The 278,249-nt window shown below is 43.5% G+C and overlaps 3 protein-coding genes and 1 long non-coding RNA gene across 8 annotated transcripts; 2 read left to right on the top strand and 2 right to left on the bottom strand.

Moving 5' to 3' along the window:
• The first annotated feature begins 51,332 nt into the window (after positions 1 to 51,332).
• On the top strand, positions 51,333 to 72,528 carry CHORDC1 (cysteine and histidine rich domain containing 1). Its single transcript, XM_050942201.1, has 11 exons — positions 51,333 to 51,597; positions 56,743 to 56,792; positions 59,724 to 59,780; positions 61,021 to 61,181; positions 63,442 to 63,545; positions 64,916 to 64,974; positions 66,522 to 66,592; positions 67,063 to 67,168; positions 70,272 to 70,391; positions 71,077 to 71,139; positions 71,968 to 72,528. Exons 1-11 carry the CDS (start codon positions 51,534 to 51,536, stop codon positions 72,118 to 72,120), a joined length of 1,008 nt encoding a protein of 335 aa, XP_050798158.1. The 5' UTR covers positions 51,333 to 51,533; the 3' UTR covers positions 72,121 to 72,528.
• A 49,544-nt stretch (positions 72,529 to 122,072) lies between these two features.
• Positions 122,073 to 171,346, bottom strand: LOC127045177 (N-acetylated-alpha-linked acidic dipeptidase 2-like). Of its 3 annotated transcripts, none has more exons than XM_050940980.1 (19): positions 171,243 to 171,346; positions 169,530 to 169,641; positions 165,842 to 166,028; positions 162,915 to 163,016; positions 161,904 to 162,029; positions 160,931 to 161,117; positions 160,170 to 160,263; positions 159,482 to 159,580; positions 155,410 to 155,495; positions 153,468 to 153,587; positions 152,891 to 152,973; positions 149,939 to 150,002; positions 144,410 to 144,477; positions 138,565 to 138,656; positions 136,883 to 136,973; positions 134,842 to 135,106; positions 129,044 to 129,125; positions 123,838 to 123,930; positions 122,073 to 122,453 (listed from the first exon to the last, which is right to left on the bottom strand). In XM_050940980.1, the coding sequence occupies exons 1-19, from the start codon at positions 171,322 to 171,324 to the stop codon at positions 122,264 to 122,266; spliced, it is 2,223 nt and encodes a 740-aa protein (XP_050796937.1). In that variant the 5' UTR covers positions 171,325 to 171,346; the 3' UTR covers positions 122,073 to 122,263. The 3 variants fall into 3 exon arrangements, with proteins under 3 accessions (XP_050796937.1, XP_050796948.1, XP_050796957.1); XM_050940991.1 differs by lacking the exon at positions 171,243 to 171,346 and adding an exon at positions 170,986 to 171,065; XM_050941000.1 differs by lacking the exon at positions 161,904 to 162,029.
• On the top strand, positions 170,813 to 179,358 carry LOC127046060 (uncharacterized). Its single transcript, XR_007772928.1, has 3 exons — positions 170,813 to 170,883; positions 171,862 to 172,528; positions 178,503 to 179,358. It is a non-coding gene; the product is annotated as an uncharacterized LOC127046060 (long non-coding RNA).
• On the bottom strand, positions 177,749 to 243,364 carry LOC127045165 (glutamate carboxypeptidase 2-like). 3 transcript variants are annotated; one of them, XM_050940950.1, is made up of 19 exons: positions 243,247 to 243,364; positions 240,825 to 240,933; positions 235,081 to 235,267; positions 233,657 to 233,758; positions 216,475 to 216,600; positions 214,261 to 214,447; positions 213,079 to 213,172; positions 208,857 to 208,955; positions 207,479 to 207,564; positions 206,003 to 206,122; positions 204,604 to 204,686; positions 202,241 to 202,304; positions 201,590 to 201,657; positions 185,283 to 185,374; positions 183,763 to 183,853; positions 182,942 to 183,206; positions 181,278 to 181,359; positions 179,383 to 179,475; positions 177,749 to 178,298 (listed from the first exon to the last, which is right to left on the bottom strand). In XM_050940950.1, the coding sequence occupies exons 1-19, from the start codon at positions 243,362 to 243,364 to the stop codon at positions 178,109 to 178,111; spliced, it is 2,256 nt and encodes a 751-aa protein (XP_050796907.1). In that variant the 3' UTR covers positions 177,749 to 178,108. The 3 variants fall into 3 exon arrangements, with proteins under 3 accessions (XP_050796907.1, XP_050796914.1, XP_050796922.1); XM_050940957.1 differs by lacking the exon at positions 243,247 to 243,364 and adding an exon at positions 243,147 to 243,167; XM_050940965.1 differs by lacking the exons at positions 235,081 to 235,267; positions 240,825 to 240,933; positions 243,247 to 243,364 and having other exon boundaries at positions 233,649 to 233,710.
• Between the last annotated feature and the right edge of the window lie 34,885 nt (positions 243,365 to 278,249).

A 278,249-nucleotide genomic window follows, 5' to 3' on the forward strand; every position in this document is an offset into this window, starting at 1 on the left:
TCAGATGTCACATGCCAGATTTCACATGCTGAAGAGTATCTGCATCAGTAAGTGCCTTGTGACATGAGTAACTGTCCCAAATTCAGGCCCTATAGATATTAAGTTGCTACAGGACCCTATAAATTCTAAGTTTAAATGTTGCAGAACCCTATCTGTGTCATCTGTACTAAGTTCTAAAGGACTTTTCCATAAGGGACACATTACTGCTATCCTTCAGATGAGCCAAAACACTGACTCCAACTGATTTTCAATGGGAGTTAGGCACCTAATCTGCTTAAGTAAATATGTAAATCCAACAAGATGCCTATATGCATCTTTAGGCACCTAAATCCCTTTGTAAATCTGGCACTTAGGCCCTGAACTTGTGATCAATAAGATATCCCATAATACTTCTCATAACAGTGATGTTATTGCATTGCATTTCTGTAGGAAAAAAGTCATCTATTATTGCTTTTTGTTCTAAAAGGGTCTACACATTTAAGAATGTGTTAGAAGCTATGGAGAAGATCCTCAGCTGGTGCAAAGGGGCAAAACTCTATTGACATTAGTGGAGCTATGCCAATTTACACAAGCTAAGGATCTCCCTCCCACACATGATCATGGCTCCATAGTTAAAGCTGTGACAGGCAGGGGCAGATTAGGGCTTTGTGGGGCCGTGGGCCAGAGCAAGTGGGGGGCCCCTCCCCAACCGCTTCTGCCTGCAGTCTCCCACTTCCTCTGTGCTCCAGCCAGGAAGTGGAGTCGTGGTGCAAGGGCTTGTCCCGTTCTGCCTGCCCGGTGCTCCTACTGAGCCGGGTGGAGCAAGCACCCCGGCCCCAGCCCTGCTCCTTGGCAGGAGCACCGGGAAGAGGCAGAGCGGGGCATGGGAGCACCCATCTTTTCAGTGCCCCCAATTAGCCAGGGCCACCAGGCATTGGCCCCATTGGCCTACTGGGCTAATCTGCCATTGGCAATAGGAGTATTTTATAAGGCCTCCCTTTGGCCTTATGGCCAATGGCCCTATGCCATTGGCTTGGTCTGTGAATTGCCAGACTGACTTATTTGAATTATGCCTCTTTATTCCATGCAGAACATAGAGTCTTCACTACTGCCTCTATCTGTGCTGTAAAGAATCATAAACATGGTTCTGGATTTGTTATAAGTAATAACAATTCAATCTAAGAAGTAAAAACAATTCGATCTAATAGTTTTCATGGTTAGCCATTTCCCCCCGATAGTCAACCTTGATTAAGTCTGTACATCTCATTATTTTGTTTTACCAGATAAAGCAATCCCTCTTCCTTTTTGGAGTTTACACCTTTCAAATATTGCCAGACAGCACATAAGTACTGTAGAAATAATTGCAAAAATATAACCTAAGATAGAAATTTATTATTATTTTACTGTATACATTTGTTTCATTAGTATCCAATTGAGTCTGGAATCTCAGTGTGCTGGATGCTCTACAAACACAGAATGAGACAGTCCAGAGAGATATAGAGAGATAGATTCTACCTTTTGTTGTCTTTTAACCAACCTATAGGTATTTAATTCTTTACTTTAACTGAATCACTTATTGGGCTTTAAATCAACCACTCTAATCCCTTCATTATTTTTTCCTGCTTCTCTCCATACTGCCACAAAACATGTCATACTTGTTCTGCGGAGAAGGGGGGAGAAAAACCTACAACAAAATAATACTTTGTTGCTGTAATCTTGGCTGAATGTCAGAACATCAGCAGGAGGAAAATATGAAAGCAGCAGACACTGAACTGTCAATTTCAAAATTGTAACATTGGCAGGCCTTTCTCTTAAGCTGTTCCCTTTCTGTTTTGCCTCCCTCTGCAGCTCTGGCAGCCTTGGTCTGCTTGCCCTATTGGGTAGAGAGACTGACCCGCTTGTCCTGCCATTTCAATTTAGGGAGAAATAGACAACATGGAATAGTTTTTTTTCCCCTTTCTCTGCTCATTTTATCATTTTGCTCCTTCTTCATAACACATTAAAACTTTCCCCATCCCCAAACTGTCCACTAAGTAAAGAAACATTGCATAGTTACCATAGAAATGATCATCACTGAGGCCTGGTCTACACTACGCGTTTAAACCGATTTTAGAAGCGTTAAACCGATTTAACGGCGCACCCGTCCACACTACGAGGCCCTTTATATCGATATAAAGGACTCTTTAAATCGGTTTCTGTACTCCTCCCCAACGAGAGGAGTAGCGCTAAAATCGGTATTACCATATTGGATTAGGGTTAGTGTGGCCGCAAATCGACGGGATTGGCCTCCGGGCAGTTTCCCATAGTGCACCACTGTGACCGCTCTGGACAGCAATCTGAACTCGGATGCAGTGGCCAGGTAAACAGGAAAAGCCCCATGAAATTTTGAATTACATTTCCTGTTTGCCCAGCATGGAGCTCTGATCAGCATGGGTGGCAATGCAGTCCCAAATCCAAAAAGAGTTCCAGCATGGACCGTACGGGAGATACTGGATCTGTTCGCTGTATGGGGAGACAAATCTGTTCTACCAGAGCTCCATTACAGACGATGAAATGCCAAAGTGTTTGAAAAGAATCTCCAGGCTACACAGTGCTGCGTGACAAGCATAACGGAAAGCCAAAGAATCAAATGGACGCTCATGGAAGGAGGGAGGGGGTACTGAGGACTCCAGCTATCCCACAGTCCACAGCAGTCTCCGAAAACTATTTGCATTCTTGGCCGAGCTCCCAGTTCCTGTAGGTTCAAACACATTGTCCGGCATGGTTCAGCGTATAGCTCGTCAATTTTCTCCCTCCCCCCACCACGTGAAAGAAAAGGGAAAGAAATCGTTTCTTGACTTTTTTCAATGTCACCCTATGTCTACTGAATGCTGGTGGTAGACGTGAAGAGCAGTATCCGCTCTTCTCCCCTCCCCAGTGGCAGACAGTACGATATGACTGCTATCCGTCGTCATCATCAGCCCGTGAGTGCTCCTGGCTGGCCTCAGGTGAGGCTGGCTGGGAGTACCTGGGTAAAAATAGGAATGATTCCTGGTCATTCCCAGTAGATGGTACAGAACGGCTGGTAACCATCCTCGTCGTAGCAACTGGGGGCTGAGCTCCATCAGACCCCTCCCTTTCATGTGTAAAGAAAAGATTCTGTACTGCCTGGACTATCATAGCAATGGGATGCTGGGCTCCTCTCCCCCTCACCACTTAATGTTCTGGACTGTCATAGCAGCGGGAGGCTGCCTCCCCCTCATTTTATCTCACTAACAAGTCACTGTTTCTTATTCCTGCATTCTTTATAATTTCATGACACAAATGAGGGGGACACTGCCATGGTAATCCAGGAAGGTTGGGGAGGAGGGAAGCAACGGGTGGGGTTGTTGCAGGGGCAACCCCCGTGAATGGCATGCAGCTCGTCATTTCTGCGGGATCTGACATGGAGCAGCTGTGCTCTCTGATACACTGGTTCTCTAGTACACTTGCCCCATATTCTAGGCAGGACTGACTCTATTTTTAGATACCACAAAGGAGGGATTGACTCGGGAAGTCATTCCCATTTTTGCCTTTGTGCCCCCGGCCGACCTCAGCCAGGGGCACCCATGATAGCAGCAGACAGTACAGAACGACAGATAACCGTCATCTTATTGCCAAATTACAATGGCAGCAGACAGTACAGAACAACTGATAACCATCTCTCCTATCATGCAAAAGCAAACGAATGCTGCTGTGTAGCACTGCAGTAACGCTTCTGTCAGCAGCATCCAGAACACATACATTGACAGTAAAAAAAAAAAGCTGAACGGGCTCCATGGTTGCCTTGCTATGGCGTCTGCAAGGGCAATCCAGGGAAAAAGGGCCCGAAATGATTGTCTGCCGTTGTTTTCCCGGAGGAAGGAATGAGTGATGACATTTACCCAGAACCACCCGCAACAATGATTTTTGCCCCGTCAGGCACTGGGATCTCAACCCACAATTCCAAGGGGCGGGGGAGACTGCGGGAGCTATGGGATAGCTACGGAATAGCTACCCACAGTGCAAGGCTCCGGAAATCGACGCTAGCCTCGGACCATGGATGCACACCACCGAATTAATGTGCTTAGTGTGACCGCGTGCACTCAACTTTATACAATCTGTTTTACAAAACCGGTTTATGTAAAATCGGACTAATCCCGTAATGTGGATGTACCCTGAGAGACAGCACAATTTCTTAAAGAAGATACAGCAAGACAGTGCACCATCAGAAGTTTGATGCAATGCTTTCAGGAGGAAATGAGAGCCAGCTGTGCTCAAGAGTCTGAATCTCCCACAATTTTCACTCTGCACAGTGGTATTTTACTGCTAACAGAAGAAGAGATCTTTGCAGTGACTTATTGTGTCTCTCACCATTATCAGGAGGGGCAATAAATTAGAATTAATACTTAGCCCTTGACATCTTCAGAGTATTTGTTAATCATGATAGGCTTGTGCAGTTGGGCCCTGCAACAGCCCAAATCCATACATGTTTCTGGCTATCTGTGTTTATTGTGTGCACACATACGGATGCACGTGTAAGAGAGCCACAGAAGATGAAATAATGCAATATCTGATCTACTGGCATCTCCATTCTCCAAAGCCTGATATGCCAGGAGCAAAACAAATCTTTCATTACTTCAGTCTCATCAATGACTCCCCTTTGGCATAAAAAAAAAAATCGGTGAGAAAAATAATCACAACCACAAGCAAATAACAGAACCACCACACATTCCCAGTACACATCTCAGGGGCAACTGCAGGCACTTTTCTATTCAATAAGGCTTCCAAAAGGGGGAGAAAAAAATCAATGGTCTTTGTCCGGGCTACTATGAAGCACTGTTCTCTACAGAAGTCATTCCATCACTCTGAATACGTCTGCTACAACTGCTGTTTAACGAGAACTCTGCTGCCACCTTCTGGTTGACAGAGGCATTTATAATTTATTTCAGTGGTTCTCAACCTTTCCAGACTTACCATATCCCTTTCAGGAGTCTGATTTGCCTTGTGTACCCCAAGTTTCACCTCACTATAACTACTTGCTTGCAAAATTAGACATAAAAATACAAAAGTGTCACAGCACCCTGTTAATGGAAAATTGCTTACTTTCTCATTTTGTCTGTATGAAATTTTAGTTTGTACTGACTTTGCTACTGCTTTTTATGTTACCTGTTGTAAAACTAGGCAAATAGCAAAGTGAGTTGATGTACCCCCCTGGAAGACCTCTGTGTACCCCCAAGGGTACATGTACCCCTGGTTGAGAACCACTGATTTATTTTATCCATTGTCCTCACTAATCTTTAAAGTTTATTTGCTTCTATTTTTTGAAAAATAGAAGCAATCTATACAGTTCATTTTTCAATAAATTATGCAATACTTACTTTCCTGGATGTATATGTAATTTTTTCCTGCATTGAAAACAGGAGTTCTAGATCTTCCTATTGTTAGTCATGAGAATAGTCCCACTGAAGGTAATTACCCACTTAAGCTCCAATTCTATAAAGACTGTACATGTTTAAATTTGCACTGTGTGGGTTATTCCCACTGACTTCATGGTAGCAAGAACACCACAGTTGTTGAGGGGGGGGCTGGGGAGGGGGTGTAATTCAATGGGACTGTTCACAGTGCATAAAGTTAAACAAGTCCACTGCTGGCTCAGGGACTAAGAGTTGCCCGCTCTCTTTTTTTTATATGGAATATTTTGGGGGATTCTTAAAGCCCCAGTTCCTGGAGTCATGTGATTACATGAAAGTTTCAGATTTGTGGGGGGGAGGGTTAAAATAATTTTCTAGCCTTAATGGTTGATGAGAAAAGCCTGAAGATCTGAGCTTTCCTAAAAGGTTCTGAAATCAGAAAGCAAAACAGAAGTAACCCCATATTTATTATTTTTAAACATATGATTTGTAAGTCATTCTTATGATTTTGGGGGGCCTGACCCATGATTTTTTAATACTTGGTGTTGAGGAATATTCACGTGAGTGAAGGGTTGCAGAATCAGGCCGCAGAGAGGTATTTTCCATTTCTAATGTCTATGAGATGATCCTGATTCCTATTATCACATGTATTCATACCACTCAGTGGCTTCATTTGAAAATAGCTTTGGGTCACCATGCAGATATTTTGGGTCTGTTTAAATATTTTTTAGTCGTGTGTTATTTTCTCTTGTGTAGGAGGAGTTATACTTCTTTAAATTCTATCCTGGCATATGTGTCTGTATTTATTCCCAGATACCATTACACTTCATCACTGTTTTGGCTGGGGAACAGAAAGAAGAGACTGTTATATCTTATGCATGTCTGCAAGCATATTATAAGGTATTCATTTGCATAATTTTTTAAAAATTACAGTTACAGCTTTGAAGCTAAAGGTTTCTAGTCTTTCTTGTTCTGTTTCTGTCCAGTTCTGTGAAAGCAAGAGAGACTTATAAAGGGTTTGCAGGGCAGCCACCTTCTGAACTTCCCCCTTACTAAACGAGGAGTACGTTCAACTATTTGTACTTCTTAATGAAAAGTGTCAGATCCTATGGTCAAAAACTATAGTCATTTGACCTTAGGGGCAGATTGCCGGCCAGTGTAAAGTGTCACTGGAGATATGATGATTTACATCAAATGGGGATCTGCCCATAGGCAACTAATCTGGTCATCTAGCCCTGCCCATTCTTGTAGTATTTTGTGTGCCTATCACAGAGTCTGACTATACTGTTATCATGGGATGAGAGTTCAGCTCCTGTTAGCTATAATCTAGTACAAACAGGTACTGGTAGCAGCCTGCACTTCAGCACAGGTTTTACAAGCCTGCCTGGAACCCTGGATAATATTTGCGTGACTAGCTGACAGCGAAGCATGTGCTGCCACAGTTTCACGTTCTGGGACCAAGACTAACTAGGTTAAGGATAGTTTGGGTCTGTCTACACAAGCTGCAGTCACGGCCCATGACTGCAGTATAGACATAACCACACTAAAGGTTTTATCCTCAAAATACCCCTAAGAAGTTAGGAATTATTATTACCGTTCACGGTGGTGCTCAGAGGCATGGCAGATTAGTCACAGGCCAATGGGGCCCATGCCCGGGGGGCGGGGCCAGAAAAATGGGCACCCATGTGCCTCAGCCTGCTCCACCTGCCTGGTGCTCTTGCCAGGGAGTGGGGTTGGGGGCATGGTGGCTTGCTCCCATCCCCAGCAGCAGCACCGGGTGGTCGGAGTGGGACAAGCCCCCATGCCCTGACCCTGCTTCACAGCAGGAGCATGGGAGGGTTTGGGGGACTACAGGCAGAAGGAGTGGGAAGGGGCCCCCATTTGCTCTGGCCCAGGGCTCTACAAACTCCTAATCTGCCTTTGCACAGATGCACAAAGGGATTAGAGGTGACATTTTCAAAAGTACCCAAGTGACCAAGGAGGTTAAATCTCATTTTCAAAAGTGATTTAGGGACACAGATCTTGATTTTTAAAGGTATTGAGGTGATTAACTCTCACTGATATGCCTAAGCCACTTTTGAAAATAGGACCTAAGCTCCTGGGCTGTTTTGAAAGTTTTACCCTAAGGACTTGTCTACACTGGCACTATACAGCACTGCAACTTTCTTGCTCAGGGGTGTGAAAAAAAACACAAACCCCCGAGCGCAGCAATTTTCAGCGCTGTAATGTGCCAGTATAGACAGTGCAGTAACGCTGGGAGCTGCACTTCCAGCGCTGGTAGCTATGCCCCTTGTGGAGATTGGTTTTTAGAACGCTGAGAGAGACAGCGCTGGTGCCACAACTACACAAGCCACGCTGCTGGTGTAGACAAGTCCAAAGTTACTTTCTGAAGATCACACAAGACGCGTGGAGCAACACCAAAAACTGAACCACTGCTTTTCCTGAGTCACAGAGCAGTTCCTTAACCCCAACCCCAACCTTTCTGCCCAACGCCAACATGTGTTTTACCATCAGGTGTTCAGATGGGTCATTTGAAGCAAGGCCTCTTTACCCTTCTCCTCAGAAAAGCTGGCATTTTAGAAAACGGCAACAAAAAATGCCAGCTGTTTGGCAAAGATCTGCTTCTCCCTGAGCTGTGACAGCTTCAAACGTTCTGCCTATCAAGTCTCAGCACATCATTTGAGCTGGACAGTTTCTCACAAGCTCTACAGCCTTTAGACTCTCTTACCTTTTCAAGAATTTGTATTTACATTTAAAACCTCTGGTAAATATAAGCTGACACAGAAGCTGTCATAAACAGATAGCTAAGGGTTAATGTCTCTTTCACCTATAAAAGGGTTAACAAACAGTAACCTGAAACACCTGACCAGAGGACCAATCAGGAAACAAGACTTTTTCAAATCTGGGTGGAGGGAAGTTTTGGGTGTGAGTCCTTTGTTCTTGGTCTGTTCTTTTCTCGGCTCTGAGAGTGACCACAGGAATCTCCAGGCTTTCTAATCTTCTGTTTCCAAGTTGTAAGTACAAGGATAGTAAGACAATAGGTTTATATTGTTTTTTTGTATTTACATGTGTGTAGTTGCTGGAGTGTATTCTTTTTGGATAAGGCTGTTTATTCATTTTTCTTTTAAGCAATTGACCCTGTATATTGTCACGTTAATACAGAGACCATTTTATGTCCTTTTTCTTTCTTTTTATATAAAGCTTTCTTTTTAAGACCTGTTGGAGTTTTTTCTTTAGTGGGGACTCCGGGGAATTGAGTCTGCAGCTCACCAGGGAATTGGTGGGAGGAAGAAGTCAGGGGGAAACTCTCTTTGTGTTAGATTTACTAAGCCTGACTTTGCATACCCTGTGGGTGAGGGGAGAGGGAGATTTGATCTCTCAGTATTTGTGTTTCAAGGACTTGAAGCAGGGAGTATCCTAGGGTCCCCAGGGCGGGGAAATCTGGGAGGAGGTAAAGAGGGTGGAATCGCTTTGTTTAGATTCACGGAGCTTGAATCTGTATATCTCTCCAGGAACCCAGGGAGGGAACACCTGGAGGGGAGGAGGGGGAAGGGAAATGGTTTATTCCCCTTTGTTGTGAGACTCAAGGAATCTGAGTTTGGGGGTTCCCCAGGGAAGGTTTCGGGGAGACCACAGTGAGCTAGGCACTGTATAATTCCTGGCTGGTGGCAGCGATATCAGATCTAAGCTGGTAATTAAGCTTGGAGGTTTTCATGCTAACACCCATATTTTGGACGCTAAGGTCCAGATCTGGGAAGAAATGTTATGACAGATGCAGAAGGAGAAATTGTTTTCTTAACACTATAGAAAAATGCTAAATAAAATATTTATTGAGCTTAGGTACTTATATTACCATACTATCTGAGCAGCTCCCCAATTACCATACTATCTGAGCAGCTCCTCATAATCTTTAGTGCGTTTATCCTCACAACATGACAGTGATGAAGAAAACACTCTTATCCCCAGAGTGGGAACTGAAGCACAGAGAGACAATGGCTCAGATCCACAAAAGGACTTAGGCACCCAAGTTAACCAATTAGGTGCCACTGAGATCCTCAAAAGCCCTGCTAAGTTGTCAGTGCTGCCAATTCCTAGGTGTCTACGTTTACACCATTAAAGTCCCTTGGGCATCTATGTTTTCTGTCTGTGACATGTGCATGGCCAGCCAAAGTGTGAGCTTGCTTAGCAGCTCTGCATCTATCTCGTGCACAAGGCAGAAACCACAAGGCCTAGGACTGGGAGCAGAAGCCCATGCGCCAGGCCGAATGCACTCAGATTTGCTCTGGCCATCCCTTCATCATGCCAGCAGGGAGGGTTTCTGCCTTTACACCATCCAGTTCTAGTGACTGCCTCTCCACTGGTGAAGGTGTACCCTGCCCTTGCCCAGTACTGGGTGGGGGACCTGGCCAGAGCCTGACAGAACTTCAGCTCCCAAACCATCAGTGGGGAGGCAGTAACTGGAGCTGGGTGGCATGGGGCAGAGTTGGAGCCTGCGCTGCAGGGACAGTGGAGCCAGGCAGAGCAGTATGAGACAGCAGCAGCTTTACTAAAACACTGCCCCTTAGTGACCCAGCTCGGTTACCCGCATTTCAGTGACATTGTATTAGTATTCAGAAAAACTCACACATTACATTTGCCAAGTTGAGATCTCTGGCCTTGGTGTGACCCTCAAACTAGACATTCCCCAGTCTATCTTGCACAAGGGGCTCGATACAGTAGATATTCTCAGACCACACTGAACACCTGCTACCTGCCAGCCCTCACAGCAGCGAGGCCAGATGCTGGACACAAATAGGTGTCCCATGCATAAAAGACACATGGGGCCACAGGCACAGTACAAGCATGAGAGAGGTAGTGAGAGTGAGCAAGAGACAGAGAGAGCAGGTAGATCTAGACACAGGTCAGGAATGGAGAACCAATTAGAGTTAGTTAGTGTGGCACTTAGAGGGGCACAGAGTGGAGGTCAGGGACATCTGGGGTAGCCAGATAGGGTGGGGAAGTGGAACCACAGGAGGGTCTAGAGAGGTCTAAGGAGCAAAGATGGATACTTGGGGGGGAAAGAGGAGCTTCCCCCCTGCACTTCCTTTCTGTCCTTTAACTGTTCCCAGCTGATTGGTTGATGGCTTTCATTAGCTCATCAGCCTCCTACCTCATTAAGCCATTGATCACCCACCATCACACACACAATCTGGGGGGAGAATAGCTAGTATCCTAGTGGCCAGAGTGCAGGGTCAGCTCTAGCCTCCTAGCACTCTGTCACAAGAAGACATAGGCAAATTTCCCCCCTCTCAATAATCTTACTTTTTTTCCTTAGGGCCAAATAACAGCACCACATGTGCAGCTCTACAGGCGAGCAAGGGGACATAAGGGCTAGCAGTGTGGCGGGAAATGTAGTCTCTGCAGAACCAATTTACCCAGTCTCACCCCTCCACATAGGTGGCAAGAAGTGGTGGGGATTGGCAATGTGCTGAGCAGACCTTTGTGGGGTGCAATGTGCCGGCACCTACCGCTCCGGTGCCAAGGTTAATGGCTCTAAGTTGCTTGCTTCCATTGGTACCTCCGAAGGAGACAGCACCAGAAATTGCTCCTATTTCAATGCCTCAGACCAATGCCTCTAGCACCACAGCACTGACACAAGTGACCTCAGCACCAACTCAGTATACCGCACTGCCAGTGCAATCTTTCGGCACCACACCATTTTCTGAACAAGGATTTGTTGGTCTCCTCGACTCTGGAGTCGCCTCTCTTAGGCACCAATATCTCATTGAGGCCAAAAAGAACAGGAGTTCTTGTGGCACCTTAGAGACTAACAAATTTACTTCAGCATAAGCTTTCATGGGCCACAGCTCACTTCTTCAGATGCATAGAATGGAACACACAGACAGGAGATACTTATACGTACAGAGAACATGAAAAGGTGAAAGTATGCATACCAACTGGAAGAGTGATACCACACCCGACAGCTGTCTCCCATACCATCACTGTTCTCCTGTGATGAAGATGAGGCAGTTGAAGGGGTATTCTCCCCTCACCATTGTTCCCTGATCAGAACACCTATTGCTGCTGGACCATTATGATCATGGTTCACATATGCTCACGACATGCCACCTTGGTATGGCCACCCATGGATGGGATGACCCATGCCCTTCCCTGGTCACTGGCCCTATGGGAATCCCGGGGGGGTCTTACAGAAAACACCATAATAGGCGCCCCAACCCACGAAGGGAAGACACCAGATCCCTGCCTCCACTTTTGGAAACTGTAGTGGTGGACACACGGGAGGAATCCATGGCAGAGCAGGAAGAGTACACCGCTCCCAACACCTTGCCACCCAACAATAATTCTTCCTCCTCACCAGACGAGGCTGTTATGCCTCCACCACCGACCACAGCATATGACTTTACCCACTTTTGAGACTTGTTCAAAAGAGTGGCTAATGAGCTTAAAATTCCTCTAGAGGAAGTGCTGGAAACTCAACACGAGTTAACTGATTTCTACAAACATCTTCCTCCTCCAAGAAAGCATTGCCAGTCAGTGGAGCAATCATGGAAACTGCCAAGACAGTGTGGTAAACTCCAGCCACAATTCCACCAACTTGCAAAAGGGCGGACAGAAAATATTACGTTCCCTTGAAAGGATCAAAATTTCTCTTCACACATTCAACACTCAAGAAGATATTTACAGCAGGAAACAAACTAATGCAACATCTGCACCTCTCCCATTGATATTAGACTACTTCCTAGAACTAAAACAATCTAGCCTTTTCATTAGCTCAATGGAGATACACTTGGTGACTATCACTGCCTTTCACCAAAAGATCACACTACAGTCTTTGCTCACTCAATCACCAAACAATTCCCTGGGGGTATTCAAACTCTCTATCTGGATGTTAGACTACCCACACTACCCTGGGATTTAAACTTAGTCTTAACAGCCCTGACTCGGAAACCATTTGAACCTTTAGCAACCAGCTCTTTCTTACACCTGTCCATTAAAATGTCATCCCTCATAGCGATCACATCAACGAGACGTGGAAGAAATCGGGGCGCTCATGGCAGATGCACCATATTCGATCTTTTTTAAGGATAAAGTCACATTACATACGCATCCTAAATTCCTACCCAAAGTACACTCATCTTTCCATGTTAACCAACTTAAACAGCTTCCAACTTTCTTTCCTAAACCACATGAGAACTTGTTTGAAGTTACGATGCACATCTGGGACATTAAAAGAGCATTGACTTTCTACTTGGACAGAACCATGCCATTTAGAGTTTCACCAAAACTCTTTGCATCTATCACTGAACACTCCAAGGTTCCTCCATATCCACACAGAGGCTCTCTAAATGGATATCTAGATGCATTCACCTATGCCATCAATTAAAAAGCACACAACCACCATCAACTATCAGGACACATGCTACTAGATTTATATCAGCGTCCACAGCATTCCTAAACAACATTCCTGTTATAAACATATGTAAGGCCGCCACCAGGGCCTCCAAACTAAAGATTATGCAATCATGCAAGGCCCTAAAGCAGATACCCAGCTTGGCCAAATGGTACTAGCCACAGTTATCTTACCAATTCTGAAACCTCTACCATCCTAAGAGGGCACTGCTTTACAGTCACCTGGAGTGAAGCATTCACAGAGACATCTCTCTCTCAAAGAGAAAGTTACTCACTTTGTGCAGTAACTGAGGGTCTTCAAGATATGTATCCCCATGGGTGCTCCACTACTCACCCTCCTCCACTCTACTTCTGAGTTTGAAGCAAGCTTTGTGGTAGAGAAGGAACTGAGGAGTCTGGGTACCATGCGTGAGGCAGGCACTGCGTATGCACATACCATATGGGCATTGCTGCAAAACTCTCTGAGTGAAGGCACAGGAACATACCATCACTTGGAGTGGAGCACCCACAGGGGGACACATCTCAAAGAACCTCAGTTACTGTATAAGGAGAGTAACTTTCTTTAGTAGTTCCTCTCCTGAATGTATCATGTGTTTTAAGTCTCTATGAATAATGTATCATAAAGTTTAATGCTTGACGAATTCTCAGCATACCATATATAATTACATTTAAAAAACATGTTCAAAGAATTTTAAGTTTCCAAAGTCTAGCACTCAAAAGTTAGGAAATGCCAAAATTAACTCTGTCTGTGCAACCTTAATTTGGCCCCATTGTGTATGTGCATTGAGCTGTAATCTTTAGTTCATTAATCACCTCCTACTTTATCCACATGACTTCTGCCTCTTTCAGTGCAGAAGCTGGACCTGGATCTGGGAATTAATCCTATGATTCTCACACTCTTAGACTAGGTCCTAGGCTACAGCATCCTGTGGATCAACCAACCCTGCTTACAACAGCTCAAAGTGGGTTTGCGTACTTGTGGCTCTTTCCTTTGAGACGTGTGATATACAGTGGTATATACAGTGACTCAAGACTGCACTTAGATACAAAGTATTGTTTTGTCTGAACAGTAGGAACAAAGCATAATATAAGAGAAATGGTATTTAAAACAACAAAAAGTCTGTTTCCATGTCTGTCTAACTTAGGGTTTCCCATCCACCTGAGCTAGAAACCTAAGAAGGCTGAACTGTTTCAGAGCCTATGGGGTGTGTGTGTGACCCTGAACGGCTCCCAAACAACCACCTTATAACCTTTTATTGTCTTTTAGATATTTTGACTCCCAGCACTGTCAAAATAAGTCTTGTTTCGGAGACTTTGGTCGAGACTGGCATCAGGAATCAGGGCCTGCAGCACATCCAGTCTGGAAGCATGGCGTGCAGCAGAGCTAATCTCTAGGCCACCTAACAAGCACCTGAAAGGCTATGCTGCCTGATTGGTTGAAAGAGTCAGCAGACTGGCTCTTAAACCTAGCAGCAGCAGCAGTAGTTCAGTGGCTGTTCAAAGTATTTGCCTGTGACAGTGATGGGTCCTGTGCCTGCTTGTTCCTAGCCCTACCTCCCTCCGTATAACCCACCTCTGACCCTCAACATCAATTCTTGACTTCAGCTCTGATCCTTGGTTCTGGAATCTGGCCCCGGTTCTGACCGGTGTTGCCAACTTAGAGATTTTGTCACTGGATTTATTAACTATTTGATTTCCCTGGTGAGGAAATAAGTGTCAAAGAGTCCAGCGACAAAGCTAGTGACTTTCGCAGCTGATTACAGTAATGATCAAAGAAGTTGCTGGTTTGTATGGTCACAAAATCATTCACAAGCAGCTCTATAGTGTTAAAAAAATCCATTCTACATTCTTCTTACTACACCAAGTCAATATCATTATATCTACGCAGCCTTAACCAGATGCAACATGAGTGGTGCCCACCTGATGATGATGATGGTGTCCTGTTGTAGTTGCTTGTAGCCAGCAGTGGCAGAAAGTAATGTGCAAAAAGCGGTAGTATTTAAGCAATACTAATTTTTGCAGTCTATCCGAAACAGAGGTGTCAAAAGACAAAGCAGCGTACACTCAGCAATTCTGAGAGGAGTGGCAGTCTCAGGAGTAATTTAGGGGCTGGCTAAAACCCATGCAAGGAAACTTGAGCAAGGCCTACTGTAGTTATTGTAAACCGGAACTGTTTGCAAAGGATAGTGACATTAAAAAGCACAGCCTTATCTCAAAGCATGTGCGGAAGGCTCAGCTCTTTACCAGTCCAAAGCAAAAGTACATTGACTTCAAGCCTAACAACAAACAAAAGGTAAAATCAGCATGTAAAGCGTAAGACAAACTTTCAATATTGTGGAGCATTGTTCTGTTTTGACGTGATCATTTCAGCAATGTCTGCAAAAAGCATTTGGTGACTAAAATGCAGCCTCTGAGTTGACACTGCACAAAATGTATAGAAATTATAGAGGAAGTACTGGCACCACACTTCAAACATGCTGTGTCAAGTGACTTAGGCAACCAAAAATACAGCCTTATCCTGGATGAATCTACAGATGCATGGACGCAATTAGGAGTAATTATATGATATTTCAGAGAGAAGCAGGGCAGAATAGTGCCTATATTTCTGGAGCTTGTCTCATTAAATCTGGCAATGCAAGGGGCTTAGCAATGGCTCTCGTCGATGTAATTGAAAAATCAGGACTGATACTGCAAAACCTTGCAGGAATCGGAACTGATAAGGTATCAGTGATGACAGGAGTAAACAATGCACTTTATAAAATACTGAAAGAGGAATACAGATTACCTCATCTAGTTCTCATTCACTGCATATGTCATTTTTTACAGCTTGTGGCATCCCATGCACCTGAAGAAACTCTTCCAAGAAATACAGTGATGAACAGAACCACATATATTTAATTTACCTGAAGTCTCTTCTAGTGGAGGTGCAACCTGCAGTCAAGACATTTGAGGGTGAGAATACGGACCCTGCTAAACTTCTTGACATATTGATTAATCTCCTGAAGTCTGTTTGTGGAAGGGTTCTGACCTTTACAGCACAAACTGACCTTCTAACTACCCTCACTGAAGATCACTTAGCTCTGTCACCTTATTTGGGCTTCAGTTTTGAAAACTCAGTCAGCGAGTCCAGGCTGTCACTAGAGGACACAGATGCGCTCAGGAAAAGACGCATTGCCTTTACTTTGCAGCTCAGCAAAGAACTTCAGCACCGGCTTCCACTGAACATGAAAACACTGCAAATGATGTCAATACTGAGCTCTGAAGAAGCGCTTTAGACAAATAAAGGCTTACGGGAAATGAGCTAGCCCAGCTCTTTGGATTAAATTTCGAGGCCATTGACAGAATTGTGACCCAGTGGAGAAATATACACTTTACCAGGTGGGAAAACACATCTCAAACCATCGCTTTCTGGGCCAAAGTCAATAAATTTTGTGGCACAGGAAACAAAAATCCCTTTGCAGACCTTACTCACTAGCAATAGCAGTACTTTCACTGCCTCATTCTATCGCTGAAGCTGAATGTCTGTTTAGTCTCATGAATGTTGCCACGTGAAAACTGCATAACCATCTGGGCATAAACACAGTGAACACTATGCTGACCATAAGAACTGGACTGAAATTGTTCAGAGAATCATGCTACACTTACAACCTTCTTGACTCAGACTAATAGGAACAACTGCAGCCTACTCTTTTAAAGCAAAGCAGTCAACCAGCAGCAGTCAGGAACCTGAGCCACGTACCAGTAATCAAGAGCCATCTATATCCAAAGAAGGGGAATGGGACTGGGACAAGGAAACTTTGGAGATTTAGTTATGCCCATTGTTTAATTTGTGATGAAAGAGGTGCCGGGGTGCTCAGCCTGGCAAGCCCCCACATAAATTAAGCACTACCTGGAGGTGCCAGGGCTATGACCTGTCATATGTTTCTGATTGGTATGAAGGACCTTCTGCCTTGAGACTAGTGAATATTCCCCCTTTAATTTGAGTTTTGTTCATAAGCGATGCCACATTATTGCAACAGTGGGTTTTATTTTGCTTTTAATTACTATTATTTGATCCAGAGGGGAGGTGGAGGAGGATTTACAAACCTCAGCTGTGAGGACTTTGCTGTTTGCCTAATTGAGAATCCAATTTCCACCTGTTTAAAGGGGCTTAGCTGTGATGGCCGAACCTCCCCTGGCCCTGATTAAATGCTCTTGCCCGCTCTGAGGCTGTTCAGCTGAACCAGTTTTCCTCCAATGATTCAGAAAGCTGTTCTCTTTCACTTGAACTCACACTCTAGAATAGTGTGGAACCTGGTTTTGTATGTTTCTAAACTAAAGAGAAGGATTATCAAAAGGAGTTTGGAAAGAGGGGAGAGAGACTTAGGCCTTGTCTACACTACACAGTTTTGTCAATAAAAGAGTGGAGGTGTATGTTCAGCTATGCTCCTCCCGCTGATTTAAGTCTCCGGATATGCCAACACAGTAAAACCACCTCGACAAGTGGCATAGAGCTTTTTGCAATGAATTTAGAGTGAAGCATTGTCAGTGTAGATAGTGCGCTTGCTTATGTCACCCTAAGTGGCCTCTACGATGTGTCCCACAATGCCCATCATGACGGCTCTGGAAAGCAGTTTCTACCCCACTGCCCTGCAGCCAGGTACACAGGCACCTCTCCCTTTAAAGCCCCGGGAATTTTTGAAATTCCATTTCCTGTTTGCTTGGCATGGACAGCTCACATTGCATCTTCCCAGCTGACCATGCTGGCTTTCCGCAGCAAACATTGTCCTGCTTGGAGTACACCAGAGTTGCTTGAGCTGTTGGATCTGTGAGGAGAGGCAGCTGTGTGGGGAGAGATTGCTTGTAGCATGAATGAGAAGGGGAATGAAAGGGACATGCAGCAGTGCCATGCTAAGATCAAGGAGCTGAGGCAGGTATACCACAAGGCAAAGGAGGCCAACCATCATTCTGGTGCGGTGCCGAAAATATGCCACTTCTACAAGGAGCTGCATATCATTATCAGTAGTGACCCCATCTCCACCACCAAGAACCCCATGGATACTTTAGGGGGACTGGAGGCAGCAGCCAGTGGATCCCGAGGATGAAGTGGTGGATAAGGAGGTCGAGTTGGAGGAGTATGTTGGACAGGCTACAGCGTCATCAGGTGGCGTGGCAAGCCAGGATCTCTTTTTTTACTTTGGGGGGGGGCAGTTTGAGCCAGTCCCAGGAGTCAGGCTTTGGTACTCCTGAAGCAGGAGAGGGAAGCTCCAGTAAATACTCATTTTGCTTTGATGTTGTATGGTGACATGAGGTAGCAGTTTCCTTTATTTTGTTACATGGTGCACATGGGAAAAGGGATAGAAATAACAAGACTAGGTATGTTTGCATCTGCTTCTTATTTCCCTATGCTACTACACAGGAGGGTCCTGAAGAAAAATTTGTTAATGCACACCGAGATCTCCTGGGAATCCTCCATAGTGGTCTCTAGGCAACTTTCCTGCAGACACTCTACAATTGTCTGCCAAAGGTTCTTGGCAGAACTGCTTGGTTCTTCCCCCGTTGCAAGAAAATTTGCTGTGCTAATCAGCAATTACTTCTGGAGGAACTAAAGCAGCACATGAACCTGGTCTGATACCGTACGGATTCAGAAGGTACACCCTTGCCTCTTTGATTTCCTTGGTAGTGTGATTTCAGTTTCAATCACACCCGCCTGTGGACAACGGTGCCAGTATTCATCAAAGTGTCCCTAGGTGCTTGTAGTCAGGGCCGGCTTTAGGCCGATTCGCCTGATTCCTGGGAATTGGGCTCCACGCCTAAGAGGGCCCCGTGCTTTAGGCGCCTTTTAAATTTTTTTACTTACCCTGTCTGCGGTCTGCTTCGGGGTCTTCCATGGCCCCACTCCCCTGACCAAAGCGCAGGCGGGAACGCGGCTGCCCCACAGCCCCGCTCTCCTGGCTGGAGCTCTGACCAGAGCGCCGCAAGCCCCGTGGCCCCGCTCTCCTGGTTGGAGCTCTGGCTGGAGCGCGACAAGCCCCGCGGCCCCGCTCTCCTGGCTGGAGCTCTGACCAGAGCACCGCAAGCCCCGCGGCCCCGCTCTCCTGGATGGAGCTCTGGCCGGAGCGCGACAAGCCCCGCAGCCCCGCTCTCCTGGCTGGAGCTCTGGCCGGAGCGCGACAAGCCCCGTGGCCCCGCACTCCTGGCTGGAGCTCTGGCTGTAGCGCCACAAGCCCCGCGGCCCCGCTCTCCTGGCTGGAGCTCTGGCCGGAGCGCAACAAGCCCCGCGGCCTCGGCTGGAGCTTCGGCCGGAGCGTGACAAGCCCCGCGGCCCCGGCTGGAGCTCTGGCTGGAGCGCCGCAAGCCCCGTGCCCCCGGCTGGAGATCCGGGCCCTTTAAATAGCCCCCAGAGCCCTGGGGTAGCAGGAGGCTCTGGGGGCTATTTAAAGGGTGAGGGCTCCAGCTGCCTCTGCCACCCCGGTCCTTTAAATAGCCGCTGGAGCCCCGCCACCCCCATGCATTCCCCAGGGCTCCCATGGCTATTTAAAAGGTCCGGGGCGTGGTAGAAGCAGGGGAGTCCCGGGCCCTTTAAATAGCCCCCAGAGCCCTGGGATAGCGGGGGGCTTGGGGGCTTTTTAAAGGGCCGGGGCTCTAGCTGCCTCTGCTGCACCCCCTGCCCTGCCCGCACCAGCCCAACCCCCCACTGCCTGCAGCCAGCTCTGCACCCCCTGCCCACAGCCAGCCCCTACCAAACCCCCTGCCCTGTCTCCAGCCAACCCTGCCACACACCCCTGCCCGCACCAGCCCTGCACTGCCTGCCCTGCCCTGTCTCCAGCCAACCCCTGCTGCACCCCCCTGTGTGAAGCCAGCCAGTCCCATACTCCTGTCTCCAGCCCTGCCAACACCTGCTGCACTCCCCTGTGGCCCTGCCTGAAGCCAGCCCGCCCCACACTCCCCTGTCTCCAGCCAGCCCTGCACCCCTTGCCCTGCCTGCAGCCAGACCCAGCTCCAGTCAGCCCCTGCCCTGCCTCGAACCAGCCCTATGTCCACTGCTGCCCTGCAGTTCCCAGGCCTGCAGGAGTGGTGGGAACCCACACATGTGCACACCCCCAGAGAGTGGCGGGGACCTACACACATGAAAGGGCAGTCATTAATAACCAATCAACAGCATATATGATGCAATGTACATAATATACAATTTTATTATTTATATAGTTATGGAAAGTAAATAATACATGGAAGAAATGGAAGGCTTTTTTTTACACTTTTTTCTTGTTAAGTCATCCCTGCCAGGGCCCCGCCGAAAGTGTTTGAATTGGGCCCCGCACTTCCTAAAGCCGGCCCTGCTTGTAGTGATCCCCTTTTGAAACCACACAAACCCTTTGTCCCATCTTGCACCTTTCCACCCCGGGCCAACCTCACCATATTTACTGCTCTCGCCATGATGCGAACAAGAGGAAACAAGGAGCATGGATTGGTAACGTGTCCATGGTAAAAATTTTGAGGTCGATGATAATTTTTAAAGAAATGTTCATATTACAAGCTCTGTTGAAAAAAAAGTACATGATTTATCTATTTACATCTTACAATTACGATGCAAATGGGCCAGATCTGGCATCTACTGCTCTCCATAAAGTGACAGTGAAGCCAAGATTCTACAGTCACTATGGTTACTGTAGCATCTTGATGACCCTTAACAAAAGAGGCTTTGTTATCCAGTCAGACAAAGCGTTAGTTACATTCAATGTTGTGTGCATTTTCCCCCTCATTCTAGTGGGGGGAAAAATTTGCACAACATGGCTCTGAATTTAATAAAAAAGATCGTTCAACCCAACTTGTTAAAGAGAATATTTTATGTTCAAAAGACCCACAGATGTTTTATGGAGTACACAAGATGTGGTCAAGTAATGATACAGCTCAAGACAACTGTAACTTGCAACCATTCTGAGAAATGGTGCAAAAAATGTCCAAGACTTCAAACATGTTGAGTATAGAAAAGGACAAATTCATCAAGGAGGCCAAAGCAAAAAGAGGAAGCCAGATAAAGTTAATGACCAATTTTCTTAACTGGGATGTCAAAGATGCACAGAATGATCTTTGCCTTGCCTACAGTTTAGCAAAAGCCAAATTGCCATTTACAGCAGGCATCATCTTCAAAGAAATCACCAAAAAAATTGACCCAAAATCTGCTCCTTTTCAAAGACCGCACTGCAGTGCCTGAACTGTGGCAAGAAATACCAAGGATTTAGGTGGTTACCTTTACAGTGAAACTGTTAAAGCAACAGTAAATGCTCCGTTTGTTAACTTAATGTGTGACAAGTGAAATTCGCTCTGAGTTTTTGACCTTAATTGAAATAGTTAAATGCCGTAATGCTGAAAATCTGAATGCAGCCATCGCTGGTTGTTTGGAAAATGACCAGAACAAATACCCTGTGGAGAAAATTGTGGGATTTATAAAAGATATTTTGTTTTGAAAAGATTACTTAGCCTGTGTCATTTACTTTATCGGAAGGTTATATCTGTGTCCTTTGAGTGTTTCTTTAACAACCCCAGGAACTTTTACCTCAGAAAGAACAGGTTAAGGGGGCAATAGGCAGACTAGTGTAGCAGTGCCTAAAACTCATTTTTCAAGATAACATAGCAACCCTCACCCCACCCCAAAAAGGGACAAGGCATCCTTGCCCCTTGACTGTGACCTACATGAGGTGGTTGCAGTAGAAATTCATACCCAGTGGCAATCAGCACATTTGCAGACTACAATTAATGCTCAGGCAGGAATCATTACAAGGGTCATTCAAAGTGGCAAGTAAACAATGCCTGGCTGAATGCATTACAGAAAGACACATTACTGGGGCTCATTGTCAAAATGCTGCTTCAAAGAGTCCCTAATTTGAATAGCCACTTGTTGAGCCACTTCAATAGCCCTGGTGTCTGTCTGTTCAAAATCAGCTGCCAGGTGGTCCACCTCAATGCTCCACCTCTGAGGAAACGTTACCCTTGGCTTCACAAATGTTATGCATAGCACAGAAGACCATGGGAATATTTTCCTCACTGAGATCTAATCTACCAAAAAGGCAGTACCAGTGCCCCTTTAATCTGCCAAACAAACATTCTATGATCATTTGGCACCTGCTGAGCCTGTTGTTGAAACACTCCTTGCTCCTGGCAAGGTTTCCAGCGTAAGGCTTCATGAGTCATGGGAATAAGAAGTAGGCTGAGTCTCCCAGGATCACTATGGGCTTTTCCACATCCCCTACTGGAATCTTCTGGTCTGGAAAGAAAGTCCCTGCATGAAGCTTTCTATGCAGGCCAGTGTTCCAAAAGATGTGTGTGGTTATGCACCATCCCTGACCACTCCGCTTTTATGTTAGTAAAATGATGGTGGTGATCCACCAGCACCTACAATATCACAGAGAGGGAGCCCTTTCTGTTGATGTACTTCAACGCAAGATGGTCTGGGCCAAAATTGCAGTATACAGGCCATCTATCATCCCGCTGCAGTTAGGGAATCCCATTGCCGCAAAGCCATACACTATTTCCCACACATTGCCCAGAGTCACAGTCTTGGTAGGAGTCAATTAATGGCACTGCACACTTGCATCATCGCAACCCCATAGTGGACTTCCCAACTCCAAACTGTTTCACAACTGACCAGTAGCAGTCCAGAGTTGCCAGCTTCCACATAGTGATCTCCACACTCCATCACTATGGCAGCTCTCATTTTGGTGTCCTTGCACTGCAAGGTGGGGGCAAGCACTGCACAGAGTTCAAGGAAGGTGGCTTTGCACATAAAAAGTTCTGTAGCCACTGCTCATCATCCCATACCTGCATCACAATCCAATCTCCCAACTCAGTGTTTGTTTCCCAAGGCCAATAGTGACAGTTCACCATGTGCAGCTGCTCCATGAATGACAACACCAGTCTTGAACTGTTTCTTTCCATGGCACACAGCAGGGCAGGCACCATGGATTCCTGTTCAGATTTGAAGCTCATGAAATACTGCAGGATCAGCTGTGTTGTGTTCATAATGCTTATCGCAAGACTGGTGAATAGTGCAGGATCCATGCTTTCAGGCAGAGATGGTGAACACAAAGTTTACAGGGGAAGTTGAAAAATGGCATGAAACACTGTCAGAAGCCCTTGCAATTATGAGATGGAGAAAACTGCATCATGCAGCTGTGATCCCATCCCCATGATGCAGTGTGATCCATAACAATTTTTATAGTGGGGGTGCTGAGAGCAATTGAACCAAATTGCAAACCCTGAATATAATGGGAGTGCAGCAGCACCCCTATTTCCAGCACCTATGTCCCACCTATATAACAAGAATTATAACCACAAAGGTTGTAAAATACAGACAACTTGATGCCAGAAAGTTTTAGGGAGGGTATAGAGACTCAACAAAAGATATAAGTTCTGACCAGCAAATTTATGCTGGCCATCTGCACAAACAGGAAAGGTAATATAAACAGGCTACAATTTGGGCATGAAGGATAGAATGGAAAAGACTTGGGCAGGGAGAAGGAAATGTAGGTGCCAATGCATGAATGCTTAAATTTTGTTACCTGTGAGGTTGTTTAGCCCACAAAAGCTTATGCCCAACTAAATTTGTTATTCTCTAAGGTGCCACAAGTACTCCTGTTCTTTTTGCTGATACAGACTAACATGGCTACCTCTCTGAAATCTTTCACCATGCAAGGCACTAGAGTTAAAGAAGGCAGCTAGTTTTACCTATATAATATAAATGAGAAACAGTGCTCTTTGGGAATCAACTTTGGACTGTAGAACAAGAAGAAGCTGCGAAAATCATACCCCACTCCATCACTATGGTGTGTAAGAGTGCTGGAACCCCCAGACAAGTGGATCCTGACTGGCCATCGGGTGCAATTTGTCTGTATATTGGGAGTGGTAAGCATAATAGATTTGCTTGGCATATGTATTCTCTGTGTGTTGCTAATAAATAGATGTTCAGAGCACAGCTGTGTAAGACTCTTTCACTGGGAAAAGGACCCGCAGATCCGTAGAGCTCTGAGCCCTGTGGGTAAGGATGGGTACTTAAATTTACCAGATTTCTCCCTGAGCCCCATGGGTAAGGGTAGATGCCTTACACTCTGAGCCCTCAGAAGAGAAAGGATGGGGGTTCCTAAATTAACCAGGTCATGCCTTGAGCCTTTGGTAGGGTACAGGCAGGGTGCCCCATATTGTGCAGGTAACAAACCCAGCAACAAACGGTTGAACCATTAGGACACATACATAGCTTCAGATAAATCAAAAACAGAAGATTCATAGATTCATAGACTCTAGGACTAGAAGGGACCTCAAGAGGTCATCAAGTCCAGTCCCCTGCCCTCATGGCAGGACCAAATACTGTCTAGACCATCCCTGATAGACATTTATCTAACCTACTCTTAAATATCTCCAGAGATGGAGATTCTACAACCTCCCTAGGCAATTTATTCCTGTGTTTAACTACCCGGACAGTCAGGAACTTTTTCCTAATGTCCAACATAAATCTCCCTTGCTGCAGTTTAAGCCCATTGCTTCTTGTTCTATCATTAGAGGCTAAGGTGAGCAAGTTTTCTCCCTCCTCCTGATGACACCCTTTTAGATACCTGAAAACTGCTATCATGTCCCCTCTCAGTCTTCTCTTTTCCAAACTAAATTAACCCAATTCTTTCAGCCTTCCTTCATAGGTCATGTTCTCAAGATCTTTAATCATTCTTGCTGCTCTTCTCTGGACCCTCTCCAATTTCTCCACATCTTTCTTGAAATGCGGTGCCCAGAACTGGACACAATACTCCAGTTGAGGCCTAACCAGCGCAGAGTAGAGCGGAAGAATGACTCTCGTGTCTTGTTTACAACACACCTGTTAATGCATCCCAGAATCACGTTTTCTTTTTTTGCAACAGTATCACACTGTTGACTCATATTTAGCTTGTGGTCCACTATGACCCCTAGATCTCTTTCTGCCATACTCCTTCCTAGACAGTCTCTTCCCATTCTGTATGTGTGAAGATCTTGCCCAAAAAAGTGTTGCTAGTGATGAGACAACCTCAAAAGCGTTGGTTTGTTTAAGCAGTCAAACAGATGATTATCTAAACAGTATCTGAATTATCCATATTTCTTAACTTTTCAAAACCAGGGTGAAAATCTCATAATAGGCTTTTGGCTTCCTATCAGGCTTGGAAATGGCATATTTGATTCTATAAAGTTTTAAATTAGAGAATTATTGGTTACCTACTGGTTTCCAGCGTCTCTTATTAGTATTTTATGTGTATAGAATATATGTAGTTTCAAAAAGCCATAAATCATAACTTATTTTTTGGTTTGTTTGTAATGTATTCCAAACAAACAAAAAACTCCACTCCACAGGAAGAAAGGCATAGCTCTGAAAAGTAAACTTCAGAGAAGGGATTAGCTGTGGGATAAGATTCATGACTAACTGAGCTTTTAAATTGCTTTTTCATTTACTTTAATGTGATACGCTATAGCAGGTTCAGCTACAAAACAAAGGCATATTTACAGATCTGTATCTGGGAGATCTAAGGGCACATTTGCACATCAGGCATTGAAAAATAAGGTGTGGAATGGCACATGATGCATTTATAAAATTCCAAGGGTTCTGAGGATTCGTCCTCACCTGCAAGCTCTGTTTGCAACTGGTTAAGTCAAATATAGTCACTATGGTTAGAGACATGCTATTAAATCTCTATCAAACAAATATCATGCTGGCAAAATAAAGCAAAGCATTTTCAATGGGGTTGTCGATTAATTGCAGTTAACTCACATGATTAACTCAAAAAAATTTAGTTGTGATTAAAAAAAGTAATCCCAATTAAGCACAGTTTTAATTGCAGTTAAACAATAATAGAATACCAATTGAAATTTATGAAATATGTTTAGATATTTTTCTACATTTTAAAATATATTTATTTCAATTACAACACAGAATACAAAGTGTAGAGTGCTCACTTTATATTTTTATTACAAATATTTGCACTGTAAAAATGATAAACAAAATAAATAGTATTTTTCAATTCATCTCATACAAGTACTGTAGTGCAATCTCTTTATCGTGAAAGTGCAATTTATAAACGTAGAATTTTTTTTTGTCAGATAACTTCATTCAAAAACAAAACACTGTAAAACTTTAGAGCAAGATGGGCAAACTATGGCCCGTGGTCCAAATCTGGCCCACCAGCCATTTTAATCCGGCCCTCGAGCTCCCACTAAGGAGAGGGGTCTGGGGCTTGCCCCACTCTAGTGCTCCAGCAGGGAGAAGGGCCAGGGGTCACTCCATAAGGCTCCCAGAAGTAGCGGCATGGCCTCCCTCCGGCTCCTACACGTAGAGGCAGGCAGGGGGCTCCGCTCTGCACACTGCCTCCACCCCAAGCGCCGCCCCTGGAGCTCCCATTATCCAGGAACCGCTGTCAATGGGAGCTGCAGGGGCGGGGCCTACGGATGGGGCAGCGCACAGAGCTGCCTGGCCGCACCTCTGCGTAGGAGCCGGAGAAGGGACCTGCCACTGCTTCCGGGAGCCTCTTGAGGTAAGCACCACCCATAGCCTGCACCCCTGAGCCTTCTCCTGTGCCCCAACACCCTACCACCAGCCCTGATCCCCCTGCCACCCTCCAAACCCCTCGATCCCAGTCTGGAGCACTCTCCTGCACTCCAAACCACTCATTCCTAGCCCACTCCAACAGCCAGAGCCTGCACCCCTTCCCATACCCCAACTCCCTGCCCCAGCCCTGATCCCCCTCCTGCCCTCCGAACCCCTCATTCCAATCCTGGAACACCTCTTCATCCCCAGCCCCACCCCAGAGCCCGCACCCCCAGCCGGATAAATAACTGCCCCTTGAACCCATAAAGGGAGAGGCAATTCTTGATTTAGTCCTAAGAAAAGAGGAAAAGAAACAAGTTGCCTTGCAAGGACTCTTGCTTACAGCTACAACTTTAGATATAGAAATAAATAAAGCATTGAAGGAACTAAGAGAACTAAGAAAAGAAAAAGCTAGTCTAACAGCAGAAGCTGACACTTTGAGAGCCACTATTCTGACTCAATCACTTCAGATGGTTGTCACAAAAGGAATTAAGTAAAATAAGAGGAGTGGGAGAAGCTAACAGTAGAATTTGAAGAACTGAAATAGAAGGCAATCAACAGACAAGCTGCAATGAAATTGGTTGTCTCAGATGTGAAAAGGGAGAGAAAATTAAATCATGAAGCAGGTAGAAGGAAAATTCACACATTAGAGGAAGAATTGAAAACCAACAAGGGAGCCATAGCAACAATAAGATCCCTACATGATGAAGAGGAGGAATCAGATGCAGAAGACATGGGTCCTGCTTGTTATAATGAGTATCCCAAAGAACCTATGCCAGAATTTTACAGCTCATCAAGAGAACAGCCAGAAGAATATCAAAGGCCACACCTCTATAGCTCCAATTATTATCTACACAGTAACCAAAACTGCCACACAAGGAAACAGAGGAGGCATAGAAGAGAGGGTAAAAGAAAGACCCTGTACCCCTGAGAAAATTAGAGCTCTAGGAAAGTCCATGGGTCTTCTGAACAGAAACAGAGTGATTGGATGGTTAGCTAAGACAACAGGGATACCTGGATTAACAGGAAGTGATCTCTCTGCATTAATAAAAGAATGCATGAATTCAGATGAATTTGCTGGACTTCTTTATGACATCCAAGGAGGAGAAGGTGATGCTGATTTAGTAGGAAGAGACATTTTGAAGTTTTTCTCTCCTGGAGAAAATGCAGTGCTTTGTTTTCATCAATAGAAGCAAAAACCAAAAGAAAGACTTGAACCATATCTAGCCAGAAAGAAATTGTTGTATAAACATGCGGGAATCATTCCATTGGGATATCAACTAATATATAATTCCCCACAGTTTAAAAGAGCATTAATGCTAGGCTTTGATCCAACCATCAGAATGGCAATGATCCTTGATGATCCTGCACAACCCTCTCTGCATATTATAGAAGATAAACTAAGAAGACTGTATGAAACACAGAGGGAGACCATGCCACCTTCAAAACCACCTCAGAAAGGAAAACTTGAAAAAGTATCTGTAATAACTTTCTCTAATAATGGTCCCAAAGGACAAGGAAATCAGCAGAATCAACGAAACAAAGAAGAAAGGGTTAAAGCCAGAAGAAGATAGGAACATATGAAAGGAAAGGGGATTCAGAAAGAAATTGGCTATGGAGAAAACTGCTACAGTATGAACCCTACAAACAAGCTGATGGGTTACCTAAAGAAGAACTACTTCGAAGACTAGTGGACCATGAGAATAGTGAGTCAATGGCTCCATCACACCCTAGGAATCAGGTACAGGGAGGCCAAGCGCCTCCTATTGCCCCAATATTGGTAAAACAAGATCAAGTTAATTTAGTGGCACATTTACAAACAGATGACTGGAGGAGATCCACTGTATATGTGGAATTTAATAGGGGAGTGTTTGGACAAATTATATTGATAGACACAGGTGCAACATTTTCTTTAGTTATTACAAAGCATAGGGATTTATTTGGATCTTCTGTAATAGTCAGAAAGTTGCAGGGATTTAATAAAGGAAGGAGGACCATTTAGTGCTCCAATTCATTTTCAATTAGGGAAAAAAACAAAATAAAGAATAGTTTGGTTTGATGAATTTAGATGGTTATGAAATAATTGGTACTGCTGTATTAGGTAAACTTGAGGAGACTGGATTCAGTAAATAAGGTATTATAGGAAATACCTTCTAATAAGATCAGAACAGATGATCAACCAATTGTTATTGAGGAAGGATATAGGTTAGCTGCTATCAAGGCTGCTGAAGAAATAAAATGGCCTGATTGGTTAACAGAGGTTCTTAAATAGCACAAAAGTATGAAGAAATCTGGACAATCAATAAGGCTAAATGTGGAAAAATAGAAGGTGAAGTCTTGATCACTGAACCTGATCCCCCACCTCAAGGACAGTACAAGTACTCCAAGGAAGCAGAATCTAGTTTAATGAAAACTATCCAAGGACTTTTGGATCAAGGAGTAATTGTAGAGCAACAAAGCACAAATAATGCTGCTATTTGGCCAGTTTTAAAAGCAGATGGTAAAACTTAGAGATTAACTATTGACCTTAGGCCATTGAATAAGGTAACTCCAATGACTGCTCCTATGGTAGCAAAGTATCCTGAAGTAATTGCTCCTACCTTGGGAGGAGCACGATGGCTCACTGTCCTGGATTTAGTGAACTCATTCTTTGCAATCCTTTTGCACCCAGACTCTTGGTACAAATTTGCCTTTACTTTCCAGGGAGAGAGTTTTGTTTCACCAGAACCCCACAGGATTTCCATAACAGTCCTGCTATCTGTTACATGCACGTGAACAAAATGTGGGATAACATGCCTAATAAGGAGAGCATCATGCCATCCTTATAAGCACAAAAATTAAGAAAGAAAATTTAGAAATATTTTATCAAGTGTTATAGAAAATAAAAGAAACCGGGTTTGAGGTAAGCCCAGAAAAGGCTCAAATATGCCAACAGTAAGTAAACTACCAAGAAGTAATGTTGGGACAAGAAGGACTATTACCAGATAAACAACGGATAGAATTGTTGCAAAAATTACCAGCCCCCACAGATGTATCTACTTTAAAGTCATTTTTGGGTATGACAAATTTTTCCAGAGAATTTATAGAGAATTATGTAGAGAAAGCTAGTTCCCTGTATAAGTTATTTTAAGAGCGTAATAACTAGGAATGGGGAATAGAACAGAAAGAAGCTTTTAGGCAGCTCAAGAAAGCATTAGCACAAGCCACACCTTTAGCATTTCCAAAAGCAAGATAACCTTTTGTGCTTCAGTTGGCTACTACTAGTACTAGAATGATTGCTGAATGGAGTCAAGACCATGGTACAGGTCTTCGACCAGTGGCATATGCCTTCAAGGTTCTGAATGAAGTAGAACAAGGATGCACTCCTTCTGAAAAAGAGGTATTAGCCTTGTTTTGGACTCTGCAACATTGGGAATATTTAATAGGACTATCCCAAGTGCTTCTTAAAACATCTCATTCTCCCATGTCTGTGTATGTATGTCTTAGCAGGAAAAAATAATGATGGACATATATCTAGTCCTAGATTAGCGAAATGGACATTAGCTTTGGTGAATAAAAATGTAACAATGGAAGAAGTTCCAAGTCTATCACCAGTTCCTTATGGCCTCATAATTGAAGGGGAAAACCATGAATGTCCCTTACCAAAGATTCCTCCTGAAGGACCTATATTATTCCAGTTAGGAGCAATTCTAAGTGAGATCATGGATAGAGTAGATGTAATTTGGTTTGTGGATGGGTTGAGCTTTTACGAGGAAGGCAAGGTATACACGGGGTATGCAAAGATGAAAAGATCTTCAAGGGACAGTGTTTACCTCATTCAGCACAGGCTGCTGAAATTGTAGTTCTAACAGTAGCATTGGAAAACATGCCAACAGATGAAACTGTAGCTATTTTCACAGATTCTGAATGGGTCTTAATGACTATTGTAGATTGGAATCCTCAGTGGCAAAAGAGGAGCATGAAATCAGCAGATGGTAAATACATTGTTCATGCTGAAAAGTTGATCAGGGACCTCACTTCATAGGAGAAATTACAAAAGGATGGTGCAAGGCTTTTGGCTTTAAACAAAAGTTGCATATAGCTGCACATCCTTAGAGTTCAGGACAGATAAAAATGACCAACAGAAGAATCAAAACCGCCCTAAGGAAAGTGGTAAATCAACAGGGTAAAGACTGGGATCAGAAACTACCGCTAATATCGATGGCCATTAGGGGAACCATAGTGTTACATGGCATAACTCCATTTAAAGCTATGACAGGAAGAGATATGAGGTTGCCTGAACAAGGGTGGGTAATGGGTACACCCCCAGATGGATTACAGCCTAGGGTGTTAGCAGACCAATGGATGCAAAAATTACTAGACTCTATTGCTGAAATACATAAACAACTAGCAATAGCACTTAAAGCAACAGTCCAGCAAATGGATAGGAAAATGGGACCAATACCGCAACTTCAGGAATGGCAGATTGGTGATAAGGTCATGTATAAACACATAAAAGAAAAAGGCCATGTCCTAAGCTATGTTTAGGAAGGACCAGTTAGAATAGTCAATAAAGCAAGACCTACAGTATATCAATTGGATATTCGACCAGGAAAAAGAAAAGTGTCAAAATGGTTTCACTCATCACAATTGAAAAAGTGGAAGGGAGAACAAAATTAGATATAATATCTCTCATTATAGGATCAGAAAAAGATAAGATAAGAAAAATGCAGAAAGAAGGAGTATTGAACGAGATGTGGGATGAGGAAGATTGGTACCCATCTGCAGCTTCCGCTATCTGAACTGAGCAAGAGTTAGATGAGTTCCTGGAAAAATCTGCCCATTCTTGAACCGACTAGTCAGAGTTCAATGGTGGACCAATCATCCCAAAAAGCTACAGGTTTTCAAACAGAAGGATAACCCTTGAAAGTTGTAACTTCATTAGGAAAGGATCAATGTAGGAGACCAATTGCCCTGATGAAGTTAGAGGGAGGAAAAATATGGCAGATAGGCTATCTAGACATGGGATCTTCATATTCTGTGTTGAACAACACAATAACCCCTCAGATTTCTTACCCTGTATTTCCTCTGATGTAGCTGAAGTGCGAGGAATATCGGGAATAAAAAATGAAATTCCTGTAACTATTCCACTGAAAGTGAATATAGGGAATAAGGAAATATAGAATATACATTTTGGAGTTATGGAGTTGGGACAGAATGGGACTTGGAATAATAGGCATGGACATCCTCAATGCATTACGATGTACAATAGATTTATGTAAGAATATTCTGTGGGCTAAGTGAAAAGAATATTGTCAAGAAAATATATGTAAATACAAATAAAGTAGAGATTTGTTTTTATTATTTTTATTTGATAGAGAAAGAAAAAGGGAAGAATATAACAGATAATTAAAATGGCAGCTTGGTTTGAGGAAATCCCGAATATAGAGGAAGATGAAATGAGAGATTTAATGGATGATGAAGAAATAAGAGATTTATTGAATGTAGCTTTGCCAATAGATGAATGTATAAGACTAGATGCAGCAGTGGATGAAAGAGATACAGATGAAGAAAGTGGGATTAAGGAAGAAGAAGAAAGAGCTCCCCCTCTAATTGTGTCCCAGATATATTTAGATCAGTACCTGAGACTGATGACTTCAATCCAAATTACTGAAGTAGAAACTGAAATGCTCTGCTATATGGATACTGGGTCATTGGTTTCAATAATAAATACAGCAGTAGATGTGGATATTTACGATATACGTCAGGGGATATGTACACACTTACATGACTATTGGAAAAACAAATATTTATTCTCTTAAGCATTCCTCTATCTATTGACATAGATATTCAGCAAAATAATTCTGAAAGAACTCAAATGTGAAATTGCAGAACTATTAACTATGATTTGTAACCTATCCTTTAAATCAGCTTCTGTACCCAATGAATGAAAGATAGCTAATGTAACGCCAATATTTAAAAAGAGCTCTAGAGGTGATCCCGGCAATTACAGACCAGTAAGTCTAACATTAGTATCGGGCAAATTAATTGAAACAATAGTAAAGAATAAAATTGTCAAACAAATAGAAGAACATAAATTGTTGGGCAAAAGTCAACATGGTTTCTGTAAAGGGAAATCATGTCTTACTAATCTATTAGAGTTCTTTGAAGGGGTCAACAAACATGTGGACAAGGGGGATCTAGTGGACATAGTGTACTTAGATTTCCAGAAAGACTGTGACAAGGTCCATCACCAAAGGCTCTTATGTAAATTAAGTTGTCATGGGATAAGAGGGAAGATCCTTTCATGGATTGACAACTGGTTAAAAGATAGGGAACAAAGGGTGGGAACAAAGGGTAGGAATAAAAGGTAAATTTTCAGAAGGGAGATGGGTAACTGGTGGTGTTCCCCAAGGGTCAGTCCTAGGACCAATCCTATTCAATTTATTCATAAATGATCTGGAGAAAGGGGTAAACAGTGAGGTGGCAAAGTTTGCAGAGGATACTAAACTGCTCAAGATAGTTAAAACCTACGCAGACTGTGAAGAACTTCAAAAAGATCTCACAAAACTAAGTGATTTGGCAACAAAATGGCAAATGAAATTTAATGTGGATAATGTAAAGTAAAGTAATGCACAATGGAAAAAATAACCCCAACTATACATACAACATGATGGGGGCTAATTTAGCTGCAACTAATCAGGAAAGAGATCTTGGAGTCATCGTGGATAGTTCTCTGAAGACGTCCATGCAGTGTGCAGTGACAGTCAAAAGAAGCACACAGAATGTTAGGAATCATTAAAAAAGGGATAGAGAATAAGACGGAGAATATCTTATTGCCCTTATATAAATCCATGGTACACCCACATCTTGAATACAGCGTACATATGTGGTCTCCTCACCTCAAAAAAGATATACTGGCATTAGAAAAAGTTCAGAGAAAGGCAACTAAAATTATTAGGGGTTTGGAACAGGTCCCATATGAGGACAGATTAAAGAGGCTAGGACTCTTCAGCTTGGAAAAGAGGAGACTAAAGGGGATATGATAGAGGTATATAGAATCATGAGTGATGTGGAGAAAATGAATAAGTAACAGTTATTTACTTGTTCCCATAATACAAGAATTAGGGGCTACCAAATGAAATTAATGGGCAGCAGGATTAAAACAAATAAAAGGAAGTTCTTCTTCATACAGTCCACAGTCAACCTGTGGAACTCCTTGCCTGGGGTGGTTGTGAAGGCTAGGACTATAACAGGGTTTAAAAGAGAACTAGACAAATTCATGGAGGTTAAGTCCATTAATGACTATTAGCCAGGATGGGTAAGGAATGGTGTCTCTAGCCTCTGTTTGTCAGAGGGTGGAGATGAATGGCAGGAGAGAGATTACTTGATCATTACCTGTTAGGTTCCCTCCCTCTGGGGCATCTGGCATTGGCCACTGTTGGCAGACAGTATACTGGGCTGGATGGACCTTTGGTCTGACCCAATATGGCCATTCTTGTTATTATGAATAGATAAGGTACGATTTGGTTTAACAAATACGGTAATCGGTAATAAAGGACTCATTGGGATAGATATTATAAAATGGTTAAATTTTATGATAGATATAAAAGCAAAAATACTATGGAATGTTGAATAGGACAATAAGAAGCAAGAATTAAAAAGTATGCTATAGAGCAGTGGTTCACCGCTCCCACTGGCTATGGTTCTTAGCTCCAGGCCAATGGAGGCTGCGGGAAGCGGTCAGGCTGAGGGATGTGCTGGCCGCCCTTTCCGCAGCCCCCATTGGCCTGGAGCAGCGAACCGCAGCCAGTGGGAGCCACAATCAGCCGAATCTGCGGACGTGGCAGGTAAACAAGCCAGCCCGGCTCGCCAGGGGCTTTCCCTGAACAAGTGGCGGAACGACTTTGAGAACCACTGATATAGAAGGTACAAATATTAATAGATAGGTATAGTAATAAGGTATAGTTATAAGTATAGAGTATAGGATAGAAAATAAGTGTAATAATAAGATTAATAATACTAACAAGTATAGAAATAAGTCATACTAATAGTAAATAAGAATATTTTGAACTAACAGTAAGATAATCAATTAGTGATAGTAAAGTGATAATATTTTCATTTTAAAATAAATAGGGAAATAAAAGAAAGATAGTCAAATAGAAAGGAGAACATCAAGTCAAGAACAGAAAGAGATAAGAAATGGCAGGAGAATGGTTTCATGAGTTACCAGATTTAAATGAAAATGAAATGATGGATTTAGTAAACATGCCTTGTTGGGCTTGGACTGTTGTATTGTTCTCTGATTCATTACACACGGTTTATTAAATTATGAGTATCAGACCCAATTATTAGTGATTTTAAGGACACTGTGACAATCCAAAATGGAGTCTGAAAACTGTCATCTTGTGACTCCATCTTGTGACCTTCTGTACACTGTCAGCCTGGTCTGGATAAAACTGGACTGAACAGGTTTTTCCCGCCACTCGGTGATCCCCAAGGTTCCATCACCTCAGACTGTTTCCTGCCTTTCTATGAATCGTACCATGTTTTCCCATCATAGATTCTATAAAAGAACTAGCCACTAGCCGTCACCTTCAGCCCCCAACTAAATCCTCTCCAGTGCATCATCAAAGATCTACAACCTATCCTGAAAGATGATCCTTCACTCTCAGAGATCTTGGGAGACAGGCCAGTCCTTGCTTACAGACAGCCTCCCAACCTGAAGCAAATACTCTCCAGCAACCGCACACCATACAACATAAACACTAACCCAGGAACCTATCCTTGCAACAAAGCCCGATTCCAGCTCTGTCCACATATCTATTCAAGTGACACCATCATACGACCTAATCACATCAGCCACGCCATCAGGGGCTCGTTTACCTGCACATCTACCAATGTGATATATGCCATCATGTGCCAGCAATGCCCCTCTGCCATGTACATTGGCCAAACCGGACAGTCTCTATGCAAAAGAATAAATGGACACAAATCTGACATCAGGAATCATAACTTTCAAAAACCAGTGGGAGAACACTTCAACCTCTGTAACCACTCAGTGACAGACTTGAAGGTGACAATTTTGCAACCAAAAAACTTCAAAAACAGACTCCAAAAAGAGACTGCTGAATTCGAATTAATATGCAAATTAGATATAATTAACTTAGGTTTAAACAGAGACTGGGAATGGTTGGGTCATTACACTAATTGAATCTATTTCCCCATGTTAATTTCTCCTCACACCTTCTATGGGTCATCTCGATTATCACTTCAAAGGTTTTTTTTCTCCTGCTGATGATAGCTCATCTCAATTGATTGGACTCTTACAGTTGGTATGGCTACTTCCACCTTTTCATGTTCTCTGTATGTATAAATATCTCCTGTCTGTGTGTTCCATTCTATGCATCCGATGAAGTGGGCTGTAGCCCACAAAAGCTTATGCTGAAATAAATTTGTTAGTCTCTAAGGTGCCACAAGTACTCCTGTTCTTTTTGAGGATACAGACTAACACGGCTGCTACTTTGAAACCTATAAAAGTACTGTGATCACAGACTGATGTGGCAGTCCATCATAGCGACTGTGTGTGTGGTTCAGGTCTTGTGGCACTCGTGCATCAGCGAAGAACATCATTTCTCTCTGGAGTGAAAAGAAAAGAAGAAGACACATTATCATCTTGCTTGTCCTGCACCTGGAGAACGTCACCATCCAGAGGGTTCCTGGTTCGCTTCATCTGTCCTGACATCCATTGAAGGACTCTCCAGTGTTCCTCCTCCAAGGGTTTCAATTACCTATGGAGTAAAGGTCCTGAACTTCAGCACCGCCATTGAAGTGCTGGGAATTGAGTGAGAAAGCAATTAGGGTTTCCAAATTGGGCGTCATATTTCTTGAATGCCAGGGTGGGTTTAGTTTCATTCTTGAGGGCATAGCTGCTGTGTCACTGGGTTTGTTTGTTATATAGCTATTAGTCATTTACATTTACTCCTTTCCTATTTGTGTAATTCTACTCCCTTATACATTTACCTGTTTGTTTTGAACCTTATCTCTTGTCAGTCTCCCCTTTAACTAGTTCCTTATCCACCTTTCAATTTTCATATTGATCCCCATCTTTTCCAATTTAACTAATAAATCCCCATGTGGAACCATAATTCTAGGCATATAAGCACAGTTAGCCAAACTACCCTATCCCGAGAGACTGTCTTGGTTACAACATCGGTGGTCTTGTGAGGTTGCACTTTTTTACGTTACTTTTGCTGGTAATTTAATTTGTCCCTAATTATATAATGGATCACTTTATGTTGAAAAGGCATGATAAAAAAGGAGAATCAAATGCAAAATCAAAAAGTACAGAGGAAGAAGTAGAAGCCAAAAAGAGGAAAATCAGTGACGAGGGCAGAATGGTAAAAGAGAGCTGGGAGATGGATTATTTTGTTATTGAACAGAAAGGGAGGCCATTTTGCTTAATTTGCAACGAGGTGATATCAGTTCTAAAAAAATACTACATTAGGAGACATTATGAAACATGCCATTCCTCTCACATAGCAAAATTTCTGTTAGGTTCTGCCTGACGTGCTCGATAGCTTTCAAATCTGAAGGAAGCCAGGGAAATGCAGAAGCAGGTACTTAGACGAGCATTAAATGAGAGTGATGCAGTGACCTTGACTATCTTTCATATTGCTTGGTTACTTGAAAAAAATGGAAACCCATTCTCAGATGGCGAATTAGTGAAACAATGCATCATCGAATCCTCAGATGTTTTATTTCATGGGTTTAAAAACCAAGCAGAAATTATTAAACGTGTTAAATGTCTGCAACTCAGCAGGCGTACCACGAGTTGCAAAGTGCAAGATATAGCTGCTGATCTGTCAGAGCAGTTTTTCAGAACTGTACATTTAAGTGTAGCTATCAGTGCAGCACTGGATGAATGCAAAGATTTTAACAGCATCGCTCAGCTCTGCATATGGGTTTGTTGTGTTGACAGTGATCTGAACGTGACAGAAAATTTTTTAGATCTCTTGGGAATACACGGCAGAGCACAGGGCTCAGTCTTTTTGAGGCATTTACTGATTTTTTCAAAGAGCACAAGTTACAACAGATGGGTGCCCCTCCACGACAAGAACACACCATGGATTTGTGGCTTTGTTGAAAGCGTGTGTACCTGACATATTTGGTGTGCATTGCATAATACACCAAGAAATGCTCGGCACTAAACTTTACAAGGAAGACAGACTGAAAGCTGTAATGGACAAAGTGGTACAGATTGTAAACTTCATATGTGCTCACCCCCTGCATCACCGTCAGTTTGTGGAACTTGTGGACCAAATTGAAACAGAATACGGAAACCTCATCGTGCACACTGAAGTGCGCTGCTTAAGCCGTGGTAAATTACTGGACCGCTTCTTGGCACTTCTACCAGAAATCAAGCAGTTTCTTACTCAGAAATCTCAAGTGTACCCAGAGTTGGGAGATGAAAACTGGATTTTGGATGTGGCATTTCTCGTCGACATCACTGGTCATCTGAATACATTGAACAAGTCGTCGCAGGGGAAAAATCACCTCTTGCCCACACTAATTGCTAGTGTCAGAAAATTCATGCTACACCTGCCATTAATGTCAACTCAGTTACCTTCATGTGACTACACTCACTTCCCACATTTAAAAAGAATGCTAGACAAACACTCTGATCAAAGAAATGAATATGATTCATCAGTTCACATACAAGTGCTATCTACACTGGCAGAGCATTTTGAGAACCACTTTTCTTCTCTGAGAGATCTCAAGCCCTTCCTCTTGTTGCTCTCAAATCCACTTGAATTTGATCTGAACAAATGTGGAGTAGTATGTCAAAGGCTTGGGGTTGATAAAAGGAAGTTTGAGGAGGAATTAATCCATGTTCATGCCCTGGATGAAGACGAAATTAACCAGCTAACGAAGAAAAGTATACGAGAACGTTGGTTGAATACCCCTGGTTTAGTTCTCTGGCATTGTATTGCAAAGCTGATATCAATCTTTGGATCAACATACACATGCAAGCAGACTTTTTCTGCTATAGGACACATCAAATGCAAGAAGTGCAGCAGACTAATGGATGGAAACCTCAGTGCTGAACTGCGAAGCGTCTGCACATCCCTTACTCCTAATCTAAGAAAGCTTGTGGAGGACAGATCCAACCAGAAGTAGCACTGAGTATGATGTAGGTATGCGTAAATATACATATATATATACATATATATATATATATATATACATATATATATATTTTACTATTTGTAGTTGGTAACAGTTCTATTAATATATGAATGATGGAGCATTGTTATGAAATGTTTGGCATGTATTAAATCTTATTCATGGGGTCATGGTTAGTGCACATGCCCGATTTCAACCCTGTGGCCCACTGAGATGAAGGAGGGCCACTCATGTGGCTCTCTCACTAGCCTAGGTTGTCCATCACTGCCTTAAGACATCTGAAGAACTGGAATGTCCCACTTGGACCCCAGAAGTTTTAGCAGTTGCAGAAATACACTGGGAGGTGTGGGCCAACAATTAAATACAATGTCCTAAAATTGATGCAGCAACCTAAGGGCTTGGCTACACTCGAAACTTCAAAGCGCTGCCGTGGAGGCGCTGCCGTGGCAGCGCTTTGAAGTGTGAGTGTGGTCGCAGCGCCAGCGCTGGGAGAAAGCTCTCCCAGCGCTGCACGTACTCCAACTCCTCATGGGGATTAGCTTGCAGCGCTGGGAGCCGCGCTCCCAGCGCTGTGGCATTGTTTACACTGGCGCTTTACAGCGCTGTATCTTGCAGCATTCAGGGGGGTGTTTTTTTCACACTCCTGAGCGAGCAAGTTGCAGCGCTGTAAAGCGCCAGTGTAGCCAAAGCCCTAGTCACAGGCCCTGATCCCCCACATCAGAAACAGTACAGGTATCCCAAGGAAGCAGGAACTAGTCTAAAAGAAACAATTGACAGATTTTTAAGTCAAGGAGTTTTGGTGGCACAGACAAGCCCAATAACACTGCTCCATGGCTGGTCTTAAGCATGAGGGCAAAACCTGGAGACTTGTGGTAGACTTTCATCCCCTTGTCGTGGTATAATTCCACATGCTGAACCTTAGCATCCAAAAGATGGGGTACTAGCATGAAGTCCTCTAAGCTCAATTACCAGCTTAGTACTTGTAGCGCTGCCACCAACCAGGAATTCCAGTGCCTGGTACACTCTGGTCTCCCCAAAACCTTGCCTGGGGACCCCCAAGACCCAGACCCTCTGGATCTTAACACAAGGAAAGTAAACCCGTTCCCTCACTGTTGCCTATCCCAGGCTTTCCCTCCCTGGGTTACCCTGGAAGATCATTGTGATTCAAACTCCTTGAATCTTGAAACAGAGAGGAAAATCCACCTTCCCCGCTCCTTCTCTCTCCCCCTCCCAGACTCACCCTGAGAGAGAAAGTAATCCTAACACAGAGAGAAAAATAACCTCTCTCTCCCCCTTCCCTCCTTTCTCCCCACCAATTCTCTGGTGGATCCAGACCCAGTCCCCTGGAGTCTCACCAGAATAAAAAAACAATCAGGTTCTTAAACAAGAAAAGCTTTTAATTAAAGAGGGAAAAACAGTAAAAATTATCTTTGTAAATTTAAGATGGAATATGTTACAGGGTCTTTCAGCTATAGACACTGGGAATACCCTCCCACCCTAAGTATACAAGTACAAATTAAAATCCTTTCAGCAAAATACAAATTTGAACTCCTCCCAACCAAATACACATTTGCAAATAAAGAAAACAAACATAAGTCTAACTCACCTTATCTACCTATTACTTACTATTCTGAGTACATAAGAGCCTGTATCAGAGAGATTGGAGAGAAACCTGGTTGCACATCTGGTCAGTCTCAGAACCCAGAGAGAACAACAACCACACACTAACAGCACACACAAAAACTTCCCTCCCTCAAGATTTGAAAGTATCCTGTCCCCTGATTGGTCCTCTGGTCAGGTGACAGCCAGGCTCACTGAACTTGTTAACCCTTTACAGTCAAAAGAGACATGAAGTACTCCTGTTCTATTAACTCTTAACTATCTGTTTATGACACCCCTTAACTTGGTTACCCTGCCAAGAGCCCCCCAGTGGTTGAGTATCAGGTGGTGATGGCTTCCACTGCAGGAATGACCTAGTGTTTTTGGTATTAGAGTTGACCAACACTTTCTTTGCTACCCCTTTACACCGGGACAGCTACTGTAAATTTGCTTTCACTTTTCAGGATAAACAGCTATGTTTTGCCAGGATTCCCATGGCCTGTAGTAATGCCCCAATTATTTGCCATGCCCACGTAATCAAGATGTGGGAGGGGATGCCTGTGATTTCTTATGTGGATATCCCGGTCTGCACTCAGACCAGAAAAAGAGAATTTGGAAGTACTGGACAAAGTATTGCAAAAGATTTAGGATCTGGGTTTAAGATAAGCCCAAAGAAGGTTCAGTTGTGCCCCCAGCAGGTAAATTTCCTCGGCGTAACCCTAGGACAAGAAGAGCACTCCCCTGACCAACAGAGCGTTGAGCTGATACTTAAACTCCCAGCCCACACAGACGTAACTGCTGTTAGATGCTTGCTTTATAACCCGTCTCTCCAGGAGGAAGTGGGGGGAAACAGTTTATATCTGTTTTGTGGCTTGATAACCTTGTTGACAATGTGGTCCTGTGGGTGGTTCTACTCATGTCTGCTGTTGTCCTGCAGGCCGGCTCCAGGCAGCAGCTCAGCAAGCAGGTGTTTGGGGCGGCCAAAGGGAAGGGGCGGCACATCGGGCTCTTCGGCGGCAATTCGGCGGCAGGTCCTTCCCTTGGAGAGGGAGTGCAGGACCCGCCGCCAAATTGCCACCAAAGAAGAAAGCGGCATGGTGGAGCTGCTGCTGATCGCAATCTCAGCTTTCCCCCCCCCCCCCCCCCCACCGCTTGGGGCAGCAAAAACCCTGGAGCTGGCCCTGGCTGTCTGGGGTCTTGCAAGTCTGTTCCTCTGGCATGTGTGTGCCAGATGCTGTCATAATCACTGAGAACTGCATGGAAGAACTGCATGGAAGACTGTATAAAGTGAACGATATTCTCAACATTGCTCCAAATGCTAGCTTTATTTTTGAAGAAAGGCTCACTCTTTTAGGCCCTTTGAATGGATATTACCCCACTTAAGGTTAAAAGGCCTGGAGAGAATAAACATCAGAGTGGGACCTCAAAGTGCATTATAATTTGGACTGTGAATGGTAATGTACTGTGGCGGCTACAGAATCCTAGAATGATGGGCAGAAACATCACCATCTTCATGCATTCACTGATACCCCCTAGATTGGGAGAGGAGATTTGGTGGTGGGGTAATTGGGGTTTATCCATGGAGCCCAAATAGGAGATTAGGTTGTCGCTGGGTGGGAACAGACTGGCTGTTATATAATTGCAGCCAGACTAAGCCAAAGTGTGCTCAGTTGTGGACTGACCTGCTGTCATAAACAGATAGCTAAGGGTTAATGTCTCTTTCACCTGAAGCACCTGACCAGAGGACCAATCAGGAAACCGGATTTTTTCAACTTTGGGTGGAGGGAATTGAGTGTCTAGGGTCTTTGTTTTCTGGCTGCCTGCCTTCTCTGAGCTTTGGAGAAGTAGCTCTACTTTCTAGTTTTCTGTTTCTAAGTGTAAGGACAAAGAGATCAGATAGTAAGTTCTATGGTTTTCTTTTCTTTGGTATTTGCATGAATATAAGTGCTGGAGTGCTTTGATTTGTATTCTTTTGGAATAAGGCTGTTTATTCAATATTCTTTTAAGAAATTGCCCTGTATTGTGTCATCTTAATACAGAGAGACTATTTGTATTTTTTCTTTCTTTTTTATATAAAGCTTTTTTTTAAGACCTGTTGGAGTTTTTCTTTACTGCAGGGAAATTGAGTCTGTACTCACCAGGGAATTGGTGGGAGGAAGAAATCAAGGGGAGATTTGTGTGTTGGATCGCTAGCCTGATTTTGCATTCCCTCTGGGGGAATAGGAAAGTACTTTTTGTTTTCAGGATTGGGAACAGAGAGGGGGAGTCTCTCTGTGTAGTTTCACAGAGCTTGTGTCTGTGTATCTCTCCAGGAGCACCTGGAGGGGGGAAGGGAAAAAGGATTATTTCCCTTTGTTGTGAGACTCAAGGGATTTGGGTCTTGGGGTCCCCAGGAAAGGTTTTTCAGGGGGACCAGAGTGCCCCAAAACACTCTAATTTTTTGGGTGGTGGCAGCAGGTACCAGGTCCAAGCTGGTAACTAAGCTTGGAGGTTTTCATGCTAACCCCCATATTTTGGACGCTAAGGTCCAAATCTGGGACTAAGGTTATTACATGGCGGCAGCTGGTGGGAGATAGACAGAATCCAGAAGCCAGTAGAAATATTATATTTTTCGTTTCTCTGCTAAGGGCTTTTTAGCAGAGAGAAACAGTTTGGTTTTAAAAGGGAACCAGAGAGAAATTTTTTTTTCTGCTCTCTCTGGCAGTTTGTGGCTTGCATGTTAAGCAGAAGTCGTTAAGGACTATTAACAGTCTTTTGTCACACAATAGCACTCCCATTGAGAGTCATACCAGCACTATATGAATGCAAATAAAGTGGTTTTTCAGGTTTACTTGACATTGAAAATTAGCTAAAGGCACTGTTGCTAGGCAGACTTCAGGAGGCAACCGAGAACCTGCAGTTCAAAAGATAAACACCGGAGGGCACCCCAACACAAGAAAACAGGAACCATGACTTCTAAGGCAAAAATTGAGGCCGAAGAACAAATCAAAAAAGCTGAACACAGGCGAGAGATGGAAAAACACAAACAGCAACTGGAAATAAAACAAAAAGAGATGGAGATGAAAGAAAGAGAAGAACAGATCAAAGAGGCAGCCTACCAAAGAGAACAGGCAGCCTACCAAAGAGAACAGGCAGCCAAAGAGGCAGCCAAGGAGGCAGCACACAAAAGAAAACTAGAAGAAGAAGAGGTGGCCCACCGCCGAGAAATGGAAAACCACCACCGAGAAATGGAAAAACAACAAAAAGAGAATGAAGAGAAGGAAAAACAGAAAAAACATGAACTGGAGTTGGCAAAAGCTGGGCTGCCTGTGCCAGCCAACCCTAACAACCCGGCGCCAAATATTGCTCCACAGCACAGGAAATTTCCCACCTACAAGGCAGGTGATGACACCGAGGCCTTCTTGGAAAATTTTGAAAGAGCCTGTCTTGGGTACAGCATTCCCGAAGACCAGTACATGGTAGAATTGAGGTCACAGCTCAGTGGACCTTTAGCAGAGGTGGCAGCTGAAATGCCTAAGCACCAAATGAATGACTATAAACTTTTCCTAACCAAGGCCAGATACAGGATGGGGATAACCCCAGATCATGCCCGTCGGCGTTTCAGAAACCAAAAGTGGAAACCAGAGGAGTCATTTCCCAAACACGCCTACTACATTGCAAAAAACTATGAGGCCTGGCTAACAGGAAACAACATTCAAACCTTGGAAGAACTGAACCTCCTCATACAAATGGAGCAGTTCTGGGATGGTGTTCCTGAAAACATCACGCGGTACATACAAGATGGAAACCCCAAGAATATCGCTGAGGCGGGGGAGATTGGAGCCAAATGGATGGAACTGGCAGAAAGCAAGAAAGCTACTGTCAAGGGAAACGATTACCCCAGGGGGCACACAAACCATAAACCCTACAACCGAGGACAGCCAAAGACCCCACATACCACCCAAGTAAAGCCACAGATACCCTACCCTTCAACCTCACCAGTCTCCAGTAACTCACCTCGGCCCAGTGACCCATCAGATGGAAGATGCTTTAAGTGTAATGAACTGGGACATATCAAGGCCAACTGTCCCAAGAACACCATGCGAGTGCAATTCATTACACCACCATCACACCAAAGATCCCCAGGCCCGGATGCCTCTCAAATACCCTTGGAGCGAAGGGAAAATTTGAGAGTGGGCGGAAAGAAGGTTACTGCGTGGAGAGACACGGGGGCACAAGTGTCAGCTATCCACCAATCCTTCGTTGACCCCAAATTCATCAACCCAAAGGCCAAAGTTACAATTTACCCCTTCATGTCACAAGCTGTAGACTTGCCTACAGCTCAACTGCCTGTCCAGTACAAAGGCTGGTCAGGAATGTGGACTTTTGCAGTCTATGACAATTATCCTATCCCCATGCTACTGGGGGAAGACTTGGCCAACCAGGTGAGGCGGGCCAAGAGAGTGGGAATGGTTACACGTAGCCAAACCAGGCAAGCTTCCAGACCCATTCCTGTTCCTGAACCGTCCACAGAGGCCCCATCTGTGTTACCAGAGACCCAGACAGAGGTAGTGGACCCGGATTCCATGCCTACCACTGAAACAGCCACAGCATCTCCAGTCCCAGGCCCGGAACTGGAACAGCAACCAGCACCAGCAAGTGCAACTACATCTTCAAACTCAACGCCAGAGGGCGCCAGCGAGCCAAAACTGGCAGAAGCACAAGACAGCCATACCCAAAAGGCTCAGCCAGAGCCTGAAATACCCTCAGGTGCACCAGCGGAGAGCGGTACACCAGCAACGGAAACAACCCCATCACCTACATCGCTTCCAGAGGGACCAAGCCCAAGTCCACAGTCTGAGGAAGAACTGGTGACCCCAGCCTCAAGGGAACAGTTCCAGGCTGAGCAGGAAGCGGATGACAGCCTTCAGAAAGCTTGGGCGGCGGCACGGAGCACCCCACCGCCTCTCAGCTCTTCTAATCGATCCCGGTTTGTTATAGACCAAGGACTTTTATACAAGGAAATTCTTTCTGGTGGACACCGGGAAGAATGGCAGCCGCAAAAACAGTTGGTGGTTCCAACTAAGTACCGGGAGAAGCTCTTAAGCTTAGCCCATGATCATCCCAGTGGCCATGCTGGGGTGAACAGAACCAAGGACCGGTTGGGGAAGTCCTTCCACTGGGAGGGGATGGGCAAGGACGTTGCCAAGTATGTCCGGTCTTGTGAGGTATGCCAAAGAGTGGGTAAGCCTCAAGACCAGGTCAAGGCCCCTCTCCAGCCACTCCCCATAATTGAGGTCCCATTTCAGCGAGTAGCTGTGGATATTCTGGGCCCTTTCCCAAAAAAGACGCCCAGAGAAAAGCAGTACGTACTGACTTTAGTGGACTTTGCTACCCGATGGCCAGAAGCAGTAGCTCTAGGCAACACCAGGGCTAACACTGTGTGCCTGGCCCTAACAGACATCTTTGCCAGGGTAGGTTGGCCCTGCGACATCCTTACAGATTCAGGGTCTAATTTCCTGGCAGGGACCATGGAAAAAACTGTGGGAAACTCATGGGGTGAATCACTTGGTTGCCACCCCATACCACCATCAAACCAATGGCCTGGTGGAAAGGTTCAATGGAACTTTGGGGGCCATGATACGGAAATTCATCAACGAATTCTCCAATAATTGGGACCTAGTGTTGCAGCAGCTGCTGTTTGCCTACAGGGCTGTACCACATCCCAGTTTAGGGTTTTCACCATTTGAACTTGTGTATGGTCACGAGGTTAAGGGGCCATTACAGTTGGTAAAGCAGCAATGGGAGGGGTTTACGCCTTCTCCAGGAACTAACATTCTGGACTTTGTAAGCAACCTACAAAGCACCCTCCGACACTCTTTAGCCCTTGCTAGAGAGAATCTAAAGGATGCTCAGGAAGAGCAAAAGGCCTGGTATGACAGACATGCCAGAGATCGGTCCTTCAAGGTAGGAGACCAGGTTATGGTCTTGAAGGCGCAACAGGCCCATAAGATGGAAGCATCATGGGAAGGGCCCTTCACGGTCCAAGAGCGCCTGGGAGCTGTAAACTACCTCATAGCATTTCCCAATTCCTCACTAAAGCCTAAAGTGTACCATGTTAATTCTCTCAAGCCTTTCTATTCCAGAGTCTTACAGGTTTGTCAGTTTACAGTCCAGGGAGATGATGCTGAGTGGCCTGACGGTGTCTACTACGACGGGAAAAAAGACGGTAGCGTGGAAGAGGTGAACCTCTCAACCACTCTGGAACGTCTGCAGCGGCAGCAAATCAAGGAGCTGTGCACCAGCTTCGCCCCATTGTTCTCAGCCACCCCAGGACGGACTGAACGGGCATACCACTCCATTGATACAGGTAATGCTCACCCAATCAGAACCCCACCCTACCGAGTGTCTCCTCATGCCCAAGCTGCTATAGAACGGGAGATCCAGAACATGCTACAAATGGGTATAATCCGCCCATCTACCAGTGCATGGGCATCTCCAGTGGTTCTGGTACCCAAACCAGATGGGGAAATACGCTTTTGCGTGGACTACCGTAAGCTAAATGCTGTAACTCGTCCGGACAACTATCCAATGCCACGTACCGATGAGCTATTGGAGAAGTTGGGACGTGCCCAGTTCATCTCTACAATAGACTTAACCAAGGGGTACTGGCAAGTACCGCTAGATGAACCTGCCAAGGAGAGGTCAGCATTCGTCACCCATGCGGGGGTGTATGAATTCAATGTCCTTCCTTTCGGCCTTCGAAATGCACCCGCCACCTTCCAGAGGCTGGTAGATGGTCTACTAGCTGGACTGGGAGAATTTGCAGTTGCCTACCTCGATGATGTGGCCATTTTTTCAGACTCCTGGCCCGAACACCTACTACACCTGGAAAAGGTCTTTGAGCGCATCAGGCAGGCAGGACTAACTGTTAAGGCCAAAAAGTGTCAAATAGGCCAAAACAGAGTGACTTACCTGGGGCACCAGGTGGGTCGAGGAACCATAAACCCCCTACAGGCCAAGGTGGATGCTATCCAAAAGTGGCCTGTCCCAAAGTCAAAGAAGCAGGTCCAATCCTTCTTAGGCTTGGCCGGATACTACAGGCGATTTGTACCACACTACAGCCAAATCGCTGCCCCACTGACCGACCTGACCAAAAAGACCCAGCCAAATGCAGTTAAGTGGACTGATGAGTGTCAAAAGGCCTTTACCCAACTTAAGGCAACGCTCATGTCTGACCCTGTGCTCAGGGCCCCGGATTTTGACAAGCCATTCCTAGTAACCACGGATGCATCTGAGCGTGGTATAGGAGCAGTGCTCATGCAGGAAGTAACAGATCACAACTTCCATCCTGTCGTGTTTCTCAGCAAGAAACTGTCTGAGAGGGAAAGTCACTGGTCAGTCAGTGAAAAGGAATGCTATGCCATTGTGTACGCCCTGGAAAAGCTACGCCCATATGTTTGGGGACGGCGGTTCCAACTACAAACTGACCATGCTGCACTAAAGTGGCTTCATACTGCCAAGGGGAACAACAAGAAACTTCTTCGTTGGAGTTTAGCTCTCCAAGATTTTGATTTTGAAATTCAACACATCACAGGAGCTTCTAATAAAGTTGCTGATGCACTCTCCCGTGAGAGTTTCCCAGAATTCAGTAGTTAAAAAGTGTTCTTAAAATGTAGAAGTCTGTTAGTTATATACTTAGGAGTATATGTAAAGGTGTATGTGTTGTATTAATCTGTTTATTTTCAAGTTCTAGAAGGAAATCGCCGCCAGTGAGCTTCCCCACTGTCTGCAATTTGGGGGGCGTGTCATAAACAGATAGCTAAGGGTTAATGTCTCTTTCACCTGAAGCACCTGACCAGAGGACCAATCAGGAAACCGGATTTTTTCAACTTTGGGTGGAGGGAATTGAGTGTCTAGGGTCTTTGTTTTCTGGCTGCCTGCCTTCTCTGAGCTTTGGAGAAGTAGCTCTACTTTCTAGTTTTCTGTTTCTAAGTGTAAGGACAAAGAGATCAGATAGTAAGTTCTATGGTTTTCTTTTCTTTGGTATTTGCATGAATATAAGTGCTGGAGTGCTTTGATTTGTATTCTTTTGGAATAAGGCTGTTTATTCAATATTCTTTTAAGAAATTGCCCTGTATTGTGTCATCTTAATACAGAGAGACTATTTGTATTTTTTCTTTCTTTTTTATATAAAGCTTTTTTTTAAGACCTGTTGGAGTTTTTCTTTACTGCAGGGAAATTGAGTCTGTACTCACCAGGGAATTGGTGGGAGGAAGAAATCAAGGGGAGATTTGTGTGTTGGATCGCTAGCCTGATTTTGCATTCCCTCTGGGGGAATAGGAAAGTACTTTTTGTTTTCAGGATTGGGAACAGAGAGGGGGAGTCTCTCTGTGTAGTTTCACAGAGCTTGTGTCTGTGTATCTCTCCAGGAGCACCTGGAGGGGGGAAGGGAAAAAGGATTATTTCCCTTTGTTGTGAGACTCAAGGGATTTGGGTCTTGGGGTCCCCAGGAAAGGTTTTTCAGGGGGACCAGAGTGCCCCAAAACACTCTAATTTTTTGGGTGGTGGCAGCAGGTACCAGGTCCAAGCTGGTAACTAAGCTTGGAGGTTTTCATGCTAACCCCCATATTTTGGACGCTAAGGTCCAAATCTGGGACTAAGGTTATTACACCTGCCTAAGAAAACAGCCCCTGGAAACAAAACAGTCCAATTTAAATTAGAAAATCCCGCCACTGTAATTGACAAGCAGACAAATTTGGAAAAGACAGACTTGCAAATAGTCACACCTGGAGGGGAATGGCAGATCCTCTTGCCCTTTTCCACCAAGACCTAGTGGCCTCCTTAGGAGGACCTCCTGTTTCCACAATGTGGTGTGCTTGTAAGGATGTTATTAACATGTGGCCTAACTTGATAGGGAAATGACTTCTACAGTGGCCCCATAGGGTAAAAAGTTGCAACTTTTGGGTCATGGAGTCCCCAGTCACCAACTTAACTGGGACCTATGTTGTCCGAACCAACATCAAAAACAATTGGTAATCAACCCCACCCACTCCGTCAAAAAGGTCATTCTAGACCTGAGCTTAACAAATATCTCAGTAATAAAAACGCTGGTTTGAGCAATTTGTCCCATCCTTATTTGAAGATTGGAAAAATGGAGTGGCATTTACATGACATCCCCCAACTGAAAATCTTGAGTGGGGGATGTAGGAGGGTAAAGAGGGACCTACAGGGAGCACTTGGAATGGGAGGAGCAGTATTGATGAGGAAGTGCTGGCAAATAAAATGAATGCAATGGGAGCTAGGGTGACCAGACAGCAAATGTGAAAAATCGGGACAGGGGGTAGGGGGTAATAGGAGCCTATATAAGAAAAAGATCCAAAAATCGGGACTGTCCCTATAAAATTGGGACATCTGGTCACCCTATTGGGAGCTAACAAAAGATTTAGCTACTACACCTACCAAGGTACCATTCGACCAATTAAGCTCTCTACAATACCAGGTGGCATGTATCCTAGAAGAGTGAGATCAATCCCAAGAAAAAGATCACCATCACCTTTTGCTGGCTGTCGTCACCCTTCAAGCTAATGTTTCTTTGGCTATGGTATGTATGCAAACGCAAGTGTAGATAATTGATGTGGTAAAATGTATGATCCGTGATGGCATGAGTGGGGGCATTCTTAATAGAAACAGAAAAAGGTGATGCATCTGACAAAGCGGGTATTCACCCACGAAAGCTCATGCTCCAAAACGTCTGTTAGTCTATAAGGTGCCACAGGATTCTTTGCTGCTTTCACAGATCCAGACTAACACAGCTACCCCTCTGATACTTAATAGAAATAAGTAGCATTATTTGGGAAAATTCTACCAAAACTGAAAGGGAGTTACAGTCCTGGTGGAAAAAGGTAAATTTCACCTCTCGCAAGAAATCAGTCTTTGTTTTGCTCATGTCAGAGGCAGAAATAACATGGGTCTCCCTCATTACAGCGTTAGGCCTCAGTATTAATTAGACTGTGATGAAACCCATAAATCATAGAATGTGGGTAGTAAAAGATATTCAGAAATGGAAAACAGTGGAATTAGAATTGTTTAGAGGAATCTGGAATTGGATATAAATGTAACTGAAATGCCCTCCAGTCATATGATGTGTGTTTGGAAACAAGGAAAGGGAAATACCACTATCTATTAACCCATTTGCAAATGATCACTCTATGCTTGTGTATATAGGGGATCACTGCATGTGTCTTAAAAGCTGGTGTCCTAAATTTCTTGTGAACTACATGAAAATGTAGCTCATGATCCTCTTGAGAATAAATGTTTTTCTTCTGTTGTAGCAATTCCAGGATGTGACTTTGAATTTAAAGTGCCTGAACTTAAAATATAATCAGTTAAAAGTGACATAGACTTTGTACTCTGCTTTAAAACCGGTACCCCTTGGAATGGATTTAAAAGTTTGACAAATATTGCTTTATACATTTTACAGAATTTTTTGAATTTTGGCACTGGTTGCCACAGGGTCACATAATCTTTAAAAGCCTAGAGAAAAAGCTAATAGACGGGGATGTACTTTATTACAGAATCTGGCCCTCTAGGTTCAGCCATCTATGAGTTAGTCTCCAATATGAGCTGTCTCCTCCTACAGTACTTAGATCTTATTTCGAGCTTGTACAACATTCCCCACTCTGCTTTCCTTCTCTCTCTCTGCTCCTCCCTTTGCTGCTTCCCTTCTCCCCTCTACTTCCTCCACTCCCTGTCCCCTACCAAGGGGAGCCCGCCAAGGCTACTGTCCCCAGCCGGGGTGAGGGCTGTTAGCAGGATATGAGGCTGCATTCCCTTCCCCCTCGGTGCCTTAATTACCCCCGTGCCCTTCCCTTCCTGCCGGCCCCTGACAAGTTTCCTGCAGCCCGCCTGCCTAGCCCCCGGTTCCTCACTGCGCACGCGCTCTTACTCCCGTCTACCGAATTCTCCGCCTTTCTGCTAGTTCTAGCCCCTCCCTTTAGAATCCCCCCGCGGAGCCTTTAGAAGCTCCGCCTCCTTCCTTCGAAACAGTGCCTGTTCCATTCGCCCTGCTTCTACACATCGCGCCTGCGCACTTGTCCTGGCCGGAAACTCCTCCTTCCCTTCTTCCTAGCCCCTCCCTCTGGCAACTCTGCCCCACCCCTTAACTTCTATGCTATACGCCTGCTGCGCCTGCGCTCCCCTCCCGGAGCCGGCCCTTCCCCCTGTCTCGGAGCTACTACGCGTGCGCTTAACCCCGCTGCTTCTCGTTTTGCCCCGAAATTTCGCGAAGGTTTCCGAAGGCTCCGCTCGGCTTTTTCCGGAGAGACTCGAGAGCGAGGGGGAGGCCTCTTCGCTTCCTGTCTGCCGGCTCGTTGCTGTTGCCGGCTCCGGTAACCGGCTCTTCAGCTGTCCCCGCCATGTCCCAGCTCTGCTACAACCGGGGCTGCGGCCAGCGCTTCGACCCCAGCGCCAACACGGAGGGTACGAGCCGGGGCGGAGGGGTTTGCGAGGCTCCCCCCGCCCCCTGCCGCTGCTTCCCTGGGGGCTCCTGGCTTAAGGGCTGGGGGCGCTGCGGGTGGCCGGGTCCCGTTAGGTTACGCGAGGTGGGCAGTGCTGATGGAGGGGGCTGGCCAGGGGAGCAGGAGCTGTGCTGTTTTGGAGGGGAGCCTGAGGGGCTGTGCTGTTTTGGGGGGGGGGAACGGGCTGTGCCGTTTTGGGGGGGGGGAGCAGGGGCTGTGCTGTTTGGGGGGGGAGCTTAGAGGGGAGGAGGGGCTGTGCTGTTTTTTGGGGGGGAGTCTGAGGGGGAGCAGGGGCTGTGCTGTTTGGGGGGGGAGCCTAGAGGGGAGGAGGGGCTCTGCTGTTTTTTGGGGGGGAGTCTGAGTGGGAGCAGAGGCTGTGCTGTTTGGGGGGGGGAGCTTAGAGGGGAGGAGGGGCTCTGCTGTTTTTTGGGGGGGAGTCTGAGGGGGAGCAGGGGCTGTGCTGTTTGGGGGGAGGAACCTAGAGGGGAGGAGGGGCTGTGCTGTTTTTTGGGGGGGGAGCCTGAGGGGGAGCAGAGGCTGTGCTGTTTTTTGGGGGGGAGCCTGAGGGGGAGCAGGGGCTGTGCTGTTTTTTGGGGGGGAGCCTGAGGGGGAGCAGAGGCTGTGCTGTTTGGGGGGGGAGCTTAGAGGGGAGGAGGGGCTCTGCTGTTTTTTGGGGGGGAGCCTGAGGGGGAGCAGAGGCTGTGCTGTTTGGGGGGAGGAGCCTAGAGGGGAGGAGGGATTGTGCTATTTTTGTGGGGGAGAGTCTGGGGGAGCTTGTTAAGTGGCATGCTGTGTTTATTGGGGGAGTAGGCAGGGAGGAGGGATGTGCTACTATTGGGAACCTGGGGGGGACACAGACAAATAGCACAAGTATGTAGGGACAAAGTTAGAGAGGCCAAGGCACAAACCAAGATTAAACTAGCTAGTGACATAAAGGGTAACAAGAACACAATCGGCAAATACATTAAGAGCAAGAGGAAGACCAAGGACGGGGTAAGTCCTTTACTTAATAACCGAGGGAAAACAATAACAGAAAATGTGGAAATGGCCGAAGTTCTAAAGGACCTTTTTGTTTCAGTGTTCACCAAAAAAGTCTAATAGCAATTGGCTGTCTAAAATAGTGAATTCCAATGAAAATGAGGTAGAACAGGAGACTAAAATAGGGAAAGAAAAAGTTAAAAATTACTTAAACAAGTTAATATATTCAAGTCACCAGGGCTTCATTAAATGCTTCCTAAAATACTCAAGGAGCTGACTGAGGAGGTATCTGAGCCATTATTGATTATCTTAAAAAAGTTAGGGACAACAGGAGAGATTCCAGAAGACTGGAAAGGGGTAAATATAGTTCCCAGCTATAAAAAGGGAAGTAAAGCCAACCCAGGGAATTACAGGCCAGTCAGCTTAACTTCAGTAACCAGAAAGATACTGTAGCAAATAATTAAGCAATCAAACATCTAGACACACAGGTGATAAGTAACAGCATGGATTTGTCAAGGATAAATCATGTCAAACCAACCTAATAGCCTTTGACATTGTCACAAGCCTTGGGGGAATGGGATGGGGAAGTATTCGATACTGTCTCTTGTGACCATCTCATAAACAAACTAGGGAAATACAGACTAGTGGTCCCCAATCTTTTTCATCTGGCTGGCGCCAGACGATGAGCCACAGAGGACTGTGGCGGTGGACGAGCATCCACCGAAATGCTGCAGACAAGCGGCAACGTCAATAGGTGTCGCCTCCAAAATGTTGTCGACAAGCAGCATCATCCAGAGGCATTGGTTGAAGTGCTGCTGAAAATCGGCATTTCGGTGGTATTTCGGCAGCAACGCCTCTGGATGATGCTGCTTGTCAGTGGATGCTTGTTTACTAGCCAGTACGCGGGCACACTTAGACGCCCCGGTGGGCCCCATGGTGTCCGCGGGCACTGCATTGGGGACCCCTGGACTAGATGGTGCTACTATTAGGTGGGTATATAACTGATTGGAAAATCATTCCCAGAGAGTAATCATCAGTGGTTCACAGTCAGGCTGAAAAGGCATATTAAGTGGGGTACCACAGAGTTCAGTCCTGGGTCCAGTTCTGTTCAATATCTTCACCAGTGATTTAGGGCTGGTGTCATTCAGACGTGCGAAAAAGACATCTCTCTGAGTCAGGTAGGTTACACCAATCTAAGCGCTGTCCACACCAATGCTGTGTCGGCATAACACGCTGTCCCACCAGCATAGTTTCCGCCTCTCATGGAGACAGAGTAATTAATCCGATTGGAGAGCACTCTCCTGTTTGCATAGCAGGACTTTACCAGATGTGCTACAGCGGCGCAGCTGCATCAGTGCAGCTGTGCTGATATAGCACTGTGATGTAGACTTGCTGTTCGATAATGGCATAGAAAGTACACTTAAAGTTTGTGGACAATAGCAAGCTGGGAGGGGTGCTTTGAAGGATAGGATTATAATTCAAAATGGTGGACAAACTGGGGAAATGGTCTGAAGAAAACAGGATGAAATTCAGTGAGAATTAATGTGAAGTACTCCACTTAGGAAGGAACAATGAGTTGCACACATACAAAATGGGGAATGACTGCATGGGAAGAAGTACTGTAGAAAGGGATCTTGGGGTCACAGTGTATCACAAGCTAAGTATCAGTGAAGAGTGTAACACGTCTGCAAAAAAAGCTAACATCATTCTAAAATGTATTAGCAGGAGTGGTGTAAGACACAAGAAATAATTCTTCCGCTCTACTCCATGCTGATAAGGCCTCAACCGGAGTATTGTGTCCAGTTCTGGGCTATGCATTTCAGGAAGGATGTGGACAAATTGAAGAAAGTCCAGAGGAAAGCAACAAAAATGATTAAAGGTCTAGAAAACATGACCTATGAGGAAAGATTGAAAAAATTGGGTTTGTTTAGTCTGGAGAACAGAAGACTGAGGGGGGGACATAACAGTTTTCAAGTACAGTAACTCCTCACTTAACGTTGTAGTTATGTTTCTGAAAAATGCAACTTTAAGTGAAACAATGTTAAGCTAATCCAATTTTCCCATAAGATTTAATGTAAATGCAGGGGGTTAGGTTCCAAGGAAATTATTTTTGGGCAGACAAAAGGCATTATATACTGTACAGTACTGTACTGTGGTTTGGAAGTGCCTCTGTCTTACCCCACACAGGCACAGCCCGCTGAAGGCAAGGACCCTAGGAAGCACCTTCGCAGCAGCGGCGGTGGCTTCCCCAGAGAAGAACAGGCACCGACTTTGCTGGGGGATGCTCCAGGCCCTCTTCTTCCTCTTCCCACTCCACTCCAGGCCCACCTCTTCCCACCCCTACTCCACCTCCTCTCTGGAGCAGCCGCATCCTCCCCACGACATAAGCTGTTTGGCAGTGGGGGAGGCGCTGAGAGCGAGGGGGAGGAAGTGGAGAAGAGGAACTTGTATAATGCATCCTTGTAAAGTCACTGCTTTTCCACAGAATCTTACAAACAGTGGACAGAGCAGGCAGCCAAACGACATTATGAGGGAGCATGGCACAACTTTAAACGAGCATGTTCCCTAATTAAGACATATCTTTGAAATAACATGAAGCCGGAGGACTTTAAGTGAGGAGTTACTGTACATAAAAGGTTGTTACGAGAAGTTGGGAGAGAAATTGTTTTCCTTAACTTCTGGGGATAGGAGAAGGAGCAATGGCAGGTTTAGGCTGGACATTAGGAAAAACTTCCTAACTGTCAGAGTGGTCAAACGCTGGACTATATTGTCCAGAGAGGTTGTGTAATCTCCATCATTGGAGATTTTTAAGAGCAGGTTAGGCAAGCACTTGTCAGGAATGGTGTAGATAATACTTAGCCCTGCAGGGGACTGGAGTGGATGACTTCTCAAGGTCCCCTGCAGTCCTATAATTCTAACACAGGGGCTCATCCATCTTGTTTCTTTAGTTTCTCTAATATAACTAGGACCAACTGGGCTATAAAAAACAGTGCATAATTGCAGTGTAGACATACCCATAGGTAACAAGTGGTAAGCCGGTTCTGTACATTGCCCGATTGTATCCTTGTGTCTCTTTTATCAGTGATGTCGCAAGTTAGAACAAAGCAAAGGATACATGCTGGCTGTAGCTAGTTCATGCGATATGGAGCCTTTGGCTTCTAGCACACAGGCTTGGATCTGGTTCTATTTGTCCATTTTAGAGTTTGTGCAGTGAGGGAAACTGATGCTTTATCCTATGATTAAGGTTAAGATTTTATCTGTTACTTTTAGAAAAAGTCATGGACAGTCACAGGCAATAAACAAAAATTCAAGGAAGCTGTGACTTTTAGTAAAAATAACGGGAGGGCTGACTGCTGGGCAGGACTGACAGCCTGAACCCAGCCACCAGCGGGGGAAAAGGGGAATCTAGCCCCCCCAGCAGTTGACAGCTGTGGGGGCCCTGGCTTATAGATTGTGATCATGCCACCTCTTAACTTTCTCTTTGTTAAGCTAAACAGATGGAGTTCATTGAGTCTTTGGCTATAAGGCATGCTTTGCAATCCTTTAATCAAGTTTATGAACACCAGATAAGGTTCAACACTGCCTTAAATCTTAGGTGCCTTTGGCGTAGGAGGCTTGAATCCATCTCTCAAACAACTGTAAATAGTCGTGTTGGGTGTTGCAAAATTGAGTTGAGAATCAATGCCCTTCAAAAGGACTAGGCTGACATTTGTCTCTCTTTCTACTGGGATACCAGCTAAGGTTAGCGCTATATGAATGCTGATCATGGTCCCCAAAAGATCCCCTGATAAATGTAGTAAAGGTAATTTTACTTATACGTATATTGTGGTGTATATGGCCCTCCCCCAAAAAAAGTTTGTACCTTAAGGAACATAGCCTAAATAGGCTGTATATGGCTCCATATATATTCTCTGAATGCTTGTTCTGTCAAGTCTGAATTTGCTCTCCTGGGGATTTTCTTCAGTTTAAAAGAGTAATGGGAAAGAGGTGGAAGGTGGAGCTCATGTGCAATGTGAGATTCAAATGTGTGGAGTTCTGGCTGTAATTGTGTTTAGATTAATAGTTGCAGGGGTTTTTGGTTCATTTAATTTGCATTTTCATTTAGTATAGCATTTTTCTTTTCTTTCAGATTCATGCACATATCATCCAGGTGTACCAGTCTTTCATGATGCTCTAAAGGTGGGTATGCCAGGATATAGGTAGGGAAAAGTTCTTTAAATCCTTAGATAGTGTATCTTTGTATCTGTAGTGCTGTGCTCCAACTCAGTCAATGATGTAGCAAATGTCCTTTCTCTGGAATTCAACCAAAACCCCCCAGAAATGGCATTTATCCAAAGTTGAAAAAGAAAATGAATAGTGGCTAGACTCAAGCAATAAGTAACAGGTAAATTATTTGACCACTCACTGCAGCAGGTGATTATTATTTTTCTATTAATCTCAAACTGAGCATTTTGTTTAATCATTACATATCCTATATCATTTTGTGACAAATGTATTGCCTTACCACAGCCGCGTAAAAAGCACTGCACGTAGAACTGTTTTCTATTATAGATATTTTAGAATTTCAGTACACACAATTTAAAATTTGTTTTTCTTTGTATTCTTTTTGCATTTTAAAGAAAATTATATCTCTCAAAAACTGACTAATACACTTTGGAAAGGTTAGACCTTTTTCTCAGTAGTCTCTTGTTTATATCAGCAGTTCTTAAACTCTGATCTGTGGATCATTGGTGGTCCAGGAAGCATTTGTTGATGGCCTGCAGGGACCAGGCTGGCCATATGTTGTTGATTCTCCTCAATTTTGGAAGTTAAGTTTCATTAAGACAGCAAAAATATATTAAATACTTTTATTTGTCCAGGTAAGCAATTAGTGTAGTCGCTATGGAGATACTGTATGGAAAAATCTGAATTCTTGGCTTGTATAAAGGACAAAGGCAGAATTCCTTAAAGAAGACCATCTGATTCTAAATGAAGTTAATGTGAAGTTTGGAAGAGGCAAAATAATAGCTTTAAAATATTGATGGCAAGAAATTAGGAATGGAAAAAAAAAACCATAAGAATATCTCAAACCTGTAAGGTTCATGAATTTGAACGATTATACAGTGTAGGGGAGGACTTATAATAGTAACAACAACTATTGGAGATATACCTATCTCCTAGAACTGGAATGGACCTTGAAAGGTCATTGAATCCAGCCCCCTGCCTTCTCTAGCAGGACTACTGATTTTTGCCCCAGATTCCTAAGTGACCCCCTCAAAGCTTGAACTCACAACCTTGGGTTTAGCAGGCCAATGCTCAAACCACTGAGCTATCCCTCCCCCCAGACTTGAAAAGAGACTGTCTGGCATCAGCTTGCTATAAGGAAGAGGTGTGAAACAGTTGTTAGTCCCCTGAGGAGAAGCCAGAAGGTGGAGGAGTGGAATTTCCTCAAAACCTTCCTCTTTTCCAATTTTGTGCTGAGGCATCATCAGAAATGGCCGTGATTGAGAAAAAAGCTATGCCCAAGATAACTATTCCTTGATAATGATAGGAGTGAGCAGCACATGCTTACTAGCTGGCTATGAATAGCTATTGAAAAATTGATTGGCTGAAGCTGAATATCAGAATTTTAAGATGGAAATAATATCCAGAGTATTTACTAACAGACAACCTATCCTAAATTCTCAATTAGTAGGGGTCAGTCTACACTCATTGCTATATTTGCTTTCCACAAGCTACTCTCAGTATAGCTTTTTACAAGTGATGTACCCAAATATTTGGATCTAATATTTTAACTGTATCGCTAAATGTATTAACCTCTATTTGGGATATTGCAGCTTATGTACTATATATATTTTATGATTTTTAAACCAAACTTTGTACTTTTGGGTAATTTAGGCATTATAGATCTATAGACACTCTTTCTTTAACCTGTGTATTAGATAATTTTAACATTAGCTTGAATAAAAAATTTTAAATCAGCACTTGATACAAGAAAACTACACATTCTACCTCCCTTTTTTCTCCTCCCCTCATTTCCTGGTCTCACTGAAAATTTATAGTGAGCCCTATTGGGTATAATTTTCCTTCTAATATGTGTCCTAAATAACCTAAACAATAAATGCTGTCTTACTGTTCACAGTATATTGTCTGTTTAAAGGATGAATGTTTAGAGGAAACAGGAGGCATTATTTTGCAGTAGTTCAAAGAAAAAGTGAATCCCATCATCATGTCTCTTAGTCTGCTGCAGAAATACATTGTTAATCAAAGTATCTTTTGTAATACCAAATTAAAGGTTCTTTGAGTTTCCAGATAAGTTGGTTTGTGTGGTGCAGTAAGATATGTTTCTCTAGCATCAGGACTGTCTCGTCTGGTATAATAAATGTTGGTTTTTAGTTGACCTAATTTGAGCAGACGACTGTCTAAATCAAAGATGACACTAGAGAAAGGGGTAATGAAGGAGGCTGACATAAAATAGATCTATGACTCTCCAAAGATAAGGACGACATTTCTGTCCATGCTACATTGCTCTTGAAAATAGGGACTGTGTCCATCGCATTAGCAGGTGAACTCAAACTCAGAGAGATTTATTTTAGTTTGCCTATTTTTTCATATTGAATCAGAACCTTGCACAGCATAGGAGTATTGTTTCGGTAAGTTTTGATGGTGCTTTATGATGAAGTCACCAAATGTTGACTACTGATAGCTGCTGTAGAAGTCTTTACATTTTCAAAAATACAGAGATGATCAGCAGTGTCCAAGGGAAAAGAGAGTGTTAAGTCACAGGTTCTCAAACGAGGGGTTGGGACCCCTCTGGAAGTCCTCAGGTTATTAAATGGGGCGTCGCGAACTGTCAACCTCCACCCCAAAGCCCGCTTCATCTCCAGCTTTATAATTAAAGCTTTATAATTATGTTAAATTAAAAACTCATTTTTATATATTTATACGGGGGTAGCACTCAGAGGCTTGCTGTATGAAAGGGTCACCAGTACAAAAGTTTGAGAACCACTGTATTAAGACTATAAAGCAACATATGCTGGAAAGAATTATCACTAACCTTTTGCTTCTAATAAACTGTTACTGATAAACTGTGTTTGCATTTCTCTCATTATTTTATTCCAAATTTTATAGGGCTGGTCATGTTGCAAGAGAAGAACAACAGACTTCTCTGACTTCTTAAGCATTGCGGTATGTATTGGTGATTTAAAAAAAAATATTATTGCAGTTTATCTAGCTTATCTGTTATGCTATCAAAAATGTTTGGTATCAAAGATCATAGAATTAGATGGTACATTAAACAAATTTTAAAGGGATACATCTTGTTAAACCAAAATCATTTTGAATCTAACAGAGTGAAGCAAGGCACTCTTTCTGCTTGTGGACTACTTAGATGTTAAATTTCAATTTCTACATTTCAGCAATTTATTAATTGGTTCTGTCAAAATGTGTTTAAAATATTATAAAAATATGAGGCCAGGAGAAGAAACGATAGTGTTTTTGCACTCATTTGTCTAAATCAGAGGTTCTCAAATTGTGGTCCATGAGCTCCATTCAGGTAGTCTATGGATAGTTCCCTCTAAGTTGCGCACCTGGATGACCCTGCACAAGAGAATGAAGGGCCACCTACCTAATTAGTGGAGCTGTGGGCTGAGACAGGGTGGGGTGAATTTGGGATGTTCAGGACTGCATCGGCCAGAGAAAGGTGACTTTCCCTAGCTCCAGGGCTGCGGTTTCTGGGGAGAGATGGCCCTCCTTCTCAGCCCTAGCTTGGGGGCTGCAGCGGCGGGGAAGAGAGGGAGAGACCCCTCCCCTTCTTCCTAGCCCCAGCGTGGGGGTTGCCGTGGCGGGAGAGAGAGGGCGCATCAGTTGCATTAGAAAGGTAAGACTACAGATATTAAAATATGAGCTGTGTGCTTTTATCTGTAGAACAAAAAAAGTTTTGGGGTTTTTTGTTTTTTGTTTAATATAGCGCTTTTATAAAGCACTTTACAATAGTTAGCTAACGGTGCAAACAACGTTTGGAAAGATCATTAAGTGGTCTGCCAAGACCTTCAGCAATTTTCAAGTGGTCTGCGGGAAAAAAAAGTTTGAGAACCACTGGTCTAAATCATAAACAACTAAAGAGATTTTGCTCAAACTTTAATTAAAAAAAAAAAGCCTCTTTAATAAGCATAGAACACTTCATATGTGTTCTGCATCTCCTGGTTTTCAGATATGTGAACAAACTTTCTGGATGTCAATGAACCCATTTTTCAACTTTAGTTATAGCATTTGTTGCAAAGCAGCCACTAGAACTGAGTGAAGGGTGAAGGATATGAGTGAGAAATCAAATTGCATTAGTTCATTTAAACTTGGATAATAGTTTGTTTTTTGGACTTTGCACATGAAGTAGTTTTTTTCACATCTGTTTCTATGTCATCTACAACAGGGCTGTACAAAGGGTCTCCATAATAGTGAGAAACCCCCTGAGCCTGTGAAACCTGAAGTCAAAACTACCTCTGAGCGAAAGGAGCTAGCTGAACTGAAACCTAAATTTCAGGAGCATATAATTCGGGCACCAAAGCCAGTGGAAACCATTAATAGGCCAAGGTACGGTATATTGAACTGGCATTTGTGCCAAATTTGTTTCCAATGGCTAATTTAGAACTTGTTTTGGTTATTGCCATTGATTTTATTTGGAAGGTACTATGGTGACAAGCAGCAGCATTAAATCTTAAAATAGATATCCTAACCCTTCATTATATATTACATAATTTTCAAGGGGACATTAATTTATTAAGTCAGACATATTTTCAAACCTAGCAGTGACAATATTTAAATTACAGCTTTTGGTTTTATATGGCATCTCTTATATGGATTAATTCAAAATATTTTAGTTACATGCTGTGGAAGCATAGGCAAATGAAATGACCATTGTGTACTTGAGAATAGCTTGTACACTGTCTTTAGATGTCTTGGTAGGATAATTGGCAACGATATTTAAGTTATTTCTAGTTTTGATCTGGACTTGCCTGAATTATGGACATAAAGGTCCCTTGGTTAACATCTCTTCTGAAGCACAGAAACATAGTACAGAACCCCTCGGTGTTGTCATTATATAAGAGCCAAAGTTCTAGTGTGGAACTTTATGGTCAAGAGTACTGATAACTGAGCTATATCAACATAGTGATATTGTTATTGGAATATACAATTTTTATTGATTTCTTAACTTTGTAATCAGACCTTAAAACACACAATGAGAAATTGAACACATACGTTAGGTATATTTATCAATTTAGCATTCTGCCACAAGAAGTAAAGCCACTCTACCAAATCAAATAATGTGACTTTTATCTAAATCACTCTTAACTTTCACCTCAGGTTTCTTAATGCCTGTGATTAAAATATGGGCTGTGTCTACTCATGGGTTTCAGCTGTTCTGTTCTAACATACTTTCTTGTAGATAAGGTGACAGATAATACAAATAATAAATGTTGTCATAGTGCCTAGGAGCCATAGAGAAGGAACAAAACCCCACTGTGCTAGGTGCTGTACAAACAGAACAAAAAGACAGACCCTGCTCCAAAGATCTTACAATCTAAGTGTAAGACAAGACAATACAGGAATACAGCCAGATAGGGAAGTACAAGGAAATAGTGAGATAATGTGTTAGCATAAGCTATGGTCTCAGCATACTAGTGGCTTAACTGTTGTCAAGTTTTTGTAGGCGTTATGGCAAAGAGGAGTTTTAAGGAGTCTAATGAAGTAGCTCTGCAGATGTTTACAGGGAATTGCTCAAGCATGAGGGACAGCATGGGAGAAAGCATAAAGGTTTTTGTTTGAAAATTTTCAAAGTCTGCTAATGGGGGCTGGCCTCATGCGCCTATTGGAGGCAGGAGTCAGCATCTCATTACTGAATGAGAGAATGGGGAGAGGTCATGAAGGGCCTTGAAAATGAAGACCTGCAGCTTTTGTTTGATACAATAAAAAAGGGGGAACCAGTGGAGACAGGGCCAGCTCTACTGTGTTCAGCGCCCCAAGCAGTGCGCCGAATGGCTGCCACAGATGGCGGGGGCAGTCCGTGTGCCGTTAGGGCGGCACACGCGTTTCCACGGCAGCAGTTCAGCGGCAGCTTCTGTATTCAGCCTGAAGTCAGAAGCTGTGCCGCTGCAGACAGGTGAACATAGAAGCTGCCACCAAATTGCCGCCACCACGGAAACGCACATGCCACCATAACGGTACACGGACTGCCCCTGCCATCCGCGGCGGCAATTCAGTGCGCTGATTGGGGGCAAAAACACACAGACTGCCGCCCCTTGCAGATTGCCGACCCAAGCACTTGCTTGGAATGCTGGTGCCTGGAGCCGGCCCTGACTGGAGAGATGCAAAGAGGGAGTGTGACATGGCCAAAGCGATGGGCTAGGTAAATGATCTTTGTAGCAGTGTTCTGAAAACATCTTTTAGGGTACAGCTGCTGTGTGATCTTCTGAGTGTAGCCCTGGCTCTAATAAAACACCAAGACTGGGAATCTGAGTCACATGTAGCAGCTGAAGTCTCTCAACCTAGAGTAGAGAGATTGCCTTTGACAACTCTTCTAGTTGATTTTCCCAACCCACTAACATCAATTTGAGCTTGACTGAATTAAGACTCAGCCAGCTTGCCATCATCAATTGTACAATTTCAAAACGAGACTTCATTCTTTTGGTATTTTGTAGTGGCTAATTGAGATGGCTTTTCTTTTTCTATGTCATGTCAGAGTGATGGTGAAGAGTATTCTAATCTTGTCACAGCAGAGGTTTGAAAGGTATCCCTTGTCATATTACATAATTTATTTTGACCAAGATAACATGAATACATTTAAATATTTTAGCCCAGATGAGCCAATGACAAGCTTACAGCTGAGAGTATCAGCTTCCCTGAAACAAGCACTAGATAAACTGAAACTATCATCAGAGAATGAAGAAGAAAAAAAAGGTAAGAATCTATAACAACAAAATGAGATGCCAAAGACACACTTGTTGCCATATCCTTAGATAAATGGTAGAATGTCTCACGTGCCAGTGTTTCAGAATTAATGACTTTACAAAGGTATTCAAGAGCCACTTATTCCAGCAAATTAGTTCCACAGAAGGCAGCAATTAAATTGAAACTGACACCAGGAGAGAAACATGTTTCCCTAAGCAGTTTATTCAAACCGTCAATGGTGTGTATTGTATACACCTTACTTCTTACTTCAGGAAGTTAGGTATTTGTTATCCCTGGCATATTTTTCCAAACAGTTTCAATGGAAAAACTGTTTTCACTTGGAACAATAGACATTTCAGGTAATTGAAAATAGATAGACCCAGATAATCAAGATTGGATTTCTTTCTAAATGATATTTTCTAGGAGTTGTTTTGGGGGAGTTCTATGGCCTATGGCTCTATGTTATAGAGGAGTTCAGATTAGCTGGTCACAATGCTCATTTTTGGCCTTGGAATCTAGGAATTACATTTGTATGGTCTCTTTGTAGATGTTCCCATATTGTTTACACCAGAACTAAAGCCCTTTTTCCAAGGGAAATGTCCCTGGCTTTCCAAAAAAAAAAATATTCATTGAGGTTCTAGTTGTCAAGATAACGTCTCCTAGGACTGCTATCTTGGCTGTTTTATAAATCTGTCACAATTAAATCATTGCATAATAACTTCAAGTGGATGTATGCAATATATAATATAAAGAATAAAGTCCTTTAATTTATCAACAAAAACTATTAATTTAAAAACTGGAGAGTTTTAAACTCTGGGATAGCCTTGTATGAAGTAATTGTATTTCTAATATGGTAGCACTCTATACAACACAGTAACGGTTTTCAGAAAGAGGAGTTCATATTAAGGCACCTGCCTGTGGGAGTTTTTTTTTTTGTTTGTTTGTTTTTTCCTGCACCTAAAGTACTGAGCAGTCATTAGCTCCCAATACCTCCAGAACTGCTTGTGTAATTTCTCCCTGAACATTCCAGCATGCAAGGCAAGTGCATCCTCTTCTGTGCTCCCTTATGTGGTGCACAATGCTTCCCTCAGCACACCCAGCTTAGTGTGCAGATACAGAAGTGTATTGGGGTCATGGTCCTGTCTGATCTCTGATCGCATTAGGGAACATATAGGAAGTAGTTTCTGTATGTAATTCTGACAGGCCTTTGTGTAGGGTGCAGAAAATGAGGGATGCTATTTGTACTCTTTCACCTACCACCTATGGATGTATGGAAGGGTCTGTCAGAATCTAAACTTGAAGTAAATTAAATATTTGATATTTTTAAAATGGCATTTTTATATTTATAGTAAGCATATCTATATGCCTTAATTTTACAGAAGAGGACAGTGATGAGATCAAAGTTGGGACGTCTTGTAAAAATGGAGGCTGTTTGAAGGTAAATAACTGTTTTATTCCTCCTGTTTATAGTATACCTATAGAATCCTAAGATCATGAACAAGTCAGTATTTTAAAACGCATTACAAAGTAATACAGAGTCCAAACAAGGTCCACAAGTCTTAATAAATAGATACACCTTTCAACGTATTCAAAAAGTCAAAATGTAGGTTCTTTTGGATCAATGAGTTAGTAATCTCAAGAGTTGAGGCCCATCACTGAGATTTCTGGGCCCCAAATTAAAAACGTAGGAGTTTGTCAGTCTGAGCGTGTCTGATAGTTTAGTCCAGCAGTTTAAAAATTAGGTTGAGTGAGGTGATACCAAACTATGAAAGGCTTTATTGATAAATATTTCGAATTTCTCCTGGCAACTAGTGAAGTTCTCCTGCAGTCTATGCAGTACCTGCTAATCAAACAGTCTTTGCCACCTACCTCAGAACACTGAGTAAGGAAGCAACCACATTTTACACTTCAACCATAAAACCATTCTTCCAGTGCCACCTAAATTGTCTCAGGATGTATCTACACTGCAATTAAAAACCTGCGTCTGGCCTATGCCAACTGACTTGCGCTCAGGTTTAGGGGCAGTTTAACTACAATAAAGACATTTGGGCTTGGTCTGGAACCCAGCCTCTAGGACCCTGTGAGGTCCGAGAGTTCAGAATGCAGTCTGAGAAAGAATGTCTACACCGTAATTAAACAGCCCCTTCGCCTGAATTCCATGAGCCCAGTTCAGCTGGCATGGGCCAGCTGCAGGTGTCTTTAATTGCAGTGTAGACATACCCTCACTTTTTCCCCAGACAACCTTCCATTGAACAGGAGGGATGCAAACTAAAAATCTGTAACAACCACAAGGTCTGAAGGATTCTTTGTTCTTTATCATTGAGGCTCTCCTGGTGAGGGTGGTGGTTGCATATGAGGTTGTGACCCTCTCCATGGACTGCAGTGGTCCTGTCAATTGGATTATGAGGGACTGATACTACAATTAATAGATCCTTGTGTTGCTAAACACCTAGCAGTACATTGGGCCACTTCCTTTTATGATGCTTCATTTTGGTGACATTTTACTGGGTGAATGACCTCATTTTAAGCTTGCAATTTTTTAATAATACTCCAGATATATTACTCCTTTACCTGTGTGTGTGTGTGTGTGTGTGTGTGTGTGTACATGTGCACACTTGGTTCACTTGTGAAAAATGTGAAAACAGTTGAATAGTTCTGGATTCCTCTTTAAGAAGAGGTTAAACTAGCCTTTGAGTACTAATACCGATAGTATCCCGATATCTCACAGAGTCAATATAAAGGATACTTTTAAAGTGGATGAGGGGAGGCACTTTTTGTGAAGATTGAATGAATGTCTCTATTTGAGTTTATTTTGCAGTATAGAGGAAGAAAGAGCCTTTTTTTGGTTTGTTTCAAATGTATTAGTACACATTGGTCACTGTTTGCAATCAGTTTTGCTAATTGTTCTGTTCTAATAGTTTTGTTATTTTTGACTTCCTGAAAAGAGAGAAATCATTTTTTAAAAAAATGTTGTTGTTTCACCAGACATTTGAAGGACCACAGAGCACAGAAGAAATATGTATTTACCATTCTGGAGTACCTATATTCCACGAAGGGTTAGTATTATGCAATTAATAGAATTTGCTTCCATAAATTCTAATAAGCACTCTTTCTAAATACATATGCAGTTGGTTATTTTTAAAAGGAAAGGTGTTTACACTGTTAAAACTCTTCATAGTGCTCAATGTTTCTAAATATTTGACTTGTGTATGTATTATGGCTAAAGTTAAGATTTTGGTTATTTTAGTGAAAGTCAGAGACAGGTCACAGGCAATAAAGAAAAAATAATGGAAGCCTGTGACCTGTCCCTGACTTCTACTAAAAAAAATCCTGACAAAATGGGGATCTCTGGGGTCCACCTGCTGCCCATGAGCTCCAGGGTTCTTCCGTGATGGCTGGGAGCTGAAGCAGAAAATGTCAGAGGTCTCTGGAAATCATGTATTCTCTGACTACCATGACCTCTGTGACATAATTGTAGCCTCGATTATGGCTTGTTAAATTATTGTCTTTTGAAATTCCTTCAAAGGATGAAGTATTGGAGCTGTTGTAAGAGAAAAACTTCTGATTTTAATACATTCTTATCTCAAGAAGGCTGTACAACGGGAACACATGTGTGGACTAAAAAGGATGCTGTAAGTAGTACTAACTTTGCCATTGGCAATTGGTTACTTAACTTCCCAGTAAGTATGGTGCTGGGCTGAATTCCAGCTTTAGTTAAACAAAGACTAATAATTCTCCTACCTCCAGAATTATACAGTTTTCTCTAATATGTGTTGATGAGTGTTGGGAGCATTTAATGAGATTAATAATGGAGGCAAAACTAATCTGAGTAAAATACTATACTTATCTGTATACAACCACACCTTTTATTGAAGAATATATTGTGAAATAACATAAAATAAAATAAACCCACTGTTTGTATGCCTTGTCATATTTCTAAACAATTCTGTAAGGCTTTTTTAGGTGATTGACTTCGCAACCCAGCACTTATAAATGTTACGCATATGCTAACAAAGAGCCCCAAAAATTTTCACAGAAAAACATCTTCCTAAAACTAGGACTAGAATACATTTAAATAGACTAAAATAATCTTGCCTGCCAAAATCTCATTCACACTGGAGAAGACACAGAAATAGTGAGTGTTCTAGGGCTAAGACTGGTGGGAATATTACTTTTCTATCCTCTCCAAACACCATTCTTACACTGGGTTTTTCTTTGTTCTAAAGCATAGTGCATTGCTTGATTTGATTATTTGTATGGTAGGACACAATGTTCTTTTTGCTTATAGCTGTTCCATAGCAGAGCTGGGAATAAACCAGACAGGTTAGTATAGACTTGTATTTTCCTTTGTTTTATTTATGGTAATATATGAAGAAGTTGTGTGAGGATGCTACAAGACTAGAGTGGTGTTACAGTGAAACAATGTAGCTGAGCACTTTCAAATTTAGAAATACTATCGGGTCATGTTCTGCTCTTAGATGTTTATACCCGACTCCGTTGTCAATATCTTCTCTGCTCCTGACCTGCAAAATAAGATCCATACAGCAAATGTAGCATTGTTAAAAGGAAGAAAAGAGGTGTACCTAAGTGCTATCTCTTCCCTTAGTCACATGTTTCTCCCCATGCCCGCTTAATCTCTTAAAAACACAGAATTTTTGTCAGTTCTCTGTCACTTCCTGATTGTAACTGTATTCCTTAATTTTTCTTGAAGTAGAAAAATGAGGATAAAAGGACTTGAGTGCATGTGTAAGGAGGGTGGAGAAATCCCTTTAAAAGGAAAAAGTTAAACCTCATTTTTTAGTTGTAGCAACTTCAATAAAATAGCTGGCTCCTAGCCCAGTGGGGCTAGTAGCAAAATCATGTGTTTCATGGTAGTCTGTATTCCCAGCTGGCTGGTCTCTGTTGTGGGAAGGTGGCTGAAATGCTGTCACTAATGCTTTCATACAGCCTAGCAACTGCCTCACTGGGCCAACCACAGTATATTAGCTGTACTAGATGCTCTAGTTCAAGGTAGCTATGTTGCGATCCAATGGTCTACAGTAATGTGCTCAAATTTCTTTCCTCGTTCTTCCAGCAAAGTGTGAGTACCATCACCTGGGAGTCTAGCATCCTCTTTCTCTTCTTTAACTTCACTCTCCCACAAAACAAGAAAGACGGGCCCCTGGAAAAACCTTGGTTTGTTTCCCACTTGGTACCTCTTTCCACATTCCATCTCTCCCTGGGTAACTCTGTTTTTATTTCTTTAGCAAAAGAGTTGGGAGTCTTGTTTCCTTTTGTCTAGAACAGAAAGTAACAAATTCAGGGAGCCCAGAAATTTTTTGTTTCGTTTTTTCTGTCATGCCATTGAATGGATTTAGTCTTTCCTCCTTCCTGGATACTCCTTTTTTTAGTGTGTCGCTTTCCTCCTTCCTTCCCTTGTCCCATTCTCTGTACTCTTCCCACTGGAGGCCACTGTGGAGTGTTCTGTGACGTATTTGTTGCGGCAGTAATGTGAAGCCCTCTATCTAGTGCCCTTTTACTGCCCAGTTCAAGTTTAGACAACAGGCTGCCCAGTCAATTACTGTGAGATTTTTCTCATTCCCACTATACTTCCTTCAAACATTAGAAAGGGTATGAATCTGAGCGTCTGATCTTGCACAATTGGTACTTCATAGATGGTATGAAAAATTCCCCTTCAGCTGGCCTCTGCAAATTCCCAGTCTAGGAGATATGCCAATAGTATAGCTGGAACTGGTGGAGCGTTCTAGTAGTAGTGCCCGTAGGAATGCTCTTGTATCTCTTTGCCCTGACTATTCAGCTCTGACCTAGAGGGTGGGGCTATAAAGGGTTAGAGGTCGTAGTCTATAAGAAAGTTTTAATTCAGGGGTCGGCAACCTTTCAGAAGTGGTGTGCCGAGTCTTCATTTTTTCACTCTAATTTAAGGTTTCACGTGCCAGTAATACATTTTAATGTTTAGAAGGTCTCTTTCTATATATTATAGAGTCTATATATTATAAATCTATAATATATAACTAAACTATTGTTGTATGTAAAGTAAATAAGGTTTTTAAAATGTTTAAGAAGCTTCATCTAAAATTAAATTAAAATGCAGAGCCACCTGGATGGGTGGCCAGGACCCAGGCACTGTGAGTGCCGCTAAAAATCAGCTCGCGTTCCACCTTTGGCACGCCTGCCACAGGTTGCCTACCCCTGTTTTAATTCATGTCACTTCTGTTTTGCTGGATGGGATGCCTCCCTAATGTTATAGGATGGAGATTCTTGACAAGGAAAAGCTATATACTAGGATAGTTTTCCTTCACCTGTCATACCTTCCACCTCTATTCTATTATCCTTGCTTTTGTATATATATCTTTATATCTCTAATATTATTAAGTTTTGGGTCTGCTTGTCAAGTGATGGAGTTAAGAAGTGACTCCTTGCTAAAGAGAGAGATTTCTGCACTGAGATTTTTTTTTACTGTTGCCTAGCAAGTAGATCTGTAATCCTTTCTGTATGGAATCTTGATTTGTAGGATGGGAGAGGGCCCTCAAACACTTACCATTATGTAATTTTTCCTTAACATTAGTAGGGTTCCTGCACACACATCTAAATGCAGAATTTAATCCTGTACTAGTTATATTTATTCTCCATTAAAATGTTGTCCTACATGACAATTTTCAGAGCAATTTTTAAAAATGTATCCTGAATGTAGAGTTCCAATACAGTATTTTTCCAAAATACACCTTTGTTTTGTAGGGGAAAAAAGTAGTTCCATGTAGGCATGATTGGCATCAAACTGGAGGTGAAGTGACTATTTCAATATATGCGAAAAATTCACTTCCTGAACTTAGCCATGTCGAAGCAAATAGCACAATGGTGAGTATGTTTGTTTTATTTTAAATAAATATTTTCTGTTTTTTCTAAACTTGACGTTTAAATATAGCAAAATATAAATCGCTTGGATGTACTCTTGTACATAAATATTAAAACACAATCTTTTTGCTCTTTTGAGGAAACACAAGTAAAATGCTGTAACAATCGTCTTCTGTGAGAGAGAATTCTTTTTGACAGTTTCAGTCTTGGTAAACTTGCAGGTTCCGAAGCATTTTGTGCTTTTTTGTTCCTTTAGACAAACTTCTTAAATTTAAATCTTTACAAAACTTTTAAAACAATTTTACATAATTTTATTACCAAATATTTTCTAAATTTTTATTCTAGGTTTTTAAAAGTAAGCAGACTCTCTCTTATGATATGTAGCTTCACAGACACTGCGCTATGGCACAGATTTTTACAGTGAAATATTCTAATTTGTGATTCCATAAATACACATTTTGGAAAATTGTATTGCCTAATACCGGCATCGTCATTGATACCTTCTTCTACAAGTACATGTTGCCACACATGGCCCTGATCCTGCATCAGGATCCGTTTGCACAGACCTCTGTTTGTGTGGAGTCCTGGTGACTTCAGTGATGTAGGATTAGGGTCCTAATCTCATACTTTTATTTTACATTTAGTCACTTGACATTAATAAATCTCTCCTGTATTTTTTCTCATTTAGCTAAATATCCATATTATTTTTGAAGGAGATAAAGAATTTGATCGCAATGTGAAATTGTGGGGAGTAAGTATAATAACCTTGAATGTTTTATTAAGACTTTTTTATTCAGTTTCACCCTCAGCCAAAGCTTTTTTCAGAATAGAGTAGTTTTATTTTTTCTAAAACTACCACACTTCTACAGGTCTGGATTAACAAAAGAAGTTCATTTGTGCAGGATTTACCAGTCTAAGCATAATTGCAATATAAGTATTGCAGAAAATGTCTAGGGCCAGACCTTTCCAAGTATAGTTGCATATAATTGCATATGCCAAACTTGTGCATGCATACAGTAGCATGCATATTCTACATTCATATGCATGCCAGTTTCTCTCTTCACAGCTAAGAGGAGGGGTACTTAATAGATGGACGACGGGTCAAATCTGGACTTTCAGATCCTTTTGAATGGTTTGCTTTTAAAAAAAAAAAAAGAGAGAGAGAGAAAATATTATAATTATTGGAGTTTGAACTTTGGCTATACCTTGACCAAGAAATTTAGACCTTGAGAAAAAATAATTGATTACTCTGGCTTAGTGTAGGAAAGGGCTGAGGCTGTGCAACTTTCCCCGGAACCCAGAGGCAACTGCACTTTAAAAGCTGATCTCTCCCTCCAGTGGACCACTTCCTGGGGGCCTTGGGGGCAACTGTGTTTTATAGATTTACTCCATTTTTTTAATTTTGCAAATATTTGGGGGTGGAACAGTCCTATGTAAATTCCATCCTATACTGTTGCCAGAGCCAAACATCTGGAGACTACAAAACTCCCATAATGCGTGCTGAACATGTAGTAATTGTTTACATATTTCCAACAGTCTTATTCCTAAATTTAAGTGAAACATACTTGTTCTGTTCCAGGTAATTGATGTGAAGAGGAGTTATGTAAACATGACAGCTACGAAGATTGAGCTCACTATGAGGAAAGCAGAGCCCATGTTATGGGCAAGCCTTGAACTACCAATACCTGAAACACAGCAAAAACAAAATGAAGATATTACAGATCAAGAATGAATCCTAAAGATATACAGACTGTTTCCTGATTGTGAAAGTGGTGACTTGCTACTGTAATGAATTTCCTTTTAAGACTATTTTATATAAGATCACTTTTTACAATACATCTTGCATTCCAGATCAGGGAAAGCACTCTATTATGTAAAAACCTAGTGCTTTCCCTGATCTAGAATGCAAGATGTATTGTAAATTTTTTGGAGCTTAGTCCACACTGTGCATTAACATTTCAAGCGCCGTATTTGGACTGGAGCTACCAGAGTAATCAATGTGAGACTACATACGGTTTGCTATATATCTTACTGTAATAAGGATACAAGATATGAGTCTGTGGAATGATTAGCATGATTCCCGTGGTCTAAAATAAACAAATTTGATATTCAAATAGCAGTAATAAATCCAGAAAGAAAGTAGATGCTACTCAGATTCTTTCCTTTTGTCTTGTGAAAGTAACAATAATGGCTGCATATTCCACTTCTGCAGGGGTGAGGTCACTAGTTTTTGAAGGGCTCAGGTAGTTACTAGCTTTTTCACCATCTTGTTGTCTGGACCTGCTCTGAGCAGTTTTAGCTTACACTTGGTAAAAGCACTGGTGCACTATCAACACTAGTACTGTTACCAGTAAAAGTGCAACCTTAGAAGGCTTGCTCACAAATTCTGTTATAACTGGAGCCAAGGAGGGGGGGAGTTCATGAAAATTTCCCCCCGCTACCACCCCCATTTTGATTCCTAAATTTTAAATAATCCTAAAATGAAAGGAAATGGAGCAAGGTAGTGGGTTTGATAGCTTAGCCTCCCAGCTCTGGAAACCTGCACACTAGAGACCATCTCAAAACCACTAAGCCAATTAATGTAAGGGATTTTGCAAGGTCTCTAACATTTGTTAGCTACCACCTAAAAATGCTCACAGTTGTTCATCTGACTCAGAGGGTAAATATTGACGCAGGAGAGGATAGTGTGGACAGTATTTGATATGTTGACTGATCTGTGTAAGGAAGATTAATGTTTCCATGCAGTATGCCTAAATCTAGCTATTGAGGGTTATTGTCTTTCTCTGAGTATTAAATTCACTAAAGGAAAAGTTTTAAAAGAAAAACTAAAAAGTAACAAGCCTCATAATGATATACCAGTTTCATGTAAACACAACTGGATTGTCCTTATTTTAAAAAAAAAAAGATGGTTATTTAAATGTTTTTATTTTAAATTCTTTTGGTTAGTACTTCCAGAAGAAAACTAACAGTATATTTTTGTTTTCAGTTCAAGGGTAGAGACCTTGCTGCCAAAATCCTGGGATATTGTGAAAATATGTGACTGAGCTCTAGGCCATAGCTGATGCTGAAATTGCATCTATAAAAGTAAGTTTGGGGCTGTAATTAAAAAAAACAAAAAAAACTCCTCTGTAGCTATGTAGATCATTATTCATATCAGTGTGTTTATAGGTCAATTTCTATCTAACTAAAACTTACCATAGAAAACTTTAAAGCCCCAAACCACTTTATAGACTGTCTATACACTGGAGTTGGAAGGTAATGTACCAAGGGTCTTGGACAGGATTGTACTTGGTGTGGCTAGTCTCTCCTGATCCCACAGCTACACTTCATGTGGGTGTGTCAACTCAAGCTAGAAACTAGACCTTCCAGCTCCAGGATAGACATATACCCTCTCTTATGCAGGGACATAAGCAATTCACAATGCTTGTGATACCTTGATGCATAGTCATTTTTCCATCCTGAAAGACCTGGAATGGGAAGCCAAAAGAATTTTTATAGTTGGCAAGGTGGAAGTGTGTAGTGGGTATATGTATATAACAGTGAATATGAGAAACATCTTCGAAAGCTTAAGAAGAAAGGTAGTTTAACTAATCTTTAGGGTCTTTTACCTGTGTAGACTTGAGTTCAGGGTTCTGTCTACAGCAATACTTAGACTAATGCTGAAAAATGGGTAGGAAATATAGAATAATGCATATATATTTACAGAGAAACTGATATAGTGTTTGAGGTTGGGACTTTCAAAGGGGCTGATGAAGTTAGTTGCTCAACTTTGAAAACCCCAGCTCTAGGTGCTACACAAAACTATACAGTTAAAACAAGGCATAGATAAAAAGTTCTTCTTCGAGTGATTGCTCACATCCATTCCAGTTAGGTGTGCGCGCTGCGCGTGCACGTTCGTCGGAAACTTTTTACCCTAGCAACTCCAGTGGGCCGGCAAGTCTCCCCCTAGAGTGGCGCCGCCATGGCACCTGATATATACCCCTGCCGGCCCACCCGCTCCTCAGTTCCTTCTTACCGCCGTGTCGGTCGTTGGAACTGTGAAGTGCGGCATAGCTGTCCTCCACGTCCCTAGCTCTCCTTGTTCTACGGTTGATAGTTAGTAGTTAAGTGTAGTTAGTTATATAGTTAATAGTGTAAATAATATTGTAGATATTTGTTAGCCGGTTTGGGCCGTAGCCCTTCCCGGCACCGGGCTCATGCCTGGTTCGCCGGGCTTCAAGCAATGTGCGGCCTGTAAGAAGCCGATGCCGACCAGCGACCCTCACGACGCGTGTCTAAAGTGCCTGGGGGAATCGCACAGGTCGGACAAGTGCCGCATTTGCAAGGCTTTTAAGCCTAGAACAAAGAAGGAGAGAAACCAGAGACTTAGGACTCTCCTCATGGAAGCGGCACTCGACCCGGCAGCTTCGCAGGCCGTCATCTCGACAACGGCACCGGATCGCGCTGGCACTGGAAAGACTCCCCGGCACCGACCTTCCCCGGCACCGGGTGCAGAAGCAAGACCCTCGAAGTCTGCAACTCCATCCAGGCAGACTTGAGTGGAGCGCCCGGCACCGACATCTGCTGCGGCGCTACCGGCACCGTCGACTCCGGGCCCGGAGGGTCCGTCGAGTCCGGTCCCGCCGAGCTCCCCCATAAGATCTGGGGTTGAGCTATTGGTCCCATCGACGCCAGAGACCTTCGCCTCGGCACGGGACCTCATTGCCCTGACTGAGTCAACTCAGCCTCCACCCCCGGTACCTCCGGTGCGGGTAGCGTCCAGGGGCAAACCTATGATGACAGCACCATCTCGGGACTCACGCTCGCTGTCGAGGTCCCGACACCATGGTCGCTCAAGATCCCGCCGCCGCTCGCAGTCCCGGCACCGCTCCCCTCGGCGGTACCGGTCGTACTCGCGGCACCGATCGGCCTCCAGACGGTCACGGTCTGGTTCCAGCCGCCGATACCGGCACCAGGACTCTAGGAGCCAGTCCCGCCGTTGATCAGCGCACCGGTCGACCTCCCGGCACCGAGCTGGTGGCAGGTCCCGGTCCCGGTCGACCTCCCGACACTGCGTCGGTGGCAGGTCCCGGTCCCGATCCCGGCACCGAGGCAGCGGCCGGTACCGGTCCCGATCCCGGCACCGAGTCCAAGACAGACCCCGGTCCCGATCCCGGCACCGGTATGACTCCCGGTACCGGTCCCCGGCACCGAGAACATCTTCGGCGCCAGGACGCGGAGACTCTTACCAGCCGCGGTCGGCCCCTCCATGGCCTTCCAGACAGCCGTCGGTGTCATCGCAGGCGGACAGTGTATACGTGCTGGGCACTGACAGACAAGCGGCCCTTTTTCAAGACCCTCCGTAACAGGACCAGGGTCCGCAGCAGTGGGGGTTCTGGACACCCTGGGCGTACCATCAAGCCCAGGGCCCCCAACAGCTTCCTCCTAGGCCTGCAACGGCAGAGCACAGGGCACCGGAGGCGGCGTTGTCTCGCCCCCCTCCCTCCCCAGACAGGGAGGACGGGTCAAAGCAACAGGACCCTGATCTCCCTCCTGAGCCAGAGGCGAGGGCTGAGGCGGACCCCCCGCTGGGCACTCTCTTGCCAGGGGTCTCCTCATCGTCTTCTCCCGATGAGGCGGTGGCTGGCACTTCCTCTAATAGCCCTCCTCCGCTAGATCTCAGGGCACATCAGGACCTCCTCAGGCGCGTAGCACAGAATCTGAGCCTGCAAGCTGAGGAGGTCTCTGAGATCGAGGACCCCGTCGTCAGCATCCTCTCCTCCGATGCTCCCACCAGGGTCGCCCTACCCTTTATTCGGACGATCCAGGCCAACGCCAATACGATCTGGCAATCGCCGGCCTCCATCCCCCCTACTGCACGGGGCGTCGAAAGGAAGTACATGGCCCCCTCCAAGGGCTATGAGTACCTCCATATTCACCCGACACCATGTTCCCTGGTGGTACAGTCGGTGAACGAGAGGGAGCGTCACGGGCAGGAAGCCCCAGCCCCCAAATCCAAGGAGGCCAGGCGTATGGACCTCCTCGGCCGCAAGGTTTATTCGGCTGGGGCCCTTCAGCTCAGGGTTTCCAATCAGCAAGCCCTTCTTAGCCGCTACGTATTTAACTCTTGGGTGGCAGTGGATAAGTTCAAAGAGCTGCTGCCACAAGAGGCGCGTCAAGAATTTGCGGCGATTCTTGACGAGGGCAAGAAGGTTGCACAAACCTCGTTGCAGGCCTCCTTGGACGCTGCAGACTCGGCTGCCTGTACCCTCGCCTCAGGGGTGACGATGCGCCGCATCTCCTAGCTTCAGGTTTCTGGCCTTCCACCGGAGCTCCAATACACCATCCAGGACCTCCGATTCGAAGGCCAGGGCCTGTTCTCGGAGAAGACAGACCCCAGACTGAAACGTCTTAAGGACAATCGGGTCATTATGCGCTCCCTTGGTATGCACACGCCTGGGACGCAACGCAGACCCTTCCGGCCGCAGCAACAGCAGCAGCGTTGGCCATACCCCCAGTTCCGCCAGCGGCAGGACCTTAATAGGCGCCGCGGCAGAAATGGCAGGCGCGGGCCGTCGGGCAATCAAGGGGGGCAAAACCAAAGCTGCTCTAAAGCCCCACCTGGACCCAAACCTTCGTTTTGAAGGTGCGCCCGAGGGCGTAATACCAGTATCCCCCATGGATCCTTCCCCCCCGTTTTCCAACCGCCTTTCATTTTTCCTCCAGGCGTGGTCCCGGATAACATCCGACCGCTGGGTCTTACACACGGTGCAGACAGGATACCGTCTGCAGTTTGTATCATTTCCTCCCTCCCGCCCCCCATCCTCGTCCCTCTTCAGGGACCCCTCTCACGAGCAATTCCTCCACCAGGAGGTACAGACGCTCCTCAACAAAGGAGCTATAGAGGCGGTTCCGGAGAATGAGAAGGGCAAGGGGTTTTATTCCCGCTACTTTCTGATCCCCAAGGCCAAGGGAGGCCTCAGGCCTATCCTCGACCTGCGAGAGCTCAACAAATATCTAGTGAAGTTGAAGTTCCGCATGGTATCCCTGGGGACCATTATCCCATCCCTGGATCCTGGAGACTGGTATGCCGCCCTCGACATGCAGGACGCTTATTTTCATATTGCCATATGGCCACACCACAGACGTTTCCTTCGGTTCGTGGTCGGCCGCCTTCACTACCAATTTGCGGTCCTTCCATTTGGCCTTTCTACGGCTCCGAGGGTATTCACAAAATGCATGGCCGTCGTTGTGGCACATCTTCGGCGCAGTCGCATTCACGTGTTCCCTTACCTCGATGATTGGTTAATTCGGGGCACGTCGGAGCTGCAAGTCTGCAGCCACGTCCGCAGGATCACCGGCCTGTTTGCTACCTTGGGCCTCATGATCAAGGTGGACAAGTCCACCCTGCTCCCCTCGCAGAGGGTGGAGTTCATTGGGGCCGTCCTGGACTCCACCGTGGCCAGGGCCCTTCTGCCGTTGCCGAGGTTCCAGTCGTTGTCGGCGATCGTTCAGCGCTTGCTGGCAGCCCCCCTGACATCGATACGGACATGTCTAACCCTGTTAGGCCATATGGCAGCCTGCACATTTGTGACTGGGTATGCACGGCTCCGCATGAGGCCCCTCCAGTCTTGGCTCATCGCACATTACCGGCCGGCAAGGCAGTCACTAGACATGCTGATCACAATCCCCCAGGGGGTGTTGGATTCTCTCAGTTGGTGGCTAGACCAGTCCGTCGTGTGTGCGGGGCTCCCATTCCACCCACCCCAGCCCTCCGTGTCCCTAACGACGGATGCCTCAGATCTCGGCTGGGGGGCCCACCTGGGAACCCTGAGGACACAGGGCCTGTGGTCCCCACAGGAGGTGGAGCTACACATCAACATGCGGGCGTTGAGAGCGGTCCGCCTTGCTTGTCAAACGTTCTGTCACCAGCTTTGGGGTCGTTGTGTCGCGGTATTTACCGACAACACGACGACCATGTACTATATCAACAAGCAGGGTGGCACCAGATCCTCTCCCCTATGTCACGAGGCGATGCGACTCTGGGACTTTTGTATAGCCCACTCCATTCACCTCACGGCTTCCTTCCTCCCCGGAGTACGGAACACGCTGGCGGACCGCCTGAGCAGATCCTTCCTCACGCACGAATGGTCCCTCCACCCGGACGTCGCCCTCTCGATTTTCCAGAGGTGGGGTTGTCCCCGCGTGGACCTCTTCGCGTCCAGGGGGAACAGGAAATGCCAGGCGTTCTGCTCCTTTCAGGGCCGGGAACCCGGGTCTATAGCGGACGCCTTCCTTATTCCGTGGACGACCCACTTGTTCTACGCGTTCCCCCCGTTCCCTCTGGTCCACAGGGTCCTTCTGAAGGTGCGCAGGGACAGGGCCCGCGTGATCATGGTAGCCCCGGCGTGGCCCAGGCAACATTGGTACCCCATGTTGCTGGACCTGGCCATAGCTGACCCAGTTCCCCTGCCCCTTCACCCGGACCTGATCACCCAGGACCACGGAACTCTCTGTCACCCGGACCTCCAGTCGCTGCACCTAGCAGCGTGGCTCCTGTGTGGCTGACCAGTTCTGAGTTGCGCTGCTCCACCCCGGTACGTGAGGTACTCTTGGGCAGCAGGAAGCCATCCACTAGAGCGACGTACTCGGCCAAGTGGAAGCGTTTCTCCTGTTGGTGCGTGGAGAAGGGTCTCCTCCCGATGGAAGTTTTGGTGGCCAATATTTTGGACTATATTTGGTCCCTTAAGCAACAGGGCCTGGCGATATCGTCCCTGCGGGTCCACCTGGCAGCTATCTCCACCTTTCACCCAGGTGGGGATGGCCGCTCCGTTTTCTCTCACCCGACGGTGACTAGATTCCTTAAGGGGCTGGAACGTCTATACCCTAACGTCCGACCCCCTGCCCCTACCTGGGATCTTAACCTGGTGTTGTCTCGGCTCATGGGGCCCACCTTTGAGCCGTTAGCTACTTGCTCCCTGCTCTATCTTTCTTGGAAGACTGCCTTTTTAGTAGCTATTACCTCAGCTAGACTGGTGTCGGAGCTCCGGGCTCTGACGGTAGATCCCCCGTATACAGTCTTCCATAAAGATAAGGTGCAGCTGAGACCGCACCCTGCCTTTCTCCCCAAGGTGGTCTCAGCCTTCCACGTCAACCAGGAGATCTTCCTCCCAGTTTTTTTCCCGAAACCTCATTCTTCACGCAGGCAGCAACAACTCCACTCGCTTGATGTCCGTCGGGCTCTCGCGTTTTATGTGGAGAGGACCAAGCCGTTCCGCAAATCCCCCCCCAGCTTTTCGTGGCAGTAGCGGACCGCATTAAGGGGCTTCCCATTTCCTCGCAGAGGTTATCCTCGTGGGTAACGTCCTGTATCAGGACCTGCTATGACTTGGCTCACGTTCCTACGGGCCGTGTGACTGCGCACTCTACCAGGGCGCAGGCGTCACCGCTGGCTTTCCTCGCCCGTGTGCCCATCCAGGAAATCTGTCAGGCAGCGACCTGGTCATCGGTCCACACCTTTGCTTCCCACTACGCCCTGGTCCAGCAGTCCAGAGAGGACGCGGCCTTCGGATCTGCAGTGCTCCATGCCGCTACTTCTCACTCCGACCCCACCGCCTAGGTATGGCTTGGGATTCACCTAACTGGAATGGATGTGAGCAATCACTCGAAGAAGAAATGACGGTTACTCACCTTTGTAACTGTTGTTCTTCGAGATGTGTTGCTCACATCCATTCCACACCCGCCCTCCTTCCCCACTGTCGGAGTAGCCGGCAAGAAGGAACTGAGGAGCAGGTGCCATGGCGGCGCCACTCTAGGGGGCGACCTGCCGGCCCACTGGAGTTGCTAGGGTAAAAAGTTTCCGACGAACGTGCACGCGCGGTGCGCACACCTAACTGGAATGGATGTGAGCAACACATCTCGAAGAACAACAGTTACAAAGGTGAGTAACCGTCTTTTAATGTAATACCATGTAAAATGCCTTAAAGTAGTAGGGTCCAGGCTTTCAAAAGTATATACATGAAAATACATCTGTATTCTTCGCATGTGGAAACTTGTAAGAGCTCATCAGGGATTGTGTGTACACACAAGTGCATGGTTTTCTAAGTCTAATATTGTGGCATTACTTACTTCATTGGAGGGAGTATTCCAGAGACCCAAACAATAGAGGCAAGTATACAAACTGTGCTAGCCATTCCTCTACAACTCTACCATCTTCATTGCTTTACGTGTTAGGAATAGCAGTTGCTTCAAGACACAAGCAGAACTCTGAACTTGGATACAACAGGGACGAGCACTGTGTAACTACCAAAACAAAATTCTGGTTTTGGGTGGCGAGTCAATGTGTGTATATCTGTAATATAGTCTTACACACACTGTTAATGTTCTAAATCTTGAACTGAATACCTGGGATTCTTTTTTTTTTTAAATCTTTGCAGCTCACTGCAGTATTGTTAGTTGATGCATCATGTAAAATCCATTTTAGGGAGCTTGTGTCGGCTAATAAAAGACAGAATTGAGCCAAACTCCCACTGATTGGAGTGCAGAATTTGGGTCTAAGCAATTATCCTCTTCACCCCAACCATGTTTATACTATATTCTGGTAATACGCAGAATAAGTTGGTGATAGCTAATGGCTTGAGGGAAATGCTAGTAAATATTCCAACTCTGCTCCCCTTTTGCACTCAGCCTGATAATTAGATGCTGAAACACAACTAAGAGGAAAGTCAGGCATTACTTCTTGTGTTCTGTGTCTTTAATAGAAAATTATAGATACTTCAAAGCTCGATAATGACAAAATCAAAACTTTCCCATCAGTGTAATAGGAATAAATTAGTTTTTTAAATATTTCTGTTTAAGAAAGTTCAAACAGTTTCTTCTCTTAAAATTAAGACTTTTATATATAATCATAGCTTTGCACTGGCCATAATATGGTTTTAAGAATAAATGAGTCAAATTCTCAGTTGGCATAAATTGGCATAAATCCATTGACTTCCATGGAATTACACCAGTTTACATCATCTGAAAATATAGCTTTTTTTTTTCTATTCCTCTGCATGTTCACCTAGCAGCATACTATTGAGCTATATCATCTTTGATTGAGAATTAGAAAATTGTGAACAAACCTTGCCAGTGTCCAGAACCTATCTTTACAATACTGCAGATAGGTTGTGTCTTCGAGAAATAAAAAGATTTTGATCTGATGGTTACCATTTTTAGTGGGACTCTATTAGTATGACACTGAACTATGTCAACAAATAGGAAGGGAAGGTGAATCGAGGTTATAATTACTACTCAACTGTTAGATACTTCAGAAATCTGTATTTGGAAGGGGCAGAAAAAGGCTTTTAAAAGAGGTTGAAGAGTAATTTTCTAACATTTTTATCATTAAATTATAATGAAATTGTAAATATCTGCATAAAGTAAACCATAATCAGCTTGGTCTGAATTATTCCTGGCAGTCAAGATTGCCATGTCTCATAGCTTCATTATGTTACCTTTAACATGTTGGTTTGCCTGCTGCAATCTGTGGAAATTAGTTTTTTATATTTTTATATTACACAGAACTCTTACAAAACTATACCGTATTTATTGTATAGTCTTAAACATGGCATGAGAATTGATAAATACTGTAGCTGTTAAATTCATTGTTTGTTTTCCATATTACTACCACAAATTGCACTTATCCACATTCAGAAAAAATATTTTACCTTAATGAAGTACTCTAGGTGTCTGGAACACTGTTTTAGGGTGGTAAATATTTTGCCATTACAAAAAACATGTGCATTACTATTTTGTCCATGTTTTCTTCTGCATGGGTGTCTGATTTGTCCTATTCATGTAACTTGGTTATGTGAACCTTTTCTTGGCATGCTTATGTCGTCATGCTCTAGTTTTGAATAAATTCTTACTATTGGCTGGTTATACTTTTCTGTTTCTGGTTACTTCTGTATCAAGGGAGAACTTTCTTTGGCTCTGCTGTACAGTGTCACAATACAGCATTTCTTAAGTACTCAGTTCTGTTTCTACAGTGTGTTTCAGTATGAAGACTAACTCCTGTGTTGGAGTTTTTCTACCTGAATTTTTTTTTTGAAACCATCAAAGTAAGCAGTATTTTTCAAATTAAGACTGCTGCTACCAGCTTTTCAGTATGGGGAGTTTAGATGGAACTTGAGGCAAGTGGTCTCTCAGCCCAGCACCAATTTTTTGGAGTTGCAGACAATGAGGAATCAATATATGGGCTCTTTCCAAGCAGACTGGAAGTACCCTTGCTATGATGCCAGCTCTGATTGGAACACTATCAATACAAGGTTCTGCCATTTGGCCTTTTGACAGCACCTCCAATGTTTTTTTCAAAATGCTCACAGTAATGGTGAGGCACCTCCACAAACAGGGAATGACAATGTTTCCCTGTGTGGATGATTGCCTGTTATAAAACACCCACCCAGGCAGATGTCATGGACACTACACACACAATCACCCTCTTCTCATGGTTGCAACTACAACTCAAAAAGTGCAAAAATCAACAGTGACATTGCAGAGACTGGACTTCATCAGAGTGCATCTCACTGCCACCAACCAGATTCCTCACCCTAGTCAATCTGGCCTCCACCATACTGAATAGACCACATCGTAGCATGGGCCTGCCTCCAACTATTAGGCCACTAGGCGGCAACCACATTTGTGGTGCGACGTGCATTTTCACATGTGTAGCCTTCAGGGCTGGTTAAGAATTGTCTACATACCACACAAACTCAGCTTAAACCAACCTTTGCACACAGATGGCCAGGGTAAGCACCCTGGTGGGCTGGGCTGGTTTGTTTACTTGCTGCATCCGCAGGTTTGGCCGATCGCAGCTCCCACTGGCCGTGGTTCACTGCTCCAGGCCAATGGGGATGGTGGGAAGCGGCATCCAGCACATCCCTTGGCCCACGCTGCTTCCCACAGTCCCCATTGGCCTGTAGCGGCGAGCCATGGCCAATGGGACCCGCGATCGATCAAACCTACAGATGCAGGCTGATACCCTGGTGAGCCATGTGCATAAACAAATGCCTTGTAATGCTGCTGAAGTCAAAGACTTGCTGTCATAAACAGCTAGCTAAGGGTTAATGTCTCTTTCACCTGTAAAGGGTTAACAAACAGTGACCTGCAACACCTGACCAGAGGACCAATCAGGAGACAAGCTACTTTCATATCTCGGTGGAGGGAAGCCTTTGTGTGTGTTTTTGGGTTTTGCTTTGTTCTCTCTGCACTCAGTGACCACACGTACCTACAGGCTCTCTAATCTTCTATTCCCATTTTGTGAGTAAAAAGGTAGAAAGGCAGTAGAGTCTTTTTATTTCTTTTCCTTTATTTGCAATTGTGTAGTTTGCTGGAAGTATTTTAAATTGTATTTGCTGGGGGGAGGCTTCTTTTTAGTTTCTATAAGCTGACAGACCCTGTAACTTTTTACCATCTAAATTGCAGAGATAGACCTTTTAAATTTCTTTCTTTTTATTAAAAGTTTTGCTTTTAAGACCTGTCTGATTTTTTTTTCTCTTTGTTGAGGCTCAAGGGAATTGAGTCTGTACTTAACAGGGAGGGAGGGGAGAAAGGGGAATCCCTTTGTTTTAGATTCACGGAACTTGAATTTGGATTGCCTCTGGGGGAAGGTATCATTCCTCTCTGTGTGGTGATTCAAGGAGTTGAATCACGGTGATCTCCTAGTGTACCCAGGGTGGGAAAGAGCTGGGAGGAAGAAAGGAGGGGGAATGGAAATGGTTTATTTCTCTTTTGTTGTGAGACTTAAGGAATCTGGGTCTTAGGGTCCCCAGGGAAGGTTTTGGGGGAGACCAGAGTCTATCAGGGGCCCTACCTAAGTCCTGATTGGTGGCAGCCTATCAAGATCTAAGCTGGGAATTAAGCTTAGGGAAATTCATGCTAGTGACCCATATTTTGGACACTAAGGTTCAGATCTGGGAATTATACTATGACACTCGCAATGCTGCCTGAAGTAACCGAACAATGTGTGCGTGAGAGTCCCTTTCACACAAACTCCACCTTCAATGATTTGCACAACCGATGCCTCCTTCAAAGACTGGAGGGCTCACCTGCATCATTGCACAATTCAGGGCAAGCAGTCTCCCGCCAAGAACTGTTACACATAAATCTGGAACTGCATACAGTTAACAATGGATGCTTGCACTTCCTTGCATTGAACAAAAACAGCACTGTATGAGTAATGACAGACAACATTGCCTGCATGTTTTATATAAACTAACAGGGAGGAACCAGGTTGCACTTCCTATGTACCGGAATCATTAAACTATGGAACTTGTGTATCTGGTCTGGCACAATGTCAGCATTTCAGCCTTTTGCCTTCCACGATGTCAAAACACCCCAGTGGATATGGCACTTGCCTCAACATCAACTGCAGCTGATGAACACATCACATCTGTTTGGGTAGTGCCTATCATAACCTAGTCCCAGATTTGGACCTTAGCATCCAAAATATGGGGGTTAGCATGAAACCCTCCAAGCTTAGTTACCAGCTTGGACCTGGTAAAGCTGCCACCACCCAAAAAATTAGAATGTTTTGGGGCACTCTGGTCCCCCCAAAACTTCCCTGGGGACCCCAAGACCCAAATCCCTTGAGTCTCACAACAAAGGGAAATAAACCTTTTCCCTTCCCCCCCTCCAGGTGTTCCTGGAGAGACACACAGAAGCAAGCTCCGTGAAGCTAAACAGAGGGATTCCACCCTCCCAGTTTCCAGCCTTGGAAAACAAAAGTACCGAGAGCTAATCTCTCTTCCCCCCTCACCCAGAGGGAATGCAAAGTCAGGCTAGTAAATCTAACACACACAGATTTCCCCCTGACTTCTTCCTCCCACCAATTCCCTGATGAGCACAGGCTCAATTCCCTGGAGTTCCCCACTAAAGAAAAACTCCAACAGGTCTTAAAAAGAAAGAAAAATACATAAAAATTGGTCTCTCTGTATTAAGGTGACAAATACAGGGTCAATTGCTTAAAAGAAATATGAATAAACAGCCTTATTCAAAAAGAATACAATTCAAAACGTTCCAGCAACTATACCCATGTAAATACAAAAGAAAACAATAGAAACCTTACTATATTTGTACTTACAAATTGGAAATAGAAGATTAGAAAGCAGGAAACAGAAATCCTCTCATAGCCGAGAGAGAGTCAGACAGAAGACCAGAACAAAGGACTCAGACACAAACTTCCCTCCACCCAGATTTGAAAAAGTCCTGTTTCCTGATTGGTCCTCTGGTCAGGTGTTTCAGATTACTTCTTTCCAGGTGAAAGAGACGTTAACCCTTAGCTATCTGTTTATGACACGCCCCCCAAATTGCAGACAGTGGGGAAGCTCACTGGCGGCGATTTCCTCCTAGAACTTTAAAATAAACAGATTAATACAACACATGCACCTTTACATATACCGCTAAGTATATAACTAACAGACTTCTAGATTTTAAGAACACTTAACTACTGGATTCTGGGAAACTCTCACGGGAGAGTGCATCAGCTACTTTGTTAGAAGCTCCTGAGATGTGCTAAATTTCAAAATCAAAATCTTGGAGAGCTAAACTCCAACGAAGAAGTTTCTTGTTGTTCCCCTTGGCAGTAGGAAGCCACTTTAGTGCAGCATGGTCAGTTTGTAGCTGGAATCGCCGTCCCCAAACATATGGGCGTAGCTTTTCCAGGGCGTACACAATGGCGTAGCATTCCTTTTTCACTGACTGACCAGTGACTTTCCCTCTCAGACAGTTTCTTGCTGAGAAACACGACAGGATGGAAGTTGTGATCCGTTGCTTCCTGCATGAGTACTGCTCCTATACCACGCTCAGATGCATCCGTGGTTACTAGGAATGGCTTGTCAAAGTCCGGGGCCCTGAGCACAGGGTCAGACATGAGCGTTGCCTTAAGTTGAGTAAAGGCCTTTTGACACTCATCAGTCCAGTTAACTGCATTTGGCTGGGTCTTTTTGGTCAGGTCGGTCACTGGGGCAGCGATTTGGCTGTAGTGTGGTACAAATCGCCTGTAGTATCCGGCCAAGCCTAAGAAGGATTGGACCTGCTTCTTGGACCTTGGGACAGGCCACTTTTGGATAGCATCCACCTTGGCCTGTAGGGGGTTTATGGTTCCTTGACCCACCTGGTGCCCCAAGTAAGTCACTCTGTTTTGGCCTATTTGACACTTTTTGGCCTTAACAGTTAGTCCGGCCTGCCTGATGCGCTCAAAGACCTTTTCCAGGTGTAGTAGGTGTTCGGGCCAGGAGTCCGAAAAAATGGCCACATCATCGAGGTAGGCAACTGCATATTCTCCCAGTCCTGCTAGTAGACCATCTACCAGCCTCTGGAAGGTGGTGGTGCATTTCGTAGCCCGAAAGGAAGGACATTAAATTCATACACCCCCGCATGGGTGACGAATGCTGACCTCTCCTTGGCAGGTTCATCTAGCGGTACTTGCCAGTACCCCTTGGTTAAGTCTATTGTAGAGATGAACTGGGCACGTCCCAACTTCTCCAATAGCTCATCGGTGTGTGGCATTGGATAGTTGTCCGGACGAGTTACCGCATTTAGCTTATGGTAGTCCACACAAAAGCGTATTTCCTCATCTGGTTTGGGTACCAGAACCACTGGAGATGCCCATGCACTGGTAGATGAGCGGATTATACCCATCTGTAGCATGTTCTGGATCTCCCGTTCTATAGCAGCTTGGGCATGAGGAGACACCCGGTAGGGTGGGGTTCTGATTGGGTGAGCATTACCTGTGTCAATGGAGTGGTATGCCCGTTCAGTCCGTCCTGGGGTGGCTGAGAACAATGGGGCGAAGCTAGTGCACAGCTCCTTGATTTGTCGCCGCTGCAGACGTTCCAGAGTGGTTGAGAGGTTCACCTCTTCCACGCCACCGTCTTTTTTCCCTTCGTAGTAGACACCGTCAGGCCATTCAGCATCATCTCCCTGGACTGTAAACTGACAAACCTGTAAGTCTCTGGAATAGAAAAGCTTGAGAGAATTAACATGGTACACTCTGGGCTTTAGTGAGGAATTGGGAAATGCTATGAGGTAGTTTACAGTTCCCAGGCGCTCTTGGACCTTGAAGGGCCCTTCCCATGATGCTTCCATCTTATGGGCCTGTTGCGCCTTTAAGACCATAACCTGGTCTCCTACTTTGAAGGAACGTTCTCTGGTATGTCTGTCATACCAGGCCTTTTGCTCTTCCTGAGCATCCTTTAGGTTTTCTTTAGCAAGGGCTAAGGAGTGTCGGAGGGTGCTTTGTAGGTTGCTTACAAAGTCCAGAATGTTAGTTCCTGGAGAAGGCGTAAACCCCTCCCATTGCTGCTTCACCAACTGTAATGGCCCCTTAACCTCGTGACCATACACAAGTTCAAACGGTGAAAACCCTAAACTGGGAATGTGGTACAGCCCTGTAGGCAAACAGCAACTGCTGCAACTCTAGGTCCGAATTATTGGAGTATTCGTTGACGAATTTACGTATCATGGCCCCCCAAAGTTCCATTAAACCTTTCCACCAGGCCGTTGGTTTGATGGTGGTACAGGGTGGCAACCAAGTGGTTCACCCCATGAGTTTCCCCCAGTTTTTGCATGGTCCCTGCCAGGAAATTAGATCCTGAATCAGTAAGGATGTCGGAGGGCCAACCTACCCTGGCAAAAATGTCTGTTAGGGCCAGGCACACAGTGTTAGCCCTGGTGTTGCCTAGAGCTACTGCTTCCGGCCATCGGGTAGCAAAGTCCATGAAAGTCAGTACGTACTGCTTTCCTCTGGGCGTCTTTTTTGGGAAAGGACTCAGAATATCCACAGCTACTCGCTGAAATGGGACTTCAATTATGGGGAGTGGCTGGAGAGGGGCCTTGACCTGGTCTTGGGGTTTTCCCAGTCTTTGGCATACCTCACAAGACCGGACATACTTGGCAACGTCCTTGCCCATCCCCTCCCAGTGGAAGGACTTCCCCAATCTGTCTTTGGTTCTGTTCACCCCAGCATGGCCACTGGGATGATCATGAGCTAAGCTTAAGAGCTTCCCCCGGTACTTAGTTGGAACCACCAACTCTTTTTGCGGCTGCCATTCTTCCCGGTGTCCACCAGAAAGAATCTCCTTGTATAAAAGTCCTTGGTCTATAACAAACTGGGATCGATTAGAAGAGCTGAGAGACGGTGGGGTGCTCCGTGTCACCACCCAAGCTTTCTGAAGGCTGTCATCTGCTTCCTGCTCAGTCTGGAACTGTTCCCTTGAGGCTGGAGTCACCAGTTCTTCCTCAGACTTGGATTTGGGCTTGGTTCCTCTGGAAGCGATGTAGGTGATGGAGTTGTTTCCGTTGCTGGTGAACCGCTCTCCGCTGGCACACCTGAGGGTATTTCAGGCTCTGGCTGAGCCTTTTGGGTATGGCTGTCTGTTGCTTCTGCCAGTTTAGGCTCGCTGGCGCCCTCTGGCGTTGAGTTTGAAAATGTGGTTGCAATTGCTGGTGCTGGTTGCTGTTCCAGTTCTGGGCCTGGGACTGGAGGCGCTGTGGCTGTTTCAGTGGTTGGCATGGAATCCGGGTCCACTACCTCTGTCTGGGTCTCTGGTAACACAGACGGGGCGTCTGTGGACGGCTCAGGAACAGGAATGGGTTTGGAAGCTTGTCTGGTTTGGCTGCGTGTAACCATTCCCACTCTCTTGGCCCGCTTTACCTGGTTGGCCAAGTCTTCCCCCAGTAGCATGGGGATAGGATAATTATCATAGACTGCAAAAGTCCACATTCCTGACCAGCCTTTGTACTGGACAGGCAGTTCAGCTGTAGGCAAGTCTACAGCTTGTGACATGAAGGGGTAAATTGTCACTTGAGCCTTTGGGTTGATGAATTTGGGGTCTACGAAGGATTGGTGGATAGCTGACACTTGTGCCCCCGTGTCTCTCCATGCAGTAACCTTCTTTCCGCCCACTCTCAAATTTTCCCTTCGCTCCAAGGGTATTTAAGAGGCATTTGGGCCTGGGGATCTTTGGTGTGATGGAGGTGTAATGAACTGCACTCGGATGGCGTTCTTTGGACAGTTGGCCTTGATATGTCCCAGTTCATTACACTTAAAGCATCTTCCATCTGATGGGTCACTGGGTCGAGGTGAGTTACTGGAGACTGGTGAGGTGGAAGAATAGTGTGTCTGTGGCTTTACTTGGGTTGTAGGTGGGGTTTTTGGCTGCCCTCGGTTGTAGGGTTTATGGTCGGTGTGCCCTCTGGGGTATTCGTTCCCCTTGACAGTCGCTTTCTTGCTTTCTGCCACTTCCATCCATCTGGCTCCAATCTCCCCCGCCTCGGTGAGATTTTTGGGTTTTCCATCTTGTATGTACCGTGTTATGTCCTCAGGAACACCATCCAAGAACTGCTCCATTTGTGAGGAGGTGCGGTTCATCCAAGGATTTAACATTGTGTCCTGATATCCAGGCCTCATAATTTTTCCCAACGTAGTAGGCGTGTTAGGGAAATGACACATCTGGTTTCCACATTTGGGTTCTGAAACGCCGACGGGCATGATCCGGGGTTATCCCCATTCTGTATCTGGCCTTGGTTTGAAAAAGTTGATAGTCGTTCATGTTCTCCTTAGGCATTTCAGCTGCCACCTCTGCTAAAGGTCCACTGAGCTGTGGCCTCAGTTCTACCATGTACTGGTTTTCAGGGATGCTGTACCCAAGACAGGCTCTTTCAGAATTTTCCAAGAAGGCCTCAGTGTCATCACCTGCCTTGTAGGTGGGAAATTTCCTGTGATGTGGAACCATAATTGGCGAAGAGTTGTTAAGATTGGCTGGCGCATGCTGCCCAGCCTGCGCTAAGTCCAGTTCATGTTTTCTCTGTTTTTCCTTCACTTCACTTTCTTTTTGTTGTTCTTCCATGTCTCGGCGGTGGGCCGCCTCTTCTTCTTCTTGTTTCCTTCGGTGGGCCACCTCTTCTTCTTCTTGTTTCCTTCGGTGGGCCACCTCTTCTTCTTCTAGTTTTATATTGTGGGCTGCCTCTTTGGCAGCTTGTTCTCTTTTGTAGGCTGCCAGTTTGATGCTTTCTTCCTTTTCTTTCAGCTCCACCTCTTTTTGTCTTTTTTCCAGTTGTCGCCTGTGTTCAGCTTCTTTGATTTGTTCTTCTGCCTCCCTTTTTTCCTTGAAAGTCATGGTTCCTGTTTTCTTGTGTTGGGGTGCCCTCTGGTGATTATTGTCTGAACTGCAGGCTCTGTTGCCTCCTGGGGTCTGCCTAGCAACAGTGCCTTTTTCCCTTTCTTCCTCTAGCTAATCTTTTCAATGTAAAGTAAACCAGAAAAACCACTTTATTTGCATATGTATTGTGCTGGTAATTGCCCCCTAATGGGAGTGCTATTGTCTGACAAAAGACCCGTAATAGCTCCTTAATGGTTTCTTGCTTAATATGCAAGCCACAACTGCCAGAGAGAGCAGAAAAAAAAATTCTCTCTGGTTCCCTTTAAAACCAAACTGTTTCTCTCTGCTTAAAAGCCCCTAGCAGAGAAAAGAAAAATATAATATTCCTACTGGCTTCTGGATTCTATCTTTCCCATAAATGCTGCCACCATGTCATAACCTAGTCCCAGATTTGGACCTTAGCGTCCAAAATATGGGGGTTAGCATGAAACCCTCCAAGCTTAGTTACCAGCTTGGACCTGGTAAAGCTGCCACCACCCAAAAAATTAGAATGTTTTGGGGCACTCTGGTCCCCCCAAAACTTCCCTGGGGACCCCAAGACCCAAATCCCTTGAGTCTCACAACAAAGGGAAATAAACCTTTTCCCTTCCCCCCTCCAGGTGTTCCTGGAGAGACACACAGAAGCAAGCTCCATGAATCTAAACAGAGGGATTCCACCCTCCCCGTTTCCAGCCTTGGAAAACAAAAGTACCGAGAGCTAATCTCTCTTCCCCCCTCACCCAGAGGGAATGCAAAGTCAGGCTAGTAAATCTAACACACACAGATTTCCCCCTGACTTCTTCCTCCCACCAATTCCCTGATGAGCACAGACTCAATTCCCTGGAGTTCCCCACTAAAGAAAAACTCCAACAGGTCTTAAAAAGAAAGCTTTATGTAAAAAGAAAGAAAAATACATAAAAATTGGTCTCTCTGTATTAAGGTGACAAATACAGGGTCAATTGCTTAAAAGAAATATGAATAAACAGCCTTATTCAAAAAGAATACAATTCAAAACGTTCCAGCAACTATACCCATGTAAATACAAAAGAAAACAATAGAAACCTTACTGCCTTACTATATTTGTACTTACAACTTGGAAATAGAAGATTAGAAAGCAGGAAACAGAAATCCTCTCATAGCCGAGAGAGAGTCAGACAGAAGACCAGAACAAAGGACTCAGACACAAACTTCCCTCCACCCAGATTTGAAAAAGTTCTGTTTCCTGATTGGTCCTCTGGTCAGGTGTTTCAGATTACTTCTTTCCAGGTGAAAGAGACGTTAACCCTTAGCTATCTGTTTATGACAGTGCCTTGCTTCGTTCCTCAAAAACTGGGAACAAATCGTATCCAACCAATGGGTCCAGGAAATTGTCTGCAATTGATATTCCATCAACTTCACTGCCTTCCTCCCCCTCCCCACCAACACCCTTCCCTGTCCCTCTTCAAGAACCCTTTTCATGAGAGTTTGTTACCACAAGAAATAGCTCTCCTCCATCTAGGAGCCATAGAACTGGTACCTCAGCATCTATGAGGCAAGGGTTTCTACTCTCGTTATTTCTGGTAGACAATAAAATGGGGGCTGGAGACCCATACTGGACCTCAGAGCACTGAAGAAGTTTGTCAAAGCTCAAAAATTCAGGATGGTCACACTAGCAGTGATCATTCTATCTTTGGAGCCAGGAGATTGGGTTTTGGCCCTTGACCTCCAGGATGCCTATTTCCACATATCAATCAGACCATCCCACAGACAATTTCTCAGATTTACTCTGGGCCATGACCATTACCAATACAGAATTCTCCCCTTTGGCCGCTCAGTGACACAGAATATTCTCTAAGGTCGTCTCCACAGTGATGGCACATCTTCGTTCCCAGGGATCATAATCTACCCCATCTGGACGATTGTCTCCTCAGAGCCCGCTCATTCAGTGAGGCCCACCGGGTTACCCAAACCTCTGTAGACTTGTTCATAGAACTGGGTCTACAGATCAACATTCAAAAATGAATGTTCACCCCATATGGTGCTTAGAGTTCATAGGAGCCAACCTCAATTTGTTACAGGCAAAGGTGCACATTCCACAACACACATTCCACACCCTGGCAATGCTCATAGAGACAGTACAAATCAGCCCTCAAATATCAGCCAGACACTGCCTTCATCTTCTGAGGCATATGATGGTGGGCACATCCGTGAAACCTTGGATTGGATGAATGGACTATCAGGTGGATGGAAAGCTGGCCAGATTGTTGGGCTCAACAGGTAGAGATCAACGGCTCAATGGCTAGGTGGCAGCCAGTATCAAGCAGAGTGCCCCAGGGGTCAGTCCTGGGGCCAGTTTTGTTCAACATTATTAATGATCTGGATGATGGGATTAATTGCACCCTCAGCAAGTTCACAGATGACACTAAGATGGGGGAGAGGTAGATATGCTGGAGGATAGAGATAGAGTCCAGAGTAACCTAGACAAATTGGAGGATTGGGCCAAAAGAAATCTGATGAGGTTCAACAAGGACAAGTGCAGAGTCCTGCACTTAGGAAGGAAGAATCCCATGCACTGCTACAGGCTGGGGACCGACTAAGCAGCCGTTCTGCAGAAAAGGACCTGGGGATTAGGGATGAGAAGCTGGATATGAGTCAGCAGTGTGCCCTTGTTGCCAAGAAGGCTAATGGCATATTAGGCTGTATTAGTAGGATCATTGCCAGCAGATCGAGGGAAGTGATTATTCCCCTCTATTCAGCACTGGTGAGGCCACACCTGGAGTATTGCATCCAGTTTTGGTCCCCCACTACAGCAGGGATGTGGACAAATTGGACAGAGTCCAGTGGAGAGCAAAGACAACAATTAGGGGTCTGGGGCACATGACATACAAAGAAAGGCTGAGGGAACTGGGGTTATTTAGTCTTCAGAAGAGAAGAGTGAGGGAGGATTTGACAGCAGCCTTCAACTACCTGAAGGGGTGTTCCAAAGAGGACGGAGCTTGGCTGTTCTCAGTGGTGCCAGATGACAGAACAAGAAGCAATGATCTCCAGTTGCAGTGGGGGAGGTCTAGTTTGGATATTAGGAAACACTATTTAGCTAGGAGGGTGGTGAAGCACTGGAATGGGTTACCTAAGGAGGTGGTGGAATATCCATCCTTAGAGGTTTTTAAGGCCCAGCTTGACAAAGCCTTGGCTGGGATGAGTTAGTTGGTGTTGGTCCTGCTTTGAGCAGGGGGTTAGACTAGATGACCTCCTGAGGTTTCTTCCAACCCTAATATTCTATGATTCTGACACAAGGTGCCTCCAGATGTGGTTCAGCTCAATCTCCAGGCCGAACAGAGACAGACTAGACAAACCTCTATCACTGCCCACCAAAGTCAAAGGCTCCCTGAGCTGCTGGAAAGACCCAGTAAGTGTCTGCACCGGGATTCCTTTCTCACTAGCTTCTCCATCGTTACCTCTTACCACCAATTTATCCCTCATAGGATGGGGTGCACATCTTAATAACCTTACAAACACAATGCAAGTGGCCATACACGGAGATGTCTCTTCACATCAACCTCCTCGAACTCCTAGTGGTCAGGAATGCCTGTGCACACCTCCTCCCACTAATCAGGGGTACACAAACACATGCACACAATTCTTGACAGATGACATAGCGTGTATGTACAACATAAATTGACAGGGAAGCACCAGATCTGCCTTTTGCACAGAAGCACTAAAGCTGTGAAACTGGTGCATTTCCCACAACGTCACAGTATCAGCAGCCTACCTTTCAGGTATACAAAACTTGATAGTGGACAATCTTAGTCACAAGTTCCATTTGTGATCATGTGGGGAGGTAAACAATAGTGCTTTGTGACCTATTTAGGTGGTGGGGGACACCAACTACAGACCTGTTTGCCACCTACCTGAACAAGAAATGTCGATGCTACTGCTTTAGGGCAGGAGTAGGCCAACACTCCTTGGGGGGTGCTCTCTTTCTTCCATGGTTGTGGGCGGCGAGTTCTATGGGCCCATGGTGCCTGCACCCCCTCCATCCACACCCCCTCCTGTCCCCAAACTCTATCCTAGAGCCTGCATGCCCAGCCCCTCCCCCAGCCCAGAGCCTGCACCTCCACCCCCTTCCCACACACTCCCTCCTGCCACCAAACTCCCTCCCAGAGAGTACACCCAAACTCACTCCCAGAGCCTGCACCCTTCATCCCCTCCTACACCCCCATCCCTTGCCCCAGCCCAGAGCCTATACCCAAACTCTGCTCCACAGCCTGCACCCCCTCCCTGCACACCCCTTCCCGTCTCCAAACTCCCTCCCAAAGCATGCACCCCTCACCCCCTCCTGCACACTCACTCCCAACCCCTACCCTAGCCTGGAGCCTGCACCCAGCACCCAAACTCCATCCCAGATCCTGCACCCCCAACCCCTCTCCTGCCCCCAAATGCTCTCCCAGAACCTGCACCCCAGCCCTCCGCACTGTCTCCCAGAGCCTGCACTCAAACTCACTCCCAGACCCTGCACCCCTCACCATCTCCTGTACTCCCACCCCCTTCCCCAACCTGCACCCATACTCCATCCCAGAGCATGCACCTCAGACTCCCTCCAAGAGCCCAACCTCTCACCCATCCTGCATCCCAATCCCCTACCTCAGCCCAGGACATACACCCCAGACCTCCTCCTCCCACCCAAACTCCCTCCCAGAGCCTTAGGCAGGTGGGGGGTAGAGTTTGGGGGGGGAGGAGTTTGGGGACAGAGGTGGGCTGGCTCTGGGCATTCTGGGCACTATGAAAATTTCTACAAACCTGCCACCCCTGTCCATAGGACAGGGACCTTTTCCCCCGTACTATCAAAAGTCCTATTGAAAATGGAAAGCGAGAGCAAATGTCATACTGATTGCTTCCACCTGGGTGAGACAGACTTTGTATCCTTACCTGTCACAGCTGGCAACGTGCCTGCCAATCTCTCTCCCACCCACTCCATACCTCCTATCACAGAACAAAGGACACATTCTCCATTCTAGTTTGCAGATATCCCAACTCGGCCTGGCTCCTTCATGGTTTCAGCACATGGAAAGATTCTGCTCTGAGGAGGTACAAAAACTGTTACTACACCATAGAAAATAGACTACCCGTCATACTTACCTGCAAAAGTGGGACCTGGTTTGGTGTAATTCCAGACAAATTTCCCTGACATCTGCTACTTTCCCAATAGTCCTAGATTATATACCGACTCTCAAAAAATCAGGACTATCTATTCACTCAGAGTTCACCTAGCAGTTGTAGCAGCCTTCCATCAACAAATAGAGGGATACGCAATGTCTCATGCCCAACCACAAAGCGATTCTTCAGGGGTATAGTAAACCTTTTTCCCCTAACCCAGACACCCTACCCCACATGGAACCTAAACCTAGTACTGAAAAGTCTGACTAGACCAACCTTTGAACCCATGACTACTTGTTTGCTCACATAGCTGTCGATGAAGATAGCCTTCCTAGTGGTGATCATCTCAGTAAGAATGGAGGAAATAGCGGCACTGATGGCACTATACAATATTCATCTTTTCACATAAACAAACTGATTCACCTCCCAACCTTTTACTCCAAGGCTCACTGTGATAACAGGGAGGCAATACTACACAGACTAGCTGTTAGGATAGCCCTGCCCTTTTACCTGGATAAGATGAAGGCTTTAAGGAAGTCTCCTAAGCTTTTCCTTTTCGTTGCAGAGAGGTCTAAGAGTGCAACATATCAGTGCAGAGACTCTCCAAAGGGGTCTCAAACTGTATCAAACACGGCTACCAGACTCGCAACATAGCATCTCCATCTGGAATGCGCACATTCTTCATGAGGTTGGTTTCCTGCTCTGTCACTTTCCTCAAGAATGTCCTTACCCAGTAAATCTGTAGAGCAGCAAGCTGGGCATCTGCACGTACCTTCACAGAATATTATGCAATTACCATTGGAAACAGAGTCCCCAGTATCTTCATCTCCATGGTATTGTCATCCATAACAGATTTGACTCCAAAGCCCCACCTTCCCAGTGGGGATGCTGCTTGGGAGTCACTTACAGTGGAGCACCCATAAGGACACTACTTGAAGAAGAGGAAGGTTCTCACCTTGTGCAGTAATGATGGTTCTTCAAGATGTATTCCCCATGGATGCTCCATGCCCCTACCCTCCTCTACTTCAGAGTTCTCTACTGCAGAGTCTTTGATAAGCAGGAACTGAGGGGGTTCGCTCATGTGCTGGTTAGCCTCATGGCAGGGCACGGCGGCAGGACAGCACGTGTGTGGGCAGAGTGGACACTGCTACAAAAGTTCTCTGCTCAGCAGCGCAGGTATGCAAGCACACCTACAATAGAGCACCCACAGGGGGACACATCTCGAAGAACCATCATTACTGCACAAGGTGAGTAACTTCCTCTTCCAGGGCTCAGGTTGTCCAGTGTAATTCTCATCCAGTCAACTTTAAAGGTATTAAGTCTGGTGATCAACTCAAAATCCTTTTTCTCCCCAGTTCAGAAGGTAGAGTTTATAGGGGCAGTACTGGATTGCACTCAATCCCTTCCAAAGGCAGGATTTTAGATAATTTGATCTATCATTTGAGCTCTCAAGACATACCCAGTCACAACTGCATGGAATTGCATGAGGCCTCTTGCACATACATAATCCAGTATGTTAGATGGTGTCTCAGGCCTCAGTAAGGTTGGCTGGCCTCAGTATTTTTGCTGAGTCATCACCATCAGAACACGGCTCAGGGAGCCACCTCACATTTTAGAGTCTCTAGACTGCTGGGAAAAAACCCTGCCATTTGCATAAGAGTTCCAATTGTCCGTCCCCAGTCATCACTAATGTTAGTAATGGATGCGTGTGCCCTTGGTTGGGGGCTTATCTGGGTTCTCTTCAGTCGCAGGGTTTTGGTCCACAAAGGACCTGACTCTTCACATAAGTGTCAGGGAGTTGAGAGCTATATGGCTGACATGTCAGGTTTTCCTCCCCCTTATCAAGGGGAAAAGACCTGCTTATTCTCACAGACAACACAGCAGCAATGTTCTATCTCAGCAAACAAGGTGGCACTTGCTCATTTCTGCTCTGCCAAGAATCAGTTCATTTAGAGGATTTTTGTATTGCCAAGTCAATTGATCTCAAAGCTTCTTACCCTCCAGGAGTGCAGAACAAGCTGGCATATCACCTAAGAAAGTTATTTACGAGTCAACCATGAGTGGTCCTTTCATCCAAATGTAGCCAGTCCATTTTCCAGTCGTGGGAACTCCTCAGATAGATCTGTTTTTGGTGAGATACAACAAGAAATGCCAGCAGTTTTGTTTCCTATGTGGTTTCAGTCTACGTTCCCTAATGGATGCTTTCCTGATACCTTGGAAGAGCAACTGCCTGTACGCTTCCCCAGTTTGACTCCTTCACTAATAAAAATCAGACTCTATCATGCCTGTGTCATTCGAATTGTCCTAGCATGGCTGAGACAGCACTGGTTCTCCACACTTCTGTCCCTTTTGATGAAAGAGCTGATAGCTGCTTCCACTGGACCAAAATCTAATTTATCAACACCATGGTCGCCTGCTCTCTACTCCATCTCCATGGTTAGAGGAATTGTGTTCAAAAGAGGTTCAAGATCTGCTGTTGAATAAAAAAAAGCTATCTACTAGATCTTATCTTTTCTAAATGGAAGTGTTTCTCTATTTGGTCTCATTCTGGAGTTTCAAGAATGCAATGGCAAATCTAGCATATTTTGTACCTAAAACAGCAAGATTTGACTGTTAGTTCCATCAAGGTCCACCTAGCAATTATCTCAGCTTTCCACCCTCAGGTGGATAACTGCTCTGTCTTTTCTAATAGAATGTCAATAAGATTTTTGAAAGGCTTGGAAAAATTTTATCCTTAGTATAAGATCCTAAATTTGGTATTTTCAAAGCATGAGAGCCTTCCTTTTGAGTCTTTTGCTCTTTATTGTACCTTTCAATGAAGTTTTGTCTCAAATGTGGTGTGTAGATTCAATATTAACCAATCAGTTTACCTAACTTCATTCTTTCCCAAATCAGACTTGAATAAGAATGAGGAAAGGCTATACTCTCGTTGTCAAGAGAATGCTGGTGTTCTACCTCAACAGGTCCAACCGGTTCCTTCCCAGCTTTTTGTAGCAATCACAGAGAAGATGAAGAGGGTCCCAGTTTCTGCACAGTGGATATCATCTTGGATAGCCTCATGTATTCGCCTGTGCCACAATTTTTCTAATGTTATCCTGCCACGTAGAGCAACAGCACATGCAGCAAGATTGCAAATGGCTTCTGCAGCCTTTCTGGATAAGGCTTCTATCCTAGACACTTGTAAGGTGGCAACTTGGTCTTCGGTGCATACATGTGCTCCATTATGCCATTAGTCGGCAAGCTGGAGATTATGCCAGCTTTGGGTGAGTTGTCCATCAGTTTTTGTTTAGATAGACTCCGATCCCACCACCTGTTTTCATGGCTTGTGAGCAGGGCCGGCCCACAACATTTTGGCACCTGAAGCGGGGAGCAGAAATGACGCCCCATACCCCTCGCTTAAGCCAAAACTTTGAAAGATCTCAATTCTTTGCTCTGCTACCTACCCCAATGAAGGAGGACTAACAACTTAAAATGCCTTGTTCAAAAATTTTAAGTAATGCTTAACTTTCAAATGCCTGAATGGCAAATGTAACTTGTCTTGTCTGCATAGTAAAACACTGGCATTTTTATCTGTTTGAATAATCAAAGTGGTGCTTTCCATGCCTTCTTGGTTGCAAAGATTTGAACTGCTTCCTGAAGGTCCACAGTCTGGGCCAGCTCATGCTCTATTGAGATGGTTGCAAGGCCAACCAGCCTCTTCTGTGTCATTGTGCATGTGTTTTTATTAACTTCAGCTTGGAAAAGTTGTGTTCTCCACTGGCAACTGTTACAGGAAGTGTTAGAAGTATGTGCAGAGCAACAAAAGCAATTGGAAAGAGGGTGGTCATCTTATTTGTGGACATATATTCCAGAGCAGCCTTTGGAGTTGATCCTGCCGAAATGTATCTTGAAAGGGCTTTCAGTTCATCATCTAAATCACTTGCATCAATATCACGCATGTCATCATGTGTCAACACTGTCTCTAGTGCCTTGTCTTGCTGGTGTAGGTCTTCTTCAGGTATAGGTAGGAGTTTTGGAATATCATACATCCCAAATACACTGCTGTGTTCCTTAAGCTGCATGAAACATTCTTCAGCTGACTGTATTGCACAATCTAGCACCTGGTTTAAGAATTCAACTTTGAATTGTTGTTTGCGGTCTCTTATGGGATTATCTCATGTCTCATAATCAAAATGTCTTCTTCTTCAGTGACTCTTGTATTCTTGAATGGGTGGGAAAATAGCTTCAGTGTGAAGTTCGTCTGCCAACTTCTGTGCGCTATTCAGAATGTTTTGAAATCTCTCATCTGACCGATAAGACTGTAGGTATGACTTTGCTTTGTCCAGTTGTTCCATTGGTCCAGATATATCAAGGTCAACACCTTGGAGTCTCTTGCTTACAACATTTATTTCACATCATGCCATAACACTAAGCCTCACAGAAATTTGAAGTTACATATGTGTTTGGTGATTCCATTTCCCTCTGCCACTGTTCTCCCATGAACAGTTCTGTCATAGCATTATCCTCCAAAATGGCAACTGTGGCATCATCTATCTTTCCAATTTGGTGTTTGATAGGCTTTATCACCTCCACTCGACTTTCCCATCATGTGGCACTCAGTGGTTTCAGTGTCAGAGAGGATGTTCCCAGATGTTGCTTCAAAATTTGCCAGCGATGAGTTGATGCAGAGAAAAATACATAATACTTTGAATTTCATAAAAAAATTCAGCAGCCTCACTAGAAGCTGATACTGCATCACTGACCAATAAGTTCAATGAATGAGAACTTCATGGGACAAAAAAAGCTTGAGGGTTTAATTCTCTGATCCATGTCTGCACGCTGTTCTTTCCTCTCATGTTGGCACCATTATTGTAGCCCTGACTTATCATGTCAGCTATCGCAATTCCCGTATCTTCCAGCTTTTTAAGAAGCACATTTGTCATACCAGCTCCTGTAGTATCATCAGTGTTAATAAATTCTAGAAAATGCTCTCTGACAGTCACCATTGCAGGGGCATTTTCACTAGGTTCTGTTGTTGTTACAAAATGCACCATTAAAGTCATTTGTCCCTTATGGCTGATGTCAGGTGTGCAGTCCAGAATAACAGAATAATATCTTGCTGACTTCAGATCGGCCACAATCTCCTGATTGACTTTTGTTGCCGGTAACTGTATGATCTCATTTTGAATTGTTTTTCCAAGGTAGTGGTGTGTGTACATTTTTTGGGTGGTGACTATTCTTAGATGCTCCTGGAGTACAGCATCAAACTCAGCCAACAGCTCCACAATTTTAAGGAAGTTTCCATTGTTTGGCACATAGAGCTGATCTGAAGTGCCACACAGTGCTAGGTTTTGGGTAGCAAGCGTTCTCACAATGGCAATGAGCCTTTTCAGAACATTTTCCCAGTAAAGATACTCTGATGCAATCTTCTCTTGATGCTGATCATTTCTGGTGGCCTTTAACCTTAATCTCATCTCAAGCTCTTTCCATCTATGGAATGCTCTCTGGTGATTTGCTGCCTTCTCATGGCAAGCCAGATTTCTAGCCAGATTTTTCCAGTCCTTTGTTCCTGTAGAACCCGATGTGGCTAAAAAATTAGACTGGAAGAGTTTTCAACAAAAACAGTATGCAGCATTCTGGGTTTTTGAGTACATAAGCCATGGCCTCTCCACTTTGTCACCATTGGGGATTTCACGCCAGTAACATGTTGGATAGAAACTTCTATTTTCATTGTCTTTGGGGAACATGAAGTTTTTCCTTGATGTGGCCCATGCAGCACAAGGAAGTCCCTCAGGCTACTGCTTAAGTGGGTCCACAGTCCTGGATCATCTAGATTTAAGTAGCTGTTTCTTGCACCTCCACCACACTCTTCTCTGATCTACACTTTTCTTCAGGAATGTGCATGGTTACATCCATTTGAGATGGAGATATGGATGCTGCAGTAGCTGCTAGGTCACCTTCACTCTAACTAACTGGAAGATGAGGCATCTCCTCACCACTCACATCCATACTGGCGCCAGAAGGCTCACAGTGAACATTTGTGTCTATGTATCTCAGGAGTGCCCCTTCCTGCTTAGATAGAAAAGCTTCCTTTGCTTTCTTTCTTTTTCTGAATGCTGCCCCAGAGGGATGTTTTCTTCTTTCACTCATGACTACTGTTCTGTGCCAGTTATAGTGGCTCTCAACACTCAGTTGAAGGGGACAAATAAGCAGGCTGGTAGCAGGGCCTGAGTGAGGGAAGATATCAGCATCTTAAGGGCCTAACTGGCTCCTACAACTTCAGTTGACTGCCTGTTCTCCTCAAGTGAGTTTAGGGAAGCAGCAGGAAACAGGAAGCTCCCTGAGAAGCTGGTGTGAATCAGTCCAGGCTCCTGGGGGTGCTAGAGAGGTACATAAGAGGCTCCTCCTCCTCTCTCTCCTTGCAGCTCTGCTGTTTTCTATTATTCCCTCTCAACTTTTCTGCTGCCTGCCTGTTATGTCTCTTGTGCCTTCCTTCGTCCAGCACAGCACTCCACCATCTCTGTGCATCTAGAGCAGAGAGAATACATATGCACCAGCAGCAGACACAGTTTTCTACACTCTGGGCCCTAGTGGCACCTCCCCACAGTCTTGCACCTGAGGCAGCCACCTCAGTTCGCCTCATGGTAAGGCCAGCCCTGCTTGTGAGTCACCAAGAGTGGAATGCACGTGTGTAATCACTCAAAAGAACAACAGCTGTTAACCTGTTTAGTAACTGTTGTTTGAGATGTTGCACATGTCCATTCCATGACTTGCCCATCTGTCCCCTCTGTATCAGAGTTTTTTCCAGCAGGAAGGAACTGGGGGAAGATCAGGTGGGCTCCACTCTTCATACCTGCACATAGTGGCACTTGGCAGCAGAGGATGCTTGATCTCCATCAACAGGTACCCAGAGGGAAAAACTTCCAACAGCTGTGTTTAGGGCGTGCACATGCCCAGAATAGAAAGAACATGTGGAGCACATCTCAAAGAAGAACAGTTACTGAACAGGTTAGTAACAGTTTTTGACCAGAAAAGTAAAGACATCCCATTAACTTACGGGTATATGAAACATTTTAAAATTAAAATTTCTACTTGGCTGCTCAGTATAAGTGACCATTCTGCATGATGATTCCCTCGACTGCATGTGGAGGCACCAATGGAAGCAGGAAGATGGCAGGAGACATACTGCCAGTTTACAGGGGGGTTGTCGGGAGCTGGCCAGGAAGGGAAGAAGTTGCTAAACCAGCCATATGCTGCAGGTGGAAGGTACCATGTCCTCCTCGCAAACTGCTTAAAAATCTATATTTGAAAAATTATTCCATGGTTAAATATCAGAATTACAGCCATTGTTATTCAAAGCTGAATCTCAGCATAACTGTACCTTTTACCTACATAACTTTAGGCTAAAATATTTTAAATATTTTAGGACAGCTTTTGACTTTGATAAAACACATTGTAAAGCATCAAAGTTATGGTCACTTTACTGCAAATATCATTTTGGTATAAAATGTTCCATAACCTAACAGCCTATATATTTTTTTTCCCTAGAGAAACTGCAGTCATGTATTTGTTCAAAAACAAAATGAGCCTTTCTGCTTTCAGGAGTTTCCTGTGTAGAGACTTTTTTATAGCATCTAATGCTTTTTAAATAAATTGAATGGTTTTTAATCAAATGATATTGTGCTTAATGGAGAAAACATTTTAACCAAAACTCTACGTCCTTCATTAAATTTTCTTTATGCTCACTTTTGTGACAGTAATTAACATTAAGGGCACTCACTAATGAAAATTACCTATAGTAAAAGCATTTGGTTCAGAATTATTCTTTAATGATAATGGCACAAATTAATAGGATGTCAGCACTTGCATTATGAACTGCTGGGTTCAAAGGGTTTATAAATTGCAATGAAACACATTCCAGCCTGATATCTGCAGTATTAATCATTTAGGGAGGAGTAATATTAATATGCTGTGCAAACAAAAAAGCTATAACCATTGGAATAATTTACCCAGAGTTGTGGCAGATTCTCAATCACTGACAGTTTTGAAATCAAGATTGAATGGCTTTCTAAAAGCTATGTTGTAGGAATTATTTGGGGGAAGTTCTATGGCCTGTGTTAGGAGGTTGGACTAGATAATCACAGTGGTCCCTTCTGGCCTTGGAATCTATGAATCTATTTCCAAACTTTAAGTGGCAAGGATGTTCAAACATAATTACAGAAAGATATAATAGAGTCTGAGATAATGTGCCAGTCTTCAAGGTTAATACAGTAGAATGTAACTGCTCCAGAAGGGAATAGTCTAAAGTTTCTAAAAAACCAAACAAACAAAGACTTCAATCATATATTGTCAGGTTTACAAAACTATTAATAAAACTAAAACTCTTCTCTATCTTGCTTTAGGTAGCTATATATCACTGCCACACTTAAATGTATTGCGCATGCACCTTTTAATGTAATGATGCTACATTTTTTCTGTATGACTATAGGAGCACTGAAGTGGGGATGGAAGTGAAGGTTGGAGTCAGTACCTCATACCCCTGCAGAACACTGAGGGTATCTATTGGAAAACACAGAATAAAGGTACACAACAGCAACTTTCACTTTGCCACCTGGAGTTGGCAAGAGCCACTCAAAACGTACTAAAGGATTATTCGGTCTGGATTGTGCTATAGTAAACAGACATGAGGCATGCTGAAGTACATATGCCACTGTGTGTGGTATGTTGTCACAGAATTATATTCTCTCATTCATCGGTATGCCTTCCCTAGGCTAGGACCAGATGTATTGACTAGTGCAGGGATCATTTGGAGCAGGTTGCCATAGCTCATAGGTACATGGACCCGTTGTTTCTGTGCTGAGTTACACAAGTTGCACAAGTTGAGAAGCAAACAATCTTTTCTTGCCAAGGGGATTCGTAGCACTCTGGTACAATAGTGCACTCTGAGATAGAAGTGCATGTGACACTTCAGAGGGAATCTTTAGGACAAGAGTTGAGGAGCAATAACATCTGGCAACACTAAGGGCCTGTTTACACTTACAGTGCTGCAGCAGCACTGCTGTAGTGCTTAGTGAGGACACCACCGATGCCTGTCACCATAGGTACTCCACCTCCCAGAGCGCTGTCTACACCAGCAGTTATGTCACTTATAACTGTGTCTCCCGGGGTGTGGAAATTCCCTGGGCAACGTAGTTATACCAATGTAAGCATGATGAGCTCTACCCTGACATCTGGTAGTGAATTGTGGTGAGTTGTGGAAAAGAACTTCAGGGGCTGATCTTGTTTGTATAGGCACACCCACCCCCCTAGCATGAACTCACAGCAGCCCAAAGGGTCACTTTGGCTACTGTGGTATCCCCAGATTCTCTGTTATTGGGGCAGGAAGAATAAAGTGATTATGTGAATCAAGGACAATGAAACTGTTTTATGCCAGAGGGACTCGCCATCAACTAAGTAGCAGTCACTAGACAAGGGTTCCAAAACTTAGTGAATTGAGAGAGGCTGAGGACAAGTATTTGGATTTGATAGTATGGGCCCCTTTTGAGGATCTGAAATGCTAATTACATTTTTTCCTTTTTCTACTATGGAATATCAGAACTAATTTTAATTTTATTAGGAGTCAAGTTACAGGCTGCTAAGCTGAATTCATATTAGGTCAATGGTGTACCAGCACTGAGGCTTCTCCACCACAAGTTGAAATCAATGAGTGCTGTGGAAGGGTCTGAAACTATGTTGCTGAGCAGCTGGTGAAGTAGCTTGTGGGACAGCTGGTGGAGCAGAGCAGTTTGCAGAACGGCTGGAGCAGCTCATTGTAAAGGCTGCTGCAGAATCCTATGGAGAGGTGGGGCAGTCAGCCTCGGACCATGTAAGGTGCCCCTTAACACCACTGTGCCCTGCCCCCTCCTCCCCCAGGCTGGGAGGTAAAACTTTGCAGATAAACTTTTGAACTCTGGGGCTGTACTGACCAGGGACAGAGACTTTTGGGGTGTTAGACTTTTGGGATTTGGGGTGATCTTTTGGGTTGCTGGACTTAAGACCCTGAGGGGAAAAGGATACTGCCAAACTTACTTGGGGGTGGGTCTTTTGCTCATGGTTTGCGTTATGAATCCTGTTTGTGGTGTTTTCCCAACAGAATGCTGCATTGTTTCCCTCCTTTATTAAAAGGATTTTGCTACACTCAGACTCCATGCTTGCAAGAGGGGAAGTATTGCCTCTTAGAGGTGCCTGGCCGGGAGGGGAGTATGTAATTGTCCCAGGTCACTGGGTGGGGGCCCAAGCTGGTTTTGAATTGTGTTATGGAAATAGAACCTCTAGATACTGAACCCAGACCTAGTTGCTGCCAACTCAGACGGGGATAAGGGTTATACCAACATAAGATGGTAGTGAAGACAGTTTCAGGCAGCTTGTGTAAAGTACATTAAGTGGTTGAGTACAGACCAGGCATAGCCAGCTGAAGTTCGCTAAGCATGCTTCAAGGACAATTTCTGAATTAATGAGCACAAAATCTGCCCATTTCTCCAACCATACCCATCTGCTGTTACATTGCAGTACACCATCTCATCTGGAATGATAGAGTTCTGTGATGTCTGTTGGAGTGGATTGGGGAGTGACTCAGAGTGCCTGTCTACACTGCAAGTGAAGGTATTATAGTAGCACAGATAGGCATAGCTGTACTAGCTTTGATCTAGCTAGCATGTGTGACAGCAGTGAAGATGGGGCAGCACAGGGCAGCAATCTGAGTACAATCATGTCAAGGAGCCTGGCTAGGTACGTAAGTTACTAGCCTCTGCCATGTATTCACTACTATGGTGAGCTATGCCAGCTAGATTAAAGCTAGAAAAGTAAATTTACACATGCTACAAACACACCTTTTTGTAGACATACCCAAAGAGACTGAAGTTAAAGTTGAGGGTCAGGACTAATGTGTTCATTAACATTATAAAAATCACAAATTTTTATGTCAATTTGATGGGATTTGTAAACCCAGAACCTTTGCAGATTTTATACTACTAACCCTACCCAGCTGCCCACAAGGCACACCAATATCCAAGACAAGCTGAGTCAGCATATGGATTTTAGAACAATTAAAAAAATATGCAAATCAGCTATTAAGGTTGAAATTAGTTTACTATTTAACTACAGTGATGTTACCCAATAATAGAGGACAGTCCCTGCTCCTAAGAGCTGATGGTCTAAAAGACAAGATAGATTTTTATCCAGGCCATAGTTATCACAGGTGTCCATTTGCCTAGCCGTTATCAAGATGTGGTTTATTGGCTGCGTTAGGGAAGAGTGGAGATGTGGGCAGCAACTTGGAAGACCAGGTTGGTGGTTTACAGATTTTGATCTGGAGTGTTTCCAACTCATAAGGAGTGGCATAGGAGAAAGCACTTGTCAGAGAAGTACACAGTGGAAGTTGTATACATAATAACTGGATGAGTGGGTAATTTGAATGTTCTCACTTGTGGGTCTTCTCAAAGTTTCAATAGATTGGGTGGGAAGGATAGGCATTTCACTTTAAAGTGTGTCACTGCTGCTCAATCAGTTGGCAAGTGGAGTATTGCTGAAGTGTAACTTTGGGTGCTCCCACAGCCCCCACTACTAGCCTGAGCAGCAAGGGACTGAGATCTGGACATGAACTCTTTTGCTACACACACAGACAGTCCCCATATCAATCTTCAAAATTATTTGAAAGTTTCCCTCGCTCATCAGGACTGGTCACTCTGACCCTTGTAAGTGGCACGAAGCTGACATTGTACAAATTGTGATGAGCACTACACCTAAGTTTGATTATGTACAAGTGAAATGGGTCTGATGGTTTTATCTATGGTGAACATGTCTGTGCTTCTGTTTGGGACAACTAGTAGAGCATCTGTCATAAACAGATAGCTAAGGGTTAATGTCTCTTTAACCTGAAGCACCTGACCAGAGGACCAATCAGGAAACCGGATTTTTTCAACTCTGGGTGGAGGGAAGGTTGTGTCTGAGTTCTTTGTTGTCTGTCTGCCTGTATGCTCTCTCGGAGGAGGAGTGATTTCTATTTCCTGCTTTCTAATCTTCTGTTTCCAAGTTGTGAGTGCAAAAAGGGTTTGTTGTTTTTGTATTTACATGTCTATAGTGGCTGGAGTGCTGTGATTTGTATTCTTTTTGAATAAGGCTGTTTATTCAATATTCTTTTAAGCAATTGACCCTGTATTTGTCACCTTAATACAGAGAGACCATTTGTATGTATTTTTCTTTCTTTTTTATATAAAGCTTTCTTTTTAAGACCTGTTGGAGTTTTCTTTACTGGGAAACTTCAGGGAAATTGAGTCTGTACTCACCAGGGAATTGGTGGGAGGAAGAAGTCAGAGGGAGATCTGTGTGTGTTAGATTTATTCGCCTGACTTTGCATACCCTCTGGGTGAGGGGGGAAAGAGAGATTAACTCTCAGTAATTCTGTTCTCCAGGACTGGGAACGGGGAGGGGGGGGGGAGTCCCTCTGTTTAGATTCACAGAGCTTGTGTCTATGTATCTCTCCAGGAGAACCTGGAGGGGGGGAAGGGAAAAAGGATTATTTCCCTTTGTTGTGAGACTCAAGGGATTTGGGTCTTGGGGTCCCCAGGGAAGGTTTTTCAGGGGGACCAGAGTGCCCCAAAACACTCTAATTTTTTGGGTGGTGGCAGCAATACCAGGTCCAAGCTGGTAACTAAGCTTGGAGGTTTTCATGCTAACCCCCATATTTTGGACGCTAAGGTCCAAATCTGAGACTAAGGTTTGACAGCATCCATGAATGTTGTCCCAGTCTTTGAAAAGCAGAGTGCTAACAGCTGCAAACTGAGAAATACACATAGAGCAATGTAGCAAACCAAAAGCTCCCCCCTCAAGTTGCTACACCATTATTATTTGTGCTAGTAACATTCCATGAGTATAATTGACAGTAAATGTGGGCAAATTAAGTTTTCATCTGCTTCTCATATGAGGGAATATGAAGTTGTTTAGGTTAGTTTACCCATTTTTTTTTTTACCACTACTCTACTGTACTCTTCAGCTGTACCAGAAGGAATGTTCCTGCCCTGAGGAGCTCACAATCTAACAATGGACAAATAGGTGGACAGAAGTCAAGGAAGGGGAGCAACAAAAGGGGCTTATTATACAGTCAAGACTGTATAAGGAAGCTGTAAGGGGGTTTGCACCCACCTCTCACAAGTGCCCCCTTCTGATTGGGCATGCCTCTGTTCTTTAGGTCTGGAGACCCCTTTCAGTGGTTTTCAGGTGGGTTTTCAGAGACTCAGCCCTCTGGCCGAGTCACACTGTTTGCACATTAGCCAGCACAAACCCTTTCCGGGATATACAGGCTACATAGGACTCTCTCTCTCTAGCCCTCTCTTGGGCTTTAGTCTTTAAGTAGTTTAGCCCTAGGATGGGGCTGTATCCCCAGGACTTCCTCCCTAGCAACACTATCTTTACATAGCCTTCCCCAAGCTCTTTCCTTACACAGGCCCTAGCAGCCAGCCAGGAGGCTCTCACTTCCCCAGTCACTGCCATCAGACTTAGCTGTCCATAGCCCTGCTGCTCTTCCAGGGAGCCAAGTCTGCAATCTATTCTTCTCCTACTCCATGCAGCAATTAACTAGTGCACTGTTCTGCAACTCCTTTTATACAGCCCTCCTGGGCTCTGATTGGCTGCTTCCCCTGCAGCAACTCTAGCCTGCTTGGAGGACCTCTCCACTGCTCCTGGGATGGGTGTGGCAGAACCCTGAGGCCTCCAGCAGGGGGCCTTTGGGCCTAGTGCACTCATTCACACAAGCACATATGAAATGGATTTTTGAGGACCTAAAAGTGGAAAGTTCAGGGTCTCTGTCTATGCTCAGTGTCTTGTTTATAATAATAAGCCTCACTCTCTCCTTTCTTCTTCTCCACTCAGCCTTGGTCTACACTATGAATTTAGGTTGAATTTAGCAGCATTAGATCGATTTAACCCTGCACCCGTCCATATGAGGAAGCCATTTTTTCGACTTAAAGGGCTCTTAAAATCAATTTCTGTACTTCGCCCCGATGAGGGGATTATTGCTGAAATCAACCCTGCTGGGTTGCATTTGGAGTAGTGTGGATGCAATTCGATGGTACTAACCTCTGGGAGCTATCCCAGAGTGCTCCATTGTGACCACTCTGGACAAATCAGATGCACTAGCCAGGTACACAGGAAAAGCCCTGCTAACTTTTGAATTTCATTTCCTGTTTGGCCAGCGTGGCGAGCTGATCAGCACAGGTGACCATGCAGAGCTCATCAGCACAGGTGACCATGGAGTCCCAGAATCGCAAAAGAGCTCCAGCATGGACCGAACGGGAGGTACTGCATCTGATTGCTGTATGAGGAGATGAATCTGTGCTATCTGAACTCCATTTCAAAAGACAAAATATCAGAATATTTGAAAAACTCTCTGAGGGCATGAAGGACAGAGGTTATAACAGGGACCCGCAGCAGTGCCACATGAAACTTAAGGAGCTGAGGCAAGCCTACCAAAGAATTGGAGAGGCAAATGGCCACTCCGAGCCCCAGACATGCAGTTTCTATGATGAGCTGCATGCCATTCTAAGGGGTGCCTCTACACCTACCCCACTCCTGTGATTCCCTCCTCCCCCACCGCTCACAGGCTACCTTGGCAGTTATCCCCCCATTTGTGTGCCAAATTAATAAAGAATGCATGAATTTGAAACAACAATGACCAGTACTGGATTTACCATGGCACCACTGGTGCCATGGCGCTGCGCCCATGGTCCAAAGGGGCCCTGGCCTGGCCTGCTCTTCTCCGCCCTACCTTGCAGGCTCTGCCGGCAGCCAAGCTCCTCCCTCACCTCTTTCCCCAGTGTGCTATTCCCTCCCTCCCCGGCGCTGCCTCCTCACCTCAAAAAAGATATTCTAGCACTAGAAAAGGTTCAGAAAAGGGCAACTAAAATGATTAGGGGTTTGGAGAGGGTCCCATACGAGGAAAGATTAAAAAGGCTAGGCCTCTTCAGCTTGGAAAAGAGGGACTAAGGGGGGATATGATAGAGGTATATAAAATTATGAGTGATGTTGAGAAAGTGGATAAGGAAAAGTTATTTATTTATTCCCATAATACAAGAACTAGGGGTCACCAAATTAAATTAATAGGTAGCAGGTTTAAAACAAATAAAAGGAAGTTCTTCTTCACACAGCGCACAGTCAACTTGTGGAACTCCTTACCTGAGGAGGTTGTGAAGGCTGGGACTATAACAATGTTTAAAAGGGAACTGGATAAATTCATGGTGGCTAAGTCCATAAAATGGCTATTAGCCAGGAAGGGTAAAGAATGGTGTCCCTAGCCTCTGTTCATCAGAGGATGGAGATGGATGGCAAGAGAGAGATCACTTGATCATTGCCTGTTAGGTTCACTCCCTCTGGGGCACCTGGCATTGGCCACTGTTAGTAGACAGATACTGGGCTTGATGGACCTTTGGTCTGACCCGGTACGGCCGTTCTTATGTTCTTATCAACTGCTTGCAGAAGGAGGGAGGAGGAGGAGTGAAGCCTCAATACGCTCGCTGCTCCGGGGAGGAGAAGGAGAAGTGGGGGTGGGGCCTTGGAGAAGGGGCTGAAATCAGGGCATACCTCCTCCAGTCCCCTGTTGTGAGCATCCCCACGACCTCAGCTCACACCTACAGCCCTCTGCCCACCTGACCCCTGCACCCCCTCACATACCCCAACCCCCTCCCCACCCTGACCCCCGTACCGCCCTCACACACCCCCTGCCCTGACTCCTGCACTCCCCCCACACACACAGCCCCCGTCACTCCTCCCCACACCCCTTAGCCTCCTCCCTTGACTCCTGCACTCCCACACATACCCAGCCCCCCCCCACCCCATTACCTGACTTCTGAACCCCCCCACATCCCCATTCCCATCCTGAGCACCAAATGGGGGCTCCTGCCCTCCCCATTCACACCTGCACCCCTTGCACCAAAAAGTTAATCCGGCCCTAAAATGATTTTATTGCCTCTGCAAGCGGAGATCAAAGTGGGGAGGGGCGGGCGGTTGGCTTACAGGGAAGTAGCGTGAACCAAGGGGGTGGGTTTTCATCAAGGAGAAACAAACAGAACTCTCACACTGTAGCCTGGCCAGTCATGAAACTGGTTTTCAAAGCTTCTCTGATGCACAGTGCACCCTGCTGTGCTCTTCCAATCGCCCTGGTGTCTGATTGTGCGTAATCAGTGGCCAGGCAATTTGCCTCAACCTCCCACCCCGCCATAAACGTCTCCCCCTTACTCTCACAGATATTGTGGAACTCACAGCAAGCCGTAATAACGATGGGAATATTGGTTTCGCTGAGGTCTAAGCGAGTCAGTAAACTATGCCAGCGAGCTTTCAAACATCCGAAGGCACATTCTACCACCGTGCTGCACTTGCTCAGCCTATAGCTGAACTGCTTCTTACTACTGCCCAGGCTTCATGAGCCACAGAAGCAAGGGGCAGGTTGTGGTAGGTTCGACCGTATGGTGCTGCTGACTGGGAGAGCAGCCTGAGGCAGAAGCCTCCAGCTGGCAGGGCTGCCCAGAGGATTCAGGGGGCCTAGGGCAAAGCAATTTCGGAGGCCCCTTCCATAAATAAAAGTTGCATTATAGAATACTATATTCTCCTGGGGATCCCTGCGGGGCCCGGGGCAAATTTCCCCACTTGTCTCCCCCCCGGCCCCTCCGGGTGGCCCTGCCAGCTGTCATGATATTCCAGGCAGGACTGAATCTCCGTTAGATGAAACTTAAAGAAGGACATTTTTGTCCAGGTGCCCCCGACCAACCTGACCGAGCTCAGCCAGGAGCACCCACGGGACGACGATGATGGTTAGCAGTTGTATTGCACCATCTGCCCAAGGCAAGGCAAGGGGATGCTGGTGTGTAGCACTGCAGTACTGCATCTGCCAGCAGCACCCAGGAGACATATAGTGACAGTGAGCTGAGCGAGCTCCATGCTTGCTGTGGTATGTTGTCTGCATGGGTAACCCAGGAAAAAGGCAAGAAAAGATTTTTGCCATTGCTTTCAGGGAGGGAGGGAGCGAGGGAGGAAGGGGGGCCTGACGATATGTACCCAGAATCACCTGTGACAATATTTTTGCCCCATCAGGCATTGGGAGCAATTTCTAAAAAATTGACTTGTATTAAATCAACCTAATTTCACAATGTAGACATACCCTCAGTGAAAAGCATTCTGTTTCTCTTCGATTCTTCCTGTCGAACGTAGGGGCCCAGGCAGAGACAGATGCATCATGGAGGTGAATGCCTGGCTGCGAAGATGGTGTCGCCAGGAGGGCTTTGGCTTCCTCGACCATGGGATGCTATTCGAGGAAGGACTGCTAGGCACAGATGGTGTTCACCTTTCGAAGAGGGGAAAGCCCTTATTTGCGCACAGACTGGCTAACCTAGTAAGGAGGGCTTTAAACTAGGTTCGACGGGGACAGGTGAGCAAAGCCCACAGGTAAGTGGGGAACAAGACCTGGGAGATGGGTTGGAAACAGGAGGGAGCACGGGCTATAATGGCAGAGAGAAAGGAGGGTCAGGGCAAAGCTGGGAGGCAAGATCAAACCAGTATCTTAGATGCCTATATACAAATGCAAGAAGTATGGGTAATAAGCAGGAAGAACTGGAAGTACTATTAAATAAATACAACTATGACATTGTAGGCATTACTGAAACTTGGTGGGATAATACACACGCCTGGAATGTTGGTGTGGATGGGTATAGTTTGCTCAGGAAGGATAGACAGGGGAAAAAGGGAGGAGGTGTTGCCTTATATATTAAAAATGTACACACTTGGACTGAGGTAGAGATGGACATAGGAGATGGGAGTGTTGAGAGTCTCTGGGTTAGGCTAAAAGGGGTAAAAAACATGGGTGATGTCGTGCTGGGAGTCTACAGGCCACCTAATCAGGTGGAAGAGGTGGATGAGGCTTTTTTCAAACAACTAACAAAATCATCCAAAGCCCAAGATTTGGTGGTGATGGGGGACTTCAACTATCCAGATATATGTTGGGAAAATAACACCACGAGGCACAGACTATCCAATAAGTTCCTGGACTGCATTGCAGACAACTTTTTATTTCAGAAAGTTGAAAAAGCTACTAGGGGGGAAGCTGTTCTAGACTTGATTTTAACAAATAGGGAAGAACTCGTTGAGAATTTGAAAGTAGAAGGAAGCTTGGGTGAAAGTGATCATGAAATAACAGAGTTTGCAATTCTAAGGAAGGGTAGAAGGGAGTACAGCAAAATAGAGACAATGGATTTCAGGATGGCGGATTTTGGTAAGCTCAGAGAGCTGATATGGGAATCAAGACTGAGGGGAAAAACAACTGAGGAGAGTTGGCAGTTTTTCAAAGGGACGCTATTAAGGGCCCAAAAACAAGCTATTCCAATGGTTAGGAAAGATAGAAAATGTGGCAAAAGACCACTTTGGCTTAACCACGAGATCTTGCCTGACCTACAAAATAAAAAGGCGTCATATAAAAAATGGAAACTAGGTCAGATTACAAAGGACGAATATAGGCAAATAACACAGGAATGCAGAGACAAGATTAGAAAGGCAAAGGCACAAAATGAGCTCAAACTAGCTATGGGAATAAAGGGAAACAAGAAGACTTTTTATCAATACATTAGAAGCAAGAGGAAGACCAAGGACAGGATAGGCCCACTGGTCAGTGAGGAGGGGGAAACAGTAACGGGATGCTTAATGACTTCTTTGTCTCGGTCTTCACTGAGAAGTCTGAAGGAATGTCTAGTATAGTGAATGCTTACGGGAAGAGGGTAGGTTTAGAAGATAAAATAAAAAAAGAGCAAGTAAAAAATCACTTAGAAAAGTTAGATGCCTGCAAGTCACCAGGGCCTGATGAAATGCATCCTAGAATACTCAAGGAGTTAATAGAGGAGGTATCTGAGCCTCTAGCTATTATCTTTGGGAAATCATGGGAGACGGGGGAGATTCCAGAAGACTGGAAGGGGGCAAATATAGTGCCCATCTATAAAAAGGGAAATAAAAACAACCCAGGAAACTACAGACCAGTTAGTTTAACTTCTGTGCCAGGGAAGATAATGGAGCAGATAACTAAAGAAATCATCTGCAAACACTGGGAAGGTGGTAAGGTGATAGGGAATAGCCAGCATGGATTTGTAAAGAACAAATCATGTCAAACTAATCTGATAGCATTCTTTGATAGGATAACAAGCCTTGTGGATAAGGGAGAAGCGGTGGATGTGATATACCTAGACTTTAGTAAGGCATTTGATACGGTCTCACATGATATTCTTATAGACAAACTAGGAAAGTACAATTTAGATGGGGCTACTATAAGGTGGGTGCATAAATGGCTGGATAACCGTACTCAGAGAGTAGTTATTAATGGCTCCCAATCCTGCTGGAAAGGTATAACAAGTGGGGTTCTGCAGGGATCTGTTTTGGGACCGGCTCTGTTCAATATCTTCATCAACGATTTAGATGTTGGCATAGAAAGTACGCTTATTAAGTTTGCGGACGATACCAAACTGGGAGGGATTGCAACTGCTTTGGAGGACAGGGTCAAAATTCAAAATGATCTGGACAAATTGGAGAAATTGTCTGAGGTAAACAGGATGAAGTTCAATAAAGATAAATGCAAAGTGCTCCACTTAGGAAGGAACAATCAGTTTCACACATACAGAATGGGAGGAGACTGTCTAGGAAGGAGTATGGCAGAAAGAGATCTAGGGGTCATAGTGGACCACAAGCTTAATATGAGTCAACAGAGTGATACTGTTGCAAAAAAAGCAAATGTGATTCTGGGATGCATTAACAGGTGTGTTGTAAACAAGACATGAGAAGTCATTCTTCCGCTTTACTCTGCTCTGGTTAGGCCTCAACTGGAGTATTGTGTCCAGTTCTGGGCACCGCATTTCAAGAAAGATGTGGAGAAACTGGAGAGCGTCCAGAGAAGAGCAACGAGAATGATTAAAGGTCTTGAGAACATGACCTATGAAGGAAGGCTGAAGGAATTAGGTTTGTTTAGTTTGGAAAACAGAAGACTGAGAGGGGACATGATAGCAGTTTTCAGGTATCTAAAAGGGTGTCATCAGGAGGAGGGAGAAAACTTGTTCACCTTAGCCTCCAATGATAGAACAAGAAGCAATGGGCTTAAACTGCAGCAAGGGAGATTTAGGTTGGACATTAGGAAAAAGTTCCTAACTGTCAGGGTAGTTAAACACTGGAATAGATTGCCTAGGGAAGTTGTGGAATCTCCATCTCTGGAGATATTTAAGAATAGGTTAGATAAATGTCTATTAGGGATGGTCTAGACAGTATTTGGTCCTGCCGTGAGGGCAGGGGACTGGACTCGATGACCTCTCGAGATCCCTTCCAGTCCTTGAGTCTATGAGTCTATGATTTAAATATTAGAAAACCAAATTAATGAGAGTGGGTTTTAACATCAAGAATGAATGAGGCAAAATCATCAGTGTTGTAATCCACTGAAGTGAATGGAATTACACCAGGATCAGTTTGAACTATTATTGTTTCTTCCAAAGCCACTCAAAATTGTTGACTGACATCCATCCATCCATCCCTGCTTTAGAAATATACTAGTTTTGTCTGTCACCAACTCTCAGATAACGTCAGACTTTTTTCCATGGGGTACTAGTAGCTGGTGGCAGTTTCTTTCCTACTCTGACACTCTGCTGCCTACAGATTAAGGAAAGGGGTGTTATATCAGTTCACAGTGCAAGGGCTGTGGCTCACATTTCACTCTAAAAATATGGCCTACTTTAGAGATGATGAAAATGGCTGCATAAATAACACATCAGTAGGTCATTGTAACTGAGTGTGACTTTATATGCCTATAGGGCAGAAGGAGCCGGTGCAAGCAAGAAAAGCACCTCTCAGCAGGATATCAGATAAAAGAGAGGGAGCCTGTTCTTCCTGACAGCCTCCTGTGAGCTGCTTTTCCCAATACTCTCTCTCTTTCTGAGCTATGCTTATTTAGAAGTATATAACTCCTCTCCGAAACACCACACACTAGATTCAGAAATAATTAGCCAAACCTTGCATGAGAAATAATGAACCATCTAATAATGAATTAGACTCCTTCATTAAGGTGCCCAGAAAACCTATAGTTTTCAACCTTCACCGAGGAAATAGATGAGCCTTAGACTGTGGCCTGATGGTCAATGAATTCAGTCTCTCACAGCCCACAGGAAACATTGAATGTAGAGAATTCATCCTGGGGAAAATCCCCTGCCAACAACTCCTTTTTTAAACCAGAGGATTAATAGGCCAGCAACCTACCTCCATGGATCAGCACTGGCAGTAGCAGGAACAGACACAGGCTGTGTGGTACATAGGTACAAAACCATTTAGGGCCTGTAAGTTGCCCCTGTTTAAACTGACTTACTGCTGGAACACACACTGCCTCTGTGTGTGGCTTTGACCCTGATTTCTTACTAGATATACTGTTGTGTCACTCTACTACTTTGATGGAACTACTTTTGATTTTCACCTGTGTGAGATAGGAATGATTTTAGGGTTAAGATGCAGTGGATTAACCATTGGTGAAATTCCTGGAGGCTTCTGTGAAGTTGATCCAAGAATAAATTATTGCCCAATGACTGAATGTGTTATCACTTACTAGCTATTGCTCTGTGGGAGACAGATATCGCTTTGATAAGGCTCAAAAGATGCAAAAGTACCAGCAGCAAAGAGTTCAATAATGAAATGCTCCTACTTAATTTGATTATTGTGTTTCACAGTTAAGGGGATCAGCCAGAAAAATTGATCTGAATAAAATAAAGATGTACATTTGAAGTGAGTTAGTGAAATCCCAGCAAGCTGCATGAAAACTTCTTAAAGACACCATAATAGAGGCTCAACTTAAATGTATACCCAAATTAAAAAACATAGTAAGAGAACCAAAAAAGTGGCACCGTGGCTAAACAATGAAGTAAAAGAAACAGTGAGAGAAAAAAAAGGCATCCTTTAAAAAGTGAGCATTAAATCCTAGTGAGGAAAATAGAAAGGAGCATAAACTCTGGCAAATGAAGTGTAAAAATATAATTAGGAAGGCCAAAAAAGAATTTACAGAACAGCTAGCCAAAGACTCAAAAAGTAATATCAACTTTTTTTTAAGTACATCAGAAGCAGGAAGCCCGCTAAACAATCAATGGGGCACCTGGACGATTGAGGTGCTAAAGGAGCACTCAAGGACGATAAAGCCATTGCAGAGAAACTAAATGAATTCTTTGCATTGGTTCCCATGGCTCAGGATGTGAGGGAGATTCCCAAACCTGAGCCATTCTTTTTAGATGACAAATCTGAAGAACTGTCCCAGATTGAGGTTTCATTAGAGGCGGCTTTGGAACAAATTGATAAAGTAAATAGTAATAAGTCACGAGGACCAGCTGTTCTTCACCCAATAGTTCTGAACAAACTCAAATGTGAAATTGCAGAACCACTAACTGTAGTTTGTAACTTATCATTTAAATCAGCTTTTGTACCAAATGACTGGAGGATAGCTAATGTGATGCCAATTTTTTAAAAGGGCTCCATGGGTGGTCCTAGCAATTACCGGCCAGTAAGCCTGACTTCAGTATTGGGCAAACTGGTTGAAACTGCAGGAAAGAATTGTCAGATACATAGATGAACATCATTTGTTGGGGAAGAGTCAACATGTTTTTTTGTAAAGGGAAATTATGCCTCACCAATCTACTAGAATTCTCTGAGGGGGTCAACAAGCATGTGGACAAGGGGGATTCGGTGGATATAGTGTACTTAGATTTTCAGAAAGCCTTTGACAAGGTCCCTCAGCAAAGGCTCTTAAGCAAAGTAAACTGTCATGGGATAAGAAGGAAGGTTCTCTAATGGATTGGTAAAAGATAGGAAACAATGGGTAGGAATAAATGGTCAGTTTTCAGAATGGAGAGAGGTAATAGTGGTGTCCCCCAGGGGTCTGTACTGGCACCAGTCCAAGTCAGCATATTCACAAATGATGTGGAAAAAGGGATACACCATGAGGTTGCAAAATTTTGTAGATGATACAAAACTACTCAAGTTAGTTAAGTCCCAAGAAAACTGCAAAGAGCAACAAAAGAATCTCATGAAACTGGGTGACTAGGCAACAAAATGGCAGATGAAAGTCAACATTGATTAATGCAAAGTAATGCACATTGGAAAATATAATCCCAGCTATACATATAAAATGATGGAGTCTAAATTAGTTGTTACCACTCAAGAAAGAGATCTTGGAGTCATTGTGGATAGTTCTCTGAAAACATCCACTCAATGTGCAGCTGCAGTCAAAAAAAGTGCACAGAATGTAGGGAATCATTAACAAAGGGATAGATAATAAGACAGAAAATATCATATTGCCTCTATATAAATCCATGGTAGCCCATATCTTGAATACTGCATGCAGATGTGGTCGCCCCATCTCATAAAAGATATATTGGAATTGGAAAAGGTTCAGAAGAGGACAACAAAAATTATTAGGGGTATGGAATCACTGCCATATGAGTAGAGATGAATAAAACTGGGACTTTTCAGCTTAGAAAAGAGATGACTGAGGAGGGACATGATAGAGGTCTATAAAATCATGACTCGTGTAGAGAAAGTAAATAAGTGTTATTTACTCCTTCTCATAACACAAGAATTAGGGATCACCAAATAAAATTAATAAGCAGCAGGTTTAAAACAAACAAACAGAAGTATTTTTTCACAAAACACACAGTCACCCTGTGGAACTCCTTGCCAGAGGATGTTGTGAAGGCCAAGACTATAGCAGAGTTCAAAAAAGAACTAAAGTTCATGGAGGATAGGTCCATTAATGGCTATTAGCCAGGATTGGCAGAGATGGTGCCGCTAGCCTCTGTTTGCCAGAAGCTGGGAATGGGTGACAGGATCACTTGATGATTACCTGTTCTTTTCACTTTCTCTGAGGCACCTGGCATTGGCCACTGCCAGTAGACAGGATACTGGGCTAGATGGACTTTTGGTCTGACCCAGTGTGGCCACTCTTACGTTCTAAACTGCATCAAACCCTTGTGTGAACACACTCGTTCAAGATAGCTCAGTCTCTAGCCTGGTGCAAGCTATGGGCTCTCTCATAACGCTGAGACTACAGATGACAATTAAAAATTAGTTTTGCTAGAATTTTTTTCTTATGTTGATACCTGTCCCCTAAGATGTGGACAAAAGCCAATAAAATAGCCACTAAGTAGTTGGACACTGTCAACCTGGGCTGGATTTAAATCTCCCTTTTAGCATCCCCCCACCCCCCATTAATAGCAAGGTTTTTCTCCTCTTGGTTTCCAGTGAAAATGAATTAAAAACTGACTGATCATTTTAAATGGCAGAGCTAAATTATTTGGTAGGGTTTCCCTTAAGTTATTTTTCTGAGTGACATCTAGCAAACCAAACGTCAAGTTTCATCCAAATTTAATTTTGTCAAACTGCTTTATTATCCCATGTTAGGCTTTAAACGCTGAGGACTGAATGTTTTTCAGCTACATGACCCACAGATTGCTTCAGACAGGTTGAATAAATGAATCAAAACATAGGCACTCTGCAAATGGAGTTGTGGAAGGCAGTGTAAGTGATTTTTAATATTATCCATTTATATCGACAGCCTGAAAGACCTCATAACCCTTATATGCAGCCAGTGCCAAAGAAATGCAGCCACCTTGGGAACTGAAGGTAAACTGTCATATTGCACACCCAGGAGAAGAGAGGGAATGTTGGCCAAGTCACTGAGAAAAATCCCCACTCTTAGAATATTTTCTTCTTTTTATATCTGGCGTATGGTTTCTGGAAAGCATTTCAGTTCCCTTTTTGTTGGGTCATTTTACTTTCTTTCTTCATCCCTGGAATTTAAAATAACTTTAAGTTTCACATTGAAGTTTTAACTGGTAACATTAGAAGACAATAATTGTGTGTCGTTTAGCCCTGTAGAAGTTGAAGGAGAAATGCTGAGCGTTCCATCCCTTCTGCTCAGAATAGTAATTAATAGCATTCTGGGAAAACACTTTCCACCTCTGTCATCAGACATCAGCTGGTGGGTGAGAGCATGGTATAAAATAGCTTTCCCAATTAAAGAGGGCATGATGAATAACAGCTGATAAGAGGAAAGGGATGGCATGTTACAAATGGAGCAGACCAGGGTGACCAGACATCCCGATAAAATTGGGACCGTCCTGATATTTAGGTGTTTGTACTGCGTCCCGACCAATCTTTGGTTGGGACGCAATTTGTCCAGATATTTCACTCCACCAGCAGCACTCACCTTTTTTTATTATTTTATTTTTTTGCAAAGCTAGTAGCACTCACCCTTTTTTTTTTGAAAAGCCAACGGACCCCCCTCTCCCCTATGTGTCCCGATATTTTCTCCCTCTCATCTGGTCACCCTATTCATCACAGGAGGGATGGTGATTCTCTACTGGCTCTTTTTCCTCTTAAAAACACCTCGGTAGTGATATTGCATAAGTCTGGGATTTTCTAAAGGAAAATTTCAAAAAGGGATTTTGATGCTTAACTGCCCCTCGCCCCATCCCCTTTGTAAATCTCAGCCTGAGGGTTTTCAAAACTTCTGCATAGAAATAGATTTTTTTAGTACTTCATTTGATTATTAAAAATGGCATAAAAAGCATCTGGACCTACATGGTCAACTGTTCACTGATTATGGGTGCGCAGCATGTGACACCTAGAGCTGAAGTTTTCAGAGGAGGAGAACACCTAATACCATTGAAGTAAGTTGGGATTGTGGGTGCTCACCATCTTTTATAATCACACCCACAATCAAAGACTATGGACAGGGAGATAAAGCCTGATGATGCACAGTATATCAATCTCTATGAAGGGACGGCTGTGAGTTTCTTGAACCTTTCTCTGAAGCATGTGGTGCTGACCACTCTCAGAGACATGATACTAGACTAGATGAACCATGGGTCTGATCCAGTACTGCAATTCCTATGCCCTAAATCATTGTCCACACGAGGAAAAACAGGTCATTGGTGTAGCCATAGTGGATCAGATCCAATGCAAAAGCTGCCTCAGTCATGGAAACTCTAGTGTGGACAGAATTCAAGCACTCTTACCATGTTGTTTAATCCTGCTCAGATTAAACAACATGGTAAGACACATGGTGTTAAACCCCTGAGCTCTGTCTGCATTAAGGCTTCCGCCTGCTACTACTAACAAAACTGCACCAGTGGCAGGTTCTAGGTTCTCTAGGGCAAATGCAGCTTGGGAGCTTGATTTTCAGAAGTGCTCAGAACCCGAAAAGTGAGGTCCCAAAATTAGTGGATCCTTTGGAAAATGTAAGCTTTGTAATGGACATTTTTCCAAAAAAAGGCAAAGGAAAAAGTCTTTTTTTTTTTTAACGCAGCAGTTATGCCAGTCTCAAAGAAGCAACATTGGTTCCTTAAACAACAGTCCCATAACACCAACAGCTCTCACTAACTCCCATGGGACTTCTGTATGCAAAAGGCTGGTTATATTGCAACCCTAGTAAATACTGTGCACAAAGTGCAAATGGCATCACTCCAGTACATTAACTGCCATTTTTTAAGAGCTAGCCATGTGTTCAAGCCTGCTGGTGCCTTGTTCCTACGCTACGTCCTTCAGAGTCCCTGCTGCAGCCTGCACAGTGAAGGCTGCAATGGAGATCTGCCTCTTTACGTCTTCCCAGGCTTTGCGCTGATCCGCTTTATTTTCAATATCAAACATGGCATCGTAGATCCCTGGGAATGACTCTCCAGCGTATTTGTTGTGGCTGCTCGGAGCAAAAACAATGTGTCTGTGGGGAAAGAGAAAAAAGGCTTAGGTGGGAAGGAGGGATACGAGGGAGAACAAGGGGAGCTACTGAGACATGACTGGTGGGAATCCCTGAGAGAAAGAGCAAAAATTGTGCTAGAACTAGAGCTGTTTTTTTTAAAGGAAATTTTCAGTGAATTTAACATCATTTGAAGTTTCAGTGGATTTTGATTTCATTTTTTGGCCAAAATGAAAAATTTCTGGCTCTCCCTTTTCATAGGAAAATGAAAAATGTTTGCCTCAACTTGAATTTCTCTGCCTAGCTGAAATAGCAGGACACTTTGACTGATGCAAAAACCTGAGCTGTCCAAAAAGTCACACTATGTGGGAAAAAAAAACCCATGAGCAGCTCCAGCTGAAACCCTTGCAAGCACGCGGAAGGATTTAGTAGTGGGAGGGCGAGTAGTTGCTTCCTGGAAGGCTGGCACCTGAGGATGCCTGAACACTATTTAGCTTAGAAAAAGCTAAAGATTGGCTTTGGATTTTGTGTGCCCTGGGACTGGAGGACTTCTGATTTGGCCAGAGGGCCACACCACTGGCATCCCTTCTCTCAGATAACTGGATACTTCAATGAAATTGAGGCATTGGAGCAAAATGAGGTATAATCATACACTTGACACCAAAGAGGGAAACTTCTCTCTCACCATGGCTTTCTGACTATAAATCTTACAATGTACTCTCCTTGTAAGACAGAACAGCATTCTGCATTCAAGTGAAAACCCTCCTAGGATATAAGCAAACCTTACTGGCTGACAAGAAGGATGGTCCAATGGTTAGCGCAGGAGTTGGGAAGACCTGGGTTCAATCCCTGCTTCACCCTGTGAGCTTGGACAAGTCACTTAGCTTCTCTGTGTCTCAGTTTCGCAGCTGTAAAAACTGGGCAATAACAGCCCTTCCCTACCTCACAGGGATGTGTAAGGATAAATGTGTTAAAGATTGTGAAATGCTTTGAAATCTAAGAGCAAAATTCAGAGACATTTAATATTCCTAAAAATATAGACCTACGCCTGACAGGAGAAGCTCAATAGCCCAAATGTGTTGTTGAGCTACATAAAGGATATAGATCACAACCTCATGTCTTTCGGCACCATCTTCTTCTCTCAAATCTGCTCTACCGTCAGGAGGGATGGAATCAGCAGAGGGATGTCCTCACATTGCTGTAACCAGCACAGTTATTTTCATCTTATTTCTTTAGCACTGTCCTAATTACTGTTCCTTGGAACCAAGCACTCTCGATGCCACAATGAAGGTGCAGGAGGTGTTTACAAGAGATTTTCTATTTTAGGAAGCTGTTCACAATATGAAAATGTTGAAGTGTCATAGCACAATTGAAGCTTTTTAGTAGTCTGCATAACTTGTTGCCTTACCTGTAAAATTTCCTGCCCGGTAAACCAAGAGGATCGATGAAAGCTCTTTCCACAAACATCAGCTGATCATTCATGATTCGCACAGCAATTGGACTGCAGGGGATGAAGACAGAAGCATTTCACACAACAATGCATGAAAATGTACGAACTACATGGTTTTCTAAGAGAGCTGGTTGGGAATTTTTCAACGTTATTTTTTAGTCAGAAAAGCTGATTAGGTGAAAGCAAAACTGCTCCTGGGAACATACTGGCTTTGATGAAACTTTCACGAAAAAAGGTTTCTCAGGCAAAGTTTTGGTCAAAACCAGAGAAAGAAGAAGACACCTCCAAACCCCGGAATAGGCAATGGCTTTGTGGTTAGGGGACTCACCTAGGATGTGGGAGACCTGGATTCAAGTTCCTGCTTCAAATTAGGCAAAGCAGGGACCTGAACCCAGTTCTCTCACCTCCCCTCCAAACCCCGGAATAGGCAATGGCCTTCTGGTTAGGGCACTCACCTAGGATGTAGGAGACCTGGGGCATGGCTACACTGGAGAGTTGCAGTGCTGGTGGTGGGTTTACAGCACTGCAACTTACTCTGTGTCCACACTTGCAAGGCACATCCAGCACTGCAACTCCCTGGCTGCAGCGCCGGCTGTACACCTGTTCTGCCTGGGGTGTAACGATTACAGCGCTAGTGATGCAGCGCTGCTCAAGTGTGGCCACCAAAGGCGCTTTTATTGGCCTCCAGGGTATTAGGAGGTATCCCAGAATACCTTTTCAGCCACTCTGCTCATCAGTTCGCACTCTACTGCCCTGGGCTCAGGTGACCCGCCCTTTAAATGCCCCGGGAATTTTAAAAATCCCCTTCCTGTTTGTTCAGCCAGTGTGGAGTGCAATCAATCAATCAATCAGTAACCATGCCTCCACGCGCCAAACGAGCCCCAGCATGGAGCACTGGCGAGTTGCTGGACCTCATCAGTGTTTTTGGTGAGGAAGCTGTGCAATCACAGCTGCGCTCCATTGGTAGGAATTATGATACCTATGGGCAGATATCAAAGTCCATGCTGGAAAGGGACCATGAGCGGGACGCGGTGCAGTGCAGGGTTAAAGTAAAGGAGCTGCGGAGTGCCTATTGCAAAGCCCATGAGGGAAACAGCCGCTCAGGTGCTGCCCCCATGACCTGCCATTTTTACAAGGAGCTGGATGCGATACTTGGGGGTGACCCCACTGCCAATCCGAGGACCATGATGGACAGTTCAGAACAGGGAGAGGAGAGGGAGGTGGAGGGGGGGAGGAAACCGAGAGTGAGGGTACTGGGGTGGGAGGAGACACCCTGGAGTCCCAGGAGGCATGCAGCCAGGAGTTCTTCTCAAGCCAGGAGGAAGCTAGCCAGTCGCAGCAGCTGGAACTTGTTGGTAAAGAAAAAGCAGAGGAGCGGGCTCCCGGTAAGCAGCTTTTATTTTTAGAATGGAAAATGTTTCGGGAGAGGAGGGGGGGTTATGGCTGCCTGCATGCATGCCTAGATGTGGAATAGCCCATTGATGTGGTGTATCACATCTCGGTAATAGGCGTCTGTAATCTCTTCAAAAGTTTCAGCCAGAGCGTGGGCAATGCGCTTGCGCAAGTTTATAGGGAGAGCCACTGTGGTCCTTGTCCCAGTCAGGCTAACGCGTCTGCACCACTGTGCTGCAAGGGTGGGGGGACCATTGCTGCACACAGGCAAGCTGCATAGGGACCAGGGCGGAATCCACATTGCTGTAGAAGACCCTCCCGCTCTTTCCAGGTAACCCGCAGCAGCGAGATATCTTGCAGGATTAACTCCTGTGTAAAATGTAGGGATAGTGTTCCGTGCAGTTCCCACCACGCTGCTCTCTGCCTTCCCCAATGCACAGAAACCCCAGTGCAGCCCTGACCCAAGCAGTTCCCCTTCCCAGGTGAGCCGCGGCAGTGAGAGCACTCATATCCCATTACTCACTATATCTTTGCTGCTGTGGCCTCTCTGTGCTGTGCTTGCTATGTGTAAATATGCTACAATGAGATGAAAAACTCCTTCACTGTGATTATACACAATGCAGCCTCTGTAATAAATGTTTCCATTTTTGTTTTTTTTTTAATGACAGTGTCCTTGACTAGTACTAGTAACATACCGGCACTATCACAGACTGCTGAAAAGCTACAAAACCTGAGGAGGAAACCAAGAAAAAGCAAAGAAGATTTGGTGAAAGCAGTTATGAATCAGTCTGCCAGAGAGAGCAAGAGGCTTCAGGACTGGAGAGAAAAGATTCAGCAGTGGAGGGAAACACATAGCAGGAGAAAGGAATTGGCTAAGAAGAAAAGCACTAAGCAGCTGATAAGCCTCATGGCGCGCCAAACGGACTGTATGCAGTCACTGGTAGCCATGCAGGAAGAGCACTACCGTGCTGCCTATCCCCCACCCCCCGTCCCAAAGCTCTCTTCCTTGTGCCCCAATGTCAGCTCAAAACCCCCTTCTCCAGCATCCAGGTTCTTACCACCACCAGCTGCCCCGAACACCTGTACGTTCACCTACCAGCCCTGAGAACTACAACCCTTACCCTCTGCACTCAACCCCCATCACCATGCAGCATTTTCATCCTGAAGTGCAGCAGGCATTGCACAGCACTCCAGACGGGACATTTTCAAACCTCTGACTGTACAGTTCACCACCCTACTCCCCTGCCCTTTTACTTACTTTCTTTTCAATAAATGATTTCTTTGCTTTTAAAACAGTTTTTATTATTGCAGAATGTGAGATACCGTACCCCAAGGAAAAACAGGCACTGCAAATCATTGTAACCACTGCACTTCACTCCCGTGCAAGGCACCAAACATTACTGTTGGCTTTCAGCCTCAAATTGCTCCCTTAAGGCATCCCTAATCCTTGTAGCCCTGTGCTGGGCCTCTCTAGTAGCCCTGCTCTCTGGCTGTGCAAATTCAGCATCCAGGCGTTAAACCTCGCAGGTCCATTCCTGATTGAATGTTTCACCCTTCCCTTCACAAATATTATGGAGGGTACAGCATGCAGATATAACTGCAGGGATGCTGCTTTCCTCCAAGTCTAGCTTCCCATAAAGAGATCTCCAGCGTCCTTTAAATGTCTGAAAGCACACTCCACAGTCATTCTGCACCGGCTCAGCCTGTAGTTGAACCGGTCCTTGCTCCTGTCAAGCTTCCCTGTATACGGTTTCATGAGCCAAGGTATTAACGGGTAAGCGGGGTCTCCAAGGATCACAATGGGCATTTCGACGTCCCCTACTGTGATCTTCCGGTCTGGGAAAAAAGTCCCGGCCTGCAGCTTCCTGAACAGGCCAGTGTTCCAAAAGATGCGTGCATCATGCACCTTTTCAGGTCAGTCTGTGTAAATGTCAATGAAACGCCCACGTGATCCACAAGCGCCTGGAGAACCATAGAGAAATACCCCTTCCGATTAATGTACTTGGATGCCAGGTGGAGTGGTGCCAGAATAGGAATATGCATCCTATCTATCGCCCCTCCACAGTTAGGGAAACCCATTTGTGCAAAGCCATCCAGAATGTCCTGCACGTTCCCCAGAGTCACGGTTCTTCTTAGCAGGATGCGATTAATGGCCCTGCAAACTTGCATCAACACTATTCCAATGGTCGACTTTCCCACTCCAAACTGGTTCGCGACCGATCAGTAGCTGTCTGGAGTTGCCAGCTTCCAGATTGCAATAGCCACCCGCTTCTCCACTGACAGGGCAGCTCTCAATCTCGTGTCCTTGCACCGCAGAGTGGGGGTGAGCTCCTCACACAGTCCCATGAAAGTGGCTTTTCTCATCCGAAAGTTCTGCAGCCACTGCTCATCATCCCAGACTTGCAGGACGATGTGATCCCACCACTCAGTGCTTGTTTCCTGAGCCCAAAGGCAGCGTTCCACGGTGCTGAGCATGTCTGTTACTGCCATAAGCAATTTAGTGTCACACGCGTCAGGCGACTCGATATCATCGTCGGAATCCTCACTGTCACTTGGGAGCTGAAGGAATAGCTCAATTGCCAAACGTGACGTGCTGGCGACATTCATCAGCAAAGTCCTCAGCAGCTCGGGCTCCATTTCCCACATAAATTGCGCTGCACAGAGACTCACAATGGCGCCAAACTGCTGGGATGTGAAGCGATGCACCACGGGGCATTGGGACAGGAAGCGGAATGACCCGCACCCTTCCGTCCCCTTCCCACAGTGCCAAAATGGGACGAGGTGCTCTGTGGGATGGTTGCCCACAATGCACCACTCCCAACAGCGCTGCAAATGTGGCCACACTGCAGCGCTGTCCCTACACAGCTGTACCTCCCAGCGCTGCACACCTCCAAGTGTAGCCATACCCTTAGATTCAAGTTCCTGCACCAAATTAGGCAAAGCAGGGACCTGAACCCAGTTCTCTCATGTGAGTGCCCTAACTACCACACTACAGGCTCTTCACTGAAAAACTTCAAAAAGTCTCAGTTTCATTCTGAGGCAGAACAATAAAAATTTCCAAACTCTCAAAAATATTTCTGGGATAGGAAAACCATTGCCAGCCCTGTTCTAGTTTACAAAGCACTAAACAAATATTAGCTAGTTACTCCTTCCTATGCACCTGATTAGGCTGACAAGTATCATGCTATAAATGAGGAAAATGAAACACAGGCATTACATGCGTTGCCCAGTGCTACAGAAGATGATGGGCTCTAAACTGTGATTAGAATCTCATAGTCTTTCAAACTAGGACTGTTGATTTCAGAAGATGCTGCTTCAGACTGATTGCTCTTCACACAAACTTGAAGGGAAAAACTGCATGTTAGACTGCGGGAACTTCCCATTATATAAGCAGCAAAATGGGAGGCCATCCTTTTAAGAACAATGGAAACCTGTGTTTTATTAAACAGTACTAGAAAGAACCCACCAAAGAAAAGAGACACTAACTTTTCATTGATAGCTGCTGCTTTACGTGAAAAATAAGTTCATAACATTATATAAGATTTTCACTAAAATGATCACAAAGTTCATACTGTTCATTGGTGAGTGCACCCAGGAAACAGAATGTGTTGAGGTCCAAATCCTATAGTCCTCACTCAGGCAAAACTCTGATTGATTTCAAAGTCAGTTTTTGCTGACCAAGGCTGATTCAGGATTGCAGGACTTGGCCCTCAGCAAAGAAAGTCGAGGAGCATAGAGGCGAATTTGTCAAGACTGTTTTTTTTTAACTTACTTATTCACATCAACTTCTTTAAGTCTTCTGTGAAAATCAGCGGCAGCTTCTGTGAAATTCGTCACAGCAGAAAAAAGGGGACCTATAAATAGAAAGCCCTTTTTTACTTCAGCATCACACAAAGAGCCTTGAACAATAAACATTTCACTTACTGAGGATAACCATGTATTTATTTTATTTACTGACTTGACAAGGAATCCTTGGCTTCCCCATTTCTTCTGGATCTGACTTTTAAAGGGCTGCGGTGCCCTCTCGTAACATGGAAAACCTATTTTAACCATGGCAGCAGTGCTGAGGAAGAATGTCTAATAAAACTTCTACAAAGAGGCATTAAAATAATATTTAATTTAAATATGCTGAGAACAATTCTTGGGGAACCTCTGGCAAAGAGAAAGTTCTGAGATTGGGGTGGATAGGGAGGGGGAAAACCCTGGATCTGCAATTTTAATTTTAGAGCAGACTTTACATGAAGAAACTTGACATGTATCAACATTTCCAGCACTTCTGCCTGCCTGTGCAAGGATTGCACCATTTTCACCTTAGGAGATTTCCACCCTACCCTTTGCTTGTTTTATGTGAGCTCTTTCCCCGTTTATACCAAGCCAGACTTGGTGTAGCAAGATCCCGTTGGGGAGGAATCCTCTTGGCCAAGGCATAGGATGGTGGTAGAGCCATTCTACAGCTGCTGCTCAACACCTGGACTGTCTCTCATTATGTGGGAGTGCAGGCCCGTTGGATCATTGTAGTTGCAGAACACCACCCCCCACCAAGCTCGTCCCTACTCTTTCCCTGGCAACATGCCCAAGCCCTCTTAACGGCTACTGGCAAAAGTCCCTGTGGAACTGAGCTCTGTGGCATACAGGGCAGCCACAGCCCTTGGGGCAGGCCCTAGGGCAGATACAGAACTGTACTGGTTCCATTGCATCCAGAGTGCACAAGACTTGGATAACGGTGTCTATTTCATTCTACAGCTAATTCTCCTACCTCCCTCTCCCTTGCCATAAAATAAAATAAAATTGGTTCTGGTTCATTGAGCAACAGGGGCAAACTTGCAAAAAGGGGAAACTTTAGAACCTTGCCAAACATACAAGTTCTGTAGGCAAAAGGGAAGCTTCAGACTATTTCAAATTTAACCACGAGTTTCAGAAAGCCCTAGCTAATCTAAAGTAGCTCCCTCCATAAAGCCATCTCCCCTCTGATTGTTTATATCAAGAGAGTTGAATCACCCTCCTCAGGTCAAGTTTCTGTGCGTGGCTGCCTCTGTGCACTGAATGGGAGTTGTGTGTACGTGCAAGGACAGCGTTTAGCCATTGTTGACATTCTAGCCACCCTTTCACAGAAGCTCATGTTTCACAAGCAGAAGGAGAGGGCTGACCAGGGAAAAGGTCTCCTGAAAACATACAAGTTTACTTATCCCACACAATGCCAGGGTTGCTCACTCTACTTCTTTTCTTAAAATCACAATACTTACAAAATTTGTGTTTCTTTAAGCTCCACTTTCTGGAATCACATGACTATGAGAGAAAATTGTATTAAAAAAAAAGTTTCTAGCCCTCATTGTTGCAGAAAACCTGAACCTGAAAGGGAAATAAGCTCTATTTATTTATTTTTTTAAATAATGGGTTTTAAGCCATTCCCATGAGCTCACTGGGCCTGAGTTACGATTTTTGAATGTCTGGTATTGGCAATATCACAATGCTATGACAAAGGGTAACAAAGTCATATAAATGCATCATCCCTGAATACTATTGTGAGGCTGAATCAGTGAGGGTTAAGCAACACAGCAGGCTGAGTGACCTAAAAGCAACTCTTAAGGACATATCAGAAGAGTATTGAAATGGTAAACAGGGCCATTCCCTGTAGATAGACCCTTCCGATGTAGGCTTGTACTGTTAGCGAATCAAGAATAAATACTACAATAGAACCTCAGAGTTACGAACACCTCGGGAATGGAGGTTGTTTGTAACTCTGAACAAAACATTATGGTTGTTTTTTCAAAAGTTTACAGCTTTGACTTAATACACTTTGAAACTTTACTATACAAAAGAAAAATGCTGCTTTTAATAATCTTAATTTAAGTGAAACAAACACTGAAACAGTTTCCTTACCTGAAAAATCTTTATTAAAACTTTCCCTCTATTTTTAGTAGTTTACATTTAATCTGCTTCTCTCTCTTTTTTTCTTGTCTCTGCCAGTACTGTACTGTATTTGCTTCTCTCTTTTTTTTTCGTCTCTGCTGCTGCCTTATTGCATACTTTTGGTTCCGAATGAGGTGTGTGGTTGATCAGTCAGTTCATAACTCTAGTGTTCATTACTCTGGTGCTCCTAACACTGAGGTTCTACTGTCACTGAGGTACAACCGCATCTGCTCTAACCCCTCAGACAGAGACCAACACCTACAAAATCTCCACCAAGCATTCTCAAAACTACAATACGCGCACGAGGAAATAAGGAAACAGATCAACAGAGCCAGACGTGTACCCAGAAGCCTCCTACTGCAAGACAAACCCAAGAAAGAAACCAACAGGACTCCACTGGCCATCACATACAGTCCCCAGCTAAAACCCCTCCAACGCATCATCAAGGATCTACAACCCATCCTGGACAATGATCCCACACTTTCACAGGCCTTGGGTGGCAGGCCAGTCCTTGCCCACAGACAACCTGCCAACCTGAAACATATTCTCACCAGTAACTGCACACCGCACCATAATAACTCTAGCTCAGGAACCAATCCATGCAACAAACCTCGATGCCAACTCTGCCCACATATCTACACCAGCGACACCATCACAGAACCTAACCAGATCAGCCACACCATCACTGGTTCATTCACCTGCACATCCACCAATGTAATATACGCCATCATATGCCAGCAATGCCCCTCTGCTATGTACATCGGCCAAACTGGACAGTCTCTACGGAAAAGGATAAATGGACACAAATCAGACATTAGGAATGGCAATATACAAAAACCTGTAGGAGAGCACTTCAACCTCCCTGGCCACACTATAGCAGACCTTAAGGTGGCCATCCTGCAGCAAAAAAACTTCAGGACCAGACTTCAAAGAGAAACTGCTGAGCTTCAGTTCATCTGCAAATTTGACACCATCAGCTCAGGATTGAACAAAGACTGTGAATGGCTTGCCAATTACAGAACCAGTTTCTCCTCTCTTGGTTTTCACACCTCAACTGCTAGAACAGGGCCTCATCCTCCCTGATTGAACTGACCTCGTTATCTCTAGCTTGCTTGCTAGCATATATATACCTGCCCCTGGATATTTCCATTACATGCATCTGAGGAAGTGGGTATTCACCCACGAAAGCTCATGCTCCAAAACGTCTGTTAGTCTATAAGGTGCCACAGGATTCTTTGCTGCTTTTACCTATATCTTGTTAGAAGTTTAGCAATGTGATCTAATTAGCTTGTAGGTGCTAAAACTTTGTTCCCGTCTCTAATGATATCATTAATGTAGTCTACTGACTCAGAGATCAAAAGGGAATATTATCATTTAGATTGGACTTGTGGTATAATAATATTATTGTCCTCATTTTGCTTTGAAACGCCTAAATTTCACATAGTAAACTACCTGGGAACTGTTTGAATAATTAATTGGCTAATGCTAATGAATCTAATGGGTATATGCCTAGGAAACAGATTAGCTTCAAAAACAACAGTATGCATTACTTATTGTTCAGCCAAGGAAGGCATGCTGTGACCACAACTGGCTTCAAGCTATAAAGAAAGCGGGGGCCTCATCCTTGCTATCTCAGATCAGCTTAAACTTTTACAGGAAAAGTCTAAGCCCGCAAGACTGAGGTCTCCCAGTCCACTCTGAATTAACCCTACAATTCTCGTGGAAGAATCTGAACAAACACTGCACATGGACAGCCTTTTAAATTGACTCCAGAAGAATTTTTACAAATCAGCAGCCTCACCATCTCTGCCATGAAACTGACCTGAGAACTTTATTCCTCTATGTATAATGATCTTTAATGGTAGCAACTCTCTTTCTTTTCTTTTTATTAATAAATCTTAGATGTATAGTTAATAAGAACTGGCTGTAAGTGTGTATTTAGGTAAGATCTGAAATATTCATTGACCTGCTGGGCAATGTGTCCAGTCTCTTCTTGGGATGGGTAGAACTTTATATATGGTGAATAAGATCTTTAGTAACCCTGGCTATAGTAGACTTGGCTATCTGGGTGGGAGCCAAAGACTGGACTGCTTAAAGGGAACTTATTTTGGCTTCTTGGTAATGAGTAATGTATTACAGAAGCTGTTTGGTTACTGGTCTGGTGAAAATAAACCACCAGCTTTGGGGATCATCTCCCCTACTCTTTGCAGTTTGCCTTGATTGAGCAATCTCAGCGTGGCCCCTTCAGTAATCACAGTCACAACTGTGCATGAATTTTATTGCATAATATTGTGAAAACTATCTATAAATTAGGACTGTTAGGAACAGTAAATAACCTTCAGTAGATTGCTAAAGCTGATCACAATTTTTTTTTGCTGCAGGTTCAGAGAAGAATCACAAGAATGATTAAAGGACTGGAAAACCTGCCTCACAGTATCAGACTCAAAGAACTCCACTTGTTCAGCTTATCAAAAAGAAGGGTAAGGGGTGACTTGATCTGCAAGTGTCTACATTGGGAACAGAAATTTGGTAGGAGAAGGCTCTTCAGTCTAGCAAACATAAGTAAAACAAGATGCAATGACTGGAAGCTGGACAGGTTTACACTCGAAAGAAGGAACACATTTTAAACAATGAGAGTAATTAACCATTGGAATGGGGCTCTGGTGGATCTTCCATCACTGGAAACTTTTAAATCGAGACTGGATGTTTTTCTAAAAGATATACGCTAGTTCGAACAGGAATTTATTCAGGAAAGTGCCTTTTACAATATATTTTGGAAACTTTATTTTTTATAATAAATGTTTTAAATTAAACTTTTGAAATAAAAATTCAAATAAGCAAACTGGCTCCATTTTTTATTTTTCAGCTACCTGAAGCTATTTCCATATGCACTCATTCACTAGCTAAAACCCAGTTCCTGCCCCTCATTTTTGGACACCTAGGGTCTCAAAGGCATAGGACCAGTAGTTACAGAGTAAAAGTCACTGGTGCTTTGCCTGTGAGGAGGATTCCTTCTTTTCTAATCTTGCAGAGAACTCCTGCCCAAGCTTGTGCTTTAGTTTTTTTACCTAGGGTATTACCATAGTATCTGAGCATCTCACAATCCTTCATGTATTTATCCTCATGAGGTAGGAAAGTACTATTAACTCCATTTTACTGATGGACAGAGAGGCCAAGGCCCAGATATTTAAAGGCATTTAGGCACCTTGGCACAGATCCTCACAGATGTCTAAATTCCATTGATTTCAATAGAAGTTAAGCACCAAAATACCTTTAAAAAGTGACTTGTCCAAGGTTAAACACTGCAGAGTCTACAGTAGAGCAGGGATTTGAACCCATATGTTTCATGTGCTAGGCTAGCTCCCAACCTCTAGACCACCGTTTCTCTACTCAAGAGAGTCTGCCCCAAATAAAGTATGAGGTAATATACAGTGTGACTATGTTATAAGAGACATTTTGACACTAACTTTTCAAACCTTCATTATATTGAGAAACTTCTTAGGGAGTTCTTAAAATGAGTTGCTTTATTCTGCTACAAGGCACACTGAAACTCAAAGTCCAGCTTCATGGATACAACAATCATATTTCTTTCCTTTGTGCACTTCTAATTGATGCACTCAGGACATATAAATGTTTAATGTCTGCACAGTCATTACTCACCAAATGACACTCCATAAGTCTCTACCTGTTCTTCATGTTTCTTGCTCAAATTATAGATTCTATTTGTGTATTTTCTTAAGGCTTCTCCATAATCTTGGCAGTTGAAAGGAATGACCTGGGAATCTGCCAGTTCATACACCAATCCTCCTCGTAACTGGGCAACAGTAAGCTGTTTCGTGAATGTGGGGTCATAAAATCGTTCTACTAACTCAAAAGTCTCATAGACGGTGTGGTAAACTGGGTAATTGCTGAACTTGTCTGCTCTCTGAAAGAGAATAAACAAAGTTTCAGATGGTCTAACTGAAGCCAGTTTGAGGGATGAAACTGGTCAGAAATGGCCAAAAATAGATCATCACAACTTCTGTATCATGATAGCTTCTTTCCAGACACAGATGAATTACTGTCCTTACCACTGTTTGTGTGAGGCGCCTATGAGGAAAAAAGGAATCCAAATTCATGGAGTACTATGGCAGAACAAAAGTGTGTAGCAATCCTTACTTCTGGTCTAGGGTGGCCTGTTTCTGGCCCCATCCTGAACTCCAATACCCATTGACTCATTCCCAACAAGCAAAACAATCTGGTTGTTTGAGTAGCACAAGTGCAAAACAGTAGTCCCGTTGGATCTTGTGCAATTCAGCCACCACCTACATTTCTTCCCTCATTTCCTCATCATCATCTTGCCCCAGACTATAATATTTCCATCCTCTATTCTTGTCTTCTTTCCTTATACACTCCACTGTGTGCTTTCTTTCATCCAGCCTTCCATCCTTAGAATTATCTTCCACTTCTTATGTGCCGACTGCCTTCCTCCTTGAAATGCATGCTTCCTCCTCCCTGAAAAAACAGCCTCCAGTGCTGACCTCTTTCTAACATTGATCTCTTTATGGACAGTGTCTCTTCCCAACTGCTCTTGAACTAACAGAATATTTTAAAACCATAGGTTAGCTCCTCAGGGCAGAGAGCTAAGGCCTGATTGTCCACTCCATCCTGTGTAACCACTTACACTTGTGCTAAGTGGGTAATAAAAAAAAAGCTACAGCTCTGATTTGGAAGCACTTCATACCCATCTTACACATTTTAAAATGCCGACGGATACTGAATGGTAAAGAATCAGGCCCTGAGTCTTCTGTAAAGCATCATGCAAACATATGGAGCTCGACAAATAATGCTCTTACAATCTTTAAAAGAACTTCATTAGCCTTGTTAGATATATATCTTCTGCATCTCATGTTGATTTTTTTTCTCCAAAAAGATTCAGTTTTATCAAATGCCTTCAGCCTGGCCTATACTTAAAAATTTTTACTGACCTATCTATGTCTGTAAGGAGTGTGATTTTTTCCTGACGCAGTTATGCCACTACATATCAGTATCTGTTTGGATCATTTTGCTTTAGTGAATCAGGAGAAGCTATACAGCTATAAACCCCTGTATGTCAGTGTAATTGTGCCTATACCTGGGGGAGAGAGCAAGAGAGAGCTGAAGCTTTCAGGATGCCCATATGGTTAAAATGACAAAACTTTTAGATAAGGCCTCAGTCTTAAGTTCCAGTTGGCCCTGACATTGTAGGACCTTGACCGTTAGTGCTAATGAAACACTTGTAAACTGGTTTAAACATAAAGCTGTAGTTTAAAGGAAAAACTGGACAATCCTTTACGGCAGTGGGTTACAAATGTGTTTTTTTCACCTATGAGGCAATGTGTCACTAGAACGAAGGAAAATACTACATGTAAGGGGACAATGTGATGTGTGTGGGAATGACAGCACAACCGGAAGCTGAGTCGATATACACTTCTTCATCGAGGGCCCTATTTGTGTAACTAGAGGGTTTAGAACGCACACATCACCATCATGGGTGAATTGTCCTTCCAGGGTTTGTTTCTTCACAAATTCCAAAATTGCATTTCTGTGAGCACAGGACCAACACTTTGGAACAAGTTTTTTTTTTTTTTTAAATTGTTGAATATCCCATTGTAGAGTAACTGTTCTCAAAATAAAGCCAAACCTCGGTATCCGTTGTTTTCAGGAAATCTGGATGCCTTACCCTGTTCTTCGTATAACGGGCTCTGCCTGATGTGATTCCCAGCCGCTGAAAATAAGCTTCAAAATCACTGCCTGATCCCAGTTTGTTTATTCTACATGCAGGAAATAAAAGGTATCAAAATGAGGCTACAGTCAGACCTAGTACAAATGATTATGCAAGGTATTGCTAGCAGAGTTTTCAAGGTATTGTGGACAAGGCTTCTGACAAGCAAGGTCAGAACGGTGAGGTAACGCTATTAACATGACGAATGCATTGGAGAAGGATACACATTGAGCCTGATGTGAGAGTGCTGTAGGATGGGACCTGGGCATCTTGGTGATCTCAAACATTAATAATCTACCGTCGACTGAAATCAGTTGGGAGCCTATATAAAGATACGTTTATATGTGGCAGACCACTGTATAATCAAAGCATTGCAAATAGTTTCCATTGCAGAAGAGGCTGTTGCTGGTGTTAATTTCAAGTGGAGAATGCCATCTGCTGGGTAGAGGCGGCGACACAGAGGAAAGGAAAATGAGAACACCACACAGAAGTATATGGAGGAGGGGAAAAAGCATGTCACTCTGGATTGGATTTGTTTATTGATGCGTGCATGCTTCTAGGAAATTAAATCGTGTAAAGGCCAGCTCCTAAAATTGCTGTAGCTCCACTGAAGCCAATAAAACTATGTGTATCAGCCGAGGATCTGCTCAGGGAGTCCGATCCTAGCGCTTACTTACGTGAGAAACCACACTGAATTCATGTGAGCTGGGGCTACAAGACTGGGGTAACAGACTTGGGACACTTGAATCAAGTAACACTAGGGGCTTAATTCCATTTATCTTACTGACATGATTAGTCCCATCTTATGAGTAAGGATTTAGCCTTGGTAGGCAGGAGCATGTAAACAACTGTATAGTTTCCATGAGGATGTTTTAATTTAGATAAAAGTGGCAAAGAGTTCTGTGGCACCTTATAGTGGCACTCTTTGCCACTTCTACCAATCCAGACTAACACAGCTACCCCTCTGATTAATTTAGATAGCAATATTTACTGTAGATCACCTTGCATATTTAAAGGAATTTAAGTACACATTTGTATATACAGTAGGTCATGGCCTTTTATAGTCAACTGCATCAAAAAAGAATGAGCAGTACAAGAACAACCTTCCTTCTTAACCAGGGCCGGCTCCAGGGTTTTTGCTGTCCCAAGCGATCGGTGGCACTTTGGCGGCAGCTCCACCGCGCTGCTTCCTTCTTCGGTAGCACTTCGGCGGCAGGTCCTTCGACCGAGGGACCCGCCGCTGAAATGCCGCCGAAGAGCCAGATGTGCTGCTCCTTCCCCTTGGCTGCCCCAAGCACTTGCTTGCTTCACTGGTGCCTGGAACCGGCCCCGTTCTTAACTACTGTTAAAGTTTCTATTAACAAAACATTTGTTTATCCTAACTAGAATGCAGCACTAGTTTGTCTTCCAAAGTGTTATTAACAGAACATTTAAACTTTTGTTTAGCAATTGGCACAGGTACCGCCAGTGTGGGCTTGTAAAAACATTTCCTAAAGTCATTGATACTGCTAGCTACTCATCCGCTACCAGACAGTTTTGTATCATCACTATCAACGGCAAGGATGCTTTTAAAAACAACACACATGAAACACTGATGAGGGGGAGGGGGGAAATAAACCCATACAGTTTCATGAACTTGCCTGGGATGACTTTTACTTTCTGTTGAAGGGTCCTTTTCAAGCCAGCTCTCATAGAGAGACTTGCCTTCATAACCCTCATCGGGGCTTGCAATCTGGGGAGGCAAAGCACATGCTCGTAATGAAAGCGTCTCCGCATGCAGTTGAATTTTATCAAGAGGAGATGCACACCATTAATCTGCATTATTCTTGATCTCACATGTTAACACATATGTGGCTTTACGCATGTTATTGATAATCTATGGGTCCCGGTCCTGAGCCGTGTACATTATGCACTTGGAACAACCGGAGGGAGTGCGGGTTCTTGACACCAGCTCAATGCTGGGGCTGGCCAGAGCACTGGTGTAAATTAAAGCAGTGCTGAGGGTTGCTCTGACTTATGCCCGTTGGACTATCGCCTTAGGGATGCTCTGAGTGGCAGCCTGGGATGCCCCAACCACACTCCTTTCCCCTTGGGAATGCCCCCTATGCTAGGCACTGGGAGACAACAGCTCTGCCCCACTCCAGTTCTCCCTAGCCAGGGGCGATATTCTCCACACACAGGTTGAGTCTACATTATGGCTGCTTTGTGCTACTGGAAGAGTGAAAAGCAGATACACTGGAAGGCAGGATCTGGATCATAATAATAATTATTTATATAAAGGGAAGAATAGGTGCTGACTCCGTGGATGATCCAAGGCTGGAGCACCCATGGGGAAAAATTAGTTCTGCACCCTCCGGCAGCCAAGCTCCGCTCCTCCCCCACCTTCCCTCCTCCTCCCCTCCTGAGTGTACTGCGTCCTCACTCCTCCGCCTACCTCCCAGCATTTCCTGCCCAGCCACCGCCAAACAGCTGTTTGGCAGGAACGTGGCACACTCAGGGGAGGAGGTGGGGAAGAGGCAGGGATTTGGGGAAGGAGTTGGAATATTGGCAGGGAGGGGGTGGAGTTGGGGCAGGGACTTTGGGGAAGGGGTGGAAAGAGGCAGGGCCTCATGGAAGTAGTGGAGGGGGGGGTCAAGCACCCATGGGAAAGAGGGGAAGTCGGCGCCTATGAAGGGAAATGCCTTGAAGTCCTGACTGAGATCAGTGCTCCATTGTGCATAGTAAGAGACAGTCCCTACCTCAAAGTATTTGGAATCTAAACAGACGAAGTCAGCGTTATTATCCCCATTACACAGAGAGGGAACGGAGAGGTTTTATTTGATGACTTGCCCAAGGTCAAACAGGGTATCTGTGGCAGAGCTGTGAATTGAACCCAGGTCCCCAACCACCAGACTGTCCTTCAAGAGCAAGGACTGAAGATAATCTTGTCCATTTCAATACCGGTCTCAAACCAAACTGATTTGACAAGCAAAGCTTGCAAAAGCAACCTGAACTCCTTTACCTGGAAAGCTGGAGATTTCACAAACACAAGCACTATAAAGCTGGGAGTGAACCGTTTCAGAATACTGGAGGGGGCCACTTTCTGCACTGAATAGCTGTAGATATATATAGCTATCGAGATACACGCCAAACTGAAAATCTTTAGGGTTCTGACCTCTGAGATTATGCCTGCAGCTAGCAGGAAAACAACCAGCTTGTGAAATAACTGTCTGGCTGCTATCATTTCCCAAACACTTTGGTCAGGTTTGGGGGCTAAACTCAAAACGAGACCTCAGCAGGAGCAAGTTGAACGCTACAGTGAAGTGCTCCGTGCTCCAGTACAGACTTTGTCCTGACATTATCGGCCAAATCATTATCAGGTGATGTAAAAACCATTTTTTCTCTTTTGCAATTCTTAATTTCTAAGCATAACTAGGAGGTAAGTTGTCTGTGCTTGTTCTCTGAATTTCATAGAATCATAAAAATGTAGGGCTGGAAGGGACTTCGAGAAATCAGCAAATCCAGCTGCCTGAGCTGATGCAGGGCCAAGTAAACCTAGCTCCTCTCTGACAGATCCTTGTCCAATCTGTTCATAAAAACCTCCAATAAAGAGCATTCCATATTCTCCCTTGGAAGCCTATTCCAAAGTTTAATTAACCTGATAGACAGAAAGTCATTCCAAATACGTAACCTAAATCTCCCTTGCTGAAGAGTAAGCTCATTACTTCTTGTCCTACTTTCACTGGACATGGAGAACAACTGAAGAACGTATCTGAAGACTGTTATCATATCCCCCCCACTCAGTCTTCTTTTCTCAAGACTAAGCATCAGGGCCGGCTCCAGGCACCAGCCCAGCAAACAGCTGCTTGGGGCAGTCAACGGTGAGGGGAGGCATGTCTGGGTCTTCAGCGGCAATTCGGCAGCAGGTCCCTCTCTCCCTCTCAGAGCCAAGGACCTGCTGTTGAATTGCCCTCGAAGACTGAAGTGGCGGCAATAGAGCAGCAGATCGCGATTGCGGGGTTTTTTTTTTCTTTTTGCTGCTTGGGGCGGCAGAAACCCTGGAGCCGGCCCTGCTAAGCATGCCCAGTATTTTTAATCTTTTCTGACAGGTCAGGCTTTCTAAATCTCATCACTTTTGTTGCTCTCCTCTGGACTGCCTCCAGTTTGTCCACATCTTCCCGAAAGTGTGACGCAAGGGCTGCAGAGCCTGCCCAAAAGTGGGGCAGGGCACAGCCCCACACCCTGCCTCTCCTCTTTTGTCTGAGGCCCCACCCCCAGCCAAGCCAGAAGCCAGAGCAGGCCCAGAGAGCTGTGGACCCAGAGCAGGACAATCCCCGGATCCCCACAGCTGTCTGCGCCCCACGCATGACTCTTACCTGGACCCGGCCCAGTCATGGTAAGAGCCACATGGGCAGCTGTGGGGAGCCATGCTGAGAACCCTCCACCTGCCTGGGGTAAGTGGATCAATAGCAGCCCCTGGCCCATGTCCCCACCCCATGCCTCCCTCTTCTCCCCCAGAAAGGTCTATGGTGCAGCTCCCCACAGCTACTCATGAGGCTCTTACCATGGCTGGGCTACGGTGGAGCTTCCCGCCCTGAGGGTGGGGGGGACAGGGCAGGGCGGGGACATGGGCTAGGGGCTGCTCTTGACACTTCCACCCCAAGCAGGTGGAGGGTCTGCAGCGCAGCACCCCACAGCTCTCCAGGCTCCACAGCTGGGCTCCAGCTGCCAGCCTGGCTGGGAGAGGCAGGGCCCCAGCTGAAAAGTGGGAGGGCTATGGCCCCCTGGTCACCCCTATTCCGGTGCCCCGGGTGTGACGCCTGGAATTGGACACAATACTCTAGCTGAGGCCTCACCAGTGCTGAGTAGAGTGGGACAATTACATCCCATGTCATACATACGACACACCTGTTAAAACTTCCCAGAGTAATATTAACCTTTTTCACAACTGCATCACACTGTTGGCTTATATTCAATTTGTGATTCATGATGACCCCCCCAGATACTTTTCAGCAGTACTATTGCCTAGCCAGTTATTCCACCTCATTCTTGCTGCCTCCATGCCTTCCTGCCTTCAGAACTCTTCAGGACAGAGATGCTGAGCCCTCAACTGTGAACTTTATCCTTTAATGCTAGCAAAGCAATACAGAGCCCAAAATTGCCAGTGAACTGAAAAATCCATTATTCACACAGCTCTGCTCCTGGCCACCGCTGGACATTAATGAGCCTCTACCGCTTTAAATGAAAAGCTTAAAATACATCTGGAAGAAGAGAAGTTCTAAATGAGCATGTAGGGGAAAGTGCCTCTGTGCATCTGGGTTTGAGTATAGGACTATGTATGGCTCTTTGACCTGTATAGCTGTAGTGGGTTCAAGGCCTTTCTTTGTTGATTTTCACCAGCCCTGCACTTAGAAGGACGAAGAAGTGAAAATGTGGCTCTTCACTCCACAAGCTACACAAATTTTTGGCCAGTAACTCCCTAAGGATTTTAGGAAGGTGAATAACTGCATTAGAAAATAAACAGTCACTTCCAGGACATAAAAATACAACTGCTCTCCTTAGGGTCCGATGAGCAGTTTTAGCTGCACCGGAGAATAAATACATCAAGCATCATACTCTTCCGTATCCTCGAGAAGGATGAGGACGTTCTCCAGTTGACTTAGACAAAGCAAGAAGAAACAGAGAGAAATAGGAGATGAGCCATTAGATTACCTCAGGGATGGAGACAGCAGAACAGAACAAAAACTGGGGAAACTGTTCTTTGAATGAAGACAAAAAGCAGAGAAAGGAAAAGAATCAGAATAATGTTGGGCCTTTCATCTACAAACTAATAAAAAAACAACAACCCAGATCATTCCAAGACTGACTTCAAACAGCTCAGAGAATAGACAGGGCTTTTCAATGACAATAAATGAATCCCTATGATAAATGAAGTAGTGGAAAATATGAATGAATATAACACAGTACTGGGAATTCCCTGATACCGAGAGAGCATTCAATTACTGAGCGCTCCTGAGGCCTTTCTATGCTATACTAATGTATTATTCAAGCTCTTAACAGAGGCATGGGAGCTTATTCCAAAAGAAGAAATGTCTCATGTCTCTCAAACATCTGATGGTATTTAGATGGAAGTGATCTGGCTAAACACAGATGCCTAATTTAAGGTGTGATGTAAAACAGTGGAGGCAGGCACCACTCACAATGTTTTTCACCCAAAGCATTTTTAGTCTGTTTCCCTTTGCAGATGGCTCCCTGGGTGAATGAGGAAAGGGAGCAATCCTGATCTATTTCTTTCAGCAGTAGGAGTGTTTGCAAGTGAAAGAGCCTTTCCTTCATTGTGTGAATTGCTACTGCTGTGCTGATGATCTCACAAATACTTCCCTTTCCTCCTCAAGAGAGAAAAAAAAACCCCAAGAAGAGTTGAAAAGGGAAGGGAACACACAAGAAGGAAACACAAAGTTGAAACAGTTGAAGACAAAGAAGCACACAGCCTGGAAACCTTGTTCATAAAGAAGTATGATTTACGCTTGAGAACAACCCAGACTAGGAAGAGTCTTTCATAGCTGGGGACACTAGATATCTCAGTGAGGGTCAACTTTTTGTGTCTGTGCCAATAATTGACATCCACTGCAGGGACCAATGAGTGCGTGATCTCAGTCCAGTTCCAAGTGAACAGATATTCAGCAGAAATGTCAAACATTGGAGATGGAAAGCGAATTAAGCTATCTGCCCCTGGAGGTGGCTCAAGATGAGGCACTTTGGTGACTAAACTCCACTATTCACAAGCCCAGAATTCATACAAAAGACATTTGTATGGCAAGATGAAGCTTGCTCTATATATTTGAAAACTGTCAGTTCTCATTCTTAAACGAGTAGAATGAATTCACCTGAAGAGCCACATTTCATATGCATTCAAGGAGAAGCAGCATCCTTTAATGTGCCTGCCATCTACAGTAACAGAAGATCTAATGAGCAATACTAAGAAAGAAAGAGAAAAGGATAGATATCTGGGACACCATTTGTACAAATTGAGTATATCTGACCCATTGGAAGAATAATTTAATTGTTTGATAAAACAGTGAGGAATTTTGGAGGGTGTGTGAGAAGAGATTTAGGGGGATAAGATGAAGAGTAAGGAGGGCACAAAGCCAATTTGTCTTAAATCTTTTCCATTTTCAGGATTTCTTTTTAAATCCCATTTTTAATTCCTTCCAGCTTCCTGTCCACTTGTCCAATAACAGCTTTTAGTGGGTTAATTATCTTCTTCTTGGTGTTTTAAAAATATACACTGTAATACAATTTTGTTTGCTTTAGTAATACTCTTCATCCTTCATAGACCACTGAAGAGCAACTGTGGGCCTGGATCATGTCCTAATGAATGGAAGTTTTGCAATTGACGTCAATGGGAGCAGGATCAGTGCCTCTGCAGGCTACAAACTAATCTGCAGTAAGTTTGTGACTTCAGTTATCAGAAAGTCATGTGCAGCAAACACTTTGTTTTTGTACCTCTTCTGTCAGATTATACACCAATTTGTAGAGAAGGGGGCTGCAGTCAACTCTTAAAGTGTAGTTGCCTGAAAACCAAACAAAGACAGGGAAATCTTTTTTTTAAGTGGCTTTGACTCCCTGCTGATGGACCAAACCCTGCTGTTCTCACCTGGGCAAAGCTCTCATTGACTCCAAGAGGAGTTTTAGCTAAGTAAGGACTGCAGGTCTTGGCACAAAGCACTAACAAATACAGACTGTCTAGTTAGATTTACAATATATAAAGCACATCTCCTAAACTCATCTTTGTCACAGATTCCAAATACAAAACATAAAAATTAGACCTGCCGTTGAGCCTCAAGCTCAACCCCACCCCCCGGCTCTCCCTTCAAATTATGCACACTCTCAGCACACATACCAGCCCCATTTGGTTTTTTCCTGTGTGAACAGATGCACCTTACAATGTGCCCTAAAAATCAGCAAATCTATGCTATTTTTGGTTGGGAGGAGGGAAAGCAAGTTCCAGGGTGGAAGTCCCCTCACAGAAGAAATGTGCCAGCAGCTGCTTTTCTCCTATAATGAGGGATTCAGCTTCTGTCTTATAATGAATGCCTTGGCTGGCTGCAACTATAGCAGTGAGACACTAGGCCCTCGTCCAGACTAACCCGCGGCATCGGCGGGTTAAAATCGATTGCTCGGGGATCGATATATCGCGTCTAGTCTGGACGCGGTGTATCGATCCCCGAGCGCGCTTACATCGATTCCGGAACTCCATCAATCCGAACGGAGTTCCGGAATCGACACGGAGAGCCGCGGACATCGATGCAGCGCCGTCCAGACTGGTGAGTACCTCGATTTTAGAAATTCGACTTCAGCTACGTTATTCACGTAGCTGAAGTTGCGTATCTAAAATCGATTTTAATTTCTAGTCTGGACGTGGCCCAGCTCTTAAGTAAGCGACCTCCAGGCCATTTAGAGCTTTATATGTAAAAATTAAAAACAGTAGTGCTCTGCAATCTGCACTGGCTGCCTGTCATTTGCTCTCCACAAAATGGAGGTGTCTGCTCCTGCATTCTGCACCACCGTTAGTTTGCAAGTTGATTTAAGTCGAGATAGAACACTCTACAGCAAGCCAGTGTTCAGGTGACAAAGGCATACATTATTGCAGCAAGGTCCACAGCCAAAAGAAACTGTCACTATCTTCTAATCAGACAAAAGTGCAAAACAGCCTTCCTAGAAAATGTTGGATGATCATCTAACATCAGCTGATAGAGACTCCAATAATACCCACAGACTGTAAATTCTAGCAACAAATGGTGGGTACACAGGGATAAATAAGAACTCTGCCACATCTGATAGTTTTTGTTAGAACTGTTAGCAGGTTTTGATAATATTTTAGAGCAGTGTATTGTTTCTGGCTGAACAAACGAATGAAATTCACATTAAAACTAATCAGACAATGACAGTAATGTAATAATGGAAAAGAACACTGGGTTACATTAGCTAGCATAGCCAAGGAGTTTGTATATTTAGCAATTGGAAATTAGATGCAAGGTAACGTTCTCAAAGGACACCAACCAGTTTCTGTGTGAAAGGACAATGAATAAGATAAATGTGCTGTACTGTATTTGGCACAGTGCAGAATGTACTGTGATGTACTAACTGATTCCTCCAAGGAACAGAGATGCTATCACACCATTAGGGATTCAAAGGCCTGGAGTCAGGGGAAAGATGACTCATGTACTTAAAACAGTGCACTGAAGCGTGGCACCAGTTTTGTTTATTATAGGTTTCACAATGCTTTACTTTCATATTTTGCTTTGATATGTAAACAAAGGCATCACTGCATAATCAAGATTTGGAAGCAAATTGGCACTGCAACAGCATGCTGGCTCCAAATCGTCTCCAATAGCTGTGTTACAATACACACTGCGAAAATGAAGTAGGGATAAAGCTGCTATTTCAGTAGCAAGATCTTCTGTAGGCATGAAATATAGGCTACAAGTCTGATCTACTTTTTACACAGCATGCAGGCTGTGTAGTTGAAGGAACAGCTCTGATTTCCACCCCGTCCCCAATTCTTACTGAGCATTTAGAAAGCAGGTTTTGTTTTTGTTTTTTTCTTTCCAGTCATTGGGAGATGAAGAGAATTCTCTGCTGACCAAAACAAAACTGAACTATTAAACATTCATGGTGAAACCTACTTCACTCATGCAAAGAAACCAGAGTAATTGGGTTTTACATGGACAAAGTGTAGATAAAATGTGGCACCCTTTAACAAACTGAGGCTGCGGTGCAGCACAGCACCCACTGTCCCCGGCTGCTACCCTGGGGCTGGAAGCGTAGCTGCAGCCCCAACAATAATCACTGGTGTCGCTGACCACTGGGATGTGATGGGGTATTGATGTCATCACCCTGATTTAGATCACGTGGCTGGGGGTCTGCAAATAAAGTCCAGTTTCTTAGCAGCATTCCTGTGTGTCAGACCCTTAATACGCCCTCTGCAGGACCTGAGTGGTGTGGTATGGCCAGCTGAACCATGCAGCTGTGGATTATTTCCCCTCTGGGCCACTCTCAACCTCCTCTTGTTGCTGGCACGGGGAGCCCACCCCGGCGCACACAGCGTACAGGCTGCCTATGCAACATCTCTGCACAGACAGAACACTGAGCATAGCTCACGGCAGGGTCTGTGACAGCAGTTTATATGGGCTCAGGGTGTCCGAGCACCAGGAATATTCAAGGCTGGGGGCTGCGCTCCACCAATATTTGGAGCTGGGCTTCTTTCTCCCTCCTCCGCACCCCCCACCCCGCCTCGGAGCTTCCCTGCCTGAAAAAAAATCCAGCCCATGCCTCTCTCCCTTGCTTGTGCTGCGGGCTGCCTGCCGCTGCTTCGGTCTAAGGCTATAGAGAGCAGCGGCTGGCAGACTGTTGGAGCACCTCAGGAGGGGGAGGGGGAGGGGGAGGGAGAGAGAGGAGGCGGGGAGGAGGCATGCACGTGCTTGAGATGGGAGCCTTCTCTCCCGCGCCCTGGCACCCAGCTGGAGGAGACGCCAAGGGGAGTTCCGGACAGGAAATGGACATCTGGAGTGGACCTCACTCATCTGAGCAGCTACTGGGGCTTCGGTGAGGTTTGACCCTGTGATCCACCCCCTCCCCCCCGGCAGCTCCCACTCCTGCCCAATGCTGGGCAAGGGGCAGCCCCATCCCCAGTGAGACAAGGGTGAGGGGCAACAGGATGCAGAAGGGGAGGAAGGAAGCCACATGTGCTGGCAGTCCCCCCACCCCAGCACCCACCCACCACAGGGGAGATGGGGGAAGGGGGCTTCCTAGACCTGAGCAGCTGGGGATTGGGTGAATTTTGAGACACCCTACCCCCCCCAGCCACCACCTTGCAGTCCCCACTCCTGCCTCACACTGGGCAAGGGGCAGCCCCATCCCCCATCCCCAGTGAGGCTATGGTGAGGGGCAGCAGCAGGGGAGGCCACATGTGATGGCAACCCCCCCCCGCCCCCGGTACCCACCATAGGGGAGGTGAGTGGGCTTTCTGGACCTGAGCGAGGCCCTAGGAGCATGGGCAGTGACTGTGGTGCAGAGTGAGTGTGCTGTCAGAGCGGGGGTGGGGAAGAGGAGAAGTCCCTCCCTTGGAGCTTGCTGCTGCCAGTGGCGGGGCGGGGGGCGGTCCTCTCTGGCCCTAGCCCTGTGGCAGCCTGTCTGCACCCCAAGTTCCCTATCCCCAGCCCTGCCCCACCCCAGAGCCTGCGCCACCAGCACCCCAACCCTGAGAACCCCTCATCTCCAGCCCCACCTCAGAGCCCTCATCTGAGGGGAAAAACGTGCAACTTAAATTTGGTGGTCGGTTTGCAGTATCATTGTGTTTAGCACAATACTTGATTATTTTACACCCTTTAAAGTATATAACTAGTCGTATACAGGTGTTACGAAGTGGGAATGTTCTTAATGGTTTCTCTGTGGGTGCCTCAGTTTCCCCTATGCATTTCTCAAGGATCTAAATGGTGGGATAAGGAGGTGTGATTGTTGTAGACCCCTAGAGGGCCAGTGTGATGCCGTCTGCACAGAGAATGGCCAAAACTCTGTCTCCGGGCAACTGATGGCCTAGGCCGCTCTCCTACAAGGTGCAAACTGAAGGTGTTGGAGAACAAAGAGATCAGGTGGCCTCCTAATGCCTGGAAAAGAGACAAAGGCCAGAGGAGGGGGTATCAGTGCCTGTGAGGACTTCCGGGAAGTACATGGTGTGGAAGGGGATGCTGGGATGCTTTGGAATTACTCCATACAAAGCCAGTCAGGACTCTGGGGGGCCTCCTCTCTCTGAGCATACTGTCTCCAGGGCAAGAAGCTTACATCTTCCTGGGTCTGACCTCGGAGCATTCAGCATGCCCTTCCACACCATGCACTTTCCGCAACGAGTCTGCCCAGGCAGGTCCTGGAGCAACCAGAGGTCCCTGCACTCCAACTCTGCATTCAGACGTGACTCTCAGTCAGCCGGTAAAACAGAAGGTTTATTAGACGATAGAAACACAGTCTAAAACAGAGCTTGTAGTTACAGAAAACAGGACCCCTCAGTCAGGTTCATCTTTGGGGGTGGGGAGCCCAGACCCAAGTTCTGGGCCTCTCCCCATTTCCCCAGCCAGCTCAAAACTGACAGTCCCTCCTCTGGCCTTTGTCTCTCTTCTGGACAAGGAGGCCACCTGATCTCTTTGTCCCCAACACCTTCAGTTGGCACCTTGCAGGGGAAACTGAGGCACCCACATAGTATTCAGAAAAAACATTAAGAACATTCCCACTTTGTCACAACAGGTGCAACAAATATAATACCATATAATGACGCAGGCAAGTGCTGCTTCTGACTTTCCACTTTTAATTGACCCTTGTAATCTTGTGGTGCCGACGTGTTGTAGCTTAATTTTATATTGGCTTACAGGGTGGTAGCCGGGGAGGGGGCATCACCATTTTGGGCACCACCAAAAATTATACAAACCTGCCACCTATGGACAGCAGGGTGAACTCCATTCCCAGTGAACTCAAAGCTTAAAGTGATAATGTGAGTTGTCTTGTGATACTACAATACAATGTACCACGAGACGTTACACCATAACTCCACTGGGTAAAAGGAGTCAGTCTGGTACAGTGAACATTGTCTTCCATAAACTACATAGCAAACTGGATATCAAAGCAAATGTAGCAATTAAATAGATTAAAATCCAAGTTAAACTGCTGAACTCATTAAAATATCAGTATTAAACGCTGAACTTTTCAGGAGACATATTTAAGGTATATTTATATATCACCTGCCTTTGGCGTAAAGATCTCTCCCCAGGTACATAGCTCATGATGTTGCTATTTACCAGGGGAAAATAGTATGAGAACCAAGTTGGATTCTCTCTCTACTCTAAACTTGCCTGTGCCCTGTGCATTCTCAATATCCTGTTATGTACCTTGCATCACAAATCTTTGAGGCAGTAACAAATATGCAGCAAAATGTTAAGCTACATCTAGGAAGCCAATAGACTTAAAACAAATTTTTATACACACCTTCTATAGAAGAATCTGTGTTGATGTAAGCAACGGCCCGTTCCTGAAGAACTTTAGCATTCTCCTGTAGTTGTGAAAAGGGAAACATGTTTACTTTACTGATAATATGTGATCATGTAATGTTGCAATATTAATACTATAAAAAACAAAGAGGTTCTGGACTAGTCAAGGTGAGAAGTACTATATAAATGCCTAACTATGTTAATGAATAAGATTGGCCAGTGGTCAGGGAGCACGAAATTCAGTAGTGCTAGATATGGTGTTTTTAAAGTTGATCTTCAAGCCATTCATGAAATATTAGAGGTACCAGCTGCAGCTCCATCAGAAGGAAGATGGGGTGCTGAGGTGGTATTATAATAATTGCCTGGTGTCACTACAGGCCAGAATTAAGCCTGTATGGGTGCCTTTATTGTGCATTTCCATGGCTTGACTTGTCTGGATTTCTTTCAAGATTAAGATTAATTCTGAATTTTGTGGGTTTGCAACACTTGGTTTTGGGATAATTACAATATCCCTCTTCTGTGTCTTACCCTGAATTACTGATATGGGCTCTCAGGCTTAACTCCATTTTAACTAGAGCTGTTGAAATTTAGAATTTCTGTTCCACAGGAAACTCTTACATTAAAAAAAAGTAAAAAATCTGAATTGGAATGAAAAGACAAAATGTTGATGTTTCACCAGAAAAAATGTGTTTCAAGTAAATCAAAATGTTTCATTCTGATTTTGACTATTTACATGTCACTATTTTTATTTTACAAATTGGTAATTGGTTTTGAAATTGGTATTCTGACTGTAAGCGGTGATTTGGTACTCAATATTCTAAATCGGTTTTATAATCGGTACTTGGCTTTGTCAACTGATATTCTAACTGGTTTCTTTTGGTAATCATTCTATTTGGTAATTTTCTATTGTAAAGTAGTATCATATACAAATGATATAAGAATCAAATGTAAAAATAAATATATGATAAAATAAATGATCTGATGGAGGATTTCCCCAATGTTGTGTGTGCGCATGTGAGAAAGAGAGAGAGGGAGGCAGGAAGAGACAAAGTGTCTGTGTAAAAAGAGAAATAAAGGGAAGGACTGAGCATGTGTGTGTGTGTACACACACACACACACACACACATACATATATATATTCACTAACCTCTTGATCTGAATAAATCACTACATTTATGAACAGATCTTTCCATAACTAGGGGGTACTGATACGTTTTCAGATATTATGTTCACAACCCTCACACAAAGGGTTAATTTTCCTCAAGACTTAGTGGATGAAAGATTGTCCTGGTAAGTAACTGCAGAGGACCTTTAATGTGAGCATTGACTAGCATCTCTAGAGTCAGAGTCTAATCCAGGATTCAGAGAGAGGGAATAGATGGTACCAAAATGAAGCTAAAAGGCAATGAACTAGAGACACAGGGGCTAAAGTCTGAGAGGTTGTTAAGAGTCCAGAGATTCAGTATGGCTCTGCCATTGGGTGAACAATGGATAACTGGGTATTAAATTATCAAACTGAAAGTACCTTAGGACAATGATTCACAAAAAGAAATTCCATTATACTCCTGTAGAAACAGACATGCTTGATGAGAATTGGTGTTTTTTTAAATGTTTTACATTCACTGGAGCTCAGTCCTGTTATCTATGAGATTTTATGCTTCTTACTACTAGAGTTTAGTTAGGATGAATATTTACTCCACAGAGTTTAGTTTTCCTCAAGTCAACTGGTGTTACACTTTCATTTTGATTTTCTTGTTAGTGATCAAACTTCCTCTGCATTAAGCAACATGGGCAGGCAATGCTATTTCAGTTGTATATTGGAGAATGTCCTTGCGAAAGAAGTTCAAGAGCAGTGGCAACCTCAAATGTGCCATCAAGTGGGAAAACAGGATTCCTTTGGACATTAGGAATAAACATTTTCCATCTTCATTTGTCACAGTATTTTGTAGTTTTTGGTTTTGTTCCAATGTCAGTGCAGGGGGATGGACTAGAAGATAACCTCAGGAGGTCCCTGCCAGTCGTACATTTTTATGATTCTATGCATATAGGCACATCAATCTAAATGCTATACAGCAGCATAAGATAGAATATAGGTTTTTTAATGAAAAATTATTTTCAAACAAAAAAAATAAAAATGTCTCTAAATAAATTGTTTCAAAATGAAATTTCATCAAAATCAAAATTTTCCCTGCCCACCATTTTTTATTTCAACCAACCAACATTTTCCAATGGAGAAAATTTTCCACGCTAATTTTAACCTCAGTTTGTCAGGGAGTTACGATAAATTTTGATTAAGTCCTATATTTCTTAGTAGGGGTGACCAATCCACTTGCAGCATAAGAACTGAGGCCCAGATTACCTCACTCATGGTGGAACCCCATGAAGAGAGAAGTGGGAGGAAAACTCCATAGATTCCCCACTCTGATGGAGAGATATGGGGAAACTCACAGAGTCACGCAGTTAGGGCTCCCACAACTGAATTAGCCCTGGGTCCAGTACCCAAACCTCTGGGACTCACAGGAGGCAAAAGACATCCACAAAAAGATGTCTGGCCCCTCTGACTCTCAATTTGTGGAGGCCATTTTGTTTGTTGATGAAATAGATTTTCAAGCAGGACAGCAACTTACCATACTCTTCCTTAGTGTATTTGATTCACTAAGCCGACAGTCCTGTAGCTTTTAAATCTTATGATGAACGAGTGCACGCAGATCAGCATTAGTTAGTTAGCATTTATATTAGGGTAGTGTCCAGGAGCTCTCATTAGAACCCTGTTGTGCTACAAACAACTGTGCCCTGATCCTACAATGGGCTCTGTATAGACAGACCCCCCTGAATATGCATGGAGCTCCATTAATTTAAATGGGGTCTGTCCACATAGACTCCATAGCAGGATTAGGGCCATAGGCCCACACACTTCATCAGTCATGCTCTTGTACTATTCTTTATTTACCTCAGCCCATTCTGTGGAACCTAATAGTCCAAATTCTTCTGCGTCCCAGCTAGCAAAAATAATAGTTCTTTTAGGTCTCCAACCTGTAATCACACAGTTAAATTTGACTTAAAAAGAGAAAAATTCTATTAGAGAAAGATGGTCACAGTTGACTGAGTCACTTAAATAAAAATTAGTACATCATGGAAAATGATGTGTAATATGTATCAGTGAAAATCTGTCACCTCAAATTCTGCAGATCAGCACATCCACTGCAATATTTTTATTGTAAAGGCAAAACTCTCAGAGCACATAATGTTACACAGGCAAGGAGAGCAGAAATTCAACCAAGTCACATCATATGTGATGTTAAGCTCATTGCAGATGTATATGTTTAGGAGCTCCCCCAGTTCCTCACTCACATGCATGTGCACACACATATAAGAAATTGCAATATCTATTATGTGAAATTCAACCCTATGCAGAGGGCAAATAAAGTCTATGCATCTGCTTATTGGTAAATTCCACTTAATTTCTCAAAATAGTGTTTTTCATAGACCTTGTGTTTCACCTTCTCCATTTACAATGAATAAGTTACCTTCCATCACCATTTTGCCGAAACTCCGAGCAACTTCTTGAAGAACAGCTGCACCAGTGGTTGGATCAATCCCACCAAATACCCAGGAGTCTCTATGTCCTCCCAGAATAATATATCTGTCTGGAAACAAAGATACAGAATCAGTCTTTAATTCAGAATACACTTGGGGTACCTATAATTCAGTCTTTCCCTTTAACCTCATTCCCAACCTTCCCAAACCACAATGAAAACTAATTTCAGTGTTTTTAAAAAGCCCAGCCTATCAGCCCTACTGATCTTGTTGCAGTTTACAATCTGTCACAAAAATGCTTTTTTAATTTTTTTTTCCAGTTTACAACCTTTGTCTCTACACAGCTTTGTTTTAAGAATCTTTTCATCCCTTATCTTGGAACCACTGTTAAAATAAAATTACCTGGCTCTGTCTGCTCAATTATGATTTGACTAATTTTAGACTCTGTGCTGTTGAGATGGAACCCAGATGCAGAATTCAAATCAGAACACAAAATCAAATACCAACCACCCCAAAGTTTGTGTCCAAGGTTTCAGTTTAAGCCACTATAAAGATACAAGCAGCTGAGAACAAGTGGGGTTCCGCAGGGGTCTGTTTTGGGACCGGTTCTGTTCAATATCTTCATCAACGATTTAGATGTTGGCATAGAAAGTAGGCTTATTAAGTTTGCGGATGATACCAAACTGGGAGGGATTGCAACTGCTTTGGAGGACAGGGTCAAAATTCAAAATGATCTGGACAAATTGGAGAAATGGTCTGAGGTAAACAGGATGAAGTTCAATAAAGATAAATGCAAAGTGCTCCACCTAGGAAGGAACAATCAGTTTCACACATACAGAATGGGAAGAGACTGTCTAGGAAGGAGTATGGCAGAAAGAGATCTAAGGGTCATTGTAGACCACAAGCTTAATATGAGTCAACAGTGTGATACTGTTGCAAAAAAAGCAAATGTGATTCTGGGATGCATTAACAGGTGTGTTGTAAACAAGACACGAGAAGTCATTCTTCCGCTTTACTCTGCGCTGGTTAGGCCTCAACTGGAGTATTGTGTTCAGTTCTGGGCACCGCATTTCAAGAAAGATGTGGAGAAATTGGAGAGGGTCCAGAGAAGAGCAACAAGAATGATTAAAGGTCTTGAGAACATGACCTATGAAGGAAGGCTGAAGGAATTGGGTTTGTTTAGTTTGGTAAAGAGAAGACTGAGAGGGGACATGATAGCAATTTTCAGGTATCTAAAAGGGTGTCATCAGGAGGAGGGAGAAAACTTGTTCACCTTAGCCTCCAATGATAGAACAAGAAGCAATGGGCTTAAACTGCAGCAAGGGAGATTTAGGTTGGACATTAGGAAAAAGTTCCTAACTGTCAGGGTAGTTAAACACTGGAATAGATTGCCTAGGGAAGTTGTGGAATCTCCATCTCTGGAGATATTTAAGAGTAGGTTAGATAAATGTCTATTAGGGATGGTCTAGACAGTATTTGGTCCTGCCATGAGGGCAGGGGACTGGACTCGATGACCTCACGAGGTCCCTTCCAGTCCTAGAGTCTATGAGTCTATGAGAAATGTGGATCTAGACCTTGGTTCATATCATGAATCTCCAACGTTCAGGATGTTGTGGGAACTAGCACTTTGTTCAGCTCATCATTAGTCCATTATACTTTGTGTTGCACTAGAATATGCTGGTGTAAGACTGTATGAAGGATTGCTAGAGACCCTATAGAAAATGAGATGTCTTGCGCCAGGCTGTCGCAGTGAGCTGTTTATTGTAGCTTTCTCATCTATGTACCACTTACAGATCTCTTGGGGGAACATTGTGATGGGAGGGACAAGATGACCTAGTAAGTCTTTTCCAGTTCCAAATTTTATCTGATTATCTCTGAAAAGTTAAACCTCGTGCCACCGAAGAACATCTTCCCCAAATGCAAAAAGCTCACCTGGTTCCTCCGCGCCACTGATAGTGCCAATAACATTGTAAATTCGTGTGATTTTGCTGTGAGTGTGGACATGCATTCTGACCTTTCTGAAACAAAAGCAAAATGAAGTAGTTATCCATGACTTGAGGAGGCATTTACTAGGGTTGGAACAGTGATAGATGAACCAATTTTAAACATGTTTTACAAACACATTTAGAACAAGCCCGTGTACCTCTACAATAGCCATTGAAACACTGTAGTGGAATGAGGTTGGATCAGCACCCACAAAAGGGTTGGGTTGTAGCCTATCTCCATGTAGAGGGGATAAATTGTATTTCAGACCCCCATTTAGTTCCCCAAAATAAACGGAGTTTTTGCAGAGAGGAATGAATGAGGCCCAGGTAAGAAAAAATGTGTTTAGATATTTACGATTCTCTTGATGGTGAAATTTAAGAAAGTTAATTAAAGGACTAGTTACCATTGTCAAACTATCAAGAAAACACTGACTGCAACTTAAGATATAAAAGTTGAGAATACAGTCCATGTGTACAATTTTATCTTTAAAGCTTTAAGATTATAATCCAGCAACACCGGTCAACCAATTCCCAGTGACTTGAAACCTTATCTCTGTAATAAACTGTTTTACACTCTATGAATGAAAGTACTTATACATGGAAAATGATTATCATTTTACAGGATCTATACCAGGGCTGTGCTAGTTCCTTATTTTTATTTGAAACTGAAGGATGACAAGAAAAATTCCACCAAACACACGAATTCCTAGACTTTCAAAGGTCTTTATGAAATTTGTCACAATGGTTTCAAAGGAAGTCATGCCAATAATATCTCCTTGCAATATTTTTACAACAGGGTAGATTAACAGCAGGCCCACAGATCACACTAAAACCAAAAAGTAATAACTGAAAGTGTATTAAATTTTGACCCAAATGATTGGACGATATTTAATTAAGGGAATATGTTTTAAAAAAATCTCATAAGAACATGCTTCTTTGCTTTGTAGAAATACGATGTGTAAGTCTGATCAAATGGTAACAGTCATTAAAGTTGCATGAAACAACTGAACTATGAAAACATTTAAATAAATTGAGTATTTCTCCAAGAACATTAAGACAGCAGATCAAAGTGATCAAGCTTTGCCAGACCATTAAAAAAACATTCATTTATTAGGAAGTCTATAAAAGACACGGAATGTTCAGTCCTCTCTCTCTTTGTGAAACAACACACATATTTGTCTGCCCTGGGCAAAAATCCAACGAGGTCTGATTTGAAGTTATTTTCTCAGTGGCAAAGCTCTCTAGCTGTCAAAACCAATATCTTATTCAGCACAATTAATGGAGTTTTGCCCAGAAGGGAAGCTAAGCCCAAGGCCTTGAGGCTGCAAAGAGTTAAACATGTAATATTCCCACTGGACGCAACAGGACTATCCCCATCCATAAAGTTTATTCTGATGCACAAGTGCTAGCAGGATCACTGCCCTGAGCTTGTAGTAGAGTGATGGGAGCTTCTCCAAGAACTGACTAAAAAGGACACTGTCAAGTAGGTTAGGATGTCAAAAATCCTATGAATAAGTAAGTCCTCAAGAAATGTGATTAGCAACATAATACATGTTCTGTTCATTTTAATATTGTTTTTCATCTCATTATACAGTTTATTGCTCTCCTGTGTGCTCAAAACATTTTGAATTAGATCCTCAAAGGTATTTAGGTGCCTAACTCCCACTGATTTCAATGGGAGGTAAGTGCCTAAATATCTTATGGATCTAGGCCTTTGTACCTCTAGCAGGGGTACTAATCCCTTAAGGAATAGTCAGGCGCTTATAGCTGAAGCAAGTCTGGGTACATTCAAGGATCCCTCTGCCCGAACCTGGGCTATTTAAACAGGAAGAGGAAACCGAAAACTGCATGCAGCTTCAGAGAGCAGAAATGATATAGCTAATGAAATATTACTGTTAACTGATTTGACGCAGTTGGGTGTAAGCATAGTAATAGCATAGACCCAGTGCATGTTGGGATATTAGGCACTGAGCTGGCAGACAAAGTGGCAAAAAATGCTGTCAAACACCAGTAAGTTGATTGGGCGATCCCTTTAAGAAAACTGGAATTTAAAAATCTAATTAAAAATGAGTTTAAGAGAAGAATGGCAGGAAATACAGGAAAAGAAATGGAGGGGAAATGATTCCATGAAATATTCCCAAAAGTTGAAAATGCTGATATATTCCACGGCCCTGAGAGAAAGAGCGAAGTGGCTTTACTTAGAATTTTAACTGGCCATTGTAGCTTAGACAGTAATTTGTTTCTAACAAACATAAAGATAGATTATGAGGGATATGCAAGATCCAGAAAACAACTGATTATCTCCTTTGGGAGTGCGAAGAGTGTTATCTTCAAAAGGGGGTATTGATATGAAAAACTTAGAGGCCTTAAAGTATCAAAATTCTCACTGCAATGCCTAGTAAGAACATCAGGAAAATGAGGCCCTATTACAAAATAAATCAATATTGCAACTCCTTAAAGCATTCTGGAAAAGGTGAAAGACTGATTCTTGAATTAGCTGTGGTGTCCAGTGCTTGGCAGTCATAGATTCAACAAGTGAGTCTGCTTTGTCATAAAACATAAGGAGAAGAAGGAGGGCGAGGCATGCAGATTACAACGGTGGTGGTCTTTCTCTCGGTATCTTGGGGACTAGCATGACCAGGCCCAGAGACTTTATTTGCTGACTGTCAGTTCAGGAGCTCTGAACCAGGGCCTGCAGTAAGGGCTTTAGGAACTTTGTTAAGACTGCTCCTTCCCTGAGACTTTCTTAAAGCAGACTTTTGTTTTATTAGTTTGTTTTGGCTTCCCCTTGCTTGGATCCTTTACAGTTCCCTTATTCTCAAGTGTCAAATTTGTTCTGTCGATATTTTTGTTTGTATGTTTTCTAAATCTTCAATAACACACGAATGAAAAAAATCCATTTAAGACTTCAATTTTTTAAATTTGAACATGTCCTTGCAGTGTTGGAAAAAACACATCATTATGCCTTCCTGTTCACGATCTTTCAAACCAGCTCCTGTACCACTAGCAATGGAGTACTGTCCTGTGTCAGTCAACGACAGCTACTGCTTACATGGCACATTACCATAGCAATGCATTTTTTAGCTTCATTTAATGCAGTTTAGTGGCTGTAAGCTAAGAGAAGGAAGCATCGCCATGTGACCAGACAGCTCTCTGCAGACTATCAGCTCCACATCCATAGTTTGTGACCCTCTCTGCTAGTGCCAGAGAGCCAAAAAATGAAATTGACCAGTTTTGTTTCACTATACAAGCTGAGTGAAGTATAAAGAGCAAACACAGTATTGCAAACCCCAAGCATTCAAAAATCATGAGTCACAGCCCCAAAAATATGAGTAGATTTTTAAAATTAGTATGCTTTGGGTTCTTTTAATTTCCCTTCTTGGGTTCACATTTCCAAGCCTTTTTTTGCAACCAGGAAGGCTAGAAACTTTGGTGAGCAGCTGATCTCTGGGCTCAGCCACATCCATATTCCATAGCTCTAACTCCAAGGAATTCTCATAGAAGGCTTCCATGGGACTAGGAAAAAAGTGACAGCAAGAGACCCACTGCAGAAGTTGTGCTCCGCTCTTCCACTACTATAGATTACCAATTTCTTGTCATCTTAGTCTTCAGAAACAGAAGAGAAGAAAAAAGCCCAGAAAGAGAAAGGTTTTAAAACATTTGCTTTTCACTTGACAGTGGAAAAAAAGTTAATAAAAAGGTTAGTTACTCTTGACCAATGCTAAATTTTGAAAATGTCAAGAAAATGTCATACAAGAGCTGAGAAGAGGGATATACATGGCCTCCTTTGAATGCCTGTTGAAGTCAATGGCAGTATTCCCATTGTCACTGAGTAGGTCCCTTGTTTTAACAGTTTATCTTTAAACCCTAAAGATTTTCATCCAATTATACTGCTCATTTCAGAGGGAAGTTAGTTTCTCCTGTAAGCTCCAAGATGTAATATTCCTCAGAATCCTACTCTGAAAGGTTTTGTTTGGTTTTGCAGTGTTCAATAAATAGGCAAAAGTGCTCAAACAGACCTTGTAGAATAGCTGCCTGCAAATCCAGGCCCAATGTTGTAAGACACATTGAGGTTCCCCCTCCAGCTACTGTCTGGTGCTGTAGGTCCTCCCAGGATGCTGTTAAGTGAAAACCAAGACAAACACAGTTCACCGATTTGCTAAAAGTAGAAGTCTCCCCAGTGGAACAGCACACCTGAAAATAAATGTGAGGAAGGATTACAAAGCTCTAAAAGATTGTGTTGCACAAACTGTATGTGCAACCATTTACTGTTTGTTGAGAGGGTCTGTAAATTAGCATGAACACTATTAAAAGTGCTAAAATGAGCATTGAGTTAAAGGAGAGAAACTAATAAAATAAAGTCCTGGTCTTATATCTCTTCTGTGGCAAATCTACAGAATACACCTGTGCTCTACTTTGTCTTTCAGGAAAAGACTAAGAAAAGTGGGCTCTATCTCACGAAAGTTTATGCCCAAATAAATTTGTTAGTCTCTAAGGTGCCATAAAGACTCCTCGTCGTTTTCACAGCCAACAGTGGTTGGTTTGTTTGTTTCAGTAGCATATGTTGCTACTATTATGTGTGTCTATGTGTAACACACAAAAGCAATAAAAAGGGCATCAGTTTTACTACCTTTTAATGCAAAAAAGGCTTTTTGCAGTGTGCACATGAATACCGAAGCCAAGTGCAAAGGATTGAAGTTTACCTACCGTAATAATATTTCTGCATCATGATATCCAATGGGATGAACTGGGATTTTGGGAATTCCCACTCCCTCATCAACTTCAGACCTGAAGGTGTATTCTGAGAAACCAAGAATATATTGGAATATCAAATTTTACCATCCTCTTCAGCTTGAATTTTAATTTGAGTTGTTCTTGTAATAATGAAGAGTCCCACAGTCACATCTAGGATCAAGGTATACTGATCCCTCCTGTCATCCAGCATCTTGTCACACATCAGGGATTAGTCCCACTGACTCCAGTGGCTGCTGCTAGTTTTAATGCAGAAATTTCACTCCATATAAACAGAATTTTGCAGTGTTTTTCTACCTGGCATTTATGATCAGTGAAGAAATATATATCCAAGCAAGGTTATTACTCCTCTTTGATGGTAGGCTATAATCCAGTTTCAATTAGTCCTCTTGAGAAACATAGTTCCTTGCAAATCTCAATAAATCCTAACCCATATCTACTTCATGGCCCACCCACATCTTGATTTACAAGTGCTGTAAAGCTTAGATCATATGCAGTGAGATATTTGCTAGAAACTGTTTTTGCTTGAGGAAGGCCAGTTGGAATGATATGCAGATAGAACCTGCTCCACACTAGGAAAATAAACCCTTGCTGGAAATTCTCTTAAACAGCAAGTCTTTTTGCATGGATATGAAAAACAGTTTAATTGCTAGTGACAAGACCCTTTTCCATACCAGCAAATGTCAGATGTTTAGAGTTACAAATCTGTCACTCACCTTTTGCTGGATAACCTGGCGTGAGAGGATCCCCTGCCCCATTCAGATTTAACACATTCCCGCGGTGGGCTCCACCTCCAGGAAGGTTCCAGCCACCTGGATAAGGATCTACTCCAGGGGCGCAATAGTCAGCGGGGTCTGAATACAGTATAATCCCTTTGGCTCCAGCTAATATGGCATTTTTAACCTGCAAAATTATTTGTTTTAAGAAATGTCAAAATGTTTGTATTTGGCTAAGATATTCCCGGGCTCTGCAACACGCCACCAATGGAGAGACACTTCAGAACACTCATGTGGCAGAGCTGGAATCATTGACCCAAGGGAAGTGTGTGTCAAAGTGAAGCATGGCCTCAAAGCATTGGGCATAAGGCTGAATCAGGAGAACCAGGTTCTGTTCCCAGCATAGCCAGATTTGCTGTATGACCTTAGACAAGTTATTTAACCTCTGTGACTCAGTTTCTCCGGCTGTCAAAATGGGATAATGACGCCTACCTCTTGAAAATGCTTTGAGATCTATGGCTGAAAGAGGCAGTAGTGTTTACTGGTTCTATGGGCTATTAAATACCCTAAGGTAAACTCTTGCAAGCCCCTTCTGAGAAGTTTCCATTCATCTCAGTCAAAGTTTCAGTACTCCAATACAGCCATCTCACTTTACTGCTTTGCAACTCCCTGTTACTACACATGATAAGCATACATGATTTTTGGATCAGAACTGGCTCCCGTCACTCACATGTTCCGATTTACAGTAAAATAAAGAATAAAATCTCTCTTTGGAAGGAACTTCTGGCTTCTGAAGCAAGAGTTTAATGCTTAATCTGGCTCCAATTGACATCAGTACCATAACTCCTATTGATGCCAATGTCAGGAGCCTCAGACCTTTAATTTACTAATCTAATTATGATTTGAGAGAGAGAGAGAGAGAGAGAGAGAGAAAAAAACAAACAAATGAACAAAAAAAACCCACAATGCTCACTTTGTTTCCTCTGAAAATTTTCCCATATCTGGCAATGACAATCTTTCCAGTACAATTAATTCCCATCTCTCGCTCTAGTTTGAAAAAATCTTCTGTGCGGCCATAGTTCACGTACACCAGATCTGCCTATCCAGGGAAGAAAGAAGGCCAGAAACTAAAAATTATACTGTCATAGCTGTTATAAAATATCTGTTTTTAGAACCATGCAACTTTATTTTTTTTAACATCTGTTATATAGTACACAATATTTGCAGTTCTGCAGGCTTGATCCGGCTCCCAGTGAAATTAATGGCAAAACTCTCCCAAATTATTTTTTAGAAAGGCTTGCTTCATTGATGAACTCTATATAATCCCATGTTTAGAGCATCCTCATTATCTGATGTTGAAAACTACAGCACTAGATTGTTCTTCTGGCAAGGCATGTGAAGCTGTTTATGGCATGAGTAAAGAAAAGAGGGTTATTCCTAATGTGCTGCTGCGCAATAGGTAGACTTCCTATTTTACTTATTTTTGCCCACTTGTGTGATGTGACGTGTGGTGAATGTTGTCTGGAATTACCCATCATAGAAGAATCAGAGTAACTTTAGAGAGTATGTTCTGAAAGATCACACTCTCTAGAGTGTGCTTCAGATTTAGAACAAACAAGAGGGTTTACTCTTGATGACTAAAGCAGATAAACTTCAGACTACATCCCCCCACCCCATCTCTTAGGTTTCCCCATTAAACGGAACCATATAAGCCTTAACCTCACCCTGAAGTATCTTTCTAACTAGAAACAGTAATATCTGATTTGAACAATTTTAGAGCATTTTTGTTAACCAGGTAATTTCTAGACTTTACTCTGTCCAGTACATACTGTCGCTGTCCCTTAGGCTATAGCATAATGAACTTCCGTATTGTCACCTGAGATCACTGCAAAAATATTTTAAGAAGTCAGAACAATACAGCAAAGGTAACTCTTTCCCAAAATGTGATTTCAACCATCAGGACTCATGAGAATTGTTTTCTTACCTCTGGCACTCCTTGAGCTGAAAAAGCATTATATGGTGGCAGCACACCAGTAATGTTTTCATATCCCTGAGGGGGCGGCTCAAACAACGATGTATTGAAAATCTACCGAAACAGCCAAGAAGAACAAACAGTACTTTAGTAAAAGCTTTGGATTGGATTCTTCCTCTGGGAAAGCTCAATGAAGTCTTGGCACAATTTTGTGCACTAAATTTAGTTATTAAGAACTGTGCCATTTTATATTAAAAAAAATATCAAAAAAAGAAATCATGTATAACTTAAAGTGAGAGAGGAATACACTATTAGAACTTCATAATGGAACAAGAGTAGGAAGACAGACAGATATTTTTGTGGGTGCAAGGTTTTATGAATCACTGCTTGAATCAAAACAGAGGAATGACTAAAGAGTGGTGAAAAGGGGTGATAATTATAGACACCTAGTTTGTCCCTATTATTAAGTGGTTACTCCCACTTAAGACTATTGCTCCTTTCCTACTACTTCGGTAGATGATCTACTCTCTGATTAGGTACAGTACCTTTTGTTACTACCCAAAATAGTCCCACATCTTTAGTGCTCATGCCACTCTTACTCACACAGTAAGATATTACTCAATGTGAGTAATGGTGGGAGGATGGGCTTTTACTTTGGATCTGATCATTATTATGAAAAAGAAAATCAATAAACACTTATAAATAATAACTAATATTGCAAGGGGTTCTGCAAAGATTTTATTTATTTGTTTGTTTTATTTAAACAAAAAGAAGTACAGGAATTTTTCAGGATGGATTTTTTGGGACTGGTTGTCCACTTGGCAGAACAGTGAGGATTGCATGTGCACATACTAAGGTTGCAGAGTCAAGCACTGAAAAGTTAGGAAATGCTAGATAACATGTGATCATGTAATTAAAGTCTGTATCATAATACATATGCATTATGGGGCTGAATTAAGGATACACAGGCAATCTTAATTCTGGCATTTCCTAACTTTTTAGTGCTTGACTCTCCAACCATAATAATGTTCTTTTAATGTATCTGCGTGTGTGTAATTTCATAGCTTGGAGGGGATGGTGCTCCAGTGGGCATACACTATCCTGCCCATTCACCACAAACTTCAACCCTTCTGCCCCTCGCCCTCCAGCCTATACCTGTCCTAGTCCTGCCTCCTCCCCACCCAGACACCTCATCCCAGTCAGTCCCAGTTTCCACACTGTAGGTTTCTCATTTCAATCCCCATTTCCATGCCAGCCCCTGCTAGACTCCCCCCCATCTGGACTTTCCATCCCAGTCTCCCTACACTCTCAGTCTTCCCTTCCCTAATTATCCCAGTCTCCTTTCCCAGTACTTCTCCCACACCCTGGTTCCTTGTTTATCATAGAATATCAGGGTTGGAAGGAACCTCAGGAGATCATCTAGTCCAATCCACTGCTCAAAGCAAGATCAATCCCCAATTTTTCTCCCAGATCCCTAAATGGCCCCCTCAAGGACTAAATGCCCAACCCTGGGTTTAGCAGGCCAATGTGCAAAACACCGAGTGATCCCTCCCCTCTCCACCTCACTTGTTGCCAGTCCCAGTCTCCCTCACCACCAGCTCCTCATCTCAGTCACCCCCCACCTTAGCTCCCAGTTCATTTTCTCCACCCCCACAGGCTCCTTTTCCCAATCTCCTCTCCCTGCCCTAGTCTGGCTCTTGTCCTCTCTGCATTCCATTCAAGTGGTTTTCTTTTTCCCACTGTCGGGATATCAGCCGAAGGAGCCCTGTGAGCACAGGGGAGACAACTGCCCTACTCTCAGTCCAGGTGCTCAGCCTGCAGCAGCCCAGAGTCCTGGAAACTCCTGCTCAGCCCTAGGCTGGAGCATGCTCACTGCATTCAGAATCTTTAGGGAATTAGCTCTACCAAGTAGCTACTGATCATGTGCAATCCCCCGTTCTTCAGAGGTTTACAACTTGACCAAATTTGGATAGATTTTTCACAGGGATAACAAAAGGCATATCCCTGACCCAAAGGCAACCTCCCTGCCAAATTCTAAGTCTCTGCTCCAAAGCACAGGGGCTACAGAGCTTCTTAGATAAAAGGTCAGCAGAATTTAACATGGGCAAAATAATATATTTTCCCCTAACCTCATTCTCAGAAATAGCTATATTTGTTTGGCTGAAATTTAAAAAAAAAAAAAAAAAAAAAAAAATCAGCATGAGGCAGACACCCAGCATGACAAATTTCAAATGGTTACAGTTTGGTAATGGCATAAAGGACTGAAAAGAAGACCTAGAATGGGAAGCATTGGGCAACTTTAATGATGGCAGTACTACTTGCCCCTCCTATAACAAATAAATTGGATAAACTAAGTTTTCACTTCATTTGCATGATTACTTGATATTTCATTTTCTTTCCAAAATCTTAATTCTAGATGACTGATGTAGCCCCTGCATTGTACTACTGCATTCTGCAGAGAAGGTAGGCATGTAATGCTTTCATGCATCATTACGTCTACTTCAGTGCATTAGGCACTTTGAGGGGGGAATCCAGAAGGAAAAAAACCCCACAAATATATGGAGTTGTCAAAACGGTACCTGAAAAGCAGTGAAATATTGGTATTCAATCTTGGGGTGGGGATGGCTTCACCATACACAAAACTTGCCTTGTGCTTGGTTTGCTTCACAGCGAAACAAGGAGGGCACAATAAACCAGTAAATTCCTTTTGTGTGTTTGCAAGATGTAAGCAATCCCCACTGATCTGTCCTGGCAGAAACCATTTCTAAATATTAGTCCAAGAGATTGGGTTACAGCAGCAGTGGATTTTCCTTTTTAATATAAAGGCTTTTCATCAGATTATAAAACACAATGAAGATGCACAGGTGTGAGTGAGGGTAGAACCTGACCCCATTTGTTTCAAGAGCTCTTCTACATACAGTTGACTAAAATAAGATCACCTCATTCCCTTGATCATCAATAATTGAGACATAGTTGGGCTGAGTTTCATTTGGGTAGGAAAGGAGGACATCATAATGAACGAGCTCCGCTGAATCCAATCCAAATTCCTTCCACTGGGCTTGAATTTGCTTAGCAAGGTGAAGGTTCTGTTCTGTTCCTGCCAGATGAGGAAACTTTGTAAACGAACTAAAACAAAACAAAGTAATGGGTAAGGAGAGAGTTCAGAAAAGCATTTGATAGAAGAGTCCAAGTAGGCTAATCTTCACTGCACGTGCAAGAAGTATGTTGTTATGGTTAAGTCCCTTAGATGAAACGTTGAATGGTACAACACAGTTACCAGAGCCTGAGGCAGGATAATATACAAAGAGATCCCTTCTGAGGTCCTAAGATAAATCAGCTCAGCTTTTCACTTTGAGTAACTGGCACAGGGGTTAGAGCAGGGGTAGGCAACCTATGGCACATGTGCTGAAGCCGGCGTGGGAGCTGATTTTCAGCGGAACTCACACTGCCTGGGTCCTGGCCACCATTCCGGGGGGCTCTGCGTTTTAATTTCATTTTAAATGAAGCTTCTTTAACATTTTTAAAACTTTCTTTACTTTACATACAACAATAGTTTAGTTATATATTATAGACATAGAAAGAGACCTTCTAAAAACATTAAAATATATTACTGGCACACCAAACCTTAAATTCGAGTGAATAAATGAAGACTCGGCACACCACTTCTGAAAGGTTGCCAACCTCTGAGTCAGAGCACTCTCCTGAACAGGGTGAGACAGCCTGCTCAAATCCTTTCTTCTCTTCTGGCAGAGAGGGGGAAATTGAACCTGGGTCTCCCATATCCCAGGCAAGTGCTCTAATCACTGGGATAAAAGTTATAAGGTAGGACACACCATCACCTGCCAGATTTTGAATGGGGAGGCAGCCATTAATCACACCAACCAGATTAGGCTCTGCATGCAAATTAGGTAGACAAATGCATGTGTTTGCCCCATTAGTGAATTGCTCTAAGGGTTAGGTGGGAGACAGCTGGCCCAACGCCTAGAGGGAGGCAACAGCCTGCATGCCTGGAGGCAGAAATGTAGGCACAGAGTGAATTTAGATGCCCACAGGTTTAGGTAGCAGGTCTGTGGATCATTGTGGAGACAAAACTGGGATTTAGGCATCTAAATCCAACATATAGGTACCTAAATTTGGGGTTTAGGTGCCTAAATACCTTCATGGATCTGGGGTTATAATTCCCAAACAATGGAACATGACCATATATTGGAATGGGTGATACCAGGGGAGGGGCACAACAAGTATAATTACGTTTGCCAAGAAAAAGGTGGAGAAGAGGAGCTCCATGGGCGTGTGAACCTAGGGGCTAGGAGAAGAACGGGGGTTCTATCAGTGTATAAAACTGTAGTTGGGGAGGGAAAAATGAAAACTCTATTGGCATATAAAGATAGCCCGCCCGGTGTGAAGGGTTTTGGAATATGTTTGCTTGTTTAGCCCCAATAAACCCACCAAATTGTCTGCAAACTGGACTCTGAACTGTTATTTTCCAGCAAACTGTGTTTGGGAACTGAGAGGGAGGAGGGAGCTGGACCCTCGCCAATACTCCCCCCAATCCAAAAAAATAAAAGCCAGAAACTTGGAAGTTAAAGTTAAATTTAAAAGAAATCCAAACATGTTAAAGTTTAGAAATGCGCCTAAACAGCCTTAACTTAGCCCCTTAATGGCTCCATGCAATAACCTTACAATTATGCTTTTGGTCCCATATTAAAGTGATTTTTAAAGATACATTTTAAAGATACTTCATATGTTTCTTCTGGTGGTCTCACTCTCCTCCTTAGAGCAGTAATCAAATGGATGCACAATTGAGGTTATGTGATGTGGGAGGTATTACTTGTACCTCTGTATTTCCTGGTTTTTTGATGTTGAAGTTTTGCTTTTCCCACCCTGTGGGGAGAGACTGAATAGCTTGAGAGAATGAGAGTGTGATGTGGAAGCCTTAATTTTGTATTTCTTTTACAACACCACTAATATAGTCTTTGGATAGTGAATTAATGGAAAAACTTTTCTGCAGTTTTTGCTTTATAGTTTGATTTAGCAAAAATTTACAGAAGGTGTTCTGGCATCAGGAAAACAAGCAGACTAGATACTGATAATTCTCTGTGGCCCAGAGACTTCAGCATAATTACTGAGAAATTTCACACCGTTTTCAGTGCGTACATATCCTAGACTTTTGTATGCTCTCTCTCCCTCTCCTCTCTAATTTATTGTAAGCAACAAAAACCAAAACAAGGTCTTTGTACTTCATGGGCTCTAATTCATGTCTGAAGTGAAAGCACATAGGTTTAAAATAAATAAAATAAAACAGAAATCAAATTAGTCATGAGTTGTTTGCTGTCCTAAATGCATCCTCACACTCTCAAATGCTGCGTATTAACATACGTTACTAACCAACATTGATTTCTGTTGGCTTTTGGGAATATTTTTGATTACATTATCCAAAAGTAAACATGTGCAAGTCATTGTTTTCATTTCCAGTGAAATACATGACAGAAGTAAAGGCTCCTGATGTGTTTTTTACTTTTCATACAACAAACTTAGTATGAAGGAACCACATAGCACAGTAGGGCGCAAATAATCCAGTTTACTAACTATGCACAACATGCAAGACCTAGTTACACATGCCCCAGCAAGGGTGCTGTGTCCTGGTTGGCTTCTGACACATGGAAGACACTGAGGGCCACTAGAGCGCTCACGCACCATTTAAAGGGATACTATCCAATTCCTATACACTAGAGAGTACTTGTATAGGCAATTCAACTGCATTCTCTTCTCTCTCTCCTCGTTTAATATATTCCTACAGGATGAATTGCTTTCTACTTTACCCCAGCTAATTGGGTCCCTGGGTGCTGAGATACAGAGATTAATGAATCACTAGCTATATTATTTATCATGTAATAGCTGTGCATATGCAACACATAAAACATTTTCCTTTTCTAAGGTATCTGTTTGAGACTAAAGCAAAGTTCTTTATTGATGTTAGGACTTAAATAATGTAGGATGCAGGGGGAAAATGTTATACTAGCTGGAGTTCGGATAATGGAAAGGCTTTTGTATAAAAAACAGAGCGCTTACAGAACTGCATAGATAACCTTAATAAAAGTATCATAACTAACAGCATGAATTTTTAATGAGAAAATCATATTGTTCAAACCACAGATTTTTCAATGGCCTGGATGTAGATAAGTTTTGTCTACACAGTCTTGCAACTCTATGTATACCTTTAACATCTACATTTATATAGTAAGTATATTACAAAAAACTAACTTGTGTAAATAGAAATATTTATATATATATATATATATATATATATATATATATATATATATATATATATATATATATATATAATCTCACATTCTCTTCTTCTCAAGATTTATCTGTCTATTTTGGGGAAAGGACACTTTGGAGTACAATAATTTCTAAAAAGTCAACTTGGGAAAAAACATGAAAATGAGAGCATGTGTTTTAATACTTTTCTCAACATTGTGCACAAACCCAAGTAATCCCAAAATATAAAAGATATCATAAACGCACAGCCAACAAATGCTCTTCCATTCGGCTAGTGTTACAATTTATGGCTTTTGTGGCTGATATAATTATTTGAAAACCAAAAAGGATAAAGCTTACCGAAGAAACTGCTTGATGTTTTCTGCTTTCATTTCAGCCACAAGTTTCTGTCTCACATTTTGATAAGCATCTGCTGAGCTGGTGATTTTTTTAGTGGGTTTCATTAACCAGCCTGAAAAATATCATTAAAGCCTGATACTTACCAACCTCTACAATGCTCAAGTATTTGTGCAGATAGTTAACTTTAAACACAAGTAATCCCATTAAAGTCAATGGAACTATTCACATTCTTACATTTTAGCAGATGCCTAAGTGTTTGCTGGACTGTGGCCCAAAACATAAAAAGAACTACAAAGTAAAATGTTTATTGTTACTGGATCGGGATGAAGTGACAAGTCAGGTCACTCCTGTATTTATATGAGCACACATGATAAATATAGAATACCATTTAACCAGATTCTTCTGTCAGCCGTTTTAGACCTGTAACTTGACTGGAGAACTACCAGTTCACAATGAGAGGAGAATCAGATCCACCATATTCATAGTGAGCATTCACTGAACAGTGAGAGGGACTGGCCCCTACCTGAATGAATCTGCTCAGGTATTTAATGTGCAGCATGTGCATGAGCATTTTCAGGATGAAAGCCTAGGATTCCATGACCTCCTGCCAGCCCCATAATATTTATTAGGTGTTCAGGGGAGAAGGGAGGAGAGGGAGAAAGTTAAACTTATTTTCAAATACTGCATTGTCAAATACTGTCATTCCTTGCAAATGTTTGTGGTGTTGCTCCTCTGTTTCAGAAAACCCCCATAAACAGGGGAAATGACTTCAATGAAACTGACAATCCACAGCAGTCATGTCAAGTGCACAATGGAAAACTGAAAGAGACTCTAGCATCTTTCAGTAATAGTGGTCTTAAGTGTGTTCGGTAAAAAAGTTTCTTTTGAAAAAGAGCAGAAGTGTTGGGTTTGTTTGAGATTGACCACATCCTTTTAATGTTTAGCCTGATTGGTTTTAAGCATTTTAGGCCCTATATTGCAAATGACTGTACAGTCAGACCTCTGCATCCACGCAAAGCCTCACAGGAGTAAATGGGGCTCCCATAGGAGTGCAGCAACCCACCTGTGAGCTGTCAATTGACAGTCCCTTATTTCCAAACCTAAAGGTCCTGAGTTACTCTGCCCTTAAACTCTATGATGGCAGCTAATGGAAGCCGCAGCCCAACCTTTTACAATAAAACAAGGAGGAAAAGCACAACCCTCTGTAATTTCCAAACTGTTTTTCTTGAATCATCCTTGCTAAGAAGCTGCCAGTTCGCTCAGCCCAATTTGGGATAAACACACACACACACACCCATGCAGATGGCTGGGAATGGAAGGAAAGGACAACTTTTTCTGAAACCCTCTAAAGAAGGTGAGTATTTAGGAAGCCTCTGACAAGCAGTAAAATCCCCCTGGTTGGGTGCTATTCTTAACCTTCACACACACACAGGGTAGGGAGATTTAAAGTGCAGACCTGGTAGATGGAAACAATGCAGGGGGCCGTGTCTGGCGGAGGATGGTGTGCGGAAGTGCTGGTAAGTCCACAGAGCAGTACCTGGGGAGCTGGGTGCCTAGCAGGCTGTGAGCCTGTGGGGGTGCAGGTATCTGAGGAGGGAGAGGTGAAGGAGCCCATGCACTGGGGTGGGGAAGGAGCGTGTGCAAATCCCGGGTTCAATCCCTGGGCCCCCGCCCTGGCCGGGAGGATCCCTGCGCGGGGCGCTCCGTACTCACCTGCCAGGAAGCCCAGCAGGAAGAGGCCCAGCAGCAGGGCGCAGCCTAGCCCGGTGCGCAGCGCGCCCTGCCTCCCGCCCATGGCTCCAGCGCGGGGCCAGGGCCCTTTCCGCCTGCGCCGCGTCTCCCTTCTCCCCGCGAGTGGCGCCCTGGCGGAGCGGAGCACGAGCCCATGGGGGATGTGTCACGCGGGGGCCGCTTCCCGCTGGGCCCTTCCCCTTTGGCAGGGAGCAGCGCGGGCCCCTCCTCGTTCCCGCTGGCCTGAGCTGAGGGAGCAAAGCGAGGCCGAGCGGCAGGGAGCTGCTGCTCCGGCAGTAGGAGCGGAGGAAAATCTTGTGTTTGCTTTGGGGGCTGTTTCTGTTATAAGGCTTAGCAGCGCCTTTTATCCGAGACCCTCAATGTGCTCCCCACCAGCAGGGATGTAATCATCCCCATTTTACAGGGGGGGAAACTGAGGCACGGCGAGATGAAATGATGCCCAAGGTTAGACTGTTGTCAGTGGCGATGTAACCTGGGTCCCCTAAATCTCTGCCCCTGGTTTCTTGTAAGACTTTGGGGCAAATTTTATGCCTGTAAGGACATTTAAGATAAAACAAGTGTTTTTCTTTTACACCCACAGAACAGAATATCAGCAAAAAGAACAGGAGTACTTGTGTCACCTTAGAGACTAATTTATTTGAGCATCAGCTTTCCTGGGCTACAGCCCACTTCACGGGATGCATGCAGTGGAAAATACACTAGGAAGATAGAGAGAGAGAGAGAACATGAAGGACTGTTAGTCTGCAGATACAGACTAACACAGCTGCTATCTGAAACAAAGGGTATCAGTTATTCTGAAGGACAATTTCCAAAAACACTCTCTCCTGCTTTTATTTAAAAGTTACTCTTTCTATATTCATTTGCCATTTATTATGGTAGAATGGGCTGCAATAGGAGATCAGGTTGTTGAAGTATATGTTGGAAGGGAAGAAAAGGCTGGAAAAGCATGAAGGACCGTTGCTGATTCTTTATTGTTATTTATCGTCAGGTTGATAACAGGCACAGTGATGAGTAGTTGGACCAATACAACTGTCCACTGGGAATTTTTACGAAACTCATCCAGTTAAGCTGACTGTGAAACCAAAAGTTGCAAAATTGTTGCCCACAATCAGCAGCCTTGTATGCCTTACCTGATTGATTCCAAAGGCTCTTACAGTCAAATCTTGCACTTCTTACTTAACCAATTAAGCACTCCTAAGTACACCATGCTGTGAGACAGACTCAGGGATTCAGACATCTTACCTAAGGTAAGTGGACAAGTTGCTAATCAATTGCACATTTTCCCTTTAAAGCTTATTAGGACTTTGATCCTGAAGGTAGACTCCTACTTCCATGCAGAGCCCCGCTGAAGCCAAGGGGCACAAAGACCTGCCCAGGTTGGATCCAATTATAAGATTAGGTTATAGATTAAGGTTGAAGGTGTGAAAGCTTTCTGGGGACCCCTGGACATGACCTCAGCTCTCCTTTAACCACCACCAGAAAGGATGATCCCAGCAAGGAATGCTAAAATAAATGCCTGTGCTCCGCATATCACTCCTTTCTCAAACATAGGCAGCTGAGCTGAAGACATTCAAAAACAAGTGGAAGATCTGGTTAATGTTTAGATCACTCCCCAAGGACTCAGGCAGTGGCTTTTCAGAACAGACACTGATTACAATACAATTGTATCACTTGGGGATTCTGCTTTCATTCACATCTATGGCTTTAGTCCCTTAGTCAGATTGTGCCTGGTTTTCTTGGACAAGTGAGAAGCATGTCCAGTTTTGTGATTATTATTATTGTTTTTAACCACTTGATGACAACTTGCAAAGCTCTCACTGGAATTCAGAACAGAGAAACCTTCCACTCCAATAGCTCATTTGAGATGACAGATGGAATTCCACCTACAGAAATGATAGCTGGGAACACATGGCGTATTATTAGCGTTTATGTAGCACCACAGGTGCATGTGTGGCATTTAACAGACAGCAAACTGACAGATTTCTGCTTTTAGGCATTAACAGATGAAGTTAGACATAATACTGCATGTGATGATGAACTAGGGAGTGGGAGAGGAGGATGAGGAGAGTAGCAACAGTTAGAAAGTATTATATGATTTTATTGCTATGTATGGGTCTGTTCAGTGTCATGACCAGTACTAGGGTCAACAGTGGGGACTAACCTTAGGACCTCCAAGTGTAAAAGTAGTTCTACCACTTCAGCTACATCCTTAATTCCTCTAGCTGAGACCTATAGAATCTGATCTCTGGACCAGTTGCTAGGTGGCCATATGCACTTTAGCCATTTATTAGTGTAATATGTTAAAATATTGTCCTGTCTAGAATAAAAGGGTAAGGTGGAGGTCTGTGTAAGGAGAGTCACACACCAAGCACATATCTTTGTTCTTCCCAGTGGATCATTCTAGAAAACACACACAGTTTATGAATGCCATTAAGGAACCTTGTGCTGAAACAACACCATTAAGCATTATTCCACTTATCTGCCTCCTGGGAAAACAAAAGAATCAACATATACAAGCTCTGGAAAATCCATTCTCCCAGGACCAATCCCCAGACAGATTTTTGCCCCAATCCCTAAATGACCCCATCAAGTATTGAGCTCACAACCCGCTCAAACCACTGAGCTATCCCTCCCCCTGCCATTCCCCCAGGGGCAGAGAAATTTTAGCTTGGTGAGAGGGGCTGGAGATGCTTCTATTTCTCTGGAAGGGAGGAGGGAGAACAGCCACCAAAAAAACAATCATTTCTTTAACCAGAGGGGGTGCACAGCAGTTGGAGCTGCAGCATTTTTCCCCAAGGATGGGGGGAATGGGTCTAGCCTTCCCTGCTCATAAACTGGGGAGGTGCTCCTCCCTTGTTCTGTCCCTCCTAAATACACTCCTCTTCTCTGTCTCTTTCTCATTCTTTCCTGTCATTTCTCTCCCTCTCTCATTTTCTTCCCTACAAAGATGCTGCTCCCCTCTCAGAAAGAGTTTCTCTTCTGCTGTATGTTGGAGGTCAGTGTCATTTTGATCTCATGCATGGTTGTGTTTCCTGATGGGTCAGGATAGTCTTCTGGGGAGACAGGAGTTCTTGGTAACACTTGACAGCATCCCATCTCTTTATCATATTTTGTAAATTAATCCATTCAGTAAAATAAATTGGTTTAATTCATGATTTAACTCAGCTGTCCATCTTTGTTAATCAATCTGAGATGAACTTCTGCACTTTGACAACCAAAACTGTTACTCTGGTAAATAGAGCCTGACAATGTTTGAGAGTAAAATTTGCCTCAGTGCAGAAGCCCAACAAAAGGCCTTTAGGTTGTTTAAGTGATTAGTACATAAGACTTGCACTGGACCCCTGTACCAGGGTGAATTTCACCCATGGGCCTTCATTCTGCAAATGGATCCAAGTGGGTGCATTCCTGTTTCCACACAGATCCATTTTCAGGAAGCATCCCTTAGTTAACTGCTAGGGAAATCCATTTATTACCCAGGATCCCCACCTGGGTAATAAATCTCCTTTTTTGGTTTTCCGTTTTTATAATCAAGGGATCAGAAATGTTACTGTTGATGTAGAGAAACTCACAAATATTAACAGACAAGTTTTAGTAAGTGTTTGCTAATTATTTATCTCCCTGGCATGGCCTGCTCCAACTAGATGGTTCCTTTAACTAATACAAGTCAAACACTTAGCCTTTCACTTTCTCTTGGTTTATAAATGTCAAATGTTATCCTCATTCTTTCCATTTAGACAGTAGTGCTGGAAAAGGAGGCACATTGTAGGATGTTACTCAGTGCACTCACCACTAATTCCTCCACTTTTCTGGCTGTTCCTAAGCCTCACACACAGGGCCGGCGCATCCATTTAGGCGGCCTAGGCAATCGCCTAGAGCGCTAGGATTATTGGTGGGAGGCATTTTGCCGGAGGGGGCGGTAGGCGGCTCCGGTGGAGCTGCCGCAGTCGTGCCTGTGGACGGTCCGCTGGTCCGCAGTCGTGCCTGCGGACGGTCGGCTGCTCGCGCGGCTCTGGTGGACCGCCCGCAGGCATGACTGCGGCAGCTCCACCGGAGCCGTGGGACCAGCATGCGGGGCGGCGAAACTGCCGTGTGCCTAGGGCGCTAAAACCCCTAGCGCCGGCCCTGCTCACACATCACCACCACAACAGCATGTGTAAAGGAGCTTCCAAACAAAGGATGATTAAGCACAAGCTGGCTGTAAAGGGAAGAGAAACCATAGCTCAGCCATTGTGTCCAATAATGCCACTGCCCACAGTAGCCTGGAGCTATCACTTACAGAAAGTATGGACTGTGCTGTTGTTGTCTGGACTTTGTACAGTGATAGAAGCAAGAAGTGGTTTACTCCCTCCCATCTTTACCTGGAAAACTTTGCAGGACTAGCCATAATCATAATAGCCTTTACTTTAAAAAAAAAAAGAAATTTTTCAAGAACATCAGACAGATTAAGGAGAAAGTGTCATTTTCTGGTGCTAGTCATGATGAGAGCAGTATATTGATCTAAATTGGCATTTAGTGTTACTCTTAAATATTGCTTGTTACAAAGTACTTGTCAGTAACTCCTGACTAAATCAGGGGGGAGGGGAAAAATCCAGAATAGAGAAAAACAATGCTCAATAAATCACAGTTTTAGATAAAAATCAGATGTAGAAAAATCTGAAACTAACTGAATGATGTAATGTGCCAGACCACTTCTATGATTTTTTTTTAGCTGCAGTACCTGAGGGACTGATTTATGAGAAAAGACTAAGAGCTAAATATGCACAGCTGGGCCAAATGATGACTATAGGGCACTGATGGGCAACCTGCGGCCCATTAGAGTAATCTGCTGGTGGGCTGCAAGACAGTTTGATTACATTGACCGTCCACAGGCATGGCCACCTGCAGCTCCAAGTGGCTGCGGTTCACTGTTCCTGGCTAATGGGAGCAGTGTGAAGCGGCAGCCAGCACATCCCTGTGGCCTACACCACTTCCTGCAGCTCCCATTGGCCGGGAACGGCAAACCGCAGACACTGGGAGCTGTGGGCAGCCATACCTGCGGACGGTCAATGTAAACAAAGTGTCTCGCAGCCTGCCAGGGGCTTACCCTGACAGGCCACAGGTTGCCTATCACTGCTATTGGGGACAATAACCACGTAACTAAAGGGTGCAAACATGAAGGAGGGAGAGGAATAGTTTATGGTGCAACAAAAAGTTTGAGGTCGGGGGGGGGAATGTCATCATGACAGTGAGAACCACTAGAACATGGAGGAATCTTCCAAGAAAACTGCTGGAAGCCTCATTTCTTGGGTCATTTAAAATTGGCAGGTCAAAGCACAAGGAACTACACCATAGGGAAAAATCCAAGAGGCAGGGGATTGGAGAGGCAACCTAACTTTGGAAGTCTTTTCTCTCTCTGAGTTGGCTTGTGTGCTCATTAGAACAGCCACTGCTGATCATCTGAGTAAACTGCATGCCAGACTCAGACATGCTGAAACTTGTACTTTGTCCCCACATTTTTCTCTCTTTACAAATGTTACGGCTGGCTGGTGTGCTGAGCTTATAGCAAAACTTGAAAGGAGGGTCTAAGGAAGACAGTAATAGTTTGTCTTTCTTGCTTCTCATTCCTTGCACATTAGAAATACCTTGAAAACAGACAAATAGATTGATAGGAATACACCTGTACCTCGATATAATGCTGTCCTTGGGAGCCAAAAAAATCTTACTGTGTTATATTGAACTTGCTTTGATCCACTGCAGTGCGCAGCCCCTGCCTGGAATGCTGCTTTACCGTGTGACATCCAAATTTGTGTTATATCAAGTGGTGTTATACAGAGGTAGCGGTGTACCTTTTGCACAGGATCATTGTCCTCAGTCCATTTGTGCCAAGTTATTTCATGGCTGACATTTATCGTTCCCATCTACCTTTTTATTAATAGTGACTGAGAGGTTTCTTGTTTTATTGGTAATAATTGGAGATATACCAATCTCCTAGAACTGGAAGGGACCTTGAAAAGTCATTGAGTGCAGCCCCCTGCCTTCACTAACAGGACCAATTTTTGCCCCAGATCCCTAAGTGGCCTGCTCAAGGATTAAACTCACAACGCTGGGTTTAGCAGGCCAATGCTCAAACCACTGAGCTATCCCTCCCCCTAAATGGTTTCAAGATGCTAAGAGAAAAGTAACAAAGGTGAGTGACCTGAGCACTCAGCCCAGAACTCTCCATGATCACCACCTTTCCCCCGTGCCATCTGTGACACCATTTTAAGGAGATATTCTCATCTCATTGCATGACTCCTTGTGCAATGGGGAGCTGTAGGCATCACCTAGAGTATAGTTATGCAACACAGTAGAAAATACTAGAAAATTAACTAATATGTTAGAAAGTGTTGGAAATAAGGGTCACTGTTCTGTTTTACTGATAAAAGCACTACAAGATAATCACCAAAACAATCAGGCCAATAGATTAGATTAAATACACTGCACAACTGTGAGACTACAAAAATTGTGATATCTGCAATTTAACATGTTACATGAAAAGGAAATCAGGGTTTTTTGTGTGTCCGTGTGTGGGGGGGTGTTTTTAAACATGAGGTGGCAATCTGAAATGAACATTGTTTAATTTAGTATCTCACTTGAGCAATGATCTCAACTTCACTCTCTCCAAATAGAGTTTCAGAGGTATCACACCTTATTAATGTTGTTAAATGTAATGGAAGTGAGGGAGACTGACTGTTTGCGAAGAACAAGGTTTTAAAAATAATCCTACTCATGTCTGTAAATGCTCTGGTTTTGAGGGCTCCCCAGCTGTCAACTCCAGTCTTTCACTTTTGAGTATGTTGCTGATATGTTTATGCGAGGTCCTTCAGCGTCCCTGCTGCAGCCTGCACAGTGAAGGCTGCAATGGAGATCTGCCTCTTTACTTCTTCCCAGGCTTTGCGCTGATCTGCTTTGTTTTCTATATCAAACATGGCATCGTAGATCCCTGGGAATGACTCTCCAGCGTACTTGTTGTGGCTGCTTGGAGCAAAAATAATGTGCCTGTAGGGAAAGAGAAAAATTACTATACATTATGAAAATAGAACAAATGTTTATTTTCTGAATAAATCCTCATCCAATGAATATATCAGCTGTCAAAGCAAATCCTTGGTATTGGGAATGCAAATAAATAGGATTCTTTTAGCAATAATGCCTGCACTATATAAAGCAAAAACCAAAAATCTAAAATTCCCATTTCTCCCGCAGATATCTTCTAAGCACACCTACAAACACACTAAATTAGTCCATGTGAATGCCAGTGTCCTGGAGGAGTGGAGACATGGATTATAAATGTTTTTTTCTTCCCCAGTGTTTTTGATTAAAGGAAAAAACCAAATAACCACAGTTTTCGGCAGCTGAAGAGTACTTTGAGTTAGGAAGGAAGCGTCAGTAAATTGACCTTGACAGACATTTATTCAGGAGTTCTTAAAAGTACAAGGATTGTAAATCTTAATGTCCGTTTTCTCTTGCTAGACTGCTTTTTTCAGGAAAGGTGAATGTTCTGCATTTTGCTGGAGTGGGAGAGGGGTGTAGAAGGTTCAACTAGTCTGCCCACAAAACAGGATTGAATGGTCCAGTTAAAATGTTAGAGACCAGCAAATCTATTTTACTACTACTGCAGCGCTGCTCTTTCGCTATATTTCGTACCACTATGATCAGTCTAAGGTTACCTGTTTCATGTGTCAGGACACCCCTCCCGTCCCCCTTTTTTTTTAAAGGAGCATGTTAGGGATTGATTCTACACTGCTCTGAAGTTTTGGATTGGACTTTAATGGGAACAGGATCCAATGTTCATGACCTGATCCAAAGCCCACTGAAATCAGTGAAAATACTCCTGTTAACTTTAACGGCCTTTGGATCAAGCCCTTATACAATATCACTGAATTTTATCCTAATATTCAGACTAATTTTCCCTTTCTTTTTCTTATCCTATTATACTTATTTATGTCCCCTTTTCCCATGTTAAATAATAATTTTCCATTTTTGTTCACACTCTGCAGATACCTGTAAATCACAAATGGTTGACATTTCTTAGAGTTCTTAGGCAAAAAACAAGTAAAGTTTGTTGTAGATAATGTTTGCCTACCTGTAGAATGGCCTGCCAGGTAAACCAAGAGGATCAATAAAAGCCCTTTCTAAAAACATGAGCTGATCATTCAATGCTCTTACAGCGATTGGGCTGAAAAGAAAGCAAAAGAGGTCTGTCTTAGCCTCAGAGTACTTTGAACATGTGCATCCTGTACTAAAACTTTCACAGCTTCAATACATGTCTAAACACAGCTTGTGGAATGTAATGAGTACAACACTTGTGAAGCCAATCACAGTTAAGTCAACAGATCAATGTCGAGCTACCCTGAGGATCTGGCACATAATGTGAAGATTCTGTAAGGCTGTTCTTAGGTGCTAAGGAATGTACTGTAAGAAGGAAAGGATAATTAAATACTTTCTCCCAAGCTGTCCCTTATACCTGAAACTCTCTCCCACTGTCATGTTCAAGACAATCACTCCATCTCCATACAGCTCTTTTTTAACACTCATTTCTTCCATGAAGCCAATCAAAGTCAAGCAACTTCAGTAAAAATACATGTATTTTTAATATAAAAAACCTCTCAATTTAAAAGAGAAAAAAGGAACTTCGTTAGAACAATTTTGGGGCTGGTCTGTGAATTGTGTTGCCTGAATTGTTTGGTATGTTTGTTTAAATAAAAGTTTCTTGGAGCAGAGATTGTGTGTATCTGTGTGTTTTGTACAGCACCAAGCACTGTACTGATGCTTAACAAATAAATAATGTATTTACCAGTGGGACTGGAAACCTGTGTGCAACATGACATACTGCTGAGCTTTGCAGTGGAATCACTAGGGCAAGGTCTCAGCTACATTAGTATAAATCTGGAGTAACTCAACTGTAGTCAGTTCCAAATTTACACCAGTATAAACAAAAGCAGAATTTGGTCACTGCTTAAGTTCAACTCAAGTTATGTTAATGTAATTGTTCTTGAACTGAGGTATCCCATTTGATATCGTGTAGCAACATTCAACAACACATAGCAAAAATTCCACTTTGCCATATGGGATGATTAAGGTTAATAATTAGTGTTCTGATCTTTAAAAAAAAAAAGACACCAAGCATTTTTTTTTAAATGCTGAAACAAAGTTTAGTTAGAGTCCATTTGTTTCTACGGATATATTTCAGTGGTTCTGAAAAAAAAAACAAAAAACAACCAACCAGCTAAACAAAAACAATCCAGCTATTTACAAATGGTGAATCTTGAAGTGTAAGCCTTATAATTGATGACTAACAGAAATTCATGTTCCTAGAGTTAGGGAGAGGTGCTGCAAAAATCAAACTAAGTAAGAAAGAGAACTAAGAAAGCAGCAACATTTTTATGTGTAAATGGGATGTAAAAGAAACAGCTGACTGACTACACACAGTTTTAATGTGAGGACCATCTCCTCAGCAGGCATACATCCACAGGCTGCATTGAAATCTGCAGCCTTTTAGAGTTAATATGTTGCATCTTTAGCACTGTCAGCAATCCTGGTACTAGAGAGATGATCATCACACAAATTCCTATAAATAAGTCAAATGCTGTTAATTTATTTCAGTTCAGAATGGCCACCATTAAAAAGCCAGCAACTATCTATCCTGGATCTGCTTCTCATTTGCATTAAGGCCCTGTTTCACCACTCTGGCTGTTGGTCAGAAAATGAGAACGTGCGTGGCAGAAAGGGACATTAGTGTAAATGAGATTCTGGCACTCTAAGTATTAAACAGAAGACTGGATACACATTTGTGCTTTAATGGCGACCTATTATTATAACCCTTAAAGGGACCCAATTGGTACAACCCTCACTCCCATTAGTGGGCACTTGTTAATGAGATAGTTTATATAAGTGCTCACAGCATGAGTGAAGGCTGCCCCATTAGGCCTGAAGAATTTAATTATTTGGTTTGATGGCTAAGGAACCTGTAGAACTTACTTATTGATGTCTACTTGCTGCAGTCTCCTGTGAAAGTCAGTGGCAGCTTCTGTAAAATTATTTGCAGCAGAGAAGAGAGAATCTGCAGAGATAGGAAAGGAAGAGCTTAACTGTGAGTTCTGTTTAGCTTTTGCCAATGAACCAACACGATCATGTTAATTCTCAGAGTACAAAGAGCAAAATGAAGTGTGTGTGTATGTACAGTTTAGACACTCAAACAGCAGAAATGCCCTCACTATCACATGACTGCACATGCACACTGAGAGCTGACAGAGCTCGCATGAAGATGCGGGAGTTGGCTAGTGTGGTTTTGTTTTTAAGTGTTGGGTTATTTGAAAAATTATTTTAAAAAAATAATTAAGGCCTAGTCCACACATGGATTTTATAGCGGTATAACTATGCCAGAACCAGTCCGAGTGTGGACACAGTTATACCAGTATAAAGGTGCCTTATGCCAGTTTAACTTATTTCCCTTCTTGTACATTTTGGCACTATAAATGTCGATGGTATTCCTTGTATTTTTATCAGCAAGAGTTTAATTGGTGCAAAGCACTGCACTAGCTCCTATTACCTGTACTCATTTGGCTTTAGGCATTATGGGCCACACTGTAGCTTGGGTAGTGTATATTTGTAACTCCAAACATTGCAGCCAGGAGGGGCACTGGGGTATGGAAAATGCCTGTCCAGGTGATGAGTCCTTTTCCATCCCACAGAAATGCCAATCTATGAGTCTGCAGGGTGAAATTCTGGTTCCACTGAAAATAGGCAAAGGGCCTTGCAGGGCAGGATTTAAGATTCCTTGGGCATGGTGCTCAGTTTAAGCAGGCGAGGGTTGCTGGCAGTGTTTTTTTTTTTTTCCTGTGAGGGACCCTCAGTATTTCCAACCCCAAGAGTTCAAAAATCTTGAGTCAGCCCCCAAAATCATGAAATTTCAAAACCAATCATGAGGGTTTTTTCTGACCGATCAATTTTGTAAACACTTTGTCTTCTGTTGTTTGAGCTTTAAGGAGTAGCTTTTTCAAGCTTTTCTCAGCAACCATCAGGGTTAGAGATTTTCATTTAAAACAAAAAGTAAGTTGAGATTTCCCCCATTGTCATGTGACTACAGCAAATGGAGCTTTGAGAAAAGCACCAAATCTGATGAGACCCGTGATAAAAATCATAAGAGTTGGCAACTCAGCTTTGTAATTCATTCCCTCTGATTTGTTGAGATTAGCGCACAATTGTTACCTTCAGGGCCACAATGCAAAGCCCATTTATTTCTCTGGACATCTGGCTACGGGTGGTGACCTGGAGAGAATGGGGGTTTGTTTATTCATTTGCTCTGATTGTATGGTTGCTGGGCCTTTTGTATTATAAGAGGTTTATTTTAAGTGCTATTCAAAAGGCTCTTGTGCAATTAGGCATGTGGTTTCTTTTTTAAAAAATCAAAATAAAATCATTATTTTAATTAGACTGTAATATTCTTAGGGGCACAAGATTACAATCTAATTAAAATAGATTGTATTTTAATCTACAATAAAATACTAGGGACTAGTTTTGTTCTATTTGTGCAGCACCCAGCACAATGGGGCCTCAGTTCATGACTGGGGATCCTACATGCTATCACAATACAAATAATGAACAATAATAAGAGGAAGGGTCTGGTGGAGCGCGATACATACCAAACGACACGCTGTACGTTGTCAGTCCCATTTGATGATTCTTTGACAAATTAGAGATGACTTGAACATAGTTCCTTAAAGCCTCTGCGTAATCTCTGCAGTCAAAAGGAAGGACCACAGAGTCGGCTAGTTCAAATACCAGCCCTCCTCGTACCTGTGCCACTGTCAGGTGATTCTTAAAAGTCGGATCATAAAATCTCTCCACAATCTCATAGGTCTCATAGACACTGTGGTAAACTGGGTAGCTACTGTATTTTTCCACTCTCTGGAAAAAAAAATGAATTTAAAAATGTGTTATTTATAATGCCGGTTTGGACAGCTCGACTATCCTGCAAAACATTCCCTCTTGTGTCCCTGCATCACAGCAATCCTCTTCGTTCATATTTTCAATACTCTTCTTCAGAGGGGAAGACCTTGCTTAATAGACTGTGACTTGTTATCTTATTGTAATCGTGCATGTCTCTCAATGTGGACACAGAAAGAATCAAAGCAATCATGGTTGTAAAAAAAATCACTTCAGCATTCAAAGCTTTCTTAGAGCTACTGGCCATAAGCAATTCTGTGTCACTATCTTGTCATTTACTTTGAACTAAATGCCTTTATGATTTGGTTGGTTCATGCCAAGTTCACGGTTATTATCGTCACTATGTATGAATTATTGCGGTAATAGCCAGGCACCCCAGTCCCCATTGTGCTAGGCTTTGTACAAACAGAATAAAAAGGCAGTCCCAGCCCCAAAGAGCTTACAATCGTTGAATCGCAGCTGATGGTATCAGTGGGTTATGAGGGACAGTGATGAGATGGTGTGATGACAGACTTACCCAGTTTTTGCTGTAACGTGCTCTGCCTGAAGCAATGCCAAGCCGCTGAAAAAAGACTTCAAAGTCATTGCCAGAACCCAGCTTATTTATTCTTTTGACAAGAAAAGGGAACAGATCTTGAGTAAAGTATGTAAGTACAATGTTTAGTATGTTTCAAAACATTGTATTAATAAACTCCCCATTCCTGTCTCTCGTCTATTTCATCCCTTCCACCCCACCACACTCTTCCTCCAAACATCTCCTTAACATAACCTCTGTCATTCCCGAGTCGTCTATCACCCACCGTGTGCATCTCCTAACAACCCTGCTATTCACAGTGGGCCAGACTCATCCCATGGAACTCCGTGGAGTTAGTCCAGGGAAGACTTTGGCTCCAAATCCAGTTCCTTGTTCTTCCTCACTTAAGGGCCTCTCTGACATGGAGTCTCTGCTGAACCCTGGTCAATCCCTGCATCTCATCTGAGGGGGATACAACAGCACAGAGCAGAATCTGCACAAGAGATGCGGACAGGTCTAAGGGAATAGACCCATCGCCCAGCATCTCCTAGTCACGACTTAACAGGATCAACTTTATATGTTATGAGGGGCAGTCCCTGTAGATCTGAAGGGGGATAGTGCTATGAAAAGCAGCCCTGAGCCCTTCTCACTCAGACAAAGCGTCTTCTTTAGGCTATAGAATCTAAGGCTCTCCATGTGGTTGGTGGTAAGGGTTAGGAGATGATGCTGTATTGGCCCAATCCACCTCCCTCTAACTTCTGCTTTTTCCATTTGAGAAAATATTTCTATCCCTATCCCCCTCTGCTAGCTGCAGAGACCTTTACTGAGAAGATTACGGGGGGCTACAGGGCTTGAGCCTTGTCATTCAGAGAGGCACAGAAAATGATGAAGAAAGAAAGATGAAAAATTGTTGAGGTGACCAGACTGAAGAAAAATGTACAAAACAAAACACCAGCTCCAAAAAATTCGGGCTAGTTTTACTTCCTCCAGGCACTGAATAAAATGCAGGCTCCAAGGGCTGCTAACCCTACAGCATTAAGGGTCACTGTTTCTTTTCACACACTGGTTATGCTTTCTCAGAAACAAGGCCAAAATGACAATAAAATGCTGCTTCCTACTTCTAACCATAGAACAATTACACTTAGGTCTGACTTCAACCCCAGACGGGCTACATTGTAATTGACACCCTGCCCACAGATGTTCTGGAAGCAGATAATCCCATTTTAGCTGTGGTTTCCTAGGGAGTTAGACACATCCTGGAACCTATAAGGAATCATGTGTCTAAAGCCCAGCTATACTGACAATTTACTCTGTCATATGTAATTGCTCCAATTCTGAGTACAGGCACAGATACACAGCTGGTGTAAATTGTCAAAAGTCCATGACTCTTTGACAATTACACCAGTTCTGAGGGTCTGCCCCACTATTTCTTTTAAGAGTTCAGCTTTCCATGAGGCTAGAAATACAAAGAAAACCTATTTTTCAACTTGCAGTAACTTCTGCACATATCCTTTGTCACTTACCTGGGGACATCTTTATATTCTGTAGATGGGTTTTTTTCATGCCAACTCTCATAAAGTGATTTGCCTTTAAACCCCTCATCTGGGCTTGGTATCTAGAGAAATACATGTTAAAAAAAAAGATGGAGGGATACAATTTTAAGTGTTATTAAGCAACAAATTCACAACCAGATATGACATAAAGTCGATTAGTTAGAACAAAAACTAAGCCACTAACTCAGGTACCATGGGCAAATCACTCAGCCTTTCTGTGCTACATTGTACTAATTTGAAAAAAGGGTGTAATGATAGTTACCTATCTCACAACAGTGCAGTGAGTCTTAATTATTGTTTGTGCTGTGGTTTGTAGTGCTCAGATGAAAGGTGCTACAGACACACATAAATAATAATAATAAAGCTCATGTCATGCCTCTATTTTTAGTGTCCTCTGATTTACTCAGCAGTTTTAAAAGCTATAGGTATATTTTTTTTCGGAAAGATTGCTACGTTTTTATTTCTTTGTTTAAGGAATTACTCAACAATAATAACCCAGCACAGAAAAGGTATTTGCATTTACCTCTTTAGGTCAGGATCAAGATTCTTAAAGAAGTAATGTTGTGAAAGCATTTTGTCATGTATTGGCCCAGGATAGGGATGGTGTAAGTCTAGTATTGCTCAGACATTAGCAACCAATAGGTTGTGGTATCACTAAGCCTAATCCTGTGTAATTTGCAAGTGGTACTCAGTTTGAGTATGGGTTGTGGAATCAAGTTCATTGTTAGGTAATTGGGCCAACAGTTTCAAAAGTGTTCTGGGTTCTCAATCTGAGATGCCTTTGGTCTGATTTGTAGAGGCGCTGAATGTGCCACAAGTACTCCTGTTCTTTTTACGGATACAGACTAACACAGCTGCTACTCTGAAACCTGAATGCATACAGTTTCCACTGGCTTTAGTGGAAGCTGTGGGTGACCCAAATCAGTGAAATTTAGACCAGAACTATCTCAAGTTGAGTACCCGAAAACTGTGGCATCCAGTGTAAGCAGGCTCTTTTGAAAATTTGGTCCACTGGCTTTCAGTCGTCAGCAGTGACTATGTTGATTTGTGATGACATATACAAACCCCACACTGGCCTGGAAAGGGTTAATGAACTGCTGTGGGCTCAGTCAGCCCTGCCCTGCTACACCTTGAGGGGAAAGGCTAACAGAGGAGAACCCAACCTAGTTGGAAACTGGATGGGAGGGAGAGCAGACTTCCTGCTCCCACTCTGTGAGAGAGGCATGGCTGGGGCCAGGGACTGGGAGGAGTGGTAGATATGCTGGAGGGTAGGGATAGGATACAGAGGGACCTAGACAAATTAGAGGATTGGGCCAAAAGAAATATGATGAGGTTCAACAAGGACAAGTGCAGAGTCCTGCACTTAGGAAGGAAGAATTCCATGCACTGCTACAGACTAGGGACCGAGTGGGTAGACAACAGTTCTGCAGAAAATGACCTACGGTGGATGAGAAGCTGGATATGAGTCAACCGTGTGCCCTTGTTGCCAAGAATGCTAACAGCATTTTGGGCTGTATAATAGGGGTATTGCCAGCAGATCGAGAGATGTGATCATTCCCTTCTATTTGGCATTGGTGAGGCCTCATCTGGAGTACTGTGTCCAGTTTTGGGCCCCACACTACATGAAGGATGTGGAAAAAATTGGGAAGAGTCCAGCGGAGAGCAACAAAAATGAGTAGGGGGCTGGAGCACATGATTTATGAGGAGAGGCTGAGGGAACTGGGGATTATTTAGTCTGCAGAAGAGAAGAATGAGGGGGGATTTGATAGCTGCTTTCAACTACCTGAAAGAGGGTTCCAAAGTGGATGGATCTAGACTTTTCTCAGTAGTAGCAGATGACAGAACAAGGAGTAATGGTCTCAAGTTGCAGTGAGGGAGGTTTAGGTTAGATATTAGAAAAAACATTTTCACTAGAAGGGTGGTGAAGCACTGGAATGGGTTACCTAGGGAGGTGATGAAATCTCCTTCCTTAGAGATTTTTAAAGTCAGGTTTGACAAAGCCCTGGCTGGGATGATTTAGTTGGGGATTGGTCCTGCTTTGAGCAGGGCATTGGACTAGATGACCTCCTGAGTCCCCTTCCAACCCTGATATTCTATGATTCTGTGACTGCCCAGAGACTGTGCCTGCATGAAGGAAAGTAGCTCTGATGTGAGACTATTATTTTGATTTACTACAGTGACTTGTTGAGTAAGACTGCTACAGGGAGTGCCCTTCATGAGGGGGATAACAACTAAATAAAACCCTTGATCTTTGCATCCAACTGGAGACATAGCCATAAATTGTTGCGAGACCAGGGGCAACCTGGTCACAAGCTGATTTTCACCTTGCACTACCTGCCAAGATGTGGCATATTAAATTAGAGATTCTTGGTCTAAAAGGGAAGATAGATATTTTACATGTAGAATTCCAACCAAGTATTCCTAAATGGACATCTTGAGTTACAGAACAATAGAAAATACCAGATTAAGAATCAAAGTGGACCAGACTGTAATAGCCTTACTTGTGATGAGCAGCATCTTACAGTAAAAGTCATTGGGACTACTAAGGGATTAAAGTCATCGTTCTTATTTTTGTACAAATCTAAATAAATATATGTAAGAACATAAACATAAGAATGACCACACTGGGTCAGACTAAGGATTCATCTAGCCTAGTATCCTGTCTTCTGACACTGGCCAGTGTGAGATGCTTCAGAGGGAATAAAGAGAAAAGGGCAATTCTGAGTGATCCATCCCCTGTTGACTAGTCTCAGCTTCTGCCAGTAAGAGGTTTAGGGACATTTGGAGCATGGGATTGCATCCCTGACCATCTTGGCTAATAGCCATTGATGGACCCATCCCCCATAAACTTACCTAATTCTTTTTTGAACCTAGTTTTACTTTTGGCCTTCACAATATCCCCAGGCAAAGAATTCTACAAAATGACTCTGTGATGTGCGAAGAAATACTTCCTTTTGTCTGTTTTAAGTCTGCTGCCTATTAATTTCATTGGGTGACCCTTGCTTCTTGTGTTATGTGAAGGGATAAATAACACTTCCCTATTCACTTTCTCCACACCCTTCATGATTTTATAGACCTCTATCCTATCCCCTCTCAGTTGTCTCTTTTCCAGTCTGAATATTGCCAGTCTTTTTACTCTCTCCTTGTTTGGAAGTTATTCCATACCCTTGATCATTTCTGTGTCTTTGTTCATATCTTTTCCAATTCTACTATATCTTTTTTGAGGTGCAACAACAGAACTGTACACAGTATTCAAGATGTGGGCATACAATGGACTAATATAGTGGCATTATGATATTTTCTGTTTTATTATCTATTCTTTTCCTAACGTTTCCTAACACCCTGTTAGCTTTTTTGACTTCCGCTGCACAAAAAGAGATGTTTTCAGAAAAGTATCCACAATGACACTTAGATCTCTTTCTTAAGAGGTAATAGTTAATTTAGACCCCATATAGTTGGAATAATTTTTTCCCATGTGCATTACTTTGCACTTATCAACACTGGATTTTATCTGCCATTTTGTTGCTCCTTCGCCCAATTTAGTGAGATCTCTTTATAAGTCTTTGCAGTCAACTTTGGACTTAAATATTTTGAATACTTTGTATCACCCGCAAACTTTCCCCCTCACTGTTTACTCCCTTGTCCAGATCATTTATGAATATGTTGTACAGCACTGGTTCCAGTACAGATCTTTGGAGGGATCCATTATTTATGTCTCTCCATTGTGAAAATTTGACAATTTACTCCTACCCTTTGTTTCCTGTCTTTTAACCAGTTACTGATCCATCAGAAGATGTGTTGAATTTGCTTAAGAGCCTTTGGTGAGGAACCATATCAAAGGCTTGTTGACATACTCAAAAAATTCTAATAGATTGGAGAGGCATGATTTCTCTAAAAAGCCATGTTGAATTTTCCCCAACATACTTTGTTTGTCTATGTGTCTGTCATAACTTTAGTCCCAGATTTGGACCTTAGCGTCCAAAATATGGGGGTTAGCATGAAAACCTCCAAGCTTAGTTACCAGCTTGGACCTGGTACTTGCTGCCACCACCCAAAAAATTAGAGTGTTTTGGGGCACTCTGGTCCCCCTGAAAAACCTTCCCTGGGGACCCCAAGACCCAAATCCCTTGAGTCTCACAACAAAGGGAAATAATCCTTTTTCCCTTCCCCCCTCCAGGTGCTCCTGGAGAGATACACAGACACAAGCTCTGTGAATCCAAACAGAGTGACTCCCCCTCTCCGTTCCCAGTCCTGGAAACAAAAGCACTTTCCTCTTCACCCAGAGGGAATGCAAAATCAGGCTAGCAAATCCAACACACACAGATCTCCCCCTGATTTCTTCCTCCCACCAATTCCCTGGTGAGTACAGACTCAATTTCCCTGAAATTTCCCAGTAAAGAAAACTTTAACAGCTTTTAAAAAGAAAGCTTTATATAAAAAAGAAAGAAAAATACATACAAATGGTCTCTCTGTATTAAGGTGACAAAATACAGGGTTAATTGCTTAAAAGAAATATGAATAAACAGCCTTATTCAAAAAGAATACAAATCAAAGCACTCCAGCACTTATATTCATGCAAATACCAAAGAAAAGAAACCATATAACTTACTATCTGATCTCTTTGTCCTTACACTTAAAAACAGAAGATTAGAAAGCAGAAACTACTTCTCCAAAGCTCAGAGAAAGCAGGCAGACAGAAAAAGACTCAGACACAAAATTCCCTCCACCCAAAGTTGAAAAAATCCGGTTTCCTGATTGGTCCTCTGGTCAGGTGCTTCAGGTGAAAGAGACATTAACCCTTAGCTATCTGTTTATGACATGCCCCCCAAATTGCAGACAGTGGGGAAGCTCACTGGCGGCGATTTCCTTCTAGAACTTTAAAATAAAAAGATTACTACAACACATGCACCTTTATAGACTCATAGACTCATAGACTCATAGGTCAGAAGGGACCAATCTGATCATCTAGTCTGACCTCCTGCACAAGGCAGGCCACAGAACCCCACCCATCCAATTTTATACAACCCCTATCCCAGGACCGAGTTATTGAAATCCTCAAAAATGGTTTGAAGACCTCAAGCTGCAGAGACACCACCAGCAAGCGACCCGTGCCCCACGCTGCAGGGGAAGGCGAAAAACCTCCAGGGCACCTGCCAATCCGCCCTGGAGGAAAATTCCTTCCCGACCCCAAATATGGCGATCAGCTAAACCCTGAGCATGTGGGCAAGAGTCACCAGCCAGCACCCAAGAAGGAGTTCTCCGCAGCAACTCAGTACCCATCGCATGCAACATCTCCCCGCAGACCACTGAGCAGACCTGTCTGGTGGTAATTCAAGATCAATTGCCCAAATTGACGATCCTATCATAACATCCCCTCCATATACTTATCAAGCTTTGTCTTAAAGCCAGGAAAGTCTTTTGCCCCTACTACTTCCCTCGGAAGGCTATTCCAGAACTTCACTCCCCTAATGGTCAGAAACCTTCGTCTAATTTCAAGTCTAAACTTCCTAATATCCAGTTTATACCCATTCGTCCTCGTGGCTACATTAGTACTAAACTTAAATAATTCCTCTCCCTCCCTAACGTTAACCCCCTTGATATATTTATATAGGGCGAGCATATCCCCCCTCAGCCTTCTTTTGGCCAGGCTAAACAAGCCAAGCTCTTTGAGTCTCCTTTCATAAGGCAGTTTTTCCATTCCTCGGATCATCCTCGTAGCCCGTCTCTGAACCTGTTCCAGTTTGAATTCATCCTTCTTGAACATGGGACACCAGAACTGCACACAGTATTCCAGATGGGGTCTCACCAACGCCGTATACAACGGTACTAACACCTCCTTATCCTTGCAGGAAATACCCCGCCTGATGCATCCCAAAATCGCATTTGCTTTTTTAACAGCCGTATCACATTGGCGACTCATAGTCATCCTGCTATCAACCAGTACCCCAAGGTCCTTCTCTTCCTCCGTCGCTTCCAACTGATGCGCCCCCAACGTATATCCAAAATTCTTATTATTAATTCCTAAATGCATGACCTTGCACTTTTCACTATTGTATTTCATCCTATTTCTATTACTCCAGTTTACAAGGTGGTTCAGATCTTCTTGAATAGTATCCCTGTCCTTCTCCGTGTTAGCAATACCCCCCAGCTTCGTGTCATCCGCGAACTTTATTAGCACATTCCCGCTCTTTGTGCCAAGGTCAGTAATAAAAAGGTTAAATAAGATCGGTCCCAAGACCGATCCTTGAGGGACTCCACTGGTGACCTCCTTCCAGTCCGACAGTTCACCTTTCAATACGACCCTCTGGAGTCTCCCCTTTAACCAGTTCCTTATCCACCTTACAACTTTCATATTCACTCCCAGCTTTTCCAATTTAACTAACAGCTCCCCGTGCGGAACCGTGTCGAACGCCTTACTGAAATCTAGGTAAATTATATCTACCGCATTTCCTTTATCTAAGTAATCCGTCACCTTCTCAAAGAAGGAGATCAGATTGGTTTGGCACGATCTACCTTTAGTAAATCCGTGTTGCAGTTCGTCCCAATTACCATTGACCTCTATGTCCTTAACTACTTTCTCCCTTAAAATTTTTTCCAAGACCTTACATACTACAGACGTCAAGCTAACAGGCCTATAATTACCCGGATCACTCTTTTTCCCTTTCTTAAAAATAGGAACTACATTAGCAATCCTCCAGTCATACAGCACAACACCCGAGATTATCGATTGCTTAAAAATTCTCGCTAACGGGCTCGCAATTTCACGCGCCAGTTCCTTTAATATCCTCGGGTGGAGATTGTCCGGGCCCTCCGACTTCGACCCATCAAGCTGTTCAAGTACGGCCTCTACCTCAGTTGCAGTAATATCCACTCCCATATCCACATTCCCGTTTATCATCCCTCCATCATCGCAAGGTTCCTCACTAGTCTTATTAAAAACCAAGGCAAAGTACTTGTTTAGATGTTGGGCCATGCCTAGGTTATCCTTAACCTCCATTCCATCCTCAGTGTATAGCGGCCCCACTTCTTCTTTCTTTGTTTTCTTCTTATTTATGTGGCTGTAGAACCTTTTACTATTGGTTTTGATTCCCTTTGCAAGTTCCAGTTCAATGCGGCTTTTAGCCTTCCTCACTTTATCCCTACATGTTCTGACCTCAGCAAGGTAGCTTTCTTTACTGATCCTGCCTTCCTTCCACTCCCTGTAAGCTTTCTGCTTTTGTCTAATCCCCTCTCTGAGTTGCTTGCTCATCCAGTTTGGCCTGCAACTCCTGCCCATGGTTCTTTTCCCCTTTCTCGGGATGCAGGCTTCCGACAGTCTCCGCAGCTGCGACTTAAAGTAATTCCAGGCCTCCTCCACATTTAAATCCACTAATTCCTCCGTCCAATCCACTTCCCTAATTTCCTTAACTCTTTAAAATTAGCCCTCGAGAAGTCAAAAACCCTAATCGCAGATCTACATTTGTTTATCCTTCCATCTAGTTTGAACTGAATCAGCTCATGATCACTCGAACCAAGGTTGTCCCCTACCACCATTTCTTCTACGAGGTCCTCACTGCTCACCAACACCAAGTCTAGAATGGCATCCCCTCTCGTAGGTGCTTCAACTACTTGATGAAGAAATCCATCCGCTATCACATCCAGAAAAATCCGACCCCTATTATTCGTGCAAGTACTCGTCCTCCAGTCTATGTCCGGGAAGTTGAAGTCCCCCATAATCACACATTTCCCCTTTGTGTTTACTTCATTAAAGACATTAAAGAGGTCTCTATCCATATCCCAATCCGATCCCGGCGGTCTGTAGCACACCCCAAGCACTATCTCAGGGGAAGCTCTAGTTGCTTTTTTACCCAGCGTGATTTTTGCCCAGACGGACTCCGTGTTATCCATTCCATCGCATCTTATTTCGCTACATTTAATTTCATCATTGATGTACAAGGCTACTCCCCCACCTTTGCCTTTCTTCCTGTCTTTTCTGAACAGCACATAGCCTTCAATACCCATATACTACTACCCATATACTACTACCCATTTACATATACTACTAAGTATATAACTAACAGACTTCTACATTTTAAGAACACTTTTTAACTACTGAATTCTGGGAAACTCTCACGGGAGAGTGCATCAGCAACTTTGTTAGAAGCTCCTGTGATGTGTTGAATTTCAAAATCAAAATCTTGGAGAGCTAAACTCCAACGAAGAAGTTTCTTGTTGTTCCCCTTGGCAGTATGAAGCCACTTTAGTGCAGCATGGTCAGTTTGTAGTTGGAACCGCCGTCCCCAAACATATGGGCGTAGCTTTTCCAGGGCGTACACAATGGCATAGCATTCCTTTTCACTGACTGACCAGTGACTTTCCCTCTCAGACAGTTTCTTGCTGAGAAACACGACAGGATGGAAGTTGTGATCTGTTGCTTCCTGCATGAGCACTGCTCCTATACCACGCTCAGATGCATCCGTGGTTACTAGGAATGGCTTGTCAAAGTCCGGGGCCCTGAGTACAGGGTCAGACATGAGCGTTGCCTTAAGTTGGGTAAAGGCCTTTTGACACTCATCAGTCCACTTAACTGCATTTGGCTGGGTCTTTTTGGTCAGGTCGGTCAGTGGGGCAGCGATTTGGCTGTAGTGTGGTACAAATCGCCTGTAGTATCCGGCCAAGCCTAAGAAGGATTGGACCTGCTTTTTGGACCGTGGGACAGGCCACTTTTGGATAGCATCCACCTTGGCCTGTAGGGGGTTTATGGTTCCTCGACCCACCTGGTGCCCCAGGTAAGTCACTCTGTTTTGGCCTATTTGACACTTTTTGGCCTTAACAGTTAGTCCGGCCTGCCTGATGCGCTCAAAGACCTTTTCCAGGTGTAGCAGGTGTTCAGGCCAGGAGTCTGAAAAAATGGCCACATCATCGAGGTAGGCAACTACAAATTCTCCCAGTCCAGCTAGTAGACCATCTACCAGCCTCTGGAAGGTGGCGGGTGCATTTCGAAGGCCGAAAGGAAGGACATTGAATTCATACACCCCCGCATGGGTGACGAATGCTGACCTCTCCTTGGCAGGTTCATCTAGCGGTACTTGCCAGTACCCCTTGGTTAAGTCTATTGTAGAGATGAACTGGGCACGTCCCAACTTCTCCAATAGCTCATCGGTGCGTGGCATTGGATAGTTGTCCGGACGAGTTACCGCATTTAGCTTACGGTAGTCCACGCAAAAGCGTATTTCCCCATCTGGTTTGGGTACCAGAACCACTGGAGATGCCCATGCACTGGTAGATGAGCGGATTATACCCATCTGTAGCATGTTCTGGATCTCCCGTTGTATAGCAGCTTGGGCATGAGGAGACACCCGGTAGGGTGGGGTTCTGATTGGGTGAGCATTACCTGTATCAATGGAGTGGTATGCCCGTTCAGTCCGTCCTGGGGTGGCTGAGAATAATGGGGCGAAGCTAGTGCACAGCTCCTTGATTTGTCGCCGCTGCAGACGTTCCAGGGTGGTTGAGAGGTTCACCTCTTCCACGACACCGTCTTTTTTCCCGTCGTAGTAGACACCGTCAGGCCACTCAGCCTCATCTCCCTGGACTGTAAACTGACAAACCTGTAAGTCTCTGGAATAGAAAGGCTTGAGAGAATTAACATGGTACACTTTAGGCTTTAGTGAGGAATTGGGAAATGCTATGAGGTAGTTTACAGTTCCCAGGCGCTCTTGGACCGTGAATGGCCCTTCCCATGATGCTTCCATCTTATGGGCCTGTTGCGCCTTCAAGACCATAACCTGGTCTCCTACCTTGAAGGAACGTTCTCTGGCATGTCTGTCATACCAGGCCTTTTGCTCTTCCTGAGCATCTTTTAGGTTCTCTCTAGCAAGGGCTAAAGAGTGTTGGAGGGTGCTTTGTAGGTTGCTTACAAAGTCCAGAATGTTAGTTCCTGGAGAAGGCATAAACCCCTCCCATTGCTGCTTCACCAACTGTAATGGCCCCTTAACCTCGTGACCATACACAAGTTCAAATGGTGAAAACCCTAAACTGGGATGTGGTACAGCCCTGTAGGCAAACAGCAACTGCTGCAACACTAGGTCCCAATTATTGGAGAATTCGTTGATGAATTTTCGTATCATGGCCCCCAAAGTTCCATTGAACCTTTCCACCAGGCCATTGGTTTGATGGTGGTACGGGGTGGCAACCAAGTGATTCACCCCATGAGTTTCCCACAGTTTTTCCATGGTCCCCGCCAGGAAATTAGACCCTGAATCTGTAAGGATGTCGGAGGGCCAACCTACCCTGGCAAAGATGTCTGTGAGGGCCAGGCACACAGTGTTAGCCCTGGTGTTGCCTAGAGCTACTGCTTCCGGCCATCGGGTAGCAAAGTCCACTAAAGTCAGTACGTACTGCTTTCCTCTGGGCGTCTTTTTTGGGAAAGGGCCCAGAATATCCACAGCTACTCGCTGAAATGGGACCTCAATTATGGGGAGTGGCTGGAGAGGGGCCTTGACCTGGTCTTGAGGCTTTCCCACTCTTTGGCATACCTCACAAGACCGGACATACTTGGCAACGTCCTTGCCCATCCCCTCCCAGTGGAAGGACTTCCCCAACCGGTCCTTGGTTCTGTTCACCCCAGCATGGCCACTGGGATGATCATGGGCTAAGCTTAAGAGCTTCCCCCGGTACTTAGTTGGAACCACCAACTGTTTTTGCGGCTGCCATTCTTCCCGGTGTCCACCAGAAAGAATTTCCTTGTATAAAAGTCCTTGGTCTATAACAAACCGGGATCGATTAGAAGAGCTGAGAGGCGGTGGGGTGCTCCATGCCGCCGCCCAAGCTTTCTGAAGGCTGTCATCTGCTTCCTGCTCAGTCTGGAACTGTTCCCTTGAGGCTGGGGTCACCAGTTCTTCCTCAGACTGTGGACTTGGGCTTGGTCCCTCTGGAAGCAATGTAGGTGATGGGGTTGTTTCCGGTGCTGGTGAACCGCTCTCCGCTGGTGCACCTGAGGTTATTTCAGGCTCTGGCTGAGCCTTTTGGGTATGGCTGTCTGTTGCTTCTGCCAGTTTTGGCTCGCTGGCGCCCTCTGGCTTTGAGTTTGAAGATGTGGTTGCACTTGCTGGTGCTGGTTGCTGTTCCAGTTCCGGGCCTGGGACTGGAGGTGTTGTGGCTGTTTCAGTGGTTGGCATGGAATCCGGGTCCACTACCTCTGTCTGGGTCTCTGGTAACCCAGACGGGGCGTCTGTGGACGGTTCAGGAACAGGAATGGGTCTGGAAGCTTGCCTGGTTTGGCTACATGTAACCATTCCCACTCGCTTGGCCCGCTTCACCTGGTTGGCCAAGTCTTCTCCCAGTAGCATGGGGATAGGATAATTGTCATAGACTGCAAAAGTCCACATTCCTGACCAGCCTTTGTACTGGACAGGCAGTTGAGCTGTAGGCAAGTCTACAGCTTGTGACATGAAGGGGTAAATTGTAACTTTGGCCTTTGGGTTGATGAATTTGGGGTCAACGAAGGATTGGTGGATAGCTGACACTTGTGCCCCCGTGTCTCTCCACACAGTAACCTTCTTTCCGCCCACTCTCAAATTTTCCCTTCGCTCCAAGGGTATTTGAGAGGCATCTGGGCCTGGGGATCTTTGGGGTGATGGTGGTGTAATGAATTGCACTCGCATGGTGTTCTTTGGACAGTTGGCCTTGATATGTCCCAGTTCATTACACTTAAAGCATCTTCCATCTGATGGGTCACTGGGCCGAGGTGAGTTACTGGAGACTGGTGAGATGGAAGAGCAGGGTGTCTGTGGCTTTACTTGGGTGGTATGTGGGGTCTTTGGCTGTCCTCGGTTGTAGGGTTTATAGTCGGTGTGCCCTCTGGGGTATTCGTTCCCCTTGACAGTAGCTTTCTTGCTTTCTGCCACTTCCATCCATCTGGCTCCAATCTCCCCCGCCTCAGCGAGGTCTTTGGGTTTTCCATCTTGTATGTACCGTGTGATGTCTTCAGGAACACCATCCAAGAACTGCTCCATTTGTATGAGGAGGTGCAGTTCTTCCAAGGTTTTAACATTGTGTCCTGATATCCAGGCCTCATAATTTTTTGCAACGTAGTAGGCGTGTTTGGGAAATGACACATCTGGTTTCCACTTTTGGGTTCTGAAGCGCCGACGGGCATGATCTGGGGTTATCCCCATTCTGTATCTGGCCTTGGTTTGAAAAAGTTTATAGTCATTCATTTGCTGCTTAGGCATTTCAGCTGCCACCTCTGCTAAAGGTCCACTGAGCTGTGACCTCAATTCTACCATGTACTGGTCTTCGGGGATGCTGTACCCAAGACAGGCTCTTTCAAAATTTTCCAAGAAGGCCTCGGTGTCATCACTTGCCTTGTAGGTGGGAAATTTCCTGTGCTGTGGAGCAATAATTGGCGCCGGATTGTTAGGGTTGGCTGGCACATGCAGCCCAGCTTTTGTCAAGTCCAGTTCATGTTTTCTCTGTTTTTCCTTCTCTTCATTTTCTTTTTGTTGTTTTTCCATTTCTTTTTGTTGTTTTTCCATGTCTCGGCGGTGGGCCGCCTCTTCTTCTTCTAGTTTTCTTTTGTGTGCTGCCTGTTTGATTTGTTCTTCTCTTTCTTTCATCTCCATATCTTTTTGTTTTATTTCCAGTTGTCGCCTGTGTTCAGCTTCTTTGATTTCTTCTTCTTCGGCCTCAATTTTTGCCTTAGAAGTCATGGTTCCTGTTTTCTTGGGTTGGGGTGCCCTCCGGTGTTTATCTTCTGCACTGCAGGCTCTGTTGCCTCCTAGAGTCTGCCTAGCAACAGTGCCTTTAGCTAATCTTCAATGTTAAGTAAACCTGAAAAACCACTTTATTTGCATGTATATAGTGCTGGTAATAACTCTCAATGGGAGTGCAATTGCATGACAAAAGACCTGTAACAGCTCCTTAATGGCTTCTTGCTTAATATGCAAGCCACAAACTGCCAGAGAGAGCAGAAAAAAAAATTCTCTCTGGTTTCTTTGAAAACCAAACCCTCTCTGCTAAAAAGTCTCTAGCAGAGAAAAGAAAAATATAATATTCCTACTGGCTTCTGGATTCTATCCCACCACTGCACACCATGTCATAACTTTAGTCCCAGATTTGGACCTTAGCGTCCAAAATATGGGGTTAGCATGAAAACCTCCAAGCTTAGTTACCAGCTTGGACCTGGTACTTGCTGCCACCACCCAAAAAATTAGAGTGTTTTGGGGCACTCTGGTCCCCCTGAAAAACCTTCCCTGGGGACCCCAAGACCCAAATCCCTTGAGTCTCACAACAAAGGGAAATAATCCTTTTTCCCTTCCCCCCTCCAGGTGCTCCTGGAGAGATACACAGACACAAGCTCTGTGAATCCAAACAGAGTGACTCCCCCTCTCCGTTCCCAGTCCTGGAAACAAAAGCACTTTCCTCTTCACCCAGAGGGAATGCAAAATCAGGCTAGCAAATCCAACACACACAGATCTCCCCCTGATTTCTTCCTCCCACCAATTCCCTGGTGAGTACAGACTCAATTTCCCTGAAATTTCCCAGTAAAGAAAACTTTAACAGCTTTTAAAAAGAAAGCTTTATATAAAAAAGAAAGAAAAATACATACAAATGGTCTCTCTGTATTAAGGTGACAAAATACAGGGTTAATTGCTTAAAAGAAATATGAATAAACAGCCTTATTCAAAAAGAATACAAATCAAAGCACTCCAGCACTTATATTCATGCAAATACCAAAGAAAAGAAACCATATAACTTACTATCTGATCTCTTTGTCCTTACACTTAGAAACAGAAGATTAGAAAGCAGAAACTACTTCTCCAAAGCTCAGAGAAAGCAGGCAGACAGAAAAAGACTCAGACACAAAATTCCCTCCACCCAAAGTTGAAAAAATCCGGTTTCCTGATTGGTCCTCTGGTCAGGTGCTTCAGGTGAAAGAGACATTAACCCTTAGCTATCTGTTTATGACAGTGTCTAATAATTCTGTTCTTTACTATAGTTTCAACCAATTTTCCTGGTACTGAAGTTAGGCTTACCAGCCTGTAATTGCCAGGATTGCCTCTGGAGCCTTTTTGAAAAATTGGCATTACATTAGTAACAGTCATCAGGTACAGAGGCTGATTTAAATGATAGGTCACATACCACAGTTAATAGTTCTTCAATTTTATATTTGAATTTCTTCAGAACTCTTGGGAGAATACCACTTGGTCTTGATGAATTATTATTGTTTAATTTATCAATTTGTTCTAAAATCTTCTCTACTGACACCTCCATCTGGGACAGAATAAGAGGATCACAGTCTGGCCCTATGAATACATGCTAGGTGAAATTAAAATTGATATGTTAGAATCATAGAAGTGTAGGACTGGAAGGGACCTTAATAGGTCATCTAGTTCAGTCCCTTGCACTCAAGACAGGACCACGTAATAACTATACCATTCCTGACAGGTGTTTGTTTAAACTGTCTTCAGAACCTCCAATGATTTAGATTCCATAGTCTCCCTAGGCAATTTGTTCCAATACTTAACTACCTTGACAGTGAGAAAAAAACATGTTTGGACTGTGCACCCTAAACCTCCCTATTAGCAATTTAAGCCCATTGCTTCTTGTCCTATTTTCAGAGGTTAATGAGAACAATTTGTCAGCCTCCTCCTTGAAACAATCTTTATGTACTTAACTGTTATCATGTCCCCTCTCAGTTTTCTCCAGATTAAACAAACCCAATTTTTTCAATCTTTCCTCATGAGTCTTGTTTTCGACATTGAGCTTTAATGTTGGCCATATCTGTCACACTGTGTTTAATGTAGCGGGCTATCATGCTGTGAATGCCTTGAAAACTCTTAGTGCTTAGGGAAAGTAACAGAATAGACAGATTTCACAGCAGGCATGGCTGTAAAAGAATTGCAACTTATCTGTCATGGCTATTGGAGGGGGAAGAGGGGAATATTAAATATATATATTGATCAAAGGTATATATAAAACCTTGATTTACTCATTAGAAGTGAAATGTCATTATACTGTAGCATGCCACTGAAATTTGAAGTTAAGCAGAATTACTTTGCAGAAGGGAAAACCTGTTCACATTAGCTGTTACTGCTGTAAATCATTCTTATAACTAGATAAGTCATGATCTATGGACTGAAACTCTTCTAATAACATTCACACAAAATACTGTTAACTTGGAATTAAGTGCATTTTTGTTTAATACAGTCACTAAAAGTAATGGAAATCTCCAGTTCAGCCAACTCTAACATCCACACCAAGCTCAGTTTAAAGGCTTTATCTGCCAAACATCGCAACAGTCAAACACACCCACGTCCACAACAAACTCCCTTTCGCTTTCAACAAATGACCACCCAAATAGTACACACCCAATTCCTCACCAGTCACACTCAAGCCACATTGAACAAGTAAACTGTGGGATTTGAATCACATTGTGATAGTGTCTTCCAGGTGGCCTAGTGGCTATACTACTGGCCTTTCAGTTTGTAAGGTGAGGGGGTAAGGGGACCGGGTCGCAGTCCAGAGCCCTGTGCAGATCAACCCCTAAACAGGGGAGTTGGGGTCTCCCTCCCAGCGAGGAATCAAGACCCACTTCCTGGGCTACTTCCTACAAGTCTCTTCAGTTTGGGGCATGGCCCCGCTAGTCCAGTTGCCCCGAGTTCTAGGGCTTATTTGTAGCCTCTCCTTGGCAGGGGAGACCTTACTTGGCACAAGTCGCTGCGCTGGCTGGCAGGTCACTGATCCATCCCTTCAGGCAGGCAGACAGAGCGCTCCTGCCTCCTAGTCAGTCATCCTCCAGTTGAGCCAGGCTCCTTTCTTTTCTCCCCACTCCAGGCATGCATTGGCTGTAGGTCTAGTGGGGTGGGGCTCATTGAACCCAAAAGTTTTATTTAACACCTGCTGTGCCGAACACCAGTTTCTCTGCCCCTTCACACACATTTTAAGGAAAAAACTCAACATAGCCTTAACTACGGAGTCACTACTGACCCCTTCAGAGTACCAGTATATAAGAAATGTGAATGGGTGACATTATTAAACTGAATTCTTGATGGCCAAATTCTACTTTCATTACATCTGGTCAACCATACTGGTGTTCGTGGTGGCACTGAGGTAAATGAGAGTGGAATTTGATCATTGAGGCCTAACTATCTGATGATGCCCATGACAGATTTTACTACAATCAGCAGAAGCCCTGACAACCGTGCAGAATTTTGCCCTAAGTCTCTTAGTAATAAGATCAGTTTCACATCCCGTACAATAACCAGCTCCTATGGGTTATTTTAGTGTATCTTTACCTCTCTGGTCAAGCTGTACACCAGGCTGTACATCAGCGGAGTACAATCAATTCTCAGAGTGTAGTTTCCTGAAAGACAAGGTAAGTGTTTACAATAGAAAACCAACTCTGCTTTGTGTCTTTGTGGAGGGGGAGGAACGTCTGTAATAAGAGGAGACACCAGGAGAAAAAAGCAGGATCTTCAAAGTAGTTAGGGCTGCCAGCTGTAGGCTGCTCAGTACATTCACACTGGCTTAGGATTTGGGCTGAATTATGCTTCAGCTAGCACAGCAGTTCAGGGGTCCTGCCTTAGGCCCCTGTGCTGGCTATCCGTATCACGGATAGCCGCACGGGAGGGGAAGCTGACTCTACAGAGCTACAAGGAGAGGTGGATAGTGGGCAGGTCCTGGGTTCTACCCCTCTCTTTCCTTCCTTCCCCCAACACCATGTGTCAGATAGTGTAGTTATATGCCCAGCACAGTGTACTCCCTCCCTGAAGCAAGGGGGTAATTGTAACTATGGGTCACCATCTCCTTCCCAAGCTGCTCCTGGGCCAACACAACAATGTGCTTTTCTCAGGGCTCACGGCAAACACAGCACGGAGCTTCAAGTGAAGTTGTCTCAATTTCATCTATCTCCCATCTGCCACTGCCATAGAAACACAAGTATACACCTTCAACTGAGGAATCAGCATTGATATAGGCCACCCCACGTGCTTGTAATAGTTTGGTATTTTCCTGTGGTGGGAGGAAAAAAAAGAAGGTAGTTAACTTTTCCCTTCAAAGTAACACTGTACATTTTAACTAGAATCTTGCAGCTTTCCAAACTACCACAATCCAGCCCATATGGTACTGTTGGGCCCACATGTCAGTCTTGACTCCCAAAGCAAGTGGACTGACTGACACATGAAGCAGTTTCTTTCAGAGCAAGGTGAACTGCATACAGGAGTTTTTGGATAAGAATTTAAGGGTGAGATTTGGGGCCCATTCCAACCAAACACAGGGTTTGGTTTAGTTAAATGGAGCAAATTCTCTGAACTACTATAGATGGCACCTCATGCCTTCTTTACGGTTAGGAACATATGAATGGCCATACTGGATCAAACCACTTAGTTCAATATCTCATCCTCTACACCGACCAGGAACAGCTACTGCAGGGAAAGTGCAAGAAACACTGAAATAGACAGTTACTGGATAACCTGTCACCAAGGGAAATATCCTCCTAATCCCATTAGTCAGAGGTTTGCTCATGCCATAAATCTTGCAGGTATTGATATGCCTTCCAAAATTCTTGCTGCTTTAATATTTACTATTACAGCTCTGCATCTGAATCTGTTAAACTTCTGGCCTCAACAGTTTCATGTCACAATGAGTTCCATAGGCTAACTGTGTGCTAAATGAAAATAAATTATTCTATCAGTTTTGAATTTCCCACCTTTCAATTTCATTGAATGTCCCCTTGTTCTTGTGTTATGAGACAGGGAGAACAGAAGTTACCGATCTCCCTTTTCTAGATCATTCATTATTTTGTGAACGTCTGTTATTTATAATTACTATGTCATCTAAGAGAAAACAAGAAGATTTTGCAGTAAGTAAAACAGTGGATGATAGAACAGCAAGCCAGTCAAACTTCACATGCTGAAAAGGAGCCTCAATGCAAGATTTAGGGGCCTTCTTTGGAATGATTTGAGTTAGAACAGCCTTTAGCTTGACCTTGTGAGTGCTTTTAAAGTCAATGAACCAGTGTCTCCCCCTAAATGGTAGACATGGTACCCTTGATTCTGAATATTTTTAATGAAGATGGATTAATAATACTGGCTATTCACCACCTCAGTACAAATCAGAAAGTACCTAGGGCAGAAGTCACTCTTAATAGGGCAGCAACCAAAACAACAGCCCTGATTCTGATCTCATTTACTTCATTGTAAATCTCAAGCAGCTCCAAGGGAGTTAATGGCATGACACCTATTTAAAATTGATCTGAAAGGAGAATCAAGCCCAATATCTCCAACTGGCAAGGTCACTATCTGCAAGTATAGGTTGGCATATTCTCAGACACACTTTGTTTTGGGATGTAGCATTGTTACTTTGGTCATACTGTAGGTAGAATATGTGGCCTCTTCAGATGCAATTCACACTGAAGTTGCTCATTGCTAAAGCCAATAATAATTTACTGTATTCCAGGGAAAGGGTTACAACTAGGGCACCACCAAATTCCATGAAAAATGTGTTATGAACCGTGAAATCTGGTTCCCCTCCCTCCCCCTGGTGAAATCTGGTCTTTTGTGTGCTTTTACCCTATACTACACAGATTTCATGAGGGAGACCAGCATTTATCAAATTGGCGTGCCTGACCCTAAAGGGAGTTGCAGGAGCATCACAAAGTTATTTTAGAGGGTTACAGTACTGTCATGCTTACTTCTGTGCTGCCTTCAGAGCTGGATGTCTGGAGAGCAGTGGCTGCTGGCCAGCTCAGCTCTGAAGGTAGCACCCCACTACTGGCAGCACAGAAGTAAGGGTGGCAATGCCATACAATACCACCCTTACTTCTGCGCTGCTTCTGGTGGCAGCTCTGCCTTCAGAGCTGGGCTCCAGGCCAGCAGCGGTCGCTCTCCCACTGCTCAACTCTGAAGGCAATGCCGCCGCCAACACCAGCGCAGAAGTAAGGGTAGCAGTATCACAACCTGCCCATAATAACCTTACAACCCCCTCAAACACCCCACACCTCCTTTTTGGGTCAGGACCCCTTCAATTACAACACTGTGACATTTCAGATTTAAATAGCTGAAATCATGAAATTTATGATTTTTTAAATCCTATGCGTGAAATTGACCAAAATGGACTGTGAATTTGGTAGGGCCTTAGTTATCACTTGAATGTTGCGGGTGTGTTTTTTGGTATTTAGCAATACAACCTTGGACACTCTCTCACGTGTTGAGTGTATATGAACATACTTCATTGGAAGAGGTTCCAAACAGTGGGGGGAAAAGATCTATCATAGTACAGAACTCTCTTAGATCACTTATTCTTGATTTACCTCAGCCCACTCTGTAGATCCTAGCAAGCCAAATTCCTCCGCATCCCAGCTTGCAAATATTATTGTTCTTCTGGGCCTCCATCCTACAATAACAGAAGATTTAAAGCTCCAGGAGAATTACTCCAGAGAAATACATTGTGAGTATATATCAAACGGAAACTAAATCATACCATGAGTAACAACAGTTTGGGTCTCAGCTGCAAGAATGATGTGTGGTGCAAAACACATGCTTGGAGACTCTACCCTCAAAATGTTTTGTAATGTTACTCATAGTTTGCAGTATTATGCCTCATACAGACCTTTGTCTTTCCTCAGTACCTGAGGTGATTGACATTTTCCTAAATTCAACATTTTGGCAAACAACTGGGGAAGAATTTTTGCAAAAGTGTTTTGATTTTTTACAACCAGCTCTACTCAATACAGATATTAAATTACTGTCCTTTTAAATTTAAATATACATCTTAATACTTGTTCCATGCCTAGTGCCATAAAGGCTTTCCCTGACCCTCTTCCCAAACACCAACTCTCAAATACCGAGGAATCCTCTGTGTGGTTTTGATAGATCCACTTCTAACAATGTTCTTTCACTCTAAAAAGCTTTGCATGTGATTTGAAGCCACGGTAATCTAGAGCGCAGTATACTGCAATGTGTTTTTATCTGTATCTACTTCATCCAAGCTCTCCTTCATGCCACTGCTATTACTCTCGTTCCTGGTTGGCTTCTCTAAACGTTGTTTCCTATTATGTTCGGTAACTAGGCAGTGAAGGAAACAAAATTAACCTCTAACAAGTTTTAAATGCTGTGGTTGGGCAAAGAAAGCTACTGTAGCACAGTGCGCCAGTTATGTTAGGACCTCTGTCTCCAGGATTTCAGACTCAATAAAAGGAGACTCCATTTGTTCTGCAGCTGACTTTCAATAGTGTTGATGTTCCTCACCACCCTTGAGCGTAATTAGGAACCTTGTATTTTTAAACTTGTTCTCCCACTAATTTTCCACAGTGTAGCCTGGGTAGTGTCAGATCCAGGCACCTAAAGTGTGGCTGCAGTGTGCATGTTCATAAGCAAAAACGTAGGCCATGAGTGAATTTAGGAACCTACGGGGTTAGGCGGAAGCCAACTAGCAGTTGTGGATAACAATGGTGTCTAAAAATGGGACTTAGATGCCTATATATCTTCATGGATCGCATCTTTGGATACCATAATTATAGGGATTTTGAAATATCTACAATAGATAACTGAAGAGTTGATAGCAAATTCCAAATATGAAGGACTAAGGCCTTGATTTAGCAGAGCACTTAAGCCTGTACTTAACTTAAATCAACTGAGACCAGAAATTTGACCCATAGTTTAAGAAAAATCTGTAAATAGTTTTGTTTGCTTTATTCTTTAGTCATATACCTTCCTTCTTCAATTTCCCATAACTTCTCACAATCTCATGAACCACAGCTGCCCCGCTCTGAGGATCAATTCCACCAAAGACCCAGGAGTCACGGTGGCCTCCCAGGATGACGTATCTGTCTGGAGAAATTAACGAGGGGAGTTTATTTGGAGGATCTCTTTCCTGCAGTAATAGTGTCAATGGAGAGTCACTATGTTTTCTGTGTAGGTTTACAGGCAACGAATACATCACTTTAACAGTTTACTTCACATGTGGCAGAATGGCAGGAGCCACTGTAAATCTCTTTAGAAAAAAATTACAGGGAAGTTTATTGCTGAACTGCAGCTGGTTTGTGGCTTATTTATATTAGCATCTGTAGAAGTTCTAAACTTAGCAGTACTTTAACCCCAAAAGATGTTTATAACAGACACCATAACAATAACTAGTTCCAACTGCCGTCTAAATTTTTAAAGTTGTTGCAATTTCTGACATATCATTTTCCAAAATATTCATCATCTGGGCTTTTTGTTTTCTATGCTGTGTCTTTGCCTGAAGTTTAATCAAGTCACATGAACAAGCAAACCAAAAACTGTACGAACCACCAAATCTAAAATAAAACTGCATACATTTAAAAACTGTATCAAAACCAATAACCTTCTGAGGTTCTATTCATCCTCATTATTCTGTTTCAAATCCTTCCTTAAAACTTTCCTTTGCTATGACAGACACTCCATCATACATCTTATTGTTGTGCATTTGATGATCAAAATTGGCCCAGTATTTACATTTTTACATCATGAGTGTTCTTAACTCAACAAGTTTTAAAGATGCTAAAGTAGTATTTTCTTGCCCTAGGTGAGAGGTACATTACAATAACGGTCAACCAAGTCACAATGGAAGATGAGTTGACATGATATAGTATCAAAGAAAGAATAAATCCTACAGTCTTCCTTGATGTTGTTACAATTGTGATTCAGCCCAGAAATGGCTGTATTGTGGTTGCAGATGACGTGATCTTACCACCCTATAAACATCTGAAAATGAGTTCCAGGGCTTTCAGATCACGTTGGATAAAAGATGCCGTAATATAGCACACATAAGCCATTAAGGGGTGAAGCCATTTCATTGGCAAGAACATGAATGTCTTTTCAAACTCGTAAAGATCTAAACTTCCATTTATTATTAAATCCCCACAACTCTCTTATTAAAAAAAATCCATTAGAGAATGTACCTGCAATATTGCTTGCCTGGACGCCAATGTTTATGTCTAGGTTATGTTCCCCTTTGAAAACCAGTTTTTATAGTGAAAGTGCTGACGTAACCTAAACTGCATGAGTGCTGCTGCAGGAAATCCCCAGTGTGTACAAACAGACGTGCTCACCAAGTAGAATATAGAGAAAACCCTCTTCCATGTCCTCTTTTTAATTACTGTGTTTAATTAGGTGTATCTACAGTTCACTGAACCCACTGATCATTTATAAGACAAATGGCTTTACCTGGTTCTGTTGCTCCTCTGATGGTACCGATCACGTTGTAAATTCTTGTCACTTTATTGCTACTGTGAATGTGCATTTTGACCTTTCTAATGCATTGGAAAGCAAATGTAAAGAGAGAACTCATCAGATTACTTAATAAAACATTATAGGCTTTAAAAATGTATAATATATATATTGTTCATAGTATGTCATAGTGAGAGCCTAAGGGCAGAATTTTGCTCTCACTTAAACAAATGTAAATCTGGAAAAAGTCCACTGAAGTTGCTCCAGCTTTATATTACTGAAATTGAGGACACAATCTGGCATTGAAAAGTTACCTAATCACATTGTTGGTGCATGATTTATACTGGTCGGTGCTATGATTTATGCTGGTAACATGCAATTTATACTGGTTGCTGCTATGATTTATGCTGGCAACAGACTAAAAGCTCTGAACTTAGAATAATGTTCTGTTAGCAGCTGTTTTTAAAGTTGGGAGGGAGAAAGGAGAAATAACATATTTTATAAATATTTTATTAAAAAATCTAGAGGTTGATTCCTCTGTCACTTAGCCAGTATAACTCCAGGATAACTCCACTGCAGAGAATGGAATCACAGGGCTGGAAGTCAGCGAGGCATCAGGCCCCAGAACATCAGGAGACATTCTAAGTTGTATCACAAAAGTGACTTTTGTTCACTTATGTACCAGCCAATGTAAAGGGCAGCATCCGACACTCAGTGCAGTCCTGTATTTCTTTAATCTCATTTTCCTGATGATTTGACTATAGGAGGAGGAAGAGGCCAAGTGGTTCATCTGAGGTCATTACAATAGTTCAGCCTGAATGAGAACTCCAGGATTCATGTGGCTTCTAGCCATTGACTGTAATTCAGTAGATCATGTGGCCTCAGTCATAGCCACCTGAAGCAAAAATGAGGCCTTGCAATTTAAGGAATGATGCATTACATTAGAATTTTCAGAACAATGTAAATTGGAGTTTAATATAGTCCTTATTTTATATGATGCAACAAATAGTCTCAAAGCTGAAGACAGATTAGTTCAAAATAGACGAGAGGAACTTTTATTGTGAGGCCTTCAACTCAGCCCTGATTGATCGGAGAGTTTGCTAAGATCCGGAAACCTTTCAATAGAATTTGGGTCATGGATTGCTTGAACCTTTAACAATGTATAAATTTGCATCAAAACCAGGAAACACTCAGCTGATGTTTTGCTTTGAGCTCACTTTAGCCCAGAAACAATACCATATGCCCTGATACCAAGGAAAAACATGCAATGACCACCAAATGTCAAAACTTGCAAAGCTCTAGTTCAGATATTTCACTAACTGTTGTTATATTTACCCTATCTATTAAAATTTGCTTTATGTAATGCAAAACTGACCTTGTGGAGTAAAGGCTCATGAAACCAGGACCAATGTTGTAAGACACATTCAGGCTTCCTTTCCAACTGCTGTCTGGTGGGGCAGGTCCTCCCATGTCACTGTTATAAAAAAATCTGTTTTTTCTTATTTATTATTTGTATAAGTGTAGGGCCTAGGAATTCCAGTCATGGACCAAGCCTCTACTGTGCTAAGCACTGTACAAACACTGAACAAAACTCCCCAGACCTTACCTCAAGAAGCTTACCATCTAAGCTGTATAACAAAAAATGTATTGAATAGGCTTCTAAAATGGAAGGGAATTGGACTGGATGATTCAAGTGATCTTTTCTTGCACTACTGCTTATGGGCTAGATCCTGGTCTCAGCTACACCCTTGTAAATCCAGATTAACTCCATGTATTTGCATCAGTGGAACGACATCAGAATTGGATACACTAAGCTGACGCTTTGGCTATTCAATTTAAATTATATTTCAGTAATACACACGGACTTGTGATGAATCTAGTTTATTTAGCTTCAAAACGTGCCAGGGTCTTGAAAAAACATAGACTAAGACCACTCTTTATTCTAAATAGTGAACAAGCTAAAGCCCCAAACTAAGTCAATAAAAATCAGTGTCTGCTTAGCTGTCTGTGTGAATAGGTGCCGTTTTAAATATTTATATATTTTGCTAAGTGCTTATAAGAATTGGGGTAATCTTCAGGGCCTATGAATATCAGAAGGTGGCCCTGATTCTGGCATTCTGGCCCCAAATCAGCATAACACTTAAGTGTGTACTTTATTTTAAGCATCTGTATAAATTCATCCACATTCAGCAAAGCTATTAAGCATATACTTTATGCCCAGGAGCCTCTAGGATGAGATAATCTATGGAAAATGCATTTTTTTATAAATAGGAAGAACTAGGCATTCTGATCTTTATATAATAAATAAGAACCAAATGTCTATTGAGGATGTATGTTTCATATATGTTTTAAAACCAACTCTCTAGATATTTACAACTCAATTAAAGGCAAAATTACTAGTTGTGCTACATTGCCAACTATTGACTGGCTCATCCGATCATAAAAAGACAGTTTCAAACTCACATCACTTTTTTATGAACTAAGCATGTCATTTTGTGGGAAAGTGATTTGAGAATACAGTATTCCTTAGCAGATTGGCCTGAAATATAGGCTTACACTAAGACCATATCAGTGAAAGCTAGGCATAGACTGATTTTTAAACCTCATCCAAAGGGACTAATTGTGCCCTCTGATGCAGGTAGACAGCTCCTATTTGCTTCAGGGAAGGTCATGCACATACAGCTAGGGGAATAATTCAGCGCAGGAAGAATGCCTAAAATAAATGCAAAGACCAGTTATAAGCAAGTTATATGTAAACCCAAGATTGGCAATATCATGCACATTGTCTGGAATTGCCAAAAGTTTTGGATTTGTGTAGCTTTTAACATTGTATCTCAGATGGCTTAAACAGATGTAAAATCAAATATGTTAGATTTTCCCTGTCAGAAGCTAGGAACTGTATTGTGTTACTAGAGAAAAGAAACTATTATATCAACAAATTAACACCCAGCCGATGTACAAAGCAGAAAAGCAAAAAGATAAATGTGTGGGATTTCCAAAAGCAGTTATGTGACATTGAGGCCTACATCCCATTGAAAGTCAATGGACACTAAGTCACTTAGACACCTCTGACATTTGTTTCAAAAGAGAAGGAAGTAAAAAAAGTTTATGTTGCTGATTCAAAATTTTTTTTAAAAATGTTTTTCCATGCTTCCATTATGATACACCAAATACCCAGGAGTTACTACAACTGGATGTGGGGGGGAGACGGAGGGGGAAGGAAGCACACAGCTTTACAGTGGCTCCAGGATTTTCTTGTCAGCCTTGCCCATAATGACCGTAATGTTCTAATTTTTCAAATACTCTTGCCAAGGTATTTGTGACTGTGATCTTTGACCTTTTTGTTCTCAACACTGAAGACTAGCTTATTTCTGGCTCAGACGAAGATTTCTGCAAGAGGGGGAGAGGGAGGCGAGAGAGAGAGAAAATAACTTTTGTAGAGCAGGGAAACAGAAGAAAGAAAAAGACTGAAGAACTTGTACCAGAACACAGTGTCCCCTTCGTCACTGCTCACTAGAATGATCTCCGATGCACAACCAAGTTGCAAGCCATTGTTTTAAGGTTACTTAGGCTTAAATTTCACAGATTAATTTTCATAAAGCTTGTAAGACAGACAGATCCACAGACTTTTTATACATACACTGTAAGCTGTTTGGGGCATGGACATTGTTTACCTTTATTGTCCTGATCCTAAATGGGCTTATGCACATGAGTCATTTTATGTGAACAGATCTAGTGAGTTCAACAGTTATTTATGTACATAAAGTTACTGTGTGTGTTTGCAGGATTGGGGCTTGTTAACACAATACACAGCGCCATCAGACTCTGAGCACTATCATCAATAGTAAATAATTAGGGCTGTCAAGCGATTAAAACTTGTGATTAATCGCATGATTAAAAAATTATCACAATTGTGCGATTAATCACACTGTTAAACAATAATAGAATACCATTTATTTAAATATTTTAGGATATTTTCTACATTTTCAAATATTGATTTAAATTAAACAGAATACAGTGTACAGTGCTCACTTTATATTTATTTTTATTACAGATATTTGCAGTGTAAAAAACAAAAGAAACAGTATATTTTTCCATTCACCTAATACAAGTACTGTAGTGCAATCTGTTTATAATGAAAGTTGAACTTACAAATGTGGAATTATGTACAAAAAATAACTGCATTCAAAAATAAAACAATGTGAAACTTTAGAACCTACAAGACCACTCAGTCCTACTTCAGCCAATCGCTCAGACAAACAAGTTTGGTTACAATTTGCAGGAGATAATGCTGCCCACGCCTGTTCTCCCTTTCAGGTGATATTGTAAATAAGAAGCAGTCACCAGTATCTCCTGTAAATGTAAACAAACTTGTTTGTTTTAACAATTGCTTGAACAAGAAGTAGGACTGAGTGGGCTCTAAATTTTTACCCTGTTTTGTTTTTGAATGCAGTTATGTAACAAAAAACCCCGTACATTTGTAAGCTACACTTTCACAATAAAGACATTGCCCTACAGTACTTGTCTGAGGTGAATTGAAAAATAATATTTCTTTTATCATTTTTACAGTGCAAATATTTGTAATAAAAAATAATATAAAGTGAGCACTCTACACTTCATATGCTGTGTTGTAATAAGAACAGGAAAACTTTAATAGAAATCAATATATTTGAAAACGTAGAAAAACATCCAAAAATATTTAATACATTTCAACTGGTATTCTATTGTTTAACAGTGAGATTAATTGTGATTATTTTTTTTAATCACCGTTAATTTTTTTTTAGTTAATCACATGAGTTAACTGTGATTAATTGACAGCCCTATAAATAATGTAACATTAAATAGTAATAATACCACACATCCTACCAAAATCTAAAAGCAAAAGCTGATCATTAAACTCACCCCAGCATCTGGCAAATGAATGAATGTCCTACAGAATTATTTGACTAAACAAGGAATCTGATGGTCTCTAGCTTTGTGTAATTGCACATAGAGTACAACTTTCATGAAAGGTTTAGTCTGGAAGCCAACAATAAATGAGTCTTGCCTTAAAAGAAGGTAAGAAATTTGCTGAATGAATGAGAAATGCTAGATGAACACTGGGTCCAAACTTTGGCTTGTTGGCATCATCTCACATTCAGCTGATTTAATACACTGTAAAAGAGTGCCTATATCTAGCAATGCGGGGATGGCACACAGCTCCTTACCCATCCTCCAGACATGAGAGAGAAATGTTTCACAGGTGAATGGCTGATTCATTTGGGGGTGTCACCTCCCAAAAGTAGGTGACTTGACAGCCCTGCTAATTATTACACTTTGATTACTTATTCAAATTAAGGTATATATTATAGCTTCAGTAAAACATTTATTTGTTTTGATTTATTTAAAATGCTCTGGGCACATACCCAACATACACTAACAATCTAATAAATTGCTTCCTTACGTTTTTTCCCTGGAGGTCCCCATAATAGCAAACAAGCTACTTTAGTAAATGTGCCAGAGGAACAGTATAAATTATTTTCTCTCCTTCTTTCACATACCTCCGTGATTTCACAAGACATTCTTATGAAGCTTCCCCTTGTCTTCCATTTACTTACCGTAATAACTTTTCAGCATCATTGTAACCAATGGGATGGACTGGAAGTTTCGGAAGACCTACAGCCCTGGCTTCTTCATATCGATAGGTGTACTCTGGAGGTATAAGGCTGGTGTTTATTTTAGCTGACTTTTAAGGGTGAGTCATACAACATGTAGCACAGCACTACTTAGAAGTGAGGAATAATTACTCTCTTGTGCTAAAAATGAGGCTGAGATTTCTACAAGAACGCTGTTCTCTACATGACATAAATACAGTTTGAGAGAGACCTCAACTCGTTCTTCTTGGGTGTCCACAACCCTGCATCCCATTGTGCGTGTTGTGTGTGCAAAATTCCCACATTTGGAAACCATTTCTGAATACAGTTCCTTTGTAGGATGTCTAAGGGAAGGATTTCCTTAACATGGGAGTGGGAGGAACTCTGGCTGGGGGGTAAAGGGCATACGATGCTTTCATGCAGAGAATATCATTGGATCTAGTGCAGGGATGGTGGCTCATCTCCTGCTTTCTCCCTACTATCTTTCCCTGCTGCACTGAGAGGAACCACAGTAGGGCTGGGAGGAGAGATGGCCACAAGCAGCTCTACAGGGAAGTGCGACCCCATCAAAGGGCCAAGTGGCTGAAAGGGAAACAGACCCAGTCTTTTAGAGCTGCAGAGCTAATGATACCTCCGCTTCATGGGGATTATGCAAGTGGGATTGGGCCACCCATAGTGTGCAGAAATGAAGGGGAACAGACAGAAGGTTTAATACATATATATATATAACCCTAACAAAACATGTGCATGTTGCCCTGTGACAACAGGCTCCAGTGAGCTAGTTGTTGTACCAGCACAGAGGGTCTCCCCTCCCAGTCCAGTACTGGGCTGTTAAACATAGAGTCATAACCTCAGTGTTGTTCCCCCATTCAGACTCTTCTCTCCAATGCAGCGCACACTGAATCCTCTGACAGCATCCTGCTCCCTCTTGTGGGTCCCATGCAGCAGCACTCTGTGAAGGAGGAGCCCAAAGCTGCCTCCTCCATGCACTGGCAATTACAGATGCGTTTATATACATCTGCTCCAAAGGAATGAGGAATGTCCTGTCACTCTCTCCCACTCTTCCTGAGACCAGACCCCTTTGAGACCACCTGGCTCTCACCAGAGCCTGGGCCATGGCAATGGCTTCTTCTCAACGCCACTCACCTTTTGCTGGATAACCTGGCGTGAGAGGATCCCCTGCCCCATTCAGATTTAACACATTCCCGCGCTGGGCTCCACCTCCAGGAAGGTTCCAGCCATTTGGAAAGGAATCTACTCCAGGGGCGCAGTAGTCAGCAGGGTCTGAATACAGAATAACTCCCTTGGCACCAACCAGCTCAGCATTCTTAACCTAAAAAACATATCCCGTTTCCTTATTCAGTCCTTGATAGATTGACACCAATGCATGAATTCTCCATGCCATGGTCCCAAAGCGAGAGGAGAGTACCTGGCATTTCACAGAATAGACTCTTTGATTCTTTGCATTGAGGGAACTGATTAAAGCAGCATCCCCTTTTAGATTCCTCAAAGGAGGGCTGAAAATGATGACAAGTCCTAGGACAAGAATCTATTTATTACCATTATGGCATTGTAAAGGGCCATAAATTATATTAACACTTAATTTAATGCCCCTTGACACTACCCAAGTGACTTAAAGGGATTTTAGTGTAAATAAGTAACCGGCCCATAATTATTCTCATGTCATGCAATTTTCTGGCACCCAGTAGGTTTAGTATCCTGCTGAGAAACCTGATACAGCATGTGCATAAAGGACTTGGTGCTACTTAGAATCCTCAGCAGGAGATATGTGCAATAATATGGAAACACCACTCACAGCGTACTGCTGTACCAAGCGTAATTCTAGTTTGTTTCCTGTCCCCCAGACAAAAACAAGTAGCTGCTTACTGAAATATTCAGTGCACAATATAAAAATCTGACAAGTCTTAATATAACCTGAAATCTGAGTTGCTAAGTAAACGCTCTACACTGAATGCCTCCGGGGGCGGGAGGGAGGGGGTTTCAGAATCGTAAACCATACAAGACAGAAAAATGTACTACTCCAGGATTTGAATCTGCCATTTGCTTGAACATGTACATAAAGCCAAAGACTAACTGATTATCTTTAGGCTTACAGGGGCATTAGATCAGCTCTGTCCTGTTTTGACAAAGGGAAGGATTTTCATATCGGTGTTTCTGGCAAACAAAGTCAGTGTTTAACTCTGGCCCACACATAGTGATTTGAGATGCTACAGATCTCATTTTGGCTTCTTAATCTATTTTGCTGCAGGCAACACAGATCAACATAGTAACGGAGTGGCAAATAATCTTCAACTGAGATTGTAAGGTCCAGATATTTTAGTCAAAACTTATCATAGCCATGCCCAGGACATACAATATTTGCCTTCATCTTATATCCTATGGGATTGTATAAGCAAACTAAATATAATCAACCAATGGAATTCACTTGACCAGATATATATTGTCTAATTTGTCAGTAGGAATGCAGCGTTTCCGACAAGTACAAGTATGAATTTGTGTTGCTCCTTTTAGTGACAATAAGTCCATGGCATTCTCAAGCCTCAGGGGTGCTGCATGCCACAGAGGAATACTACAAAACATGGGAATATTCTCACTTTTCATGAGCCTTTCCCATTCAGCTGGATTCTTGGCCACGTGGTGTTCTAGAAACAATTCAGCAATATAGACTATTACTTATATTATCTTTCACTTATGAAAATGATACAAGTCAGTTGTCCCCTCAATGGGCAGAAAATATACCTCAAGAGAATATCACAAATCTAGGTATCCCTATTAAAAGATTCAGCATTTGGATTGCCTGGAATCTGGAAACTGAAAACTGTGCAAAATTACATGTAAAGTCTAATCCTATTCAAATTGAAGTCAATTGGATTTTTAAGAAAAATATGATCACAAACATATACAGGCTTTCTATTGACTATGGGCCTGATTGAGGAAAGCATTCCTATTCAAGAAAGCTCTTAAACATGTGCTAAATCAGGGCCTAAAGTATTTGAGGAAATCTATAGGTGGGTTTTTTTAAACTGAAAAACTCTCTGTTGGGCTAATCCCTGCCCAATTTGGGGAAATCTTTAAACCGAAACTTGTTAGATACATTTTAAAGAACAGCTGAATCTGTAAAAATGAGCAATTCTAAACAAACGTATTTAATTATTTATACTGTCATAGATATGCTTGTATATATCTCCTACTCAGGAAGCATCTTTTGAGCATAGTTTGATAAACACCTCAATTATGCTAAGATTGCCAAAAGATTCTAAATATGGCCATCAGTTCCGCAGAAGGCCTATCTTAAGCACAACCTGAGAACAGAGATCAATGATAGAGTAGATACATTACCTTATTTCCTCTGAAGATTTTCCCATATCTGGCAATGACAATCTTTCCAGTACAGTTAATTCCCATCTCTCTCTCCAGTTTGAAAAAGTCTTCAATACGGCCATAGTTGACGTACACCAACTCACCCTAGTAGAAGAGAGGCACAGTGAGAATGGGGATATCAGTGAGCATAAGAAAGGAGATGTGCTCTAATAAGGGGGCAATCGGGGAGCAAGGAACTCAAGTTAAAACCCTGGTTCTGATGTGGGATTAAAGAACCGGAGTCTGCAAGCTGCTTGAGCACCTTTATCTCCCATTGGCTTAAATGGGAGTTGAGGGTGCTCAGAACCTCACAATGGGAGATAAAGGTGCTCAAGCAGCTTGAAGACTCAGGCTCTTTATCTTCCTGATCCTGTGCCCACTGAAGTCAATAGAAAAGCTTCCATTAACTGCAGCGGTACAGGATTGAAACCCCATCAGTTTACCCATCTGTAAATCGGGGACAGTAATACCTAGCTACTTCAAAGGGATGTTGGGCATATTAATTAATGAATACTTGAAGATTAAAAGTACAGCGTAAGCATTTCTAGGTATTATTTTTACTAAAGCAATGCTTTTGGCTTTGCTTTAGTAATTAAAGCACACTCTCACAACGATGTTAGACGACATTAGTTCTGTGGGTGGGTTGATAAAATGCTTGAAATCTTTGTCCAAAAGCTATTGGAACATTGCACCAACTCCTTCTTTCCAATGAACTCAGGAATAACATGGATCTGCTACGACTCTGTTAATAGCAGATCCATTGTATTCTTGCGCTTACAGAAAATGAGTAGTCGGTGCAATTCTCCAGCAGCTTTGAGGCCATTTGTAAGTGGGGTTATGGCAAAATGGATACAGTATATTTATTCTGGATGTGCTGTAAATCTTTGTCGTCATTAGGGCTTGGTCTACACTGAAAAGTTATATAGGCATAACTGCACTGGTCAGGGGTGTGAAAAAAACCTACCCCTCTAACTGACATAAATATGCCAACAAAACCCACAGTGTAGAAGCAGCTATGTTAGTGGAAGAGTGCTTCTGTTGACATAGCTAATATGATTTGAGAGGTGGTGTTCCTATTGAAAAACTCCTTCTATTGGCATAGGCTGCATAGACGCTAGGAGGCTGTGCCAGTACAGACTCCACAGTGTAGACACAGATTGTGTCAATATGAGTTCTCTTACATATATTTTGAAAGACCGAATGGCATGTTAGTTTACTACTGCTATGCTCCAACACCCCAGTTGGCACAGGATACTAGGTGCTGTACAAATACTGCCCCAAACTGCTTACAATCCAATGAGACACCAAAGTAGGTGTGACAAACAACAGGATGGAAGGGATTAGAGAGGACTCGGGTGACCATTCTATATTATTTCTGTAATTTTAGCAGTGTGACGGGCATATTTCAGACAAGTATAAAAACACTAGGCCAGAACTTTGGCTGGTGTACATGGGCATAACTCCAATGAAGTCAATGGAGCTATAACTCTCACCAGCTGAGGACCTGGTCCTTGGTTACTGCCTGAAAATCGTTTTCCAGATAGATGTCACACAAATGTAGCAACAAAGGAAGGAAGATACCACAATGATGGAACACTGGACTGGATGGGACCTCCTGGGTCATCAAGTCCAATCCCCTGCTGTTACAAGAAACCCCATCATATAATCCCATTCACAAATTTATCTAGTTCCATCTTTAAAGCCAGGTAAGTTTCTTGCCCCCACTACTCCTTTTGGAGGCTATTCTAGAACCCTACTCCTGATTAGAAATCTACTAATTTACAGACTAAATTTACTCCTGGTGAGTTTATATTCATATGTTCTTGTGCCAACAGGGTCCTTCCCTCCCTCATGTTTATCCTCCACGATCTACCTATAGCAGTGTTTCTCAAAACAGGGGTCACCACTTGTGTAGGGAAAGCCCCTGGCAGGTTTGTTTACTTGCCCCGTCTGCAGGTCCGGCCAATCGTGGCTCCCACTGGCCGCGGTTCACTGCTCCAGGCCAATGGGAGCTGCTAGAAGCAGTGCGGGCCAAGAGACATACTGGCCATCGCTTTCAGCAGCGCCCATTGGCTTGCAGCAGCAAACTGCGGCCAGTGGGAGACGCAATCGACCGGACCTGCAGAGGCAGCAGGTAAACAACGCAGCTCAGCCCGGCCCACCAGGGGCTTTCCCTACACAAGCGGCGACCCCAGTTTGAGAAACACTGACATATAGCAAACAATTATATACCCACTGATTTTTTGTTTTGCTTGGTTAAACAATGGGCTTTTTTTAAATTATTGGGCTTATGAATATTTCACTGAGGAGAGGACCAGGATTTGCAAGCCTCTTGGAAGAAATACATACATTGGGAGGCACTAAGGACCCCTCAAGGAGGTTCCTTGCATAGGAGGCAGCTTGGATGCAAGAGTAGGAGAAGAACATGAAGGGGATGCCAAGTTGGGCGTCTTGGTTGGAATGAAATGGGTGAGTAGGGGAATCAGAGAAGGACAGAGTGGAGAGGGAATAGGAACCCGGTTATGCAGAGCCTTGAAGGCAAGGACATGGTGCTTGAGTTCTAGGTGGAGAGTGAGGGGAAACCAATCAAGGGTCTCGATGTGGTCAGAGAACTGAAAAAGGAAGAGGATTTGGGTGACAACTTTTCGGGTAGATTGAATGGGATGAAGGGGACTGTCAGGAAGCCCAAAGAGAAGGTTACAGTAACTGAGTTGAGGTATAGCCAAAGTCTATTGGCACAAGAGTTTTGTTGATGGGAATGGAGAGGAACAGGTGAGTTTGGAGGATTTTGCACTCTTTCTCCAGCCCCTTTTTCACCCATGAAAGGGCCATTAGACAGGAAAAGAGAAACTCTGAATGAAGCAACTGTAGCAGCTGCAAGCAGAGTTGGCTGAAATGTTATCAGAGTTTATGTGATGAAAACACTAAAGAACCCTACATCTTGACAAAAAAATTGGGAGGGTGCTGAACTAGCAAGAGAATTAGTTGGAATTCTTTGATTTTTCTACAAATTTTAATACTATTTTAACAAAATATTCATGAATATTTTTACCATCTTTTCAAGCAACATTTATAGCTGCATCCTGCCAATTCAGCCACTCACAGGCTGGTTTCCTACACTTTCACATAAAAATAATCCTTTGTATTTACATTTCTTCCAATAGTTAAATCACTTTCATTGAATCAGAATCATGTGGTGGCGTGGTTGAACCTGAACATTTGGGAATATGGTCTCCTATTTGCTACTCTATATACAAGTGTTTGTGAACAATGGTATCTATTTTGAATCAGTTGCCATCCTAGCAGCATAAATAAATACACCTGAACACAGAATGGCAGATTTTTCTAACCTTTCACATTCAAAAATACCCTTGGAGCTTGGGTTTTAATAAGCTATTTAGTTACTGGAAGAACATATATAATGAATTATCTGTACGCATTACTGTGCATATGAACAGTTATTTTTTTCCTTTAATTCCAAAAAGGTACTACAGTGCAATCTCTCAACTTGAGCACTGTATTATGTAGCATGTATTAAATGTATTGGTATATGATTTAACCATATCTTGCCACCACCCTTTTTAAACAGCAGAAAGAAATGGCCCAGTGGGCCATTGGTAGAAAGGCATCAGCCAGAATCTGTGTCTGGGCTGATTTCAAAGCAGTAACAGACCTTTTAGGGTCACCACTTCGTTGTAGGTTTAGCATTTTAAAATAAATACAAGAATGCAATAATTGTTTTTCTCTTGCATTGCAATTTGATGTTCGTGTTTAAATGTTCTGTGTAAATCAATTCTGTTTTGTGTGTGAATGAGAAATATGTGTGTTTAAAAAAAAATAAAAATGTAAAGGCCATCACCAAACCAAATGTTCTAGAAAGGAACCAAGAACAGACAAAAGAGCACCAGAAAATTACAACACATCCCTGTTAAAATGTCAAAAAAGGACAAATTAACAACTCTAAAATAAAACAGGCACCTATCAATGGGGACAAAATAGCTGTAATCAAAACCAGCCTAGGGTAACTCCCTACAACACTTAATAAAAAAACAAAATATAAAATAAAAAGAACAATTTTTAAAAACAAGCACTCATCAAACAATTAATTACAGCATGACGGTGCAAAACTCATTGGTTCCAATAAAAAAAAAATCACTATATAAACAAGGTGCTTTGCCATGAAGCTTTGGGTTCATCCTGCCAAGACTTCTCCAGAGCATCATGTCGTGATCGAGAAAACCCGGCTCCTACCTACTGTGATCAACATAGCTGGTCACTAGATTGATCCGGACTCTGGACTGGTAACTATAACATTGACCGGCGGGACAGTATGTGTGTGTGTGTGATTAAATTCATATGTTAATTGCTGTATCTTCAATAAACGCAGTGTATTGCCTTTTCCCCTCAAAAAGATCCCATGTGCTTCTTATAAACATAACAGCCTGTCTTTAGAGCCCTGCATGGATTCAAAAATGTGGATCCACATCCGATCCACATCCACCAGGATCAACCCACAAAATGCTAGTCATCTTTTACCTGCATCCGCTCCACACCCGCAGCAGCAAGCCATCTCACAAAGGCTAGCGATTGGGGAGTGGGGGTGAAAGGGAAGCAAGGAGGGGGCGGGTCTTGCAGGGATGAAGCAGCATGAGGGTGGAGACTACTGCATACAAAGAGTGGACTCTACTTAAGCCAAACACAATGGGCCAGATCTTCAGCTGGTGTAAACCAGTGATGCTCTATTGAAGTGAGTGGAGCTGATTTACACCTGCTTGAGGCTGTGGCCTGGTTTGTTCAGACCAAACGATATGTCCACATGAAGATGATTTTTGTAACAGCTTTCTGAAACCCTACCATGGGCTTGAGTTTCCACGTGCTTTCACCAGTGTAAGTCATCGGGAACTCCACTGAAGTTAGAGTAACACTGGAGTCAAATCACTATAAGTGAGATGAGACTCTGGCCCATTCTCTCATCATTATTTCTACAGAATATCTTCAAAGATTTGTACAGAATCCCCAATTTATACATCTTCATATTTATCACCCAATACAAAAATGCTGATTTGTGTGTGTTCATAACTGGAGAGCTGTAATTATACCAATTAATGGCAGCCTGCTAGGTTTCCACAATCAGGGAAATTGTTTTACAGTGAAAGGATAAGCCAAGTCACCATATGAGTTAAAATGTGTTGTTAAAACCTTTTCTTACAATTCTATAGCTTTTCATTTTTATGAATTCCTTGATTAAGCAAAGGTAATCACTGCAACATGCAGACACAATCCCATTTTTTAAGAAATATGATCAGGAAAATTAAGTGCAATAAAGAGTCACTTATTTGAATGCTCAGGCGTCTCTGACACATTACTCAAAAATACATTATAGGATGGTATTTCTTTATGAAAAATCCCAGCTTTATCTTTCAGTAACCCCACTGGGAGTCACACAGCTACTGTAGATCCCCGCAGAACACTGTGATAATTTACACCAGAACTAGCTAGTAACAGAATGAAATTGCCAGTGTTTATAGCGGTCACTTCAAAAACGCACAAAATTATGCAAATGATAAGAATTCAGTGTGAACTCTCGTAAAATCCTGAAAGACTCTTTCAATTTAATTGCAGGGCTCGTGGGTTTGGCAGATGCCCTCTACGCTACCTGCTTGCCTATTCAGTGTCTGATTCCTCCCTGCCTTTCCTAACTGGGACTACTTGTGTAGTAAAATATTATTCATGGTGAGTAAAGGTGGCAGAATTGGATCATCAGTGATGCTGATGGAAGTACTCCTGATTTACACCAGCATACACAAGTGCAGAATTTGGCCCAATGTGTCCTCACATCACTGCTTTGCCTGTTTTCCATTAAAGATTTCTATTTGATATCCAAAAAAATTTAGAACACTCTTCTTATTTAGTAAGAACACAGATGGATACCATAATAACAAAAATGAAGGAGGCTATCCACAGGTCCTGATATCTGTTCTTAAAGTCGAGGAGAGCAGGGCAGGATTAAGGCATAGGTATAACTGACAGCTCCTGGAGTCACTTGGTGGTGTCAGAATCTTAGCTTTCATTTAAAAACGAAATAAGGTCCCAATATCAGAAGATTAAATTACATACCTCCACTGAAGACAACAGCGGGATTTACCCCCAGCTGCACATCTGGCCTTATGTTTTCATCCCTCATGATTACAAAGATTTGTTGAAAATGTGAGCCCAGAATAGCCAACACAGTGGTGTCCACCTGAGTCTTCAGAGAAGAGTTGTAAACTAGCCTATTCATTTGAATGAGTTCCAAACTCTGAAACCTGCTGCTCTTGGAGCACTCCCTCCAATACCATCCTCACAGAGGACTCTAGGTGTGTTTAGGCCCTCACTGGTCTCATTCCATCATAGTACTTTGGCAGGGATGGGAGGGGATTGTTTGCAAGTACCTCACATGCAGAATCCCCTGCTTGGGTGGGTGGGAGCTTTGTTCAATAGGTTTTAGATTAGGTCTTTCAATTCCAGTTTTCTCTGTGCGCTTTCAGACAGGCTACAGTGGAGCCTTTATTATGTTTCCTGCTGGTCAGCATCTGCACTGTTAGGGGGTTTAATATTTTTCTCTTATCCTTCCTACTGTGATTTCATTAAATACACCAAGTAAAAAGTAAACAGGCTAATTTACAGTACTATTTACATCTGGGATTATGCAAATTTCAGGGACAAACTGCTTTCTGATGTAAATCTAGAACTACTTACTTTAAATTAACAGACATACACTGGTGTAAATACACATGTATTTTGGACCCATAGCCTTGAATTCATTTAAATGGCTGATTTCTCTCTTCCCCACTTCTTTTTTTTAAAGTTTCTGCTGTGAAGTACCTTAGGATTTCTTTGGAGGGGGAGGTTTGTAATGGTCTCTGTTAAATTTATGATGCCACATGCTGTAATGAGCATTCCCCCACATTCCTAATGATGCTAACTGTGGATTTAAAGCAAACACTTTTTACAGAAACAAAGAAAATCACTTTGGAACATTATACAATCAAAGAGTTTCCTTGTGATAACCAGGAGTCAAGTTGAGTCTAACTTTGGTATGTTGCTTCCTGGTCATATGGATGGGGGGCTCAAATTGTTACGGTTGCAGCATATTTTTCAAATGGTTTGTGCTTTTTAAAAACACTCCATTGCTTTTGTCCAAGAGGAGTCTCATTAAAAACACTTCTCATGTTGGATGTTTGGGCGCAAAGAAAAAAATCCACATGCAATTTTATCTTAGTAAGACCCGTGTCTACTTGGACTCCTGGCTCCTTCAAAAGATTGTTATCTTTTCTATAAAATGAACTTCCATATGTAACAAAACTAGGGCTTTCAGTAATACCACTGGGAATCGCACAGCGAGTGTAGATCCCTTCAGAACACTGTGATGATTTCATAGTATTACAAGCAAGTTCCAGTGTAAATTATAGAAATGGCACTTCAAAAATGTGCAAAATTATGCAAACGGCAGGAACTCATTATGGACTCTGTTCTAAAGTCTTGCAAGACTCTTTAAATGTAATGCCAGAGCTCATGGGTTTGGCAGGTACCCTCTACCCTACCTGTTTGCAAATTCAGTGTTTGGTTCTGCTAGCCTTTCCTGACTGGATTTTTTGTCTGAATAACTACATCTACATTAGGGCTTTTGCCAGCATAGCTATTTCTCTAAGAGGTGCAATCCCTTTCCACCCCTGTCCCCACTCCTAACTGACATAGCTATGCTAGAATACTCAGGTAGGCCCAATTCTGCTGTCCTACTGAGGTAGGACATATCCTCTCTCATGAATAGTCATACTGATGAAAGATTAATTAGTAGCCTCTAATGACCCAAAGATGAAAATAGCCTACTAGGTCATCTAACCCTCACATGACTAGTATACTTATATTTTTCAATCTTTTGTCCAGTTCAATTTTAAATATCTCATGGGGGACTGTTCCACAATCCTAACCAGATCATGCTGTTAGGAATTTTTTTCCTGATGTTCAGCCTCAAGTTATTTTTCTTAATTGATGAAATTACTCTTAGTTGTAGTAAGATTAAGTCCTCAAACATAAGCCCTTATCAGAGGCCTGGTATAAGGCCTAAGGCCTGAACTAAAGTATTGGCAGGGCTGGCTGAAGCGTTTTTGCCACCCCAAGTGGCGGGGGGGTGGGGGGAGGTGAAAAGAAAATCTATGATTGGCACTTTTACCACCGCCGCTTCATTCTTCGGCAGCAAGTACCTCAGTCCCTCTCGGAGGGAAGGACCTGCTGTTGAATTTCCGCCGAAGAGCCAGACGTGCCACCCCCTCCCATTGGTCGCCTCAAGCACCTGCTTGCTGTGCTGGTGCCTGGAGCCAGCCCTGAGCATTGGTCAAGATTTTGCTAACATAAAGCAAAGTTAAGCTGTGAGCCAGAGGCAGGTCCTGCTCACAGAAGCTGGCAAGGAAAGGGCTGATGTTGCACAAATTAATAATAATAATAAAAAAATAATAATTGGAGACATACCAATCTCCTAGAACTGGAAGGGACTTTGAAAGGTCATTGAGTCCAGCCCCCTGCCTTCACTAGCAGGACTAAGTACTGATTTTTGCCCCAGTTCCCTAAGTGGCCCCCTTAAGGACTGAACTCACAACCCTGGGTTTAGCAGGCCAATGCTCAAACCACTGAGCTATCCCTCCCTCTCTCCCTAAAAATACATACCTAAAAAATACTGAACACTAAAGATATAAACATATGCCTTGATGGTACCAGAACACTCCAATACTTGCACATTCCACACAGATAACAAAGGACAGGGTCAAAAGGGTAATATGACGGATAGAGTTGTTTTGTTCGAACCAACACGTACTAGCTGCAAGGCAGCACCTTACTGCGCAGAAGGCTTGTACCTTACTACGTAGAGGGGTTGCACCTTAATAAATCAGGAGTGATATGTAACTTGTTTGCACCTGTGTATAAGAGCGCACCCCTGAGTGGATGTCTTTGTCTGGCCGAGGGGCAGGGGAGAGTCCTGTCACTGACTGAGCCAGTCCATTGTCCAAGGGCACATATTCATAGTATGTCCTGTAGAGTCTGCGGGAAACTATTACTGTGCTTCCTTTGATAATAAACCTGGCCGGGTGCTTTTGAACCTTATCAGAGTCTGTGGTCATTGGGAGTTCTCTCGTGGTCTGCTGTGACAGCGATCTGCAGAGCTGGGGCAGCACACAGAGGGAACACATGCATGCAGCCGACTCTTATCAACATTGAACAGAGCAGAGCACCACACCGGTAGTGTCTGACATTAGTTGTACCCCTTTGTAGCACCTCTCTCAAGTGGTCAGTTTTACACTCTTTCAAATGTTTGTAGAAAATTATCACCTAACAGATCTTTATAGGTTTTTCTGTGGTGTCCATCACTGTGAAACATAACATAAGAAACATAAGAACAGCAGTACTGGGTCAGACCAGGTCTATCTAGCCCAGTATCCTGTCTACTGACAGTGGCCAATGCCAGGTGCCCCAGAAGGAGTAAACCTAACAGGCAATGATCAAGTGTCTCTCTCCTGCCATCCATCTCCATCCTCTGACAAGCAGAGTCTAGGGACACCATTCCTTACCCATCCTGGCTAATAGCCATTAACAGACTTAACCTCCATGAATTTATTCAGTTCTCTTTTAAACTCTATTATAGTCCTGTTGAATCTAAGCCCTAGCAATTAGAGACAGCGTGATGTGTTTGCAAACAAAAGCTTTGCCTATGCTGGAAAAGTAAGTGGTATTTTAAAATGTGCTAACTAATATATTTATAGAGTAATTCATTTCAAGGCCAGAAGAGGGCCACTGCATCATCTAGTCTGAACTCCTGCACAATACAGCCACAGGACTTCACCAAGTGGTTCCAGCATCAAACCCATATATTTAACTGATGTTGCCAGCTCTTGTGATTTTACCTTGGTTCTTGGGATAGTTGGTGTTACTTAATGCACCACCTCCCAGATAAGTGATTATGTAAAAAAAAACAATAATAATAATAATAATAATAATAAAAATCAGTTTTCATTTAAAAAAATAATAAGTTTCTGGCCCTCATAATTATGGAGAAAAGCTGCAGAATGTGACCTGAGTGCATTCAAAAGGCTGAAAACCAGAAGCCAAATAAAAATCCCAATTAAAAAATCTTATGATTTTTAAACCAATCTGATATTTTCTTTCGCCACTTGACTCCTTTGCTGTTGGTAATCAGAGCTAAGTGAATAATTGATTTGTTTGATCTGAACCAAAATGATTTTTTTTTATTTTCATAAAATTGAAACATTTTGAAATGAAAAAAAATCAAAATGAAATGTTTTAAAATATTTAAAATACTTCATTTCCACTTTAGATTTTTTTGACTCAAACTCTAAGAATTTCAGACTCCAAAATGGATTTTTCAGCAGAATTTCTGTTCCTCCAAAATCTTCACCCAGTTTTATTGACCACCCTGTTAACACCACTCAGAACCTAGTGCAGACAAAGACAGTCATGTTTAAAAATGTGACTGGTCATGGCACTAAGTGATGCTTAGAAACGTAACACATTTAAAAACACTACTCATTTTCCAAGAACAGATAACAGCAATTCTCACCCCTTCCCTATGTCTAGTCTATATACTTCAGTATTTTCTTTTCTTGTCTAGTATTTCCTCTCTTCAAACCTCATAAGATGTAGGATGCCGTTATTGAAGGCAAGTCTACACTACAAAATTAAGTCGACCTAAATTATGTTGATGTTCAGAGACCACAGTAAAACCTAATTCAATTATATGATCAAAGGTCTGGAAAAACTCTCCGGTGAAGATAGGGAACAGATTGCAATTATTTACCTTAGTAAGGTGACAAATAAGGGAGAACCATGATAAAAGTAAAAATAATGAATGGCCTGGAGAAGAGAGACTGGGAATTTCTGTCCTTGTCTTGGAACACAAGAACAAAGGGACATTCAATGAAATTAAAAGGTGGAACCTCAGGAAATATTTTTTACACAAAATGTGTGATTAAACTGTGGAACGCATTGCTACAGGAAGTCATTGAGATAAAGCATTTATCAAGATTTCATTTATCAAGATTTAAATAGGGAATTGGATATTTATATGGGTAACAAGAATATCCACAGTTATGATTAATAACAAAAATTTTGGAAAGGCTATGAAACCTCATGCTTTGGAGTTTAAGCCAATCTCTAACTATTCAAAAGCAGGATGAGATTTACATGGGGGCAGATTACCCCACATCTGCCTACTGAAGGGTTCTTGCACCTTCCTCAGAAGGATCTAGCACTGGCTACTGTCAGAGACAGGACACATAGGCCTGATCCCATGTGGCAATTCCTGTGATCTCCTCTGTTCCATAGCTTCAGTCTTGATACTTAACTCTGCTTTGTCTGCACACAAGAGCCTTATTGTGTGCCAATCTAGTTGTGGTGTCCCTGTAAAGCACAGCTGTCTTAAAGGTCATGAATGGTGGTCTTTGAGGCAGCTTGCACTCATCCTGTTAAGTGCCTTGTGGACCAGAATTTTAGTCACTCCCGCAACAGATAGGCTGGCAGTGGAGCTCTCAGCACAGTGCTAGGATTAGGGCCCTACCAAATTCACCACCATGAAAAATGTGTCACGGACTGAGAAATCTGGTCTTTTGTGTGCATTTACTCTGTACTCTATAGATTTCAAGGGGGAGATCAGCCTCTCTCAAACTGGGGGTTCTGACCCAATAGGGAGTTGCGGGGTGAGGCCACAAGGTTATTTTTGGGCGGTCGTGGTATTGCCATCCTTACTTCCATGCTGCCTTCAGAGACTCTTGGCCAGGCACCCAGCTCTGAAGGCAGCACCCCACCAGCAGCAACAGCAGAGAAGGAAGGGTGGCAATACCACACTATACCACCCTTACTTCTTCGCTGCTGCTGGCACTGCCTTCACAGCTGGGCTCCCAGCCAGCAGCCGCCACTCTCACGCTGCCCAGCTCTGAAGGCAGCGCCACTACCAGCAGCAGTGCAGAAGTAAGGGAGTAGAACCGCAACCTTCCCTGCAATAACCTTGCAACCCCCACAAAAATTTCCTTTTTGGGTCAGGACTCCTAGAGTTACACCACCATGACATTTCAGATTTAAATAGCAGAAATCATGAAATTTATGATTTTTAAAACCTTATGACTGTGAAATTAACCAAAAAGGACCATGAATGTGGTAGGGCTCTAGCTATGTGTTCTTGCCTGTGTTTGTTGGCTAGAGGTAGAGCTGCTCCAATCTGCATGAGCTTTTGCTTCCTGACGGAGGTCCCATTTATACCTATATAGAGCAAGTTGCCATCTTCTTCTTCAGCTGTGTGCATGGGGCTAAATTCACATGTGCTCAAAAATATTTGTATGCACTCTAGGTATGTATCAGTCCTGATGGGGTGGTCGTACTGTATCCAAGGAAGGGAGAATTCTATCAGAAGCAAGGCAGTCACCCCAAGTGTGCCTTCAGTTCAATAACATTATTTGAATACGCTCCCAAGAGCATGCCAGGGAAGTACAGCAAGCAGGATTTGGCCCATAAATATAATGAGCTGATAATGGAGTGGGCATCCCTGGCTAAAACATAACTCACAAGTGAAAAGGGGCTCTGTATCTTGTGCAGTTGAACCAATCATATCGTATGTTGCCCCTCCTAAAGGAGCCCATGTAATGTTCCATGATTGATAAAGAAACTATTAGCCATAGTATTCAGACTAATGGGAAGGCCACTGTGCCTAGGCAAGGATGGTCTTGTGGCTGGAGCACTGGACTGGGACTCATCAAACCTGGGTTTTAATTCTTGACAGTGACAAACTTCTTGTGGACCCGCAGGCAAGTCACTCCCCTCTGTGTATCAGTTCCCCACCTATGAATGGGGATAATACCTCCTTTCTCCCACCCTCTGTTTGCCTTGTTTGCTTAGGTTGTAAGGTCATTGGGATAGGGACTGTCTCTTACTATGTGCTTGTGTCACAGGGTTCGCACAGGTTTCTGCCTTCTCGCCCTGTGCTTAGGCTGGTAAAATAAGAGTTCTCAGGCCTTCTTCTGGTGTTTCACCCTTGTGCTTTATTTTACAGTGCCACCGTGCAGTCCCCTTTATCTCCCAAAAGTTATCCCCTTTCCAGGGTCTCCTGGCCCTTGAGGCTCCCTTCCTGTGGTGAGCAGACAGAGCTGAAGCCTCCTGTCCCCGCCCAGGCTAGCCTCTTGACTGAGTTTGGTTTAGGGCTTTTATAGCCCACCCAGCCTTCAGCCCAGCTGTCACTGCTTAGCTCAGTCTATTGCAGTGAGCCAGCCCTCATTAGGGCCTGCAGCTGGGCTCCCTGCTGGCTGCTTTGAGCCTCGACCCCGGCCTCTCTGCCCGAAAGCAGGACGTAGCCAGCATTTTAGCAGGGCAGTCAAGGGGTTTTACCTCTGCCCTGCCACAGCCTCACACAACGGAGCCGTGATAGTGTTTGGGGTCCCTACATCATACAATTATACAAATAATAAATAACAGGAAAGCAGCTGGCAGTGATGTAGACCGTACTGTTGTATGGAGAAACTAAAGACTTCAACTTCCAGGTCTGCTGACTTGGAACTTCTCACAAGCACTAAAACTAACTGCATGGGGAGTTAGGGGTAAAAGCATGTAGTTAGTTTAAAAAGTGTTAAGAGTAGTTAGCATGAGCAACTCCACAACAGAGGCGGATAGACACAAAGACAAGACAATCCTCAAACTGTTACGAATTACGCCAGAAGGCTACGTAACACCAAACTAGGTTCCTGAGGGCCAGTCAGGAACACACCCAAAGTGTGCCACCTTACCGCCTGGGTGACGACCCACGCTCCCACTCCCCGGAGTTCTCGGAGCGCTCAAGTGCCGGCTAGACTCGTCCAGGAGGAGCAGTGAGGTCTTATCCTGCGAGCCTAGAATCCCAGCGGAGTCGCCACGAACTGTTGCGAATTATACCTGTAGGCCACGCACCGTTCATTTCTAGGCTGAGGCACAAAACTCAAAGATTTACAGAATGCCCAAATAACAAAGTTTTATTGCGCAAGGTTCAAACAATGTTTGAACGTGGTGTCCCCCTACTAATCAGGGACAGACTCAGGCTGCAGATTACATAGAAGTTATATACCTTTTAGGAGCGCATGCTACCCTCGTGAATCGGAAGCCTTAACCAATAAACAAGCCATTTTCTTATCTTTAGTCTATTACAGTCAATCACTGTCCTCGTGCTGGCTAGTGCACAGTCCAGCTGTTACCTTGCATACTAGAATTTTTCCTTAATTATGTTGCTACAGCTGTGTTCCTATCCTCTTCCCTGTTTCTGACTTTATCTTTCTTTAATGCTGCCCTTGGGAGCTGTGTATGTGATGTGCTCGCTTTTAGTTAATGATGGATACAAAGTAGGGGAACTTACAAAATGGAGTTGCTCATGCTAACTGCTCTTAACAAAAGAAAACCCATCATCTAGAATCTTCTGATATGTAATGGAGCAGCCCATTGGAATACTTTATTGTTGATAGCACTAGCTAGATGAATTAAGATTTTTCCAACTCTGTGACCATAAGTAAGGAACAATTAGCATTCAATTCTTTGAAGAGAAAGCCTGGTGTGTCTCAGGCATCATTTTTTTCTTTCAGATAACATTCATGTATTTAATTTTAATTAGTTTTTTGAAAAGGCAGCTTCAGCCGTTCAGATCTATTGGTATTGTTCCTCTACTTTCTATCACTTATTGTGGCTCACCAGAGACCAAATAAAATGACACAGTCATAGTGTTTTTCTCAGGATACTATTTTATGACAGGAGGTCATAATCCATGAGTGTTCCCATACACTATGCTCCAAATATCCTGCTGCAGTTCTACAAAATCTCGTTAACTGAAAATTCCCTGGTGAATAGAGTTTATGTGGTCTGATTTTCCAGCTACCTCTGAATATTAAACCCAACTGTGAGCAGGATACCTTTAGTTTTCTGGACTTGAGCAGCCTATTATTAAACCACAATAAAAAATAGTAATTAACAGCCTGAATTAAATAGTCAAGAAAGGTATTGTGCACAAATAAATTCTTTTCTAATCTTACAAATTGCTGACTAAATCCACTAGTGAGCAGCAAGGACATAACACAGGAAAGCTCCTGCTCTACACACTAGTTCTGCAAGGAAGCCTCTGTCCTTTGGAATGCTCTGCAAAACAGGAGGTACCAAAAATAATACTCTACGGAATGTTCTAAAGTGCAAATGTCCGTTAACACAAGAGCATTGGGATTTAACAAGAGCCAGATTGTGCCTGATTCTTGCCCATGTGGGGGGGGGAGGAAGGGGGAAAACACAAAAACCTTTCCCTAACTCCTCTTTTGCAGCAGGAAGCACAACTGACTGGATACAGAGGGAAGCATGACACACTCTCCTAAGAGGTGGTGCTGTATGCACATTCCCCCCATACACAATTACTTCCAGATCCATTTGGTATAGTCAGTGCCCTCAAGGAACCACTCACCCTAAGACAAGGATAGCTTGCCTAGAATTTTTTGTAATCAAAACTTCCCACACCACATGGGGGCCTGATCCTGCATTCCTTATACTCCAGCCACCATCAATGGGAGTTCTGGGTGCATAGGAAATGAAGGATCCAGCCCATGATGAGTGCCATATGATTTCTCATCATTCCTAGAAATGTGATGCTTTCTAAGCATGACATGGCAATGCCAGTGGCACAAGATATTGCCAGGTTGGCACTGTGGCAGCAGTCACAGAAACACTGGTACTTTTAGAAGCAACACAGCAATAAGGCACCCATCATTACTCCATAGATTGTGTGGCTGATTAAAGTATAACCACGCAGACACCCATGAGTACCGAGCATTTCATCACCAGCTAATGTTTCATACAAGTGTCTTTTGAAGGACTTGGGGTACAGGTTAAATACTCGTTGCTCATAATAGGGCTTGTCTATACTGGTAAAATGCACCATGTTAGAAAAGTTATTAAACTCATATTGTTTAGCTAATGTGATGGTAAAAAAGAATTTGCCCTGAGAGGCAGTAGGGTAGATTTTTAGAGGCATAAAGGACACTTATGCACTTAACTCTTATTGGTGTCAAGTATCAAAGGGGTAGCTGTGCTAGTCTGGATCTGAAAAAGCAGCAAAGCGTCCTGTGGCACCTTATAGACTAACAGACTAACAGACGTTAGTCTATAAGGTGCCATAGGACTCTTTGCTGCTTTAACTCTTATTGAATTTTAATGAGAGTTAAGCACCTATGCGATTTGACCTTCTGAATATCTACCTCCATGTCTATCTTAGGAGAAATATGTATTTTAACATGTGCTAGCTAGCACATGGTATTTTAATACATATTAGTCAGCTGTGTTTGCTGGTTAAAATAGCTTGTTTTGACCTTGTGCTGACCTTGTCTACACTAAGGACAAAGTAGCGTTTAACACTGTGCTAATTAAAACATGTCAATTAACACAATTTCTAACATGACATATTGTCCTAAAATAGACAAGCCCATAAGTTACAAAGTTTCCTTTTGGACAAAATCCTATCCCCACTGAAGTCAGTGGGAACTTGTCTTTGGCTTCAATGGGGCCAAGATCTTTTATGTTTAATATGGCACATTTATATGGCCATCTTCTGAGATACTGAAGCTCAAAATTTCGATTGATGTCAATGGAAGCTGTGGGTGCAGAACACCTTTGAAAACAATGTTGTTTATTTAGATACCTAAATATGGATTTAGGATCCTGACTTGTCACTCAAGATTGAAAAACATTAAACTAAGTTTACAGTGACCACTGGGATGGAATATAGCAGCCAACAACACTAAACATCTTTTTTTTTTTAGGAAGAGAGTCAAAAAAGGAACATCTCCAACTGAAGCTAGAGGGCCAAATTTAAGCAGGCAAATATAATTCCCTAATTCATAATTTTCCCAATACACAAGGGCTAACACTTTCTAGGGATGATGTAGTCTCATGGTATGAGGGTAGGGTAGGGTTGCCAAACCTCTAGAATTGTCCAGGAGTTTTCAAGAATTAAAGATTAACCTTTTAAGATTATGTCATGTGATGAAACCTCCAGGAATACGTCCAACCAAAACTGGCAACCCTAACATAGGGCAGGAAGCCTGGAATTTAAGAGTTCTAACCTCTTTACCTCTGGTACCCCTGGGGCTGAGAAGGCACTGTATGGTGGCACAACATCTGTAACAGTCTCATATCCTGGAGGGGGAGGCTCAAATAATGATGTATTGAAGATCTAGTTTGAAAGAAGAGAAAGACATCATATTAGAACGAGGCACAGTCAGGGCCGGCTCCAGGCAACAGCTCAGCAAGCAGGTGCTTGGGGCAGCCAACGGTGAGGCTCTTTGGCAGCGGGTCCCTCGGTCCCTCTCCGAAGGAAGGACCGGCTGCCGAATTGCCACCAAAGAAGAAAGTGGCGTGGTGGAGCAGACGCTGATCGCGGTTTGTTTTTTTTTGGCACCGCTTGGGGAGGCAGAAACCCTGGAGCCAGCCCTGGGCACAGGGCATATTTCTCAGATAGTTATGGTTTAGATTAATCTAGTTCTGCTGTCTAACCCAGGGTTCCTCCTGCCCAGCTTTTGGGCATGCATTTCAGGTTGCAGGCTTAAGCCCTGATCTTGCAAAGAGAACTAAGTAGGGAGAAATCTGCACCAGCATGGAGCCCCAATAAAATATGCATGGGCACAGTGGCCCACCCATGTGGTTCTCTCTACACAATATGCAACCCCAGGTTAGACAACACAGGGGTAAAAGGTCTAAGTTTTGTATACACCACAGCTTCTACTAGCAAAGGAGCTGCACTGGTGGTGAACCACACATCCAGTTTTCGCTTGTGTATATACAGCTTTAGTCTCACGCTCTAGCCCTAGACACACATTGCCACCCTTAAAACTGCTAAGTCTGAACACAGCACAATTACCTCAACTGTAAGTATGTGACTAATGAAGCTGGATGCAATTTTTTTTTCTCGTATTTGGAGTGGCAGTTTAAAAATAAAACAGTAATAAGCAGGCTTCATGTAGTACTTCTTCCATCCATAGACGTCAATACGTTCTACAAATATGGGCAAGCATTGTCATCGCCAATATACAGTAGGGAAAATTAAGGTACAAAAAGACTAAGGTCTCAGTCTTGGTCCAAAGCCTGTCAGTGACAATCTCTTACCACTGACTTCAATGATCTTTGGATTGGGCCTAATGTGATTTTCATACAGTAAAATATTAGCAGAGCGGAGGATAGATATCCCCTCCCACAGTTTCTTATCCCAATGTATATGAAAGTGAGTTTTTCCTCTGAGGACTTGTCTGCATGGGGAGCTAATACTGATTAATTATCTATGTGGACACTCTTATTCTGAATTATTTTATCTTAATCCATGTAATCCTTCAGTAGACTAAAATAATTCAAAATAAGGCACTCCTAATCCAGAATAAGAGCATCCACAGAGTGAGTTAATAAGTATTAACTATTCCACTTTAAATTCACATCCCACTCTAATCCAAATTAACTTCCCTGTGTAGACAAACCCTGAGATGGAAAACCTGATGTCTTCTTTACCTCAGTTCCATGCTCATCAATAATTGAGATGTAGTTGGGATTTGTTTCATTAGGGTAGGACAACAGGACATCATAGTGAGCCAGCTCAACCGAATCCAATCCAAATTCCTTCCACTGGGCTTGGATTTGCTGTGCAAGGCGCAGGTTCTCAGCTGTGCCTGCGAGGTGAGGACGCTGTGTAAAATTACTAGGGAAAAGGAATGGGCATGTATTAGCAGTCAATACCAGGAACTGGATTTTGTAATTAGAAGTGAGCTTCTTGATTTAATGGGAAAAAGTACATTTTAAAGCATATAAAAAGCCATCAGAACTGCCCAGATTAAACCAGCTACCCTGTCATCCCTGTACTTATGGCTTTAAGTCAGTTTTATAAACGTAGAAATCAAAGACTTCAGTTTCCCCTAAACTATTATTACTTCCCCCTTCTGGAAAGCAGTGTTGCCTTGTGCATAGATCACTGCATTGAAATTCAGGAGACTTGGGTTCTATTCCCAGCTCTACTATGGACTGTTGGATGAGGCCTTCACTGCTCTGTGCAGGGGCAGCTCCAGGCCCCAGCACGCCAAGCATGTACTTGGGGCAGCAAGCCGCGGGGGGTGCTCTGCCGGCGCCGTGAGGGCGGCAGGCAGGCTGCCCTCAGCGGCTTGCCTGCGGAGGGTCCGCTGGTCCCGTGGCTTCGGAGGACCTCCCGCAGACAGGCCTGCGGGAGGTCCACCGAAGCCGTGGGACCAGTGGACCCTGCGGGAGGTAAGCCGAGGGCAGCCTGCCTGCCGTGCTTGGGGCGGCAAAATGCCTAGAGCTGCCCCTGGTTCTGTGACTCAGTTTCTCCATCTCTAAAACAGGGACAATGATACTGACCTCCTTTGTAAAGCACTTTTAGATCTACTGATAAAAACTAGATATTATTATTATTATTCCCCTTTACTACAGCCGAACAAACACTGAAGAACCTGATTTACACATTTATTGAAAATCTGATCTCTAAATTTGATTTGCTACTGTTCATGGAGCCATATGATATGCAATATTCATGATGGTCTTCCCAAGTCTTCATGAATTTTGGCATAAATGATTATTTGTCCAAAAAACCTTCCCCTCTGGTAGGACCCACAATGCAGGTCACCTCCTCTTGTCTCAAATAGGGAGTTGAGGGGATGGGGGGAACCCGGGCCCACTCTCTACTCCAGGTTCCAGCCCAGGGCTCTGTGGATTGCAACTGTCTACAGTGTCTCTTGTAACTGCTGTGTGATGGCTACAGCTCCCTGGGCTACTTCCCCATGGCCTCCTCCAAACACCTTCTTTATCCTCACTACAGGACCTTCCTCTCGATGTCTGGTAACGCATGTACTTTGCAGTCCTCCAGCAGTACACCTACTCACTCTCAGATCCCTTGCATACTTCTTGCTCCCAGCTCCTCATATGCGCCTCACTAACTGAAGTGAGGTCCTTTTTAAAACCAGGTGCCCTGATTAGCCTGCCTGTCCTAATCGAGTCTGGCAGCTTCTTAATCGGCTCCAGATGTCTTAATTAGCCTGCTTTAATTGGTTCCAGCAACGTCCTGATTGTTCTGGAACAGCCCATTATCTTACTCAGGGAAAAGGGCCCTGCTTAATCTGAGACTAATATATCTACCTTCTATCACTCTCCTGTAGCCATCTGGCCTGACTCTGTCACAGTATCTAGTGCAGGAATCAGCAACCTTCAGCCCGCGGCCCACCAGGGTAAGCCCCCGGTGGGCCGGGCCGGTTTGTTTACCTGCTGCATTCGCAGGTTCGGCCGATCGTAGCTCCCACTGGCTGCGGTTCACCATTCCAAGCCAATGGGGGCTGCAGGAAGCAGTGCAGGCCGAGGAATGTGCTGGCCATGCTTTTCGCAGCCCCTATTGGCCTGGAACAGTGAACTGCGGCCAGTGGGAGCCACAACCAGCCAAACCTGTGGACACAGCAGGTAAACAAACCGGCCTGGCCTGACAGGGGGCTTACCCTGGCAGGCTGCGGGCTGAAGGTTGCCGATCCCTGATCTAGTGCTTCCTTTGTTTTATACCAGTTAATTACTTACTTTTTTTTCTTACACTGATATTGCTTTTTGAAAATACTAGATTATGTACTTTTAAATACGTCATCTGCCACATTTAGGGTACCCTTGTGTACAGTGGCATCTGAGCCCTAACCTGGGGAGAATTCCTGATACTCTAGCACTCTGGTGAAGATCAGGCAATGCAATTTTTAAAGAAAGCAGTTACTAGCTAAGCCCTAGAGTCACTATATTAGTCAGTAATGCAATATTATGTGAACTACGGAGATATGATTGAGAACAACTTTGACCTTTGCTCCCTAGATCAATGAGAACAGAGTTGGCAAACTGAGCACTCTGGAAGACCTGTGTTCCTCTACTTTTACAAAGAATGTTTGTGGATAACCCATCATTCGCTGAGTTAATATTAAGCCCATATTCTAACATGGTGTTGTGGCTACTGTTCTGGTGGAAGTGTCAACTCCTGGGTGACATGTAGAACTGAGCCCCTGACCATTTGTGGTCATTAAAGAGCCAGTGACATTTTTCATTAGAGTTAAGAACGTTCAACTCCCAGGATCTTGGCTAAGGTCCATTTCAAATAATTGAATTCTCCATCCTTATATTTCTTTTGCTGTTTTAATTGGATGTTGTATTCATTTCCTGCACCAATCTGCTGTTCAGCATTACTGTTGTGTAACTGCCACATTCTACCTCAGAACTGCCTGTTTTTTGAAAGCTGAGGCAGTAATGTTTGCTGTGGGCATAGAGACAGGGAGTTCTGATGGCATAAAGCAATCCTACCGCAAGAATGTTTAGCAACCCTCTTACTTTGGTAATAACCAAATCCTGGGTTAAAATTTTATTTCCTATACAATCCTGGGCCTTTAGCCTGATCTTATTTAGTCTAGGGTAATTTAATAATTGCAATGATTTGTGGCAAATGCATTTAACATTAAATCAGTGGAATTGCCATGATCTCATCAAGTGAGATTGGTTTTCTAAGAACATTTCCACCTAGGCCCAATCATGTGTTTAAAAGGTTGGGAGTTATATGTAAGGCAGAATCCCTAAATCACTGATACTTCTTACACTGAAAGTTAATTACTAGAAATAAACAGAGGTCTCTGGTCTGTCCCTGACTGGAATTAATAATAACTTCTAACAAATGCTGGACTCCATTAAGAGATTACTAATACATTTACCCAACCACATCATATAAATTACTAAACGTGTCTCAACTTTTCCCTAATTAAAAATTCTAGAATAAATTATGGAAATTAAGGACTATTATGGGGTGTTTTTTTTAACCTATGCTCCCCACCACCACCCTTGTACCATTGTCTGAATTTTCAGGAGTGCTAGGCTTCCAGCTAGGCTTAAACACAAGGACAAGTTTATTTAAAACATTATGGACCAGATCCTCAAATCCAAAATCAGTGGGAGCTAGGTGCCTAAGTATCACAGATGATCTGGGCCTACCCTCCTAGTTAACATGCTTTGGGATGGGTGAGTGGAATAAGACTTTTGGATTAAATGTATCCTTAAGAAGGAACTTGAAGGTGTGAGAACCACAGATTTATTTTGTGGTAATTGGTCAGATTTTAAATTGACCAGCTGGTATCTACCCCTGTCATAAACAGATAGCTAAGGGTTAATGTTCTTTTACCTGTAAAGGGTTAACACAGGGAACCAAACACCTGACCAGAGGACCAATCAGGAAACAAGACTTTTTCAAATCTGGGTGGAGGGAAGTTTTGTGTGTGAGTCCTTTGTTCTTGGTCTGTCTTTTTTTCTCGGCTCTGAGAGTGACCACAGGAATCTCCAGGCTTTCTAATCTTCTGTTTCCAAGTTGTAAGTACAAGGATAGTAAGACAATAGGTTTATATTGTTTTTTTGTATTTACATGTGTGTAGTTGCTGGAGTGTATTCTTTTTGGATAAGGCTGTTTATTCATTTTTCTTTTAAGCAATTGACCCTGTATATTGTCACTTGGATACAGAGACTATGTTTAATGTCTTTTTCTTTCTTTATTATATAAAGCTTTCTTTTTAAGACCAGTTGGAGTTTTTCTTTAGTGGGGACTCCAGGGAATTGAGTCTGCAGCTCACCAGGGAACTGGTGGGAGGAAGAAGTCAGGGGGAAAATCTCTTTGTGTTAGATTTACTAAGCCTGACTTTGCATACCCTCTGGGTGAGGGGGAAGAGAGATTAGATCTCTCGGTACTTGTGTTTCCAGGACTGGAAGCAGGGAATCTCCTAGGGTCGTCCAGGGAGGGGAGCCTGGGAGGAAGTAACAAGGAAACAAGGGGAGGGGGTTATTTCCCTTTGTTGTAAGACTCAAGGCATCTGAGTCTGGGGGTCCCCCAGGGAAGGTTTTGGGGAGACCACAGTGAGCTAGGCACTGTATAATTCCTAGCTGGTGGCAGCAATACCAGGTCCAAGCTGGTAACTAAGCTTGGAGGTTTTCATGCTAACACCCATATTTTGGACGCTAAAGTCCAGATCTGGGAAGAAATGTTATGACAACCCCATCTCCAGATGCCCATATCAATTATTTTCATCACAAAGGAGCAGAACTTAGAGGCATGTCAGAGAGGAGAATCCAGACATAGGGTCCACATGGAAGGAATTGCCAGAGTAAGAGTGGCAGACGAAAATGAAAAGGACATGTGATTTGGACATAGCAAATGTGAGTAGGAGATGCTAACCTGCAAATAGTCTGGAAGGCAAGGACCTGCTGTCTGGTTCTCCTGGTGTAACTCCACCAACCTCAGTGGAGTCGCTCCTGATTTAGGACCCCAATCCACTTGTATATCTCCCTTCGAAGTCAGAGTATTGCCTGAAAATTGATGCAGGGTAAACACTCCCCCTGCAAATGGAATCTGGCTGCAGTGGGGAAGGCTGGGCTGTGATGGGGTGGCAGCCTTGACCTCTGAGTCCTCTTATACTGTTCACCACCCCAGAGAAGCACAGAGTGAGGGTTTGACCACACTGAAATCATTGGACCTCGCTCTCTATAGAGGGACCACTGTTTTCCACAAAAGTTAAGAAGCAACAGGAGGAACTGTGATTGGCTCCACTGTCAAACATGACTCACATGGGTATTATACAGCTATTATAACCAGGGCCGGCTCTGGCTTTTTTGCTACCCAAAGCAAAAAAAAAAAAAAAAAAACCTGCGGGGCGGCTGGAGCCAGAGTGCAAACTTTCGGCTAGCGGGACTCCCTGCACTGCAGACATGCCCCAGGCAGTGAAGTGCGCGCCCTGGCTAGCGGGGGGGAAGGGGGGGAGAGAGAGGGAAGAGGGGCAGCCAGGGCTTCCTTCAGCCAGGGCGCTTACCACTCAGCACTTCCCGCCATGCGGCCTGCCGCGAGGGCGCCGCTCCAGTCGGCGGGGAAGGAAGGATGCAGGTTGCCGAGCTTGCTGCAGACCTGGCACCGGCTGGGGCAGACGGAGCGCGCAGCCGGCTCTCAGCAGGGCGCTCCCCTCCTCCGCGCCACCGCCCCCTACAGGGTGGCCAGAACGGCAAACAAAGAAAAAAAAAGGGCGGCCATGCCGCACTAGGATTGGATGGAATGCCGCCCCTTAGAATCTGCCACCCCAAGCACAAGCTTGCTTGGCTAGTGCTTGGAGCCGGCCCTGGTCATAACCCAAAGTCTGTTCACAAACCTAGTCATTGTACCAGTTGATCACAGATGAATGTCGTGGATAAGTACAGACTTCACTTACTATAGAAACTGCTTGATGTTTTCAGCTTTCATTTCAGCCATAAATGCCTTCTTCACCTTTTCATGGAAACTAGCGGCTGTTACCTCATCAGTAGGTTTTGTAAACCAACCTGCAAAATACAAAGATTAGAGCACTACGAAAACATTATTTCTATGGCCCATGACAATATCCTTCAGTATTAGTTCAAGATTTTATTATGCCTTTTATTATTGGTGTTATTACACTAGTGTTTAGAGGACCCAACCAAGATCAAAGTCTGATGTGCGAGACATTGAAGCAACACAAAGTAAGAGAGCTTATAGCCTGGATAGATAAGACAGATGGAATGGGAAAAAAAGAAATATTATCCCTATTCATCAGTGCAACCCTACTTGACTGTGGATTTTGAAGGTTCTATCTACTGTCCCATAAGCACCAGGCCACCAAATGACTAATCATCTCAGGGCATGTTGGTTCAATTCATCTCAGCAGAAAGATAGCATCTTCAGAAAGATGCACAGAAACAAAGGACATGGGTTGCAAGTTCATGGAGTGACATGCAAATCTCTGTGACTTTGGGCTCTGCATACTTCGGACTTTTCTCCTATGAAACATTAGTTATTATAACGTCTCCTTAAACAAAAGTGAACTGTTGTAATGATTGTTTTGTTTGATATTTACAGGGCAAGGATTTGTAATCTTATTCAAACTTCCTAAATAATTATTTTAAAAAAAATCAGTTAGAACAGTAAAGACAGAGGATGTGCTCCACCAGGGACATCTGGTCATAGAAACTAGAATTCCAGTAGTTCTGGGTTTCAATTTTTACAGGACCCACCCCCCCCCCCCCCCGTTTTCTGTGTGAATACGGCAGAGATTACATCATAACTTCAAAATGTAGAAAGGGGAATATACAAGAGGGAGAAATCCTGCAGGGACAGAGAGGGGGACTAGCACAACTTAATACATATGTCCATCTCTCTGAGCAGAAAATAATTCAGTTAAGGCTTTCTAGCGATAGAAACCATGAATAAATGGCTAAGAAACCCCCAAGATTAAAGGTAGGACTTTTGGGTCCTTTTCTTATACCTTTTTCCATTACTGCTCCCTTTTAACCTGTGGAATTGGGGGGAAATGGAAGTCTCCTATGGAAAATGCTCAGTTCAGTGGTGGGGAACATGAGGAGTTAAAAGAAAAACCTCCCTCCAAAGGAAAAAGCACGTGTTTTCTGCCAGTCAGTCTGTGGCTATTCATCTGGGGCTCTTTGTTTCAGTGTGTTTGTTTCATTCTTTCAGTGTGTGTCTCTCTTCTGCCTTTTGTTCTGGCCATCTCTGCTATTCTTCTCCCTGACAAACTGTGAAACAATCATACCTAAAACACCAATTCCCCCCTTCCTCGCATGCTTGCTTGTGAGCTCAGTTGCTGCGAATCATGGGCTGATCTGGCTGCTATGGTCCGAGGTGTTGCATGGGGCGCTTTACCCTGCAGTGAGTGACTGCAAAGTGAAGTGGGCTTGATCTCCGGGAGCAGTGATTTTCAAACTGCGGGTCAAGAGCCAGTACTGGGCACTGGGTTGCAGAGGCGCAGGCTAGTCCCAACCTGTTCTGACACCACGCTGCGCCCCAGAAACGGTCGGCAGCAGGTACGGCTCCTAGGCAGGAGGGCCATGGGGCTCTGCACACTGCCCCCACCCTGAGCACCGGCTCCGCACTCCCATTGGCCAGGAATCAGTCAATGGCAGCTGTAGGGGCAGTGCTTGTGGGCGAGAACTGTGCAGAGCCATTTGTGTGCCTCCATCTAGGAGCTGGACCTGCTGCTGGCCGCTTCCGGGATGCAGTGCGGTCCACAGTGTCAGGACAGGTGGGAAGCCTGCCTCTGCTCCCAGGCTGCACCACTGACCGGGAGCCACTGGAGGTAAGCACGTGCCCCAACCCTGTACCCCATTCCCCTGTCCCAGCCATGAGCCCCCCTCAAATCTGGAGCCCCCTCCTGCATCACAAACCCCTCTTCCCCAACCCCACCCCAGAACCTGCACCCACAGCCCAGAGACCTGACCCCCAATCCCCAGCCCTGAGTCCCCCCGAACCCAGAACTCCCTCCTGCACCCCAAACCCCACATCCCTGGCCCCAGCCCAGAGCCTGCACCCCCACCCCAGATCCCTGACCCCCTCCTGCACCCTAACCCCCTGCCCAGCCAAGCCCTCTCCCACACCCTGAATCCCTCACCCCAACCCCTTCCACACCCCAGACCCCTCATCCCTAGCGGGCATCAAACATTTTCTTTAACCGGGTTGCCAGAAAAAAAAGTTTGAAAACTCCTGGCCTGGAAAAGCAGGAACGAACCTCCCCTGAGCTCAAGGGGCTCAGTCCCTGCGTGCGCCCGTAAGGAAGCCCCCAGCCGGAACCCGCCCCCAAGCCCGGCCCCAAGCTGGCTGCACGGTACCGATGAGGAAGCCGAGCAGGAGCAGCGCGGCCGCTACCGCCAGACTCAGGGCACAAACGCGACCCCTGCTGCCCCTCGGCGAGCTCCGCTCGGCGCCGCTCCGGAGCGCGGTCCACATGCTGGCCTGCTTGAGCTGCGCTGCCCAGCGATCCGGGCCTCAGCTGGGCGCTGCCGCTTGTCCCCAGCCCGCTCCGCGCCGGGCGAAGTCCGCTTCACTCCCGCAGGCAGGGACGGGAGAGTCCGGGCTACGGCGCCTCCCTGAGCCCAGCCCGGGCCCCGCCAACTCTCGCTGCGTGGCAGAGGCGCCTGCCCTGGGAGGCTGCTCCGCACGTCTCCGTCCTCTTAGGGGAGCAGGAGTTTGCAACGTGTTTCGGTTAAAGACTGGCTCAGATCAGCCCCTCCCGGATTCAAAGGCCCCGGGAAGATCCGGATCCTGAGCCCGACTTTGCAGCTTCTGACTCTTGCGTATTGAAAAGAAGCGGGGAGACAGACATGCGGGAGAGGGAGAAGATCTGAATGGGGTTTGGGGATGTCACTGGGTGAAGCTAGCGTGGCCGAGGGGCTCTTTCTCCAGATCCCTCTGTTTACATACCCCACTGTCCCTCCTTTTACCTGTTTGCTCACATCCCACTTATTTATGTCGGTCCCTCCACTCAGACAGGCTTAATTTCTGTCTCTAGATAAATTCATGGCAGATAGGTCCATCAATGGCTACTAGTCAGGATGGGCAGGGACGGTGTCCCTAGCCCAGGGGTAGGCAAACTTTTTGAGTATCTGGGTATAGAAATTGGTGGGCCACAAATGCTCACAAAATTAGGGGTTGGGTGCTCTGGGGTGGGGATGAGGGGTTTGGAGTGGAGGAGGCTGCTCTGGGCTGGGACCAAGGGGTTCAGAGGGTGGGGGGGATCAGGGCTGGGGCAAGGGGTTGGAGCGCAGGTTCCAAGCAATGCTTACTTCAAGCTGCTCCTGGAAGCAGTGGCATGTCCCTCCTCCAGCAAAGTGGCTCTACGTGCTACCCTGTCCACAGGCACCCCCATTGCAACTCTCTGAGGCAGCAGCATGCCCCCCCCCCAGGCTCCTATGCGGATGCATACTTGTGGTCAGAGGCTCCGCACGCTGCCCATACCCCAAGCGCTGCCCCTCACAGTTTCCATTGTCCAGGAACCACAGCCAATGGGAGCTGTAGGGGGCGGCACTTGGGACAGGGGCAGTGTGCAGAGCCCTCTGGCTGCCCCTATGTGTAGGAGCCAGAGCTGGGAGAGGCCACTGCTTCCGGGAGCCACATGGAAATCCCCCAATCCCACTCCCCAGTGGGAGCTCGAGGGCCGGACTGAAAGTTCTGACAGGCTGGATGCGGACTGTGGGCTGTAGTTTGCCCACCCCTGACCTAGCCTCTGTTTGCCAGAAGATGGGAATGGATGACAGGGGATGGATCACTTGATGATTACCTGTTCTGTTCATTCCCTCTGAGGAATCTGGCATTGGCCACTGTCGGAAGACAGGATACTGAGCTAGATGGACCTTTGGTCTGACCCACTATGGCCATTCTTATGTTCTCTTTGTTTTCTCATTGTAATAAATTTACTTGCAGTATATTAATTGGCTGTTATATGCAGAGCCGTCCCTTGGGTATGGCAAATCGGGGCAACTGCCCTAGGCGCTGCGCTTTGGCCCCCCCCCCCAATGCCTCGATAAAATCACGAGGAGGTGAGCAGGGAGGCTATCAGCAGGCAGGCCAGGGGACAAGGAGGGCCCCACCAATTAATGCCTCTCCCTCCCTCTCAGGGCCTGCCACCAATCAGCTGTTTCGCCGCATCAGAAGGCGGGGGGCGGGGAAGAGAAGAGGAGGAGCGAGGGCGCAGCATACTCGGGGAGGGGGCGCAGAACAAGGCGGGCAGGAACAGGTGGGGAGCGGGTGGGGCCTTGGAGGAAGGAGTGGCTTGGAGGTGAGGTCTGGGTGGAGCCAGGGGAGAGCACCCCAGGCAGATTAAAAATTCAAGACCTATGTCCCAGGCCCCACACCCCTAGGGACGGCCCTGGTTATGTGTCTCTGTGTGCAGTATGCACTTCCATACAGGGTATAGACCCTGGTAAACAAAGGGGAATAAGCTGGGACTCAAGCTGTGTGGAAATCTGGGTAGTTGCAGCTGTGTTCCTTACTCAGCACCTCATGTTTGGGGATTGATTTCAGATGTCATGACATTCTCACCCTCATAGCGCCATTCTGTTTTAGAAGTATCCTCCACTGTCTGGCTTACTGAGCTCCAACCCTCAAGAAGAAAACTGTTTTACACTGGAACAGCTGCAGCCCACAGGACTGAGGACAGACCTGAGAGACAGCACTGCTGTGTTCTCGTCACAGCTCTTAAAATCCAATATTAATTGTTTTGAAATCTTACGGTTGACTCCAATGATAGCCACAATGAACTGGCCCCATAGATGTGTTCTTGCAAATAGCTTCAGAGACCCTTTCAACAGCTTCAGATCCCCAGCTCCTCTCCTTTTTAACTCTTATTTGCATTTGGTATCACTACCCCCTGTTTAGTGGGTGATGTTCAAGTCAGGGTGATGCCCTGAATTAGGATTGGGTAAGTGCAGTTGTGCTGCCCTTTACTCATACAATAAGGATAACAACATTTCATTACCCTTGCATTCAATACATTTAAAACTTTTATTGAAACTAACGTTAAAAAAAATATATAATACATAGATTGAGAAAACAGTGTCTGTACATCTGGGTATAGTGCTTAGATTATCCACAAATACAGAGTTTGTTTTTAAAAGTTATATAATACATATAGTACCTAATCAGTAATAACCCATATTTAGGGGAATACATTTAAGAATATAGTTTAGATATTAGCATCCAAGTATTCGGGTACATCATGCATGAAAAGTTGTACAGAGATTTGGTTGTGGAAAGCAAAATATATCAATGAGTAAAGATTGTCCCTCAGTAATTGAGAATTTAGGGTAGATCATCCATTTAGAAAGTACAGTCCATGAGAAAAGTATTTCAGTTACTTTCCTGACTGCTCTTCTCATATTAAAATGAGTCTTAATTTAAAACAGCCAAAACTGATCACTTTGGCAATGCAGGTCTACCTACTGATCCCCAAGCAGAGTAAGTGTGTCTATGAAAATACAGTCAACTCCTGAGGTCTTTTCCCCCAGTTCATCACTAGATGTCAGGGGAGAGCTCATTCAGATGAATGCTTACATATATATTAGCTAGGATGGTGCCTGCATGATTAGTAACTTCATATGTGTTTGAACAAGTTCATCTGATAGCAAACATTTACTCACTTAAATCTTCCACTCAGAGTATCCACATCTCAAGCAGCTTTGGTGCATTAACTCAGAAGCATAGATCCATTTCTGTTGTATGGGAGAACAAGAGATCATGACCTTAAAATTGAAAACAAGTTAAAAATGTATGAAACTTTAAATTTTCATTTTATTTTGCTGTGTGATCACAATGTAATGTGAAATAGAATTTTTTTTATCACACCCTCTTCCATATTTCAAAGCAAAGATGTCACATCTCAGTGGAATTATATATGGTCAGCATGGTAAACATGTTCGGAATGAATATTTGTTCTTTCTGTCTCACTCTTTCCTGAATTCAGGAACAAATTATAGATTGAGACTCTCAGTGTTGCTGTAGTCTAAAAAGTGACTATAAATAATTATATTCAGTTCTCACTGTAGCACTCTTCAGCCATCTATCTTGAAACAGTATATCAAGGAGGGCAACTCGCTTATTCTTTATTGAGTCTGAGGCACAGAGAATTGTCAAAGGTCTCAGAGGAAGCCATTGGCAGAGATAGGACTAGAACCCAGGTTTCTGATTTCCAGACCTGTGTCTGGTCCACAGGATCACAGTGGCTCCTTCCTTATTCTAGCTGTCTGCTCCCCATGTTTGCTGAATTGACTGAGAAACTTGTTTTTATGACTGTTGTCGTAGAGACAGGACAGCTCTGGAAAAGTGAATTAAGTTCTGCTTGTCCTCATGCACCGACAACAATATTGCCAGCAAGGTTCCAACTGATAGATCTTCATTTCTGGAAGAGAGAAGCAACAGGGAGAAAGCTCAACTTTCAGATCTTAGGATGAGTTTGCAGTAGTAGGAGTTACAGGAAGAAAACATTCTTTTCCCTAAAAACTGAGCACATTTGATAAGTAACTGAGGAAGAACAAGCATATAGAGCCCCCTGATGTTACTATATAGTTAGGTCTCAGACCACTACAAACTTCAAACAATATAGGCACATAATGATACCTAACTAGCATCCTGATCCCACATCCATTGAAACAAGTGACAAATTTACATGGACTTAAGACCAAATAATATTGGTTCCATATGTTTTTTAAGGATGGGTCTGGAATGGGAGATCCAAATCATCCTCCCAGATTCGGAGAAGTTCCAGTCTGGATCCAAACTTCATGATTCAGAAACCAGTCTAGAATGGACTGAACCTTCAGCAGGAATTCAAATGCTTTAGGAAAATTCATTTCCGGATCCAGATCTGTACATTGGGGCCTGATCAACTGCTGCACTGTTCCAATTTTATCCTGGTGTCAAGGGAGTTGCAGCCATATGAAACTAGAGCGATGCAACGTCGAATCAGGGTCTTGTACTTGGTGACTTTATGTAATAAGTATGCTAGGTACAACCAGACAAACTTGCAGCCTCCTGGGTTAAAAAAAAATGCAACTGAGAGACTGATCAAAGAAAATGTAAAGGTAGAGCAGAATAAAAGAGGATCAAGTGCAGGTTAAAAAGGAAAACAAAGGGAAGGAAAGGATTAAATTTAAATCCTTTTAAAATAACTGTCACAAAATGTATGTGGTAGAAGAAAAACAACTTGCTCCTCCTGCCTTTGGGGAAGGCTAGGAGTTGGAGCCAGAGGTTCCTCCTGGACAGTATCTGAAAGGCGAACTCTGTAAATATCTGACAATAATGCTGCTACACAGGTAGAATCAGTGTATTAGACAAGAGGGAATAGAAATCCTCAGCTGCACAATCACACAGACTTCTCTGTCCAGGAGTGGAAGGAAATACTCTCTACTGATCCTTGAAAGGCACATTGCTAAACCTACAGCAGAGGTGAATCGAGCAATGAAACAGATTAATTGAAATAAGGCTCTGAGAGTTTGCAGGGTGACTGGAAATCAGTTCTTCTTCTGGGTCCACTACTTCCCTTAATCATTGCCAGATTAATCACTTCAGATGTAGATAGTTCCCTCCCTCTTCCTGCTAGAGAAGAGGCTGTTGACAGAATGGGGCGGGGGGAGCAGAGGTTATGTTTTCATCTCTTCTGTGGTTCAGTAAGACAGCTGAAGTTATTGCTATCCATCTCTCTGCCTCCAAATGAAGGTCTATGCAAACTAGTGACTATGCAGAGTCAAACTTTCCTGCTTTCCTTCTGTGATTTTTTTTCTTTAAGAGGTTTAATGATGAAACAAAAGCCAGCCACTATTTGCAGATGATGACCCCGGCGACCACCCTTTCTGTGAGTGCTTTCAGAGGGGATGGGGGTGACATCCTCAATGCGCCCAGTCTTCATTCCAGAATGAGCTAGAGCTCTGAGGGCTGACTGGGCACCAGGTTCCGGAGTCTTGGTCCTATTTCCACTTATAGCTCACAGCTTGATGTGAAAGGCAGTGATTCCCAGCTCCTTGCACCTCTGAGCAACATCGTGGGCTGTGAACATAGCAGCACAGGGCAAAGAGTCGTCTATGTCGGCCTTCACCTTCATACCACCAGTCACTTGGCAGATGGTTTCCTTGATATGCAAGGCAGGCACAAGGGCTCAGAGCTACTATCTTATTTCACTTTCAAGTAGGAAATCACTGCCATAGGAGTCCTTTCCAGGTGGTGCAAAAGACATAAGACTTGATCCAGCTCCCACTGAAGTCAACAGCCGAACTGATACTATGTTCAGTGATTGAGCCCAGTTGACAAGCATACATGGACAGCAGAAGGGGAATCAATGGGAATGGACATATTTAGGGATCATTACAATGAAACAGTTAGGAAGCTCTTTAGAGAAACAAAATGACTGTTGGCAGCCTGAGAAAGGGACATGGCATCTAGACATATCTCTCAAAAAAGACCATGCAGGCTCCTCTGAAACAGCCATGTCCTAGCTGGAGGGGTGCAGAAGAGTCTGACTAATATAGCAGCTGAAACAAACTTCAGTGGCTGGTTTGAGTGCTTGGAAGAGTACCCCAGTGTTGGCCTTACTACATATCCCCAAAAAAACCAATGAAGCATTTCTCAACATCTCTGAAGGCAAAAGTAAATCCGGTCTGCAGCTTGATGGAATTTCCTCTTGTGGCAGTTCCAAGACAAACCATTTTAAGGTATTAGAGATTTCTTTGTTGCTATTGTTTAAAGGTGGCCGTCCACATTTTATCAAGGATTATATCTGTTTTAAAATTTATAGAGAAGTTCATATTGTCTATACCATCTACCTCCTCTTGCCTGTGATTAATTTGTATTACAATGACACCCTAGAGGCCCCAACTGAGATTAAGACCCTGTTGTGCTTGGTGCTGTAAAAACATATACTAAACATCCCTGCCCCAAGGATCTTACTGTTCAGCCATGAAGAGAAGTCACTTAACATACTAGAATCTACTCCAAGTAGTGAGTGTGCTGAGACACCACCCAGATGCCTTTTGAAGGGTCCATTAGAACAATTTGCCTAGAGGTGTGTTCAATGCTCCATTGCTGGCAGTCCAGGTCAGGACTGGATTGTTTAACAAAGATGCTCTAGCTCAAACAGAAGTTATGAGCTGAATACAGAAAATACTGGATTAGGTTCTTTCACTTCTGCTATGCAGGTGGAGGGGGTTAGATTAAATAAACAGAATTGTCCCTTCTGGGATTAAAATCTATAAGGGTTAACAATGCCTAGTAAAGTAGTAACTGCTTTTTATGCATGAAGTTATGAAAACTTCTTAAAGGGCTCCATCTAGCCAGGGTAAAGAAGTATGTTGGAAAAGACCAATAGTCTTTGATAGTCCCACATACCAATTAGGGAAGAAATGAAAAATTTGTATATTGAGACTTGAAATAATGACTGTAAATGAAACAGCCCTTATAATTTAATAGCAAATGATAGCTTTTTGAACCATCCCATAGAATTCATTACAGGATTATATCGTTGTTATAGAATTCAGTGCAACAGCAGTAACCCCCAACATACCTACCACAACCCTCCCTGCTCATAATACCACCACACAGAAACCTAAATGCCCACTTACTTCGTAAGCCCCACTGTCAACTAGTATTTTCCAACCCAGCACTACCTAGTGCCCCAAAGCCACGCTTCTCTACCCACAGTCATTAGGTGATCGCGGCCCATAGTACAGTGGCTGGTGGTATGTGGATTGCAGGATGGGTGTTGTGGCAAAAAAAGGGGTCACTGGTGGAGTGAGAACAACTGGAGAAGTGATAATGTTTTCTGGGAGCAACTGAAGGCATAAAATGAGAAAACGTGAAATTCAGTATTCATGGTCAAAAGATTTGTAAATAAGATTTCTCTTATTTGTATGTAGTACTTACATTTAACCACCAGATGACATCCGTAGACTATCAACTAAACTGATCCCATTTATCTCCTATTTAACCAATTTGACCTGAGAGGAGAAATAGAGCTTCTTTTCCTTCAAGGACCTATACAAAGAAAAATGTTACTGTAAAATGAACAGAGTGGGCCATATTCTACCCTCATTTACACTGTGTCTACACTAGAGCTACTCCACTGTTTACAGCCTGAGGAGGATCAGGCCCACGGGACCCTTGTCAGTGGAAAGCAATGTTAATGTAATAGACTTAAATCCAAAAGAGTAAAGACACTCAGAGTCGAGGTTGTGGTTGCATTCTTCACATGTCCTTTTTTGTACCTTTTAGGGGCCTGATTCTCAGCTGGTGCAAACTGACATAGCTCTGCATTCACTGAAGCTGCACTGACTCATGTCAACCAAGAATCGGGCTAGCTTTACAGGAGTCTGTGATCAGTGTGAGCTGTATTATATGCACCAACGCAATTGTGTGTGTTGACAGTGGAAACCTCAATTTTTAATTTCTCTAATTTTATGAGTTAATTGTTTGTATTTCTGGAAAGCCCAAAGGCCCCAACAGAGATTGGGTCTCGTTGTACTAGGCATCCTACAAACTCACCAGTTCCTGCGGTGAAGAACTTACAATCTAAACAGACAAAACAGACTATGGGTGGGTGACGGAAAACAGAAGAATAGAGTGGAAGTGACTTGCCCAAGGTCACATGGTAGGTCAGTGGCAGAATCAGGAATAGTGCACTAGACTAGAGACTCCAGTTCTATCTACTAGGCTGCACTGCCTCTGTTGAACTTGGACCTTGAACATTTTATTAAGCAAAAACCATTTAGTCCCATTGTTTTCCTAAGCTCTGAAAATATGCTGTAACTTCACTGCAGCCAGATATTAATATAGAAATTACTTGGCCGGGCAACCACAACCACAGGAATAACAAAGCCAGGGAGCGGAGTTTCCCCATGAGTCTGCAGATGTGCGATTTCTGCTTGGGTTTTGTTTTGCCTGTCTGCTCTGTTCTTCTGAGCAGGCAGGATGTTTGGAGCATACAGAAAAAAGCAAGATTTTAATCCCCTACCTGCTCCAAAGGATGGCAGTGTGGGAAGGCAATGCATCACAGACACAGATGCAAATTCAAATGAGGCCAAATTACACAAGTGTAAATGGAGAACAAATCCATTTGTGTTAATAGAATGACTCTGGATTTACACTGGGGGAAATGTAAATCCAATTGGATTCCAATCAGCCTCAGCAGTGGTAGTCTGAGAACAGTTTTATTTCTTGAAATAAAAAAGCTTTCAATGGAAGTCCGAGGCACTTCTCTCACTGGGTCTCATCCTAATTGACTTCACTGGCCCATAGCTTGGCCTGTATTGTAGGGTTTTTTTTTCATCAGTGGATAAGCACATTAGTTTAGTTACAGGCTCCTGGAATCCTGGGAATATGGACATGGTGACTATGTACTGCTGGGGTATTGGATGTGGTGGTCATGGAAGGGTGGGAAGCTGTAAGTGTGGGCAGTGAAGATTGTGACTAGAGCATGACCACATTCTTCTTCAGGCCCTGTTCATTATTGGCTGAGCGAATCAAATCTCAGCTCGATGGCATTTTTCTGCATGTCTGTATGTAATGCAGTAAGTTTCGAAAACAGCATCCGATCAATTAGTGCATTAGTGGGATTTGTTGACACTCTAATTCTCCACCTTCTCCCCAGTTTTACACGGCTAATGCAGTTGAAATCAATGGTTACAACACTGTAAACATGAAGTAACAGAATAGAGAAACAGGCCCTATGTGTCATGCATATTGTGTTGCACACGCTTCATTGAATACTGGCATACCTTATGAAAAGCTGTTCCTTTTAATGTGACACTTTGTAACCTTTTTTGGTGGATTAGATAGATAGACACACACCACTAAGTAGAGCAGGTTGAAAGGCAAAAATATTTTTTTCAGGAAAATGGCATCCACCCTAAGTGAATTGGCCTCGTTAGCACTGACCCCCCAACTTGGTAAGGCAACTCCCATCTTTTCATGTGCTGTATATTTATACCTGCTTACTGTATTTTCCACTCAGTGCATCTGATGAAGTGGGTTCTAGCCCACGAAAGCTTATACCCAAATACATTTGTTCGTCTCTAAGGTGCCACAAGGACTCCTCGTTGTTTTGTTCAATGTTGTGGCCCTTCCCCTGCTCTGCATGTAATCCAAAGAGGATATGTCTGCTGCAGCTCTTGCATCTGTGATTTAGGCCCTGATTTTGCAATGAGATACTGTATATGCAGGTGAATCTTTGCACCTGCACAATGCTTCATTGACTTCAGTGGGGCTCTATATGGGCACAGGGCAATACCTGCACTGCAAGGTCTAGGCCTAGAGGTTTGACATTCAATCTCTGATGACCAAGTTAATGGCCATTGCCCATATAGACACTGTCAGGGGCAACATGGAATCAGAGGCTGAACCTTGGCTGTTAAAACCATTACAGTGCCAGGGATTATCAATTAGTAACTGTCTAAGATGTTCTGCATTTCCAGAAAATGGAAAAATGTACATTTATAAAATGTGGAGGGGTAAAATCCACCCCCATAGTTTGAAATAACATTGGTATTCATAACATAAAACTGTGATTCTAGTGAAGATAGTATCACACTGGTTGAAAAGAATATCTAAGTGTGAAATATATATTTTAATCATCTGCCACAGATATCTGTGTGCATGAATATATCTTTTCTTTGATTTATAGCCCTCTAATGGCAGTTCCATTACAGACTTCTTTCACTTCCATTAGTCAGATATGCAGGACAGGAGCTGAAGATGTCATGCTGTTATCACTACAGAGGAACTGAAATTATACAGCACACCAGGAACACTAAATCATTTCCCTATGTGATCATTCCTCCTTGCTTATTCATGGCTGGCTGCAAAGCCAAAACTAAAAAGAAGATTACAATATGATGCTATAGTACATGCTCCTTCTATACATAGGCAATGTCCTCTCAGTTGCTTAAATGCGTTTTGCCATTGTACATCACTAAACTTTTGAAAAAAAGACCACTCCTGTGATATTTTTTGTAGCTGATCATTTGCCTGGCTGCTGAGATATTATATCGTCCTAAAAGGACACAGGATATGTTGGTGGGGGATGATCTACAGCTGTTAGCAGTAGTGCTCAGGCAGAAAATTGCTTCAAAAGGAACATTTGAACTTTGTCCATGTCTGCTATTTTGGGTCCTGATCCTGCCACCCTGGCTCACATGAGCAGCCCTGTGTGCTTCCTTGGGTTACTCATGTGACTAACGGTTTCAGGATTGGATCCTCGTGCGTGGTGTGGTGGGAGACTGCTGGGTTGTGGGAACATCGGACACTGCAACAGAAGAGCTCAAGCAGTTATTTTTACCAGATGTTATATGGAATTTCTTTGTATTATATTCTTGCATATTGATGGTTTGTTTTTTTAATAATATGAGGTTAGGATGTTTCTGTTGGAGAAGATTTCTGTTTGTCTTCCAGATGAGTAACATGTTAGTGCTATCATTGGGATAACACATTAAAATGGCTCTGGTTTTAAAAAAGCACTAATAGACTTTCTACATTATAAGCAGCAGAGTCCTGTGGCACCTTGTAGACTAACAGATGTATTGGAGCATGAGCTTTCTGTTAGTCAATAAGGTGCCACAGGACTCTTTGCTGCTTTTACAGATCCAGACTAACACGGCTACTCCTCTGATACTTTCTACATTGGGGTAGGCAACCTATGGCATGTGTGCCGAAGGTGGCACACGAGCTGATTTTCAGTGGTACTCACACTGCCCAGGTCCTGGCCACCGGTCCGGGGGGCTCTGCATTTTAATTTAACTTTAAATGAAGCTTCTTAAACATTTTAAATATCTTATTTACTTTACATACAACAATAGTTTAGTTATATACTATAGACTTAGAGAAAGACACCTTCTAAAAACTTTAAAGTGTATTACTGGCACGCAAAACCGTAAATTAGAGTGAATAAATGAAGACTCGGCACACCACTTCTGAAAGGTTGCAAACCCCTTGTCATAAATAGATGGTTAAGGGTTAACGCCTCTTTTACCTGTAAAGGGTTAAAAAGTTCACCTAGCTTAGCTAACACCTGACCAGAGAAACCAATGGGGAAACAAGATGTTTCAAAAGGAAGGAGGGAAGTTTTTCCTTTGTTTAGAGTTTCAGTTTCAGCCATAGTGAAAAAGATCAAGGAACCTTGACACCCTTGTTCTACATTATGTGCTGTTATATATTACATACATAATTATCAGCTGTTACGTCAGCAACTGGAAGGGAGCATTGTTACCGGATAGAGCAGAATCAGAGTCATTGGTCAAGAATATCCAAAGTAACTAGTGATTGGGGGGGGGCCCTATTTGAGACACTGCAAAAAGGTTTGATTTTCAGACAGTGAGTATTTTCCCTCTGAAAATCAGGCCCTTTTACAGAGTCTTGAGACAGTATCTAAAATCATGCTAAATCTTGGCCCTCACTCCTTGGTCTGTCCCCAGCTCTGACACTGATTTGCTGTATAAACCTGATTGTCACTTGGCTTATTTTGTTAACACTTCTGGAGTATGGGTATAATATCTAATTATCTCAGAGGGATATAGAGAGTGAATGAGCATTTGTAAAACAATTTGAGCGTTTTTCTTCTGCTGAAAAATCACAATATACTGGTAACAAATAAGTGGGCCTGATTTTCCATTACAGTGGAGTAACATCATTGATTTAAACAGAGAGAAAAGCCTCGTACCTTCAAAGAAAGCTACGATGAGAAAGATCACATGCATTCTAGACGATTTTAGAAGAATCTATTGCTTCCCATGAAGTTCTCTTACTAAATCCCATACAATTAACTGATTTCGTTTTCCCCAGTTATAAACTGGACCTGTCAATAACATTTACAGTCAATAATATCAGCGAAATCAATGATTAATGCAACAAGGCAACTCCAAGTCAACAAAAATAAATAAGAAACCAGCCCCGTTCTGTAGAGACTGGCTGAACAGGCAGTCACTGCTGTGTACCCTGAAGCTTGGGCTTTGTCAGACCCAAGGATAAGTCTGAGTTAAGGACCCCTTACTGAGAGGCTAGATTCTAGCAGCAGGCCAAGCCACACTGAGTCATGTAGCGAGGTCTTTGCAGACATGCCAGCTCTCTCAAATTTATCACAAGAGATGTGATTTCTAAGTAAAGTTAAGCCTCACTCATGTTCTTGTAATAGAATTCTCAAATTTCAGGGGGCAGGGGGAGTTCTACTGGTGTGATTTGCGTGAAGCTTCTCACTGGGGCACCTCCAGCGGCAATACCTCAAGTTTGCACCAGGGACTCTCATGCTTCCTTTGGCACTTTGTGCCCGCTCCCAGCAGCACCATATGCTACACCATGTGACGAGCGCCGGCCCTTTGCTCTCAGTGCTGAAGGGAGCTACAGCCTCATTTTAGGATTTTTTGGGTCCCTATTTTTCAGCCAAAACTATTTGCCAGTTCCAACCTCCATTTGCAAATAGTTTCAGTACCCCCTCCAAATGCATGTTTTGGTGAAATTACTATTTGCCTAATAATAATAATTAATAGTATTATTAATTCACCCAGCTCTGATTGGAATAGCTTCCAATGCTTTGTATTTTTGGTTTCTTTTTTTTTTTTTTTTTTTTTTTTTCAGTATAGCCATACCCTCTGTGACCTGGATAGGCAAGGGTTAACTAAGCAACATCAGAGTAGCGGGAGCCAGGTTTGCTTTCATTAATAGATCCCTAGAGTAGCTGTCTGGCCAGAACAGGGTTAATATAAAAGCATCCATACTGCAGGAGCATCTAGTTTAGTTGATCACTCGAGGTGTCCAGATGCATACGTTTGCCTAGGGTCCAGAAGTGGGTTACAATTCGGCCTTGTCTGCAGCATAGGGTGTGACTCACATGCTGGGATCATCTAGGTTTATCTCACCAAAACAATTCCTGTCATTGCAGAGGCCTCAGACATTGGGGTCACCTTGGTCTTTCCTGTTCTCTGCCCTGGGTATGCAATAGTTTAGTCTCTTGAGGAAAGAAATGCTTTGGTCGTAAGTCTTTGGACTTAATAAAGAGGTACCTGGGTGACATTTAATTATACAGGAGGCACATTCCATGTAAAATCAATAGCTCGATAGCTTGCATAGAGTTTCTGGAACAGCTTCCTGTTCGGGTCCAAACTCTGCTTGGCAGAGGCTATTTACATGTTTAAAAATTAATTTTCTCTCTTTTTGGAGGGGGACAGGTGTTGGCTGGTAGGGTTCTAGGGAAGCAGGAGATGGTGTCAGTGTTATGAATCATTCTTATGGTGGAGAGGCTTTTTAGAAGGTTTGCAGTGTTCCCTAAAGATGGTCAGACTTGGGATTTGCCTGATCTCTGGATTTCTTCGCTCTCCAGTTTGTTTTCTCCCCATCTGCTCCTGGAAAGTCACAATGGAACAGCTGATTTTTATAGCCTTCATGTAAACATCCAAGGTAACTTCTACTCAAAATTAAAGAGCTGAGCGACTGTCTGAGATTCATGATGCTGGTTGAAACACTCTCTCACTCATTGTATAGGTTTTCTTTCTCTGTAATAAAAACCTTGTCAACTCTTGCATTAGTTATGGATTTTCCTCAATCCTGCTCCATACTAGATAGCTGGATTTTTAAAAAGCCTTCAGCTTATTGCTTACTGTACTCTTTACATCCCTATTTAACCACAGTGGTCTCTTTTACCCTTTTCTCTGGTTAAAATCAAGCAAAGTACATTTGGTGTGTCTCTCTGTTACTAGTAAGTCAGTGAACCGACATGGTTTTGGATCATTAGAAATCTGGTTTAGCTCCCAATTTTAAATGAGGTTGGGTCAACTTTACTGCCAATATTTACTTATTGAACTATGTGATCTAATGATTAGGGCAGGAGACTGGGAATCAGGAACTCCGAGAGCCTGACTATCCTTCCTAAATGTTCCAAAACAGGACAATATAAAATCCATCTTGTCATCTCACGAAATCCAGTAACAACTAGGGACTGTGGCTTTGGTGAAGGTTTGTGTTCCACATTTAACTGTCATCGAGGGTAGTCGTGTTAGTCTGTATCCACAAAAACAAAAAGGAGTCTGGTGGCACCTTAAAGACTAACAGATTTATTTGGGCATAAGCTTTCGTGGGTAAAAAACCTCACTTTGTGCTGCAAAAGCACCATCCTTTGCCACTCCTGGACACCCAGAACTTATAGCATATTCTCTAACCATAGCACTGTCACCATCACTGTCACCAGGGTGAGGCACAGACAGGTGACACAGAAATTTTCAAAAATGACTAGGCAATACCTATGCTGTTTTCAGTTCAGCTGCATCTTTAGATACTAACCTGTGAAAATCTGGTCCTAAGAGACTTGCTCAAGGTCCATCAGGAAGTCTGTGGGACAGCAGGGAGTTGAACCTATGTTTACCAAGGCCTTGGCTAGTGACTGAATTACTGGACCACTCTTCCTCTCATTTACCAATGTATATTCATCCAGGCTTTCATGAGGGCAAATAGTGACTCCAAAGTGCAGCTTTAAAATTGAGCAGAATTTTAAGGCTTTGTCTACATAACACAATCCAGCCCTTATTGACTGGTGACAGTGATTTGTGCGGTACAAAATAGGATGTGGCCCTTGCCAAAGGATCTTGAAATCTAAGCCCTGAAATAATATAGTTCCAACAAAAACAATGCACCAGGTAACCAGAACGGGATTTATCAGAAAGGTAGTTTAAATAAAATGGATGGTCAATAATACTAAATAAACAAGACCTCTAACAGTCTTAAGGTTGATCAAATGTAGGACCTAAACCTTTGACAAGAGTCCTTATTAAGTGTATGAAATCAAATGTCAAGAAAACTTTTCTTTTTGGTTCACTAGTTTGACCATATATGAAAGTGAAAAGCCTGTTCACTGGGATGGTTTTGTGTATTCAAATTTTCCAGTGCCCAGTGCAGCCACTTGTTCTTGCCAGCCTGTCACTTGTACAGTACAAAGATATACGTTCTTGGGGTCCTTGAGCTGATGATGGCAATACCATTGCGGGTTGTATTTCTTCATGGCTATCTGCACAATAGACACTGTCATCTTTCCACGTTAGTCAGACGTTGAGGAATATGCTTTTCTGGTCATTATATGTATTAAACCCATATTGGACAGGTTGTTAACGTCACGACTCGTTGATCAAGCAATAATACAACATATTATATCATCCTGCTGGCAACCTTACTCTGAAAAATCAATCATTAGCTGTCTAAATTGGTACTTTTTCAAAGGAAAGATCTACAGTAAGCCTTAAATGGCTTGCTTTCCCCTCTTGGTTGGATATTGTTATTAGGTTGTTAGGTATTAGTTCCGAATTCACAGCTCAGTTTAAAAAATCATCCATATTGCTTAGCTTCGCTGGCTTCAGAATTGGAGGGACATGTGGTGCTTTTGTGGGTTATGGTCCTCCATTATACCTGAAGTTATGATCCTCCTTACCGGAAGCAAAGGACTGCAGATAAAACCTATTTCCTGAGTTGCCTCTCCATATTTTCTGTAAAAGAGTCATTCTTCTGCCCTGCTGCAAAGAGGCAGTTGGGCTTAAGGTGATAAGAGTCAGAAACTAATCATCATTTGCAGTTGTCATCCAAGTGTCTCGAGCCACTTCTAAACACATATTAGAGCAGACACAAAACACTATTGTGAAGCAGGTACATGTGGTCAGATGTGTCTGTGCATTCTCTTTGCTTGCCGCACTGGATCTGGCCAGATAGCCCGTATGGCAGGCTCTGATCAAACTACCCAATAACCACAGACCTGTTCTGTAGCGAAGGCACTTGATTAGGTTTATTGCCAATGAAGCCTGGGGCTGATGCCCCTGCTCAATGGTTACAGGTACACTACACATGTATGCCTGTGACAATGGACCAGCTCAGTCACTGGCAGCACTTTCCACTGCCCTCTAGGCCAGACGAAGGGTTAAAGTGAGGTATCCCAACATTTATAGATTGAGACAAAGAATCTGAGATAAACAACCTACCTATCACCTTACGTGTTTCATGACTTTTGTTACCATCCCTTGTACTTTTCTCCTGATGTTTCAGACAAAATATCCCAATTCCTCGCTTTTGCCAAACCATTTTATCATGTGCTAGGGTGGGGTGTTCTTGTTCTGGCCTGCTGGAATGTATTTACATATTCAGTGTGTGTTAGCAATGCTAGCAATACTAGTGCTGAGTTTGTGTACAGGACGCTGACTTTCAGGCAAGCATCTGCTTTTGGCAAGGCCTGACTGTTTCTCACAGCATAACTTTTGCTGACTTTGGTTCAGGCCTCAGGCCTTGCACCAGGCTCACGCTTCAGGCTCTTTCTTTCTTCTACATTAAGTATAAATACTAGAGCAGATTTACATTTCCTGTAACAAATTCTAATTCAGATGAAATTTGGCAGTTTGGGATTTAAATGAGGAATAACAAATTCATTATTTTGTATTCCTGTAGCGCCTAGGCACACTAGCCATGCACCATGACCCCTTTGTGCTAGGCGCTGTACAAAGAGAACAAATGATGGTACCTGCCCCAAGGAGCTTAGGTATCGAAGTGTAAGACGAGAGAAAGCTTGATTAGATAAACAGCTGGGAGAGTACAAGGAAATAATGAGACAGTATTGGTCAGCATGATAGGGAGGTCTCAGCATACCTGTGGACTAACCACTGTCAAGCTTTTTGTAGGCATGATGGCAAAGGAGAGTTTTTAGGAGGATAATGAGGTCGCTTTGCAGATGTTTATGAGGAGTTTCTCCCAAGCATGAGGGCAACATGAGAGAAAGCACAACGGTGCTCATTTGAAAATGTAACAAATAGACAATGGAGGCTGGTGTCATTGGCCAATCAGAAGAGTCAACATCTCTATAGTGAATGAGAGATGATAGCTAAGATGGGGGTTGCAAGATAATTGCTTGTGTAGCAGGAAAGCATGTATTATTCCGTCAAAGACATATAGTTGGGATATATTTTAAAATCTGACATACCCAGAATTTAGGCAGGGAAGATTAGCATGGAGGTAATGGGTGAAATGGAAAATCTAAGGCCTAAATAAAAGTTGTACTGCTTAACTATGCTGGTATAGTTTAAGCGGTACACTCCCCTCCTCCGTCCAGTGTGGATACAGGTATACAGATATAAAGGTGCTTTGTACTGGTACAAATTATTTTTGTATGGGAAGGGGAAGAAGCTATACATTTATATATACCATATAAATACATTTATTATCTGCATAATTGCTTCCGTCCAAGAGGTTGTGTTGGTATGACCATTTGGTAGAAAAAAATCACCGCCCCTAACCAACATAGTTATACAATACACAAACTGAGTGTAGACTAGTCTTACTCTTGTGAATGACATTGTGCTCAGTTGGTCATCTCCAATAATTATCCATGAATGTACAGGGAAAGTGAGGCACAGAGAGGTTAAATGGTTTTGGGTCACAAGGCTAGTAGTGGCAGAACTGGGAATGAAATCCAGTCCCATGTTCTAATGGTCAGATAAGACTCCCTCTCCAAATGCCCTGGAATGCCCAATCTTATAGTAACAAAAAACTATTTCTTGTGCCTATTAGAGTGCTAAGGCCCCCAGGAACTGAAATGATGAGGCGTTGATCATGGTAGATATTAGTGCAGTATATTTTTCTTGATTTTAGTAACATTCTGCACACATGATTCTCCATGCCCTCCGAGCAGAGGAGGCCACAGGGAACTGCTGTGGCTCCTGAACTTAGGAACTGCTTAGGACCAACACAAATTGTGGACCTTACACTAGTGGAGGATCAAGCAAAGCAAAGCTCTGCTCCACCAAAGCCTTGCCACATATTCCCTTATGCCATTGGAGAGGTAGCATGTGTGAAATGTGGCAGAATTGCACAGGAGGAATCATCCTCCAACCTTCTCTATCCACCGTGTCCTATGTTTGCAGCACAAAGTAGCTTTTGCAGTTGGAAGAATCCATCCCATGGTCAGGATATATAACGTTTGCTGGGTGAGAGTATTAAGTATGATTATTAGAAATATGAGAATAAGGCTTGAGTTCCAGGTTCTGGAACAAAACCTGCAAACAAAGAGCTTTTTTGAGCTAAGATAAGTATCAGAATGAGTAGGATGTACAGCACTGTGTGCCTTCAGAGTTTCCTGCTTCATGCTTCCTGCATCTGAGTACAGGTCTGTACCAGTCTACTCAAAAACTGCCTTGCTTTGTACATGGAGTAAGTTTTTCAGGCACTAGCTATTGCTAGATATACCATTATATAACAGAAGCACTTGTCATGACTCCGTGGCAAGGCCGTGTTGAGTTTTTTATATATATATGTGTATGTATATGAACTGCCAAGCCAAATGGGATGTCCAGAAGAAAATAATGTCACGAACTGATGACAGTAGCTGCATTCACCAGCTAAAACATGATTTGGTGATTGAAAATATACAAATTAAAGACCAAACTATGAATCTTCAGCTCTTATGGATATGAAAGCTGGAAATCCACCAAAAGGTACAGACAGATGTCAAAATGCCTTTGAAAGCAAATGCCTTAAAAATATTAGTTATTAAATGGAATGAGTTCATAACAAATGCTGAGGTTCAGCAGATAATTCCACAACCTCTTGTCTCTAAAATTAGTCAGAAAAGAAGCTGGGAATAGCTGGGACATGTGCTAAGAATGAAGTTGGAACATCTGCCATTGCAACTGGAGAAACAGGCCATAGGGGCCAACTGAAGGAATCCTCCAGTCAGTGCTTAGAGAGGAAAACTTATAGGACTTAAGAACATGAAAGACATGCAAAGAATGGCCTAAGATAGCGGGGATGGTGGAACATTGTTCGTGCCCTAAGTGGCATCGGACAGTGCAGGAAGGATTCAGATTCATGTGTATGTAAAGTTGAAATGCATGCACGATCACTGACTGCACTCCATCAGTCCAACTGTCTCAGCTGTCGTGCTGAGATTCACCCAAGCACAGACGGCCCATAAGGCTGTCAATCACTGTCAGACAACTGCATCAGCCTATGACTGAATTTTAAATATGAGGCTCTGGCCCACCATGATCTTGAATTCTAAATTATTGGGGCTAGATTCTTCCCTGACTTCACCACATGGCATCCTACTGACTTCAATAGAGTTACATGGGATGTAAGTTAAAACAGAGTTTGGTCCTTAGATGTGGAAGATATAAACGAAGGTCGGGACAGGTGCAATTGGCTCTCATTCAGATTGAAAAGACTGTTAGTCTCAGTTAGCTGAGATGCTGTTCTGTATGCTTGGCTTTGATAGAGAGGATGATTGATAACTTATTTGTGAATTAATTAAAACCAAAATGTTTGTGATTTACCATCCACACTAGGGTTACTGCAGAACCTTTTCTTGTTGGCATTGATTCAGAATTCCCTTTCGCATAAACAATATATATGTCATAGTGGGCAGTGTTACACTAGAATTATCCTCTGTGCCTGGGGGAAAATATGTTTCATAACCCACAAGAGGGCTTAATCTCTTATGAGTCATGGCTCCTTCCCTTCCTGAGGTAAAACTAATACTGCACATTTACATACAGGAGATTGTACCATTTATTGTACAGGTGGGAATCTTTTTAGAGACTCTTTACCAGATGTCCCTGCTTTATCTGCTTCTATACTCTGCTCCTCTACCACTGGAGTCTCTCCCTGGCTTCTCTCTGCAGTTTTCTTCCAAGGCCACATGGCAATGGGAAGGATGGGAGGCAGGGCCAAGGAGAGGGTTAGGGTTAGGGGAAGCCGGTACAAATTACTAGGGCCTGGTGGTCGGGAAGGGGGCCCGGGGCCTGGCTTCCCCGGCTTCGTCGGTCCTGTTTAGCCGGTCTGCCCTTGCTGGGGGGCCTGAAAAAATTTTTTCACTGAGGCCCGAACCCACTCTCGGCGGCCCTGAGGGGAGGTACCAGCTGGGTTCTAGTGCTTTTAAAGTGGAGGTGTCTGCAGGGCCGGATTTAAGGGCAGGAGACCCTGGGGCGCCAGGCCTTGGGGGTGCTGGGCTTGGGGTGCTGTTTTTGTTGTTAGCGACAAAAGGGAAAATAGAATGTTTGAAGTAACATGTTCTAGGTGTTCCATATGTGGATTCATTTGTCACTAACCTCTTAGAATGTTCTGGACCTTTGTAGAATCTTGCGAAACTGTCCAGACTTTCTGAGAACTATACTTTCTTCAAACATCCTAGAATGTTGTCAGCCACGCCCTCACAGGTGTAAAAGGGATGGTGCGGTGCCAATCAGTCAGTCAGATAAAAGAATGAAGTGACGTGAGAGCTGAGCTACAATATTGGGAACCTTGGTTTATTGTGTAATTGTAAAAGTGTTTTAAGACTTGAAGAGTATTAGTAGCGACTAATAAAGGACATATTTAATGAGACACCAAAGATACCTGTAGTAGAAAGAGAGCCTGAGACATAAGCCTTTGTATTAGAGGCTTGATATGAGGCAGGACCTGCTCACAGAATCTGGCAAGAACAGGGCTAATATTGCAGAAATACATATTCCTAAGAAGCGCTAGTCACAAAATACTTATGCAAACACATCTCGATATTAAGTGGTACCAGAACATCCCAATATCAAGGATGGTACAAAAACATTCCCCAAGGATAACAAGAGTACACTGACCCCTCTTAAAAGATAAGGTCAGGATGACAGTATGTAGCTTGTTTACATTAGGGTATAAAGATGTATCTTAGAGGGAGTATCTTTGTCCAGCCTAAGGAGCAGTGGAAAGTCCCACCACTGAGTGAGCTGCGTCCATTGTTTCGGGCATACATATTTTAGTAGCCTTGTAGAGTCTGCCAGGTACTATTACAGTGTTTCATCGACAGTAAACCTGGCTGGGTGTCTTCACTGAAAACCAAGTCTGTGGATTTATTGGGCAATTTAATTGAGGTCTGCTATCTCCTCTATCTGCGCAGAGCTGGGATAGCACACTGAATGAACACACAAACAGCCAACATCTGACCATAATACTTATCAAACCCTATCTATGCAACAATATAAAAGAAATACCGTTACTTCTTTTGCCATGCTTAACACATCATGTTTGATGACTTTCTAAGACTGCAGGACATAGACTTTTGCTCTCCCTAATACTGTTTCCCCCCAAAGAAAATAAAAGATGCCCCTTGAAGAAGCCTTCAGGAGCTCAGTAGAGGAAGCGAAAAGCTCAGTTGCAATCTAGTTTGCAACAGGGGGCAAATCTGATGGAAAAATATTTGAAACAGAACAACATATACCAGGCTTTAGGCCAGAGGTCGGCAACCTTTCAGCAGTGGTGTGCTGAGTCTTCGTGTATACTCTCTAATTTAAGGCTTTGCATGACAGTAATGCATTTTAAAGTTTTAGATGGTTTTAGATGGTCTCTCTATTAGTCTATAATATATAACCAAACTACTGTTATATGTAAAGTAAACAAGATTTTCAAAATGTTTCAGAAGCTTTATTTAAAATTAAATTAAAATGCAGATCTTATTTGTTTAGTGTGGTCCTTGCCCTTGCTTTTCCTTGCTGAGTTTTCCAATGTCTGGTGGCACGTATTTAGATATTTAAGCTGCACACAGCCTTCTGAGTAATCAGTTGTTAACTGGCTGGAACCCCTGATTGACAGCTGAGGTGAGTGGAGCTGGCGGCTGGTAGGGCTGAGCAGGGCTAGAGGCCTGGACCCTGTCTGACAGGGAGCCTGCACTGGAACTTCAACTGGAAGCAAGTTGAGTGGGGCTGCAGCAGGGACCCCGGCTGGCAAGGGGCCAGCAGCCGGAACCCCAGAGTGGCAGCGGGCTGAGTGGGTCAGCCCACCAAGCTCTCGGGTTTCGAGGATGGGCTGAGCACCTCCACCTGCCCCAGCTCTGGGGTTTCAGATGCTGGCTATTGCCAGCCGGGGTCTCAGCCCACTGCCAGCCTGGGGTTTCTTCACCAAGCCAGCAGCAGGAGCTGAGTGGGACCGGCAGCGGGACCCTGGCTGGCAAGGGGCAGCAGCGGGAACCCCAGAGCAGCGGTGGGCTGAGTGGCTCACTCTGACCCACATGCCATCAAAAATCGGCTCGCGTGCCACCTTTGGCACACATGCCGTAGGTTGCTGACCCCTGCTTTAGACCATGGCGATTGTCCCAGTACAGAAGAAATTGAGGAACAAAGCGTGAAGTCCTATTACTAAGGAACTAGCCAATTTACCTGAAGATAAGGAATGGAAATGTAAGAAAAGTGATGAAAAATTGTCCAGTTTTCCTGATGGCGTAAAGGAGAGTGATGATAAAGAAAAATCTGTTTTACATGAAAAGGAGAGAAACAATAAAGAAGAATCAGATGACAGAAACAGGAGTGAGAAAAATTGCACACCACAGATCAATTAATCAAATCCTGCTTTCTGGCCGGTGATCCTAAACTCTGCCAATATTGATCATACAATTTTGAATGGGCTGAGCAAAATGAAGGATATGATGTTTCCAATAAATGAGCAGAAGTGACACTTCCCAAAGTCACACTGCAAAAGAGTGCTTGAGAATGGTGGGAAACTGAATCGGCATTGGCTAGTTTACTCGAAATCAACTGACAAAGTGTTTTGGTTTTGTTACAAAATATTTGATAAGAATGCCAAGTAGTTGCTTGCGCTTTTGAGGTCAATTACTGGCATAATTTAGCTGATGCTCTGAATCAGCATGAATCAGCATGAACAGTCATCTGGCCATTTTGTGGCCTACTCCAAACTGATGAAAGTTGAGTTCTGGATCAAACAGAATATTACCCTCTTCCTTGCAAAGAATAGTTTTGGCTTTCCAGGGGTCAGCCGATAAGTTGTTCACTGAACATAACGGTAATTTCCTCGGTTTGGTAGAGCTCCTGGGGAAATATGACAATGTCATGTGTAAGCCCCTTTGTCAAGTAATTCATATGGAAGCTATGGGCCATTACTGCAGCAAAAAAATTCAAAATGAATTGATTGACCATATGCCAAGGAAGGTACTCGATATCATATTGATGCGGCTCAGCAAAGCAAAGTACTATGCTGTAATAATGGACTGCATTCCCAACATTAGTCACAATGAAAAGATGTCATTTACAGCAAGTTTTGTTATGACAAGGACGGCTGTGTCCACGTAAAGGAACACTTTATCTTTTTCCGGTTGGTGTACAACTCTTCTGGAAAAGGCCTAACAGAAATGTTTATGAATGTTTTGAATGAGAATAAAATAAAGCCTCAGGAATGCTGCGGCCAAGGCTATGACAATGGCATGAACATGAAGGGAAGAAACAGTAGCGTCCAGGCAAGGATTCTTGCACTGAATCCAAGAGCTTTCTTTGTGCCTTTTGGCTGCAATTCCCTCAGCCTGGTTGTGTCAGATGCACTTCATCTTCTTTAGATTCAGTATCTCTCTTCAGAGTCCTGCAAAGGATATACATCCCGTTTTCAGCATCAACTATCTGGTGGAAGAGCCTCACAGACAATGTTACAAATCTGACTGTGAAGATGCTCATTGACACCTGCTGGGAGAGCCACATTGACAGTGTAAGGCCAGTGAGGTACCAAGTTACTGAGATTTACGATGCCCTGATGAAACTGACACAGCTGAGTAAAGTTGAGGCCAGAATCTGACACAAGGTGCAAAGCCTGGCAAACCAACTCACTGACTTCAAATTTCTGATCTCAGCTGTGGTTTGGCCTGATAGCCTGTTCCAGCTAAACGTTGTAAGCAAAGCATTACAAACTCAGAGGATGGACATTGTGATTGTTACTGCTTTGATGAGAAGCTTCCTTGATTTCATTGTGGCCTACAAAGTTAATGGATCTGAAGGTGCCTCCACTGCTGCCAAAGAAACAGTGGAAAACTTAGGAGTTGAGCCTGTCTTCAGGGAAACTCATATTCCTCAGAAGAAGAGACAGTTTTGTTATGAGGGCAGAGATGAGGTGAGGGAAGCCCAGAAGACAAATTTAAGAGGGAGATTTTTGCTCACTCATTGACACTGATCAAGTGTTCATGAAAGAAAGGTTCGGACAAATGAAGCACCATAAAAAGACCTGGGGGAGTTTGTATGACCTTAGTAAGCTGCTTGCAGAAAGGAAAATACTCTTGAACAATTGTTTGGCCCTTCACCAGATGCTGACACGTGGAATATTTGGACATCAATGATAAAGGCATCTATGTCGAACTGGACAACATCCATCACATTTTGCCACATGGGAAGCACTCTCCACTCTAAGTTCTCCAATTCATTCATGATGCGGTGCTGAAAGACACTTTTCCTAATGTGTGGATAGCTTTGAGGATTCTGCTCGTGCTGATTGTCACAGCTACGAGTGGTGAGCACTGGTTTTCGAAGCTCAGGCTCATTAAAACATATCTTCGATCGACAACAGCTGAAGAGAGACTGACATTGCTTGCTATTTTATTGCTTGAAAATGCCATTGGCCAGTCTTTGGATCTCTCTGACGCAGTGCTTCAGTTTGCGAGGGCAAAGGCAAAAAAAGTGACCTTTTGAACTAAAGGACTGGGGTTAACATTCTAAGCGCATGTCCAGACTAACCCGCGGCATCGGCGGGTTAAAATTGATTGCTCGGGGATCGATATATCGCGTCTAGTCTGGACGCGATGTATCGATCCCCGAGCGCGCTTACATCGATTCCGGAACTCCATCAACCCGAACGGAGTTCCGGAATCGACACGGAGAGCCGCGGACATCGATGCCGCGCCGTCCAGACGGGTGAGTACCTCGATTTTAGAAATTCGACTTCAGCTACGTTATTCCCGTAGCTGAAGTTGCGTATCTAAAATCGATTTTAATACCTAGTCTGGACGTGGCCTAAGGCTGTCACCTGCTGTAATTCTGGTCTACCCAATGTTGGTGCACAGTTCAATTTCTTCATGTTAGTACATTTCAGTTATTCTTAACATTAAAAAGTTTCTCTATGCTTAGAGGAAACAATTTTTATTTGCTTATGTATGGCATGAATAAAGACAGATTTACAGATCCTAGCATGCAAATTTATTGTCTTATATGACAGGGATAAATCATGCATGCAAATCTTACATCAAAGTCATGAAATGCAGTACAAATGCAACAAAAAATAAGGTATTCAAAGCTTTAAGAAATGGAGGGGGACACCTTTTGGTCTGGGCCTGGCCTTGGGGTTATTGGTCTAAGAGGGTGGTGAGAAGAGGAGTGACTCTGGCTACGATCCATTCCCCAACCACTCCTCCAGTGCAGCAGTCCCTGCTTTGGCTGCTTCTGGCTGTGAAGCAGTATGTGATCATATGTTTGAAGATTCTTGAAATGTATCTCTACAGGGGAGCAAACTTAAAATCATATATGTAAACTTTAGCATGGCTGGATTTGAATGTCTGACCATTTACACACTTAACTGTATATTACTATATATATACACACACTGTTTTTTATTATGTGTGCATATGAAACTTTAATCACATGCCCATAGGCAACTAGACTTCAGTTTATATAGTCAAATATTTTGTTTCTCTAGCAAATAATTACCTCCTAAAAATATGACGGAACATTTATGCCTTTAATACCAGAGTGACAGTACTGCCCGAGGCCTGCTTTAATATCGATGCTTCTCTGCTGCTGCTTGTAAAGCTTTGATTGCAGTTAGATCAATGTGTTTTCTGCTTTATTTCTTTTAGCTCAGTTAGAGAATTTGCTGAGGTTACTTATGTGGAATTAGTTTAAAATACTTACCCCTCAGCTCAAAGAATCTTTCTACTTCCTTCTTTAAAGACACTAGGAAGGATTATCCTTTTATTGGTTAATCTTTGTCTGCTTCTCCTCCGGTTACCTATTGTAGTTTCCCTTAATTCCAATGACAACCTATCAGCATTCACAGTCACTCTTGCAACAGTCTGTTAGAAAGTGTGTTGATGAAGTATGGCTGATGAATTCCAAGCACCAGCTGTTCTTTCCAACTGCTGCTGGATAAATGAGAACCATATATAAATACATTGCACAGTGATCATCATGAACCACCAACATCTGGTCCATTTGCAGGTGTCCCTAGCTGCCTCCATGTATCATATTAAACTTAAACTTTCTGCACTGAATGACAAGGTAATTAAGGCATGCATTTTGTATCAGACTCAGAAAAAAATAGTTGAAACCAGGGCTCCCATTATTAGATGAAGGGAGGTGACTGAAAGTAAATGAGCTTATTTTGTTGTTGTTTCAGATGCAAATTTGAGATAATTGGGGTCTGGCGGATTGGAGCATACCTCTCTCTGGTTTTGTGCAAAGGAAAGTGTTTTGCTTTGGTGAGTGATGTACCTTTGAATGCCTTGATTTGATGACTACTGGCACTGCAGTCACAACTGATAGTCTCCTGCTGTAAATTTGTGGAAACTCTTAGACTTTCCAAAATTCATTCTGTCTCTGAACTGAGGCCAGGCTTAATCACTGTAAACTTGGAATAATGCCACTGATATCCCTGGATCTACACTGGTACAATGGAGAGGAGCATTTGGCCCTGTATACATGATATGCTCTTGATGAAAAGGTTAAGGACTGGTTATTCTGACAAGAATACAATGGAATCCATTTCTTACTTGTTTCTTCTGGAGGATTTGGTCTGTGAACTTTATGTGTCAGTTAATGTTGTTCTAATCTGGGTGGTAATATCAATGGACAAGTTGCTTGTTACAGCTGGGATAGGACATGGTAGTGAGCTTACTCTGGGCCAGATTATAATGCCCTTACTCATGTTGAATAGTATCTTGCTCCATTAGTAGTGGCATTCAAATCAGTGGGACTACTTGTGCAGTAACATACTACACGTTGTGAGTTAGGAGGTCACAGTCTAGCCCTTTGCAAACCACAGAGGCCCAAGTCTGGTGTTGATTACGTGGATAGAGTTCCTATTGACTATAGTGGGAGTTGCATCCATGTAATTAAGAGTGGAATTGAGGAATTCCTGGCTTTGAATATTGCGTGGAAACATAGGCCCTATTCTCCTTTCATGATGGCATAAATCTAGCATAAATATGAGCAGAATTTGGCCAACAAGTTCATCAACCATTTGCCCAATGACGTCCTTGCTGATGTATTGAGAATAATGGAAGAAATGCTCTATCTAGCCACATCAGAGCACCTCTGGATGGTGACTATTATTCAGTTCAAGCATACCTAACCAGTAAAGTATGGGTAAGAGTTTATGGCAATCTAACAGCTCTGCACTTAGTAGTCGGACTGCAGAACAATATTTAACATTGCCAGCTCTTGTGCTGAGCAATAGTTTACAGCAATGGCTCTTTGATAGCCTCCTCCTTTTTAAAAGGCTTTCTCAGGTCAGGGTTCATGATACTCCTGCATGATGGTTAATTTAGAACTAGTTGCCGCTCTTGTTTTTTTAGAGCCCTTACAGACACATTCCATGTACCATGATGCACTTACTGTAAATGAGGCTACAGATGCCACTGTTGTGCTGCATGGAGTGGCTCCTGACTGTGAGTGCTTATCTCTGGGCAGATTGTCAAAATCATGGCAGATACGCCAAACTGGTGGGGCATTCTATAATTAGATTTCACCAAGCCAATAACAATGTGAAGTCCTGGATTATTATAACAGTCTCACCATGAAGTCAGAGACACCCTTCGACTTTCCTGTCTATCTTGCCACCATGGCAAACTAGACTTAATGATAAATGGTTTCTTACACCAGAAATCACATCACATCCAGGTTGCTTCCAGTCCCAAGAGACATAACATAAGAACATAAGAACGGCCGTACCGGGTCAGACCAAAGGTCCATCTAGCCCAGTATCTGTCTACCGACAGTGGCCAATGCCAGGTGCCCCAGAGGGTGTGAAGCTAACAGGCAATGATCAAGTGATCTCTCTCCTGCCATCCATCTCCATCCTCTGATGAACAGAGGCTAGGGACACCATTCTTTACCCTTCCTGGCTAATAGCCATTTATGGACTTAGCCACCATGAAGTTATCCAGTTCCCTTTTAAACATTGTTATAGTCCCAGCCTCACAACCTCCTCAGGTAAGGAGTTCCACAAGTTGACTGTGCTTTGTGTGAAGAAGAACTTCCTTTTATTTGTTTTAAACCTGCTACCTATTAATTTCATTTGGTGACCTCTAGTTCTTGTATTATGGGAATAAGTAAATAACTTTTCCTTATCCACTTTCTCAACATCACTCATGATTTTATATACCTCTATCATATCCCCCCTTAATCTCCTCTTTTCCAAGCTGAAGAGGCCTAGCCTCTTTAATCTTTCCTCATATGGGACCCTCTCCAAACCCCTAATCATTTTAGTTGCCCTTTTCTGAACCTTTTCTAGTGCTAGAATATCTTTTTTGAGGTGAGGAGACCACATCTGTACACAGTATTCCAGATGTGGGCGTACCATGGATTTATATAAGGGCAATAATATATTCTCAGTCTTATTCTCTATCCCCTTTTTAATGATTCCTAACATCTTGTTTGCTTTTTGACCGCCTCTGCACACTGCATGGACATCTTCAGAAAACTATTCACGATGATGCTAAGATCTTTTTCCTGACTCGTTGTAGCTAAATTAGCCCCCATCATATTGTATGTATAGTTGGGGTTATTTTTTCCAATGTGCATTACTTTACATTTATTCACATTAAATTTCATTTGCCATTTTGTTGCCCAATCACTTAGTTTTGTGAGATCTTTTTGAAGTTCTTCACAATCTGATTTGGTCTTAACTATCTTGAGTAGTTTAGTATCATCTGCAAACTTTGCCACCTCACTGTTTACCCCTTTCTCCAGATCATTTATGAATAAATTGAATAGGATTGGTCCTAGGACTGACCCTTGGGGAACACCACTAGTTACCCCTCTCCATTCTGAGAATTTACCAGTCACTTACCCTCAGATCAATGGATACCTTAGATCTTACAACAAAGACAACATCTGTTGCCAATCCTGTTATAAACTATTTAAAGGTTTTTTAACCAGGAAAAAGAAATAAGAGAGTTAAAGCAAACAAACATATACACACCAATCCTAAGAATAACAGAGTTGTAGTGATGTCAATTCAAAGTGTCTTTCAGGGTGGGGACCCTGGAGGTAACCCCTGGGGATCTCTGGAGTCAATTTGGTTTCTCTGGCCTTGGTGAAAGTTCAAATAGCAGAGATGAAAAATCTTCACATCAGCTATATTTATTTCCCTCTTCCAGCATTCAAAGCGGTGGGAGGAGGCCTCTGCACTTACTTCTCCATGGGTGGATGGGTCAATTAACAAAGCTTTTGCCTTATAAAGGCCCACTTAAATTTTGATAGTCTTCATGAGTGGGCAGAGGGAATGATTCCCATGGCTGAATTCACAATTCCAGAGCAAACCTTTTCAAAAGTTATAAAGCAAAATTTATGTATTTTCCTATAACATGGAATACAGACATTACAAGTGAGATTAATGCATGCAGCAATTTACAAACATTTCACAGAGTCTAAACACTAAACTAACATACAGGTGAGCTAGTCTGATCTCCACCTATGAGTTTCTCAGTTCTTAGCTAATGCCAGAAGTCTTGCAAGGTCTGGCATCTGGCCTGCCAGTGTCACAGCCACAATGAAAATGTAAGAGGACACATTTACAGGATGGTGTTTTTTCCCTATTCAAAGGATTGGTATCAGTTCAGATAATGGTTTTTTAAAAACATACAAAATTCCACTTTAAAACAATATGACAGAAAGCTACTGAGTTGTTACTGCTTATTTCATATTCCAGCATACAAAGACCATAGCTGAAGACAGACCCCCTCCCTATGATTAGTAGCTTTTTCCCCTCATCTATAATGATATCTGTGTGTCAGACTATCTACATTTGATTTATGTATCTCTACTAGAGTGGTTTTTTTTGTCAGAGTGTGTTAGGGTCATGCTCTGGACTGATGTTCTTCCATGTCAGTGATATGGTGGCTGACTCCTAGGTTGTCCAGCTCTTGGCTGAAAGGGCTCATTATGGGAAGAATTCAGTGGATCAAGATCCAGGTTCTCACCTGGCTCTACCACTGACCTGCTGGGGACCCTTGGGCAAGTCACTTAATTTTATCTGGGGCTCATTGTCTTCTGTTTCAAAATGGGTTAATGATGCCCACTTCCTTTGTAAAGTGCTTTGAGAAATATAGATGAGTTATATTATGATTATGATTATTAGATCTTGGTCCAGAGACAAATCTTTGATTAGTTTGCCCAATATTCCTATCTCTGTTCAGGTGTACTTTGCTCTGCAGTGGTGAATGTCTGGGCATGTTGTTGAAGTGAATGATGAAAACTTTAGTGAGTTTGGAGCAGGTGTGCTGGCATTGATATTTTGTTATTATCGGCAGTGCTGTATCCTCTCTGGCCAATCCTGTAGAGATTGTTTATTCTTGTGGATAACAATCCCTTTTGATTTTTGTGCTAGATCCATACACTTACTATCCTGAGCAGATTTCTAAGGTTTTGCCATCGATAGTGGGATGGTTGACGGAATGCTTTTCTCCCCCTTTCTAGGAACTGGTATTTTTGGTTTTTTTTAGTATTTCCATTAGTCTATCACAGGGGTCAGCAACCTTTCAGAAGTGGTGTGCCGAGTCTTCATTTATTCACTCTAATTTAGATCAGAGAGGCATCATTCAAGTTTAAAGCAAGCAAGCGAACAGACCCAAGCCACCTTTCAAGCTCCGGCCAGAGAGGGAGTCTGGGGTTGATGCAAAAGTAAAAGGGTAATAGGTGACTCATGGTGATGTAGACAATCTCTGCATTTGGCGAAGACATAAGAGTTTGCTGTGCAGGTGTGTGTTACAGTTCTGGGCGGACAGGCTGTGGCTGAAACAAACAGGCAACTCCTTATACAATGGGTTACTTGCTCTGTGAGGGTTGGCTGCTGCCATGGCACATGTGGTAGCTGTCGATATCTCCCACTTCCCTTGCTGCTACATTTTTGGACAAGTCTGTGATGCAGACCTACAGGAATGTTCAGACTTGGTTTTGACTTAAGGCCCATCATTCCTGCCTCCCTGTTCTGGGTTTGAATTGATGGTGTAGAGGTGAAAGATTCTGTGTCCTATTAGCAGTCTCTGAAATGAAAAGAAAATTTTGTATCCACTACCTGGGGGCAACTTTTCAAGAGTAGCCTCCAGTTTTTGGGTGCTTCTGTTTATGGAATGCTTCAGGCACTTTAGACTGATTTCAAGAGGTGCTGAGCTCTCACAGTTTCTGTTGACTTCAAGCAGAATTACAGACACTCGGTAACTCTGAAAAGCAGGCACTCAAAATTACACACTGCTCTGGGTAATTTTGGCCTTGGATTCGAAAACCTTGATCTTGCAAACACTCACTTGGCATTCTCATTTACTACAGTGTTACTACTCATGAGTAATTTTAAACACATGCATAAGTGTTTGAGGGATCAAGGCATAATGGCCCAAGATTGCTCCCTGATTGCACTGAACACCATAGAAGATTCTCCATCATCTTCAATAGGAGCAGACCCTCATGTATAATAAACACTTGCTTAAAAAAGTATGTTTTGGAGCATGAGCTTTCGTGGGTGAATACCCACTTCCTCAGATGCATCTGAGGAAGTGGGTATTCACCCACGAAAGCTCATGCTCCAAAACGTCTGTTAGTCTATAAGGTGCCACAGGATTCTTTGCTGCTTTTACAGATCCAGACTAACACGGCTACCCTCTGATACTTAAAAAAGTATGTCCTCCTTTTTTAATTCATCAATATTTTGTTTTAATGTACTTGATGCATGAAGACCTAGACCAGGAAAATATGTAGGTGTGAATTACCAGAGGGTTTCTGCAGTTTAGCACTGGGGAAACATTCTCTTATGTTTGCTTGTTTCTAAATTATTTCTGGATAATTAAGCAATTAAAGAAGCAAAACTTCTAGACAGTTTTTACCTAATTACCTTTGTAATGTCTCTATTTGCAAATTGCATTGAGAATGTTTTATCTTCCTGTCAGAAAAACCAAAATCTTCCTGCTTTTGCACCCCACACATGCACAGGCCCCGAATTGTTTTCTTCCTTTTTGTTTATCATCATTCTCCTGGCAAATCCCAGAGGGATGTGGCCTCCTTGCAGTTCGAACGCCCCTGGGATCGATCCCTGGCTAGGTCATGAAGGTGATCTGGCTGGATATTCAGTTTCTCTCAATCACTGGCAAGCTTGTTCTGCCCCTGAAACTTTTGGCGTTCACATGATTGCTGGTCATGCAGTGGCATTCCTTGGTTCATGCACTTTGGAATTCATTGGTCTTACATTCTAATGGTATGGCCATATCAATAAAGCCACCAAAACCAAACCAGTGCTAACAGAGGTGGTTTCTCAGTGTTAAGGTACCAATTTCCTCATTTTGATAGAGAAGGCAGCTTTAGCTGTTCCAGACAATTGTTCAAATGTGATAGGCACCAATTTTACATTTTCCACCAACATGCAGGAATGGCCCATTCATTGGTCATTTTTGCCTCAATGACAGAGAAATTTTTGGCCATTTCAGTTACCAGGACAATTGATCAGACTGTTATATGCAGTCAGCTTCGATATAAATACCCTCATGAACATGTTGACCTTGGAGGGGTCCTTTATGTTTCTGCAGCCAGAAAAATAAAATATAAAATACCACTTGTAAATCAAAGAGGCATGCAACAAACTGAAAGCAAAAACGCAAGACAATGAATTGCTGACTTGCAGAAACTTTCAAATTCATAATTAAAATAAATATCCATAAAGCATTGGGTTACACATTCTTATACCATATAATCATCCAATAACAGAATGTAAACTCTGTAAAATGGTGAAATGTATGATATTACATCTCTCTTTTGACCATGGATGCAGCTTTATTGATGACTGAACTATTTTAACCAATTTTTTTTCATAATTAAAAATGTTAGTTTTTTTTAAACAGCCCTTTTCATCCATAAATCCTGGAGCACTTTGTAAAAGTGTCATTTTATAGGTGATAAAACGGACGCCCGGAGGGGATGAATGACTTGCACAAGCTCATGCAATGTCAGAGCTGCAAATAGAAACAAAATCTAGCTCCATGGCACCTCCCTATAAGAGATCATGGCCATACACCTTCCCCCTTGCCTGAATCATACTCTGTTTTCACACACGACTTTCCATATGGCAGAGGTTTTCAAACTGTGGGCTGCTCCCCTTTAGGTGGGATGCTTGGCGGAGGGGGGCAAATGGCAACACAAGGGAGAACTCAGGGGTGGCTAGCACCACCTTCACCGCCAACTCACCTCAGCAGGCCATAGAGTCTTGCATGTGTCTATTTTTGTCAGTGTTGGGGGGCCAACCAAAAATTATAACTCAAAGTGGGGGCTCAGCTCAAAGTTTGAAAACTGCTGCCATAACGTGCTTAACAGGAACTTCAATTGGAGACCCATAACTTTACCCAGTGAGTCTTAAGTCATGCATATATTCTTAGTAGAACATGGTTCTTTTCATGTCACACCTGCTCTGCTCCTGCTGCAAGATGAGTGATTGTCTTGCGGTTTAAAAGTGTAGGAGTGAGAGGCAGAATATCAGGGCTCTAGCCCTGGCTCTTATGCAGCTCATTTTATCTTTGTGCCTCTGTTTCAGCAACTTGCAGGATCAGGCTTCATGTGAAACCTGGCTTAATACTACGAGGTCAAAAAATGTAAGCTGATGAAGAATGCAAGAATTGTGCAGCAGTTAGAGTGTTCGTCTGTGTCCTGAGCAGCCAGGATTCAATTCCTGCTCCACCAGACTTCCTGTGTGATCTTGGGCAATTCACTTAGCCTCTGTGCCTCTGTCAGATGGGGATGATAATTACTTCCCTATCTCACAGGAGTGTTGTTGAGGATACATATATCAAACATTGTGGAATACTTTGTTTTTATGGGAATGGAGGGCCATAGTTGTGCCTAGATTGTATTTACCACTACAATGTTGCCAGCTCTCATGATTTTATCCTGAGGTGCATGGTATTTGGTGTTTTTCCTGAAGTCCCAACTCCTGGTGTCAAATGATTATGTGAACATCTTTGTTCTCAGTTTTTAAAAGATGTTTCTAACCCTTATGGTTGCAGAGAAAAGCTTGAAAATATGACCAGTATGTGCTTCAGAAGCTTAAAAAAAAAAAGGGGGGGGGTCACTCCAGATTCATCATTTAACCAAAAATCTCATTGTTTTTAAGCCAACCTCATGAGATTTGGGGATCTAACTCATGAGTTTTTTTAATGTTTGGGGTTTTCACTACTCTATTTATTGTAAAGAACCTAAAAATGTTTGTAAATTTTGTTTTAAAGTGGCATAAATTCTTTAAGAAGTGAAATAAAGAACTTAATAATAATTTTGCTAAAATGTGAAAATAACACACTATGTAGCACTGT

Source organism: Gopherus flavomarginatus, chromosome 1 (genome assembly GCF_025201925.1).
Source record: "Gopherus flavomarginatus isolate rGopFla2 chromosome 1, rGopFla2.mat.asm, whole genome shotgun sequence".
NCBI classification, from domain to species: Eukaryota; Metazoa; Chordata; order Testudines; family Testudinidae; genus Gopherus; species Gopherus flavomarginatus.

Excerpts from the sequence above, each read along its gene's own strand:
- LOC127045177 (XM_050940980.1), bottom strand. The coding sequence starts at position 171,324 with ATGGGCGGGAGGCAGGGCGCGCTGCGCACCGGGCTAGGCTGCGCCCTG. Across the intron at positions 152,974-153,467 it reads CGGCAAAATGGTGATGGAAG|GTTGGAGACCTAAAAGAACT; the intron begins GTAACTTATTCA and ends GTGTGATTACAG. Across the intron at positions 136,974-138,564 it reads GAAAGTAAAAGTCATCCCAG|AATAAACAAACTGGGATCAG; the intron begins GCAAGTTCATGA and ends TCCTGCATGTAG.
- CHORDC1 (XM_050942201.1), top strand. The coding sequence starts at position 51,534 with ATGTCCCAGCTCTGCTACAACCGGGGCTGCGGCCAGCGCTTCGACCCC. Across the intron at positions 70,392-71,076 it reads TCGAAGCAAATAGCACAATG|CTAAATATCCATATTATTTT; the intron begins GTGAGTATGTTT and ends TTTCTCATTTAG. Across the intron at positions 71,140-71,967 it reads GCAATGTGAAATTGTGGGGA|GTAATTGATGTGAAGAGGAG; the intron begins GTAAGTATAATA and ends GTTCTGTTCCAG.
- LOC127045165 (XM_050940950.1), bottom strand. The coding sequence starts at position 243,364 with ATGTGGACCGCGCTCCGGAGCGGCGCCGAGCGGAGCTCGCCGAGGGGC. Across the intron at positions 213,173-214,260 it reads GCCAGGTTATCCAGCAAAAG|AGTACACCTATCGATATGAA; the intron begins GTGAGTGGCGTT and ends TTATACCTCCAG. Across the intron at positions 183,854-185,282 it reads GAATATAAAGATGTCCCCAG|AATAAATAAGCTGGGTTCTG; the intron begins GTAAGTGACAAA and ends TCTTGTCAAAAG.